The sequence below is a fragment of the Archocentrus centrarchus genome, chromosome 4 (assembly GCF_007364275.1).
Source record: "Archocentrus centrarchus isolate MPI-CPG fArcCen1 chromosome 4, fArcCen1, whole genome shotgun sequence".
NCBI classification, from domain to species: domain Eukaryota; kingdom Metazoa; phylum Chordata; class Actinopteri; order Cichliformes; family Cichlidae; genus Archocentrus; species Archocentrus centrarchus.
The window spans coordinates 4,073,877-4,362,234 of NC_044349.1; the positions used below are offsets into that span (position 1 = coordinate 4,073,877).

Genomic DNA, 288,358 nt, shown 5'->3' on the forward strand with positions numbered 1-288,358 from the left:
ATGCTCAGGTGTGTCTGTGAGATGCTCCCATACATTCTATGCTAACACTCAGCCATCTAAATCATTGAGTTCAGGTGTTCCAGTCACTTCCATGGCCGCAGGTGTATAAACCATGAACCTAGGCATGCAGACTGCTTCTGCAAACATTAGTGGAAGAATGGGTCGCTCTCAGGAGCTCAGTGAATTCCAGCATGGTACCGTGATAGGATGATACCTGTGCAACAAGTCCAGTCATGAAATTGCCTCACTACTAAATATTCCACAGTCAGCTGTTTGTGGGATTATAACAAAATAGAAGTGATTGAGAATGACAGCAACTCAGCTGCAAAGTGGTAGGCCATGTAAAAGTGGGGTCCGCAGATGCTGAGGGTTATAGTGCACAGAGGTCCCCAACTTTCTACAGAGTCGATCTCTATAGACGTCCAAACTTCATGTGGCCTTCAGCTCAAGAACAGTGTGTAGAGAGCTTTATGGAATGGGTTTCCATGGCCGAGCAGCTGCATGCAAGCCTTACATCACCAAGCACAATGTGAAGCATGCCGCCACTGGACTCTGGAGCAGTGGAGCGGTGTTCTCTGGAGTGACTTGACTGGCCTGCACAGAGTCCTGACCTAAACCTGATAGAACACCTTTGGGATGAATTAGAGTGGAGACTGTGAGCCAGGCCTTCAGATGTGCTTCTGGAAGAATGGTCAAAAATTCCCATAAACACTCCTAAACCTGTGGAAAGCCTTCCCAGAAGAGTTGAAGCTGTTATATCTGCAAAGGGTGGGCTGACATCATATTAAACCCTCTGGATTAAGAATAGGATGTTACTCAAATTCATATACTTGTGAAGGGAGAGGAGCGCATCGCTTCCCCACCCCCCCCAGAAACACAGAAATTAGTGGGGCTTGGCTATAACCCCTTTGGTCACGATTCAGGAATTTTGGTGGAAAAAAGTTCCCCTTCTGCCTGCGCAATCTTTTTAGGTATGAGATGTCATAATATGAATATTACAGTACAACATATATAACTATAGAAAGTGATGTACACAACTGTGAAGGGGATAAACATTCAATAAGAGGAACGAGCACAAGTTTGAGAGTTTTGTCGCTGCGCTCACAGCTCTGAATCATCCGCCCAATATGCCAATTGTGTGCTTGATCTGATAACACCCCCCCCTCTCATTCCAAATACATGAACACCCCCAGAAACAACTGTCACTAACTGCGTTAGTTTAGCACAATTTGCACTAAACTGCACTCCACAAACTTTAGTAAATCACGTTGCGCGATTCATTTAAATATTTAAAGACCTCCATTCTGCAGCATATTTAGAGCTGAACATCATCTTCTGTTTGTTGTTTGTAAACAATACTTTTAAAGTGCATTAAGCCTCGTGCTTCCGTTGTTTGTTGTACTGTAAAATATGATGTTACTGTGATTACATTTTTCCTAAATTAGGTTAAAATGCCAAATTCACAAAATTAATTTGTCAGACTTTGTTGCAGCGTTGGTACTGCTCCAACACAGCAAAACACCTGAGCTCTCTGTGGAGGGGTGGGGGTGGGTGATGGGGCGGAGTAGACTGTCACTGTAACAAGCACATGATGAGTTGAGGAGATGACTGATAAACATCTCACCCAATGAGATGGCCCTGTGGGAGACGGCAAGAACAACAGCACGACTCAGAGGAGCAGAGGGGCGTGTTTCAATTAGAGAGAGTTTGTGTGTGTGTGTGTGTGTGTGTGTGTGTGTGTGTGTGTGTGTGTGTGTGTGTGTGTGTGTGTGTGTGTGTGTGTGTGTGTTTGTGTGTGTGTGTGTCAGAGAGATACAGGCTCATCCTGAGTTCCCACCACCGTCTCTGTTTGGCTTTCTCCTGAATATCCAGCAGGGTGAAGGTCAGGTGGCTGTGGAGGAAAGCCCCCTTTCATAGCTCTGAGGTCATTAATCTGCTCCAGGATGAATCCTTCTCCAGAGGGTAGAGCACAGCTCTCAAGGATGGACTGCATCACCTCCTTTGGAGTGGAGTCACAGCAGAGAATAATTAAGAGTTCTCTGAATCATTCAGACCTGCACTTTTTGTCCACTTCAGTCGGACTCTGGTTTGTTTCAGTCTTTGTTTGGGCCGATATGAAAACCTTAGTCTTACTCGTGTAAGGACCAAATTAGCTGCACTCGGTAAACCCAGTGTGTGTGTTGGGATTCTGATCCAACCTTGATCTAAACCAAGTACCTGGTGTACTCTGCAATTTTAAGCTAAACAGCTCACATGTAAATAGACATAAAAATGCCTTCTTACTCAGAAGGTTCATATAACATGCCAAATTATTATTCTGCTTTTTGCTGTTCTTTGGAAGAAGAACAGCAAAAAGCAAAACAAACCCAAAACAAACCCAAATCATCACTCCTAAACCACCCAGCTTGACAGTTGGTTTAAGGAGTTTGTGCTGATATGCTGTATTTGCTTTTCACCAAAACTTGGCCCTTTGCATTATAGCTAAACATCTCCACTTTGGTCTCGTCCATCGGAAGGACACTGTTCCATTAGTATTGTGGTTTGTTTAGATGCTGCCAAGAGGCTTTCTCATTGCAACCTTTCCAAACAAGCCATACTTGTTCCATCCTCTTTCTAATTGTCCCTTCATGAACTTTAACATATAACATGCTAACTGAAACCTGCTATATTGGTCTTTTTATAGTGTGTTGACTATTATCAACCTAAAAAGGGTTTTAGAGCTCTTTGCTCTGCCCTCTTAAAAACCTTTGATCCAGCTTTGAGCTGGCCCCGAGACTGCCTCTCGATGCACAGAAAAACAATATTACATCTAACAATATTACATCTAAGTATCTACTGATGTCATGTTTCCAACTGCTACAATGTCTGCTGGAAACTGGAGGTGCAGCAATATTTCTAACAGGTGAACAATAGCTGCAGGTTGATTTAGTTCAAATTAGTGACGATCTTCAGTGGATTTATTGACACCTGATCAGATAAACTGCGTGAAAACAGAGAGACTAAGGTGGGAAACAAGGATGAGCCAGCATCTCACACACACACACACACACACACACACACACACACACACACACACACACACACACACACACACACACACTCGACTTTCTCTAATTGAAACACGCCCCTCTGCTCCTCTGGGACCTGTTGAGTTGTGCGGTTGTTATTGTCGACTCTCCTGGGGCCATCTGATTGGCTGAGATGTTTATCAGTCTTCGGCACCACGCCCACTCATCATTAGCTGGTTACAGTGGCAGTTCAGCCACCAGAACGTGACCTCGTAACCCTCATATCAGCAGTCACACTGCTATCTGTGATCCTGACAGGCCGTAATGTGGGAAAAGTCGCCACTGACAGTCACACAGGAGCTTCCTGTTTTATTACCTCTGAATTAGACGTGTTTAATATGTTTACTAACAAACAGCAACAGGTGGAAAAACAAGGAGAGAAAATTCTTTCAGCTGACAAATAAAAAATGAATTTCTGTATGTGTGTGAGGATTTGTGTGTAATTTGTTCTGGTCAATTTGTTTATTCATCGAAGTGCATTAATTTAATTTTTATGTTTCTATAGTGGTATGTGCCAGGGCTTTAATGTGAAAATATAATTATTGTTGTCATCTATGAATTTTCCCATTTATTGTTTTACAAAAAAAAGGCAGAAAAAATAGTAAAGCCCATTATTATTTTTTATTTAGGTGCCAAATTACAGTTATTTCTTGTAACCCTTTCCTGAACAGAAAAAAAATAGTTGGTGTAGTTGAATTTTAAGCTTGATTAATTTCTGACTCAGGGAAGTCCAGTCTGTGTGCTGAAACTGGGGCATAAAAATATGAATTCAGTTTCTTACTTATATAAATAAGTATTCACTCGTCTGCCTTCACCCATATATGAACTTGAGTAACATCCATTCTTAATCCAGAGGGTTTAATATGATGTCGGCCCACCCTCTGCAGCTGTAACATCTTCAACTCTTCTGGGAAGGCTTTCCACAGGTTTAGGAGTGTTTATGGGAATTTCTGACCATTCTTCCAGAAGCACATCTGTGAGGTCAGACACTGACGTTGGAGAGAAGGCCTGGCTCAGAGTCTCCGCTCTAATCCATCCCAAAGGTGTTCTATCAGGCTGAGGTCAGGACTCTGTGCAGGCCAGTCAAGTTCTTCCACACCAAACTGGCTCATCCATGTCTTTATGGAGCTGCTTTGTGCACTGGTGGGCAGTCATGCTGGAACAGGAAGGGGCCATCCCCTTGGAGAACTCGAAGCTTCACCCACAGGCAGGGGTGGGCTGGGGTTGAAATTCAGCCCGGGGGCTTGGTTTGGAGAGGCATTTTATCCAATCGTACAAAGGACAAACCATAATTTTAAAATAAGAGAACTTTATTTGCAGTATAAAAACACTGTTTTTTCAGCAGCATTAAAACAACTGTGTGTCTGCAGCCTCATATATTTTAGCTTAACTTAGCAACTATGAATGTTTTGTAAGATAAATCCTTTTGCATTCAGTGTTCCCTGTATGGGAAGCCTTTTACTTGCTTGATTTTATGTATTTGCTCTATTACGAAAGCAGGCATTCTTACTTTTATTTATTATTTTAATCAAACTTTTACTTTTTAATTTAACATAAAAATAAATGAACAAAACACTGCAAACAAATCTACCAAACAGATAATAAACAGATAATAATAATTTGTTATATATTATATATTTTTAAGCTGCAGCAGGATGCAGAGTGGAGCCACTGACAGTGAAAGCTGAGCAGCAAATGGGGGGGTTTGCCCCCAGCCCCCTTAGCTGGTGTCTCGCCCTTCACCTCTCCTATGGTGTGCTGGCTGGGCTGTTGTGTTTGTAGCCCCTCCTGATGAAAACAGCTCTCAGTGAAGAGCCAGCTCTTAGAGCCGAAACGTTCGCGACCGACCATCACTGTCTGCACCTGTGACTGCGAGAGCTGCAGTGAGCGCTGCTGTGCTTAATTGGGTAAAAACAAAAATTCTGATCACTGGCCGGTCCGGCCTAGAAATGACCGGCCGTTCGGGAAACCTCCCAATGGCCACCACGCCCCTGCCCACAGGTTTTCTATAGGATTGAGATCTGGAGACTGGATAGACCTCTCCATGACCTTAATGTGCGTCTTCTTTAGGCACTCCTTTGTTGCCTTGGTGGTACGTTTTGGGTCATTGCCACCATCCATGAACCATCTTCAGTGTTCTGGCTGAGGGAAAGCACATGGTCCTATCCAATGGCCCCTCAGTGTAATGAAATTGTCCTCCACCCTCAACAGAAAAACAGTCCTCATAATGTTTCCACCTCCATGCATGACTGTGGGGATGGTCTTTTTCAACATTTTGTATAGTATTTTTATTACCCTTTTTATTGTGTATTTAAAACATTTTTTCAAATATTATAGAGGGAGTTTTGGCACCTTTACTAATGTTGTTAATAATCTCATATTTTATCAATATTTTTTATCTTTTCAAATATTTTAGTATTCTCTCAGATATTTTACAAATATTTTTTTAGACATTCATTAATATTCTTCTCATGTTATCAATATTTCTCTGATATTTTAAATATAAATATATGTTTGCTCTTCAGGAAACCTGACAGTGACTTTCTCTACTGTATTACAATATTTGAAATATAATCTAGTGGATACTATAATAGATCATTTTGTATTACTACAAAGAGAAAGCAAAAAAACAACAATATACACAATAAATAAACAGTATTTATAGGTTCAGTTAGCTAGAATCCATATTTAAGGTACTTTAAGACAAAGCCTATTTCATTTGAAACAGTAACACTGGCGACATCTTCTGGAGAGGTCCTGCTACTACAGCTTTACAGCAAGCTTCAGCCCTCAGTGCTGAGCTGTAACTGGCCGGATTTGGATCAATAACATTAATGATTAAAAACCTATTACACAGAGTCAGCAGCTGCTTTCAAACACTCAGACTCCTGCATTTAATTTAAGATGTAAGAGCTACTTTCAGACATTTCATTTTTTTATATTTATTTTATCCAGAAAGATTTTTTTCAAAGATTTTACCTACAGATATTTTACTTATATATTAAGTTTTTTAAAGTATTTCATAAATATTTAGTTTTTACTCATCTTTTCAAACAGATGGGGGTTTTTTTCCACACACTTGATTTTTCAGCTACATTTTTAACATTGATATCTGCCTAACTCTACTTTGGTAACACTGTAGATTCATTTAGGCAGATATCTCAATTTGGCCAAGGTGTGACTTGGGCAGTTACGATATGAGGCTTTATTCTGATCAGAAATCTAATCACATGACCTGAAATGACAATGAGAAACATTTAAAAAAAAAAAAAAATTATCTCGCTCTTGAGCGCATTCCCTCAGTTTTCTTAACAACACAATAAAGTAGCCAATAAATATTTAAAGTGTTCAAAGAACAAAAACAGATAGCAATATTCAAAAATCAGATTTTAATGTTTGTGTTAAGAAGTGTGAACCTCGTCCACAGAGAAAACAAATCATCAGGAATCAAAGAGTTATACAAAAAGCTTCACTTTCACCCTTTTAGTCTGATCAAAAGTTTCGTAACACTTTGTTTCAGCGCAGGCTGAGAGTCTGTCAGGATAACGAATCCTGATCAACTGCAGCATTTCACACTGCTTGCTGCCGCCGCCTGCCGTCAGACTGCAGTAGTATAAAGCACGTAGTCAGAGCAGAAAATCTCAGAGTGGAAAAATACAACAAACAATCTCTTAGAAAAACACTGAAATAATATTAATAAGAATAACGAACAGAGAAGGAACTTTTGGTCTCATGAAGGATCCACAGATCTGTCATGTCTGCAGGTTTGTTATCTCACACCACATTTAAAAAAACTGATTATCCTGCTCATCTTCCTTGAGCAGCTCAGAGATTTGGCATTTTTCTACAATGACTGTTTGGTCTTTTTTTCCTCCCCTTCCTCCAGCAGTCGTTGGTCAGTTCTCCCACTCTTGTTCTCTCTCGATCTGTAATCAATACGAGCCGATCCGTCAGAGGACAAAGACCAGGACTCATCTGAACAGAGACACAGAGAACGCCAATCAGATCAATCAAAAATCAAAACTTCCATCAGGAACAGCAAAGTTCAGACTGACAGCAGCTCAGTTAAAGGAACAATTCAGGTCTTTATGCCTAATCAGATCCTACTTTCTTATTTAATATTAGTATTTTCCACATACCTTAAACATTTTTGAAAAATATTTCATTGTATTTCACTCGTTTGCACACATTTTGCACACTTCTGCATGCAGACTGCTTCTACAAGCATTAGTGAAAGAATGGGTCGCTCTCAGGAGGTGTAAAGGACACCCCCGCTGGACTCTAGAGCAGAGGAGACGTGTTCTCTGGAGTGACTGAATCACACTTCTCCAAATGACAATCTGATGGAAAAAATCTGGGTTTGGTGGTGGCCAGTACAGCAGTACTTATATGACTGCATTGTGCCAAGTGTAAAGTTTGGTGGAGGGGGGATTATGGTGTGGGGGTGTTTTTCAGGAGTTGGGCTCGGCCCCTTAGTTCCAGTGAAAGGAACTCTTAATGCTTCAGCATACCAAGACATTTGGGATAATTTCATGTTCCCAACTTTGTGGGAACAGTTTGGGGATGGCCCCTTCCTGTTCCAACATGACTGCACACCAGTGTACAAAGCAGCTCCATAAAGACATGGATGAGCCAGTTTGGTGTGGAAGAACTTGCACAGAGTCCTGACCTCAGCCTGATAGAACACCTTTGGGATGAATTAGAGCAGAGACTGTGAGCCAGGCCTTCTCTCCAACGTCAGTGTCTGACCTCACAGATGTGCTTCAGGAAGAAATGTCAAAAAATTCCCACAAACACTCCTAAACCTGTGGAAAGCCTTCCCAGAAGAGCTGAAGCTGTTATAGCTGCAGAGGGTGGGCCCACATCATATTAAACTCTCTGGATTAATGATGGATGTTACTCAAGTTCATGTGTGTGTTTGAAGGCAGATGAATACTTTTTTCAGTGTAGTGAAATTCTGTATTTTATACCATCTATGACTGTTACAGATGTTCGCTAATATGTTTTCCAGATTTTCTGCCACTTCTTCAAATATGTTTCAACATATAAACAGATTTTGTTCAGAAATGTTACTGATCTCTTTAAACAACAATTTTTCTGGTATATTTTTTACTCGTTATATTCTACACATTTCAAGATTTTCTTGTGACGGGTTATATATTTATGACAGATTAATATTACAAATATAGTATTTATGACTTTTACTAATTTTATTTTACTGACTTTTTTCTGATTGGTTTTTTTTTACTGGTTTAAATAGTGTTTCTTGTCTAATATTTTCCAACATATTTCATGAAATTATATCACATGATTTTGGTGATGCCTGTTTATTGGATTTTGTTTTTAAACTGGCCTCAGCCTAAGATTCAGGTTCTGGCTTTAATTCAGTGCTACTGCCATTGACCCGTTGACCTCTGACCTGCGGAGGCTTCGAGCTTCGTACACCGTGTCATCCTCGTCGCTCTCCACTGCCTCCATCTCCACAGCATCATCGTAGTTGGACAACAGGCCGTACTTCTTCCTGTGAGCAGGTTTCTTCAGCCTGCCGACATCATCACAAAACAGACAGTTACTATTAACTTAACCGTGCTGTGCTCCAAACAGCTAGCTGTAATATACAACACGGCTAAATGATGATATTTATGAATGGCGTTTGGAGTGGTAGGGGTGTGACATTTTTAATGAAGAGGCACAGTAACAATACCGGGATGTTAGGCGACTCATAAACAAGGTTAACTGATGGTGAAAACACACTGAGACACTGGTAGACAAGGATTAGCGTTAAGTGTTACCTGCTGAACCGCACAGTGAGTCCAACAACTTCAGACAAACACATGACTCACACTCTGCACAGGTGTAATATGAGAGATGGGTTAATATAGCTGAATTCACAATGATTCTTGGTGGGAACCAAACCTGTGATTGCACATTAACAACGCGGCGGCTCTAAATGACGGGAAAGACCGAAGACTGTCACCGTGTCACAAAACCTTTGGGCTGATGAAGTGTAGACCGAATTCAGCGACACCTAAAAGTTTATGTCACACTGTGCAGCATCTTCAGCTCAGGAAAGCACCTCTCTCATGAAATCTGTCCTCATGTGTGACAGTTAATTTTTTAGGACTACAGTTATTTTTGCAGCACAGCACAAAGTGTTAGTTATGAAGTAGAGATGTACTGCGTAGCTACCACACAACATGTCCAACTGACTCATAATTACTGACAAACTAAAGGTTGCAAGAGAGGATGGCAGGACTTAGGAAGTGACTTGTTTGCATGCAAACTTAAGAGTGGCCGCTAAAATATTACAGCAAGGCATAAATTACCACATGCATAAAGTTTTAAATTGTTAGATTTATGGATGACATTTTGCATTATGTCAGTTACTCGACTGTTACTTTTGGATTTATCTTATACTTGACCTTATACAGTCACATGCTTCTACAACTGTGCCAAATAGGTTAGATTTTTAAGTTTTTAAGTTTCTCCACTTCTCACAAGTTGTTAAAGTGTTCATCATGTGATTTCCTGAAGCTGCTGGAGCTTCTCTCCACTTTGGCTTCTAATTGATGTGTAAATATTTGTGCTTATTTTGACATTTGAACCTTGAGTCTGACTGTAAGCATCATTGGTGTTGCCTTTAAAGTAAAGGCAGTATTTCTCACTGGCCTGAGCCTCAAATGAAATGGCAGAGACCGAGTACTGCCTGAGACAGTCAAACATGGTTACACTAACAGGAAATTAGGTGGGAGTTTGCAGTATGAGGTGCATGCTGAACTAAAGAGTGGCTTTTAAAACTTTACCGTAGGGCATGAATAATCATTTACAATACATATAAAATCGCTAATACAAGAGGAAGTTTTAAGTTGTTAGATTTATGTAAGCACTTTTGCGTTATGTCTGTTACTCTATTCTCACTGTTGGATACCTCTAATAATTTATCTCATACGTCTACAACTGTTTACCCCGCGAATCCAACCTAAATCAAAAAGCTAACATTAAATGTACAGCAGCTTATAATCTGCCAGGCCCCATGTGTAGAGAAACAGAGCAGCCTCCATTCATAAATCCACTGTTTAAAAGTTTCTCCGCTTCTCACAAGTTACGCAAGTCCCGTCAAGTTATTTTCTAAAGCTGGCAGATCCACTCTTCAGTTCGGCCTGTAAATAATACTAATTATTTGGACATTTTAGGCCTGAACTGTGACTGCGTAGTGTCCACCTGTAAGCACCAGTGGTGTTGTTCTTAAATTTAGTAGTTCTCACCGCACAGCTCGGATGAGGAAGTAGAGAACGCCGATAATTGTGATGCCAACGAGGACGTAAAGGGTCCTCTGGATCATCGAGCTGTCCACGCTGAAGTCACTCGACGGACCCTTCCCGCTGCTGTTTGTGGACTTCACCCTGCTGGAGTTCGTCACGGTGGGTCTGGGAGCTGCGGTGCTTCTGACGGCGTTCAAGTCCTCCGCCACGGACAAGACGACCCAGCATACCGGTACAAGAAGCGCTGAAAGACTTCGACAGAAAGTCATTTTACATCTGAAAACACTCAAAAGTAAAGGTGAGGGAAAATGTACCGACTTTCAAATCGGTTCCGGAGCAGAGTCGGGAGTTTCCAGATACACGTAGCATTAGCTGGAATCCGCCGCTGCCGTGTTGACAACAAAATCCCAACACGGAAGTTTACGTCCAGCTACGATCGACGTCATGAAAAAGACTCCCTCAAACTGACTCGCAGGACTGCACGTTAACGCTGAGCGGTCAATCACCGTAAAGCGGACACCTGCAGGAGGAGGTGCAGGGCTCACGCTGCACCACATAATATACTGTAGAAGTCCGACACTTATAAAAATCTATACAAATGTGAAAATGGAAGCTGAACCGAAGAGTGGCTCCTCCATCTTCAGAAATAAACACGTGACTCTTGCATTACAAAGTCTCAGTAACTCTTGCTTTTGCTAATTTCCTTTATGTAGATTTTACCCTGTTTAAATATTTGTTTTATCATATTGTAGCGATTCTCTTAGTTAGAGAGCGTGTTGATGTTGTGGGATTTCGGACTGTTCGGGAGGTTCGTGAAGGCAGCATGGAGAGAGAGAAAAGACCGAGAGCTTGCCTGTGTGTGTGTGTGTGTTGCTGTTCCGTTGTTGTAGTTGTGGTTGGCGTGGCTGTGGCCTACAGCAGCCGTTTTTCTGCTAATAAAGACGACCTTTGTTGTGAACATCGCCGACTGTGGAAGTGTGTTTACAACGTTACAATATTTTATTTTATTTTTTCCACATTTATACTTTACCTGAGCTATTTTGTTATAGGTTATGTTTAACACATTGATTTCCCAACTTTTAGGATAAATAAAGTAATGTATATCTTATCTTATCTCAAAAAAACAAACAAACAAAAAACAAACAAACAAATAAACAAACAAGGGACTCGAAAAGAACCAGTAAGAATGAGACAAATGGATCAGTGACAGATTTAAAGGGACTCAGACACAACATAAAGAGACAGAACCAGCAACAAAAAGATGTAAAATAACGTAATGGGTACAAAATCCCCAAAAGACCGAACAAAGCGACTGCAAAGAGATGCAAATCACACCAGAATCATCAGATTTATTGAACAATAAATGGCACTACAGTGAGTGATAATTTGCCTGAAAATCCATTCAGATTCAATATGCTACAGCTTTATATGTTGTGTTGTTTTCAGAAATGTATAGTAACGAAGTAGAACTACTTAAGTACTGTACTTAAGTACTAAAATGCAGTATCTGTACTTTATTGGAGTACATATTTTTTCCCCTACTTTCACTTTTACTCCACTATATATTTTTGATTAATTTAATACTTTTACTCCGATACATTTTTCACCTGCTGAATCGTTACTCGTTACTATTATGAAAACGTTATTAATCATCCCCAAGTCATAGTATCAATGCCAGAGCGGTAGATGGCGCTGTCACGGTTTATGAAGCTGGCTCATCATTGGGCGATTTGAGCGATCAAGCCTATAAAAAAAACGCAGGCTTCGTCTCCGCCTTTTGCGCTGTTGCTTGCAAGTATTGAGGACAAAACGCGTCAGCTTACTGTCCGATATCGAGATGGATGACGTCCCAGGAACACCATGTCCAGGTTTGTCTTTTAGCTGCTCTGAGGACTGCCCCTCTGGCCTTTTGAGATGTTTTATTTGTGTTTGGTTTTTTGTAAACACTTGTATGGCCTTTTATCATTGTACTCCAGCTTCAGCCAAATACATTGTGCCTTTCAAATGTTTGAAATAATATAAACAATGATAATCAAACTTTTGACTGCCTTTCTTTAATATACACAGTACTTGTACTTTTACTTGTACTTGTACTTTCGGTACTTGAGTAGCAATTTTTGAAATACTTCTACTTGCAATACTTAAGTACCAAAAAAATTGAGTACTTCTGTACTTCCACTTGAGTATAGTGTTGAAAGAACACTTCAACTTTTACTCAAGTCAACTTTTTTATATAGTACTTGTACTTCTACTCCACTCCTCTACTCCAGTACTTTATACATCTCTGGTTGTTTTCAGTAAGCCTGATGGAGTAATTAACTTTAACTTTATTACTGTTAATGTCTCTGTGGCTGATGGCGGCTGCAATAAACTCCAGAGTCCAAAATTATTTCCTTTAATGCTGTTTGAATTCAGCATCTGTTTACCTACCGGCACAGCCTGAGGCGCGTTACCTGAGCGCACAAAGATAATAAATCCACTCTCACCTGCCGCCCTGTTTGGTGTGTGTGTGTGGGGGGGGGATAGTAATAAAAAACATGAGCTTAAAGGTGATAAAAAAAAAAAGAAAGAAAAGCTGAGTGTAGGCCTACTGATATATCTCAAATAGTTTCTTAGAATTATTTTGTATATTTATAATTAGAGCCTGACTGATTTATCGGCAGGCCAATATTACAAGATTTTTGCCGATCTATCGGTATCAGGTTTATAGTTTGTCCACCAGAGGGCACTCTGCAACTTCCCTATTGGCAACAAAAACACAACAACCAGCTGATCAGAACAGACTGGGATACAGCAAAAAGAAAATTAAACTCACATAACAAATGTTAGGGGAAATATGTTTGTGCTTCATGTGTATGAAAGAAAAAATATTCACCAATATGTCAGAATTTCAGATTTTTGAGTCATCAAATATCAGTATCAGTCTTGGGCTCTTTTTTGTGGATAGTTCACTTTTATAATAGCCCCATACACTTTGGACTTCTGTTCAATCACAACTTGTTGACTAAAGCAGACGCGCCCTCTGGTGGGCGTTAGAGAGACTGCAGGTTTAAAGCGCTTCACACTGACTTCACTTTTCGGATTAAAGACGTATTTAACGTTATGCACTCAGTTTCATCTCCAATGTTCATACGTGTCTTTATTGAGTCCCTGAATTCCGAGTGATGATACATTTTTTTTAAAGTGTCTGATTTTTTTTGCCTTTACATTTTATTCCACATAGAATTAGCTTATATTGCCTGCAGACTGTAAACTCTGGAGTGCTCAAATAAAAGTCGTATGCAGGTTAAAAGGTATTGCTTCAGTTACTAAGATGTTGCTCTAGAGAATATGATGTATTTTAGCGTGCTTGGAATCTAAAAAGGTAAAGGAAAAGGTTAGCTTCAAAACAATAACAAACCCTTAGTACAAAACTATATTAATGATAACATGAAACCATCCATGACTCAAGCTCCAAGTATGTTTCCATTGATTGTTCATTAAGAACTGATCCGAAATTGATGACATTTAATACAGGAAGTAACCTGCTTCTGTACTGTGATTCTATGGCGCAAGGCAGGTGTGAGAGAGTGGTTTGATTCCCGCAGAATCAAAGTCTCCACATGTCACGCTAATGTACATTTATGTATTTAGGTTATTTCTGTATTTAGGCTGCTGACAGAAGCTTCGGTGACTGAGAGACCGGTGCTCCAATAGCAGTGCGGTTCGGCTCCCATGCAGAGCTGTGATTGGTGTGCGGGGTGGCAGTGGGGCGGGGCTGTGAGATTACAGCAGCATCTCTCTCCGCAGATCCAGCGGACATCTGGAGCAGCCCTACCAGGGAATCAAACCCCAGAGCATCGAACACGGACATCCTCCTCCGACTTACCCCGGCGTTCGCAGTCTGTTTTACGACTTCGGTGTTGCTGTCACTGCGGGCTGGATCTCCAGTGGGAGGCTGCTTCGCTCCGGAGAGACGGACGGTCCGTTTCTGCGGGTGAAAACACGGAGACACTAAGACTAAAACCCGGGAGGCTGGTGATGGACTGAGCTGATCCGACGTCTGAGAGGTTTTTTTTTTGGGCCCGATGGAAGCTGCGACACATCTGGAGCTGGTACGTCTGGATCCCGGTTCCAGCCCCAGTCTGGATTAAAGAGCCGTGCTCGTCACTGGGGGGGCCGGTGTATTTTTTTCTGTTTTAGTTTTTCCTCTTTTTCTCATTGATTGAGAGTTTGAGGGAGCAGGCGGATCCCCCTCCTCCCCCTGCTGGTCTGGATTAAAGCCCATCAGGATCATGAATCATCCCCCTTCTGTGACTCTAATCTGGGCTTTACCGAGCTGGATTTAAATCTGAGATCTGATCTGGATTACTCCGCTCCTGGTTCTGATCGGGTCACATCTGGCCCGGTCTGAACCAGCTCCAGTACTGGTGTGATCTTGGACTCGGTCCCGGTGCTCTTGGAACTGGTTTGGGGGAGTTCTGCTATCATCATGCCGACGTCCCGGCCTGGTTCGGAGCCGGTGGAGTTCTGGGTGGACGGGTCAAGGCGGGACGGGACGGTGGAAGAATTCTACAGCCTGAGCTCGGAGCTGGGCAGGTCTGAAGCACCTTATTGGGGGGGGGGGGGGGGGGGGGGGGGTCTGATGAGTTCACACGGACACTTCACTGGGCCAAAGCTGCCTACATGAGGGGGTCCATGTGATCCTCTAGTCCAGGATTAACTCTGGCAACACTTTATAATCCATCCTGTGGATTCCAGGGTAATTCATGTGAATCAGGTACCAGTTAAATAGGGGTTCCTGTTCGTACTTAATAGGAAACACGAGAATAAGAGCAGGGAATCGTGTCAGGAACCCCCCCCCCCCTTTTTTTTTTTCTGAGTGAAAAGGTGTTTTACTGGACAGCATCTTGTTGTCTCCACATACACGTTGTGTAATCAGGACAAGATTTCAGACCGGGCCGCTTTAAGCAGATTTAAGTGAAGCCGGTAAAAAAAATAGAATGACAACAGTTAAACACAGCTGCATCATGTGCATGGATATTTTACTAATATAACTTTACTAAGATAATATCTATCTATTAAATGATTTTTTTTTTAAATTAGGTCTATTTTTAGCAAAAAGCTTTGCATTTTTAAACTGGGATTTGGTTTGGATATTATTTATTTATTTATTTCATATTTGACTGTTTTGGGGGTTATTTTAGTGATATATTTGGCTAATTTACAATTTTTTTTCAATTATGCCTATTTTATGAATATTTTTCACACATAATTTTTAATATTTTTCATTTTTTATTATGTACTATCTATCTATCTATCTATCTGGTAAACTGGTATTAAGATATTGCATCTGTCCAATTTAACAGTCTTTTTTAATGATAGAAGGGGGGTTAATTATTATCCAATTTTATATATATTATATTTAATTTTTTGAACAATTTGTCCAATATTCTATTAATATATTTGGATATTTTACTGATATTTTCAAATAAATCTTAGGGATATTTTCCACACATTCTGCAAGTAATATTGTGGATATTTTAAGACATTAAAAAATTACAACATAAACACAATAAATAAAAGATGTTTTTTTATTGGTCAGTAAGTACTTTTGTTGATTAAAGTACATTAAGCTGATGCATCAATGCTTTTACTGAATTAATGCTATGCATGCAGGAGTTTTAATACAGCACATTTATACGGTGGTGCGTTTACTGTAGTCGATGCTCTGAAGCCTTCCTCCTCTGCGTGTGTCAGTCTGTGTGGCTCATATTTAAAAACCATAAAAAGTCAGGGTAAACATGGAAACGGAGCTGAAAGACAACAAGAGAGGAGCCGTGAGAGCGAACGCTGGAGCTCAGGCTGTTTGTTTATTGTCTGAATGTTTACAGTATGCAGTAGTGCAGTGGACTGTGTGTATTTACACACTTTGCTTGTTGTTATCTCAGTAAACACCAACAACACTGACAGCAGATCTGCAGAAAATGATGAAAATGATGTCAGCAGTGAAATCAAACGTGTGAGCGTGCCGCCACCAGTTCTATTACCAGGTGTCCTGTTACCATGGAGACCAGCCAGGACTGTGTGTGTGTGTGTGTGTGTGTGTGTGTGTGTGTGTGTGTGTGTGTGTGTGTGTGTGTGTGTGTGGGAGAGAGAGAGAGAGAGAGAGATGCTTTTGAGATGGATCTGTTGCCTCCATCTGTCCCAGCAGAATACCAGATCCCTACACACACACACACACACACACACACACACACACATCATACCATTTTTCCATGAATTCATTGGACTTACCCTTAAGTAATCTTAAACTAATCTTAACCAAAACCCAACTTGTTTCTAGCCTTAATCTCACCTAAGCCTAACTTTAACTGGGATTCGTCAAAAAAACAACAAACTCAGAATAGAAAAGAAAAATGTAAAATACAATATTTGGGATTCCAACAGAGAAGAAAAGCTGTGAGAGGAGACTATGATGTGTCCAGCAGCTGTTAGCCTGACCGAGCCAAGGAAGAAGAAGCGTGGAGACAGATATTCAAAGAATAACAAAAACGTCCTCTTGTAGGATTGTTTTCAAATGAGAAAAAGTTCATAGCTGTTACAAAAATACTATGTTACTGTGTGTATCTGATGAATTCTACACAGCAGTGGACACAGAAACCCAGAAAAGGAGGATAATGGAGCAACTCCTGTAAATACCTGCCCCAGATTCCTGCACTGGAACAGCACCTGTGGACAGCAAAGCCTAGACTTGGACATCGCAAACATTAGTCATTAAATTGGGCCGTGCCATCCTAATTATCTACAATCCTAACTCAAATGTTGCCTTACCTCTAGATATTGCAACCCCATTATCAACTACCTGTCAGTCTGGTGGAGCCACATGTCTGAAGCTTTCTGTGGTGGGACTATCTTTATAGAGCACCGATATTTAAGTACCTGCAGGAACCAGTAAGACTGTGATTGGTGTCTCAATGGCAGTTCCCTGTAAATGCTGCTAAATTCTAGGACTTATGTCAGATAGAAGAATCAGTAAAATAATCCAACAATAAAAATTCACTAACAATCCTACCTTTCAGTACAGCTCGAGCTGGTTTCCATGTTCCTGAGATGCACAGGGTCTGCGCAGAGTTCAGATTTAACGGCTTTGCTTTTTCTTTCAGAGGAGCGACGTCCATCGTGTATCGTTGTGAGGAAAAACAGACCCAGAAACCCTACGCCGTCAAAGTCCTCAAGAAAACGGTCAGTGACCCAGTATGATGGAAATATTAGAGGTCTAACAATATACTGCATGCACGCAGATGAGCCAAAACATGATCAGCAATAAATGATGAAGGAAAATATGTAGACTATCTGATCCTTGCTGGCTCCAAATCCAACTTCCAGGACTTTGAGGATCTGCTGCTAACATCTTTGTGTTACTACAGGAAACCTTATAAGGTCTGTAGAGTAACCTTGTTTTGGCAGAAGATGGTAGCCATGTCATGGCTTATCAGGGTTAATCAGTCGAACCTGGTTTTAAGCTCATCTGGACCCTCCAGTCATTTGAACACTGTAGTCTGATAATGTTCTTTCTCTCGCAGATCGACAAGAAAATCGTTCGCACAGAAATCGGTGTCCTGCTGCGTCTTTCTCACCCAAACATTGTAAGTATATGCCGCATATGGAAGAGATGGTCGATTACTATGTAACGAGCTGCATCCATACACACAGAAGTTCATACACCAAAAGTGAAGCACAGATTTCTTGGACAGCATAATTAACCACAATGCAAGCCATATTATTTATCAGGCAACTGCATTAAAATGCTACAAACAGGTCCAGTTCAGTGACTCCAGTTAGCTGAAGTGAAGCCAAGTAGGCAGCGAGAAGCTAACAAAATGCAAGCAGGTAAGTTATAAGAAAGCTGTTTAGCCTCTGTACAGTTAAAACAAAGGGGGAATTTAGCTGTCGAGCCTAAACCTGTTTTTTTACCAAGCTGTAACCATGCTTGTTTAAGGGAGTCTGTGGGGTTAGCTTGCTTTTGGTGCCAGCCTTGGCTCCACTTGGTTGTGTGCAGGGAAACTCTCTAAACCATCAGCAATTTAAAAATTGATCTACATTTGTATGGAAATGGAAGTCCTAGTCCAGAGAGCTGCTGGCCCTCAGTATTATCCACTGCCCCTCAGATGATAGCCGGTGGTGTAGTCCAAGTCAGGTCACATGTACAATATTGTGATATACTATTTGATGAAATTGTTCCTACATGTTTTTAATGTTGCTGGATTAATTTGTTGCTCTCCGGATGCTGTAGAGTTGTTAAATGTGAGGAATTATTCTCAGTTCGTTCGTTTATCCCCTACATGATGTTAGTGAGTCACACGTGGTGGAAGTCGGTGCAAAATATTAAGAAATATTCTGGAAAATGTCAAAGATAGATACTTGAGGTTATTTTGAGGATATAAATTAGTGACTTATTTTTAAATCTACATAATAAATCAGTTCCTTTTTTTTTTTTTTTAAAGTTCATGTTCACCAGGACAAGTTATTTCACTGGTCTGGTGCTGCTCTTAGACGTAATAATCTGTTTTATTATTTTCAGTCATTTTCCCCATAAATCTCTTTTCTTTGCATCACTGGTTTTAAACATGGTTATGAGCTTGTAAGGATCTAGATTCAACTATATTTCAGTCTGAGCACGAGGTTATCTACTGAGTATGTGAGCTATAGTGTGTGTTCTAATGTTTTATTTAAGAGCAAGACTGACTCATCAGTTCTGATTTTTTTCTTAGTTCTATTTTAAACGCAGATCCAGGTTGATAAACTAAACTGCATCAAAGTATGTGATGTGTTTTTTTAAATTATACTGTAAGTACCAAACTCGTTGTTGTCTGTTTATGTTTGTTTCTTGATTTGTTGAATCTGTAACAATATGCTGACTGGGAACATCACAGATATCTTTTTTATTGCGCACGTGCTCACTCTGCTCAGACATGTTTTAAGTGATAGCAGATGCAGAATCAGTCGGTCTAAACCAAATACACCCGTCAAATGTCCAATGCGTCCTCAAGCTTGGGCGTCACATGAAGACGATCTACACATAATGTTGTTTTGTCAGATGCCGCCTGTGTCTTTACCCACAAAGGGGTCTTTCGTTGTGCCTTGACACATTTTCTGTGGCAGCACTGGACACTGAGCGATAACAGCGTCTAATATTGGGGTTTAGAGATGGGGGATCACGTTGGACCTTCATGTTTTGCCTTCCATTCTTACTACAGTTTAATTTTCACTGGCCTTTTTTTAACCTGCTGGTTAGGTTTAGATTCTTAGAAGTTCTTCCTAATTTTTAGGTATTAAATGGTTGTTGGGTAGGATTAGGTTATACAAGGCTTTAAAGGGTGTTTGATTAAGTCTAAACTCTGGAAGGTGCTTGGCTGGGTTTGGGCTACTTGGTTAAGATTAAGTTATAAGAGGTGTTTGGTCAGTTTTAGGCTTTAAAAGTTGATTGGTTAAGTTTAGGCTCTAAATGGATCAGATTCTAAAACTGATATCTAATCCACCCTGATATAGATAAGAGGTTAAAAAATGGATGGAAACTACTTGGTTAGGATTCGGTTCTACAAGGTGTTTAGTGAGGTTTGGTTGGCACTAAATGCAACGTACTTGATTAAGGTTAGGCACCAAGAGATGATTACTTCAGTTTAGGCACTTAAAACTGGATGGTTTAGGAAAGATTGTGCTTAAATCTTTCATGTTCGATGTGGGAGTGACGGCCTCTCATTGGTGCCATAACTCAAACCCAGCGTGTCGTGCTCCACTGCTGAAGGACGTCTTTGTGTGCCACTGAGACACACTGGTGACTTTGACACAACTGAATATTTTTGCACCCTGGGAATGACAAAGGCCTGAAATGCCAATTAATTGAGTGATTAACAACAATCCCACTGAATTCTATGTTTACATGGACAAACACATTGTTATATAAATACATAACTTTTAATATTTGCTCATACAGTCGTAATGCATTTTTTGCTTCTTGTGTTTGTGTCTCAGATTCAGCTGAAGGAGATCTTTGAGACGGACACGGACATCGCTCTGGTGCTGGAGTTGGTGACCGGAGGAGAGCTCTTTGACCGGTACGTATACACCCAAATTAGCTGTTTTAGTTGTCTTTCTGCCATTGCTGTGGATTTTGTGTTTAATTGAAAGCATTATTATAGTGTCAGTGGTTGGCTTAGTTTGAGAAGTTTGAGAAGTTGCTGTGTTTGGTATGTTCAGTTGGAGTAGTTTCTGTGTTTAGTTGCTCGTGTTGCTGTAGTTGCAGCAGTTGCCATGTTAAAAGTGTTATGGTAGTTTCAGTGGCACGTGTAGCCACAAGTATTGCTGTAGCATCAGCTGTTTCATGTGCTGCTTTAGTTGCATTGGTTGGTGAGTTGCAGAAGTTGCAGGTGATGAGCCAGATAGTGAACAGCAGAGTTTTGATATTTTCACTCTGGTTTAGTTAATGTTGTTGCTGTGTTTAGTTGCAGATGTTAGTGTGGTATGTTTAGTTGCAGTAGCTGCTTTGTATAGTTGCTGGTTTGCTGCATCAGCAGCAGTCGTGTTCGGTGTAGTTGTTGTAGTTGTCATACTGTAGTTTCAGTAGTTTCACCTTTAAAACAAGAGACTGGTTTAGTTGTAGATGTTGCTATAGTGTCAATGATTGGTTTGGCCACAAAAGTTGCCATGTTTTGTTGCTAAGTGGTTGGTTTATTTGCAGAAACTGTCCTGTTAAGTTGCCAGCATTGCTGTAGTTGGAGTGGTTCCCATATTTAGATGTAATGAATGGTGGATTTGCTATAGCTTTGGTGTTTTAGAAGTTGTTCTATCTGGTTGCAGTTGTTTCTGTAGTTGAAGTTAAATGTTTAAGTGCACAAGTTGCTGCGTTAAGTTGCTCATGTTGCTGTAATTACAGAACTTGTCATGTTTACCGGAGGTGTTACTGAAAATTCAGTGTCAGTGATTGGTCAGTTGCAGAAGTTACCATTTTTAGTTGCAGCTGTTGGTGTAATGTGAGTGGTTGTTTTGGGAGCATAAGTTACCATTTTTACTGGCTACAGTTGTGGTTCCAGTGGTTTATCAGGTTTGTCGGTTTTATCAGGAAAATAAAACTTTGTTGTCAAAAACAATGTAATAAATTGAGCACAATGCCATCACCATAAGCAGAACGTCATCATAGCATTGCGCTGTTACAACTTTTACTGTGGTAAAGCATTACTTCTGCAACCGCTGTCACAAATGATTTTGAGAGCACAGCATTAACCCTTAAGTGCCCTCTCAGGTGTTTGTGAGTGAGTGCAGCAATTTTCAGAATACTAATTTCATCTTGAGATTCCCAAACAGAGAAGCAGGAGTCAGAGAGAAGTAGATGCAGCATGTTGCAAGTATTAACAGCTGTTAACACATCTCTGCTGGAAAACCAAAATAGACACGATATGTTCATTAATGAACTGTAGCCAATCAGAAAGAAGATAACGAGAACTAAATTACTGGTGGGTGTAAAGAAGATAAAACCAGCGTGAATGTTGAGATGTCACGATGCTCTGTTTTCATGTACTTTCATCTTTGCTGTTTTTTGTTTCCAGGATTGTGGAACGTGGTTACTACAGCGAACGAGATGCTGCTCACGTCATCAAACAGATACTGGAGGCAGTGGCGGTAAGATGCTGTGTTCAGTGTCTCATTTGACTTTGATTGCATTTTTATTAAATTGCCATCCCATATCAGTTGCAGTAGTCAAATGTAAGTACTGCAGAAACAATGGCCTCTTCAGGCAGAGAGAAACTATACTGCCATGCTTGGTTACAGTTGCTGCTGCAGGTGCAGTGGTTGTTTACTTGCAGCTGTTGCTGTTATTAGTCCCCGCTGTTGCTGTGAATGAATGAAAGCAGTAGTTTTTCTGTTTAGTTGAAGGTGGTGCTGCATTGGAGGGGTTGGTTTAGTTGCAGTCATTGTCATGTTTAATTCCAGGTGCTGCTTTTGTTACAGTAGTTGATGTACTCGTAGGAGTGCCTTCTTTTCTTTTCTTTTCTTTTTTTTTTTACATGTTTGTTTGCATGTGTTGCTTAAATTGGTTGGTTTAGTTGTCAAGGATTCCCTGTGGTGTAGTTGTAGGTCTTGCTGTCATTGTAGCAGCTAGTTTAGTTGCAGTAGTTGTTGTTAAGGTGCAGTAGCTTCCATGTTGCAGATGCTACTGAAACTGCAGTAATTGCTTCAGTTGCTCTAGTAACTATGCTTAGTTATATTTTCAGCAGTTGCTGGAGGAGTTGGTTTAGTTATAGTTGCTTTTAACAGTTGCCATTAAATCTCTATTTCATGTGTTTGGTTGCACATGTTACTGTAGTTTCATTGGTTTGTTTAATTGCATTACTTTCCTTGTTTAGTTGCAGGTTTTGCAGTAGTTGCCTTGTTTAGTTGCAGCTGCTGCTACTGTCGTTGCAATAGTTTGTTTATTTGAAGTAGTGGCTATGTTCAGTACAGGTGTTACATTAATTGCCATGTTTGGTTGAAGGCGCTTCTTTTGATTTAACAGTTGATTTAGTTGCTGTAGTTTCTATGTTTAGTTGCTTGTGACATCAGTAAAAGTTGTTATTTTGAGGCTGGGAGTTAAAATGGAAGCAGCTCTGGGAACCTGAGCTCTGTCTGGGTTTTCTGCTTCGGCTCAGTCAGCTGCAGTGTCTCTGCTGTCTGTGGATCATTTACCTCCATCCACCCCGCTCCTCATTAGATTACTGCTCACCCCCACCAGCTCTGCTCAGTCTCTGCTATCTCACACCAAACCTCAGCTTTAAACAGTCTGTTTTTAGATCTGAAAGGTGTCACGGAGAGCAGGTCGTCAACCCCTGTAGAGGCAATCTGGCTGCAAAATGAAATCAGCGCTGCTGGACGTTGGACTTTTTTCTCATTTGATGAAGCTAGTTTAGCATTTTTTTCTGGTCACAGTCTGACTAAACACAGATTAAGCTGATATTTATCTGAAGGAACAAGATTTGACATTTCATTAGCACAGAAACATTATACCGCTCTAACAGAACTCTGTTGTCATGCCATTCAGAAGCTAATTTTTTTCTCGTGTAGGAGTGAGTCCTCCTCCAGCTGATGAATCACAATCTTCCTGTTTCTCAACAGATTTAATCAAACGTTGAAGTGGCACAAAATCATATTTAAAGGTCAGCGTGCGATGGTTAATAAAAAACCAAGATGCATTCGCTGACATGCTTATACAACACTGTGCTGAACACAGAAATACAGAATGAGCTGATTAAAGAACCGAGTGAATCATAATAACATGTCATTATTGCCAGCATGAGAGATCCTAATCTTCTGATCTTCAGAAGCTTTTTGTTGCAGCTGCAGTTCTGTCTGTAATCATAATGAAAAAAACACTCAGACTGAGAGGACTGTCTGCCTGTGAAGACAAGCTCAGGGGAAACAAACACAGGTGTTAATGTGTTTATGCTGAGGTTTGGTGGGATTCAGGCTTTAGTATTAAATATATATATATATTTTTTTTTTATTATTATTTCTCTAGGTTTCTGAGCTTGGCTTATTTGCAGGTGTTGCTGTAGTTGCAAGGGTTGGGTTAGTAGCTGGAATTGTCATGTTTAGTTGCTGCAGTTGGTTTTGTTGCAGTGGTTGCCATGTTTAGTTGCAGGTGTTTTTTTTTTTGCAAGTGTTGCTTTAGTTGCACAAGTTTCATGAAGGGTATTGCTGTGGTTGCAAGGGTTGAATTCATTTTGATATTTGCCATGCTGACTTGCGGGTGTTGCTGTGGTTGGTTTGGTTACAGCAGTTGCAATTTTTAGTGGCTGGTGTTGCTATAGTTGCAAGTTAGTTTTAGCTATAGGTGTTTGGTTACAAAAGTGGCCATATTTAGTGACAGGTGATGCTTTGGTTGCAAACATTGAATTTGTTTTGGTAACTGCCATGCTAACTTGCAGGTGTTGCAGGAGTTGCTGTGGTTGGTTTGGTTACAGCACTTGTGATGTTTAGTTTCAGGTGTTGCTGTAAAGGTTTGGTTTAGCTGGAGGAGTTGCCATGTTTACCTGCAGGTATTGTGGGAGTTGCAAGGTTTGGCTTGGTTACAAAATTGTCCATGTTTAGTGACAGGTGTTACTGTAGGTTTGGGTTAATGCCAGTAACTGGCATGTCTAGTTGCAGGTATTGCTTGAGCTGCAGTGGTTGGCATAGTTGTGATAATTTCAAAATTTAGCCAGTGACATTACTGTAGTTTTATGTGTTGGTTTACTCAGAAGTTACCCTGCTTAGGTGCAGGTGTTGCTGTAGCTACAGGAGTTGCTGTAGCTGTGGTTGATTTAGTTGCAGGTGTTGCTGGTATCAGTGTTGTTGCACATGGCAGCAGCGTGCAGTGGCTGCAGGTCTCTTATGTAACAGCTGCTTCCATCCTGCTGCTGAACAGATTAAAACCAGAGAGGATTAACGCACGCACGCACACACTCACACACACACACACACACACTCTGACCACAGCTGACCTACATTTACAACGCAGAGAAACATACGCCCCTTTATATATGCATGTGTGTGTGGTAGGATTACAGTACTGTTGTATTTGTTGTATCCGATGTGAGTGTGGCATTAATTTGTAGCACAGAAACATCCTGCAGTCCCTGAACACAGCAACATCTTTTCATAGCAGATTCTTGAGATCTGAGTAAAGACGCTACGAGGTGGTGTTTGAAATTAGAAACAGAATACAAAAAATGTTTCCATACGTGAACAAAACACAACATAAACCTGTAACAAAATGTTAGCTTTCACCATCACTGCTCCACCCTGCACAGAGCCCACCTGCCAGTTCAATTTTATCTGCTGTGTAATTTTTGGGATGAACTCATAGACGGTTTATAAAAGATGGAGATGGAGACTGTAATGGCAACCGGTGGTTTTGGGATTTTTAAAGTTAGCATTTTTTGGCCGCCTCCGTCTTGTTTTTGATGCAGCCAGAAGTAGACCATGATGAAGTTATCAGCTAATGGTAGCATGCTTCATTTATTAAGTGCACACGTGCATCACACACATACTTATTAGTGCTAAGTCTTCATCTTTCAGCTGCTCCCTTTAGGAGTCACCCCAGTGAATCATCTGCCTCCATCTCACCCTATCTCTAGCATCCCTTTCTGTCACACCAGCCCTCTGCATGTCCTCCTTCAAACAAAGTTAGAGAGATAAGATTGAGATGGTTTGGACATTTGTAGTGTCCAAACCATCTCAATCTGATCTCTCTAACTTTGTTTCCAAATCGCTCACCCTGAGCTGCCCCTCTGATATACTCATTTCTAATCCCGTCCATCCTGGTCACTCCCAACAAAAATCTTAGCATCTTCAACTCAACCACCTCCAGCTCAGCCTCCTGTTTTTTTTTTTTTTAGCAGCACCGTAATGGGTTACATTACCATCTTGTAAACCTTCTCTTTCACTCTTGCTGCTATCCTGCTGTGCTTTTTAGCTCTAAGTAAAATACAAACAAAGCACTAGGATTTTACTCACCAAAACTCAAAACTAGAGAACAGAATTTTAGAGCCTTTTAGGATAATCAACTTGTATTATTTGCTAGATAACTACATCAAAATGCTCCAAAAGGCACCAACACCACAAACATGGTCAAGAGATCCATGATTCCAATCACGTGAGGTGAAGCCTGGCAGACAGCTAGCAGCTGCCAATGAGGACATCCCCCAGTAATGCAAACTTTAAGCCTTAATAACATCTTAAAGGATGGGTTGACCTATTGCAGTTGTCAGGCTGTAAACATGTTTAATTCTTCTGTAAAACTGTGTATTTTAATTTGTGAGTCTGTGGGGACCGACTCGCATGGCACTGAGGCTCTGGCTTTATTTATTTTTTTGGCCCTGGAGGTTTCCGCTTGATGAGCTCTGCAAGCTGTCAGTGTTTCAGCTAGGCAACAAGTGGGCCACCTTTCCCCACTGTGTCTTTCTCTGTGCTTTAGTATTTACACGAGAACGGAGTTGTGCACCGTGACCTCAAACCGGAGAACCTGCTGTACGCCGACCTGTCGTTGGACGCTCCGCTGAAGATAGGTAACAAACAGCTGCTGCTTCTACATCTGACTGTAACAGAATGACGCAAAAATCACTTTGTCTCAAATTTGAGACTCACCTCCTCCTTCTTTTATTATCCACCACAGTGTCATTCACAGCGTTATTATCATCAGTGGTTAAAAAGCACAGTTGGGAAACACGGACTGTGATGATGCACAAATCATCTATAACAGCTTAAAAACAGAGGAGACTATTACCATGTTTATTTGAATATTTGCACTTTTAAAGTAAAATATCATTTGCATTTGCAAATAATGTGTGACTGTCTTAAAGATGCTTTTGTGCCATTGTGCTAATACTTTATTATGTAAAATAAAAATTAACAGCCTACCTATTGTACAGAAGCTGCTCAACCTTTTGTGTCTTCTGCTGCATTTGAGTCATAAACCTGTGCTAATATCATATTTAGAGTTTGTTTTATCTGTCTGAGAGGTAGAAACTCTCACAGAAACATATTGTTGGCTCAGAATTTGGTTCATTTTTGGAGACGCTCCTCTGCGTCCAGATGGCCGGCGAGCCCCCGGCTAACAGTTACAGATGGAAGCCTCCGCTCGCTTTGAGCAAAACTGCTCTCCACCAACACCTTCCTTTAGTTCAGAGACTTGCCTGCAGAGAAACACATTTTCCTCCACCTCCACTCCTTCGCCCCCTCGTTTCTCTTAATATAGAAACAGGAAATGGCACAAAACAAATGCATTAGAAGTCTTTTATCTTAGTTCGGTACCAATGAAAGAAAACATTCTCTTCTCTCATAGCCGACTTCGGTCTTTCGAAAATCATAGATGATCAGGTGACCATGAAGACGGTCTGTGGTACTCCAGGGTACTGCGGTAAGTACACAGAATTACCACCAAAAAATACCCTATTAGTGCAGCTTCACTAGGAAAACTACATTCACTTAAACTCAATGTATTCTTATGTATAAAGCCTCAAATCACACAATAGTCATCTCAAGGCACTTAATATTGTAGGTTAAATGCCTACAACATTATAAAGCAAAATACTCCAACAATCCTCCATAAACAGCACTTGGTAATAGGAGGGAGGAAAAAAACCTGCTTTTTAATAGGAAGAAAAAGGCTCAGGGAGGGGCCGCCATCTGCTGCAATCCACCCGAGCCGAGGAGGAGTCGATGGAAAAAAAGAAACACAGCACAGAGAGAAACAACAAAAGGGACATCAAAAACTACAGAGAAGAGGCATGCAATAGAGACATAAAAAACATATAGGGAGTGAATAAGAGAATCATGGGAAGTCCCCCAGCAGCCTGAGCCTTTAGCAGCATAAATAAGAGATGGTTCAGGGTCATCTGATCCAGCTTTATCAAAAAAGAAAGTTTTAATCTTAAAAGCAGAGAGGGTGTCTGTCTCCCTGTATGCAAACTGGGAGCTGATTTCACAGGAAAGGGGCCTGATAGCTGAAGGCTCTGCCGTGCTACTTTTAGAAACTGTTTTAATCACAAGTAAGCCTGCAGTCTGAGAAGTGTGAAGTGCTGTGTTGGGATAATATGGTACTACGAGGTATGTAAGCTATGATGAGGCTTGATCATTCAGGACTTTGTGAGCAAGTAGAAGGATTTTAAATTCAATTTTCAATTTAACAGGGAGCCGGCGAAGAGACATTAATATGAGAGAAAAATGATCTCTCTCTCTCTCTTCCCTGTCAGTACTCTCACTGCGATCTCTCTAATCAGCTGAAGGCTTTCAGGACAACCAGATAATACAGAATTACAACGGTCCAGTCAAGAAGTAATAGATGTATGAACTAGTTTTTTTTTTTTAGCATCACTCTGAGATAGGATGTTTCTAATTTTGACAATATTGTGCAAGTCAAAGAATTTCCTAGAGATTTGTTTAATGTGTGAGTTAACTGGCATATCCTGCTCAAAGATGGCTCCAGTGTTGCTCATAGTAGTGCTGGACAGGTGATACCATCCAGAAAAAATATCTGGTTAGACAACATGTTTATAAGAATTTTAGTTTTGTCTGAATTTGGAAGTAGGAAATTACTGGTCAGTGTCTCGCCTACAGTAACACACTTCTCATTTACATTAAAATTTTAATATTTCAGATAACAATGACTCAGACCAGTGTAATGTGGACCCTTTAATCTCAATCATACATGACACAGTAACAGGACTGGGTGGTGTAGCAGTAACAGCAGCACTTTGCGGTGCAGAGAAAGATATAGTAGTAAAAATATGGCTCTGGATGGTGCCATCAGAAGTAGCTGTAGTAGGTGTAGTATCAGTTGTAGATGTGTTTATTCACCTGTGTTGCAGTGATATACGCAAGTGGGCAGTAATGTGTTCACTGTACTGTAGCTTCTGCTCTGTGGGATTTCAAAAATTCTCTGTTAGAGCTTCTGTCAGCCATCTGGCGTCTAACAGACTCTTCTGCCTGCAGCTCCGGAGATCCTGCGGGGAAATGCCTACGGCCCTGAGGTGGACATGTGGTCGGTGGGCGTGATCCTCTACATCCTGTGAGTCCATTAACACCTTGCTGCCAGTCCAAGTGTACACTCACACTCACTTGCGCATACATACTAAAAGATTCATTATTGACTCACTGCTGTCAGTATAGAGACCACATCTAAGTTTTATGGTCTTCCATTTGATTCATAACAGCCATTAAACACGATGACATAACATGAAAGTCTGCATCCTGTTTATCTGGTTTCCTCAGAAAGTAATTAGGTGTGTTGATGCTGCCTTCAAATGGATCTGAGACTAACACAGCTGTGGTTTCTCATCTAGAAGTGATAAGGCATAATAGGCATCCTCTCTTGGACTCATTGCCTTTTGTTTTTTTTTTTCCCCAGACTTTGTGGATTTGAGCCCTTCTTTGATCCAAGAGGGGATCAGTACATGTACAGTCGTATCCTTAACTGCGACTATGAGTTTGTTTCTCCATGGTGGGATGAGGTCTCCCTCAATGCCAAGGATCTGGTGAGCCATACCAATGACCCGGCATTATTCTAATACATTAAATGTGAATAATTTACAGGACTTGAGACTTTATTTTAAAGATCTCAGACGTGTTTTGTAAAAACTATTTTTTATTGAAGAATGGTTGGGGCTAACTCTTACTGTCCAGAGTGGCTTGGGAATTGAAACAGACTGGTATTGAAGGACTTGTACGATTTCTGGGATAACTAGAAACTTGAACTTGTACTGAAAGACTGTATATCGGACATGGAGTAGGATTTGTGACTTCACTGGGAAATGTCGAGAGTGACTTCACACTTCATATTAACTTGCCTGGAATCACATTGAACTTAAAGCAATATAAAATGGTTTGAGACTTGTTTGAACTTCAGTTGGTTTGAATGACATGACTAAGGCTTAACTGGAGTGAACTGACTTTGTCTGAGAAGGCCTTTAAAATAAACTTGTCTAGAATGGCTGGATATTGGACTTGGTCAAACATTTGTGATCTCTTGAATCATGATATTTTAGATGTCTTGAGACTTGTTTGAACTTTGTTGGTGTTGACTTAACATGACTAAAACTAGATTTGGATTTATCTTGGATGAATGATATAGAACTTGAGATGGACGTGTATGAAATGACTTGACACTCGGGTAGAATTTATTTAGAAGGACTTCCAAACTGCCTTTGACCTGTTTGTGAATGAGTAAAGATCGGTTTCTTTGTGTGATTTGGATTTATTTCAGAATGACTTGAGAATTTATTTAAACTTGCAGCAAATGAGTTGAGACTTCACACAGGCCCTCTAAATCTTGAATCTTGAAATTCTGCCATGGATTGAATTTGGACTTGTATGAGACTTTACCTGGACTGGGAGTCTGACTGTCCCTTTGGTCTGTCTGCAGGTTAGTAAGCTGATTGTCCTCGACCCTCATAAGCGCCTCAGTGTCCGGGAGGCCCTGCAGCACCCCTGGGTGCTGGGTAAAGCTGCTCGGTTCTCTCATATGGATACTACCCAGAGGAAACTACAGGAGTTCAACGCTCGACGCAAACTTAAGGCTAGTCACTTGTTTACATTAAAAAAAGAAACAAAACAAAGCACTTTTTCGTAGGCATTTCATTTGATTTGGGACCTAACACAGTGGTTTTCTTTGGGGATGCTAAAGGACTTATACTTTTTTGTCTTTTTAAAATTGTATTTGATATTGTTGGTGCTGAAAGATGGGAAACTGGGGAAAGAAATTAGGGAATCACCCTAGGAATCTAACCAGTACATAAAGCCAGAAATTACATCAAGAACTGCTCAGGGAATTTGCACCCATATAGTACGTGCCCTAAGAGGTAAGATTATTAGAAAACACTTCATACAGTTAAATTGTTATGCAGATGATGCCCATCTTTATTTATCAATGAAGCCAGATTATATAAATCAACTAGTTAAACTACAGGCATGTCTTAAAGACATAAAGGCCTGGATGACCTCTAATTTCCTGCTTCTAAATTTATATAAAATCTTACAAACATGGTGTCTAACCAGATAATTACTTCAGATGGCATTACCCTGGCGACCAACAATACTGTGTACTGTAATACAATACTGTGAGGAATCTTGGAGTCTAATTTCCTTCAGGATCTATCTATCTATCTGTCTGTCTGTTTATCTATGTATCTATCTGTCTGTCTGTCTGTGAATGACCAGGATATGTCCTTCAGTGTGCACATTGAACAAATATGTAGGACTGCTTTCATACATTTACTCAATATTGCTAAAATAAGAAATATCCTAAAAGCCTTCAGTTGATCTAAAACATTGCAGTGAAAGTACTAACAGGGACTAGAAAGAGACAGCATTTGTCTCCCATATTGGCTTCTCTTCCTGGCTCCCTGTTAAATTCAGAATTAAGTTTAAAATCTTTCTCCTCACATACAAAAGATACAAGACAAGAGAAGACAAGATAAGCCTTTGGTTGTAGGAAGGAAGGACCTACAATAATATCACAATATCAATATCACAATATCACAATATCACAATCTTTATTGTCATTGTACACAGAAGTTGCACAACGAAATTTAAAATGCATTCCTTTCTAGGTGCCTCAGACAATAAATAATAAAATAATAAAAATATGAGTGATAAAAATGATTACTAAAATACAATGCACAATAGTAAATTAACAGACGAATCTAGCCCCGATACACACACCAACGCACGCACACAGTCAGCACTACCACCCCACATCACTGTCCATTTAACCACACAGAGTTCAGTTCAATGATGGCTCTGGCATAAAAGCTGTTCCTCAGTCTGTTTGTTCTGGCCTTCATTGTCCTGAAACGTCTGCCTGATGGCAGTAGCTCAAACAAGGAGTGTCCAGGGTGTGAGGGGTCCTGGAGGATGTTCTGTGCCCTCCTCTGGCAGCGGGCATTGAACAGTTCCTGGAGGGAGGGCAGGGGACAGCCTATGATCTTTTGAGCCGTGTTGATGATTCGCTGGAGTGTTTTCCTGTCTGCTGCTGTGCAGCTGTTGAACCACACGCACAGACAGTAGGTCAGGATGCTCTCTACAGAGCAACGGTAGAAGGACACCAGCAGATTCTGGGTCAGATAGTTGCTCCTAAGAACCCTCAGGAAATGCAGTCTCTGTTGGGCCTTCCTGACAATGCTGGTCGTATTGATACTCCAGGTCAAATCATCCTGCAGATGTACTCCCAGGAACCTAAAATCTGAAACCAGCTCCACTTCATCCCCCTCGATGAACAGAGGTTGAATGACATGTGTTGTCCTCCTAAAGTCTACTACCATCTCCTTTGTCTTAGTGGTGTTCAGGATCAAGTTATTCTCACTGCACCACCTTGACAGCCGCTGCACCTCGTCCCGGTATGCTGACTCATCCCCGCCTGATATGAGCCCCACCACAGTGGTGTCATCCGCAAACTTAATGATGCAGTTACTGGCATGTATGGAGGTGCAGTCATGTGTGTAGAGGGTAAAGAGTAGGGGACTCAGCACACAGCCCTGTGGAGAGCCGGTGCTGAGGCTGATGGCTGAAGAGAGGTGGGGACCTACTCTTACCCTCTGGGAACGGTCTGTCAGGAAGTCCTTGATCCAAAGACAGGTGGAGCGTGGTATCCCCAGATCTGACAGTTTAGTCACCAGTCTGCCAGGAAGGATGGTGTTAAACGCCGAGCTGAAGTCCACAAAGAGCAGCCGAGCGTAGTTCCCCCCCTGCTCCAGGTGAGAGAAGGCAGAGTGGAGGGCCGTGGCAATGGCGTCCTCTGTGGACCGGTTGGCTCTGTAGGCAAACTGGTGGGGGTCTAGTCTGGGGGAGAGACTGGAGATGACGTGAGCCCGGACAAGCTTTTCAAAGCACTTCATAACAATTGGTGTGAGTGCTACTGGCCTGTAGTCATTCAAACCTCTGATAGTGTTCTTCTTGGGGATGGGGACGATAATGGAGGACTTCAGGCAGGAAGGGACAGCAGCCTGGCTCAGGGACTGGTTAAAAATGCTGGTAAAAATACCAGCCAGCTGAGCCGCACAGACCTTCAGTATCCGTCCAGAGACACCATCGGGCCCCACAGCTTTCCTGGGGTTCACAGTTTCCAGCATACGCCTCACCTCTTGCTCTTGCAGCCTGAGGATGCTGCTGCTGCCTACTGATGGATGTTGGATGGCTGTCTCTGGTTGCTGTACCTCAAAGCGTGCAAAGAAGCTGTTCAGCTCCTCTGCCAGATTGATGTTACTCTGATCAACTAACAGGCTGGGTTTGTAGTTCAAAATATGCCGAACCCCTTGCCACACCTGCCTGAAGTCGTGGCTCTGGAAACAGTCCTCAATCCTCCTCTTATACACAGCCTTGGCCTCCCTGATGCCCCTCTTCAGGTTGGCTCTGGCAGCGCTGTAAAGCACCCCATCACCAGCTCTGAAGGCGATGTTCCTCTCTCTGAGTAAGCTCTGCACCTTTCCATTCATCCATGGCTTTCTATTTGGAAAAACCCGGATATTCTTGTCCACAGTTACAGTGTCGGTGCAGAACTTGATGTAGTCCAGAACAGCCGAGGTATACTGCTCCAGGTCCTGGTGCTTGAATACGTCCCAGTCAGTTGTTTCAAAGCAGTCCTGCAGCTGTTGAGAGGCACCTTCAGGCCAGGTCTGAACAGTCTTAGATGTAGAAAGAGCAGTTTTGCTGAGGGGGGTGTATGCTGGAATCATAAGCAGGGACAGATGGTCTGACTGGCCCAGATGTGGCAGTGGCACAGCCCTGAAACCCAGCTTGATGTTAGAGTAGACTTTATCCAGTGTGCTGTTCTTGTAGGGCATTTAACATGCTGATGGAACTTGGGTAGAACAGTCTTTAAATCGACATGGTTAAAGTCTCCTGCAATGATGTGTACAGCCTCAGGATATCTGCTCTGTTGACTGCAAACCGCGTCATGTAAGAGACTAACTGCCGAGTTAGCATTAGCATCAGGGGGAAGATAAACGCTTCGGATGAAGCAGTTGCTCACTGAACAAGCTCCCAATTTAGATTTGGGAGACAGAAAAGCCTCTCTATTTTTAAGATTATTTTTTAAAAATTCTCTATTCATAAAGGTCATAGTTAGAGCTGCATCAGGTGACCCTGAACCATCTCGTAGTTATGCTGCAATGGGCTTAGACTGCTTGGAGGTTGCCCTCCCATGGTGCACTGTTTCTTCTTCACTCATCTCTTTTTACTCTCCATGTGTTTATATGCCTCACTGTTTTTAATCATTTGTAATTAATTTTAAACTCTGGCACTTTCTCCCATGTGTGTCTTTTGTCCCGTCTCCCTCTGCGCTCTTCTTTCCCCTCCCCCACAACAGGTCACAGCATATGGCTGCCCCTCCCTGAGCCTGGTTCTGCCAGAGGTTTCTTCCTGTTAAAAGGGGGATTTTCCTTCCCACTGTCACCAAGAACTTGCTCATAGGAGGTCATTTGATTGTTGGTGTTTCTTTTTAATATTGTAGGGTCTTTACCTTACAATATAAACTACCTTGAGGTGACTGTTGTTATGAATTGGTGCTATATAAATCCAATCACCATTTCTGTACTGTCTCCAGATTCCACACACAGATGATTAAAACTTCAGACTGAAGTCAGAATTTGTCAGCACAGACCTTAATAAACCTCACAGTGGAACAGTTACATTAAAATGGCATTGTATTGCTGATTATCAGTGTATGTGGAATCACCAACAATAAATGTTTTTTTATGTGTGCTGACAGGCGGCCATGAAAGCTGTTGTGGCCACAAGTCGGATGCACGAAGGCTCGCGGCGTCGCACAGACAGCTGTGATATTCCAGGTTCAGGGGCTTCCAGGCAGAGCAGTATGCAGCAGGACCCGCCTCCTGAGTCTGCACAGTCCACCCACAGAGACAAAGATGCTCCTCCTCCTGACCAGGAGTTGCCACAGGAAGTTGAATCAAAGGATGCTGACCATAGTGCCCTCAACCTCTCTCCTCCATGCAGCCCCGAACCACCGAGCTCTGATGTCACACCAGTAGGGCCCATCCCAACCAGACCGCCGCTGCGTGCCGACGGGCTGCGACAAGTATCTGTAATCCCTAAAAGCATGCTGGTCCAACCCCGGCTGCCGCAGAAAAGCTGCTCTGTCATAGAGCCCACCCCCAGAGTAGAGGCCACGCCCACACTGGGCTCACCCCCAAGTCCTAACAACCTCAGCAATGGCTTCACGCCAGGGGCGGAGCCTACCAGTAAGACCACCCACTGCCAGTGATCAAATGGCAAAGAAGATGCTCCACTTTCCTTCAGTTTCACACAGAAGCAAAAACAGTTCAGCTTTCCATCAGCTCTGTATGAATATCTAAATTGGGAACAAATTACACCAAAGCCAAACGTATCTGCAACTCACATCTCATATCTAAGCAGTTTCACCACAAGTTCTGGATCTGTTAGGCCTACGTGCTTACAGCGACTTATTCACGGAGGGTTTGTTGGCTGCTCCTGCAGATGTTCTGTCTTCTGGTGTTTAGTATGAAGGCCTTAGATTATTCAGGATATGAAAAGTTAAAAAGAGTTTCTTCCATTAGCATTCATCTGCTCTGGTCCTGTCACTGTGGTAAGGAAAACACCATCATGGTTTTTGAAGGGACAGAAAACAAATTTTAAATGAAACATCCTTTGATTATTTTATAAAATAAAAAAAATGCATTTAAAAAATGTGAATGAAATCACAAAACTAGCAAAACATGACTTTTTAAAATTCTTAATCATCTTACACTTATGTGAGTGTGTCCACTAAAAACACAACAGAGGTAACACATGTTCACTGTTTCTGTTAATTACTGCAGTCTTGCCAGTATCTCCAAGCTTGTTTGCTCAATCATTTTGTGATGACAGATAATTTACAGTGAGGAAGTGGATGTGCTAAAGCTAAGTCAGTGACAGCTAAACAGGAAGCTTGGGGAGCAGCTGTCTCAAGGGCTAGCACATCTGGATTGGATGGCATGTTAGCAGTTAGCTCACCCACTGCAGCTCTTCATCAAGTATCCCTGAATTATTTAGTACATCAGCAAGACTTCAGTTGTTTTTGAAAAGAGTCGGTATGTGTGCAAAGCAATAATCAGAATAACTCTCCAGAACCACAGTTTGTTTTTCTTACCACAGAAATGAACCAGCGGCAGCAAAGTGTGTGTTTACAACTAAAATGAAGCGCTCTATTATGACATTGGACATCTGAGAACAGACTTACAACTGTTACCAAAGGGGACCTATTATGTTTTCCCTTATTTTCTGTCATATGTTAGTGTGAAATGTTCATAAATGAAAAGGTAAAAATATGTAAAAGTTAACCGTGTGAGCCAAAGACTGCTAGAATACTCAGTTTCCACTGTTTTTGTATTTATTTTTAATTTACTATTTTCCTTATCTTCAAAACCTTCAGGTTGTCATCTGCTACAGGCAACATATGTCTCTCTAGTATGGGCAGTACAGCCCACAAGCACTGCATGGTACCCCTTGGCAGGTTTCTTGGGGAACTTCTGTAAAACAAAGTATATCAGGATAAGTCGGCCACTGAGGCTTTCAAAGTAAATATTAATGGAGCAGAAGTTATGAAATTATACTGAGTGAAAACTAACACCCAGACAGTTGGATTAACTACTGTAACTATTTACTGAACCACCTATTGCATACAATTTCTTCTTTGGCTGATTCTTCCAGTCTAAGTCTGGGGAGTTTTCAGCCCATGCAGACGCTCTTTAAAGTTTGCTAACGCCTCCAAAAGTGTTTTAATACATACTGTGTGAATCTTTACTGGCTGATCCTTGTAGAAAAACAACTCATTTGGTCTTTAGAGGAAAAATAATGTGCTTCGTTTTAGCTGTAAACATTTATTTAGATCTATACTTACTGTCACATTAAAGGAACATTACGTCATTTTACACCATTTGCTAAATTTGGCAATGATGGTGAGAAATCCAGATGGAAATCACTCTCATGTCTATGTGTTTAAAACAGAACTGGCGTTAGCTTAGCATAGCATAGATCCATCTACCACCACTACCTTCTCAGCAGGTACCTTCCTGCCCATATCTAGCAAACAGGAGTGGACTGCCCAAATACCAACAGGCTACAAGACATGTGGGCTAGATGAATGCATCTGGTGTGGGTCAGATCTGAGTCAGAAGAAATAGGATAAAGTATAACCCCCCCAAACACACACACTTTTTTTGGGGGGTGTTCTTCTTGGTTGACATGCAGCATTTCTGGGGTAAAATTTGGCCCAGATCCAGCAAATAGCAGACTGCCTAAATTCATCACTCCACCCAGTTTGTGGGGCAGATGATTGTGTCTGGTGTGGGTTAGATCTGGGCCACACCTTCCCTGGTTTCAATAAAATCAAGTTCACAGTGTGCTTTAAAGAGTGTATTGATTTCCTAACTGAGTGGCACTGCAGGCCTAACTTTATCGCAGCAGTCTGGGATCAGGTGCAGCAAACGCTCACAAATACAAAAATATTCAACAATCCAATTAAGAAGAAAAAGTAATTAATTCAATTCCCACCATTTTAAACAGGCAATAATCAACAATTTCCATCATAAAATCTGTAGGTTTAATTTTCATATTTTCTGACTGTTGGCAGGTATATGTGGAATTTCCTCCATACTTAACACATAAACATGAGACTGACCCATCTGAGTGTTTCTCAAAATGCTGATCTTTTCCTTTAAGTCCTGATCTGGGACAAACTGAGACTTGAGTCTCGTGTTTTGGGCTTCTTCTTCTCCTGGCACAGAAAGTGGACTTTTCCTCTGATGCTCAGGACAGAGCTGACTGATTGTATTTTATTAAGCTAACACAGCTGACTTGGCGCTTGCCTGCATGGATGGATGCTCTGTACTCATGGACAAGGAGGGAGAGAGAGAGAGAGAGAGAGAGCAGCTTCATCTCTCGGGTTTTTCTTCTTCTTCTGCATCCCTTTTTGTTGTGGAGCATGTGCACTCAGACGCTTCGGACTTTCATGTTGCTGTAAAACTCTGAGTTTTTTTTATCCTTTCTACTCTTTACCGTCGACACCCGCTGACATGATTATGCAGCTGTATGAGTAGATAGAGTACCTCCAGTGTGTAGCGTTCAGGTAAGTAACTTGTGTTCGTGATCTTCTCGTAAAACGTTGTGTTGTTTACACTTTATCAGCAGTGATGATGCTCTCCTATTTGCACTGTACATACTGTAGTTTGGTTTTAGACAAGTTATTACTGACATCTTTACTGCTCAACTCGCCAAGAGACATGTTCAGTGTTCAAGCCCCCAAATACACCAAATTTGACCTTTGTGGAAAATAAACCCCTTTCATCCGATCTGAAACCACACGTTCTACCTCTTTTTGTACAGGGGCTTCCAAAATGAAATGAACAGATGCAGAGCGATCTGGAAAGAAAATAATGAGACACGATAAAAAAAGATCCAATTTATATTTACACTCAAAGCTACAGCGGCCAAGAGACTGAACAGAAAGTCTGAGAAAACAGAAGCGAGCACTTTTAAAGCAGCCAACACTTTATGCTACCAGGCAGAGAACATTTTATTGAGTAGCTGGTTCGACAGTAATCAATCACTGTAAAGTCTTTCAGGTGTTCAGGGATTTCTTAGGAGCACCATCAGCTATGAGCTGCTTTCTAATTTGTTTCTCCCTAGTTTAACGTGTAAAATGTCCACTGCCCCACAGCTTATTAGTCACCAAGTCCTGAATTTATCATGTTTCAGTGCAGGAAACTCCTCCTAACTGACCACAGACACAAACATAGCACGCTTTATTGGAAACACATTTCCTGTGTAACTAAGTGAGGCTGGAGCCAAGATGAATGGCACAGTGACATCAGGACCTACAAGCTCACGATGAACTGGCTGGCAAAGCAAATGCTCGTCAATGTTCTTCCAGCAAAGGCCACAGTCTCCAAGACCGAAATCAGGGAGAAGCTTGTCAAGATGACCGAGACCAGAATCGTCTTCGTCTTTGGCATCAGGGCTCAGTTTGGTGGCAGTGAGACAAGGAAAGATGGAAGAAATACGAGAAGGCCGGTGCCGGCACTGCCCATAAGAAATGATCTTGGACAGTCAGGGATGGTCTCCATGTTCAAGATGTTCTTGTATATTTTCATTAAACAAAGTGTATGTAAGTAAAATTTATTTATCACAGAAAAAAAAAATCACAGTGCTTCACAATAAATAGACAAAAAATGAAAGTATAACATATAGCAATATAAAGCAATAGAATACAGCATAAAGAAAAAGTGGAAAAAAAAATATGTACACATCACATCAAACACAGACTGTATACGAAGAATGGACACAGCCTCAGTTTTGGTATGTTGGATGTTGCCAAGCTGAGGGAGAGCTAAGGTATCAGCTGACATTAGCAAGCTCAGTTAGTAAGATGCATCCAAGAGGGTAAGGTGGATGAAAGGATCACAAGCATTAATTTAACCCATGAGACAGGGGTTTGCATTATGTTAAATTATTACTTTTAGGCCAAGTGAACTTCTTATTTACAGTTAAAAAAATAAAAAAAATAAAATATATATATATATATATATATATATTTTTTTTTTTTTTTTTATTATTATTTTTTTTTTACCAGTTTTCTGGTAAGTTTTCTTAGGTTTGGGCAAAAGAGCTACAAATAGTTTACTGCTGTTTGCAAAACTATGACATCAGAAAAATGTGACTGTTCAGTTCCGGTGGGGGTCCTGCAGCAACATCTGATATGATGTTACAGCACCAAAATGGCAATATCAGACACAGATTAGGGCTGCAACTAACGACTATTTTGATAGTCGATTAGTCATCGACTATTGAAACGATTAGTCGACTAATCGGATTATGAATCACATAATTATGAAATGGCACTTATAGCTATCAGCTTTTACATTTAGCATAAGGTTATTTAAAATGTGGTAGTAAACACACGGAAGACGGATACTTCATTCAAAAATTTTAATCAGGTTTGCTGCTGATATAAATTTAACGGTCCATTTTTCCAACCATTAAAAAAATATAGTACTTTTTCGTCCCTGTAAAACAAAGTTGGCACAGTTTCACCAGTAGCCCCCATGACTAAACATGCCGCTGAATGCTAGCCGGGCTTTAATTCTGACGTCATTTCCAAGTCCAAATGCTCCTAAATAAACAGCAATGGCATAAACAATGACTGTTCACTATTAAATATGATTGTAACATACCTCATCAACTGCAGCCATTTCCGCTTGTCTTTCTCATTGGTAAAATGACAGCTGAGTGCTTTTTTTTCCGTGTCAGACTAGGGACCAGCATTGCGGCATATTGATCACGTGACAGTTTGGGCCCAGAAATGGAATTCTACGTCATCACTTAACCAGATTGCCCATGTGTGAAGCTCGCCAGAGATAGATGGACAGGAAGACGTCTCACTCCATTTGGGGAAAAAAAACGGATCCGAGGTTTGGGACAATTTCACACTCGCCCTGACCGTCTAAGCACGCCCTGTTCTTTCACCAGTAGCCGCTATACATGCCGCTGAATGCTATTGCGCATGTGTGAAGCTCGCCAGAGATAGACGGACAGGAAGATGTCTCATTCCTTAAAAAAAAAAAAAATCCAGTAATAAAAAACGACTATTATCAACAATTCAAGTTGTCGTCAACTATTTTTATTGTCGATTATTGTCGACAATGTCGACTAATCGTTGCAGCCCTATCACAGATACCTGCTAGTTTGTACTAAGCAACATGCAAATAAAATACTAGAAAAATAATATCCATCTACCAGTGAAAGTGACCTGAATAATAATAATATTGTAGAACTTAGCTATGACCTTTGTACCTTTGGCATGACAGGATAAATCAGCTATTACTTGAATACTGGCAATTTTAACGTGGGAATCTCACATAGGGATGTCTGGGATTTACTTGCTCTCAGCTTGAGTAAATCCTGTTAGACGAGCTGCAGGTTTCAGGACTTTCACATTAACTTCTGTTTTCAGCCCCAGAGTTTGCAGTTTGAAGAAAGTCTGCCTTGTGTCATCAGTTTTGGCTGTTACTGCTGGTGTAATGCTGCAGGGAATGTGTTAACTTTGAGCCCTAATACCAACAATCACAGACTGAATGCCTCATACTAATTGAGGGCTGTTGCTGACCATGTGCTTCTCTGTATGGTCAAAGTTCACCCTTTTCTAATGGCTGCTTCCAACAGGATAATGCATCACGTCACATAAAAAAAAAGTCCAACTGGTTTACACGAACATGATCACAGCTCTGAACCCACTGGAACACCTTTGGGATGTGGTAGTGCAGGAGATCAGTGGATGCATGCTAACGGGAAGCTGACAAACGTGCAGAAAGGATGAATCATGTCTACATGAATCTTAAAGGAAGCCCAGGATTCTGTGGTCCTATATTCTGCATGTACTGTATATAATTAATCAAAAAACTGCAGCAAGTGACCAAAACATTTAGCTTGTAATTCAGCATTTTCTCACGATACTTCTGAAAATTAAATATGGATGCTTAACTAAAATCTGTCAGACTGCATCTACATTTTATTCTGTGTTCTCACTGACAGGTTGTTTCTCTGCAGGGAGATCAGTCCACAGTGAACCATTTCACATAAAAGCAGCTCAGAATCTACTTTTTTGAGCTGTTTTCACTTTGCAAACAGCAAACCTGCATCACATCAACATCTGGAATAAATCCAGAACCTTGAAGACAACTAAAGCTAACGTCACGCATCTTTGATTCTCAGTAAGCAGTTAAATCACCCAAACCTGCCAACTGTAAAACCAAATCTGTTCACTCAAGACAAGCAAATTATGATCACTGTGCTGAAAGTGATCATATTTGCAATAAGTGAGGCAGTACGAATACCAACATATACCAAATCTGTAAATAATCTTAAAAAGATGAAATTAAGCATATCGAGCTGTTCCTTGCAAGTAAGAATAAGTTAAAATGTGTCAGATAAGTCAAACTTTATCCAAAAGGATCTCCCTTTAAAAACAAACATCCGAACAAGTGCACTAAAGCCTCATTAAAGTGTTCAGTGTGGACAGAGTGGCATTCCCACTGAGCGTGGTTAACCGTGAGCATGTTTACAGCTGACTAAAAGTCTTCTCAGTTTTCTCAGCTTGCTGTGCTTTGTGTTCTCAGTCGCCATTAAAAAATCCTGGATTGTGAAGTGAAACACATTCGTCCCTTAAGGGCTTTTATTTTTTAAAGAGGAACCATACCTATAAACCTGCAATGTTTTCACTCTAAATGTCAGAGCACAAGATTTAAAAAAAATAAAATAAAATCCCATGAGATGTATGTATATATATATATATATATATAAATTCACCCTGGTTCTATGATGTTTACATGAGAAGTGATATTAATCATTACAATGGGAATTAAAGAAATCAGACCCAGAGTTTCTGGACCAGCCTGTTGAATTTCTGACTCAGAGTCAGACTTTGGTTTGTGGTTTGGTTCCTCTTTAAACCATTCGGTTAAAACATAAGTCTTTTGTTGGACAGATGTGTCACAGCTGGATGCCATGTTTACCTGAGTGCAGGTGTTTATAACTTCTTGCCAGACGGAACACACTGGATAACTAGCTGTCACGGTGAATGCATGTAACTATACATTTGATTTATATCTATACTCTTCTGTAAAAACATGAATGTTTTGCTTCTATTTATCTAGCCTGTTTGAGATTTGGAGGGTGGGGTTGACGTAGGCGGGGCTACAACTGTAAATGCTGTTTGTTTTGTGTTTGATGAGTAAAATTGTACCTTTTTTTTAAAAAAAAATTCTGACGGCTAACATATAACGTGACAGTGTAACAGTTTGAGTTGTTACACGTGTATCTTTGCATGTATTATTTAACTTCCTTTGATCGCATCACATTGAAGAAGCAAGCGGGGAGTTTGAATCCAGCAGGACTCTGTAACAGGAGCTCAGCGGCTCAGCTGAGTTCTGTTTGAATGAACGTTTCTGCGGGATGTTTCAGGCACGGTTTTGCATTGCATGTACAGTAAAGGATATAAAATCACTCATTGTGTCTGGTCTTCTTTCCTCACCTTTAACCTCTGCTGAAGACATCTGGAGGACAGAGGGATGCAGTGTTGGTGGTATTCTAGTAATTCTGTAGTGACATGATTCAGTGTCCACATCAGAAGTATTTGGAGTTGCACATTTTTTGTTTATTATGCTTTTTCTGATTAGAAATAAAATAGAGAGTTCTAGTGTGCAGATGCCATCGCAGCAAACACGTGTCTTTTATTTTTTAATGCATGCATGTCATTAAGTATATCTACATATAAACTTTGTCTCATTGTATTTTGGGACAGTGAACTTTGTCTGGACTATCTCAAGCATGACCTCTCTCAAAATTTTCAAAACTGGCATCTAACAAAATCCTCTTTACAAACATTTTTTTGAATGTTTTTGCTGGACAATAAATATGAAATGTGTGTTTGTGAAAGAAACTGAGAAACAGCAGCTCATTTAAAAAAAACAAACACACACAAAAAAAAACAGCATATGTTGTATATCAGGCTGAGGTGCAGGAGCCTTCTGCAGCTTTCCAAATAAAGCAAACATACATTATTTCAGACTGATGTCTGAGTCTGATCCAAAGTTGTATCCATTTCTTCTTGAACTTCATTTGAACTTCCTATAATGATGTATTTTACCATAAATGGAACCTCTCGTAATTATTCTATTACCTTGTGATGATGTTTTTTACCTTATATAAAAGTCTTCATCAGAAAAATTCAGTTTCAGTAATGTGAGCTCATATTGTGATGAAGAAAGAGCAGCTGAATGCCATTCCAGGAATCAAACCTGTGAAACTCCAAGTCAGTCCTCTGAGCAGAGTTTCTGCCTGTGCACTTGCCCATTCTGAATTGTCCCACACCAGTATGAGGATGTGGGCCTCCAGTCTGCTGCTGACACCTCCCACACTGAGGTGGCACTGTAGCCCCCTTCCAACATCTTCCATGGCCCCTCAGCACCTCCTGATGTCACCACCACATCATCTAGCCACCACAGGATGCGCTGCCAAGGAGAAGTTAGTCCAGTCAGAAGGCAGACCAGGAGGTGAGCGGATCCTGGATCCTGAGAGAGCCGGACTGAGGATAATAACTGAATAGATGGACCGTTGGCGCAACCTGAAGACAGAGAATTTTGGCATTGTTCCCAAATTTGAAACTTGTCAACCCAGAAGAACATGGGAGAACTGGGTACATATTTTGGATGCCTTCCAAACTTCAAAAAAAAAAAAAAAAAAGAAACTTCATTAACTAAAGTGTGGAAAGTGATAACTACTGAACAGAGAAACACAGCCTTGACAACATCCACAAATAAGTGACTCAAAAAAAGAAAATAACAGAAAAACACTTTGACTTTATACAGATGGTACTCAAATTTATTGTAGCTATAACCTCAACAGATTTCTGTTAAACCGCCTTTGCAACACCCCCAAACACTGGTTTTTACAGTTAAACACAAAACAGCTGATTTCTTGCAGCTGAATTTTTTACAATTAACTTTTTCTTTTTTTTTTTTATTTAAAGAGAGTTTCCACTTTATTTTTTTTTTTACAACTAAACCCACAAAACTGGTGATTAAACTTTTCTTTAAACTCATTTTTAAATGGTGTAGACCAGATAATCATAGCTAAAGTTCAAGAGCATGAAACCTCAATTTCACCTTTTATGCAGATGATACCCATATTTATCTGAGCTGCAACTCCTACAACTTTCTCTTTTAAACTGCATTTATAATATCCAAAAATGGATTGATGCTCCCTTCCTGATTTCTTATTTTTTTTTTTGGTTGGTTTTTTTTTTTGTTTGTTTGTTTGTTTTTTTACTGTATGGGGTCCCTGAGAAATTAATCTAGTCTTAAAACATCTTTTAAGAGGTCAAAGCTACACAAATTATAATATTAGACAAAGACAACCTTATTAAATACTAATTTTTTTTTATGGTGATTTCATTTATTAAAGGAAAGAAGCTATCCAAATTACCTGGCCCTGTGTGGAAAAAGTAATTGCCTCCACCTTGTCAAATCATTAACTGACTGTGATTAACCACATTTTTTGGAAAGCTGAATTCAATTTCACCAGCCACTCCCAGGCCTGATTACTGCCAGACCTGTTGAATCAGGAAATCAGTTAAATGGAACCTGTCTGACAAAAATGAAGCAGGATAAAAGATCTCAAAAAACAACACATCATGCCACAATCTAATGAAACAACTGAGAAACAAAGTCATTGAAATCTATCAGTCTGGAAAGGGTTGCAAAGACATTTCTAAGACTTTGGGATTTGAGACGTTGAGAGCAATTATCCACAAATTGCAAAACTTGGAACAGTGGTGAACCTTCTCAAGAGTAGCCGGCCTATCAAAATTACTCTAAGAGCTCATCAACAACTCATCTAGGTCAAAACTGAAACCCAGACCAACATCTAAAGAACTGCAGGCATCACTTGCCTCAGTTAAGGTCAGATTCATGATTCAACAAGGAAGAGACTGGGTAAAAATTGCATCCATGGACAAGTTCCAAATAGAAAACCACTGCTGACCAAGAACACAAAGGCTTATCTCACATTTGCTTAAAAAAAAAAAAAAATAAATTCTTTCAGGAAAATATGTGATGCTCTGGGGCTGCTTTGCTGTTTCAGGACTTGCCAAAATTGATTAACTTGGTTTAATTCTCTTTGCTACAAAAAAATCCTGAAGGATAACGTTCAGCATCAGTTTGTGCCCTGAAGCTCAAGCACGCTTGGGTCATGCAGCAGGACAATGATCTTAAGCACACCAGCATGTCCACCTCTGAATGTCTCATTAAAAACAAAATAAAGGTGTTGAAGAGGCCCAGTCAAAGTCTGCACTTAAATCTGATGTTTTGGCCTGACCTTAAAAAGGCCATCATGGTCAAAAACCCTCCAATGTGACTGAATTAAAACAATTCTGAAACTTTCATTGCCAGTTGTGACAAATGCTTGATTGCAGTTCTTGCTGCCATGGGCGGCACTGCCGGGTTTAGGGGACAATTACTTCTCTCACACAGTGGCAGGCAGGTTTGGATACTTCTTTCTCCTTAAAACTGCATTTTGTGTTTACTCGGGTAATTTTTGTCTAATATTAAAATCTGTTTGATCTGAAACAATTCAGTTTTTTTTTTTTCAACTAACATACCTTATATATTTATTTTATTTGGTTAATTGTCTTTTTTTATTTTAGTGAAATAGTTCTTCTTTTAAAACAAAAACCCTATTTTTTATTTAGTTATTTTTGCACCTGTTATAGAGAAGAAGTTATCAAAATCTGAACCAGGAACACGTAGAGAAGCTGTACCTGTTGACTTGTTTTGACGGTGAAGGTCACCATCATAGTCAGCCATTTCTTCACCAACATGCACCAGCAGCCGAGTCCCAGCACTGAAAACCATCGAGAAAGAGAAGGACTGTCTGCTGGGTGATGAGCAAACAGACCAACAGCTGCAACAGCAAGAAAGAAACACCCTTCACTAACACTGAAACAGAGAATACACTCACAAATCACACTGTTAAAGGAGCAGTTCACTATTTTCTGTGGCATCTTACCCTATGAGGATGATGAAAGCCATGGCTGTTTCCATGACAGTTTCACTAGAGATGTTGCTGAAACGAGAAAAGGCCTGGTAAACATGGATTGAACTGTTAAAAAAGTCTAAATTATTGTCCTCTATTCCTCATTATAATTTATCATTTTTACCTTAAATAAGTGTAGAAGTGTGTCCCTGTGCTTCCTGCTGTCAGTCTGATGCCCACAGATCTCCTGTGTCTTATCGTCTGTCATCAGTGAATTCAGGAAACTTTTTCAGGGTCTGGAAAACAGGAACACGAGAAACTGCTGGAGCAGAACAACAACAGTCTCCAGAGGAGAGACGCTGCTCTTGGATCAGATCGACCGTTGGTTTAGTCGGTTGGTGAAGGACAGAAAAACAGGAAATTTTCTCTTTGATGTTGATTCAACTGTTGGAACCCAAAAAAGATCCCTGTTAAACTGTCAGAGTTTTTGTGTTCACAAACAGTTTGTTTTTCTGTGTTCATGAGCTGAATATTTCCCATAAAAAGACTTTGTAAAGCAGCACATATCTATAGAAAGCCAAAAATATAATAATACATTTGAATTCTCAAAATTCTGTTCTTTTTCTTGTTTTAATAAAGCTACATATATGTATTTTAGGCTACATAAAGGTCTTGTCACATTTAAATGTATAAAATGCAACCAATGCAAGAAAATACTGGCAGTACAGCAGACTAACAATAAAGCAGAAAGAGACAAAAGAAACAACAGTAATTGTAACAACAATGGCAACAAAGTTTTTAATTATTGTTTTCTTGTGATGCAGAATGTTTCCTGTTCTGTGCAGAAAAAAAAAACTGTTACTAAAGTTGTTTTAAATATTTATTTCGTAATGACGTACTAAAATAACTACAGAAACCTTTAAAGCTAAATACGTACAGTTTTTAACAACAAACCAAAGTTTAAGAAAACTAAAAAAAGCTACATTTAAAAAAAATTTAACTTAACTAAAAGTTTTATTCTTTATCGCTTTGGTTGATTTTTTTTTTTTTAAGACCACCAGCACAAGAAGACTTTATATCTGTAGTCTTTATTAAAATGTAATTAAAAAAAATAGAAAAATGTAACAGTTGCACATCCAACACATTTATAATTGTCTTGTACTGGATTTTTAAGATAATATACGACTTTTCATGATCCCTGAAGGACAGCTACATGTTTACAGCAGCAGGAGAAACGGCTTTAAAATCTGCATCCAGTCAAAAATATGTTTTTGTACATACTTCACTGTATGACATCTGTGCAGATGTTGTTCATCTGCAGGGAGGAAGGGAGCTTTATATATCAGCTTAACACCTGCAGGAGTTATGACATAACAACTACTTTGGAGCGAGTTGGGTTCCAGCTTTGATATAAAGATGTGAAGCATTCAGCTTACAAAGAAACAAATCTCAAGTCAGGTTTGCCTGCAGGGTCCCACGATGAGCAGGACTCACGGCTGTGGATGTTGGGGTGGACATTAGAAGGGTCCTAGTGCATTGCCAGTTTGTTGGCATGTGAACATAGGAATCAGGGGGATTCACTCGTTTTGTAGCCATTAGAGGGACTGCAGTTTGTGGCACTTTAACACTGGATCCATTTTCAGCTGCAGAGGTTTCTGCTTGGTTATGGGAACAGTTTGACCCTGTAACTCTTTCAGATTTTTTTCTATTTTCAAAATATTCTTTAGCATCAAAAAGTGTTTTTACACATTTTCTTCTGAAGTTCACATTATCAATATAAAATAGAATAGAAAACACTCGCTGACAAACTCAACATTTACAGCTTATATTTAGAGTACTCTCCAGTGCATGAGGAAGGCAGGAGTGGCAGACAGGTATGTAAGGGTGGTGCAGGACATGCATGAGGACAGTGAGACAGTGGTGAGGTGAATGGTAGCAGTGACAGATGGGTTCAAGGTGGGGGTGGAATAACATCAGCGACGGGCTCTGAGCCCCTTCTTGCTTCCAATGATGATTGACAGATGAGGTCAGGCAGGTGTCTCCATGGAGTATGACCTCTGCAGATGACACTGATCTGTGGCAAGAGTAGAGAGCAGGTGGAAGAGAGCCTGGAGAGGTGGAGGTATGCTCTGGAGAAAAGAGGAATGAAAGGCAGAAGAAGTAAGACAGGATACATGTGTGGGTAAAAGAGGGAGACAGGTGTAACAGCAAAGCTGCAAAGAGCAGAGGTAGTGAAGTTGGAGGAGTTTAAATAATGGGTCAGCCGTCCAAAACAATGGACAGTGCAGCAGAGAGGTGAAGAAGAGAGCACAGGCAGAGTGGAGCGGGTGGAGAGGAGTGTCAGGTTGATTTGTGACAGAAGGATAGTAGATAGATTTTACCTCCCAAACTAAAAGATGCTGAAAACAAAACATTAACAAAACCCCCAAAAGAAAACCCGACTGCTGTCAGCTGGCAATAATTACTCCCAAGTAGCTCAAAGCACCATTAAAGTCAGTCAGCCCTCAGGTAAACTACAGCTCTCTAAGCAGCTCTCTAAACAGCTCAATAAGACTAACACACATTTACTGACCAAGCAGCACTTCATCAGTCTTTATACTGTTGGGTGGCTAATTGCTGAGTGGGCCCAGCTAAGCATTGGGGAAATGGGTGGCAGTTCAGTTTAGGGAAGAAACAGGACACACCCACACAAGGCCAAACATAACAGTATAGCAACAACTTTTATTGTGAAATGCAGGGTCAGGAAGAAGTCGTTCTCACAGGTAGAGCAAATCTGTCTCTTGTACTGGGCAAAAACAGGTAGCCTGCTGCAATCTAACTGACAGGCGAACAGGTGTTTTCCAACAGCCACTGAAAATCTATTGAACAAAAAAGTTTCTGGCATTGCTGATGAACTAAACTAACATGAAGTCTGCCAGCAGAAATGGTGGGAAATTAGACACCAGTCAATTAAAACATTTAAGTCTCATAAAAAAAATCTGCTGTCATTGTACATGTGAGTCATAATTTTTATTAAACTGTGATATCATACAGGTATTTTTCTGGATGTTCAAAGAGCATGCGTCAGAAATAAAACTGAAAATAAGAAGCAGGAAAACTCAGAAACATTCAGAACAAGCAGCAAATTAAAACCAGCACAATCAGGACTAACGGCCCGATAATCGAGCCTCACTCCTGACATTATTTCCTTCTACGTTTCCGTAGCATTGGGTCCTTCTTCGGGTCGTTGCCCCGGCTGATCCCACAGTAATAAACCGCCGAGTCATTCTCCTCGGAGCCTCGCAGTACCAGGGAGCCGTCGGCCGCTGCAGAGACTTTATTACGGCGAACACCGCGGCCGTACTTCACTCTGGATCTGTCCATGGACATGAGGGAGACAAGGAGCGTAGGTCCATGTCCCGGCACCTTTCTGTACCAGCTGAGGGTGGTCGGGGCAGTAGCGGGGGTGGGTGTGGTGAAATTGGAGGTGTCCAACAGGGGGCAGTACAGGGTGGCATCCTCTCCAGGTCTCACGTGGATGGTGGACGTTGGCACGCCAGCTGCGTGGCTCTGAAAGCCTTTAAAACAGCAATATTAGAGAAAAGAGTAAAGTTATTATAAGTCCACAGAAGTTCTGTGTAATATAAATAATTAAAAAAAAAAAAACAGGGTTACAGTGAAAATTAAAAACCTGTAAAGAAAAAATATTCCCATGAAATTGAACTTAAGTCAATCCATCCATCCAGTTTTGGAGGAAAAATCTATTATATACTATAATGTCATAGGTGCGCAGGCAAAAATCCAAATTTATGAGATAAATGTTTTTTTTAAATAACTTACTTTACTACACAGAACTATTATAAACTACTATAAATGCTATAGAACTACTATAAAATTTAAATATATAGAAAATTAAAACAAATTCAAATACTAAGAAAATCATAAGATTTAAAAAATAATCTTAAAATGATAAATATCAGAAAAGCTCAGTTATACAACAAAGTCAAATCATGAGATAAAAACAATGACAAAAGGTCAAAATAATAAATCATATTATTTTGAAAACTTTTATGTTTATCATTCAGTGAATCCGTTTTTTTTTTGTTGTTGTTGTTTTTTGCGTTTAACTTTAAACAGCATCTGTGTTTAGTTTTTCTGACCAAGAATCAAAACCCAAAGATTCAGTTTGCTGACAGAAATCAGAGAAAATCCTTCTAAATTATTTTTTACCCAAAACATTTCATAAACGTCCTTTTAAATCCTTCACACAGGAAGCTTCATTTTGACGGAATTTTCACCATAAAATCCCTTTAAATTGGCCTAAAATGACAAACAGATCTTCAGCTCGTTGCATCTTCAGCAGCTTTAAAGCTGGTGAGTCAGTGAAGTGCGGATTTTAATCCCGTTAACGACAGAAAAGACCAGAACTCACCGCCGAGAACGAGCAGGATCGCCCAGGCGAGCGCAGACTCCATCATCAAGTGACGGAGGAAGCTGATCCTGCTGCTGTTGTTACTGAAACCAGCAGAGCGTTTCAAAACAGCATTAACGGATACACAACACATGGCTGACAGTATGTGGACGCTGGATATGTTTTTTTTTTTTCTGCTTTGAGCCCTTTAGCTCTCATGTTTGTAAATCTGGTAACACGTCATTCATACTTTAGGTAATTTAAAAAAAAATGATTATAAATTTCAAAAATATCTGGACCACAGGGGTTTCTGAAAAATATTCTATTGAACTCGATAACATGTCAGCTTTTATATGTTATATGCCATGGAAATAACGTTGAAAGCCAAATTACTCGAGTGGCTAATCAGATGAGCTGTTACATACGCACCCACCAACTTCTTAGACCCATTTTTATTCACCCCAGGAGGCCTGGTTGTTTCTAAGTGAAACAGCCTTTTGATGGTATTTTTGCGAGGTGGTCATAAAATGAAAAGACAAATTACTGGTATATTAGCTGTGTGATATTTTCCCTCAAACATGCAGTATGGTCTTCTTCATCACAAAAGAATCCTGAAGAAATGCGTTCAGGCTGAAAAGAGGGCCTTGGCATATGGGAGGCGATGGATATGATCAGTCTGCGTGCAATAACTGACACCACAGTTCAATTCAATATTATTTATATAGCGCCAAATCACAGCAAACAGTCGCATCAAGGCACTTTATATTATGAGGTAAAGACCCTACAATAATTACAGAGAAAACCCAACATGAGCAGCACTTGGTGACAGTGGGAAGGAAAAACTCTCTTTTAACAGGAAGAAACCTCCAGCAGAACCAGGCTCAGGGAGGGGGGGTCATCTGCTGTGAGGGGAGAGAGACGGGACACCGCAGTGCTTTGTGGACTTTAAATGAACACACAAGATTTCTGTGTTACTGTTTTTTATTTTTTGTTTTTGTTCCATATCTGTCTTTTTTTTTTTTTTTTTAAAGCCTCTCATGTCTGGCAGATCTTGCAAACAGAACTGTGATCTGAATGCGTTGCTTTGCCAGACATATTTGCTATTTCAAGATGAGCTCTATAGGTTCTCTATAGGCTCCTTTTGTTAGTGTGTGACCCTTTATTTTATCTTAATTATTTTTAACATGATATGTGACAAATTGTGCTGGAGCTGACAGGTTTAAGAAAAAGAAAAGAGAAAAGAAAGAAAAGAGAAAGGGAGAGAGAAAGAGGAAGAAGAAAAAAGAAAAAAAAAGAAGAAGAAAGAATAGAAAAATGAATCAGGAAAGAGTGCAACTAAGTAAACCAAATAGTTCATCGCTTGTTAAACATAAGATAGTGACAATATATGCAAAATTAAAACTTGTGTGGGGAAAACAAAACAAAAGAAGAAGCATGGTTACACAAACCAACCATTTTGTGTTATTATTACGTGGGTGTTTGTGTTTGTGTCATGAAATGTACCTACCAATGAGGGCAGAACGCCGCAGCTCTGCTCATCAGAAGCTAGAGGCGGGCAAAGAAAGCCCCAGGAAGCTCAGGCCACCAGCAGCCCACCAAGACCTACGAAGACCCGCGGCCACTCATTCCAAAGAGAACCGCACACCCCCCCCAGCAGATGGGAGAGAGGTCCCAGACGGAGCCCCCCCCCCCAGCCAAGGAGCAAGGGCCCCAGAGAACCCAAGGCGATGAGAAGCCAGTCCCCAGCGGCCAGCCCCCCTGCACGGGCCGGCGGCAGGGCCCCAGGGCCCCAGGGCCCCCGGCACCCGAGGACCGCCCGACCTCCCACAGAGCCCCCACCCCTCACTCCCACACTGAAGAAGCCACCGCAAGCTCGCGCCACAACCCCCGAGGGAGCAGGTCAGCTCCCACGCCAGAACGTCCAGCCCCACCGAGGAACCCTGAGGCACCCACACCCCAGGGGGGCAGGGGCAGAGGAGGAAACCAGCAGGGAGCAGCCAGGAGGCAAGGCACAAGGCCCAGACCCAGGTCCAGCCATACGTACAAACACACACGCACACCCGCAAGCACACATTTATGCACAAATACACATACATGCACATACACGCTCACCCACACACATATAAACATAGATACACCGTACGTACACATTCACTCACCCCACCCATACTCACGAAGACAGTGGCAAATACACAAAGACACACATTCATCCATAGCTACCCAAGATGGGGCGAGTGGAAACCGCCCCAGGGCCAACAGCGACCCCAAGACACCGCCAGCCTGGTCCCCAAGGGACCACCCAACCCACACCCCGGGCGGGGTGTAGTTCTTTTTATCTTTAACTACACTGTTGATTATGACTGACCTGTTTATTAGTGGATGCAGGAACATAAAAATACCCCATAAAGAAATGAGTATTGTTGTTTTACTAAAAAAAGCTTTGCTTCCAGTCACCCTGCTGGGTGAGTTTCAGACCCCTTGGCCATAATATTTTTTTATTGGAAAAACTAAGTAACCTACACAATCGCTTAAAAACTCAGATTTTATGTGTTGCAACAGCCATAAATGCTCATCAGTGAAAAAATTAAAGTAAAATCCCTGCCTGCCAGGTCAGCCCTGAATCACCTATGTCACCAGAAGTGAACATACTTTATTATTAAGCCTTAATGTGTGAATGCTCTCTGAATCACAATGTATTCTTACCTGCACTGTCACAACAGTATACATGACCAAACAGTGATTATGCTTCATTGTTATTTGTCAAAGGCCTGTTTAAACACATCAGCTCTCCTTGAAACTATTCAAAATGAGGTATTATTTTTCATGAAACAGTGAAATGTCTGTTTAAACATATGTTTTCTATGTGAATGGGAAATAAACACAAGTCTTCACTGGCACTGTCTGTGTTTCAGTGGGAAACTAAAGGTGTAGTGTAGTGATTGATCAGCAGGAGGTGCTGCTGCTCTCACACAGTCTCGTCACTGCTCTGGAATCAGTCTGAGGGATGAAATTGTGGGTTGATGAAGCATTTCTGCCTCAGGGGGAGCACACAGTCACTGCAGACTGTTTTTAAGCCAAAGACAACTTTTTTAAAATCTGAGGATTTGTGCAAGGAATTGTGCAGGGACTGAGATCTGCTCCTCAGATCCTCTCTCCCCTGACAGTGATTGTATTTCACTTATTGCTTCATCACTGACATGTTGGATTCTTGTGACTCTTCTGTTAAACTGAACCAGATTGTCTCATTAGTGATGTCTCAGTGTCAGCAGTAACAAAATGCTGGAAGAAATAATTAGACACAGAAATGGAAACCTTTTGTTTTTTGTGCTGTAACTAAATGTGACCACAGTCACATTTAGCCAGCCACAGTCCTGCATCAGACAGACAGCATCAAATGTGCCAACTTATACTTACAGTATAGCACTTTTCTACTCTGAGCACTCAAAGTGCTTTTTACTACAAGCCTAACCCACTCAATCACATACACATTCATTCAGCACTTTATTCTATGCCTAAGCAGCTTGTCTAACATTCAAGCACATACTTGGGGTTCAGTATCTTGCCCAAGCTCACTTTGGCATGCAGACTGGAGGGGCTATACTAGATGGATTGATGAACATGAATCAGCTAACTTTGCTGTGATTGTCAGTATCTGGTTACCTTTGTACTTACAGTAAACTCAAAGTGTGCATGTGATGTACTGACTGTACATAAATCATCACACAAAATCACAAAAAATCAAAAAATCATCAAATATAAATAAATAAAGTACAGAGTTTACATTAAAAACTATGATATGCTGCATAACCAGTAGCGGGACTCTCATTATATTGAACTAGAGGATTAATTCAATATTAAGTTGTACAATCCCACTCATATTATTTCTAGCCTCTGCTTAATATAACTGCACTGCATGAGAGTGCAGCTCACCCCCAACCTCACCTGGATGCACAGCACTTCCTGTGTTTGGACAGAGGAAAGAGGGTCAGAGATCAGCTGACTCTCAGCCTTTGAGCCAAAAACATCAGGTCTGAGAACAGAGGAGTGTTTTCTTGCTCTATTTAAAGATCTTCATACAGTGGCAAGAAAGTGATGATTCTGATAAAACACTTCCTGTTGGTTTCTACAGCAGGTTTGAAGGAGTCAGAGTTTTCTGTGTTGTTCTGTGGTGCATATTTTGACTGAACTTGTACACATCTGTTGGGTAAATTCATATTTTCCCTCAGTTTCTCAGGTTAAATGGTGCTTTTTAAAACTGTCGTCCAGCGTGTCAAAATCTTAAAATGTACAGTTATTTTAATAACTGGTTTATTGCTTTAATCGGGGAAAAAAAATGATCATATATTTCAGCTTTTCCTAAGTGAAAGTTTTACAGCTCTGTGTCCTGGATAATGTTTGAGTCCTAACTAAACCTGCAAGTGTAAAAGTCTCTTTCATGGCACTAATAATACTTACAGTAACATTTGTCTTGTACACCTGAATTGTACCTACAGAAACCTGCAGGACTGCACAGCATTGTTATACGTACGATATGATATCTTGTGATTTTTGTGTGCAGGCCTCAGCCTCCACAGATGCACATGCATTGCATGAGGAATATGGCAGCTGTGCCAGTGAACAGCAGCATATATCATTGACAATGATGGCAGAAAGCCACTGTTTCCTCCTCACTGTTTTTCTCTGCGTTTCCTGGACTTGGCCCAGAACACCCTCCCTGCACTAACTGTTTATCTATCAGAGCAGTTAGCATACACAGAAGAAAGAAAGGAGTGGGAGCTGTACTGTTTGGACAGGAAAACTAATGCTATTTTCAGTTAAATTCGAATTTTGATTCTAAGTCCTATCTAAAGCTGTAGCAATAGCAACCATGTTTTTGTTTTTTCCAGCTATGAGCAGCTCCTCCATTTCCCAGAAATCAGTGGGGTTTAGTCTTAAGGCTCTTTGCGTTCAGAAAGTCTCCTTGTCTCATGTCTTCTGCAGACTGTGCCAGTAAACCTGCTGAGAGCTATGATCCACTGACTTCTTTATTAAAACAACCTGAATGTGTTTAGCTGCTTCCCTGAAAACTCCACCCTGAGGGGTGTGGTAGGTGGGTGGTGTTAAAGGAGTGGCAAATCCTGGATGATTCAGGGACATGGAGCCAGAGCTGGACCAAAGCCCCTAATGCTAGGCGTCACAGATGTTTATAGAGATGTCTACAAACTGTTACCCTGAGCCAGTCGGTGGGCATAGTGGGTGTGGTCTTGTGTAGTGGAGGGTGGGGCTTGTGCCAGCTGTGTGCCAGCAGCTGGCAGGCGGTCAGGAAAGAGTGAGAGCTGCTTTCTTTCTGATGTTATTCCTCTTTGTCTTTCTTGCCTCTCTGTTTCTGTTTCTCTGAGTTTCATTTCTCTGTCTGAAGCATGATTTCAGTTTGAGAGTTCATGCAAGTTCATCAGCAGCAGGACGGGAAACAGAAACAGAAAGCCTCAGTGTTACACACACACACACACACACACACACACACACACACACACACACACACACACACACACACACACACACACACACACACACACACACACACACACAAACAAAACTTTCCAAGTGAGCCCTCTGTGCGTGTTGAACTCTGCTGGCTTCACTCTAATGTTGTAACTTTCCTGTTGATCGCTGCGTCCTCTCCAGGCTTGATAATACCGACGCAGAAGAAGAGGAGGGTGAGGTTCAGGGTGGGGTGGTTACTGGGGGTGAAGTTTGCCGTCCTCCTGTCACCCTGTGAGGGAGCCCCTCCCTGTGTTCCTGCCCAGCCTGAAGGGAAACTTCAGCTCACTCCAACCTGAGAGACTCCCTGAGAGCAGCTGCTCACTCCACAGTTCCTCATCTTCCTCATTTTCATCACCTCCATCCTCCATGGCGGCCACCTCCAAGTCCTCCCAGAAGGTAAAGAATATGGTGATCGCCCTGCTGGCGCTCTGGTCCATCATCTCTCTTATCGTGATCGTGGTGTGGGCGACATCTCCGGACCTGAAGGGTGCAGCCCAGTGCCGCACCGAGCTGCAGGAGGCCACAGAGAAGCTGAAGGCGGAAAAGGTGGCCTCTGACAAGAACAAGACAGCTCTGGAGAGGATGGTAGAGGAGGAGAGGAAGAAGCTGGCTCAACAGACAGCTGAGTACGGGCTGCTGCTGCAACAGCTCAATACCACCAACGCTACACTGGAGGAATGCCGGCAGGAAAACGTGAGTTCAGTCATTTAGTGTAAAAAATTATTAAAACAAGAGTAACATTCAGACTGGGCTGAATGAGTCAGAAAAGCAAAAAAAAAAAAAAAAAAAGTGGAGACTAACCGTAGATTTTAAACTTGTTAGAGGAAAAATGAGCAGCGAAGATTGAATTAAATTTCCTTTTGTGTCAAGAGATGAAGGTCTTGGTCCAATCTGTTTACATTCTTCTGGGATTTTTCATATTTTTATTAGTCGGTGGGGTTAAGAGGTGAGGCTCAAAAGCCTGTTCTAAGATTCGCGGGATCATGTTTCAAGATATTTTCAAAATTACTCACCATATAGTCATAGTTGCATAACTCTGTTCAAAAAAACAAAACTTTTCACATGAAGCTCATACTCAGACCCTCATGAAGACTTAGCTGATACTTATATTATATTATATTATGTCACCTAACCCGGAGTGTTTTCCAGTAACATGATGTTTCATGATTCTTCATAGAGTGCTTTTACTTTAGGTTCTTAAAGTATACATTTTAAGTCTACTAAAATGTTTATACTATTACTTAAATAGGATTATGACTTTTACTAAGTAGAGCTGAAATACTTTGCAAAACAGATCAAGTCGATAACAGTTCAGCAACATTTATATTCGCTGCAGTTTTACATGTGATGCATCTTTATTAGCTCACAGGACTGTGCACGAGTTTGAAAATCGTACCCAATGTTTTCTGTACTTCCTGCCTTGTTTTTGGTCCTTCTGTGCCACCCTGCTGAAATACAACCGCTCCGTTCTTTCCCGTCACTGAACAGCAGAGTTTAGGATTCAAAATTAGTGAGAAAATGAGAAATAATGTGTAATTTATAAATCCCCTGTGGTTTCAGTTCGTTAGCTTTACTTTTTTTTTTTTTGTTTAATGTAAATATTTAGTGGCTGGCGGCACAGTGGTAAATAGGTTAGCACTATTGCTTCACACCAAGAACGTCCTGGGTTTGAATCCAGTTTGGGGCCTTTCAATGTGGAGTTTGCATGTTCTCGTGTCTGCATGGGTTCTCACCACATACTCTGGCTTCCTCCCACAGTCCCAAGACATGCAGTTAGTGAGGTGAAGTTACTTGGTGATTCTAAATTGACTGTAGGTGTGAGTGTGAATGGTTGTCTCTATGAGAAAAATTAGCGACCTGTCCAGGGTGGATCCTGCCTTTCGCCCTCTGGCAGCTGGGATTAGTTCCAGCTCCCTCATGACCCTGAACTGGAAAAGCAGACAAAAAAAAAAAGGATGGATGAATATTTGGTGGCAATTTTAAACTAAATTAAATGGCTAATGGACACTTGCAGCACCTTCACTGTCAAAAACTTTAAGCCCTTTAAGAAATCATTTATCTCTTTATCTCTGATGCTGTGGGAATAATTATCAAGATCCTTTATCATCCAGCTCTTGATTCCTTTCATCAAAACCATCAGCAGAACCCACCAGTACACTCACATTTGATTTAACATCTTTTTCTTGCCAGTTTAATTTAAATACTAAAATGTTTCATTAATTAAAAAATGTCCTTTATATTTTAAGACTTCAGAGCTTGAGACTGAAGCGCAAAATGAGTCCCAAACATCAGCAGACTTCCCAGCATGCACTGGTAGAGTTCAAAGTCCCAACGCTTTAAGACTGATGGTTTGGCTCAAATTACAAACTTAATACTGATACTGAAAATAGCATCTTTTTTAATCCAGCTTGCAAAATTCAAACCAAAGCTGCCCCACCCACCTCACCAAAACACTAATGGCTTCCATCTGTCCTCAAAAAAAACGAAAACAAGTAGCTGACTCATATCAATAAATATCATAAATGCACAGAGACGCTGGACAGAGGCTAGAGTTCAGGACATTTTAGAGTCAGACTGAGAATCTAGAAACCTCCAAAGTGAAGCTGCAGAGCTGAGTTTGATTTCTCTGAGTGTGAAAATGAGCTCAGATATGAACAGAGCGGGAATTCTCCCTCCTCTTTCCTCAAATGTTTCCATTTTGGGAGACTCGATTTTCCTTCGCGTACAACGATTTTTTCCCCTCCCTGCAGGCTTGACTGAGTGCTTGTAGGATAAGAGGCGTTCAGTTGCTTCCAACATTTCCAGCTCCGTATTCTGAGAGTTGCTGGCTGGAAAAAATGAGTGTTTGCTTTCTCTCTCCCTCCTCCTGTGGTTCGTCCTGACTCACTCCTACCCTCCACCTCTTCCTCTCCTTCACCTCTGCTCCACTCCTCGCTCCCTCTCTGCTCCTTAATTTTTCCTCAGTCTCACTTCTCCCCTCGTGACTCTGACCTTTCTACTCATCCAGTAAAAATGTTTGGCTTGAGGACACATTTTTGTGCTGAAGGGAGTTGCAGGCGTCATTACTGTTAACTGCAGACAGTTATTTCAATTATGGAAATGGATGCATCTGGAAATGCATATGCATTTCTGAGAAAAATCTATCCCACAGCTCATCACTGAGATGTGTGCAGATCAGATTATCTCAAACAAACAGAGAAAATATAATTATATATATATAAAGTTATGCAACAATCCTGCACAACTATGTCACATGAATAATGCAGATCATTTTTTAAAAGAAAAGATCAGGAAACAGAATCTCAGGACTAAACTACAGCTGCTGTTTGAGCTGAGTGACACCGAACAAACAGCTCTCAAATAAGCATATTTCTTAGATTAACAGCAATATGTTAACTTACACTGACAAAGTAAACATTATGGAAAGTACCAAAGAAACCAATGTTTGCATTCTTCTTCCTGCCAGCTTCCTGTGCTCTGCGTCAAACTGGTAGAAAAAATACTGCCTGATTTCATTTTCAATTCAGTGCAATTTTATTAATATGGTACCTATTCACAACAAACAGTCACCTCAAACTGCTTTATATTGTAAGGCAAACACCCTAAAATAATACAGAGAAAACCTCAGAACAATCAGACGACCCCCTGTGAGCAAGCACTTGGTGACAGTGGGAAGGAAAAACACCCTTTTAACAGGAAGAAACCTCCAGCAGAACCAGGGGCAGTCATCTGCTGAGGGGGGAGAGACAGGACAAAAGACATGCTGTGAAAGAGAGCCAGAGATTAATAATAACTAATAATTAAATGCAGAGTGTGGTATAACAACACAGAGTGAAAAGAAGTGAGCGAAGAAGAACACTACATCCTGTCCTGGAGTGGTGGCCTAGGGGAGAAGAAGAGGGTTCGTCACTGAGAGGACCCTGGTTCAAATCCTCGGGCTGGCATCACTGTGGGTCCCTGAGCAAGCCCACCCCCCCAGGTTGCTCCCCGGGCGCCCTTTGGCTGCCCCCTGCTCCATGCTGTGCTGTGTGTACTACATACTCCATGTGTGTGATGGGTTAAATGCAGAGAATGAATTTCACTGCATGTAAATGTATGTGACAAATAAAGCTCTTTCTTCTTCTTCTTCATGGGAACCCACCAGCAGCCTGGGCCTATAGCAGCATAACTAAGGGAGGGTTCAGGGTCACATTTAAAAAAATCACCCTCTCCTCTTGGCCATGTTGTTGTTTTGGTGCCTTATGGAGCATTTTAAGTCTTGTAGTGCAGTTAATTGTACTGGCACAATATTCAAGAAATTTCTGCTGAATCAGTGGTGGAAAAAAGTTGCAGTATTTTATTTATTTGTATTTTGTATGTGTCTCTGTCTCAGCATTGATCCGCGTGTCTGTGTGATTTACCCATAGATGCAGCTTGCTAACAAAAACAGCTTGCTAGCATTGGCTGATAACTCCACCCCGTCATCTAAATGTGGTCCCTTCTGACTCCAAAACCCAAAAACAACAGCACCAAAAACCACTCAGAGTCCAAAACCAATGGATTTTCATCTGTGGCTCTAACACGCGCTGGCTTTTGTTGACTCAGATTAGTTCTTCAGGCGTGAGCGACGTACAGTAAAGTCTGTTACCAGGAACCTGTTTCTACCTGTTATTTAATAAACAAAAATGATAACTACACTCGAGTAAGTGAAACTAATTAGAAAAACAACAAGTAAAGAAAAAAACAACAGTGTAGGGGTGGGAGTTCCTTTGGGGTTTGCTAACACCTTTTTCCGGAGGTGGGGAAGACAAACACTTCCTCTGTGTGGGGAAAAGGCTGGGATGGACTGGCTGCTCTCCGATGGCATAAACATATTTAACCTTTTTATCTTTTATCCATCTAGAGCATACCTGTCCTTCAGTCCACTAGCGGAACAAATCAGAGCCGGGCCGGGGGCGGGGCAAATGACCGGGCCCTTTATACCCAAATAATAAACATCATTTTACAACATACACATGCCCAGAACAGTGGGAATGTGTATGTTATGAAATGCCACTCATCTTAGCTTAGTCCGTAAAAATGCTCCACTTAAGGCCTTTAAGGCCGTTTCACACCGGGTGCGTTGCGTAAAAACGACATGAAATTCCGAATCTTTCGGATGTGAACTTGTCGTGTAACCTACATACACACCGGACGCGCTGTTTTTGCGAATAAATCGCCCTCATAAAACGCACTGTGGAAGAAAGGAAGTCGACATCAAGCGATGATGTAATGAGGCCCTGATGTTTCTAAACAAGAGAAGGAAGAAAGAGAGTTTAAGTGTTCATCCAGCTCATAAGAAAGCAGCAGCAGGGAGAGTTTCATGGCTTGATCCAGGAGTTGAAGCTGCATCACGGATGCTTTCGCGCATATTTCAGGATGTCAGTGGGACAATTTGAGCTCTTGTTGGCAGAGTTGGGATCACATGTGAGGAGGCAGAGGATAATATCAGAGAGCCGACTGACCCGGAGCAGCGTGTAGCTGTGTGTCTGAGGTAAAAATATTATGATTTTATTGTCCCACATCACTGTATATTCAGTACATTGGTGCGCGTTTTGAGCTATGACCTCACATGCTGCTAAATGCAGCGCTCTGATTGGTCAGACCTGTTTGTTCAGAAAAATCGAACTTGAACCGAAAAATAAATGCTGCAAATTCGTCCTGTGAAATGACGAGGTTGGTGTGAACGGCTGCATTAAGAACAGGCGAGTCCGAAAAATGTTTTTAACGCACGAAACATTCGCACGGAATTTGTGCGTCCGGTCCTTTACGCACCAGACGCACAAACAGATCTGACCAATCAGAGCGCTGCATTTAGCAACATGCGAGTTCATGGCTCAAAACGCGCACCGATGTACTGAATATACAGCTGAGAACAGTAAACTCATACTATTTTACCTCAGACACACAGCTACACGCTGTTCTGAGTCAGTCGGCTTTCTGAAATTATTCTCTGCCTCCTCACATGTGATCCCAACTCTGCCAATAACAACTGCCCACTGACATCCTGAAGTATGCGCCAAAGCGGCCGCGATGCAGCTTCAACTCCTGGATCAAACCATGAAACTCTCCCTGCTGCTGCTTTCTTATGAGTTGGATGAACCCAGAATCTGTTTCTTCCTTCTCTTGTTTAGAAACATCACAACGTCATTACATCATCGTTTGATGTCGACTTCCTTTCTTTCACAGTGCGTTTTATGAGGGCGATTTATTCGCAAAAATGCAGCGCGTCCGGTGTGAAACGGCCTTTAGAGTGAAAATAAAGCCAGTCATGCAGTCCAACATCTTATTCAATATTTTACACCTACTACATCACTAAAGTCAGTCGGTCTTGTAAAGTTTTGAGCAACCATGACTCAGTCCTGACTGTGGCAACCTTTAAAACCCCCGTGTAAAACATGAATGATGGGTGATGTATAGTGGGTTGTATACTGTGCACATTGAGCCATGCATATTGCGATATAATCAAGACAGGGCCCTCCTTCTCCACCTCACCTCGGACGTGACAGAGGCCTGGCTACCTGAAATCTTATTCTCCTCTCCTCTCTCCCATCCGGGCCCGCTCTAGCCCCGGGCCGGGGGCGTGCCGCCCTCCCAGCCCCTCCAGAAGCTCCGCCCCTGCTTCAGTCCTTCCCATCATGCTCTCTGTGCCCTCAGATGTGAAACGTTTGGACTACATGTGATATTTGCAGTTGTTGTGTGACATTTTTAGCAATGGGTTTACTTTGAGTTGGTATGTTTTCATGTTAATCAGCTGAGGTTGTCTGTAATGCAACAGTTTCTTTTTACTTGGGGATTAACTTCCTCTAACTGATTACTGTTCCACTATGGCTTTTTTTTTTTTTTTTTAAATAAGGTCAGTTATATTAAAGTTATCAGATGAGATCAACTGCATTGGAAGCACCTACCTTAGATCCATTTTTGCAGTCAGCATCTATGAGAAATCAATCTTCAGTATGAATGTGAGGTTGCAAAGTCAGGTTAAAGCATGGGTAAGGATGAGAAACCGCTGAGCGTGTGAGTTAGACGAAAAAGAACCACAGCTGTGGTTATACTGCAAATGGGACGTCATCCAAATACCTAGAATGAACTGATACTTCACTGTTCTCAACAGCAGAGGCTTCAAAAGATGTTCCAGGAAAACAAGAAAAAAGGTGATCGACACAACAGCCATAAAGTGAACCACTGAAGCTCAGGCAGCTTGAGTCCTGTGCACAGATTTCTCTTTTTTCATTATGCTAAGACCTAGACTACAATCTGCTAACAGTATTATCAAGAAACTGGTATAATAGGGAGCTGTGGTTCTGCACAGCATCAGTGTCATTATCATAGAGAGATCTGTCTGGACTGGTCCTTTACATCTAATAATAACTGCTGTGTTGGATGAAAGGAATGTTTCCAAAAGCCGGGGCTGTCCTGCTCTGAGTCACCAGCTTAGCTCTGAAAACACAGCGTGTGGTCCAACTTCATGACATACCAAAAATTGTATGTGAATTATTAGGAGTGCTGATAATTATAGACAACAGCACCCTACCGATTATTTATTTGACCTGATGTATTTGGACTTCAATATATGGATAATTTTTTTTTTTTTTTTTTTTTTTACTGTAAAGACATTAAATGAATGTTTACACTGCTGATTTAATCTGCACTCCAATAGATTCTCAATTTACTTTTTGGAAAAAACAAACAAACAAACAAACAAACAAACAAACTAAAGACATCACAGTTGAAAATCATATATTTAAATTGCTCCCAGTGTCACATTTAAAAATCCAGAAATGTAGCTGTAATAAGGTAAGATTGCTCAAAAATGACAAAGTCAAAGCATAGAAGACAACATACACTTGTATGCTGGGCAAAACAATAGAATATAATAAATATGAAGTCAGATGGTGATGTGAAGATAATGGCCACGGTGGGAACCACAGACTAAATATAAAAGATGGACTGAGCCTCTGTGACATTTCTCGTTTCATTTTCCTGCAGTATTGGTTTTAGGTCATGTTGGCTTTTGGAATCAAAAGAGGGTAAAATGTTAAGTTAGCATGCAGCTAACGTTAGCTAGATTGGTTAACCATAAACTGTGTCGATGCAGACACAGATTCCTGTTATGTAGTGGTAAGTAATGGTTTCATAAAATGCTAGAATTGGACTCACTGAGACTGGAGCACAAGCTTGGTGTGGTAGTATAATTAACCACACAGTAAGCCTAGCAACACCACAAATACATTTTAGTGACTCCAGTTAGCTCAGTTGTTAACAGTGGAATAAATCAAAACAAGCAAGCAAATGTCCAAAAATCTATTTAGAAATGATTAAAAAAAAAAAAGACCATTCACAACTTGTATGAAACTGTTTCATACAAGACGTACAGACAACTGATCCAGTTGTCTGTACGTCCGCAGCTTCATCACAAGCTAATTTAGTTGCTTTCAATTCAATTCAGTTTTATTTATATGGCGCCAAATCACAACAAACAGTCGCCTCAAGGCGCTTTGTATTGTGGGTAAAGACCCTACAATAATACAGAGAAAACCCAACAGTCAAAACGACCCCCTATGAGCAGCACTTGGTGACAGTGGAAAGGAAAATCTCCCTTTTAACAGGAAGAAACCTCCAGCAGAACCAGGCTCAGGGAGGGGGGGTCATCTGCTGAGACCGGTTGGGCTGAGGGGAGAGAAAAGACATGCTGTGGAAGAGAGCCAGAGATTAATATCAATTAATGATTAAATGCAGAGTGGAGTATAAACCAAGTAAATAAGGTGAATGAAAAGAAACAGTGCATTATGGGAACCCCCCCCCCCCCCCCCCCCAGCAGACTAGGCCTATAGCAGGATAACTAAGGGAGGGTTCAGGGTCACCTGATCCAGCCCTAACTATAAGCTTGATCAAAAAGGAAATTTTTAAGCCTAATCTTAAAAATAGAGAGGGTGTCTGTCTCCTGAATCCAAGCTGGGGCTCTGCCTCCCATTCTATCCTAGTATCCTAGGAACCACAAGTAAGCCAGCAGTCTGAGAGTGAAGTGCTCTGTTGGGGTGATATGGTACTATGAGGTCTTTGAGATAAGATGGTGCCTGATTATTCAAGACCTTGTATGTGAGGAGAGGGATTTTAAATTCTATTCTAGATTTACCAGGGAGCCAATGAAGAGAAGCCAATATGGGAGAAATCTGCTCACCATTTCCTGTGTGTCATTTCCTCTCTGTCCCTCTTTTCCTATCTGCTCTACTGTCCAATCATAAAAAAAAAAAAAGACCAAACAAAAAACACATTGAGTGTTCCCAGTGGGCAGAGAGGAAGAAAACACTAAAAATGGATAAAACTTTAGTGAAAAAGAAAGCAGATGTCCAGTGGGAGCAGGGATTTATGATTTAAAATGAATTATCATTGACATGAAAAGATGAACTTTACACTAAAGTAATGTGATTGCTGACAGAACTGTTACCTCATATTAACACCAGTTTTTTTCTTTTCCTCTGGGGTGTGTTTGATTCATTCTGCAGGTCGTCCTGAACAGGAACATCAGTATCCTGCAGGAGACCATTGATGAGCTGCACCAGGAAAAATCAAATCTCACTGTTCAGCTTGGCCTGAGGGAAGGTAGGAAAAACTCCATCACTGCCATGAAAGGAGACTCTTTCCCAGCCCTATTCTTAGTCTTATTTTCCCTCAGTGTTACCACGGGGACGGAGTGTAAATAAATACACGATTGGCTGGTTCAAAAAAGAAAAGAGTGGGGCGTGCTCTGCTCTGAGACACAAACTAAAAACAGAAGTAACTGAAGAAATGAAAATCAGCAGGCAAAACCAATCAGATATAAACTTGATCTGTTGGGCAAATCAGAAATAAAATCGAGGAAAAGAATAACACAGAATTAAAATAAAGTATGGAAAACAGAAGGAGGATTTAATAAGTTGATAAATATATAAGAGAAAGGTGAGTCAGGAAAAAATGAAAGAAGGAAACACTGAAGGACGTAAAGAAGGAAACTAAGAAAGAAGGAAGAAAAAGGAAAGGAAGAGAGTTCTGATTGGTGCGTCTGTGTCTCGTTGCCACTGTTGTTGCTGTGTCGGTCTTTGTCAGTCTGGTTATTATATCAGTGTCACATTGCTGGTCGTGCAGTTAAACTAGTTGTGTCTTTGCCTCTTTATCTGCCACAGTTGATGCTGTGCCTTTGCCTTGTTGCAGGTTGAGTTGCCATATCAACACATGCAACACCTGTTGCTGTTTCTGTGCTCCATAGATGAAGTTGTTGCCAGTGTTGTTGGTGTTTATGGACCTTGTTGCTTGCATATTTGCTCTGTCAGTGTCTTGTTGGCAATGTTATTGCTATACGATTATTTCATTGCTCAAGTTGTTGCTATTATCTTGCTCCCTGTGTCATTGCTGTTGGCCTTGTTTTTGGCATGTTGTGTTTCCACCTTGTTGTGAGCATTTTTATATCAACACCTGTTGCTGTGTCTGTCCGTTGCCAGTGCTGTTGCCGTTTCTGTGCCTCTCTGCTTGTATCGCTGCTGTATTTTTGCCTCATCAGTAGAATTTCTTTCATTTTTATCTCCCTTCACCAGGAATTCTAATTGAGATAGAAATCTCTTTTACACGAGAGACCAGCCTTACACACAACACTGGTACATTGTTCTATTGTTGCTGGGTCTTTTCCCCGTTGCTGGTGTAATTACCTTCAGAACAAACAGCGGGACTCGTCAGGTCTGAGGAATGCAGGTTTCCCTGCACTGAAGGATCACAGTGCTGCGCTAACAGCTCACAGGGCAGGAGGGGCTTCACGCTGCAGCTCAACATGTCACAAACTCCAACACGTGCATTTTAATTTAGTGGTCACATATCTTCATCTTTCCTCTAATGATCAGGGTTAAAACTTGGTGCAAGAGTTGTCTTTGTGCTGCATGCAGCAACAGGTGATCTTTCAGACTAAAAGCTGGATCATTGTGATGGTCGGCTGAGCTTCATTTGTATTGTGCAACTCTTCTAAATTAGTTAGATCATTTTATTTTTATTTTTTTGCATATTGGTTTTCCAGATCTGGGAGGGTCTCATTCATAGAAAAACTGCAGACATTTTGAAGGGTACAGTTACCCTTAATATTCTGGGTTATAACAGGAAGTACTGCCAGTTTTAAGTTTTGAAGCCATTTATGTCACTTCCTCCTTTTATGTTCACATTCCTTCAGGAAGCCGAGCGTTTTACCTTCTGGAGTTTTTGCTGTATGTGTCATGTTATGCTTCTTTAAGCAGGTGTGATGTTAAAGCTGCACTCGTGTATATTTGCTGATTAAGAGTGAAGTTTGTTGAGGCAGTTGCAGAGTTTTCTGGGGTTCTTGGAGAAAATATCTCTGTAATGTTAGTGTTTAGTGTACCGATGCACCTCAACCACTGCTTCAAGTCCCGGGCAGCAAATATTTGAATGTTTCAGGAGAGAATCACTCTCAGCTAAGATTTTGATGTGGTCATTAAGTTTAGGATGACAGCTTTTTATAGCAAGTTAATCTAAACTACGCAGCAAGATATTACTGATGTTAGATGTTCTCTTTGTTGAATTTTTGTCTGTTTCCAGCGTCTTTTTCCTGCCATATCATAGCATCTATCTCCAGGACTCCTCATTTAAAAAAAAAAAAAAAAAGGTTTTAACATCTTACCTGTGCCCAGTATTTATTTTAAGCTCTCTTTAGCTAGTTGAGAGGTAGCATATTATTATATATACGGTCTGTCTACAGAAGTGTGAACTTTAAAGCATTAATTTGTGTTTTTTACACAGCATGCCAGCCTTTGGTGACACATTCCCCTTAATCTTAACAGTTACCACTGCTTTTCAGTTTTTCATCTGGTAAACAAATCCATGTTTTCTAAATATTGAGGAGAATTTAACCCTGGTACTTCAACTTTTGGTAGCAAAAGATGATAAAACCGCAGCCTAGCCAGAGGGATGACAGCTGCGGTACAGTTTTGCTTTGGTTTAGAAAAAGTCGAACCAGTTTAAACTAGTAAGAAGCAACAGGTATGACAAGCATCTCAAAAGAAGATCTGAGGCTTTTCTTTGTTTCATTTCATCGTAAACTGAAAATAAAACTGAACCAAAGATTGTTTATGAGGTAAAGGACCACTCTGATGCCACAGTGAGACATCTTCTCTCACCACAGGAGTTTTCAGTTAAACTCTGACCAATCAGATCAATCCTTAAAGCTGATCACGTGTTTAGTTTTGAGCCAATATTCACAAATATTGAACAAATATTCAGCAGTATTTGGTTCAAGTAGCTCATTAAAAAAATAGTCTTTTAGGTGAAAAAACATTATTAAAGGACTTGGAAAAGTTCATATTATTGTATTTTTAAGAATTAAAAATATGAGGGATGTTTTTTGTAGTGTACAATGAAATTATTATAGAAATTTCTTGACTAAAACTCTCCAAAACCAACAGGGCAAGAACAGTAGCCTGACAGGAAGTGAAGACATACATTAATGGAGGTGACTTCCTGTAGGGAACAGTTGAAGGGAAACAATAAATTCCTGTACGGAAGAGGTATGAAAGGAGCATTATACCTGCAGGGAGAGGGCCGCTCTGATAAGCATCCGTCACTGTTTAATATGTACAAGTCAGTGTGGAAGAAACCAGTCACGAAAACATCTGACTTCATTTCAAATGACAGAGGAGGAAAAAAACACCCAGCCAGAGTGTTTTATCTTAAAATGTGCACTTTTGATCTTTAAAAAATATTCAAAATATTGAACAAATATTCAGTTTGTTCCATATGATAATGACCAATATTGTTATAGCAGACAAAATATGATGTATCACAGCTTTGCAATTAATTTGCATTCCCCTTAAATACTGTACATAGCCACTGTGATGTCGCCCAGCAGTTTGTGAATTTCTGCTCTGAAGCTTCAAGTTTAGTAATACGGTCGTCAGGGAAGAGCGTGGAGCGTCATCAGTTAATGCTAGCTAGATTGGTGCACCGTATACTGCATTGATGTGTTAAACAGACACATGCACCTGCTAATTATGTCATGGTCCTGGGCCGTTAGCCCAGTGTTTTTGTGTTTCCTGTGAAGTTCTGTTCTGTTGATTCGCTAGTTGTGTTTTCTTAGGTTTCTTACAGTTTAGATCCTCAGTTTGTTATTGTCTGGGTATTCTGTTATTCTGGTTATTTGTATGTTGTTCTGGTCTTCCCCATGTTTGCGTTCCTGTGTCTAGTCTGGCCCCTTGTCTTCGCCCTTTTCTGTGTTTAGTTCCCTTCCCATTGTTTCCTTGTGTGCGATAACTTAGAGTTTATTTCTTCCTGTGTTTTCCCTTACTGTCCATCCCTTGTGTTGTGGTGTCTCTTGTGTCTGTTTTCCCCAGTGTGTTATTCTTTGTGTGGTGTCAAGTCTGCTTATGTGTCTTGTTTAGTCACTTCCTGTTTTATTTTGACACTCCTGTGTTCCCTGTGCTTTGTGTTTAGTTTTGCTTCCTCTGTGTTATTAGGTTTATCTGGTTCACCTGTGGCTCCCTGCTGTTTCCACTCTCCCTAATTTCCTTGTGTGTATGTAAGCCCTGTTCTTTGTTGTGTTATCGTCTGGTCCCCTCAGGCTTTGTGTTGATATTATAGTTTCCAACACAACCCCTGTAATAAAAGCTATTTTAAGTTTAGTTCTGTTCCGCATCCTGCATTTGGGTCCAACCCTTCCAACCACACAGCCAACTGTGACAAATTAATGCTAAATAACACCAGAATTTTACTTACCAAAAACCAAAGCACAAATGTCTTGGACAGCCTTTTAGTACAGTTAACCAGCAACCCATGTTACTGTTCAAATAACTGCCTTAAAATTGCTCCAAAAGGCACCAACACCACAAACATAGTTGATAAGCTGCCTGTCTGGTGTACTGGTGGACACGGCTGCCATGATGTCACTCAGTGGTTAGAAGAAGAAGCCACACACCTAATAATGCAAACTTTAAGCCTTGATATAATTTAATATAATTTACTCAGTGTACAGTTTTGAAGGGGGGAAGTTTCTACAAAGGCCAAAAATATTTTTGTAAACGAGCTGCAAACACAGAGCTGCAGTTTTTTTGGTGTTTCCTTATTAATTTAATTTTTCCTTTTTTTTGGAACCATACTGAAATAATTTTGCTGCTTATCAAAATATTTTAAGACTCTGATTTTTAGAAGTGTGAGCATGTTGGAAAAGCATATGAAGAAACTGAATTAAGTGATTCTGTGTTGGAAACAGGTGACATGATCCCACAGCTCTGGAAAGAAATCAGGTTGTAGGAATCAGCTCTGAGCAAGCCAAAGTCCAGTCAACATGAGTGCTGGCAGCACAGCACAGGTCATTCCTGACATAACTGACGGCTCTCTGATACCACTCCATGTTTCCTTATAAGTTAATGCAGCCGCAGACCTTAACCAAACCCTCAAAGTGAGTCCGGACTGAGGAGTTCCCAAGAAAACAAATTTAGGATCGGTTGCCGGGTTGGACAACTGTGAAGAAACAATGTGACCACGTCGGGCTGTGTTAAAAAGAAATGTACAGGCCCAGGAAAACTAAGCACAAACTGGACTTCTGGGGGTACAGAAACATTCAGAGATGTATTTCTACCTCACAGAGCTCAATTTTATTTTGAAAGCACTGCTTTACAACAGCAATCATGTCGAGGTCTTGTCAGACAGTACAATTTTAATGAGAGAATCTCAACTATCAGACAATCCCCTGTGAGCAAGCACTTGGTGACAGTGGGGAGGGAGGGGGAATCCCCTTTTAACAAAATCAGGAAGCTTCCCGTATGTGCCGTCTAATGTTTCCCTGTTTTCTGTCCTCAGACAAAATTGACGCCCTGAACAATAACCTGACCCAGGCCATTCATCAGACCGAGGTCTGCAAAAATCTGAGGGTGGCTGCTGAGAGCTACGCGGCGGCAGCTCAGGCTCAGACCAAAGCCTGCGAGTCCAGCAAGCAGCACGTGCAGAAGCAGCTGTGAGTCCACATTGTGGAGTTGCACTGATCCCTGGATGGTTCTCCTGAATGAGGCTGTGGTTCTGATACTGTCTCTGTTTGTGTGTGTTTACAGTCAGAAGTGTAAAGAAACAAAATCTGAAGCTTCTCAGGTGACACAGCAGGGGGCCCCCACCCAAGCCCCTGGCTCCACCGCTGCTCCCCTCACTGGTATTCCCACACTGGCGCTGCTCATCTGCAGCGCTCTGCATCTGATAACCTGTGAGTAGCAGCAGCGCCTCCAGATCTGCCTGACTGCAATCATAATCACTTACACATGACACCAAATCTGAGATGCTGCACCTGAACGCAGCATTCCTTCTTTATTTAAATCTTTTATTTAAAGTTCGGTTTAGTTTCCCGAGTGGATTTGGTCATTTTGGTTAAGATCTTATTGCTGTGTAACAAAAAGATGTAACAACCTAGAAAAGAGTAATTTTAATATCATCTCATCAAATGCAAATATTTCAACAAAATAAATGAATTAATGGTTTTATTAGAGTTGGTCAGGCTGCCTCACATGGCAAAAGCAAAATAAATGATTAAATCTGTAATTATAAGAAAACAAAAGTGTGCATGAATCTGCAGATACTAAAACAGTCACACAGGTCGAGTTCAGGGGGGGAAAAAAAACAGCAGAGCTCCACCTGCTGGCTGGAGCGGCTCACTGCAGTGAGTCTGCTGCAGAAAAAGGAATCCTTAAAATTTTTTAATGATGAATCGTTTTAAATGTCAAGATGGAGCTCAAACATGTGTGAATTTAACATCACTTTATTTATTTTACACATTTCTGTTGTCCTGATTCAGAGTTTCAGGTGAATGGAATCTGCTTTCTTTTGCATCTTTTGTTTAAGGACGTGACCTAAACAAAAGATGTGCATATCTCAAATATCTATGTCATTGTTTACTTGATTTCCTTTAATAATTTTATTGATTTTTGAGATTTAACAACCTCAGGGTGTTTCAGAAAGATTTGTGCTTACTTTTTAAAATTTGCATCGTAGCACAAATATCTTTATTTTGGGATGAATTTGAGGATTTTAACTTGTTACTGGAATTGACTAGTAACAAAAATAGAAGACGTACAAATGCATGCCACACAGTTTATTCTGCTAACACGAATGTTCTTACACTCTGTGCTGAGTTTAATCCGGATGTACAAACTAAACAATCGGTTTACGCTGTTAAAGCTCAGATTTCTTCTGTATCTCCTGCATGTACACAAATATTTATTGTTTATTTAGTGTATTTATGCATAGTGAATAGAAATCCACTTTGGTGGCAAGGTGGCAAAGGGTTCGACACTCCTCACAGGTCAAGGAGGTCCTGGGTTCAACTCCACCGTGTGGAGTTTGCATTCTCTCCCTGTCCTCATGTGGTTTTCTCCAGGTACTCGGGCTTCTTCCCACAGTCCCACGCTCGGTTAACCGGTGACAGTGGACTGTATGTACATTTCAATACGAGGATGAATGCCGCTAGTCAATGGATGATGTGTAAAGCCATCACGGGTAACAATGTCACCTCAGCACTCTTAATCTAAGATAAAGTCTGAGTAGCTGCAGATGCTTTATATGGTAACTGTATGGTCAGTAACTGCTCCAAACGTTTCATGTTCATCAGGGTCTAGGAACCATTAATAATATTTAAAGATAGTGGTGGGCGGATCAACCCAAATATCGATACCAACGTTGGTATTGATATTGATCAATACCAGTGTAATTAGATCGATACTTTAGTGCTGCTCCTGTCACAGCACAGAGCAGGCACACTTTGCTCCTCCTTCCTTGCAGTGTTTTGCCGTTATACCATCAAATGACACATAACATATTTTACTTGGGGGAAAAAAAAGGAATTTGTTAGCGGTCGCAAACTCCTGGCCCACGGACCGGAAGTGGCCCGCAATTTGAGGTCAAAAGTACAAGACAATTTGGCCCTTTAAGTTATTTTTTTTGACATTTCGCTTTCCCCTCCAATTAAGAAGGGTTAGCGAAATGTCAAAAAAGTAACTTAAAAGCCCAAATTGTCTTACATTTTTGACATCAAATCGTGGGCCGGAAGTAACGTAAATGTTTTATAACATTGTGGGGTGATAATTTTGTACAGCTTGTTTATTTAAGCAAAAATCCAGAAAATTAGTGAATGAAGGGATATTTTTATTACATTTTTGTATTATAGTTTTTGAACACTCTATCTGGAAAAAAAGTTTTAATTTGTTCTTGAGTGATCATTTTGTACACTTTATTTAAGAAAAAAATCCAGACATCACAATGTATGGGGAAACTTGTTTTTTTGTTTTCTGTTCTAATGTTTCAGAACAAAAACTTTTATTTTGCTAAAGTATTTATTTATTTACCTATAAACTTTGCCCAATTCTATCCTGGGTTTTAACTAATTAATGATCCAAGGAGGGAAAAAAAATCACAAAACACTTCATGAAAATTCTTCATAATGATTAAAAAGTATCGGTATCAGTATCAGCGATACTGGCACTGCATTTACTTGGTATCGGATCGATACCAAATCTTGCAGTATCGACCCACTATTTAAAGGGTCATATTTTGGCCTTGCGGTGATCTCACATGCCAGGAGGAGGAGCTTAATCTGACACTACTAATCTGACAAAATGTGTTTCCTGCTTTTCAGGAGTTGAGGACGATAAATGGTCGAACCGACAGTGAGCACTGCGGTCCAGAGGGAAGAGCGGAGCCTGGACTAACACACTGACTGCTGTACAAACTTCCTCTCTGCAAAACAAACTGGTTGCCGTGGGGATGCATCACGCTGTCTTAAGATGAATGACTGGACACAAACTTTGCTTTTTTTCACCCCACAGCTGAGACGTCTGCTGCCCATTGGACTCTGCTGGCTTTAGTTTTTGTCTTTTAAATGAGCATTTTTAGAAAAAAACTTCCTGCAATCATTTTCCACAAACATTCCCATGAAATAAAATTAAATAAAATCCTGAAGTGATATTGGTCAGGTTTTTACTGTTAGCTGTGATCAGGTTCAAAGTGTGGATGATCTATTTTTTAAATATGCTTGAAGCTTTGTGCATCCAAGAGGACTTTTAGAGGCTTTTCTCAAGTTTCATTAGATGCTGTTTTTTTTTTTGAATGAATGAATGTTTCCATTTGAATAAACCTGAGGATTGTTTTAACTAACAGTGAGGTATTCTCCTCACTTTTGGGTTAAATTTGCTTAAATGTTTTGTACATTTCAAGCTTTTGCTTTTTCATTGTGAAAGATTTAATAACTGAAATAAACCGAACTACCGTTTAATGTCCAAAACTGAGGAAGTATTTTAACATCACAGCTGTTGGCTTTACAAGACATCCTCAAGTATTACTGTGGAAATAAAGAGGTTAAACACTCTGAAAATGTTTGTTTGTTAATGAAATGCTGCAGTTTAAGTTGAAGGCCTTAAAGCAACTGAAGTGTCTGAAAATATTATTAGAACCTTTGAAAACAGCTAAGTTCTACAATGACTACATGCAGTCATCAGTATGCAACTTTTTTCAGCTATTAAACATTCGTTATGGTAAATGTACAAAGAAATTTTAATGCAACTTGCAATTTTGCAAAGTAATGCAAAAAACTAGACGTCCTCTGATTTTAGTGTGTACTTCACATCTTAAATGTTAAAACACAAGTACAGACAGAAATTCATCACAGACAGAACTGAGGCTGCTGTCAGTTTCACACAACCTCTACAGTTGTTTGGTTACTAAGTTCACCTATTCTGCCATTCTTTATGTCATATGCACTGTTACAGTGGTGGATGCTCATATGAAACAAAGTTTAAAATAAGTCAGCCTACATACAAGTAATCCCTGTAAGCTAATAGCTCTGATTTCAGACCATTTTCTTCTGTTCTTTCCTTTGATTTCTAGATAATATTGGGGATATAATATGGTACCTGCTGTTGTTGGGATTAAAAGGACAGGAGCAGCTAAAACAGAGGATGAAGGGAGGGGCTGAACCCAGAAACTATATGACAAAGAAAAATGATTTTTGAACTACGAATCATGCATTATAAATACAGAGGGATCTATGCAGACTGTGAGTGAATAAGTATCAAAGTTGTTTTAGTTGGTTAAACATTTTTCCATTTATTTCCAGTACTGGATTTTTATCTGAGGTAGTGTTTGTATCAATGTAACACCGGGAAGTAACAAAAAATAAAATAAAAATAACAGACCACTGGAATTTTTAAAAACCTGCCTTTATTCTCTGAACTCCAGGACATTTGTGTTTGAACTTCACAGACACTCGAGGACACTGAAGTTACAAACTGTTCCTTCGGGACATCCGCACAGCTTCCCGATCCTCGAAGCTTTACGTACCGCACACTGCTCACCTGCATCACACTGACATACAAAAAACACAAACATGACTTTCAGTCTGGATCCAGTTTGACTTTGATATCTGCCAGGAAAAAAAAATGAAGTTGATTAAACATGTTTCTGAAAATCTGAAATAATAGGTGGACAAACTAAGTCAACAGTACAGTATATTGTTACTGTTGGTCTGATTCATATAAATGAGACGTGTCTGTAACTTCACAGAAACTAGAGCCATAACCACAAAAAGACTAAATGATGACAAAGAAATGAGAGCAATAGAGAGGGAAAAAAAAAAAGTTTGTGTCTAAGTCTTATATTTTGTAGGGAGATGGAAGCACTTCAGTCAGCATTAGGGCCAACCGTGTCATCCATTCATTACTGGTCTTTTCTTTCCTCGTTTTGTGAAGCTGGTTCTAGAACAGCAGTGTGAGAAACGTGCGTGTTTAATCTGGAGGCCGAAATCTGCAAACCTGAACACCTACAATAAATCCAAAATTATCTGAGTGGGCAGACGCCAGTGGAGGAAGGAGCGAGCATGTGTGAATGTCACGTGAATGAACGCTCGTACTTACAGCAGGAAGCCAGCCGAGTTTCTTCTCTGAGGACGGCAGCTGTTTGCCCTTTAGCTTCTCCAGAACTTCCTGCAAAGCTTCAATCTGAGGAGGAAATGGAGACCATGTTAACATCTGACTGAAGATTCAAAGGAAGAACTGAAACTAACGACAGATGGTGTTTATGGCTACATCCTCCGAATGAATGCGAACGTCCACCATTAGCACCCTGATGTTTTAAAACGGGGCCTACTCTAACATTTTTCTACTGCATTTTGCCAAATGCAGTAATGATGATTGGTTCACAAATGAAAAACATACTCCATTACTCAGAGGAATTTTCAGTTTAGATGCTCCCTGAAACATCAACATGCTGATTACATGTTACTAAAATAATTTCTTTACTGCTATGATCATCTTACATTCACAGAAAGGCTGTTTACAGCAACATAAATCATGTTTATGCTGTAAGTTTGTGTGTTTGAATTCAGACTTGGTTTCATAACTGTTACACTCGTCATATATTTAATGTTTAAGTAATGAATGTGGCCAGTATTTCAAATAAAGAGGTAGGCATGTAAACTAAAATCCCTCCACACGGCACAGGTTTCTCCTCATCTCCTACACACTCAGAACACCCACCAAGTACAGCTCACAAGCCCTCAGATTTACCCCTCAGGACAATGAAGATAGACGCCCAATCAGAAGAAATGGAGCTTTTAATTCAATTCAATTTTATTTGTATAGCACCAAATCACAACAACCAGTCACCTCAAGGCTCTTTGTATTGTAGGTAAAGAACCTACAATAATACAGAGAAAACCTAACAGTCAAAACGACCCCCTATGAGCAGCACTTGGCGACAGTGGGAAGGAAAAACTCCCTTTTAACAGGAAGAAACCTCCAGCAGAACCAGGCTCAGGGAGGGGGGGTCCTCTGCTGAGACCGGTTGGGGGTGAGGGGAGGGAGACGGGACAAAAGACATTAATCAGGAAGGGGAAGGGGGTTAAAGATGCACGTGCTAACACACTAAGCTTTTTACATGCTAATCATCAACAGTATCAGCGCTAACATGCTAACACTAAACTGCTCCAAATAAACTGGTGACGTTTTCAGGTCAGCTTCTCATAATGAAGTGAATGCTGTTAACACAATTTAACCGATACAGAATGATGACACCATAACTATTAACCTCTTTCACTTCAGTTCTCTCGGCCACTGGGTACAAAAGCTCCCCGGAAAAGGAAGGCTAGTTTATGCATCCAAAACAGGAAGAGGATAGGATTTTATTGGCCATAATTGGTAAACTGTGAACACTGGAAATAACAAACTGTTGAAACTTTGCCCAGCAAAACAAACTGAGTCCTGACATTTGTACTGGATTTACACTGATTATGCACATTATGACTGGTGAAGTGGATAACACAAATTATCTCTTCATCGTGGCACCAGGTAGTGGGTGGCATATAATAGAGAGCAAGTGAACATTGTGTCCTCAATGTTGATGTGTTAGAAGAAGAAAATGGGCAGCATAAAGATTTGAATGAGTTTGATAAGAGCCAAATTCTGATGGCTAGATGACTGGATCAGAGCATCTCCAAAACTGCAGCTCTTGTGGGGTGTTCCCAGTCTGCTATCAAACGTGGTCCAAGGAAGGAACACTGGCGAACCAGCGACAGGGACATGGGCATCTGAGACTCACTGATGTACGTGGGGAGTGAAGGCCGGCCTGTGTGGTCCAATCCAACAGATGAGCTACTGTAGCTCAAGTAGCTGAAGAAGTTAAAGCTGGTTTTGACAGCAAGGTGCCTTACCTGAGTTCCTTACCTGGGAAAAGCCTAGTACCAGTGTGCACTATGGGAAGAAGCCAAGCCAGGTGGAGGCAGTGTGATGCTTTGGGCAATGTTCTTCTAGGAAACCTGAGGTCCTGCTATCCATGTGGATGTTACTTTGACATACACCACCTACCTAAGCATTGCTGCAGACCATGTACACCCTTTCATGGAAGAGGTATCCTGATGGCTGAGTCCCCTTTCAGCAGGAGAATGTGCCCTGTCACAAAGCAAACATGGTTCAGGAATGGTTTGAGGATCATGATGAGTTTGAGGTGCTGACTTGGCCTCCAGATTTCCAAGATCTCAATCCAATCGAGCATCTGTGGGATGTGCTGGAAAAACAAGTCTGATCCATGGAGACCCCACCTCACAGCTTACAGGACTTACAGAATCGGCTGCTAACATCTTGGTGCAGATACTACAGCACACCTTCTGGGGTCTAGTAGAGTCCATGCCTCAACAGGTCAGAAAAAGTGGAACCAACACAATATTAAGCAGGTGGTCATAATACGTCTGTATTTTATATGAATCAAAGCCTACTACTTTTTCAAATTTTAAAAATGTAATATCTTCATAATATACGGAAATGAAGCATTAACACTCTGTTAGCACAGTGGACCACACTATTTGGTTTGGATAAACTTTATTAAATTGTCAGTGGACCACACCGGTGGCTGCTGACACACTGACCCATTACAAGTTCTGTTTGCAGGAAGCCCAAATAAAGCACATAGGAGACATCTGCAAAACTGCTGGCTAAAAAAACAACTGGTGGGCTGCCAGAACACAGAGGTGTTGGTGCTTGTGACTATTAAAGGCTTATTACAGACAATTCACCAAGTAAATCTGTAATGCGGTGGGGGTGGGGTGGGGGGATGTTAGCAGCTCTAGTCAGTTCTTTTCATTTTTACACTATCATCACTGCCCGTCTCTACCTGCCATAAGCAAATAAGACATGTCCCTACTCACCAGCTCTCTCTCTTCTTGTGTCTTGATGGCGTCGTATTCGGCTGATCTCTCCTGGATTGGCTCTTCACAACTCCCTAAAACAATAAGCAGCCAGCAGGAGGTGCTGAGGAACAGCATCCTGACATTGACCATGGTGCTGAAGGACCCAGAACAGCAACGGACACTGAAAGATGCTGGGCAGTGAAGCTCAGTGTGCTCTCTGATTCTGAGGCTCATTCTCACATGTTTATAAGTGAGCAGCTCTGACGTCACTCAGACAATATTTATTCTTCAGTAATGAGACGATCAGCTGTCTCACGTCTGAGGTCAGCTGTGAGAGGAACCTCTGCTCCGTCAAACAGGATGTGAGAGCAAGATTTTCATCTTTTTATGAGTTTAAAAATCAGATTTAAAGATTAAATAATTCCTGCTGCCACACAACGCTACGCCGTGGTACTTGTGCTGGTGCCAATGTAAAGATGTGACCAGCTGCTCTAAACAGATCACTGACCAACAGTATAACAACCATGAAGAAACTGAATTTAAGATTTCAAGGTTTTTATACCAATTTGAATGAAATGTAAATAAAACTTGCAAATGTAATCCACAGAAGTGTAACATTAATGCAGGCTAAAATAAAAGTATTTGGTTTAAGATTATTGTCCAAATGTGTTTATGGTGAAAAAAAACAATGAACACTGGGTTAAACCACCAAGAGTAATTCGAAAGCTACTTGATAACCTTGGATATTTCCATTTCTTTAGAATAAGGAGCAGATGTGTAAGCAAGGCCTTCTTCAGCCTCATCTTCTTCTGCAGTTATTTTACAAACCCTAAGGTGACCCACATGACCTTCTGGGTTTAAAATCAACATTTTTTATTCATTTTTAAGACCTGAACAGCCTGACTAGTCTGCTTATGTTCAGGTTTATGCTGAGCTAAATCTTTCATACAGTCATGTGAAGAAAAAAAAAAAAGGTTTGAAAAGTAAGTACACCCCATGATTCAGTACCTTGTAGAACCATCTTAAGCACCAATAACTTGAAGTGATAGTTTCTTATGTCTTTCACATCATTGGTGAGGAATTTTGACCCACTCTTCTTTACAATGTTGCTTTAGTTCATCGAAGTTTGCAGGCATTCAGCTTTCGCTGTCAGACTGATGGCCTCATTTGACTCTAGAATACTTTTGTATACTGAGGAGTTCATGGTCAGCTCAATGACTGCAGGATGCCAAAGTCATGTGGGTGCAAAACAATACCCCTCCATCACCATGCTTCATAGCTGGTATGAGGCGTTTGCTCACCAATTACGGACAGAAGTCCGTAATTTGTTCAGATTTAACTTTACAAACCTTGCCATGCTGCCATGTTCTTTTTAATAAGATGAGGCTTTCTCCTGGTAACCCTTCCAACCAACCCACCTTCTTCAGCCTTTTTCTAATAAGTACTTTAACATTTAGCATGCTGACCGAGGCCTGTAGAGTCTGAGATGCAGCTCTTGGAATTTTCCAGTTTCTCTGAGCACTGCATGGTCTGACCTCGGGATGAATCTGCTGTCCATTCCTGGGAAAATTGTGGTATTCTTTTAAAACACCCGAATGCTCCGATACAGCAAACTGCTAAAACTTTTATAGAGGTGCTCACACTCACTGACGATCAATTAATTAAATGCATTTGATTAGCAGCACCCGGCTGCTACTTAATTCGAACAGAAGTAGGAAGGGTGTACTTAGTTTTTCACAGGACTACAGAGAGGCCTGTGAAAGCTTCTGTAGCTCTATGTGAACAAGGTTAAACTATGATTCAGTACTCTTGTGCTTCCTTACGAATTTTTAAAAAGCCATTTTGGTGTGATCAATTACACATTTTCTCAAACACCTCGATGTTTCTAAACATGTGCTGTGTTTCACGAGGAATGCTTCTTTAAGACAGCAGCCTGACAGGAAGAGGTGTGACTGATCAGGGTCTTCACATGTCACCATTTACGTCAAAGCACATAAGATGCTTTAATATCTAATGACTGGAGTCAACATGTTCCACATGAGCAGAGCGAAGGGGTTAGAGTCAAGTTCAGTGCCATGAATGAGGAGCAAATATCAACCTGCAAAAGGAAAATCATCTGCAGGATCAGAACCCACCACAGGAAGTGTGTTTTATGAGTGATTAAGTACTGATCATATCTTTTTTTCAAACAAAAAGAGAAACATGAAGCTCAAAGAGAAGTTATCCATCTTTCTTTTTAATAACAAAATACTCCTTTCTCCAAATATTCTGATCTGATTTGGAGGATTCAGTAGTTTATTCAAACACTTCCACCACAAACTCTCTGAACACAAAGTGAACACAAAAACAAACAAACCTTCCTGCACCGTTTCCATGAAAATATTCAACTAAGAACAATAAAACAGCTTTAAAAAATACAAATAATAATTAAAATGCAAATGAAGGTGCGCTGTGAACAAAAGATGAATATCTCAGCTGCATCTCATCCCGCAATTCTCTCGACTCTACAGCAAAAAAACACATTTTAAAAGATGAAAGAGGTCACTCAGATACTGAACTGACTCAAACTTTGTCTGTTCAATTTTCCTTTTAAAATAAGCCGTTCTGTAGCAACACAGTTCACCAGTTACAGAGAAACACTGTTTATATGAGCAGTTTCTGATCAGCTGTCAAACGCTGTCAGATGCTGATTGAGAAAGGCATTGCTTATAAAGCCAATCTGTATGATGTCACAGTGACATCAGACTGAGAATACAACTGACTGTATAAAAGATGGACATACCCACTGTTCACCTATTGGTTCAAAGGTCCAAGGATATTCATTATTAGTCAATTATTGACTAAAAACTTGTCAATTACAAGAAAATCATTGATAATGCTACTTTTTGACTATAATAAAAACCACAATTTACAAAATGAACTTAATTTTTTAGTCGGATTTTTTATGAAATATTGAATGTAGAGGCCTACAGAGCTTTGTTTTCACTCAGTCTTTGCTTAAGATTCGGAAAATATTGGCTGGTTTTCATAATGCCTGTCTGGTCCATGAGCTGAAACTATCATCTGAGCCCATGAAGTCTTCAGGAAAGTGTTTACTCTGTTCACAAGCAATGGGGCCAGAGAGCTTATTCTCATAGACCTCTCTTCTAGTCTTTTTGCAAGCAGAGGAGTCGCCCCCTGCTGGCCATTGAACAGAATACACCTTTAAGGCACCTCCACACTTGGCTTCACTGTTCACCTCTGCAAGCTAGAATGCGCCTTTCAGCTGCTCCGTTATTCAGAACGGGGATCCGGACTGATCCGGCGGATTTTTACTCCAGGTGCTCTTCCTGTGACAACCCCCTCAGGGATTTGTCTCTCCTCCTGGTCTTGTACCAGGGATCTCTCACATGTTAGGAAAGTGTAAACCACTACACTATGAAGCTATGTCCATCTTTAATACACTCTAGGACAAAACATTTTTTTTTATGTGCTGACATGTTTGCCTGTGATGCTGTTTTTGTTCATAATGCACACAAAGGCAAAGTTTATACATGCACGTCTGAGTCTGCACACATATGTTCAGTGTGGATTCCCACCTCAGTCTTTGGAGGTTGACTTGAACACCTGAGCCTGAAAAACATCAACAACACATCAGTGCAAAAATAAGTGTCACATTGTTATATTTAAAAAAGTGTTCCTGACAGCCTGCTTTAAAACCAATCATCTTTTTCCTAAGCCTGAAGAAAGAGTGGGTAAACCTCGAAGTCTCTGCAGTCAATATTTCACCCAAAAAAAAAAAAAAAAGTCTGACACTAACACTGTTTGCAAAGAATACTTTCTACTAACTAGCCATCTGCTGAACTTCACCTCAGCTAATTAACCACCGAACTGGAAGGCTTGACCATGTTTGTGCTGCTGGTACTTTGTTGTTTTTTGTGTTGTTTTTGCAATATTTTATCGCCTGTCACTTACTGTCCTCAGCATTATTCAGCAGGTATGCACCTCCACCTTGCACCCACACAGTTTATGAATGAAGCTCGCTAACTACACTTGCTAACTTGAGGAAAAAAAAACAAACATTTGAATGCTTCTTACAGATGAAGGTTTGTCACCAGTGTCAACTGGGTTATTTGGCTTTTTGTTTTTTTAACTGGCAAGTACACATTTTGGGATTTGGCCATTTATAAAGAGATTTTCAGTCTAACTGATGACCTGCTACTGACCATGAAGCTGCCAGTGTGGAAGCCACACATGTACCACAGCATCAACATGCTGGACATGGTTTCAGTGCCAGGAGAGCCATCGGACTTTTCCCCACCGAACATCCAGATGGGGGGCGGAGGAGGGAGGAAGGCTAAGGGATCCTGAAGAGGGAGACAAACACCATCAGATACCAGGAGACAGATTGGCAGAGAAAATATAAATAACCTTATTTAATATTAACATAATTAAAGAGAATAGAAATGAATTAATTTGAATTCCACCCGTCACTGAAAAACACCTCATGAGCAACGTCCACATTCAGCCTGAGAGTAAGCCATTAAATATTAGGGGGAGGGGGAAAAGAAACTGATAAAACACAGTATTGCAATATTTTGTGCGGTAATATTGCATCAACACAGGGAAACCAAATATTAATAACATACAATATAAATTACAAATATAAGTGTAACTTTTTAGCACTAGAATAAAATCACTTCTGCTTTTAGTCCGTCAGATGTTGCTGTTTAGTTTTTTTCAAGTGAGGTCAACAGAGGTGACACCAGGAAGTTAATAAAACAAATATGAAGACATCAGAGAAAGAAATCATTAAAGCGCTGTCTGCGTTTAAACCAAACATATGGACTTATCTGGGATTTGCTACGAACATCAGATCTCATCTCATCCACCACCACCCCGAGATAACGTTACTCAAGGACGGCAAAGCCAACATTAAATTGGCTCAACTAAAGAAAAACAACCACCAGAAGACACACCTGACAAAGCTACTTCCTCATTCAGAGCAAGACAAGAAAAATAAAATCTTTCACCAGTACTTTATGTGCAAAGTCCTGCATCCAAACATTTTTTTTCCACGGCTGTACAGAGAAGTAAAAAATAAAGTTGAGGAAAGAGTGAATCCAGCAGAAAGGGTTGCATAAGCTTGTGCTGTGTGGATGCCACAGGCTGTGGATTCCTAACTGACTATAATGGCTCATTATCTCACAGAGGGCTGCTGTTCAAAATACCTGTAATAGTACAGTAGTCCACATACATTTACTGCAATACAAACAGTTAAGTTTGTCAGGTGCACGCAGCATTTATGACAGTGTTGATGTGTCTGCAGGCCTAACCATCTTTATCTTATTAGATAAAACAGACACTGACAACGTTTATCTTTAGGGATGTAATTTGAAATTTAAAAAATATGATGAATAACAAAATATCACATATTAAATACTCAGCATAACAGTCACTGTTATTGTGTTATAGTGACCCAATCTCATAGGGTCTCTGGTGATTGCCACCTATATTAAAGATACAACCTCATTAGTTAAAATCGCTGTTTGAGATTTACCGCTGAGCCCAGGTGAGGAGGAGGAGGAGGAGGAAAAGGAGGGAAGAGAGGGAAGCTGTGATTGGCTGGTTTCTCTGCTCCAGCTGTCTGCTGTCTTCCTTTCCTCTCGTCTGTATCTTTCCCCATACTGCTTTGACTACCAGGTCTCTCTTTAGCCTGCAAACACAAAAATATGACAAAAACACACAAACTATGACCTGAGTCACAAAAGTAAACATTAGCTAAGAAACAAATAAATTACAGAGATAGACTGCACATAGTGGAAACACTTCAGATGAATCTATTAAATCTTTCTGAACTGATAAAGTGAACAGTGAGATCAGTTATTCAGCCACAGCTGAAATTATTGGTTACTGATTGATTGAATTAACTTTGTTTAGGTTAGAAGTAGAAACCAGCTAAACTCCTGGTGACCAACGTATTGGTAGATTATACTATACTATGACTAGTCTAAAAGAAGTTGACTAGAAAACAGTCAAAACTGAACAGAATCTAATGGACAAGGTTAAAGATGATAAGGACCTTTGCTTGTGTATTTAGCTGCCATCTGAAAAAGTTATAATGTAGCAGCCTTTTTACCCTTGCTGGTTAACATTCATGCATACATGTCTGTGCAGAATGGGGTTACACAGCGCTCTGGTCGAGTGGTTATAAATGAGTTCACCGTACTGGCTCCTGTCTTACTTTCCACCTTGCTTGTTTATAACTTTCTACGTTCATGAACCTCTGCACAGCTTTTATCTTTCCACCACTCACCCATCAATAATCTTATGGCTCACTAATTTCTTGACCATGAACGCAGGCTTACTCTGAAGTAGTTCTGAGCATCGTTCCCCGCGGGCCTCCTCTCTGTTCCTTGTTCTCCTTGGTTGTTCTCCCTCCTCCGCCTGCTTGTTGCACTGGACTTCCAGTTGCTGACCTACAGGATCGACAATGTGCATTTTTTCCTTTCTGGGGCATACAGAAAGTGATGAAACTAAAAATAAAAAACACAACAGAAGCTAGAACAAATAAAACCTATATTTGTGTAGTCATTTTAGTAATTCAATTAATATTTGCCATTTTGTGCGGCCAACAATCAAAAATACACACAATTTTGAGCCATAAATTAACAAATATTTTTTCCAATTTTAAACTACCATTGATTCTCTACTGTACTAAACCCTCTTAGATTAGCCCCATACACCTTTTCATTCTTCCTGGACATAGACTGTATATAAAAGATGGACACACCCACTGTGACATCACCTACTGGTTTCTGGATTCTGCACAGCTTCAGTGTTAACATACTGGAGCCAGAAGTGCCTAGCTCGATTAACAAGCTACATCTATAGAGTATACAGGTGTATCACAGACACAGATACCTATTAGTGCTAAATAACATACAAAAAGAATACTGGAATTTCGCAAAGCTTAACCACAGATAGCGAGCCATATCATTTAATAAAATTATTGAAAACAAGCTTCAGTATTTTATGCATCAGGCTGTTTATTTCTGCTGTTTGAACAGCATTTGGTTAGTTTAACATGGGAGCCTATGAGGACTTGGCCATTAAGGCAACTGCAGTTTTACTGACTTCATTTTTTAAACCCAGAGGTTGCCGCTTTGCTAAAACAAAACCTTTTCTCAAATGTTTATATTCATATCAAAGAGAGTGGACTGAATATAAGAAATTCACTGACCGGACCCTTTACAGACGTTTTCCCATCACTCAGATCCTGATCTGGGTCTTTACCTTGACCGTGGCTCTGCTGGGTCCATACAGCTCATCTGGATTCAGCAGACAGTTAACATCTTGCTCCTGCTCGTTGTTGTAGTGATCAAAGCGAACACAGCAGCGCTGACCGTTTACCCACAGAACAACAGCAGGATAAACCCGACCATCCTCTGAATACACCGCCCGACACCGAGAACCAGGCTTCCAGTCCTGAAACACATCAACCAGGTACTGAATAGTGATTTTTTTTTTTAACCTTCTGCATTAAAAAAAAAGTGGCCATAGCACACGTATTAATCCTAATTTACACCATTAGGATTAATACTGTCTATGAAGCTAGATTTAAAAAGAAATCTAAGTGTTTTAAGTCAGTAAAAACCAAGGAAACTAAAAAGCTGTTTGTTGCTCCTGACTGCAGCAATAAATTTAATGTTAAAAACAAGGAAAGACTGTCCATCTCTCTTAAGCAGTAAGCAGTTCTTCATTGTTGGATAGCTGCGCTGAAAAGGGAGAATGTTGGTTGTTATACTGGGGTTTGTAGCGCACTTTATCAATGAGGACTGTGTGGGGGAGGGGGGTGTTTGAGTCAGGTGTGGTTTGCCGGGTCGACAAGCTGAAGTCGATGGTGTCCAAGTCGGGAGTACAGAGCGAGCGCTGCAATCAGCTGGCAGAGCAGATGTCCACACGATATGATCAGCACTGTTGTATGCAATATTAAGGTGTGATTTTAACCCCTAATTATACCAAAGTTAAGTCTTTCTTTTCTCAAGCCCACCCAACCAGTTTACAACATAACGGATTACTTCATGCCCATCACACCACAACTAAATTTCTTACTAAAGTACAATCAGGGGCAGCACGGTGGCGCAGTGGTTAGCACTGCTGCCTCACAGTTAGAATAACATCTGAAAGGTCTGGGTTTGATTCTACCTTGGCCCAGGCCTCTCCCTCTCTCTGTGTGGAGTTTGCATGTTCTCCCCGTGCTTGCGTGGGTTTCCTCCGGGTACTCCGGTTTCCTCCCACATTCCAAAGACATGCACTTACTGGGGTTAGGTTAATTGGCTACTCTAAATTGCCCATAGGTGTGGATGAGAGTGTGAAAGGTTGTTTGTCTCTCTGTGTTGGCCCTGCGACAGGCTGGCAACCTGTTCATGGTGTACCCTGCCTCTCGCCCCATGACAGCCTGGGATAGGCTCCAGCCCCCCCCCCCCCCCCCCCCCCCCCCGCGAGCCTGAACAGGATGAGCGGAAGCGGATGGATGGATGGATGGAGTACCATCAGGAATAATAACATCCATCAGCATCTCCGCAGGGTGGGAAAAAAACGCCACTTTATATTCTCCTTAACTTACTTTTGGGCTTCACTTCTAGTAAGAAGTATCCACTCAGTGAGATATTGTGGTTAAACTTAAACATTTCCTCATCATCTATCAACCCATTCATCCATCTTCTTTCATTTATCCAATTCAGGGTGGAAAAACCAAGAAATAGTTTCCAAAAACTATATAATCTCTTCCTAGTTGACTCCTGTAGTTTATATATCAGTCAAGAAGATACTTAAATGTTCCAGTTTCACTGCATAAATATTTTCAAATATGTATCCTAAATTTAAAAGCAGTAAAATGAAAACTGTATATCTGATTTTAAAAAACAAAGAAAGAAAACAGCTACTAAGAATGTTCCATCATTAACTAATTAAAAGAGAAGCTCCTATTAAAAATTAAAAGCATGAAACCCATCCATTAACTCAATTTTCCCCATTAAATATTACCCTAATATGTTAAAGAGCATTAACCTGAGTGGGAGAGTTCTCCATTTGTGGTGCAGCAGTAGGACTCTTGAGCGCGCTCAGTTCCACATCCTCCTCATTACCATAGCCGGTGAAACAAACTCTGCAATGCTTGCCATCCACAGACACCACAGTCGCTGGATACTCCTTCCCATCTTCGGACCACACTGCCCGACACTGGTCTCCCACTTCCCACTGAGACACACAAGTTTGTTCCACAACATATTATTTATTGATGAAGTCACCAAGCTGGTAATAAGAGTGGTTATTATTCAAATAAATTTAAATGAATCAGAGAGGAAATAGCTAGTAGCTGCTGCATAAAGTTATCCAGAGACAGAGAGCAGAAAATTATGAGCCTATAAACGTATTTTTCTCTCAGCCTTTCTGCAGCTTTAGTTCTTGATCTCTGCCTGCAGAGCGCAGCAAAATCATATGAATCTGCTCTGAACCTCAGGGATACATTTAAAAACTATTCCTGCAGACTGGCCCTCACCTGTCTGTGATGCCATTACCTTTGACTCAGCGTCGGTAGGGTCACCTGCAGATGACGGTCCATCGTGCTGTCTGTTTCCATGCTCAGGCTCGTCTCTGCTGTCTGCCTCCTCTGAGTCTTCACGCCCTGTCAGAGCCACATCCTGTAAACACACACACACGTTATCCAAAATGTTCAGTATGACATGGATTTTTTTTTTTTTACTATATTTTGGAAGGAGGGGGCAGTGTTGCTGAAATGAAGAAAGTGAGCATCAGGATACAGTTTCCTGCATTCTACTAAGATTTGCACTGGTTTCTGCTGGAAATGTCTGTCTCTATTTATTTAAAGGAAAACATAAAGCACTAAGGCTCCAGTTGGAATTACATTTTCTCATTTAATTTTAGCCCCGCTGAGTTATCACACAGTTTTCTTTTGTTTGAGCAACTAACCTCTTTAAATGTGGATGTGCCACCTGTTCAGTGTTATAATAAATTTCTTCTTCTACTGGCTGCTCCCTTTAGGGAGGCCATGGCAGATCATCTGCCTCCATCTCATTCTAATCCAAGCATCCTCCTGTCACACCAACCCCTCTGCATGTCCCCCTTCACTGGTCTCTTCCTCTTTTCCTCCTGCCTGACAGCTCCATCTTCAACAACCTTTGTCCAATATACCCATCTGCACATGTCCAAACCATCTCAGCCTTGCCTCTCTAACTTTGTCTCCAAACTGCTCAGCCTGAGCTGTCCCTCTGATGTACTCATTTCTAATCTTGTTCATCCTCCTCACTTACAATGAAAATCTTATCATCTTTAACTCTGCCACCTGTCTTTGTTAGAATTCTTATTATGATGTGTTCAGCTAGGTGTTCATCTCTGAATTGCTGGCTGTCTGAGTGGTGTACAAAAAAAAAACGATGTGGGCTTTATAGATAATTGGGAAACTTTCTGGGGAAAACCTGGTCTTGTCAGGGAGACAGCATCCATCCCACTTTGGATGGAGCAGCTCTCATTTCTAGAAATCTGGCAGAATTTATTAAAAACCCCCAAAACGTGACTACTCTGGGTTCAGACCAGGAAGCAGAGCTGCAGTCTTACACACCTCTCTGCAGCTTCTCTCCTCCAGCCATCCCCCCAAAACCCCATCTCCACAGAGACAGTGCCTGCTGCCAGACCACCAAAAAACAAACCAAAAATCAGTTAAAAAAAAAAAACTATTTAAGCATAAAAATTCACAAAGAAAACAATAGAGCATCCTTAACTGCACCAAAGGGTAAAATGGTTAAATGTAGATTACTAAACATTAGGTCTCTCTCTTCTAAGTCCCTGTTAATAAATGATTTAATAATCTCATCTCTGTCCTGCTGGACGTCAGTGAAGCATTTGACACTGTTGACCATATTTTATTACATTGATTAGAGCATGCCGTAGGTATTAAAAGTACTGCGCAGCAGTGGTTTGAATCATATTTATCTAATAGACTCCAATTTGTTCATGTAAATGGGGAGTCACACACTAAGGTTAATTATGGAGTTCCACAGGGTTCTGTGCTAGGACCAATTCTATTTACATCATACATGCTTCCCTTAGGCAGTATTATTAGAAAGCATTGCATACATTTTCATTGCTATGCAGATGATACCCTGCTTCATCTATCCACGAGGACAGATGACTCACATCAATCAGTTAAACTGCAGGAATATCTTAAAGACTTAAAGGCCTGGATGACCTCTAATTTCCTGCTTCTAAATTCAGATAAACCTGAAGCTATTGTACTGGGACCTAACAGTCATAGAAACACAATGCCTAACCAAATACTTACTCTGGATGGCATTACCTTGGCCTCAAATAACACTTTAAGGAATCATTTTTGACCAGGATATGTCCTTCAATGCACATGTTAAACAAATATGCAGGACTGCTTTTTTGCATTTGTGCAATATTTCTAAAATTAGAAACATCCTGTCTCAGAGTGATGCTGAAAAGCTAATTCATGCATTTATTACTTCTAGGCTGGACTGCTGTAATTCATTATTTATTTGTTAAAAAAAGTTTGACACATCCAATAAATTTCATTCCACTTCACGATTGTGTCCCACTTGTTGTTGATTCTTCACAAAAAAATAAAATTGTATATCTTTATGTTTGAAGCCTGAAATGTAGCAAAAGGTTGAAAAGTTCAAGGGGGCTAAATACTTTCACAAGGCACTGTAAGTACTGACAGGGACTGGAAAGAGAGAGCCAGTGAAGACATGCCAGTATGGGAGAAATCTCCCATACTGGCATGTCTTCATTGGCTCTCTGTTAAATCCAGAACTGAATTTAAAATCCTTCTTCTTACATACAAGGCCTTGAATAATCAGGCCCCATATTATCTTAAAAACTTCATAGTACCATATCACACCAACAGAGTACTTTGCTCTCAGGCTGCTGGATTACTGCTGTAATACGCCTAGGCTGCTGGGGGGTTCCCATGATGCACTGAGTATTTCTTTCACTCTCTTTACACTCTGCATTTAATCATTAGTTATTAATCTCTGGCTCTCTTTCACAGTGTGTCTTTTGTCCTGTTTCTCTCCCCTCAGCCCCAACCGGTTGTGGCAGATGACTGCCCCTCCCTGAGCCTGGTTCTGTCGGAGGTTTCTTCCTGTTAAAAGGGAGTTTTTCCTTCCCACTTTTGCCAAGTGCTGCTCATAGGGGGTCATTTTGATATGCATACATTTGTTTAAAGGACATGCACCCTTTGAATGTAATTTGGTCGATGCTCTTTACAGTCTGGTGAAATCAGCATGACTTATGGCTTATAGCTGGATTCATTTCTGTTTTACTTGCTGAATAATGTAGATTTAACTTTCAAACCAACTTCGGATATTTCCAGGGCGTAATTAAAAACTTCTGCCGGGGAACTTGTGTCTTTAAGACCCGCCATCATAGACTCCTCCTGCGGACAGAAAACACCGTTAACTACTCCAGCAAACAGGCTTCCAGTTAGCGCATTAAAAACAACTGTTACAGTGTTAGCCACTCCGGCCCTCAGTCTGCCCGCATTCATTAACCGTTAGGTACGTCACTAGCTAGCTGAAATTAACATTTTTTTTCTGATATTAGTCGGTTCCACTGTCTGTTTTCTCATAGCTAACAGCTAATAAACACACTATAAACACGTACCGGACACACGGTATCGTGATGAACTCTGCTTTCGGTCAGTTCAGTCATATCTGTCAATAGTTACAGATTCAGCCATTTCACAAAGCTTGAAAAAAAACCTTTAACCACGGTCTCAAGCTTCCGGTCATGCATTTCAAAATAAAGATTAGTTTTAACGAATTTATCAGAGGCATTATAAAATTACGATTGAGTATTAGGGCCACATTAAGAAAAAAAATTAAATTGTGAATTTTGAGAATAAAGTCAAAATTTTAAGAGCAGCTTCTAATGGACGGTACTTTTATACTAATATAGTGATGTGTCCTTCTGTGTGATTTTTGTGCAGCGCACATGGAGGCTTGTGTTGAAGACGTATGTAGTGTCAATCGAAGCCTCGCACAGCCGGCGGGGCAACGAAACATTTGGTGGTTTTTGGGACTATTGCGCGTTTGTTTGCGATCTAATCGAGCCTGGGGGGTGGGGTGGAACCAGCTAAAAAGAGATTTTCCCTTGTCTGGGACTATTTTGAGCTGCTCTCTCCAAATAAGGCGTGCACATAGTAATAAATTATTACTAATAATGAGCAAGTAATATTAATGAATGTGACAGCCTGTTACCTTGTACCTGGGTGAACCAAACATTGGAAGATTGGAGAACCCCCTAGATCAGGGATCCTTAAATCCAGGCCTCGAGGACCGGTGTCCTGCAGGTTTTAGATGCGTCCCTGATCCAACACATCTGAATCAAATGGCTGAATTACCTCCTCAGTATGCAGTCAAGTTCTCCAGAGTCCTGCTAATGACGTCTATATTTGACTCAGGTGTGTTGAAGCAGAGACACATCTAAAAGTTGCAGGACACCGGCTCTTGATGCCTGGATTTGAGGATCCCTGCCGTAGATTGTTGGAGAAGGAAAGAAAAATCTACATCCCAGCTCATATAAATTTGCTGCTGCTTTTCTCGGTACTCCGGCGTCATCTGTGCCCTGTGAAAGGGAATTTTCTAAAGCAGGCGAAATCATCTAAAAAAAAAAAAAGAAACCGCCTGAAGCCCAGCACTGTGGAAAAGATGTTATTTAAAAATAAAATGAATAAATAAAATGTCACTAGTGACGTAAGTACAGTTGCAAACCAAGTAAAACAATTAGATTCATATCAAAACCCTCTTCCCCCTTTTTTTTTTTTCTATACGTTCCCTTTTGACCCCCACCATTGTATCATAAAGACGGAGACCATGTTAATAAGTTCAGTTTTTATGTATCGGTATCACAAACATCATTCATTAATTTATTCAGATCAAAGCTTCTCGTGCCAATGTGATAATAATCGCTCTGCCTGTTTTACATTCACTGTCCACTTGATGGCGCAGTAGCGCATATGAAGGGCCATGAAGCTTCGGCCCACGAGTTCACCAGTTGAACGGAAAGCTTCAGCGCTCCGTGAAGCTTCATCTCACCATCACTACCAATGAACCTTTTCATCTTCGCGCAGACGCATGAGCCGAGTCCACCTGCGAGCACAAAGTCATGCAAATCCAGCGTCATTACTGCGTCACTGAGAGAAGCGACACAGTGCTCCTCTGTTCCTGTTTAATGTTTTTATTTTTATTTTTTCTTTTAAAGCAAACAGTGGAGCCTATAGATGGACTTTATTACTTTTTGTTATCAATCAACGGCTCGGCTACTTCAGTACTCTTAACCTCACGGTCGTGGGTTCGAGCCCCACGTTGGGGCTGCTGCTGCTTCACTCTCTTTGGCTCTTTCTGAAATTAAGGGCCGTGCCTTGTTGTTAATACGTGCTGGTTCATTTTAATGTGGTGTCACATCTGCCGTTGGCTCTCTGTCTTTAGCAGCTGGTGATCGCTAAACTATTCTTACCCCTCAGTTGTGCTCTGCTCTCCTTTCTTTGTTAAAATCCTGAATTCGTTTTCTTTGTTTTATTAAATCAATACCGATTTTTAAATAAAATATTGTTATTTTCAGACTTTTTTTTTTTTTTTTATATTTACATATACAAAAATGTAACATTTAATTTTCTGGTGTTGTTCCTACATGCGTTGTTCCTCCAGAGTTATTTCTAGTTAAGCTCTGTTCTGTAAGCGAGACGTGATTCCAGTTCCCTTTAGCCTTTAGGCATATTTATGGAACATAACAGGCTCCATCTGTACAGCCTTTTCGTTACACACACACGGAACATCTCCGTCGTGTTTCCCGGGCGAAGAACACTGCGACAAGAACGTAATGACGTCACCGTTTAACGTACCGTAAAGCGTCAACCAAAATTCCCCAGCTACCGTAACTTATGAGTAAGGGCGCCACCAAAATAAAGTAATCACTCTTAACAGTACTTTTAGCTCTAAAAGCTCTGTTATTTGCATTTTATGTGTTTCATGGAAAATTTATTTGAGCATAATTTCAAGAGAAATTGTGACTATTATTATAAGGCCGAATATATAATAAGGATCTTGCACTGAAGTGTGTATGTTTGTGAGGATCTGCGTAGGATCGCAGATTTGACCGGCTGTTCTGGGGAGGGATTGGAGACGGCCATTCCTGGTACCGCGAGCCGGGCTGCTCTGTTCACCTGTTGATTTCGCTTCCGCCTCCGCCTTCTCCTTCTCCTTGTTGGGTGGAGTTGTTTCTACCTGGCTTCAGTAATGACATTCTAGTCTGACTGTAAAGTGCTTTTATCGACCTCACAGTAAGTTTGTCTTTCATATCGCTAATTAACACAGACATTTTTGGCAGCCTGTATCGTACAAACTGAGAAGCGTTGGTTTTGGTTTGGGCTGCTTTCACAAGAACCTGTTCTTTGGTGGTTTACCACGAAATGTGAGCTTTCTTGTAAAATTAAATGCGCCGTCAGCAGAGTTTCAGTCACACGCGTCTTTAAAGTCAGTGAAGTTAAGTTACTTTACTGACGTAGTTGTGTCAACAGGATATCAAATTTTAAAGTCTATTTTCGTAATATACATTTAACATAAATGATGTTTCCTCCTGTGGTGCCGTTTTCATGCTGTTCAAAGGTCGTTTCTGTGTTTCAATGCGTCGCTTTAGGTCAGCAGGTATGAGCCGCCAGCCGCGCTCAAACCGGGAGAGGAATGACGACCACCGGGCATCCTCGGACAGGTGTGCACTGCACTCACCATTCTTTTAAACCCTGACTTTGAAGTGTGTGTGTGTGGTGGTGGTGGTGGTTGGGGACACACTCAGTTCTCCACTCAGAGTGATTACACCTACTCTGCGCATGCTCATCAGTATTCACTCAGTGCCTGTGGAATACATTTTCAAGGACAAAACAGATTTTCAGAACAGGAAGTTGCCCTTTGGGCGCACAGTTTGCTTCTGCTTACACCGCTTTTCTCTCAGATAAGTTATGTTAAAAAGTAACATGTGCAACCCGTGCAAGCATAGGTGTTGCTAGCTAAAATACATAATCATGAATATGGATGAACACAAACATATGTGTTCAAGCAATATTAGCCTACATACTGGCACATAAATAAATCTAGGCATATATATATATATGTATATATATATAATTAGTCATGCATTATAACACAACTAATTATATCATGTTACTTTTAAATAAATATGTCCACTCACCTCCAAAAGTATTGTAACAGTGAGGCTGTCGCTTTATTTTTGCTGTAGACTGAAAACTTTTGGGTCAATATGAGACAGAAGATCAACATCTCAGCTTTTATTTCCAGGTATTTACATCTGGAGTTCGGAAGATGGCATTTTCTGTCTGAAGCCACCCATATTTCTTGTGAATAAAAGTAGGTGACAGGTGTGTCCTGTTACACTGATTATTCAACAGTAAGTAGCGATGAATGTGTGCGCTCAGTGTCAGATTTGAGTTTTGACTGTGCAGACTGAAAACATGAAAACCAGAGCGCTGTCTGCGGGTGAAAAACAAGCAATTGTGAAGATGAGAGAAAATGGAAAATCAGAGCCAATGAAAAAACATTGGCCAGAGCCAGTACAACCGTACTGAAGAAGAAAGTCGTCACTGGTGTACTGATGTTGAACAGGTAGACCAAGGAAAACAACAGCAGCTGATGACAGAGGCAGTGTAAGTGCTGTAAAGAAAGACCCTAAAACAACTGTTAGTGACATCAGCAACAAGCTCCAGAGGGCAGAAGGGAAGGAATCACTTCTGTTCACAGAAGACTTCATGAACAAAAGTGCAGAGGCTTCACCAGAAGATCCAAACTACTAACTGTTAAGAACAGGAAGACCAGGCTGGAATTTGCCAAGAAGTTCAGAGACAAGTTTCAGAAACTCTGGGAGTTTCTTCATGGACTGATGAGACAAAGATGAACCTTTACCATAATAATGGAGAGGCTAAAGTTTGGAGAAAGAGAGGATCTGCTCATGATCCCAAACATACGAGCTCATCTGTGAAACACAGTGGAGGTGATGTCGTGGCTTGGGCTTGCGTGGCTTCTTCTGGGACGGGCTCATTAATCTCATTGATGATATCACACATGATGGCAGCAGTACAGTGAAGTCAGAAGTCTACAGAAACATTGTGTCTGTCAAGTTGAAGAAAGCTGCAACCAAACTGATTGGGAGATCCTTCATCATGCAGCAAGATAATGAACAAAAACACACTGCCAAAAGGAGCCCATCAGAGGCAGGAAGTGGAAGGTTTTACCCTGGCCTAGTCAATCTCCACACTTAAACCCTATAGATCATTTTATCTGCTAAAGAGGAGACTGAAGGGAGTAATCCCCCAACACAAAGAACTGAATGAGGCTGCAGTGAAAGCCTTTAAAAGCATCACAAAAGAAGAATGCAAAATTTTAGTGATGTCAGTTGGTCACAGGCTTGATTTTAAGTTTATCTGTTCCAGTACTTACTCCCAAGAAAAATGGGTGGTTTCAGATAAAAGGTGTTATCATCTGAACTGTGTATCAGATCCAGATGGAAATACCGGGAAAGAACAGCTGGTGATCGTTTGTCTCATATTGATTTGATTTATTTTATTTTTTTTTTATGTCAAAGCTAAACGTTTTCAGTCTAAAGCAAAAGTAAAGGTAAGCTAATTTTTTTTTTTGAATTAACAGAAGCAAATGCAAAGCTGCAACCTACAGTTATATTCATGATCAATATGGTGAGTATTTTGTTCAATAACTGATCAATAGGTCAGTGTATAAGATGTGAGAAAACAGTGAAAATATCCATCTGTGTGAAGATAGGAGTGGATGGTGGCTGTGGGCTTCAGTTGAGAATTAAGTCTCAGCTTTATCTGGTTTTATCCAGCAGCTTTTTTTTCCCCTTCACCTGTTACAATATTACCTTTATAGCTTCAGAGTTAACATGCAATAGATATTATAAGCTAAAAGATGATTGCTTAAGAATAAATCAAAGGGTTAAAACTAGCTTGACTGACCAACTACAGCAACAGCAGTAAAATGCTATTGTTGCAACTTTTCTGTTTTAATATTTCATTAAATTTGCTTTTCTGCATGTTGCAAGATCTGGTAAATATACAGATGGTTCACTCATGGCTGCATCGATTATTAAAAACTCCTCTATGCTAATTTATTGCTTCTGTGTTTCAGTTAGACACTGGAGCGTTCACGTGTCACAGTGTAAACACGAGCGTTTCACCCACATTTGCAACTAAAAATAGACCTGCAATAGAAACGTTTCTATGAGCACGCGTGTGAATAAGTACAATAACAGTAAGCCCGTGTATCAGTTTTTCAACAAAAAGACTGATAACAAAATGATGTTGTCATAGTTTAACATGGAGCCTGTATACGCACACACACACACACGTTAGGTAAACTACAAAAGTTATAATAAAATATGCAGATGAGGTATTAACTTATTAGTCTGATGCACTGTTTAAATCAGGCGGCTCACTGAAGGCTGATGGCAGCCGTCCTGCTTTATATGGCAGCAAGCAGGGATGAGTCTAATAGGGGGGCATGCGGTGTACTAGGCCATATTTATTTCAGGAATGCAGATATGCTTGTTTTTCTTCATTGCAGTGACTGCATGCACATTTAAACACACACACACACACACACACACACACACACACACACACACACACACACACACACACACACACACACACACACACACACCAAATCTATCTCACCCAGGAAGTACAACTCTGTCAGAACTCTGCTGATGTAAGAAAGCTTTCCAAGAAGACAGAGTGAAGATTATTTTATCATATGCCTCAGTTTAAGTTGCATGTATACCTTATTTTATTTTATATTACTGGTGAGCCATCCATCCATTTTCTTCTGCTTACCTGTGGCCTGTTCGCAGGGGCAGCAGCCTAAGCAGAGAAGCCCTGACCTCCCTCTCCCCAGCCACCTCTTCCAGCCTGTCTGGGGGACTCCAAGGGGTTCCCAGGCAGGCTGAGAGATTTCATCTGTTGTGGGTCTGCCCCGGGGCCTCCTCTCAGTAAGACATACCCCCAGAACACCTCACCCAAAAGGCGCCCAGGAGGCATCCTATTCAGATGCCCAAACCATCTCACCTACCGAAATTTCATTGCATACAACTCAGTAGTTTGTATGGCCCCCACATGCTTATATGCATGCCTGACATCATGAGATGATGGATTGTGTCATGGGGGATCTCCTCCTAGATCTGGACCAGGGCATCACTGAGCTCCTGGACAGTCTGAGGTGCAACCTGGCAGTGTTGGATGGACTGTGAAAAGCACAGGGTGCCAGTGTTGGACCTGCCAATTCTGGTATTCTATGGCAAATGCTAGTCGGGCTCCATGGTGCTAAGCAGTGAGCCCATTAGAGGATGTTGGACCCTCAGGCCATTCTCATGAAGTCTGTTTCTGATTGTTTGTTCAGAGACATTCACACCAGTGACCTGCTGGAGGTCATTTTGTAGCTCTGGCAGTGCTCATCCTGTTCCTCTTTGCACAAAGGAGCAGATACCAGACCTACTGATGGGTTAAGGACCTTCTACAGCCCTGTCCAGCTCTCCTAGAGTAACTGCCTGTCTCCTGGGATCTCCTCCATGCTCTGAGACTGTGCTGGGGGACGCAGCAAATCTGGCAATGGCACGTATAAATGTGCCATCCGGGAGGAGCTGGACTATCTGTGCAACCTCTGCAGGGTCCAGGTATAGAATAGAATGCCCTTATTGTCATTATACAGGATGTACAATGAGATCGCCTCATGCTACCAGCAGTGACTCTGACCCTAGCCAAATGCAAAGCTAGTGACAAAAGAGTCAGAAAAGATGAGGAGGGAAAAAATGTCAGTGGCCTCCAGCTGTAAAACCATTCCTGTTTAGGGACGTTGTCTCATTGTTGTCCCTCTAGTGCACCTGTTGTTAATTTCATTAACACCAAAGCAGCGGAAACTGATTAGCAACCCCCAGATTTACAGTACCAGTCAAAAACACGCGTGTCCAGACGTTTGACTGGTACTGTATCTTGTTAGAAAACACTGAACTCCAGGTGATTAAATATAAATTCTGGTGTTTGTAACTTCTGGAATCATTCATTCATATACTGCATTTGTGCCACCTAATAGTATAAATATGTTTGGGACTTGTAGCCTTCCTTACTTTTTTGTAAGTATGGAGTTTTTGCAAAAGGGTAAGAACAGGTTTGTGCTTACTGTTTCTCAGCACAAGCCAAATTTTCAGGCCTCAGCTTTAGCATTTTGGCTCCTCCCATATTATGTTCTAGGAAGCAGAGGTGGCAAAAGTACTGACATTCTGTACTTAAGTAGAAGTACAAGTACTTGTGTTAAAAAATACTTTGGTAAAAGTCGAAGTACTGGTTCAACTTCTTTACTTAAGTAAAAGTAAAAAAGTACAGGCTCTGAAATTTACTCAAAGTAAGAAAGTAAAAGTAGCTCTTTGGAGGACGTTTCTACCTGCTATTTTTGTGTAAAGCTAACTGAACCTTATTATATATTATTGTAATAAATAATACATGAGAACACAAACGTTATTCCATCTAAATTTTAATTCTAATGAATGTACTCAGCTTGAATCACAAACTGTGAAAGGGAATTTAAACACAGCTCTGTTCTCTGTGTCCTCCATAGTAGAGGGTGACTGTGTCTCCACCTAAACACAAACATGAGGATACTCAGGGGTTACAGTGGGATTCAGAAGGTGGAGGAATCCTAAGATCAGCTGTAGTGGCTCTGCATGGGGAGAAGAATCACAGCTTTCTGTTGTGAGCTCCAGTAAATGATGTTGGTGTGCAGGCTGTGATCAGCTGACCTGCTGCTGCTGCTCTGAGGTTTACTGCTCTGTGTGGATGAACTGAACTCACAAAGATGTAACCCAGTATTTCACAGCTCTCTGAGCTGATCTCCATCCCCTACACTGACAGCATACAGGCTGTAGAAATGTTGGATTCAGTGAATGAACCTCAGCATCAGCAGCTTTGATTCAGACTCATCTCTGCTGCACTGATGTAACCTGTAACTCCGACCATGAACACAAAGTGCACCAACACAGAGCTTTACTGTAAATACAGTACAAGATAACCTGTTTATTACGTACTAAACTGCAGTATTTTCATACAATCTTTGAATAACACAAAGTCAGCATACAGTTTATTTTCAGTCCTTACCTTTAAATCTAACCTCTCTTCTTCCTCTCCTGTCCTCTTTCTCCATCTCTGAGTGAACTTCTCTCTCTTTGCTCTCCCTGAAATACAGCAGCTCTTCTTTTAGCTAGCAGACACACTGTGTGACAAACTGCACACACTTTGTGTGTTTGCTGATATTTGTTGAGCATTTAAAAACGTTGCATTTACCTGCCACACGTTACTCCCTTCATGCTCGCTCCTCTTCAGTAGCGCTAGCTAAGCTGTTTATGTGCCGCGAGCATAACTTACGGATTCGGTCCGGCCCGCTGTGACCCCTGATTATAGCGCTATAAATTAGACATTAATTACATGGGTTTGTGTATTTAATCCCTTTGTACCCGATAAGCCCCGGTGATGGAGGATACGCCAGTACGATTGTCTCTTATATGTTAATATTCCTCCGGCTCAGATCGCTTGATGACTGACGGCGCACTGACCGAAAACGCAAACTTCTCCCTGACGTGTTAAAAAGTAACGAGTCTGTTTTGAAAATGTAAGAAGTAGAAAGTACCGATACTTGTGTAAAAAGGTAGGGAGTAAAAGTAAAAAGTACTCAGAAAAATAAATACTCAAGTAAAGTACAGATACCTAAAAAAATCTACTTAAGTACAGTAACGAAGTATTTGTACTTCGTTACTTCCCACCTCTGCTAGGAAGTGACCATATTTGGAAAAGAGGGTGGCACGCCAAGTTATTGGCTAATGCTGATGAGCAAGGTTAGCAAGCTGCATCCATCTTCACAGGTGTAGTTCACAGGCACACGCATACCTGCTAACTCCTGATAAGTAACAGATAAAACACTAGAATTTCATTCACCAAAACTGACGCACACATTTCTTGCACAATTTCCAAAAGGTTCCAACACAAAAACACAGTGTGGAGGTCCATTTCTGGTTTTATTATATTGAGCCTCTAAATTAATATTAATTAAAAAGAATCCCCTATTTACTCATCTTATTGTTAGTGGTTTAAGCCTCACAGTCATAAGGTTTTCACTGGAAGACTGGCTTTTAATTTGTTATTCTTATATTGATTTATTGTTCTTTTCGGAGTACTTTGTCCACTGGTGCGGTCATAAAATCTGATAATGACTCACCTGAGTCCTAAGTTCAGATTTTGCAGTGTGGGAGGAGTCATTTTAATGCTGGATTAAAGTGATCTTTTTAATAACTGCCTTGTCATTTTTGCTGCCAGATTGTAGTTCAGTGAGAAAAGATACACTGTCTCCACAAAGAAACAGATTTTTAGATACTATTTAAATATATATATATATATATAAAAAAAAGAGCTAAAATCACAATAATTATTTATTCTGATGATATTATCCTTGGAAGCAGCAGTCAGCACTGGGTCCATTTAGTGTCTGCTCTGGAGCTTTCAAGCATTTAAAAACTGCTGTTTCCAAATATGAGGAACAAATGTTCTCAAGCTGTAATCTATCTCAGCGAGTGCTGAGAAAAATGGAAACTGGAAAGATTTATATATTTGTGATAACTGTGGAAACTCCATGCTGTAAAATGCTCTGTAAAACAGCCAGAGGCTCCACAAAAACACTATATAAACTGATTTTCTCACAGACTAAAAAATTAAGTTAATATAGTTTAATATGTTTAGGTTTTTGTTGTTGTTGTTGTTGTTGCCCTTTCTGGCATTGACTGGGATTACTTACTTAATCATTTCCTTCATAATCTTTTCCAGGTCCTCCTCTCGACCCCCATCTTACTCCCGAGAATCTCATGTACGACAGGTCCCTCGGGTGGAACACCGTAACTCCAAATGGACCCACATTTGCTCCAGGAGAGGTGGGTCAGGATCTCAGTGGAAGTCCAGTACTGTGCAGAAGTCTCAATTCTTTATATTTTGCTTGGAGAAAAACTAGTGATTTACTGAAACATGTAAACATACATGGAAATGCAGTATATGAGGCAAAAAAAACAGAGTTTGTACAATTGGTATGACCAGTTTTAATGGCTTTCTTCTTATTTCTTTGAGTCGTCTTCAGGAAAAGTTCTGCAGGTTTCTTGAAGGACCCAAAGCTCTTCTTTGGATATTGGCTCCCTTTTGGGGTGGTTGTGGCTCAGGAGGTGGGATGGGGTGGGGTGGGGTTGGTGGGTCATCTACTAATCAGAAGGTTGGAGGTTTGATTCCTGGCTGCTCCAGTCTGCATGCCAAAGTATCCTTGTGCAAGATACTGAAAATCGAGTTGCTCCCGATGCGTCTATCGGAGTGTGAATGTTAGTTAGAAAGCACTTAGGTGAATGAAACATGTCAAAGCACTTTGAGTGCACTATATAATCAATTTGATGATTTGAACCAAAATTTTGGCCTGTTGCCACTGATTTTTGGGTCCAGTTCTTGGATAATTTGGCATACTTCAGCCTCTTCTCCCTGTTTTCCCCTCTTGAGAATGTGGCTTCGCAACAGCCACTGAGACTCTGATGATACTTCAGTGAACAGTAGCTGGATGATCTGAAGGACCAGATGCGTCTCTCAGGTCTTTGCTGGATATTTTTTCCCTTTCTTAAGGACATGACTTTCAGATCTTGTTCATCTCCTGTAGTTTTTTTAGGCCTGTCATTTCTTCTTTTGTCTTCCACTTGTCCAGTTTCCTCAGATTTTCTAAAGACACAGCGCAACCAATGCCAAGTAGGCCAAAGTCTTTGGCTAATATCTCATTGGGAATCACCTAGTTGGTACAGAAATGATATTTCATGCCTGTGAAACTGTTATCTTTGGAATTGATTATAGATTCAGATAAAGAAATGAGAACAGTTCTTTCTTTCGTTATGTTTTTACAACAGGCTGCTTGTGACAAAGTTAATACAATTTAAAAATCGGTTCTCTGCTAAGTTGTCTCTTTATGTGTAGACCATACATTGGTTCATCCCTTGAGTTTTGTGCCTTTTTTATGCTTGAATGATTCATGTGTCAGTGTTATATGGCTTAGCAAACAAAAAAAAAGTTCCTCTGAAAATGGTCAGGACTGAAAATGAGAGGGAGAGCAAAGAAAGACCTTCTGAAAGCCTGGAGATCTATTTCCCAAGACCCTGTTAATTCAATTCAGTTCAGTTCAGTTTTATTTATATAGCGCCAAATCACAGCAAACAGTCGCCTCAAGGTGCTTTATATTGTAAGGTAAAAACCCTACAATAATATAGAGAAAACAGTCAAAATGACCCCCCTGTGAGCAAGCATTAGGTGACAGTGGGAAGGAAAAACTCTCTTTTAACAGGAAGAAACCTCCAAGCTGAAGGCTCTGCCTCCCATTCTACTCTTAAGTATCCTAGAAGCCAGCAGTCTGAGAGTGAAATGCTCTGTTGGGGTGATATGGGACTATGAGGTCTTTAAGATGGGGCCTGATTATTCAAGACCTTGTATGTGAGGAGAAGGATTTTAAATTCTATTCTAGATTTAACAGGGAGCCAATGAAGAGAAGCCAATATGGGAGAAATCTGCTCTCTCTTTCTAGTCCCTGTCAGTACTCTAGCTGCAGCATTTTGGATCATCTGAAGGCTTTTCAGGGAGCTTTTAGGACAGCCTGATAATAATGAATTACAATAGTCCAACCTAGAAGTAATAAATGCATGAATTGACTTTTCAGCATCAGTCTGAGAAAGGATGTTTGTAATTTTAGAAATATTGCACAAATGCAAAAAAGCAGTCCTACATATTTGTTTAATATGTGCATTGAAGGACATATCCTGGTCAAAAATGACTCCAAGATTTCTCAGTGTTACTGGAGGCCAAAGTAATGCCATCCAGAGTAAGTATCTGGTTAGACACCATGTTTCTAAGATTTGTGGGGCCGAGTACAAGAATTTCAGTTTTATCTGAATTTAGAAGCAGGAAATTAGAGGTCATCCAGGCCTTAATGTCTTTAAGACATTCCTGCAGTTTAACTAATTGATGTGTGTCATCTGGCTTTAAAGATTTACAAAAAAAGTCTGGCTGCTTGGATGGAAACTATAAAGAAATGTGGTGTAGCTTAAGACTTTTTCACAGTGCTGTATGTTTGTGACACACAGCTGCAGCGTCAAAGGGTGGATTTTAGTTTCAGTGCGCATCATTCTTTTTATGAAAACTGAACCAACTGGTTTTCTGGTGTTTGCTCAACTTTGTTCTCAGAGTTTAGGCAGAGGAACGCTATTCTAAAGAAAGGAGAAACTGGTAACTTGAAACCTGAGCCTAACAGACCAGTTTACTTTCCTGGGAATGCGAATAACAACTTCCAAGTGTAAAGCTGAAGTGAAAAGCCAGGAAAGAAAACATTGACTTTTTGCTTTGGCACAGTGCCTCTGTTCTTGTTCTTTGGAGCTCAAAGCTGACATCGATACATAATAACAGTTTGTTTTTAAAGGCACTAAACAAACCGAGTGCAGTGATAGGAGGAAAATTTAGATTTAAGCCTCAGGCCTCGACTCAGAATCAAGACTGTAACTGGCTCAAAGGGGTCAACATTACTGCCATGATGCTTGGGTAACACACAGATGTGCTTTAAAAGTGATCATTAAAATCTTAAAATCAGGTACAGTACAGAAGCTTCAGTGCAGCATTTTGAGCTAGTTGGAGGTTAGAGTGAGGCAGCAGTACTTGACAAAGACTGTATATAAAAGATGGATATCACATTTTGGTTTGGCGGTATTTTGAAGCCTCAGACCCTGTTTTATGTTTGTTTGTTTTGGACAAGATGAAGGCGTGTTAAGTTATGAGTGATTGCTGGCAGCCTTGATTAGCAAGCTGCAACCATAAACAATATGACGACGTATGAGGGGGGGGAAGTAGCTCTAAAGACCACAACTAGGTCTTGTTTGAAAGGCGGGCATTTTAACACCGGCAACTATGGGGACTGACTGACTGTTGCACTTCTGGAGCCAGCCTCAAGTGGCACTGGAGGACCTGCAGTATTTGGAACTTCCATGATGGCTTCATTTTTCAGCCCTGGAGGTTTCTGCTTGGTAGTGAAATCTTAAAAAAAATAAACCTGCTAAAACTTAGATATTGATCATGTGAGGCTAAGAAAATCAGGACACCTCACCTCGAGACACTGACGCTGCTGAGAGTTTCTGTTGTAATGTGATTATTTGAAAGATGGATTTCTCTGTAAATAAACTCTGTGCCTGTTCTGTGTGCTGACAAGGTATCATCCTGATCTGCGCTGTGCTGACGAACGCCCTGGTCCTGATCTGCGTGGTCGCAGCTCATATGGTCACGACAGGAATGTCTTCAGCAACCGCGATGAGCGGCTTCAACCTCAACTCCGTCATCAACTTTGAGGGTACCGAGCTGCAGCAGGTACGAGAGCTGGACATGCAGTACAGCCAGATGAGGGCGCCGGGCATCTATGGTGGCATCCCCTTCAGCTTGACATTTGGAGTTATCTCACTGCTGTTTGTAGTGGCCGGGAACAAACCCCCCCACCTGATGGCACGGAAGCTTCTGGTTGGAGCGCTGGTATTTCAGGGGGTGGGTGCGGTGGCGTATGTGGTAGCTGTTGGTCTCTACCTACACTTCGTGATCACGGTCAACTCCACAGATGTGTGCACGCTGCGGGAGAGGCTGTATGCACGGAACGGCTACACCTGGATGAACTGCGATGTGAGTGGGGCAGATGCAGCAGTGGCTCTGTTCGGACTCATTACCGCCATTCTGTACACTGCCGGCTTCGTGCTCACAATCCAGACCATCCGGCACGTGAAGCGCTACCTGCAGGACCGAAAGCAGCGGGAAGAAGAGAGAAGGAAGAACCAAAGCCAGCCGCACAGGGCCCCACTGAGAGCCGAGACCACGTTTGTGTGAGGGAGGCCTGTGTCCTGTGGATAAGGCGAGCTGCGCTTGGGCCAGACTTTGGTTTTCTGCTATGATGACCTGCGCTGCACATCTGAACTGCTTCAAAGAGGATAGGCTCAAAATGTGACACACTGACCAGTCAGACAACAGGAAACTTTTTAAACTTGCATCCCTAATTCATCCCAACACAGATGCAGCTACTGCATTTACAGTAAAAAAAAAAAAAAGAGCAATGACAATTTGTCGTTTTCATGCTGCAGAGCCACTGAGAGGAGGAGTTTTTTTCTTAACTACTTCTGTGTTACTGTAAAGATTAGTCTGTATCACATGAACTGTCAGAGCTGGACACTTTCCTGTCGATCAGGGGATGCAAAAAGTACTATAAGGTAACACTAAATTGGCCCTGTGGTGCAATAACATGAAAACATTTTTGCATAGCCAGAATATCTATGGAATTAAAACAGAACAGTTTAACAACAACACTTAATGTGGCCAAAAATATATAAAGTGAGCCTTCAGCCAGCATTTATCAGTTAGCTCCAGAAATTAAAAATGGATTATGTTAGTGTTTTATGCACGTTTCCTCTGACTTTGTCCATTTTTATATTGAAACTGTAGTTGTGTGGTTCTTTTGTTTGTTTTTTTAAATTAATCTTTTTATCCTTTATCTAAATGTCACTTTTTGTTAACATGTGTCACAGTTATATCTGAGGTCATACTGAGCACGAGTGGCTTGCAGGCCTCTGTGTGTATCCGAGTATCCGGCCTCACTGCCCGAGGCTGTTGAGGAAATGTTCAGGTGACCTGCTTGTATGTTTGTTTGTTTTTTAATGCCTGTAACATGTACACTGGTTAATGTTTTTTTCTATCAGTTTAAATTTGTATTGCAACATTTTATCTACTTTAATTAAACTGACAATATGATTCAATTTAAAAGCTGCTGGTTACAGATAGGACTAACCAAACGGTCAGTAGGGGGCAACGGGGCTGTGTTCAACTTCTGTCGTGCTGTTTCAGTGTCTCCGTGTTCTCTGCCAGCCATGACATCACTGCTGTCACACAATGGAGCACACACACACAAAAGGACAGCAGTGATGTAACTGTTCAGAGTGATGAAATGACCCAACTTCTAAATTTACCATTTCACACAACAAAGCAGTGATTGTCACAGCAAAACTGTAACAAATTTGCCTTTTGGATATTCTGGTTTTAAAAACGGGCAGTTATTTATTCAGTTAAATGGGTGAGCTCATGTGAACTGTACGCAGGTGATAACCAGAAGTTTGGGAAGCAGATGCGTTTAAGTCTTGTGAAACTGTGCATGACTGAAGCTGAGTGGGAAACACAGATGGCTGCTCAAAGTCAAGCTTCCCTCCTCAAGAAGTCCAAGCCAGTAATGTTGTGGTTATCTGAAAACTTTATTACATAGCAAAAGTAGCTCTCTTGTGCGATTTGCTGAAAACTGTAACACTGTTCTGAGAACATTCAATAAGCTGTCAATAACTGATCAGCATGTAGTCACCACTGCAGCACCACTGGACTCTGCACACCCCAACGACACATCTGGAATATCAGCCTTCACAAATAATCATCTTTTCTCTCAGAGAACATTAGCACACTTCAGTGACTAGGTCACTTTAAAGTATTCAACTCCTAGGGGAGTTAGTGAGAAAGTTTTGTTAACTCCAAAAACTGTAAGGCCGTCAGCCACAATCAGCAGGGAGAGAAAACGTCTGTGGTCCAACTCTGAGTACCATTTAACATAGAATCAGTCATATGATGCTAACAAAAAGCAAAGTGCTTCAAATCAAAGATATGGAACAAATGAATTACATGTGAACATTTCATCAACATGAGTGTTAGAAAAGATTCATTGCGTTTCAAGTGGCAAAACAAAAAAAAAACCTGTGAGGGAACGGTCTCTGGTCCAAAGCCGAGTCAGAGGACTCTGAGGTCTTGGAGTGAACTTAATGCTGAGCACATTCCCAGAAACTCTGTGGGTTTTGTGCAAAAGACACTGCCTCTGGTTGTGGGGGGCAGCCGTCAGAGGGGTGTGAGGAAGTAGTCTGCGGGTGTCTGGTAGTTGTGTGCTTGCTGGTTGTGCGTCTGCAGCTGCTGTTGCTGCTGCTGGATGATCTGCCGGACTTCTTCTTCCAGCTCTGGTGGGATGATGAGCTGGTCTTCAGGGTCCGGCTGGGTGGGGGCATTGAAGTAGCCCCCTTGCTTCTTGACGGGAGCATCAGCAGCTTCCTCGATGAGATCCTGGTTCCTCCCTTGGCAGGCCACAGAGCCATTACCTCGAGCCCTGCGGCCTAAAGTGCCTGACCGAGCCTCCCCACTGAGGTAGGGAGAGGAGGGAGGGATGGGGGAGGCAGATGGAGAGGGGGAGGCAGGCCGTAGAGACTCACTATGCAGCATGACAGAGGGGGGGTTACTTGTGCTTTGCTGAGAGTGAGCGCAGTTGTGGCGCAACAGACAGTGGACGTCCGCTTCCACCTCCACACGACTGCCGTTGGAGAAGACACCAGCAATGGGCTCCTCATCCTCGCTGTCAAGCCCATTGTCCGAGAGTGCTCCGGAGAACTGCCTGTGGAGCCTCCCACCCCTATAGGCAGGCTTGCGCATGCCGGCTCGGCCCAGAGGGTTCAGGTTAGAGGTTGGGGGTTCCATTTGCGTCAGCGGCTCCTCTGAGGATGCTATTGATCCCACCTCGCTGCTCATCTCAGATGTGCTGAACTCGCTGCTCAACTCGCTCACTGTTCCTGATGAGGCGGGCGGCAGTGCCACGCTCCCATCGCTGCTTGCCGAGTAAGGATGTGCGCCAGGCTGCTGAGCTGCCGGGCCGGGACTGGGAGGCGGAGGAGGCGGCTCGCAGAAACAGCAGCAGTCTTCGGTGATGCTGAGCTTCACGATGACCGCGCTGAGGCTGTCGGAGCAGCCGTAGCTCTGAGCCAGAGTCACCAGCTTCTTTGCAGCAGCTAGAGCGTCCGGTAAGTTCCTGACTGCTTCCACTGCCTCGCTGGGAGACAACATGTCCCACAATCTCCGGCTGCCCAGGAGAAAAAACTCGTCCTGTGGGGTAAGTGTCACCGTGGAAACATGGGGGCGGGGTGTCACTGATGGGCAGAGGAAGGAGTAACCCATAATCCTGGTGGAGTCTGTTACACCGCTCACTTTGTTATCCTGCAGGGAGGAAAAGGAGGAGCCAAGAAGTTTTTTTCTCTCCCAGACAAACCTTAGTGATAATGACAATTAAACAGTACTGTGGAGACTGAAAATTAACTGCTGATTATTTTAGTAAATCTACTCTCATTTACTGTTACAAATTCTGATGTTATATGTTGTATATTCTGTCCACAGAGATTTCAAACAGAGCTAATAAGGAAGCCGGACAATATTTAGCTCAATAAATTGGCTCACTGAAGTTGCACTGACATCATCAAATCCATTAAAGTGTAATCATCCATTTATACAGCTTATGTGTGCAAACAGCGGCCAACGTTTCAAATAAGTGAAATGAGTTCAGTGTATGTACGGTAAGTAATCCCTGCGAGCCAAAAGCTCAGCTTCTGACTGCTCTAAACACTCAGTTTCTCGTAGTTTTTTCTACTGTTTGCTCTGGATGATGTCAGTGTGATCATCTGAGGCACACAGCTGTGTGAGCACAGAATCTACCTTCACAAAGAAACACTGACTATGGTTGGCTCAGGCATGACCAAACAGGATTCTGGGTTTACTCCAACAGAAAATGTTTATGTTTTGGAAGAATTCCTCAGTTAGGACCGTTTTTACTGCCAACAATAAAAAAAGAAAGCGACTGTAAACTGTGAAGTAAACGTCCTGCTGTGTAAAATCTTAAGTGCAAACCTGTAGTGGAACTGGGGAGAATGGCTTGATGTGGCTCAGCACTGACTCGACTTGTTTCAGTACTGGTGCAACATATGAAACTTTAAAGCTCTGCAGTGTGTTGTTACCTCAGTGATAACCGCGTTGTGTCGTCGAACCCTCTGGTACTCGGCCTCCTCTTTAACAGTGTGGATGGCGGAAAGTTGCATAGCTTTGCCGTCTCGGCACAAAACAGCCTGGCACCTGCCAACATTGGCGGCTTTCAGAGTGAAGCAGCCTCCGTGCTCATTGGGAGTTATCGGGTCGTGTCTGATGTGACACAAAGCTGCTGAACCACCCATCCTCTGGCCTGCTGTGCCCAGTTTCCTGCAGAAGGTGGAAACACAACATGCTGCGTGAGGCAAGGCTGTTTTCCCTCTAAATCAGAAGTCATTTTGAGGTGTGTGTTTACCTTTGCATGGTGAGGAAAGTGTTGGTCATGTAGTCCTCCTGCCTCTGACCCCTGTGAAGTTCCTCTGCTAGCACATCTCCCATGGTGCACTGCAGCAGAGAAGGCACCTCGACATTCCTGTCTCCATCGAAAACGCCATACAGAGCTTCGTGAATTCCACAGAAGCTGTCTAGAGCCAGAGCAGCCACACACAGCCTGAGGACAACAACAAGGTGGCAGTTCAGACCAACAATCAATGACAAAAGCCCAGAGGTTGGGGAGTAAAAAAAATTAAAGCATCAGAGAATGACTGACTTGTTTTTGACTCCAGAGGCCTCCGTGTAGCCATGACTCCAGACTGCAGGGACTCCTTGGCTCTCGCTCACACAAGGAGCAGAAGGTGATGGATCCACTCTTAAACATCGGATATTACTGCAGAGAGAGGAGGGGGGGGGGGGGGGGCAGAGTTCGGGCACTTGCTCTTTTATTTCAAAGCTTAGACAGCGGTGTGTTTATGCTTGTGATTCATACTTTAGGTGTTCCAGGCTCTTGTGGTCGAGGTTGAGTCGAGGATTTCCTGTGAGGTCGAGCTCCTGGAGTTTTGGAGGAAGCATCTCTGGCAGAGTCACCTCAGTCAACTCGTTGCAGCTCAGGTCGACACACTGAAAAAGAAAAGGAGCGTGAGTGCTGAGATGTGCCTCACAATTCTTTATATGAATGGCACAGTCTTGTCTTTTGATCTTTTGCCAGTCCATTTTTATAAATGGCATAAATGGAACTTTCTTTCCCCAACTCAGGATGAAAACTGCCTCTCTTTTCAGTACTATGTCCTCTTTGTGTAGCACTATGGCTTCTATGTAGAAGCGATTTATTTTCTTCTGGTTTCTGTTCTTTAACACTGGAGCCGTATTACATAATCTACCCAGTATTACCACAGCTGCCTCCTCCCTCCACAGAAAAAAAAACACGTGGTATTAACCTTACTGCAACTACCTCCCCAGACCTCCCCAGTACCAGATGAAAAATACTTCTGTTACTTAGCATTAGCTACCTTCTCTGTCCACTGAAGTAATCCTAATGCTAGGTGAGCATTACTTCAGCTGTCCAGCAAAACAAAAACATTTTCATCATTAGATTAGCTGAATGAAAATTCACAACACTGATTGACTGACTGAGAATGAATGTGCATGTTGCAACACACCCACTCACCCCCCCCCCCCCCCCCCCCCCAATTTTCTGCAAAAAAACCTATAAAAAAATAGAATTTTGCTTTGAACAAACAAATAAATGTGGAAAAGTGGAAAATTTGGAAAAAAAATTCCTGCATAGACGTGACTGACCTTAATCTCAGGCAGCTGGAGGACCTCGGGGAAAGCGTTAATACAGTTGGAGTGGGCGGAGAGTGTGTGCAGGTGCTGACAGTTGAGAATGGTTGTGGGCACCGCTCTCAGCCTGTTGCCACTCAAGTCCAGCTCCTCTAGCTGCTCCAGTTGAGCCAGCTTACTGCAGGATATGCAGGTAAAAAGAGAGTAATCATAACCTGCAGCAAGGTTCAGATTTTACCCAGGATAATGAAGAAAAATGTACCGTTTACTAAGGATTAGGACATCTTGTAAAAGCAAAGGAATGTTAAGATTTGGGGGGTTAGGAGTAGAGTGAGTCAGGATACTGGAGCTGCAATTATGAAGGAAGTCTACAATTAAGCCTAACATGTCCAGATGTACAGTAGCCTTCACTGTCACATTTTAAAGCTCAGTTTGTATTAAGTGCAGTATTTCACCTGGCAGTGAAGGTCTGCAGCTGGTTGTACGCGAGGTGAAGCACTTTAAGTTGACCGTGTCCAGTCAGAGGAGGGATGCACTTGTCAGTCAAGCTGTTATTGGTCACATAGAGCTCCTGAAGGCTGCTGAAGGTGTCCTCTGATAAGCTGGCTGCAGGGAGATTCTCCAGCTTATTGGCCGACACATTCAGGTATCGCAGGCTGGGAGGAATTCCCAACAGAGGGTACAAATTTAGTACAAGATACATAACAGATAACAGGCTGATGAGAAGAGGGAAAAAAACTGAAACACACAAGAAAAGAATAAAGGAGAGAAGAAAAAGATGAGTGCACCTCTGCGCTTTGATGAACAGGTTGTGTGGGAGCTCGCTCAGATGGTTGTGTTGGAGGTCCAGGACTTCTAGCTGTGATCGCTCCAGCCTCTCATCGAGCCGGCACAAATCGTTCCAGCCTGCCAGCAGCTTTCTCAGGCTCCCACTGGACAACAGCCTAAAACACAAACAACACAGCCAGCTCAGTGTGTGTACTGTAGATGTTAGTGGGACCAGCAAACTGAGTTCCCACGAAGGTTCAATGAGTTCATCTTATACTCAATTTTTTTATTAAAGATAAGGAAATTGATCTGCATGTATTGTTCCATGCAGTGTGTAGCTGGAAACTATCGTCATGCATGCTCCCAAAAAACCGACTGCAACATTATATTAATTTTTTTTAAAAATCTGTCAGTTCATCGGTTTTTCACCTCTCAAAAACTATTCATAAAATCTGCTTAACACTCAGCAGGTATGTTGCTGAGGACCCGACTTAATGAAGTGCTGTTTGAGGTCTGTACAGACTGGATGAGCAGTTCTCGTATTATGGCTAAAAGTTCTCTCTGTGTCCCCAGTGTTTACCCTACTGTGACTGCTGCCTGCTCCACTCTGTGTAGGGAGAGGTGCACACATACACACAAAGGCATGCTTAACCTAACATACACTATGTTGCCAAACGTATTTGCTCACCTGCCTTCACACACACACGCATTCTTAATCCATATGATGTCAGCCCACCCTTTGTGGCTGTAACAGCTTTAACTCTTCCAGTGAAAACATCTCCACTGCTCTAGAGTCCAGTGGCGGCGTGCTTTACACCACTGCATGTAAGGCTTGGATGCAGCTGCCCAGCCATGGAAACCCATTCCATGAAGCTCTCTGCACACTGTTCTTGAGCTAATCTGAAGGCCACATGAAGTTTGAAGGTCTGTAGTGACTAACGCTACAGAAAGTTGGCGCCTCAGCTTCCACTGACCCCACTCTGATTTTACATCATCTACCACTTTGTGGCTGAGTTGCTGTCGTTCCCAATCGCTTCCACTCTGTTATAATACCACTAACAGTTGACTGTGGGACATTTAGTAGTGAGAAAATGTCACGTCTGGACTTGTTGCACAGGTGTCATCCTATCATGTTAACACACTGGAAATCACTGAGCTCCTGAGAGCGACCCATTCTTTCACAAATTTTTGTAGAAGCAGTCTGCATGCCTAGGTGCTTAGATTTATACACCTGTGGCTGTGGAAGTGACGGGAACACCTGAATTCATTCATAGTGTAATTCTTCATTTAAACCTTAAAAACAAGTTTTAACCCTCACACAAGACTTTGAAAGGGTATGAAAAATGATGGCTGACAAAAAATATTTTCCAAATATTGATCATTCCAATGGTCAGAAACTCAAACGAGTTTTTACAGAGAAAGCTGGACATTTAAGTTTTATTTAAATATATCTTTTTATTGTCTTAGGTTTCCTGTGAAAGCTCCAGTTAGTTGTGTGTCTTGGATGAGCAGTTCTACAGAAACACACATACACAGTCAGTGAATCCTTATAGCTGTCCTCCTTTCTAAACAGTAACTTTATCATTGTCTGTATGTGAAACCATTTAAGAGACATGTTTAAATTGTAGCTTGCTGTCTTCCTGCTACCTAAGGCTGTACACAGGCTGACAATAGCACTGTAGATTTGTGGGTGTGTGGCTACAGGAACTGCTATAATCCAGTTAACAATAAGGTATCAAATCATCATCAGTCTAAATGACACACATGTCACATGGTCTTTTATCAAACGTGCACTTAACACACATTTAAGTGCCCGGTGCAACTCAAGCAGAACAGCACAACTGCAAAACCAGCGTCACACACTGCCTTAGATGAGGGCATAGCACACTTTACCCACACAGTTTAAAACCTTTTTTTTTTTTATTTCAAGTAACTAACCATAATAACTTGGGTCTTAAGTCTGAGGTTTCACCTCACTGGGATTACTTGTACATACACTGGCTTCAAACTTTGGCCATATCTAATAAGACCACTGCAATAATTAGGTATGATAGGAAAAGAGAGGATAAAGTCCAAATAGGCCCATTTAAGATAAAATCCAATATGCATTTAAATTGTCAGCTGTTACATCCAGGCTGCTTCCCCTCACTTTGATTTTTGTCAGTTTATCACCTGCTTTTCCACGAAAAACTTAAGCATCGTCTGTCTGTGTGATGCTCACCGTGCAGGCAGCTCAGTGACACAGTTATGGCTGATGTCCAGCACTTCCAGTCTGCTGCTCTCCCACACCCAGTCGGGGACACATCCCAGCTTGTTCCTTCAGGAAAACAAACAGTCAGCACCAAGTTTACAGCAGGAACATGTTCTGCACTTCAACATTATAAATAGGACAGAGATGTATTCATAGCTTTTATACCAGGACAAATCCAGAACAGTCAGACTCTCTGGCACAGGCTGGACCTCCAGCTCCTTCAGCTCTACAAACATAACACAACTTTTTAATGGCATGAATGTCTTTATGCATTTAATATCTCTGCAGAACAAAGTAAGTGCTCCTACTGTTATGTGCAGTGTGCAGGCTCTTGAGGGCATGGCCACAGACTCTGAGGAGGGAGAGCGTATTTCTGTCACAGCGGAGGAGCTCCAGCCTACAAAGAGAGCTGACATCCAGCTCCTGTAGACCTGTATCCCTCAGGTCCAGGTGAACAATGTGGGCCAGCTGCTCCACATCTGCCATCGTCACCTTTTGAAGCTGGTTCAGCCTGTTTGAGGCAGACAGCGCCGAGAGGAACAGAGAAGAGGGAAACAAAGGAAGAGTGCAGAAAGCATGATTAATGAAATGATTAACTGACAATTCCCTCTCTTTCACCTTTTCCGTGGCAAGTGCATGCTTTTATTTTATACTTCAAAAGACTAAATTAAACCTTTGCTGTTGTTTCCAAGTCTACCATACATAAAAAAGGCAGTGATGCAGAACTGAAGCATCTTGGGAAGTACTAGATTTCTGATGAACTTTGTTTCAGTGTTACTGCATGGATATTCTTACCTGAGATCTATGTAGCGAGCAGACAGCCACTGCAGGCCAGCCAAATCCAGGACAGAGAGCTGGTTTCCTGCCAGACAGAGTCTCTCCATGCCTCCAAGTTTCTCTAGGACAGGGGGGACACAGCTGAAACAGTTGAAGGATAAGCCGAGGTAGGTCAGCCCCTCCAGAGAGCCCAGCTCCACAGGCAGTGAACTCAGGAAGTTACCGTCCAGGAGAAGAGTCTGCAGGCTGGCCAGAACAAAACACAGGAAGAGAAATTTGATCAGTCACAACAAACAACAAAGACTCAGATTTATTTGGTTAACTGACTTTTTTAATAACGGGAAAGAACGCAGGGAATATAATGAATGTCAACAGGACGGCTACAACAGAAACATTTTCAGAGGATGAACTGAAATGGGACACGAGTCTAAAAGCAGCCAACAGTTCCCTCAAGCCTCCGTGCACCCAGACCCAGTGGGTCCAGAAGACTTGGCCGGAGTTTCAGGATGTTAAAAGCCCACCATGAACCCCCATGATCTTTCAACTCATCATCATCATCAAGGGTGAGCAAGGTACCGTATTTTTCGGACTATACGTCGCTCCGGAGTATAGGTCGCACCAGCCAAAAAATGCATAATAAAGAAGAAAAAACATATATAGGTCGCACTGGACTATAAGTCGCACTTTTTTGGAAGGGGGGGGGGGGGGGGGGGGGGGGGGGGGGGGTTTGATAGAATCCGAGACCCAGAGCACAAATTCCATCTTGAACGGCAATTTAAAATAATAATGGATTAAAGAACAGGACGCACACGGTTACGCCTACGTTATGCTAACGTAGCACATTCAGCTACATGACGCACAACGAACACGTGTTCGGTATTGTAACGTTGTAAACACACTTCCAAAGTCGGCGATATTCACAACAAAGGTCGTCTTTATTAACAGAAAAACGGCTGCTGTAGGCCACAGCCACGCCAACCACAACTACAACAGCGGAACAGCAACACACACACAGGCAAGCTCTCGGTCTTTTTCTCTCTCCATGCTGCCTTCACGAACCTCCCGAACAGTCCGAAATCCCACAACATCAACACGCTCTCTAACTAAGAGAATCGCTACAGTATGTTAACGTAACATTAAGTTATTCAGATAACCATAGCATAAAGAACATACTAACAAGTTAACCAAACCATCAATCCATTGAATTCTTCATCCTCGGTGTCACTTCTAAACAATTCCGTACACTCCGTAGACGAAGCGCCGCTTCCTCTTCTGTGTCGCGTTAGTCAGACTCGTCGTCAGCTGCAGTTCCAATTATTCCAGCCTTTCTGAATCCCAACAGGATGGTTTGTCACTGAAGCCCATGTTTTCTTGATCCATCCAATGACTTCCAGGAAAGTTGGGTGGCGCATTCTCCCAGTTGCCGTTAAGCTGTGCTCTCCATCCATCATCCACTGCGCCCACAGGTTACGCAAGACTGCCTTAAAGCTGCAGTTCACGGAGATGTCAAGTGGCTGGAGTATTTTGGTTCATGTGTTATAAATGTCACATATACGTCGCTCCGGAGTATAGGTCGCACCCCCAGCCAAACTATGAAAAAAAGTGCGACTTATACTCCGGAAAATACGGTAATTGTTTTCCTATGGTACAGTAGATTAAATATGGACAGCAGCAGATGCAGCAGCAGGCCTGCTGGGACTCTCACACCAAGACCCATGTATGTGTCTTGAATAAAGTTCAAGACACTAAAGCTAAGAATAGCACAGAGCATTTGAGATAAAAGCCTGTCATGTTGGGGATGAAGCAGTATACAATCTTTATTAGGTACACCTGTTTTACTGCCTGTTAATACAAAAATCTAGTCAGCCAACAACAGCAATGCATTTAGGCATGTAGAGCTGGTCAAGAAGACCTGCTGAAGTTCAAACTGACCATCAGAATGGGGAGAAAATGCAATTTAAGGAATACTGAATGTGGCATGGTTACTGGTGCCAGATGGGCTGGTCTGACTATTTCAAAAACTGTTGATCTACTGGGATTTTCCCCACACAACCACCTCTACAGTTACCACAGAATGGTCTGGAAAAAACAGAAAACAAGAAGCCGTTCTCTGGGTCACAATGCCTCGTTGATGCCAGGGGTCAGAGGAGAACGGTCAGACTGCTTTGAGCTGACAGGAATAAAGCAGTAACTCAAATAACCATTTGTTACAACCAAGGTGTGCAGAAGAGCATCTCTGAAGGCACACGCCCAACCTCGAAGCAGATGGGCTACAGCAGCAGAAGACCACACTGAGTGATGTGTGCACACAGGAAACACACAACCAAAACATTTTTGAAGTTGAGCTTCAGACGATGGCTGAATGCAGAAGATTCTTGAACAAACGCAACATAAAAGATCCACCATCCAACTCTAAAGGGAGAAGTATGTAAATGTAGCAACCATCTGATAGGGTTATGGCTCACAGACGAGAATAATCTATAACATACACAAAGAACGGACTTCAGACACTGTGCAGGACTTGGATACTTATCTACTGACAGAGTTACACTGTGGGTCTGCAGGTATAAACACGTTACACTTGAGACTTTTTCAATATTTAACTATGGAACACAAATGGAAATACACATGGGTAAAATACCCTTCCCAAATAAACACACTGACCAATTCAACATGAACATTAAGGTAAACTGAAAGTGTTTGGTTGAGTTTAAGAACAATGTACAAATCATACTGACTTTAAAATCCCATAGTCCCAAGTTTTAAATGTTTTATTATCTTTTATGCAAAAGCAGCATGAAAGAGTTAGTTCAACAAAAGAACCAAAGATCTACCCACGTGGGTTAAATCATAATAGCATAATAACGTCACAGTTAATGTTAATGACATTAACCTTGATTCGTGCTCTCCTTCTGGACTACCCTTTTATATGTGAGTGTTTATCAGAGTCGGTCCTGTAGTAAAATAACCTGGTCTTGCAGTGTGATTGTGTAAAGGACATGAAAATGGCAGCAGTGGAAATTCTTGCAGTGACAGGAACAAACCATTTGGACTCATCCTTAGGACACTTCCATTTGCCTACATGCCAGGGTTTAGCTCTGAGGTGAGTCCTTGACAGTCATGTGGCAAAACGACTACTACTTAAAACAGAAAGTGAGTTCTGTGAGTATCTGAGTTCCTTAAAAAGACTGAACTTAAAAAGGCAGCATATGGGCAGAAACTCCAAGCTTCCCTTCACACACAGACAGTTTCAGCATGACTCTGAAGTATGAGCACCTGAACAAAGCCTCTGCATGGTCAGGACAGAAGTCTGGTGCACAGCCAGCTGTTCACTCAATACAGAGATTGATTAATCAATGCTACTGACAACAACTCCCGACTGAAGTGTATGTCAGCAAAATGCAGGCCAGTGGGGAGACATCCAGTTTTTAGGCTTCACCCTTATCAAACTGCAAACCTTGGATCAACATTTACTTACTTGTGCATTGTTCCTACTTCTGCAGGAAGAGAGGAGATACGATTTCCAGACAGGTTTAGCTCCGTGAGTGAGGTGATGTCGCACAAGGCCAGAGGAAACTCAAACAGAGCGTTATTTGACAGACTAAGGCTTCTCAGTTTACAAAACCTAAAAGAAAAGGAGAGAGAAGAAGCATTCAGCAAGAGTGTGTGAGAAAGAACGAAGGAGGGGTAAGAGGAGCGGGACCAGACAAAGAGGGACAAAGATATTCATCTCTGTACTATAATCAGCTTCTGGCTGACTTTAAAACAAAACAAAAAAAAAAAAAAACACACTGTGAACCACTATTAGTTACATAACACCTGCCAGATAAAAAAAAAAAAAAAAAAAAAAAAAAAAAAAGGAAAATCAGCATAGAAAAAGCCAATGCAAAGCCTCAAAGACACAGCAACATACAAGTCTCCACCAGAACAATGCAGCATGTGCTTCAGGTGGGAGCTTGTATGTATTCAACAGGGCTTTTCTAACCTAAACTAATCCAGTTCACAGAAGGGTCAGAGAGAAAGGCTGATCCAGACCCACAACTTTCTGAGTGAGAGTCACGAGCCAACAACAGGAAGAACACAGTGCTTAAACCGCAGCCTGGGAAGCCTGTGTTTATGCAAAAACAATCACACAACATATACAGTACACATTTAAATGTTTCCATCAAGCAAATGTCTGGCTTCAACATCATGTTGCATGGACAGCCATGGATGCAAAGAACTCAAAATTAAGAGACAAAGAGAGAGAAGAAGGGGAAAAAAGGGCTGTTTAGATGAATGCTGCTTATCACTGGATGTGGATAACAGGTACGTCAGTGTTAGTCACTTTATGTCCCCACTTTACCATACAAAGTAAAGTGGGATCACTTTACAGGGCTCTGAAGGACGATTTACAGTTTATGTTGTTTAGTAAGAAAACCAAATGTAAGCTGTATTTGGGAATGAGGACATTTTTTCTCAGCTAGAATGTTTTTATAAGACGGATGATACAGAACACTCAACTCTGGGAGCAGTCAGTGTCACTTTTTTTGGAAAAAACAAACCACCAACATAGTGTCAGCTAAAAACCAGGGGGGAAAACTGAAGACTGTGCATGTGAACAGGCTTATTGATACTACTGCCCTGTCATTAAGACATGAGATGTGATTATTGCTTAAAGCTGCTTAAATTTGAGGTATTGTTGTTGATATTTACGGCAGTTTTACTGCTCCAGCTGCAGCCCTGGTGTTGTTCAACAGCTTTGGGAGCGAGTCTTGGTCAGTAAATAAGTAGCTTACTAGAATAGTGAAATGGTTTTGAAATTGCTGGCAGCAGGACAAAAATGAAGCAGAACCAAGTCAACTTTGCTGAGAAGCTACATCTCTTATTGACACTCAGCTGTAAAAGAAAAGATAGAGAATGTCTTTAAAAAGTAGGGACCCTCTCGTCTGAACTGAATAGTGTAAAACATAAAATTGTAATGTGAGCCTCCAGGTTCACTGAATTAACAAAGTTACTGGAGACTTTTAATGACAAGCAGAAAAAAAGATTTGGAAAATTTAATGTCCATTTTTCTCTTTGATGAAGTTAGTGTAGAAGAAAAGCTAGCGATAAAAGAAAGAAAGATTTGTAAGCCTCATAAGACTGTGACGTCAGCAAGTACTTTAATCTGACCTGGAAAACACGGAGAAGCCCTCTGCTCAAGAGGTCAGACAGCTAATGTTAGATCTCTCATCACTGCTGCACCCACCCATACACACACACACACACACACACACACACACACACACACACACACACACACACAAAAAACCCCCAAACACACACACCAGGGACATCTGACATCCAGAAAGACAACAATAAAGAGGAAACTACACAAAATGCCGCATCATTAAGACACACTAAGCATGATTGTGTCGGCAGGAGAGGCGATGAGCGAAACTCACCTGGTGAGTGCTGGAACACCTTTGTGAGGGGACACAAAGTTGTTTTTGAGGTTGAGGTGGGTCAGATCCTGGCTGTAAAACAGCTGAGCAGGCAGCTCCTCCAAGCTGCAGCACGACAGATCCACTGAGTTCACCCTCTGGGAGGCAATCTGACGCAGGGAGAGGGGGACGGACAGGAGGACACAATGAGCAGCTTACCTTAATGACAACAGCCCTGCAGTTACTCCCATGATACATCAAACTAGCCTTAAACAGGAGCCAACAAGTTCATTTCCAGTCTAATTTTTATTCTTGGACTCCACTGAACTAGCTTTACATGAGTCACAGTTCATTATATTCCTTATTTGGCTTATATTAGACCCTTGGTGCAGTCATCGGTTCATCCCCTCACTGCGACCAATTTTAAGAAGAAGAAGAAGAAGAAACAGCCTTTATTGTCCCACAGAGGGGAAATTTGGGTGTAACAGCAGCCGCAGTTATTATAAATATAAATAAAGATATAATAATTCACACTATTAAGAAAAGAATATATATAAAATCAACAAACAATATTAACCTTAATACTACTAATAATAATAATAACACTATATACAATGTACATGATGTGCCTGTGTGTTGAACCTTAACAGGCCGGACTATTTACAGTATATTTAGCTCCTCTAGTAAAGACCATTAGAAGATAACTTGATGATGTACTTTCACTGGAAATGATTAAGGACAGTGTACTCATCCTTGTTCCATAAGCTGAAAACTCAATATCCAATATGATGTTTCAGCAGAGGAGATACGAACACAAAAAGGGAATTCTGCATTTGAAAAGCTGTGGATTTACGCCGATATAGAAGCACATTAGCAAGGGAACTACTAATAACCAGTACAAAATGATCAGATGGGCGTCTGACTGTTGTGTTAAGGGCACAATTCCACCCGTTCAGTTTGTACCTTTGAGGCTGTCCGCTGCCAGCGGAGGTGCTCGGTGTACGAGTCATAGCTGACGTAGTAGGTCTGACTCTGAGGACCGGCTGAGCTGAAAGCCAGACAGTGGCTGTGTCTTCTCACCTCCTCCACCTGCATCAAGAAGCACATTTTAGTTTCTTCCATCTGTGCTAAATCTGGCATACCTAGCAACTGAGATTTCCTGAAGAAGGAACCTTCTTCAGGAAATCTCAGTTCTTATTTTATTTTATTTTATTTTTTTTTATTTTAGCCTGTCATGTCTGGCATCTTTCACAATCGGAATAATGATCCGAATGCACTGATGTACCAAACATATTTGCTTTGACAAGAACAGCTCTATATGTTTCCTATCAGTTCTTATTTTAAACAGCATGAAAGAGTCTACAGCAAGGTGCAGACAAGTGTCTATCCAAACTTAAAAGATACATTATCCACATGACCTGAGAAGGTGGTGTCAGAGGTTATTTGTGCTCTCCAGCAATCAAATTTATAGACCACGACAGTCATGGAATGTGTGAGAATTTCAGCTCTTAGCTACAGAACAGATCACTATCACCACAGTTGGCAAGCGGGCGTGGCCATTAGCATTAGCAATCCGTTCGGTGGTGAAGGGGAGTGGCTAGAAACAGGGGACACTCACTGTTGTACCACTCTCCTGACCTCTCTCTGTACATATTTGCTAAAGTTTCAACCAAAAATTGCAAATTTGAATTTATCACTCCATAAGACCTGTTGCCACTGATTCTGGGTCCAGTCCTTATATAATTTGGCATATTACATCAGTCGTTACTCCCTGTTTCCTTCATTAAATGCCTTCCTGACAGCCACCCTTCATTTGAGACCATGATGAGGGTTCAGCAAACAGTAGATGGATCAAATGAAGGGTCAGAGGCATCTCTCAGGTCCTGAGTCAGGTCTTTGCTGGCTTTTTTCTTATTTCTTAACATGACTTCCAGATCTTGTTCATCTGTTGTTGATAGCTTTTTTTCAGGCCATGCCACTTCTTCCTGTCCTCCACTTGTCCAGTTTCCTCAAATTTCTTAACAATACAGTGCACACCAAACAGATATGCCAAGTTTTCATTTTGTTGGTATAGGAATACTATTTTATGCCTATGCTGTCATTGGTATTTTTCATAGATTCAACTAAAGAAATAGGAACAAATGACGTGTTTTTGTAACAGGCTGCTAGTAACAAAGTGTCTAAAGATACATTTTAAAATTGGTTCTTTGCTAAGTTGGCTGTTTCATCCCTTGAATTTCTTACTTTTTATGGTTGAATGACTCATAGGTCACTTAAGTGCAGGGTTCTAGCTACCGCCCAGCGCTGTGAGAAAGGACTGGTGAACTTTCAAAATAAGAGATTAAATTGCTTATGCCGTGAATGGATGTTTTGCATGGGAAATACTAGTTTCTGCCCAAATCTCAACAAAGGCTTTTAGTTAAGCTGGAAAGAACACATCCTGTTGCAGCAGAAACAAAAACGATTTCACCTCTGGTCTAAACCACAGAGAATATTTCTGTGCCTGATACACAGATACCCAGCTACTTACATGCTGTGTGTTAAAGACATGAAAACACAAAGTACCTTCCCTCCGATGAGAGGGAGGATGTGCATCTTGCCGGTGTGGGCGTGCTTCACAGAGGAGACAATGAGGCAAGTCCCACTCAGCGTGACCTGACGTTTAGACCAGCGGTTCACGGGCAGCGCCAGCTTCCCTTTTCGCACGTTAAACACCCCAGAGAGCTGCACGCGCTCAGAACCTCCCACACTGCGAGGTTTACCTGCAGAAGGAAACAGACAGTATGACAATAACAGATAATGATTATGTGCAGACTTTTCATGACAGCTTTATAGTTGTTACAGTCTTTATTTTTTTAAGCTCTGTGGGATTTTGTGAATCAACTCTCTCTCAATGAACTTCTCTTTCAGAAAGTGAGAGCTCTGTGGTTATGTAAGAGAGCTCAATAGCCTGTGGGGTGCCAGAGGAAATAGTCACTCAGTCACTCAGGCATCGTTTGTTACATTAACCCCTCGCTGACACAAAAATGAACTGCAGTTCAGTTGCAAGGAAAAGCCAGAACACAGTCTTGGTGTTTCTAAACACTGACTACTTTGTCCAGTGTGTTTAAATTCTTATAAACTCACAGTCACTTCATATTCTCTTACCAGGGGATACCAGGAGATAAGAGACAGGGAGACACATGAAGAGCCTGAGCCACAGAGAGGCCTGAAATCAGATTAGCTTGTTATGTAATGTCTTACAATGCCAGCACCTACATCCTCCCTGTTGCCTCCTCCAGTAACTTATGCACAACATCACTTAGGTTACACCAGCCCTGGCTGACTCATTATTAAGGCCTCAGTGCACCTCAGTGCTTTAATGGTACTGAATGAAATCTGTCAAAGTACAAAGGATTTAAATCTGTCAGATTCAGAGAGTGCCCCCTCCGGCTCAGGGACGGGTTCCTGCACCAGGTGGAGGAGTTTAAACATCTCCAGGTCTTGTTCAGGAGTGACGGGAAAAGGGACCGGAAGATTGACAGAGGGATCGGGGCTGCATCTGCAGTGATGCGGACACTGGATCGTTCTGTTGTGGTAAAGAGGGAGCTGAGTGTAAAGGCAAAGCTGTCGATGTACCGGTCCATCTACGTTCCTCCCTTCACCTATGGTCATGAGCTTTGGGTAGTGACCGAAAGAATAAGATCGTGAATACAAGCGGCAGAAATGAGCTTCCTCAGAAGGGTGACTGGCCTCTCCCTTAGAGATAAGGTGAGGAGTGCGGCCATTTGGGAGAGGCCGCCTTGGGGTCTCTCCAGATGAGCGAGTGGAGGTGGCAGGGGAGAAGGAAACCTGGACTTCTCTGCTTAGGCTGCTGCCCCCGCGACCCTGCCCCGGATAAGTGGAAGAAAATGGATGGATGGAAATTCAGAGTCTTAGTTTTAATCTTTTCTTTTTAATTAAACCTATTTCAGACTGTATTTTAATTCAGGAATGTATGCTAAGTGCTTTGGCTACTTTTTCCAATTCAGTTACAGTGACATCATGATGTACTGTGTTGTAACATATCGTAGAATTACTGTGATACAATCGTTATCATGTGCAATATATGTCACATTGTGAATTACTCACTAACTCCTGCCCCTGCTAGTGATTATATTCTTTATCAAATCTTTTCTTAAACATTTCTATAAAATGTCAGAAGCTTGAGGTAATTGTCTTCTAAAGCCCAACCAATTTATCAGCAGGCCATTATCAGCTGATATTAGCTACCTGCTGATCTATTGGGACCTGCATTTATAACGCATTTATAAATGAAAATTTCAAAAAGTAAAGAAGCGAAGAGAGAAATGCCCATCAGCCATATTATGAGTGTTTACGTTGCGTAGTATGATCAACACACAACAATCCGCTGATCTGAGCTGAATTGGGCAGCACGTGAATGAGTAAATAAATAACTACACATAACAAATGTTAGAGAAATCTGTTTATGTTTCAGGTGTCTCCTATAAAACTCGTATATAAGTCCAGTTCTCTATTATCTTCATATTGTATGCTACGCCCGATCACCAGCAGCCCTGACATTTTCAATTCATGTGGCAAATGAAAAAGAAAAGCAGGAAAAGCAGCACATCTGGTAAGCTATGACTGGAAGCTGACAAAAAAAGAAAAAAAAACTGAAAAAAATGATCTAGAACATAGTTGGTGCCCCCCCCCCCCCCCCAATTTCAGCTAGTGAAATAATCAGCTGTTTCCAGAAAGCATCATCAACAGGGTTGGGTACCGAACTCGGTACCAAACATACTACGTTGGTACTGGTTCACACTAAATCAAATCGGTGCCATATTTCAGTACCAGAGAGGAAGGTTAGAGGGAGAAAGAGAGCGCCACCATGAAATCAACCAAAAGCACAGGGCGACAGCGGCGACCTGGAAGTGGCTTCAGGTGTGGTTAACATTTTCAAACCTTTCAGCCTAACATTACTATTTAATGTTGTAATATGGAAACACTGTGACATTAACGTCGGCATCACAGACACTGTCAGACAACAACCAGGCATCTGGATTGATTGGTAAAATTTCATTTAAAAAAAAAAAAAAATTTAAATTGAATATTTTGGAAATATTTTCAATTTATTATTTTTGAGAAATCCAATGCTGAAAAAAGTACCACTGTGTAACATGAAAGGTATCTAGGGCTATCTAGGATATCTGTCGTCTGGAGGTTCTTCAGATATAAAAGGTCAGATGTGGTCCAAAGAACAATATATTACAAATGCTATAGAGCACAAGCAAGGAAGAAAATGTGGGTAAGAAAACTTCCGTCAAATACAGTGAAACAGTTATGATTTTTTTTTTTTTTTTTTAAAACAACCTGAAATAAAAATGTTGTCATACTGCCCAACTCTAATCATTGATAACAAAAAAGTAAAGCTAGATTTCTACTCTTGAACAAATTGTTGAAAATCTGAGTCGTTTTGATGCGTCTGACTTTGGCCCACTCATTCAGATTTGTTCCTATTTTTACTTAACCAGAATCTAAAAAAAACAGAAATCTCTCTTCCAAACAAGTCCTTACAAAAAATGTGAGCATAAAAGTCACACAAAGCTTTTAAAACAGATAAAACTACAATAACTACAATAACTACCACAGTATCCCCTTCAGCCTTAAAATGTCCCAAATTCATGCAACTATTCTCATTGTCAAATACTCTGTTTTCTGTAAAATGATATAAAAATCAAACAGTCTTGTTATAATTCCCCTGGAACCCAAGATTATATACTTGATTTTCTGCTTTAGAATCAAAATTCAAACACACTTAAGTTTACTGTTATATTTCACATAAAATAGCAGCAAAATGTGGAGAAGGTGGAAACACCATGTCTGGCATGGTTTAGATAAAGTCATAATTAAAACAGCTAATATTTTTTGCATTTACCACTCAGCCCTAATTTGTGTTTGAAATCATTTTGGGAGACTGGCATCCATAATTTCAGAATGTTTCCTTTAGTTCACATCCAGTTGAGATCTGCCAACATGAAATCTCCTTTTCCAAGCTCTGTGCATTTCCTCATTCCAAACAGAACAGTAAGTCCTGACTTTACAGACACTGGTGGTAACGTAGATAAACTGGAAACTAATAAAGCAGAAGAGTTTCTGTGAAAGTGAAACCAGATGGTTAAAAGAAGACAACCAGGAGTTACTAGAGTTCATTACATTTGCTTGTAGCTTTAGAGGATTAGATGTAATTTGTTGGACTCAAACAAACCGTATGAATGGTTGGTGCAACTACAACTGTTGTAGATTGGTCAGTGTGCAGTCCAAAAAATGATATGCAATTAACATAAGCATGAACACAATGAATGCAACCCAGTTTACACTAAACAAGTTTGTGGAATGTGCATTGTGTGTGTCCACCCTTCACTGGGTGGAGGAGGCAAGATATTGGGTGTTAATATACACACATACACAACCTTTCCTTCCGTCTAGTTCTCTGAATGGGGAACATCCTGTCTCTCATGAAGCAGACCAAAGCCACACCCTGCTGATGCTAGAGTTCAACTTTTTCATGCATGTGTCCCAAAAAGCATTTGACATCCTTCGCCTTCTCTCTCATTAACAGTAGTCCCCAAACTCTGCCTAAGTCTGAATTTTAGCCAAATCTAAACCAGACTTGTAGTTTTGGCTTGGCAACGCTGCTCAGACTAAACAACAAAAAAAAAAAAAGCCTGCAAGTATTTAGGAGATCATCTCCAGTTTTGCTGGGTGAGTATTTAACCTTGGAAGAGTAATGCAGTGACCTCTGGATTCTGCAGTTCGAGGCTGAAGAGGAGCCCGCAGCTGCAGCTGCCTCAAAGGTAGCCGAAACACTGAGGAGGTGAAATTTGAGTTCCACTAAGGTCACTTTTCTTTTAGCATCAGCACTCACTGTGACTGTGTGCAAAGGAGGCAATACGTGGCAATGTGCATTTCACTGCTGGGATTTCAGATGAGTCAAACTTCTTTGGCTCAGCTGGGAACATCAGAATAAACCAGTTCATGCTGTACACACCGAGAGGACAGAAAATGTGAAGCAAAAATATCTTCTCATGAATTAATGGAAACGCTCAACTGGAAGGGCCCCTGCTGTCTGCTGCACAACTCTACATAGTGCTTCATTTCTCTGTTATGTTACTATTATGGGAAACAAAAGAGGAGGATGGGGAGGAAAGCAGAAGAATGAGAGCAGCTTTTTCAGAGTACAGAAAAACCTGTTTTGTACAATGTCACGAGTGCTTCTATGAAGATTGTAATGATATGTGTAACATCTATTTATTGTTGAAAATCAAACAATCTCCTAAAAAATTAGAGGAATTTTAGCACATATTAAAGCCCTACCATCCTCTCACGACTCTTTTATATTTGCCACCTTTGCTGATGGTGTCAACAATTAGGTCAAAAACAATATCCAGTCCTGCTAATCCCATAAGAGATCATGCCTGTTTTTCCATCCTCTTACAGCGACAGTCAAAACAAAACAGGATCTTTTATCAATAACAACAACAATAAGAGGAGGAGTAGGGAAGAAGAGAAGCTGAATCTATAATGCCTCAAGATTTGGCCTTTGCTGAAAGAGCACACCTGTTACCTCCAGATGTGTCTCCCTGCTAGAGCCGGGTTACAGGCACAACACCGCTTATTGTGCCGCTAGGACAATTGAATCCACTTGTTTAACAGTCTCACTGACCAAACACAATGACAGCACTCACGGTACGCTGAGAATGGATGAACAATGACTGAGCAGAGACAAGCCAAGCACAAATAAAGTGGCTTGCAACAGTTTGTGGGACTCTGACATCTGCAGGATGTTTTACTAAGAAATGGGATAAATGTTGTCTTTATCTTGAACAGATGTCTTTCCCTCTGACTAAAAATACTTTCAACTTTATTCAGCATAAACAAAGTTCTCACCAAAGTAGAAGCGGATTAGGCAGCCAATTTCAGGATGCATCCCCTCCTCCTGCACTCGCCATGCATCTTCAAACCCCAGATTAGTGAGGTACTCATTTAAGATCTGCAGAGGTCTTTCATCATCCCCAAGCCGCCTAACAGCTCCACCGTGCAGCTGGATGTAGAGGGCCGGCATTGGGGTTGTATTGATGGCCTCGGGCCATCCTCTACTCCCCCCAGGGATCTCTGGTTCAGGCCGGACAGATGCTTGGCTGGTCAGAGGGCGAGCTTGTGAACTGCTGGAACATTTAGAAGGAGGTATGATTAATTTGGGTGAATCTGTGTTGTCACTAGCCCCTGCTTCAGTGTCATTATTTGGTCTTCTGGCATGGTTTGAAGCCTTGGGGGGGTCTATGAGAGAAGCGACTGAATGCGAGGGGGAAGAGGTGAGGTCTACTTCATCGGAGGAGCTCTCAAATGGATCAGGTCCCTCTGGAGCGCTGTCACAGTTTGGGCTCAGAACTGAAGAGTCGGTGCCCAAACCCAGCCCATCACTGAGTGAGTCCCGGTGCTCGGTGCTCCTCTGGCCCCCTGGGCTGAAGTCCTCACAGGTGCTGCTCTCCACGTCAGAACCTGAGTAGACTCCATAACAGTCTCCAATACTCAAATCCACACCAATGTCATTTAGGTAGACCTCAGATGAAGAATTACTAGCAGTTTTATCATCACGCAGTAAGTTAGAAGGCAGTTCTGAATTTTTTGTGAGTCCATTCTCCTCACTTTGGAGATTTTTAACATCCACACTGTCGCTGGGAATCTTAATGTCATCAGTATGTCCATTACTATCTTTACTAAGATCACTGAGGTCACTTGAAGCAGTAGGTTTGCAGTTAATTCTCAACACTGCCCCAGCTTTACTCCCCTCCAACTTACTGGCTACCTCTTTAGAAGTGGTGTCCACGGTACACAGCACTGGCCGCGGGTAGGAGGGCGTGAGCCAGTCGTGGACGTGAATGCAACCCCGCCGGAGGTCCGATCTCACCCATGTTTTGTCAGAGGCCTGTAGCTGCTTCGACTGCTTCTGCCGGAGGAAGGTTTTTCGATCGAGACTGAGGGTGCTCAGCGGCGAGGATGAGGGAGCCGGGCTTGCCGCCTCCGCAGAGGACCCTCCAGCCGAGCTAGTGGTCGGCGGAGCCCCCAAAGACAGATTCCTCTTGTGTCCGTGCCGCCTCCTGCTCAGCATTGAGTTCACCGAGGTGGAGCTGTTCACCGATGTCATACTGTAAATGTTGGCCGTTTTCACAGTGGGCATATTTACGTTTTTGGCCGCTCCGCCGATAGCGTTGGCAACTTGGTTTTGATAGATCCCGTTCCTGATCGCAATCTGGAGAAGGGAGGTGGCCGCAAGTCCCTTCCCGAAGAGTTTCGTCTCTGCGCCTCCTCCTCCGTCATCTTCCCCAATGGATGGTCTCTTTCCAGCGTGCTGCGGCGATAATCCGCTTGGCTTCATGGAGTTACTATCACTGCTAGAGTCAAGTGTTCCCTGCGGTGCCGATGAAGCTGAAAGCGCCCCACACTCGTTTTCCTTCACACTTTCCATTCTGCTAGCCTGCAACAGCAGCGTTGAGTAGTTAGCAGCAGCGCGCAGGTGAACGCTAGCAGTTAGCTTAGACCCGTTAGCTTGCCCTAGTCACTGCTGGCTAGTTTCTCCTAGCTCTACTTTAGCTTAGCATAGTAATGTACTGCGCAGTTGAGCTAAAGAGTTATTCCGCTACATCTTCCCATTTCATAGGACGCCCGTTAGCTCTCTAACGGGAGCTTACCGGCCGGCGGAGATAAGAAAGCGCATTTCTAAGTGGACACCACGGAAGCTAACACGAGAAAGGGCGACCACTACTGTACAGACTGCCGTCGGACGGTCGGTGATACACCGTGGACAGGGCGGGGTCTCATTGGATATGAATTATGACACATTCGGTTGCTGCCAGAATGCTCGGAATTTTACGAGTAAACGCATGACGAGCTGACCGACTGTTCAGCGTGGTTAAAATACCTGCGAAAATCCTGTTTTTTCCCCGATGTTTGTTTTTGAGAAATAAAAAGAGCTGAATGTTAAAACGCTGCACCACGCCTTCAATTCTTACTCGTGACATTATAAAATATTTATTTGCCTTCGTACAGTCTTGATAGTTTAATATAATCTGGAGATGAAATTATTTTTCAAACAACAGTGCTTGTAAAATGATCATAATGGGGGCTGAGACAGAACAAGCTAGCGCATAAGGAACCTGACAATGTTTTTGATATTTTATAGACTCTACACAGAAGAACAATCACAAGACCGACAAAGAGAGAGTCTGATTGCCAGTTGCAATGATTTGCAGGATTGTTTTCGTTTATCCCACTTTACGATCCGCTTCACACGAGCCAGTGAAGGCAACACAAACTGCACCTGCGTTACTTGGTTGAGTGTGTTAGGCTCACTGAGTACTGCACGTTTTTAACTTGTATTAATATCGTTTAATTCTTTAGGGCATATCTATTATTCTTCTGTCCAGAGTATTTGTGTTTAAATGCCGTACACGTCTTCTTAATCAGTAACACGTCTTCTGGCGCCATCCAGTGGAATATAGACTATATTACTGAGATATTACTGAGACTGAAAAGAAACAGATTTTATGATGAAACAGATTTGTGTGTTTGTGTGTGTGTGTGTGTGTGTGGGGGGGGGGGGGGGGGGGGGGGGGGGGGGGGGGGGGCAGCTAAGTATAGTGTAAGGTAAACAATTATTGTATTATACCATCACCCTGATCAGTGTTTCATAAAGCACTTTGAATTGCATTTTATCTGTATAAAATTGAGTATGTAAATAAAGTTTGATTGATTGTTTGTGTCCAAATACACCATCACAACTAGGCAAACAGTTATGCATTTCAAATGTTATTGCAATAAAATGTAACCATCCATTAAACTGATGAAGTAGCGACATCAGAGCTAAAACATTGTTGCACATCTAGTGGTGAGTCATGCTGAATTTTGCATTCATTAGCTTGAACACACATTACATCTATTAAAGTTCATGTAAAACAGTCATTCTGCACAATGTATTGAGTTCTACAAGTCAGCCTAAGTGAGTTTATTTGTATAGCCCATTATCACATGTAAAGGTTCAAAGGTCTTTACAGGCATAGCACATATTAAACACAGAGGGGGGGGGACAATTTCAGAATTTAAGATAGAAGATAAATCATCTCTTACAGAAATCAGTGTATCCACTCTATGGTTAAAAAAAAAATCTATTTGTGTATAGTTAACATTAAAATGTTGTGGTAGACTTGAATACAGTTACACTGTATAATCTAACTGGAGTGGCGATACCTTAGAACAAGTATTTTAGTCAGCTCCTGTGTGTGTTGCTGACTGTTTTTGAGAGTGTTGCAATTGGATTGTTCCAGCTGTCAAACGGGAGTGGACACACAGTGAAGCCACACTGCAGTCCGACAGAGGGCAAAGTGCAAGCAGTGCTAACTGTGCAGTTTATCACGCTCTCTCTCTTGGTCTCCTTTCCTCCCTCCTCCCACCTCCTGTGAAGTCTCCACCTCATTTTCTATACCAGTCACACACACACACACAGACTTTCACTCATCAGGCTGTACATTTGACTTCTTGTTTGCAGCAACAGAGGCCGAGGTAAGGCTTTTCCTGTTTTCTCTTAACATGTTACAGTAGGTGTGGTTCAGTGTTAAGCAGCACCTCGTTTTCCTGCTTGAAGCTTTCCTTGAAAGGCAGTGGTCACTGATGCCAGTGGAGCATGTGATGGGTGGTAAACCCTAGGGGAGGTGTGTGTATGTGTGTGGGGGGGTTAGCAAAGACAAATGTCTCCCACGCAGATGCAGAGATTAACCCACTGACATATTAAGACACTGAACCACAGGAGATGTGTTTCCACTGAGATTTATTCCATATTAAGTCATTTAATCCCATATTAAGTCTTTAAAGCTTCTCTACACTGCCAGTGGGGTTGTGATAATTGCGCTTATTACCAATGCAAATGAACTTGCTTTGAAAATTCCTTTGACTGAAGTGACATGATTTTGATACTAATGGATGTGCTTGAAACAAATGCAGCTGCAGGATTTAATTCAGTGTATTTGGGGGGAGAATAAGATTGTGTGAGTGAATGAAGAATCTCTGTGGGGATCAGTTGGACTAAAGGGAGATTAGTTTAAAGCTCAGAACAAGGGGACTTTAATGGAGAGCACAGGATTGGACAATGGAGGCTGACAAGCACAGCAGTGGCTGCTCACAGTGAGACATTGCTGTCAATTTCACTTGTGGTATTTTGTGCTAGTCTACTGGCTGAGTTAACAAATAAACCACGGCTCAGTTCCTTCTGCATTTAAGAAGGAAGTTTTTCACTTGTGAGGAGAGAAATAAAGAAACAAATATGGCTAATCCATTTTGGAATGCCTTCCTTTAAAAGGAGAAATAGAGGCTGTAATTGGATGTGACCAGTTTGGGCTCCCTATGGCAACGTGTGTGTATATGCATGTGTGTGGTTAAGTCGCACACTTCCGTTTGTTTTTGGTTCCACGGGCGGAGCGGACAAATTTAGATTGCAGCAGTCTTAAAACGTTGGAAAAACAGCCCAGAAATACATCATTGGAGAGCAGTCACTCATTAAGATTGTTTGCCCAACCCTGTCAAATGTTTCACGAAGGACTCACTCAAAAACAGCACTGCAACAAGTCCAATTCACAGATATTTAAGATTTGAACTACCATGCATGCATAGTAGTATGCATGCATGGTAGATTATGAGTCGATTATGAGTCTGACGGGCCGGTGAGCACAGACATGTAACCCCCTCTCTTTGTAGTAATTTTGTGACTCTTTGAAGTTGTTTCAGTGTGTCCTTGCTGTCATTTTCTGTTTTGGTAGTTTACTTGTGTCTTTTCATTTCAATTTTGTAACTCAATATATTTTGTGTCTTCTTTGAGATATTTGCTCTTTCTTGCTTTTTGCATCTTTTTATAGTTTTATGTCACCTTATAGATGGTTTTCTGTCATTCTGTGTCTTAATATTAATTTTGCAACTCGATCTGTTTTGTGTCTCCTTTTAGACACTGGTCATCTCTTTGCTGCCCTTTTGCATCTCCTTGTGTTGTTTCGAGTGTCTTTATTGTCTGGTTGGTTGTTGGGGGTTTGTGTCTCTTTGCAGTCGTCTTGCATCAATATCTGGTCATTTCGCATCTCTGTGCAGTTTGTTTATGTCTGTTTGTGCTCATTTTGCATCTCTCTGCTGTCCTTTTGTATCTCTTTGTAGTTGTCTGATTGGCTTCCAAACAAGAAATGCAAACAGTCACTTCAAAGACTGTTTGTCAGGTGGCCCATTGGACTACTGGGCCAGTTTCCAGTAGACCTGTTCAATAGACCTGTTCACATTTGTGCTACCAGCTTTAAGTAAAGGTTAAAGTAAAGCTGGAAGTTAGATTCTCAGGTTCAGTCTTCAGCAGCTTATAATATTTTCATAAACAAGCCTGTAAAGCATAGTTGTATCCAGTATGTCACCAAAATGAATCAGAATCAGAATCAGAATCTTTATTGTCATTGTACACAGAAGTTGCACAACGAAATTTAAAATGCATTCCTTTCTAGGTGCCTCAGACAATAAATAATAAAATAATAAAAATATGAGTGATAAAAATGATTACTAAAATACAGTGCACAATAGTAAATTAAGACGAATCTAGCCCCAATACACACACCAACGCACGCACACAGTCAGCACTACCACCCCACATCACTGTCCAAACCACACAGAGTTCAGTTCAATGATAGCCCTGGCATAAAAGCTGTTCCTCAGTCTGTTTGTTCTGGCCTTCATTGTCCTGAAACGTCTGCCTGATGGCAGTAGCTGAAACAAGGAGTGTCCAGGGTGTGAGGGGTCCTGGAGGATGTTCTGTGCCCATGTTTGATTTTTTTAATTGTCATAATTGGCTAAACTAAAGGACTTGTTGATCATAACTGTATAAAAAATGAATGGAAAAAAAAACCCAATAAAAACTTATTATTACTGTTGTTTTAATGCCATGTTATCTTCTGAGTATTTTCATCTTTATCTCACATGCTTTACAGATCACACACGAATTGATTAATATATGAAGGATTCTGACTGTGGAGTCACAGATGCACTAGATATTATATTTGTGTGTGAATGACAACGTACGACAAATTATACTACAAAATTTACTTCATGATCATCTACATTTATACCTCAAATTGGAGGCCAACATAATTAAAAAAAAACAAAAGCATAATTCTCCAAAATGTTCTTTAATGACTCAGGCTGCTGCTACAGTAGATTATTCCTGTATGTGGTTCCAGCGATAATGGTTGGATCTCTGTTTGCTCTGCTGTGGTCACATGGTCAAGGTTCTTTAAATGCTCATTTCTCCTCTACCGTGTATGGGTCTCACTTTCATAGACATAGATGGACATGCACGCAATTTCCATGCTCCATATACTGACATGAATTATTGTAATGTATACATTTTATGCTAACATTAAAAGTGTAACATGGTATAAGCATTAGCTGCTGTCCCCATTGTGACTCACTAGTTAGAGAAAGTGTATTTGGCGGTGAACCTCACAATAAGTCTGGTAACGCAGTGATTTATAGACTTGAAACAGGGATCACCATGTTGTTCAAACACTCTAAGCCAATGCTGTTTTTTTCTGTAGGGTTCTCATTTCTAACACCTCTTTGGTCTTATTTTAAAGAGAAACTGACTTGAATTAATAGACTGACATTTTCAGCTAAGAGAACAGGAAACAAAGTAGCACAGCTACTCAAAGTTCCTGCTGATATGACTTCTCCTTTTTCTAAACCCTAGGGCCAATAATGTTTAAATCTTTGAATAGAACTTTGATAAGCTGTTCCAGTCATGGGAATGAGCTCAGTCACATTTTCCTTAGCTTGTCAGAATCAGTGTTTTTGGGTTTAGTGTTGATGAGTAATGGGGTTAAGATTTGGTGTTTGTGGCTCATCATCAGCTCTCCTGTGGTCACAAGATCAGTAAGGCTTTCCGGTGACTAAGCGTTTGGTTGGCCGTGACTTCATTTTGTTTTAGCATCACATCATGTAGAAGGACTGACCGCAGTTGAACTCAGTCACTTGCTGTGTAAGCTGAAATTTGGAATCGCAGATGATGTGGTACAAGCAAGTCTCATTTCTCTAAATGTTCTTTAACTAGTCCCTTTTTTCACCCTCTGCATTGCATGTGTTGATGCGCTACTTGGATCTTTGCAGGTACCCATGTGACTGAAACCAGTCACGGAGGAAGCACACCGAATGGATCTGACCTACATCACTGAACGTATCATCACCATATTCTGTCCTCCTGGATGTCCAGAGGAGATCTATCAGCAGAGCCTATGGGAGATTCTTCCCATGCTGCAGTCCAAGCATGGACACAACTACATGGTAAGACAAGTAGATGAGATGAAGATAGCAAAAGAATTTTATATTTAAAGGTTATCTAAAAGCAAGTCTAGCTGATTCAGAGATTTGAGAGATAATGGCCTACTTTTTTTTTATATATTATATGTCATTTGAACAATTTTGAAGCTTCCAATAGAAATATTCAATGGTTTTACTCATTTGTTCATTATGAAACAATACTGAAGACATCAAAACAACTAAAAACCACACATAAAACATAAGTAGTAAACAAAAAGTGCAAGCAAAGAAACAGTTTTGTTGACCTTTATTCTCTCAGCCAGTTTTAGAGTTATCACCAGAGTCAGTCTATCTATCTATCTATCTATCTATCTATCTGAGAATGCACTTGAAGATATTTTGATGGTTCTGTCAGAGATCTGACTGACCTTTATGTTTTTAGGAAGCGTTACTTCTCTTTACTTAGTTGAGTGCTTTGTGCCGTTTTATGTATTAATACAGTAGATCGGGAGGACTGTTTGCAGTACTTCAGCAGAACACAACTGGCCTAGAACGCTGGAAGGAAAAACAGTCCTCCAGTTGACTTTTGATAAGCCTCATCTGTCATCTGGAAGTTATTTTATGCAACCAGTAGAATTGATTTACTCATTTCATGTCATGCAAACAACCTTTTCCAGCTCATCAACCTCTCTCAGAAGCATGACCCTGTGAGCAGAATCAACCACAAGGTAACGCACCCACTAGAGAGACTGAATGTCACTCTGTAATACCGTAAGCATGTACATACTATATGCGGGCCCTTTTCCATCAGGTTTTGGATACAGGTTGGGTGGAACTCTTGGCTCCCAGCCTGGATCAGATCATCAGTGTGTGCACAGCGATAGAGAACTGGCTGAACACCCATCCAAAGCATGTCCTGGTGTTACACTGCAGGGTAAATAAGGCTGTACTCACCAATACTGGCATGTTCTTTAAAGTGATTCATGTGCTGTATGTAAGCACCTAAAGTTTTTTTAAAATCTTGGGCCTTTGATTGTCACCAACAGGGAGGGAAAGGCCGGTTAGGAGTTCTGGTGGCGTCCTACATCCACTTCTCCAACATGTCAGCCAGGTAACACTGACTTTTTAAACAGCAAGGGAAGCTTCTGTTGTGCTGCTGAGTGGTTTTGCATAGAGACTAAATAACGGTACTGCTATAACATTATTACAATATCACATGGATTAGACCGTACATTATTAAATCCTTGAGTGACCACAGGCATAAATAAGAGTAGTCTTCTTGGGGTGTTCTTACTTATGGAAAAGGGGAACATTTGGAGAAATATGATAAATATTTTTTTTCTGTTGAGCGTTAGATGAGAGGATCGAAAACACTTTAATTCCTGTGAACTTAATATAAAGATACTTATAAGAACCAGCTAGCTTAGCTTAGCTTGAAGATTCAGGGAGAAATAGTGGTGAAACATGCCTGCTACCTATAAAAAGTTAGGAAATTAGCTACTTTATATCTGATTTCTTTAACCCTTTCCACCCTGGAGCCTTTGTACTGGGGTCAGGACACATTTGTTTGTAAAAATGTAGCCTGCTGTCATTTTTCAAAGGTTGTCATTTCTGTTCTGTTAAAGTGGATTTGGTAGAGTTACACTTAAGAAGTTACAGAACTTGTGGTTCAGGGGTTCATCCTACAACAAGATAATAACACAAAAATTTTGGAAGAAAAACTCTATACAGGAGGCTTTATATGAGCGAAGAGCTGCACAACCTCCAGGCTCAAACTTCAAGATGTTTTTTGGATAAACTGGACAGAAGGCAGCAGCAGTGTTAGTATGAACTTTCCAAACTGTGTTTAATTTTGGTGTTTGGCCACTGAACTCTGGCCTCATCTTATTTTCTGAAATAAATCAAGAATCTATCCACGGATGGATCAAGAAACTATTCTTTTAAAACTTGGGATCAAGCCTAGACATTGGACTGTCATGAGACATTTGTAGGACGCTTATTTATTTATTTTTTTTTTTTTGAGGATAACTGCTAAATTTGATAGATATTTATATTTTGCAAAGGATGCACCCGAATCATTTTGGTGACCTTGTGAAGAAGAAATATCAGTCTAACTGAAAAATTACCATTAAATTCATCAGAATGATGCAAATATAACCTTTTCATATGTTGTGATGTCCAACAAACCTTTCAGGCTCTGGGTTTCCCATGTAGGTATTATCTCTGATTACATCAAGGTGAAGGGAAATGTAACTGTGAAGTATTGAGTAAGCCGTGACATTTACTGTTGATCATGTTTGTAGATCAAAGAGTGCTGGCAGAACAATAGACAGAGGGAGTAGTTGCTGATCTGCTTTGTGTCTCCACCAGGCAAAGGGCAGCACGGCTGATTGAGAGACTTTGAACTGTGATTATATTTGATTTTTGGGCAGGGATCCTGTTGCTGTTGGATACCAGTGAATTTATGTACACTGACGTTGAGCCAGCACGAAACACAAAAATTTGTCAGTTTAAGCCAAAGGCATGATTAGGGCAAACACACAAACTTTTATTGGCTCATCCTACAGCATATCTCTGATTTTATAGTCCACATGTGAACTATTAATTGTATCTTTATACTAGGTTCAGTCCTCATTTTGCTACTTATTATCATGGGATGTTGGGAAAGGTCATTTTGAGGCAAATAACTAAAAAAATGCATGAGGAAAAAAATGAGGAAGTTTCAGTCACATTGTCAGTGTGTATGCGTGTGCATACTTTCCATGCCTGAACAGCTGACTCACTGTTGAGAAATCCATGATTTGTGACCATTGGCCCTGTGAGCGCAAGTGTGCAAAGGTTTGTAAAAGAAAGTGGTAACACCCAGACACACGTCTGGTTTTAGTCATTTTGAAATATTTGTCTTCGTGATGTCTTCAGCCACCCCAGTAGACTGAAAGCTCTGTTTATCTCACACACACACACACACACACACACACACACACACACACACACACACACACACACACACACACACACACACACACACACACACACACACACACACACACACACACACACACAGGAGGCCCGGCCGCTCTATGTACATAGCAGACGGTGACGGTGGAGAGTGTTGCTAGTCGCTGTGTTAACGTACCTGCTAACGTTTCCTTGCTCCGCTGTGAGACTGAATCCGATGTTCACCATTTGTTCCGCATGACTTTTCTGCCAGGTCGTTCGTGCCCCAGCTGTCATGGTGCCCCACAGTTTGAGAAACACTGATTCTAGCCGTCTGTGTGGTGGCTAAACACTGAATCATTATCTGAACATGTGCCTCTCTCTCAGTGCAGACCTTTCCCTCGACCATTTCGCCATGAGGAGGTTCTACAATGACAAGCTCTCTGCTCTTATGACCCCTTCACAGAAACGGTAAGGATCTGCATGACTGATTCCTTGAGGTCAAAGGTCAACTCTGGTTTGAGGTCAATTCTCAGCCTCTGATTTATAACCAAAGAATCTGCCGTGACTGTTGACCTCAGGCTGCATGGTCACTAATTACCTGACCGACCCTCCTGTGAAACAGTTAATATAATAAAGCTACTGTGAGGAAATGAAACAAGGGGACTCGGTGAAAATCAAACCACACTCTCTTCTATGTCTAATGTTACAGATACACACTTACTTTCTGCTTTGCAGGTATGTGTGGATGCTGGGCAGCATGTTAAAAGGAGGACTGAAGATGTGCCCTTCTCCATCTTTCCTCCTCTGTGTTGTTCTTTATGGTCTCCCCAAAATAAGAGCAGATGGAGGTAAGCAGCAGAACCATCACCCACTCATTTGGAGAGGCTGATGTTTGGCATTTTAGCTGATGTTTGTTTATTTCTTTGCTTATTTTTTGCAGTTGGTTGTGACCATATACAGTGCCAGACAAAAGTGTGCCCAAACTTTTGGACTTTATAGTCATTAAGCTTAACTGACTCATATTAGACTCATTTTAGTATATACCGTTTCAAAATTTTGCAAGGTAGTGAAAACCAAGAAAAGGTCTGACAAGAAGTGAAAGTCCAGACTGAAAGGTAGTGAAAGTCAAGATGAGCCTGACATGTTATTGTCACACACAATGCAAAAAACTGTAAATGTATTGCCAGTATTTTTATACTCTGTGAAGCTGTGTAACCCGGCCTGCATACCGAAGGCTGCTGCTGTGCGCTGTGAAGCTCCCAAAGCAGTTTCTGTACAGATGTTAATGCCAGAGGAGCTTTGGAATTCTGCAGTTACAGAGTCAGCAGTGCGTTGGTGACCTTTTACACACAATGCACTCAGCACTCCGCAATCCTGCTCTGTAGCTTTATGTGGTCTGTCCCTTTGGCTGAGTTGCTGTGGTTCCTAAAAGCTTCCACTTTTCAGTATTACAGCGGTAGCATACATTCAGTGAGCTGTTTAGAGTGACCCACTCTTTCACAAATGTTTGTAAAGACAGACTGCATGAGGAGGTGCTTGATTTTATATACCTGTGACAATGGGACTGAAAACACCTGAATTCAAAGATAACAAGGTGTGGTCCAATACTTTTCTCCATATACTGTAGCTAATACAATAAATTGTCTCTTAAAATCCAGCAAACTATTACCTTCATGATGAATATGGGATGTTTTCAAGGCACTTTTCTGTCTTTCCTTTCAGCTCTCAGCCTCAGAGCTTTTCAGAAGGTTTCTTTCCGATGTTGCCAAGTGCTCGATAATCTTTACCTTATTATATAACATTTCCCAGAGTGACCATTGTTGTAAACCGGCATTATAGAAATAAAACTGACAAGAATTGTGATTATCTGCTGTCAAACAGGCTGTTTTAGTCACCGCTTCTTGGACTACTCTATTTAATTTTAATTATATTATCTCTGTTTATGTTGTCTCAGGATGTTTCCTCTTCCTGAGGGTCTACCAAAGTCTGCAAGCTGTTTGCACTTCTGCAGTGTAGTAAGAAATGCATCATTTATACACAATAAACACAGAAACCATGGAGCTTACATAGAGCATAAAGTGTTGATATGTGTTTATGTCCATCTCAGTCATGCTAATGCAGCTGAAACAGATCGCCTCTACATTGTGCTTCAGCCAGCTCAGCTGCTCAAAGGGGACATCATGGTGAGTTGTGATACGCTGTATATTTAATTTTTTATCAGCGACCTGATGAGCAGATGTCTATATATGAATAAAGAGTTAGAACTATTAGGAGGTAACCTTCACATAACCTGATTTTTTTAACAGTTAAACAATTTTTTGAGCATGCATTCATTTAGAATTTTTCCATACTTCAGGAAATAGGAACTTTAGTGAATTAATTTAGTTATTTTTGAAACTGTCTCCTGGAGTCTCCTCCATGCTCTGAGACTGTGCTGAGAGACACAGCAAACCTTCTGGCAATGGCACATATTGATGTGCCATCCTGGAGGAGCTGGACTACCTGTGCAACCTCTGTAGGGTCCACGTATGACCTCATGCCACCAGTAGTGATACTGACCTTGGCCAAATGCAAAACTAGTGAAAAACAGTCAGAAAAAGTGAGGATGGAAAAATGTAAAACTGTTCCTGTTTTGGGGGTTGTCTCATTGTTGCCCCTCTAGTGCACCTGTTGTTAATTTAACACCAAAGCAGCACCCCTCTGCTACTTAACTGATCAGATCAATATCCCAGAAGGTTAACTGACTTGATATATATATTGATATATATCTTTTTGTTAATGCCACATTGTCTGATTGTAGGTGGTTTGTTATGATAAAAACAGCCTGTCTGCCAGTCGTCAGGTCATCTTCCGTGTCCAGTTTCATACGGGCCTTATAGCGGGACACACCCTCACTTTCTCAAAGGCGGACCTTGACTGTGCCAGTGAAGGTATTTATGACCTGCTGCCTCAGTCTGCACACTGCCTATCGCTGTTTTAGCTCTGCAGCACTGCCAAGCTTAATCTGTAACTGATAAATCTATCAGCCTGTCTGCTCTCCATCTACCTGAAGTAACACTGGAACCATATCAGCTGTACAGGTGTGAAGGACACATGGAAACATGTGCAGTATTCCAAGTTAACCATCCAGCTCTCTGATCTCTCCGTTAATGTTCCAGATGTCCGGTTCCCAGAAGATGGAAAAGTAGAGCTGCTGTTCTCTGAAAGTCCTGAGAAAATTGCAGGTAGGCGCTTTCTCAGAGAAACTTTCCTTTGATGTATCCTTCAGTAAAACTTGTAAATGGATAATCATAATTCTGGTTAAAACTGATACAGGTGTTGCCAGTTCTGGTGGGTATTAAGGATTCTCATTGAGCCAGCTCAAGTTTTTTGATACTATTAAGAAACAAAAACCATTTGGGAACAAAAAATTTTTTTATATACACAACCACTCATTAAAAAAATGATCATTTGGCACCTATTATTTGTAGAATAGCTACAGTACTCTGCAAAACTCTTGAGACACCTCTCATTTCTTTATACTATTCTAGAAATATGGAAAATAGATGCAGCAGTTTATTGAGACATGCTCAAACATAAATGGAAATACAGTACATGTATTTGTACATGTACAAGGAAAAAAACAGTTTGTACAATTCTAACAAGCTTGAAAGTCAATATTTGGTGTGATACTTTTATTTGTCAACATAGCCTGAACCTTCTTATGTATGCTGTTGTGTAATTTCTTTAATTAGTCTTCAGGAACAGTTCTTCAGGCTTCTTGAAAGACATTCCAAAGCTCTTCTTTGGATGTTGGCTACCTTTTGTTCTGTTTTCTGTGAAGGTGATCCCACTGATAGTGTTCCACTGTATGATTTTCCTATCCAGGTATGCTTTTACTGCACTGGCAGCATGTTTGGGATCATTGTCATGCTGAAAAAGCTGTTGACAATCAGATGCTTTCCAGATGTATTACATGGTGGATCAAAAACAGATGGTACTTTTCTGCGTTCATAATTCCATGAATTTTGACAAGATCCCCAACACCAACGATGAAATACAGCCCCAAACCGTAAAAGAGCATCCATCAAGTTTTATAGATGGCTGTAAAGGCTCACTGTCATACCTCTCTCCTGACCTCTTCTATGCATATTGTTCAATTCAAACCAAAAATTGTAAATTTGGACTCATTGTTCCATAAGGCCAGTGATTTTCAGTTCTTCTGTATATCTCAGTATATCAGTATACCTCAACCTTTTCTCCTCTGTTTCTCTTCCACTGAGGCATTTCTGATGAGGCTTCATTGAACAGTATTTGGCAGATGCATCTCTCAGGTCCTGTGTCAGGTCGTTGCTCGATGTTTTCCTGATTCTTAAAGGCATGACTTTAAGATCCTGGTTTTTTTTTTGTTTCTTTTTAAACCTGCCACATCTTTTGTTTTCCACTTGTCGATTTCTCTCAGATGTTTTAAGGACACACTGTACACTAAGTTTTTGACTAGTAGCTCTTTGGGAATTACCTGGTTAGTGCAAAAATACAATTTTATGCCTGACAAACTGTGTTATCGTTGGCATTTGTTTTGTAGATTCAACTCAAGAAATGGGGAAAAATTGTGTTTTTGGAACAGGCTGCTAGTAACAAAGTGTCTAAAGATGCAATTTAAATATCGGAAGTTATATGATATGTGTAGACCACAGTAGTTCATCCCTTGAGTTTGGTGCATTGTTTATGCTTGAATGATTGATAGGTCAGTGTTAAGTGGTTTAGCAAACAAAAAACATCCTTCTGAAAGTGGTCAGGTACAAGAACTGGATGGAAAATGAGTGAAAAAGCAGCCAATGTCCAAAGGAAAACTTTGTAAGGCCTTCAGAAAGCCTGGAGAACTATTTTTCAAGATCAATGAGGGGTGGCTCAAGACTTTTCTTTTCCACAATACTGAATACTAACATGCAATGGACTGCAGATTTGTGGAATAAAACAGCACAGCTTTGGAAGAAAAATAATTTTCAGGTATCAAACTGTAAGATTTCTTCTTCTTCTTCTTGTAAGACTTGTGATTTGACCACCAGTACCAGGTTCACACTACAAGACATTTCCCCTAAAAGAGCACAGACATAGGGTGTTGGTACCAAGAGTGGGCGTTAGTATCAGGGTAGAAAGACATTGGAAACCATCACTCATACAAAGATACACTTTGACCCAGTGTGAGACTCTGACATAAATCTTAAGACACTGTTACAGTATAGTTCTTAATTTATTTATTTATTTAATCTCTTTCACATTTGTTTTATTTCTGTATCTCATTGCCTTCTGACCTGTTTTTGGTCTTTTATGTGTGATGTTATTGTACAGCACTTTGGTCAGCCCTGTTGTTTTTAAAAGTGCTTTATAAATAAAGTGGTATGGTATACAAAGATTTCCCCCAAACTCAAGCATAGCATTAGATCAGGAAGAACACAAAGTCAAGCTCGCCTTCAATGATTCAATTCAATTTCAATTCAATTCAATTTATTTATATAGCGCCAAATCACAACAAACTGTCGCCTCAAGGCGCTTTGTATTGTGGGTAAAGACCCTACAATAATACAGAGAAAACCCAACAGTCAAAACGACCCCCTATGAGCAAGCACTTGGCGACAGTGGAAAGGAAAAACTCCCTTTTAACAGGAAGAAACCTCCAGCAGAACCAGGCTCCGGGAGGGGCAGTCATCTGCCGCGACCGGTTGGGCTGAGGGGAGAGAAAGACATGCTGTGGAAGAGAGCCAGAGATTAATATCAATTAATGATTAAATGCAGAGTGGAGTATAAACAAAGTAAATAAGGTGAATGAGAAACAGTGCATTATGTGAACCCCCCAGCAGACTAGGCCTATAGCAGCATAACTAAGGGATGGTTCAGGGTCACCTGATCCAGCCCTAACTATAAGCTTTATCATAAAGGAAAGTTTTAAGCCTAATCTTAAAAATAGAGAGGGTGTCTGTCTCCCGAATCCAAGCTGGAAGCTGGTTCCACAGAAGAGGCGCCTGAAAGCTGAAGGCTCTGCCTCCCATTCTACTCTTAAGTATCCTAGGAACCACAAGTAAGCCAGCAGTCTGAGAGCGAAGTGCTCTGTTGGGGTGATATGGTACTATGAGGTCTTTGAGATAAGATGGTGCCTGATTATTCAAGACTTTGTATGTGAGGAGAAGAATTTTAAATTCTATTCTAGATTTAACAGGGAGCCAATGAAGAGAAGCCAATATGGGAGAAATCTGCTCTCTCTTTCTAGTCCCTGTCAGTACTCTAGCTGCAGCATTTTGGATCAGCTGAAGGCTTTTCAGGAAGCTTTTAGGACAGCCTGATAATAATGAATTACAATAATCCAGCCTAGAACTAATAAATGCATGAATGAGCTTTTCAGCATCACTCTGAGAAAGGATGTTTCTAATTTTAGAAATATTGCGCAAATGCAAATGTCACTGCCAGCCCAGGTTATACCTTTACTCAGCTTATACCCTTCCACGCATTTTATACCCAGGCCAGCCAAGAGATATAATCTCTCCAGCATGTTCTGGATCTGCTCTGGGGCCTCCTCCCGGTAGGACATGCCTGGAACATCTCTCCCAAGAGGTGCCTAGGAGGCATCCTAGTCAGATGCCCGAACACCTCAACTGGCTCCTCTCGATGTGGAGGAGCAGCAGCTCTACTTTGAGCCCCTCTTGAATGGCTGCGCTCCTCACCCTATCTCTAAGGGAGAGGCCAGCCACCCTTCGGAGAAAGCTCATTTTTGACGCTTGTATTCGCGATCTCATTCTTTCGGTCACTACCCAAAGCTCGTGACCATAGGTGAAGCTGGGAATGCAGATTGACTGATAAATCAGCAGCTTTGTTTTCACATTCAGCTCCCTCTTCACCACAACAGACCGGTGCAGTGTCTGCATCACTGCAGACGCAGCCCCGATCCATATGTCAATCTCCCATTCCCTTCTCTTCGTTAACATGACCCAGATATACTTGAACTCCTCCACCTGGGGCAGCAACTCATCCCTGAGCCAGAGTGGGCACTCCACCCTTTTCTGGCTGAGGACCATGAGACTTAGAGGTGCTAATTCTCATGCCAGCCGCTTCACATTCAGCTGCGAACCGTTCCACTGCGAGCTGGAGGCTGCAAAGAGCAGAGATGAGATTCTGAGGCCACCAAGGTGGAAGCCTTCCGCCACATGGCTGTTCATGGCTTATGAACAGAATCGGTGACACAGGGCAGCCCTGGTGAAGTCCAACACCCGCAGGAAACAAGTCCAACTTATTGCCGGCAATACAAACGAAGCTCTCACTGCGGTTTTACAGGGATTGAATATCCCGCAACAATGGGCCAGACACCCCATACTGCCACAGAACCTCCCATAGGATTACCCAAGGAATGCAGTCAAATGCCTTCTCCAAGTCCACAAAAGACATGTAGACTAGATGGGCAAACTCCCCCGCACATTTGAACATCCTCAAGAGGATGAAGAGCTGGTCCAGCGTTCCAAGACCAGGATGAAAACTGCATTGTTCCCCTTGAATCCAAGGTTCCGACGGACCCTCCTTTCCAGCACCCTGGCATAGAATTTACTGGGGAGGCTGAGGAGTGTGATCCCCCGATGGCTGAACCTGTATTATGAATATATGGTGTACAGTTAAATATACTTTAGCTTGCAACTTTGTGACTCACCTCCACTCAGATAACCCACAAACTTTTGAACCACAAGTAATGACATAACTGTAATTGTAATGCACTGTAATAAAAAGAAAAAAACAAGAATGTAATATTCCAGCATCTGGGGTGGCAGAATAATACTGTAAAATAACCAGTTTTACATCATATAAAAATATGGAAAATTTCCGTATTTTTACGAGATGGTAAATTTACAGTTCTGTAGCTTTAAGTTTAAATCTAGTGTATATTTATGGATTCTTTAAATGTTAAAGCAAAGGTATTTACAGGTGTGAAGAAATGTGTAAATGATCATAATAATATGATCAAATACTGCTCCAATATAATTAATCAGGCTTAACAGTGCAAAAAGTAGTAATTATTAGTTGGGTTTATTATGTAATTTTATGTGAAAACTCTTTAAGCCATATTTAATGAATAAAATGAGACAGTCAAAATACAGTCATAAAACTCTAAAACTGCATTTAGAATTACAACAATCTACTATTCATTTTCTATTCATTCATTCATATCTACTATCAGCTGTAATATGGGTTTTAACCTGTAACTTCATAAAGTTATAAAACTCTAAAACTATCTCATAAATATTTAATAAATCTTTACTGTTAAAACATTGTTCTGACATAAAGTTAATAGATTTACATTTAAATATTTCCAAAAATGTTGTTGTAAATGTAATATACTGTTAAGTAGGTAGAGCAGATCACCTACTGATCGGAAGGTCAGCGGTTCGATTCCTGGCTACTCCAGGCTACATGCCAATGTATCCTTGGGCAAGATACTTAACCCCAAGTTGCTCTCCGACCGTTCAGTCGGAGTATGAATGTGTGAGAATGTTAGTTAATTAAAAGCACTTAGCTTAGTAAAACATGGAAGTGCTTGTACGAATGGGAGTGCATGGGTAAATGTAAAACGTGTTGTATAAGCGCTTTGAGTGCTCATACTGAGTAGAAAAGCGCTATATAAGAACTAGTCCATTTACCATTTAATTACAGATCTTATCAGTACAAACTGATTGATTAAATGTCATGCCGAAAAAAAAATAAATGTGGATTTAATGGCTATGAATGAAAGTAGTAATAAGGTGGTGGCCCTTTCACACCTAGGTGTGATTTTTCACACCTAGGTGATAAAAAAGCCTTGCGCGTGCATGTGAGGTGCGTGTGCGCGTGCGTGTGTCCGTGCGTGTTTGCGCTGACGTGTGATAATGACGTATACGGTATCCGTTCAAATCAGCTGATCTCATTGTCTCTCCTTACAAGGGGGCTTTTTCCCAGACGGACATCAAAGAGGTTCAAACTCACAAGACAGTGGCTAAATAAAAATACAAAGGTAAATAATCTAATATCCGAGCCCACCTGTGGTGCATAAAGCACACAACACAGTGCCTAAATTAAAATACTATGGCTAAATAATAGCCGTATATCCTCCTCAACAGTAGGGCTGTTCATTTACATACAGAACGGAGGATGACCCAGTCCTGATTACACATTAATCAGATTAGTAGATTCATCCCTGAAACCCAAGGCATTTATTTAGACACACACACAAATAATTAAAACAGTGGTCTTACTAAAAAACCGATGCACTGTTAAAATAAATTTAAAAAAAAATATACTGACATCCACAACATATCCCAACATCCGCTTAGCAATGTGTAACTTTTTAGAAAGCCATAACCCGGCGACAACTTGGAGTACGACCCTGACCTGTGTCAGTACAGGGCGTCTGTGTTAATAAAACTGCACTTCCTGTATGGGATCACAAACATGTGAGTAGGTAATGCAAAGTTAGCTCAAAAATCTCTGAGTTTTGCTTCTTCTAGCAATCTGTCCCACAGACTTTTGTGATGTTCTTGAGTGAAATGAGTAACTACTTTTACTGTGAAAACCAAAGAAATTCCGACAGTATTAAAAAATATCAGACTATGCTCAAACTAGGCAATCCTATATCAACATTCTCCTCACAGAGTTAAGACAGAAAAACAGAATCTCACGCTTATCATAAGCTTTATGCGGTGAGCAGTACATTATTTTTCCATGTTAAAGCGTGGAGTGATGAGAGTGTGATCAGCTGAAACGGAGTTCTTTTGTTGTTCTTTCAAATGAAGGCGCAAAGGATCATGGGAGTTCTCATTTCGGCGTTTATGTGTTTAGTTACAATGTTATCGGTCATGTTTTGCGGATCTCTCATCGATATTATTAATTTGAGATATGAATTACGCATGCGGTCAGGTACGGAGACTAACTAGTAATGGAACACCGTGACTGAGATGTCTGTATCCGCTAAGGGCCTACCGTCACCGCGGGTGTTTCAGAGCAGCACGCTTGTGTTTCTTGTCAATAAAGCTGCAGTTCCTGACTATGACCAGTGAGCGAACGTCCGAAACTCTAAAATCAACTCGAGTTCTCCAGTGTTTCTTGTATTTGAGCGTCACAAGACCGTCTCAAACGTTGGTTGTGAAGAGAATCGTGTAGCTTCTTTTTTCCCCCAAAAGTTTTTCTTTCTAAACTGACTCTGGCGTAACGCTACACTCGGACTTTTAAATGGATTCAGGTAAGCATATACTTTTACACAAAATTATGTGAACCTAAACTGTATTCTGTATAGCAACTCATTACTTTTTTTAAAAAAAAAAAGAAAAATAAATAAATAATTGTACGTTTGTGTATTTTGTGTATATTACATTAATGATAACTAACGATGCATGTTTTCCAGACGTTAAAACTTCACCGCCACAACCATCACGGGTGATGACCGTTCCTCCTCCTGATTCTTCATCTTCTTCATCTCCACCATCTCGCCAATTACCTGAAGAGCCGCTGTCGCGGCGCGGGGTCACGGCTGTTAAGATCGCTACACTACACATTCTGTGTAAGGCCGTGCAGAACTATCATGAAGGGATATGCCACGGATGTCAAGTCAAACACCCTAGCTATGATCAGCACAGCTGTAAGCAGGTTATTCCTGATTTCTTTTACGCGCCCCATTACGACGAAGTGATGAAAATATTCTGGACAGATCGTCTCATTCCTGCCGTTCGACTCTTCTTGTGGTCTAACAGTCGGGACGACGCGCGTAAGGATTTCACATGGATTGTGGACGCTCAGGTGTCTGAATTGTTGCATGCATTAAACATCTTAGATGCAATAGACAGTTTGTATCATGATCTGAGGGAGGAATATTTCTTTGAGGACTTACCAGCAGAGCTTATCATGGTGGAAAACTACTGGTTAGGCAAACACAGACTGTGTATGTAATGCATACTCTGTATTTTTGGTTTATGGGTTGAAATAAAAAAAAATCAATATTAAAAACTGTACAGACTCCTCATTTTTAAACTCTGCATTCCTCACGGAAAACAGTGCAATATATGTTTAAAACATCTTTTCATTCATTCATAAATACACCACATACTATGTCCCAACAAAACAAACAAACAAACAAAAAACAAAAAAAAAACAAAAAAAACTATGGTTAAAGCAATAGTTGTGTATTTTTCCTATCTAAGGTGCGTTTCTTACACCATTCTTGTAATTTTATTTGTTATCACATCTGCATTTTTCTTAAAAAAAAAACAAAAAAAACACTAACCGACTCTAATTCTCAGGTACAAAGAGGTCGGCACTCACACGACGTTCATTAGCTGAACTTTCACTCATGTACACTTTAACTATTCATCCCTATTACCAGGGTGAGTTACTTTAGTTTCTGTTTTTAGCACCGAAGATGTTTTCACTGAGCTTGATAAAACCTGACAGTTTGGTGAAATCATTATAGGTGCAGAATCTCATCCTTTTTTCCACACAGCATACCCCAAAGCACGTTTCAAACTCACAACAGAATATCACACAGGAGGAAATAATGTCTCAGTGACGTGTATAATCGTATTTTTGTGTAAGTCAAAACGATGCACCGATTTACCCATTATCCGTGTTTCTATTCTTTTTTTCATCATTAACAGAGGATCTTAGCTTGTTAATGAAACATCTCTGCACAGTTTGTCTTCATCAGAATCAATTCAATAGAATACAGCAGAATAAAAGTTTATTACAGGGTGTTGTTAAAACACATCAATTCGGCTATCATGTTTAAACAAACTCCCACTCCTAAATAACCTTTTATAAAATAACGATGCTAACAGACCGTATGTCTGCATCATGCAGAAGGATTAGGATGTTGATAAATCAGATCATACAGACTAGCACGTTTTTTTCATGTGTAAACTTTTGTTTTTCTGTATCTTAGACTGCATAGTGCCCACAGGGCTAGAGCCAATCAAGGGTGGGCCCCGTCAGAGCAAAGGATCATGGGAGTTCTCATTTCGGCGTTTATATGCTTAGTTACAATGTTGTCAGTTATGTTTTGCGCTTCTCTCAGCGATATTATTAATTTGAGATGCGAATTACGTACGTTTGTCAGGCATGGCGACTAGCTAGTAATGGATCACCGTGACTGAGAAGGGTGTAGCCCTTAATGACTCACGGTCACCGTGACTGGTTCAGAACACGCATATGCTGCAGTACTTACATATGACCAGCAGGATAAGGGCAGGAGCTCAGGAATTGGTGATAAACGCTTGTCTCTGTAGTGTGTTTTTATTCACAATGGCCCTGGAGTATGATCTGGTGGGGGTGCATAACTTCCCTGTGGAGACGTGTCAGCTACACGCGGTCGTGCTCGACATTGTTAAACTTACCGTCAAATCCGTTCTAAACATGCTTATTCAAAAACACAAAAGAGAGATTTGCGCAGGATGTGAAGCCTCACACCCCTCACAAAGAAGACACACCTGTGGGGCTCCTGTAGATAGACACTTCTTTTTCAAGTATTATGACCATCTATCAAAAAGATTTTGGAATGGACATTTTATACCTATATTGATGCAAATTCTCCGTTTGGAAGGTTTCACCCCTGACAAACACAGGCTTATGGGTGCAACGGAGGCTTATCTCCATGAGTTAAGAGAGGTCAATGATATTGAACGGGCGCTTTTTGAATTGGAGGACAGTGTTATTGGTGTCAAACGCTCATCTGTTGACCATGTTTTAAATCAAAAGTATCATCTGTGGAATTAACTTCATTGTATGCATTTAAATCGAAATTGCATACTTTTTTTTTTTTTGGCTGGGTCCATCGTTTGTACTTGATTTACTTAACTTATGTTATAATTTTTTGTTATTTTATGGCTATTTTATGTATATCTTTTAACTATGTGATGTTTGTATTTCTGTTTTACATGATTATATTCTACTGATGCTTATCTTAGTCTGAACACCCATGAAAATAAGAGATTTTTAATCTCAATGGTTCCTTTCCTTGCTAAAATATCAGCTTAGTTTGATATCACTATAGTGGACTTAAGTAATTTTTCATAGTATCATATCATTGTTTGTTGATGTGCAAAGTCTGCAACAATATGTTTTTAAAATAAAAGTTTGTAGTGCAGTACTGGTGAGACACAGCAGCGTTTTTATACACAAATCTGCACACTGAGGTCTAGTGAACGTGTAGGCATACAAAGTATTTTGTTTATCTCCACAGTTTGTATATCACTCCTATTGTGGTTTTAGTTTAAAGCAGCTGTATAAGAGAGAGAAAAAGCATTAACTATATTCTAACAGTACATGTGAAAGAAAACTCAAAGTTTACTCAAACAGGGCGTCAGTGCGCACATCTACTATGAAATGGGTGAATATCAGTTAGGATTATCTACTAGGCTTTGTTTTGTGAGTAAAAAATCACTGTACTGAATTATATTACTTAAAACTATGAGGTGAAATTAATACCATCACACAAGGTTGTGATGTTTATGTATCCAAAAATCAAAACATTCAGCGCACTGAATGCATTATTGGCTCAGTGTCCTTTATACACACTTTACAAACTTTGTCCCAATAAAAGTTTACAGATTAGGCAAAATGGCCTCTAAGCAAATGCAAAACCCCACAGACTGGGTGAGATAACTCAGAAAACCTCATCCACACAGTTCAACACCTACCCCCCACATTCACAATTCCTACCAATACAGACATACCCCCCTCCCCATCACTTCTCCCCCATCAGCTCAGGACTATCCCTTCACACCCCCCCATGCCTGCAGTCTTGTGTGTGATTTAAACTATGTTTTTAACTCACACGGTATAACCGCAAGGATTTTATTTTGCTTATGAATGGATCTATACCAACTTTTCATCAGTAGACTATACCAAAGAAATATGTTTCTCTCCACTAAATCCCCCAAAGTTTTTTTTTATTGGAATAAAAGACCTATGAATTTACCGCTGTTTTAACTACTTTCACGCCAAACCATCATGAGTTATGTTTGAGTAAATTAACCATGTATTTTCAGAGCTTACATCAGTGGTAAGGGGAATCTGAAACTAAGTTAGATAAAAATAATGCAGGTGCACGAGGGTTGTAGGGGTCATACTTACATCATACCTGATAGAGGAATACCAGACTCATGTAGTTGAAGAAACAATTTTAAAACATTTTATTTAACAAGATACGGTCACACGTATTTTGTTGTAACCACAAGTTTATTCTGTAGTGAAGATCATGAAATTTTTTTTAACATGTGTATCAATTTTAATGATCAGATACACATGAACAGATGTGTTTAATGTGACAAGAAAAAGGTGAAAAGAATCCTTAGTTTGCACATATTGTAGGTGGGGGAAAAAAAAAGAGCAGTAAGCACAGAAAAAAGTCCTTTTTTTCATTTTTTGGAACACAAAAAACTATAACTTTTAACCCGTACACAAAACGCTGTATCACTCCTGCTTTTATGACCTTACAACAATTGACCACGGCTTTTAAAGACCGCGTGTGAAAGGGGGAGGGTATCAAGGTAAAACAGGCGTTGTATTACTAGCATCTAAACTGCCTGTAAATTCATGCATTGTCTATGGTACGAATGTTTGATTCATATCAAGCATAAAACAAAATGATTTACAGGCAGTGGTCAATTGTTGTAAGGTCATATATTTTCACAACACAGACTCTGGGCGAGAATATGGCGTCTTACGACTCTTCTGACCAGACAAACCTGGACAAACAAAGTACAAACAGTGCAGTCAGTGGAAACTCTGAAGTCTCTGAATACTGCATCCCTACATCTGAAAAACGGTATGATGTTGACGATGCGTCTGTCTGGAATGACTCGCCTCCGCAACCCTGGACTATTGAACCCAGCGAGGATGATGAGGAAGATTTGTGGCATTTTAATCCTTCACCAGTCATCGATACAACAGAGTGGTCCTGGCATCCTTTCGTCAGACCACAGAAAACATCTGACCCTCAGCCACTTAAGTCTGAAGATGTCATGACAGACAATCCTAACCAGCCACGCAGCGAGGTAAAGAATTCAGCGGGTATCATCGGGTCCACGGGTAATGAGAAAACGTCTGTCCCCGAACCGCTTAAGGATTCATCATGTGATCTGACCTGGTGGAGCGGCCCACAGACATCAATATGCCCCTGTTCGTGGTGCGACCCAAACTTCCACATACGTCGCCGTCGTATCCACACCAACAAGAACTATGGACGGGATTTCGGTATAGCTGCAATGTTAGACATCCCACGTAACCGTATCAGGGCTGAGGAGAAAGCATCTGAACCTGAGCCGCCCTGGATTCAGGATGAGTCCATACCCTATGTACCTGAATGGTGGACCCCCTCAAACACCACATCAGTTTGAGACAACCTGTAACATTACAGTAACAAGCATTTTACGAGAAAATTGATTGTTTGATATGCCTATGTGTATAAATCATTTGCTGTCTTATGTTGTTTTTTGTGATATGTGATGGGATAAACGTTCATAAAAGCAGGAGTGATACAGCGTTTTGTGTACGGGTTAAAAGTTATAGTTTTTTGTGTTCCAAAAAATGAAAAAAAGGACTTTTTTCTGTGCTTACTGCTCTTTTTTTTTCCCCCACCTACAATATGTGCAAACTAAGGATTCTTTTCACCTTTTTCTTGTCACATTAAACACATCTGTTCATGTGTATCTGATCATTAAAATTGATACACATGTTAAAAAAAATTTCATGATCTTCACTACAGAATAAACTTGTGGTTACAACAAAATACGTGTGACCGTATCTTGTTAAATAAAATGTTTTAAAATTGTTTCTTCAACTACATGAGTCTGGTATTCCTCTATCAGGTATGATGTAAGTATGACCCCTACAACCCTCGTGCACCTGCATTATTTTTATCTAACTTAGTTTCAGATTCCCCTTACCACTGATGTAAGCTCTGAAAATACATGGTTAATTTACTCAAACATAACTCATGATGGTTTGGCGTGAAAGTAGTTAAAACAGCGGTAAATTCATAGGTCTTTTATTCCAATAAAAAAAAACTTTGGGGGATTTAGTGGAGAGAAACATATTTCTTTGGTATAGTCTACTGATGAAAAGTTGGTATAGATCCATTCATAAGCAAAATAAAATCCTTGCGGTTATACCGTGTGAGTTAAAAACATAGTTTAAATCACACACAAGACTGCAGGCATGGGGGGCTGTGAAGGGATAGTCCTGAGCTGATGGGGGAGAAGTGATGGGGAGGGGAGTATGTCTGTATTGGTAGGAATTGTGAATGTGGGGGGTAGGTGTTGAACTGTGTGGATGAGGTTTTCTGAGTTATCTCACCCAGTCTGTGGGGTTTTGCATTTGCTTAGAGGCCATTTTGCCTAATCTGTAAACTTTTATTGGGACAAAGTTTGTAAAGTGTGTATAAAGGACACTGAGCCAATAATGCATTCAGTGCGCTGAATGTTTTGATTTTTGGATACATAAACATCACAACCTTGTGTGATGGTATTAATTTCACCTCATAGTTTTAAGTAATATAATTCAGTACAGTGATTTTTTACTCACAAAACAAAGCCTAGTAGATAATCCTAACTGATATTCACCCATTTCATAGTAGATGTGCGCACTGACGCCCTGTTTGAGTAAACTTTGAGTTTTCTTTCACATGTACTGTTAGAATATAGTTAATGCTTTTTCTCTCTCTTATACAGCTGCTTTAAACTAAAACCACAATAGGAGTGATATACAAACTGTGGAGATAAACAAAATACTTTGTATGCCTACACGTTCACTAGACCTCAGTGTGCAGATTTGTGTATAAAAACGCTGCTGTGTCTCACCAGTACTGCACTACAAACTTTTATTTTAAAAACATATTGTTGCAGACTTTGCACATCAACAAACAATGATATGATACTATGAAAAATTACTTAAGTCCACTATAGTGATATCAAACTAAGCTGATATTTTAGCAAGGAAAGGAACCATTGAGATTAAAAATCTCTTATTTTCATGGGTGTTCAGACTAAGATAAGCATCAGTAGAATATAATCATGTAAAACAGAAATACAAACATCACATAGTTAAAAGATATACATAAAATAGCCATAAAATAACAAAAAATTATAACATAAGTTAAGTAAATCAAGTACAAACGATGGACCCAGCCAAAAAAAAAAAAAGTATGCAATTTCGATTTAAATGCATACAATGAAGTTAATTCCACAGATGATACTTTTGATTTAAAACATGGTCAACAGATGAGCGTTTGACACCAATAACACTGTCCTCCAATTCAAAAAGCGCCCGTTCAATATCATTGACCTCTCTTAACTCATGGAGATAAGCCTCCGTTGCACCCATAAGCCTGTGTTTGTCAGGGGTGAAACCTTCCAAACGGAGAATTTGCATCAATATAGGTATAAAATGTCCATTCCAAAATCTTTTTGATAGATGGTCATAATACTTGAAAAAGAAGTGTCTATCTACAGGAGCCCCACAGGTGTGTCTTCTTTGTGAGGGGTGTGAGGCTTCACATCCTGCGCAAATCTCTCTTTTGTGTTTTTGAATAAGCATGTTTAGAACGGATTTGACGGTAAGTTTAACAATGTCGAGCACGACCGCGTGTAGCTGACACGTCTCCACAGGGAAGTTATGCACCCCCACCAGATCATACTCCAGGGCCATTGTGAATAAAAACACACTACAGAGACAAGCGTTTATCACCAATTCCTGAGCTCCTGCCCTTATCCTGCTGGTCATATGTAAGTACTGCAGCATATGCGTGTTCTGAACCAGTCACGGTGACCGTGAGTCATTAAGGGCTACACCCTTCTCAGTCACGGTGATCCATTACTAGCTAGTCGCCATGCCTGACAAACGTACGTAATTCGCATCTCAAATTAATAATATCGCTGAGAGAAGCGCAAAACATAACTGACAACATTGTAACTAAGCATATAAACGCCGAAATGAGAACTCCCATGATCCTTTGCTCTGACGGGGCCCACCCTTGATTGGCTCTAGCCCTGTGGGCACTATGCAGTCTAAGATACAGAAAAACAAAAGTTTACACATGAAAAAAACGTGCTAGTCTGTATGATCTGATTTATCAACATCCTAATCCTTCTGCATGATGCAGACATACGGTCTGTTAGCATCGTTATTTTATAAAAGGTTATTTAGGAGTGGGAGTTTGTTTAAACATGATAGCCGAATTGATGTGTTTTAACAACACCCTGTAATAAACTTTTATTCTGCTGTATTCTATTGAATTGATTCTGATGAAGACAAACTGTGCAGAGATGTTTCATTAACAAGCTAAGATCCTCTGTTAATGATGAAAAAAAGAATAGAAACACGGATAATGGGTAAATCGGTGCATCGTTTTGACTTACACAAAAATACGATTATACACGTCACTGAGACATTATTTCCTCCTGTGTGATATTCTGTTGTGAGTTTGAAACGTGCTTTGGGGTATGCTGTGTGGAAAAAAGGATGAGATTCTGCACCTATAATGATTTCACCAAACTGTCAGGTTTTATCAAGCTCAGTGAAAACATCTTCGGTGCTAAAAACAGAAACTAAAGTAACTCACCCTGGTAATAGGGATGAATAGTTAAAGTGTACATGAGTGAAAGTTCAGCTAATGAACGTCGTGTGAGTGCCGACCTCTTTGTACCTGAGAATTAGAGTCGGTTAGTGTTTTTTTTGTTTTTTTTTAAAGAAAAATGCAGATGTGATAACAAATAAAATTACAAGAATGGTGTAAGAAACGCACCTTAGATAGGAAAAATACACAACTATTGCTTTAACCATAGTTTTTTTTGTTTTTTTTTGTTTTTTGTTTGTTTGTTTGTTTTGTTGGGACATAGTATGTGGTGTATTTATGAATGAATGAAAAGATGTTTTAAACATATATTGCACTGTTTTCCGTGAGGAATGCAGAGTTTAAAAATGAGGAGTCTGTACAGTTTTTAATATTGATTTTTTTTTATTTCAACCCATAAACCAAAAATACAGAGTATGCATTACATACACAGTCTGTGTTTGCCTAACCAGTAGTTTTCCACCATGATAAGCTCTGCTGGTAAGTCCTCAAAGAAATATTCCTCCCTCAGATCATGATACAAACTGTCTATTGCATCTAAGATGTTTAATGCATGCAACAATTCAGACACCTGAGCGTCCACAATCCATGTGAAATCCTTACGCGCGTCGTCCCGACTGTTAGACCACAAGAAGAGTCGAACGGCAGGAATGAGACGATCTGTCCAGAATATTTTCATCACTTCGTCGTAATGGGGCGCGTAAAAGAAATCAGGAATAACCTGCTTACAGCTGTGCTGATCATAGCTAGGGTGTTTGACTTGACATCCGTGGCATATCCCTTCATGATAGTTCTGCACGGCCTTACACAGAATGTGTAGTGTAGCGATCTTAACAGCCGTGACCCCGCGCCGCGACAGCGGCTCTTCAGGTAATTGGCGAGATGGTGGAGATGAAGAAGATGAAGAATCAGGAGGAGGAACGGTCATCACCCGTGATGGTTGTGGCGGTGAAGTTTTAACGTCTGGAAAACATGCATCGTTAGTTATCATTAATGTAATATACACAAAATACACAAACGTACAATTATTTATTTATTTTTCTTTTTTTTTTTAAAAAAAGTAATGAGTTGCTATACAGAATACAGTTTAGGTTCACATAATTTTGTGTAAAAGTATATGCTTACCTGAATCCATTTAAAAGTCCGAGTGTAGCGTTACGCCAGAGTCAGTTTAGAAAGAAAAACTTTTGGGGGAAAAAAGAAGCTACACGATTCTCTTCACAACCAACGTTTGAGACGGTCTTGTGACGCTCAAATACAAGAAACACTGGAGAACTCGAGTTGATTTTAGAGTTTCGGACGTTCGCTCACTGGTCATAGTCAGGAACTGCAGCTTTATTGACAAGAAACACAAGCGTGCTGCTCTGAAACACCCGCGGTGACGGTAGGCCCTTAGCGGATACAGACATCTCAGTCACGGTGTTCCATTACTAGTTAGTCTCCGTACCTGACCGCATGCGTAATTCATATCTCAAATTAATAATATCGATGAGAGATCCGCAAAACATGACCGATAACATTGTAACTAAACACATAAACGCCGAAATGAGAACTCCCATGATCCTTTGCGCCTTCATTTGAAAGAACAACAAAAGAACTCCGTTTCAGCTGATCACACTCTCATCACTCCACGCTTTAACATGGAAAAATAATGTACTGCTCACCGCATAAAGCTTATGATAAGCGTGAGATTCTGTTTTTCTGTCTTAACTCTGTGAGGAGAATGTTGATATAGGATTGCCTAGTTTGAGCATAGTCTGATATTTTTTAATACTGTCGGAATTTCTTTGGTTTTCACAGTAAAAGTAGTTACTCATTTCACTCAAGAACATCACAAAAGTCTGTGGGACAGATTGCTAGAAGAAGCAAAACTCAGAGATTTTTGAGCTAACTTTGCATTACCTACTCACATGTTTGTGATCCCATACAGGAAGTGCAGTTTTATTAACACAGACGCCCTGTACTGACACAGGTCAGGGTCGTACTCCAAGTTGTCGCCGGGTTATGGCTTTCTAAAAAGTTACACATTGCTAAGCGGATGTTGGGATATGTTGTGGATGTCAGTATATTTTTTTTTAAATTTATTTTAACAGTGCATCGGTTTTTTAGTAAGACCACTGTTTTAATTATTTGTGTGTGTGTCTAAATAAATGCCTTGGGTTTCAGGGATGAATCTACTAATCTGATTAATGTGTAATCAGGACTGGGTCATCCTCCGTTCTGTATGTAAATGAACAGCCCTACTGTTGAGGAGGATATACGGCTATTATTTAGCCATAGTATTTTAATTTAGGCACTGTGTTGTGTGCTTTATGCACCACAGGTGGGCTCGGATATTAGATTATTTACCTTTGTATTTTTATTTAGCCACTGTCTTGTGAGTTTGAACCTCTTTGATGTCCGTCTGGGAAAAAGCCCCCTTGTAAGGAGAGACAATGAGATCAGCTGATTTGAACGGATACCGTATACGTCATTATCACACGTCAGCGCAAACACGCACGGACACACGCACGCGCACACGCACCTCACATGCACGCGCAAGGCTTTTTTATCACCTAGGTGTGAAAAATCACACCTAGGTGTGAAAGGGCCACCACCTTATTACTACTAATGAAACCTTTAAAGAGTTACATTTGGAAGAGTGTTAGAGCTTGACTGGCCTGCAACCTGACCTCAACCTGACAGAACACCTTTGGGATGAATTAGAGTGCAGACTGTAAACCTTCTCAGCCAACATCACTGTCTGACATTATGTCTGTGTAAATTCTCAGTCATCCATGGTAGACTGTGGAGCTTGAAAAAAGTGACTGGACTTCTTTAAGTTTCTTGAAGATGTTTCCCCTCTTTTTCCAAGTTCTGAACTGAAGAAGCCTTTCAGATGAGAGGTCAGCATGAAAATAACCCCAAATACGCTGCCAGTGCAGTAAAAGTATACTTGGATAGAAAAACGCACTGTGGAACACTATCAGTCATGAACTGGGCTCCCCAGAGCGCAGACCTCAACATTATCAGAACAGAACAGAATAAAAGGGAGTCAGAGCCAAAGAAGAACTTTGACTGTCCATCAAGAATCCCCGAGAACTATTGCTGAAGACTACTTAAAGTTACAGTGCATAAAATCTCACTGCTAATGTCAGTAAATTGGAGATTGTCCTGTTTTCTTACCCCTCCCAATTCAAATGCATAATCCCAGCTATGGTGGACTGCTATAGGACAAACACGTTTTAGTCAGCCAAGAGCGATCATAAAGATTAATTTAGACTGTACCTCATAATGGTCATGGCCAGCCGGTGTTTATACTACTGTTTTGTAAAAAAAAAAAAAAAATCATTTTTGTACACACTATCAGGAAATTAAAAAAAACTGATACGGTAAATTAAATATTTTATGTTTTTACCCCTGAGTCATCTCAAAAACTCTGGCCATCCTTCATCTGTTGTGAGTATACCCAGACAGCAAAGTGACTCTGGACCAGAGTTTTTCCCTGTTAAGTAGGCTGTCAGTCCACTGTTTACCTTCACTATCAATGCTGGGTGAGAAGCGCCCACTTTTATTTACTCTGGAAGAGGCTGTGAAAGGAATCCAATAAGGGTCAATGAGACAGTGAAGCTCATGTCTGACCAGTGACAGCAATACTGAGGCAAGATGTTGAAGATATCCTTTGTTGGACTCTGAGGCTTAGTGAATAAACTGTCATATGATGTGAGAATGTAATCAAACTGTTTATCAGATGGAGTCTGTGATTTTTTAGCCAAACTGTTGTTGCAGTTGTTTAGCCGATCCATCAGCTGTCCAGATGTCTAATCTGTTAAAAAAAAAAAAGGGCGACAATACTGGGAATAAATAAGCATGTTTTTGTATTTTTATATATATATATATATATATATATATATATATATATATATATATATATATATATATATATATATATATATATATATATATATATATATATATATACCACAAATGTAAAGAACGATTAGTCGGGATTTTTGTTTTATATATTGTATTTCCATGCATGTTTGTCAGTGTTTCAATAAATCACTGCACCTATTTTCCATTTTCCTAGAAAAATGTATGAATGTGGAAATTAAAAAATGTTACTCATTTGAAAATTATTTGAACAGAAGTTATACACACTGATAAAATAGCTGTCATGCCGAAATAGATTTTTTTTCTACTTTTTTGAAAAAACATTGAAAAATTCAAACGTGTAGGTTCTGACAGATGAACACACGCATTATTCCCATTAATTGGGCTACAAGGCTGCGCCAAGTGTGTCTTTAATTCAAACAGACAAGACAAGAAGTGAGTGAAACTGAAGTACAGTGTAACACACTCTCATACACTCCTCATGAATGAAATATTCAGTCAGCCAGGTGGGGGCAGTGTTGGACACCAGACCAGCCAAACTGGCCCCCAGCACCTATAATCACACTTCGCTCCTCTCAACAGGAAGCAATACAAGGAATTATCACACACACACATCTGACAGGAATTCAGATTGTAGATACTGTACACACAGGAAATACACACAGGCGGACTCACAAACACACACATCCAGACACACAGATCATAATGAGCTGATAGAAATCAAAGTCAAACCCAAAATAAAGCTCACATTATTATTTGAATCAGATTGACTCAGATCTGCAGCTGGGGAATGTGTGTCTTGCTGTTGTTTCACTGACTCCTGACCAGCGCTATTTGTCATGTGCAGGCAGAGAGCTGTGGCACAACGGACGCTCAGTGACGGTGGACTATGACACCTTGGACCCTTTGGTTAGACGAGACTCATATCACGACGCATCTTGCCTGGAAAGAGGTGAGGCGCAGTTCAATATTTCTTAATCAGGAATTCCCCACAAACCTCTTTCTCTTTCTTTTCCTGTTTTTTGGAATTTCTGTACTTCCCCTGAATGTATTATTAGGCAGGGAAGAACAGGTCATCTTATCTGAAGGCACTTTATGGGAGATAAATGAAGTTCTGCACTTTTCTAACATAACACACACACACACACACACACACACACACACACACACACACACACACACACACACACACACACACACACACACACACACACACACACACACACACACACATTCAAGTAGCCTGATAGTACAAATGTTTTAGCAGCAAAATATACTTTAAGTAAAAGTATTTAGGGGGAACAGAGGATCAGCTGATGTGGAATTGTACGTTTAAATCATTGTTTTATTGACTGGTGATTATTTCTGTAATATTAACAATAACAAACCCTGATTTTTAGATGCCTTTTTTAGGGCAATTTCATGTGTTGTTCCAACTCTTTTTTTAAGCATTTTCCACATTATTTTACACCTACCACTGAGCATAGAAAAGTAAACAGAAACATTGGCTTAGGTAAAACATAAGTTTCAAGAACTTTAAGTTTGTACTATTGTTTCTTATTTTTTTCACCTATTTTAAAAAATAGGCTTTTTTTCTCCTTCATTTTCCTCATCTTTTTCTGAGGGGGACAGTTGAGAGCACAGCATTGTGGGGATTTGACCTTTATCTTACTTTTTCAGATGTAACTTAGTGACTTGATGTGAAAATATTAATAGATCCATGATTACTTTTTTTTCACTAGTCAACCTTGAAGTTGTGAGTTTCAAACAACCAAAAATAGTTTTATCATTGATGCTCTTACTGAACCAACATCTGCAGGCTTTTGCTTTAATTAATTTCAGTGCCTGCTGTGCAGCTCAACCACTTGCAAGAAAATACTAACTAGTTTTCATGATGTAAGAAAATGAATGTACATAATGTTTCCTTGGTAGATAAGAACGTTTTTCCCTGAAAGATCTGAAACAAAAGAGCACTGATCAGAACATGATGTAGTTTCAAAGTTTTTGAACCGAGGTCTGTGGAGCTCAAACTACAGCTAAAGTTTGAGTGAATTATGTACGTTCTTCAGCAGGACACAAACACTGCTCCAGTGGCTACAAGTCAGTACATGTGGTGACTTTTGCAGAGACAATGCAACTGCACTGTCAAAAATGCAGACAAATTGGACCATATTAAAATATATCATTTGAAAGCAGAGTCAGAGGCAGCTTGTATAGCACACTGGTCTCCCATCAGTTTCCCATCTCAGACCGCATGTTTCTCCACAATGCATATGCTCAAATAACCAGAATAAGCTGCAGGAATTTCAGCTTGACAAGCTCAAGCTGCTGACACGGACACGCTCATCAAAACGCTCACCCCATACAGATTCCAGTGGCTCCGTAATCAAGCAGAGTCAAGCCTGCTTCCACTGACAATAGCCAACTGCAGCCACAAGATGGCAGTAATTTAAAGTATGGATGCAAATAAGTGAGAAGCTTTATGACAATAATACTGTTTGAGATGAAAGGAAAGACATTACTTTCAAGTTGGTGTGTTTCAACTGATGCCTATTTTTAGGTTTCACGGGACAAGCACTGCCTCCCTTGCTTACCCTGATGTAACGCCACTGATGTGTCTTTGTGTTGTTACTTTTTTTTTAAACAAAACTTTTCAAATTTATGGAAATAACCCATAAAATTAAAAAACATGCCTACTTTAAAATTAGCTGCTCTCCCCTTCAAGATTATCTTCACTTACATCTCCAGACAGCTTCCAGCACAGCCACTACTCTTTGATCACTTCCTGGTAATCCTTTTATGGCTACTTGTGCCTTTGCCATGTGAGCTGGATCTTCTCCAGAACAGAGACAAGGTTTATTTTGTGGAATTAGAGGAAGTCAGTGTGCTGTGTGCCAGCACATGATGGCACTCACCTAGTCATTTTAATTTTACCGTTGACAGTCTAGGGACATGAGTTGAATCGGTTTCCAGGGGTTTTTGGTGACAAATCAGGGTTCAGTGCCGTGCTAATTACAGCCACAGAGCAAATATTGGCAGGGACACCTCCCTTCCGTCCCTTGCTAATCATGCCTCGTAATTGGTAGGGACATAACGGGCGTTATTTGATATTGGTAGGGACTACCTAATTCTATGTCCCTGATTCCAGTCAGGCTGGCCCATCCATAGCCCAGAGCACACAGAAAACATGTTCGGCTTCAGACTAAATCAGAATTATTCAGGCAGACAGCAAATACTGGTTATACTGGCAGGGCTAAGATGTTTGAACTTCAGCTGCTTGAACAGATTGGTCGTTTTGCAGACACCACATGCAGGAAATCTGTGTTAATGACCTTACAGTTGTGTCCTGGTGTTTTACATGCGGTGTGGCTGACAGATACATATAAAATGCTGGGACTTTTCCCCCCTCCTGTGTAAGTTTTTTTTTTTTTTTTTCCAGGTGTGAACATATTTGTCCCTCTAGTTTTTCCACTTCTTTGTTCATTCCCTCACGTCCATTCTGATACTTCCAGCAATCTCCATCCAAGAATTTGCTGACATTTGTGAGTCCTTATATTGAGACGATGATTGTTATTCTCTCATTGATAACTTAAAAAAAACTGTGCTGTAAAAGTAGCCAGAAATGCACGGGAGGAACTGATGGTGCTGAACAGGCCAATCACCATCGTTGCGGGCTGCATCGCCCCAACACATTACATTTCTGGTGCAGGTCAGGTTATGGCGTGGATTTCCCGCTCGATAATTACCAGTAATTAACACATAATCCACCTCTACAAACATAAGTGCTGACAGCGTTGCTGGCCTCTTACGTAGGCAGCACGACTCAGGGCTCAGAGTGTACTTGCAGAGCGTAATTTGACAAAATCATTTTAATAATCATTTTTTGTCAATTACACTGTTTTGGTGATCATTTGAAGCTGAGATCAAAATTGCATTCATTGCACAGCCCTGCTTTATAAGGTGATAATATGTCAAATATGTGTGTGTGTGTGTGTGTTTTGTAGCTTTTTTGGGTGAATTTTCTATTATTGTACCTCCGGCTGCTGTTCAGTAGTTAATACTGCTGTGTCTGTGCAGATCCCTGAGATTGTGTGTTTGGCCATCACTGTGGCCAGTCTCGTGGGTAATTGTCATCACTGTGACAGCTTACAACTGTTGCGGTCACAAAGGCCTCTTTGACATTCCTGGGAATGGGTGTAACGCCAATCACTGAGCGAGCAGCCAGACCAGAGCCGTGTGTTTGGAGGCGACTGTTTTTTTTTTTTTTTTCAGTAACTCAAAAACACACATCCAGACAGCTGAAACAATCACTTGTAACTGGTGGGTTGAGGTTTTGGTTCCAGCTGTTTTATGCCATTACTAAATCTGCCCATGGCCAGCCAAGTAATTTAGATAGTGTTCACAAGTGGCACGTAAACACACATATAGCCACAGGCTCACATGGACGCAAACACATGACCATTACACATGTGTGCACATAAGCATAATGAGGGTACCAGCCAGGCACGTGCAAGAATATTGTTTTCAGCCACAGGTGGTTCTACTTTACCCTCCCACACACCCCTCCCCACGCCATCTCCTCCTTACCTTCTTTTACTGTCTCCCTTCATCTCGTCCCCTTTATAGAATCTCTTATCTCTCTCTTTCCAGCTCTATGTTCAAGTTCAAGTTGCAGGTTGCAGTTTGTCCAACGTGTCCCCATCCCCCCTTCTGCACACAGTTTTTCTGGAGCCCGCCTCCATGTTTACATTCCCCTCTCCATATTTGGCCAGCTCAAGGTTCTTATGCTTTATTTGTTTGTTTTTTTCCCCCTTGAAAGTGCATTATGTGTGCTGCACACACTCTTCCACCTGTATGTGTGTGTGTGTGTGTGTGTGTGTGTGTGTGTGTGTGTATTTGTGCATGTGTGATTGCGAGTCTAGTGAATGATCCACCCTCCAGTTTCCTTTCCCTCCTGCTTCCCCTTTGGACATAAAAATGCATGAGTGCACTCTGTCCCTGCCTACCTGTGTCAGCCTCGACAGGATGCAGGGGGGAGGGCACAAAAGAAAAAGGAGGCAAAACAGGGCGAATTTCATGTTGACGGTGAAGGCGGGGATTCATAGTGCAGGGATTGAAAAGTGCAGGAGTGACATGAGAGAGGGGAAAGAGAGAGTAGGAGGGCAAAGGGGGGGACACTGGAGAGCTGTTAGCACCTTAAGAGAAAGAATGTTCTTTGGTTGTCTTCCCGTGGCAGCCTGAGAGACAGTGAGGACGACAAACACTGGAAGAAGAAGAGAAGGTAGTTTTTTTTTTTTTTTGCTTTCACTCTCATCCTTTTCATTCTACCCTCGTCCTTGCATCTCTTTCTATTCTATTTGTCATCTGTTCCTCTTTTCCTCTTTCTGAGAATCCGGAGGTTAGGCTTCGGCAAAACGCTTCCATCCTGTTTCTATTCTGCAGCAGTGCCAGTGAAAGTTCACTCTTAGCACTCAAATAAGTAAGCTCTGCTTTATTTATTTATTTATTCATTTTTTAATTGAAGTGATGAAGTTCTGTAAATTGTGGAGTTATGCAGCATGTTTGTGAATTTGCCTGCATCTCTGTGTGAGAGAACTATTCGACCAGCTGTGAGGTTTTACCATGCATGTCTGGTATTTGAGTTTTATTGCCTCTCTGGACTTAAGAGGCTATCCTCACACAGCTCTGGTATGCACTCTATGTATTGTTGTAGTCGCTGTACACGGCAGCCCTGTGTCAGTGTAGAAACCTGTATTGGAACTGGCTCAGTCATACATTACTGTCAAGTTTTCTGTGTTTCAGGGATGCAACTTGCAGCTATTTTCATTTGTTCTGTAACAATGTCCAAAACTTGCTTACCAAATTTATTAAACCACCTCCTAACATGAGGTTCATCCCACAGCTGTCCTAAATCAACAGTATTGAAAATGAACAAAATCATATTTTTAAGTTTCTGTAATGGTTAATCCACCAGTATGCATCAGTATGCACTTAAATCAAATGATATTTTTAATGCAAAAATATGATTATTGTTGTTACCCACTGTTCTTATTGAATTTAATGTTTTACAAAAAAAGCAGAAAAAATAATGAAGCACAAGTACAAAAACGTGACTTCAGTTCAGTGAATTCAATCTTTTTAAACACATTTCTGACAAATATTTATTATAAAATATTTGTTTTCTTGTTTTTATGACAGGTGGACTAATACATTTGTTAAGCAGGTATATGACAAAAAAGAGCAATTTGTTCAATTTCTGAAGCAATATGAAGGTAATTTAGGAAATCTTTCCAAACCATGCAGCTCATAATTAACATTTCAGCCTTAGTTTGTTTACATTTTGTTGTAAGACTCACAGATATGTTCTCTTGTTGCTAGACTCAGTTAAAGGATAGAAAACTGTGTGTGCGTGACCATGCTATCGGCTCTATCTAACTCCGGGTAGACATCAATGAAAGACACGTCCTTTGTGTGGCACACGCTTATGCATCTGCCAGCCCACACAAAGGAGCTCTGTGATATCCCCATGGAGTGTGTCTGATATAATGAATCATGTACAGTGTGGTGCAGGTACGGAATCACAGGCAGCAGGAATATGTTCAATTATGAGGTGGACTTTTCAGCTTTAAATCCAACTTTCAGAGTGCAACTTTGAGCATTTACACTGAGACATCTCATCGGATTGTGCAGCTGAGATAATCCAGATGAGAGATTGTTGGACCTGGCCTTTGCTTCTCACGCCCCAAAGAAGCGACAAATAAATAAAAATGCAAACAAAACAAACAAAAAATATTAAAGTTGATATGCAATTTTTAAAGGTAAATGTGCCATATAATTGAAGGTTACAGCTCTACGAAGTATTTGCTGCTTTTCTCTGTAAAATGAAAAAATATTTTGGACCAGTAAATATACAGTTATTACTCTACTGAAACAATGCTGTAGATCGGAATATCAACAAAAGGTTAAGTACATCTGATGAGGTGAGCTGCTGAATAATTTGCAGGATTTTCTGCCAAAGCGTTTAATCAGTTCTTTAGTTAGTAAATGGACAGAATGTGAAATGATGCAAAGTACTGTCTTGAAATGGCGATTAAATATTAGAAGCCCGAGTTCCAGCTTTGCCAAAAATGTGAATACCACATTATCTCTCAGTAAATTCCATTCCATTTTATTTTTGCTTTAAAAATGATGGGATACAGTTGTTTACATTCCAGCATAATTCTGTTTTATCTGCCCACAGCTCCACCTCATGTCTCCGACTCTGACGTTTTGTGTGGCAGAGTGAGGAAGAAGAGAAGTGAGGAAGGCGCTTCAGTCTCTTTAACTACCAGCAGTCCTAGTTGCAGTGACCGAGCTCCATCTGCCAGCAGTGATTCGGGCTTGTCTGTTGCCTCACAGGGGCTGACTGGAGACAGACTGAAGAGAGGAGCCACGCAGGACAAGCGTTCCCAAGCAGGGAAGCTGGTCTCTGGGGTGGACTGCGAGCTTTCTCAGTATCTTCAGGAGGTCATGACTGAGCTCGCTTCGTCCGGTGGAAGGAAGGAGGAGATAACTGGAGATGAATCTGGATTGGGACACACAATCAATGGCGAGTCTTCGTCCAGCGAGAGGGAGACTGACATATTGGATGACGAGGATGAAGTAGACAATGTGGCAGTTCCTGCTTTAGACATACCAAACTCAAGTGGCATTTGCTCCCTCTCATCTGAAAATCTGCCTAAAACTCAGAATCTAACCCAAGTCAAGTGCCTGACTCAGTCCTGGGTACAGCAACAACAAAAGGCTGGTGCAGGTGATAACTTCATTACAGCTGATGGGGATGGGAATTTGAACAGGATGAAGAAAGCGAGGCCACCTCCTCTGGTTGCGTCTGTGGCTGCTCCAGACACCCCACCTCGAGGACTCAGCAGCAAGGAAGCAGTACAGAGAGGGCTGGTGAATGAGGATGATGCACTTATGGTAGATAAGTCTGCCAGTACCACACAGACTTCATCTTGTCAAGAAGACGAACTAGCGTCGTTATCCACAGACATCGATGAGTCCATAGAGCAGCTGAATCAGCTGATTCTGGATTTGGATCCCACCTTCGTCCCTGTTCCTACCCGCTGCTCCCCTTTATCCCGCACTGCCTCCCTACACACCAATGGCCTCAGCCACAAGGGAAGCACCCATCAGTCAGGTAAGAGCAATTAAAATGCATGACAAATCAAGTATTACTTTCATCAAAAGACGAGAAGCTTCAAATTTTGGTGCTATCCTGACTTTTATCTCCAGCGCCACTGTGACTTTTTAGAGGTTGACATTTGTGTGCTGGAGTGAAAGACCACAACAACTATTTGCAACTACGCTAGATTGCCAAAAGTATTTGATCATGTGCCTTCACACATATATGAACTCGAGTAACATCCATTCTTAATCCATAGGTTTTAATATGATGTGGGCCCACCCTTTGCAGTTATACAAGCTTCAGCTCTTCTGGGAAGGTTTTCCACAAGGCTTAGAACAGGAAGAGGCCATCCCAAAACTGTTCCCACAAAACTGAGAACATGAAATTGTCCAAAATGTTGTGGTGTGCCGAAGCATTAAGAGCTCCTTTCACAGGAACTAAGGGGCTGAGACCAACTTCTGAAAACAACCCCACACCAAAATCCCCCCTCCACCAAACTTTACACAATGCAGTCAGACAGGTACTGTTCTCATGGCAACTGCCAAACCCAGACTTGTCCATCAGATTGCCAGACGGAGAAGCATGATTTGTTAGTCCAGAGAACAGGTTAATCTGCTGCTCTATAATCCTGTGGTGGCATGCTTTACACCACTGCATCCAAAATTTTGAATTTAACTTGGTGATGTAAGGCTTGAATGCAGCTCCTCGGCCCATTCCATGGAGCTCTCTATGCACTGTTCTCGAGACTGTTCCCTGAGAGCCGCCCATTCTTTCACAAATGTTTGTAGAAGCAGTCTGCATGCCTAGGTGCCTGGTTTTATACACCCGTGGGCATGGAAGTGAATGGAATACTTGAATTCAATGATTTGGATGGGTGAGTGAATATTTTTGGCAATATAGTGTATGTTCCCCTTAGGGTGAAATTTTATTTATTTAGTGGACAAATTCTGCACACTCTGGTGTGTAAAATGGGTGGAATTTCCACTACTGGAAAAGTGAAAAATAAGCATACAGCATAAATATACTATCTGCTGCTGTTCAGGGAACAAAATGGCATTCACACCAGCAACATGATTTGGAACTTAAGAACTTAACCCTGTGAGGTCTGAGTCATCATCAGCAGTGACTCTAACCTCTAACCCAATCAGAATGTCATAAAAAAAAAAAAATCATTCATTCTGACACCCATATATTTTTATGAAAAAAAAAGTCCTTTTGCTTTTCTCAGAAACATAAGGTTAGGGTTTGGAGGGTTTTAACCTTAGAGGGTTAAAAGCCAAATCATCTCGCAAGCATGTGTTTGTGTGAACCGTGTGAAATGATAACACAATACCACACTGGGAAAAAACACCTCTGTGCCAATATGCTTGTGGGCAGATGAAGCTTGTATTTGATATATTGTCAAGTTCAGTTCAGTCTGCACACATGGGAGCATTTATAACCCTGACTGCAGGGCTGATGCACTCTTCGACTGTGGAAATATCCACCTAAAAGAGAGCTACAACTGCATTTGTTACAGAAGGTGCATTTGTAAATGTGTGCTGTGCTTGCTGAGAATGTGGAAGCATTTGATTCAACAGGTAGAGGATAGTCTTGCTGTGTAAGCAGTGTAAAATCAGGACCTCACTGCCTGCTATGCAATGATGCATTTACCCTCTTATCTGTTTTATTTGGAATGTAAATATACAGAGCCAGAAAGAAGGTTACATAAAGTATGTGTAGTAACAGACATGCCTGACCTCTTGCCACAGCAAAAGGAATCAGGGGTGTCAGACACTGTTAAAGATAGTTAAAGATACATTATTATACGTCATCAGACAGAGCTCAGTGTTGTTGCAGATTTAGGACTTAGGGTTTACTGATTTACTTTTGGTTAAACAGTCACAGACTTTGATGTCCCCAGAGGTTAAGTCAGCAGACTAGTCGATGGGTGCGCAGGTTTGTGATTAGTTAATATCTCTTTACTCAAGCAACAACACTACACAAAGACAACAAAACTCAACTCTACAATCTTTCTGTAATGGTTCCTGGCTCCTGGCTTTAAGGTGTTGTCACAGTACCCTGCTACCATGATACCATGATGATACCAATATATTTCTACCAAATTTCAGTAAAACAACCAAATAGTACAAGGTCAAATATTTTACCCCAACAAAAATAGAAATGATCTATATCCATATCCCTCGCTATATCATGGTTCACTTATTGCAGCTTCACTGTATTTCTTTAAAATATATATCTAATTCTGTATTGCAGAATACAGAGTTGAGTTGAGTAGCAGACCAGTTGCAGTCACTGGTGATCCCAACTGACTGCAACCTGCTAGCAATTTCTCCACATTTATAGTTAGATGGCAGTTAATTGCAAACCTTTGCCAATCTGTCTGAGAGTGATTGCAGTCAGTCCGAGTTGGACCGCAACTGTTTTGGAGGCAATTTGGCTCCCAAAAAGACAACCCAAGCAATCGCTTTGCAATTGAAAGTGGTCGGCCAGAGACTGAACATGCAACACCCTCAATATCTAGGTTGCAATCAGCCACTGAATGTGAAAAAATTGAGAGCAATCACCTGGCAACTAATGATTCTTCATAGTTGCAAAGAGGTTGCCATCCTATTTTTTCTCTACTGTGACTGAGTAATTAGTGTTACTGTATATCCAATCAACCTCTATGTAGAAGTTTCCCCTCTCTCTACCACCCGCCCTAAGAATGAATGCTCACCCAAAGCCAAGAAGTTGATTTCTGCTCAATATGGAGTTTGCAGTATCTGGTTAATGGACACTGAAGCTATTAGACTTTAAGTGAATGGATAAGATGAACATGTTTATAGTGATTTAGTGCTTGTATGTGCATCTGTCTAGTGGAGGGATGATATGAGATACTGATAGATGGATAAATAGATATTTTCTATTTTTAGGAGGGATGTAACTATTCGATCTTTGCTTTAGTTGTGATATGTATACGTCCTATGCCTTTGCTTCTACTGTTTAGCTTTTGATTGGATGATGCTTACAGTCTGGCTGTTTACCAGAGGTAGTCTCCAGACCTTTTTTTTTTTTTGGTAATTTTCACAAATTTATAAAACAACAGCTTTGAGATCTTAAACCTGAACATTTTACACTGACAATATTTTTTGGAACCGTGTGTCTGAATGTTGGTTCTTCTTTGCGGTTTCTCTTTCTTTTTTTGGCATTGACTTATTTATGTAGCTGATAAAGTGTGTCACTAGGCTGAAAGTTGATATTTCCCAAATATATTTTGAGCAGTAACTAATGCCTCACTTGCTTAGGCAGAAACTTGTGAGTGATCGGGAATGCGTTTGAAGTTCTGACACAACACTTTGCTCTCCTTCTCCCTCTCATCATCGTCAGAAGAGAATAGCCCTCTAACAAACACGATGGGCATGAAGTGATACTCGACACTGCTCCCTCAGCAGCCCCGCTGGTGTGCGACAGACAGTAACTGGATTAGTTTCAGTTGGTCCACTTCAGCTTTGCTTTCATGTGATTCTGAGATGATGAATGCTCACAGTGTTCCTTGTCACTGTTTATACATGATATCCACAGCTGAGTGTGATCTCATGTACAGTATATCTGTCTCAAGTGTTTAATGCTACAAAGCAATATTGGAAAGCTGCAAACCGTAAACACAGTAAAATAATAATAATTAAAAAAAAAATAGAATTTTGCTCACCAAAACTTTTTGGTCTGCAAAGCAAGCCATATTATGCATTGGTCAGAAAAGTCCATTAGAATGTTCCAAAAGCCATAACCAGCACAAACATGGTTGAAAAGTTCAATTTACGGACTCAAATGAGCAGGCCGAGCTAACAGCTATTGGCTACAGCTGCCTGTCAGTCAAAGCAACCACGCTCCAATGGCATTTTCTTTTCTTTTTTGTACCAGGCTGTAGAGATGCTTTTTAATGCTGTCAAACTGGGCTATGACTCACTGCATAAACAATGGATTTAGCTATCGTGATGTCACCCATTTGTTTCTGAAGTCCTGCCTTAAGATGAGAGTTTCTGCCATCTCCATATTGGTTGGGAAAAAAATGGATGTGACAAAGAGGGGCAGGTCTAACTGTGAAACTGCTTGCTCAGTCGCTCATGACTTGTGGTTAAGAAGACGATGGCCAGCGAGTGTGTGGTTTCATACCACAGATAATTCTTCATTTTGAAATAATGACCAAAATTTATAAAACAGATTTTTTTTCAATATAACCCAAAATGAGTGACCGAGCCCATAAACTCATCAGGTGTTTCTACAGAATTTAAAGGCGTTTTTGAAACCACAGCTATCTCCACTTGGAGGTTGCTTCAGCAATAAATCAAATGGCCTGGCTAGCTGCATCTTAGTATTCAATATTGTTAGCCTTATAGCGCAATTGCCCAAGTCATATTTTGCCCTAATTGAGATATTGGCCAAAATGAATTCACAGTGTTAGCAATGTAGACATAGGTAGGCAAATATCTCTTTTTGGCCAAAATGTTTCTTGGGCAATTATGCTATGAGGCTAATGATATATGAATCAAAAAATGTGGTTAATTGATTTAGACATACAATATTTAGTTTTTTTTTTAAAAGAAAAAAGCTGAAGTTGTTATTAAAGAACTACAGCATGAGAAGAAATGTTGGTATCGTCACTGAAGCTATTCCAGTAGAAGTCTAAAGATGTGATCTAACTCTAACCCTAAAAAAAATGTAGACTAATCAGTTAGTCTAAAACTAAGAAACATTCGGATATCAAGTTACATTTTAGGCCTGTTTAATGGACAAAACTGTCAAAAACAGTCTAAACAAAGGTATTTAAAACCATTAATCACATTCTTGAATAATGAATTGTACTTTAAATGCTGCTTAATGGTGCGGCAACACGCATTATGAACAATACAATTCATGACACCATCTCAGTAAAAGTTAAAATCTAATATGATAATAAAACAATACAAACAAACATCCATCCATTTTATTCCGCTAATCCGGGGCCGGGTCACAGGGCGGCATCCTGAGCAGTGAAGCCCAGACCTCCCTCCCTCTCCCTCTTCCCCAGCCTCCTGCCCCAGGTTACCACTAATTCAGAATTCAGCGCAGAGTTTTGCAGAGCTACGACGTAACCTACAGTGGCCGATGTTGTTGCCGCGTTCGTGCTTGTACAGGTGCGTTGGGAGTGTTAATTACCTTTTGGTCGTGTCCCGGTCTGGTGCAAAGGTGCAAACAAATTTGTCCTTCTAGTTTTTTCGCTTCTTTGTACAAACTTGGAGGAAGTAGCCGGAAATGAAGGAAATGACTGTGTTTCCCGGGAGGAGCGTTTTTCTATAACGATGTCAGGGCTGCAGCCCCATCTGGTGGCAGATGGCTGCGTAACATTTAGGACAATCATTTATGGCACTAGGCATCAATTAAATCCTTAATAATTAGGTTAACCGACTAATACGTCTGGTATCGACTAGTGACAATAGCATCTAGTTGACTAGTGGTGCACAGACCTAGTAAATTGAGTTTTTTTGTTTGTTTTTTTTCTTGGCAGTCAGGGGCAAAATATAATGTCACTGATGGTTACTGGGTGCATCAAATCTTTGACTTCAGTAGATTCTAGTTAAAAAAGCTTTAACTTCACTTTTAGTCAACACATTTCTTCCTGTACCTTTTAAAAACAATTCCATCATTAAGTTGATGTTATCCCTCAAAGAGAGGAATGTTTCTTCAGTCAGCTTTTATTCATTTAACCCTCCTCTTAAATATTGTCTCAGTCCAGAAAATAACCTCAGATGGTCACTGCCAAAGTGCCCAACTCAATGCCACAGAACAGTAGTGCTCAATGCACTTCCACTTCTTTTGTACAGTCTACGGGTTCGACCCATTGTCATTCTAGTACAGTGTGATTAAATAAAATCTGGCTTCTTGCGCTAAACCCAGAATGCAGTAATGGTGCCTCTGCAAAATATTGTTGGCGTGGGTTGGTGATGAGTTTCGCACATGGGGAGGCAAGGACTAATATTGTGACAATGCTGTGGAGTTAGGTCAGGTTTTGCAAGACTAATGCTCTCTGAGACTTTACAGCTGCTCACTGGAAGAACCGAGCAGCGCTGCATTTGCACCATCCAAGTCTGTGTGCACAGACTTGGATGGTGCAAATGCAGCGCTGCACCATCCAAGTCTGTGTGCACAGGTCGCTAACTCAGGAGTTGTTGTTCTTAAAGTGATCTGATTTCTAGAACTGTGAAGATAGCGTAAGGGAAGGAGAATACTGTAAGCGATATGCAGACGGTGAGAGGCTCATACAGTCTAAATTTGGTGAGTCAGACAAGGACTTGTCTAGTTTTTTCCCAGGCGGTGTGCACTGACTGCGGCGAATACTAAGCCAGCTGCTTCAGGATCCTAGGAGGATTTATGTTACAATAAGATTGTAATGTCAAATACGTGCTTATCAATTTGACCTTTTTTGAGTCTTTAGCCACAAACCATACGTTAATCACTGTTCCATATAACAGATATTTGACTTCCTGAATAATACCAGTCAAGTATTTCTGAGGTTCTGGGAGCAATCTACTCGTATCTGAAAAGAGAACGACTGATTGTTCCAGCAGATGTTTTCCCGACAAGCCGCCCTGATGTTCCACCAGTCACAGTGAAGTCTTGCTTAGTCACACAAGCACTCCCCTGATGATGGCTGCTACACTTTGCTGATATCATATACTGATGGCAGCTTTCTGTGAGAGGCAAATGCCAAATCATTGTCTGCTTTCATTTTTCTTGGCATCTTTGTCCAAATAAACTCTTCAGTGTCTGTATTAGAATAGACAAAGCAGTATGCATATTTAATTTAGTATAATAATGCATGACTGAATTTGAATCCGTGGTTGACTGCTTTTCAGATCATAATCTGTCTGACTGTCTGGCCCCTCTCTGCCTCCCACACTCCTGCCCTCCCCACCCTCACCCCTCTTTATCGCTTTGCTTCCAAACAGGGTGGATGCAGCAGAAACAGGTCAGCGATGTGATGGATTACGCTGGGCTCCGCAGTCCGGGATGGAGAGGGGGTGGACATCAGTCTCTCAGGGACTCCCCAGGCTACAGTCCCGCCTCACCCTCTCAGGTAAACAGTTTTCAGGTTGTGGGGGTTCAGGTTTCACTTTCATCATCATTTTTTTTTCTTTTCTTCCATATGCCTGACTAGTCCTAACCAGGTTCTACACGTAAAATAGCAACAGTACAGCAAACCTGCCAGTAATCTAGCCTCAGTTAGGGAACTAAATCTGACGTCAGGTAAGCAATGCTAAAGCAGGTTATCAGAAATGGAGCACTAAGTAGGAAAGTTGAATAATGAATAATTGTGGTAAATTATTCAAAATATAGTATCGTCTAGTGGGACACAAAGCTAGCATAACATTAGCATGCCAAATTACTAGAAATGTAGTATGCAATGCTAAAATATCACCACTGGAACTAAGAAAACAGCAGCACAACATTGGCTAATTTGAAACAATGCTAACAAAACGAGCATACCTAAAATGCCAGCGTAATCTAATAGGTCACAAAGTTGCAGAGTGCCCTCTGGTGGACAAACTATGCAACCTCAACAGTCATATCACGGTTGAAGGGTGGTTCTTTGGGTTGGTTCTTATTTAATTTTTTAATTTTGATATACTGACTGTTATAAATGCTGACACCAATACATCAACAAATTGCTAATATTGGCTGATAATATCTGAAAATCTTCACCCTGGAAGGAGTTTTCGAAAAGTTCAACTTTCAACACCCTAAAATGAATTTTACCTGTATAGGAAAGAAAAACCTACATTAACCAAAATAGCCGTGTGTGTATGTGTGTGTGTGTGTGTGTGTGTGTGTGTGTGTGTGTGTGTGTGTGGACAGGACCTTGCATGGTTACATCAAGAAAACTAGTTGCAGCACTTGCAGTTTTGTTACAGAGGAGGAGATAAAGTGATCATGATTGTGTAACAGTATCTACGTCTTTGTAGATGTTTTTTTCTTCCCTTCTCTCCCTCCTTTGTTCTTTATTTTCTTTTTTTTTTTTCCAAACTCAGTCTCACTGCTGGGTGGAATGAAGGGCCCAAGTGTTTACACCAAAACACAGCCTGCACCCACACACACATCACAAGACTGACGTCTGCTTGTGTGTGTGTGTGTATATGTGTGTTGTGTCATCTCTGAAGACTTTGGAAAAAAAATTGGGCTCTCGACCGTTCTCTCTTTCCTACCTGGGTCACTCCATCTCAAGTCAACACGGGCTCGAGGTCAAATATGACCGGCTGCACCACAAACACAAGTCCTACCCAATTAGGACAAAATTCTGGGCTTTCCAAATGGTACTCTAATTCTAAAAATTATTTTGTTAAATATGTGTATTTAACAAAATGATTTTCTCAGCTACAACTAGAATGGTTATAATATTGTTTGAAAAAATTAACTGAAAGTGGGCGGACTTTTTCTTTTTTTTTTTTTTTTTTAAATATATAACTTGAAAAATATTTTATATTTATAAAGCTAAAATGACTGTAAAATACAACTATATAGCATTCAGAAATTGTCACTAGTTGACTTTTGCAACGTGAAGGTTTTTATTAGTGTGTGCTCAAATATTGGACTTTACAGAATGGCGTGTTTTCATAATTTAACTAACCAATACTATTACTGATGCATTTGTCCCAAATTACAGATCCTGATTCTTTTGGTTGGTCAAAGTTTCAGGCTTTTGTCTTTAATAGTTTTTGACACTGTCTCAGATTTCAAAAATGAGTGGACGGGCCTTTTTCAAAGAATAAATATCTAAAAAGATATTTGAAATATGAAGCTAAAATTAACAGAACTCATTATGTATGTGTTCAGTCTTTGGACCATAAAAAGTTTGTGCAGAAAATGTTCTTAAAATGTGCTGATTTCTTTCTTCCTTCTGTCTTTTTAAAAGCATGGACACCTCTATAAATCCAACAGCGTGGACTATCAAGGACGTGCAGTTGGCACTGACATCGTCCCTTCCACTCCGGCCTTCCCCGTGTCTCCTCCAACACCTTACGGTAAGAGATAATGTCAGAATGAGCACTTGTGGTCATGGGAGTGTTCTCTTTAGGAAATCTTATCAGTGTTCTTCTTCTCTTCCCAGTGAAACATTTCTCAGAGTTTTCCCAGCTCAGGACAGGCAGGCAGCTTGACCAACACAGCTGGACACAAGGTACACTTTCCCAGGAGTGTGTGTGTGAGCGACCAAAAACACATATGAATGTGTGACTGGCAAACGCACTAAACCCAAACACTTGAACTCCTGATTGCTGCTGGACAGAGTTCAAGAGTCCGCTGGAATGTCCTCCTGGCATAGCATACCAAAAACACACACTCACACACACACCTGCCCTATGCTTTGTTGCTACTGGCTTTTGTTTTTCGGTCATTTATGTGGGGTCAGAGGCAGACAGATGGCTGATTTCTAGGCCTTTGTGTTCAATATTTTCAGGTCTGCTTTTATATTAATTTTAAAAAAGGGTCTGGATATCTCGTCAGGCCTATGCAGGACAGCTGATTCTGGATGTCTGCTAATAATAGTTTCTCGGTAACAGAGGAAGAGACCGCTGCTGGCAGGATGTCCACTCACGTCCTGTTCTGGCAGGGTATGGGGGAGAGGGGAGGGTCTTTTGTTGTTGGGACATCCTGCCTGAAAAGATGTATACCATACAGCTGCTGGAGGAATTTATTGTGCTGTCAGAAATCTGTGAAAATTTGTATTTCACCAGTACTAGTCCCCAGGTAGAAGACAGAAGTGGATTTTTGGGGAGCTCAGAGAGGCAAATGATGTTTCTTCAGGGGTCATGTCTCATTAAACGCCATCTAATATTAGACTTCTGCCTCGGGTCTTTGCAGGGCCTACGTACGTAACCAGAAATCACCTCTGAAGCCTGCGCGGTAATCACAATCCTTGTGGACATGTAGTTACATTTCTTGAGAGGTGCACATCAGGTTACATTGTATGTCACAGCGTACGGTTCAGAGGGGATTTCCAGTTATGTATTTAGGAGCAACGCCGAACTCCAATTCAGGCCTTATTAGATCGATAGAGCAATAATTCTTTTTGCATAAAAACCAGAGTTTGCAGAAATCACGTAAAAAGCGTACACAACAAAAACATTTGTTTTATCGATCTGATCAGCTGCCAAAAGCACTTACTACGTTTGAATATCCATCATCACATCATCAGGAAGTCTGGTATTGGTGATGAGGTGGAGTGTGTGCCCACTTGCTAATTGCAGTGATAGAATAATTCTGATGGCAAATCGGTGAAATTCTCAGCCCAACGCAAGACGACCTGAGCATGGCACAGTGCCAGCCAGTCACCCGCTGGCTAGAACTCTGCATTATACTTATAGGAGCTGCTCTGCAATGGAAAACCATGCTGTGAAGCTCCCAGCATACAATCATTGTGCTGATGTTAATGCCAGAGCAGGTTTGGAACTCTACAGTCATTAAGTCACCAGAGTGTTGGTGACTTTTACACACTATGCGCCTCAGCATTTGGTGACCCCGCACTCTACCTGAAAAACAGTTAGCATCAAGTCATTTCACAAACTGCCTTGTTGCAATGGTGGTTTCCTGTTATATCACATCACATCCTTTCAAAAGTGCTTGTAAAGGTAGATTGCATGACTAGATGCTTGATTTTATGCACCTCTGGCAACCGGACTGAAAACACCTGAATTAAAAGATTAAGAGGTGTGACCCAATACTTTTGTCCATATAGTGTGGCTTTGCAGATAATTTAAAATATTATGACCTAAACATTATTAATCATGATTATAGTACATTAATTGACTGGTAATCAAACGTGATATTTATGGAGGCATTTTGCACTGTATTGGAGATTTGTTTGCTCTGTTTATTTAACATGTTTTTCAGAAAAGATTTTTTCTCTCACAGACAGCAATTAAGACAGCAGTTTCCTGTTACCCATATTAAAATCAAGCTGCAGTCTGGGAAACAGTTTGCCACATCTGGACACAACAGCGACATTCCCCATTTGAAATATTAATTTATGTTTACAGTCATTACTGTAATCACAGCATGACCCGAGGCTACTGCTGCGGGCAGCGTCAGACAGCTCAAAAACAACAGTGCACCCAGTCAGTCACGCTAACACTTCAGTTCCCACTGTGTTATCACCAAGCTGATCACAGTGTGATCCTGCTGTGTCATATGTGCTGGTATTTTTATGAGGTTTACAGAATTGTAGTGTATACTGTAATATTCCAATGGAATACCGATTTAAGAGCCTGTAGGATGATTTTTTGATAAAATCGACTAATTTGAGTCTACAAGGGAAAATGAGTTTATTAAAGTAACGCATGACTGTACTATTTAATAGCTTGGCATTTGTGTGAATAGTCTTTCACTTCTTTGCCAGGAGTTTAGTGAGGTGCTATTAGTCATTCCATATCTCAGTGTAAATCTGGAGTTAGAAGGCAGTTAGCAGTTACATACAGAAGCATATGGTGTTAAAGCCAGATTATGAATTTTAATGTCTTACCTTACCATAAAATGATCAAATTTCTTAATTTATAAAAAGGCAAAAAAAATTCACAAGACCCATAAAACGGAGATCGATTTAGCCCAACTTAATTTACCTGCTCTTCCCTGTTTCAGAAATGATATTTAAATAGTAGGATTTAATGGCACAAAAGCGAAATCTAAAAGTATAATGTGAAATGAAAAACAATGAAATTGGTAAATGCTAACTAGCCAAAGGATAGTTAGCCTAGCTTAGAGTGACCACTTTTAAACTTTATTATGTGATTGCGCTGCCTTCAGAGCACATGCTTTCACAGACTTAATTAATTATGCCATTAATAATGCAATTTACTACCGCTTTGCTGTAACTGTAGGCACAGGGAAAGTCCAGGACACGCTGCATCTTGGGAAAACTATGGCTCTTTAACTGCTGAGAGCTCCACTATGTTCATCAGCTGGTGCCTAACTACTGTATGTCTACAGCTACAAAACAAGGCTGCTGAGCATCATAAGGCCAAAGCAACCCCCCCCGATAGAACTGAGGTTGATGTGAGCGTTGTTCATCTGCACTGCTTATATGTTGCCATACTAGTGCGAGTAGTGATTGCTTACCAAAACAGAGAAAAGCCACATGCACTAAATCCTTTGAGGCTGTTGGGTGACAAACCTGAGATTATTGAAATGGACAACAGACTTTTCTGCACATCAGCCTTTATGAAATTAACATTACAGCAGTGTGTGTGATCATCAACCCAAAGATGAACCCTGCTGTGGTCTCTGCACTTGTGTACTTTCATATCCTCGTGATGGCAAGCTCAGCTCTCATGTGTTATGTAATAACATTTCCTTTGTGTACTTTTGGATGAATCAAAATAAACATTGATATATATACAGAAAGTCTCAGCCACCGGAAACAGGTTTTAGCCGAGGAATGTAAATGTGCTTACAAGCTGAGGTTCAGCAGAGCCAGATGGTTTGCTCAGGCAAACACTTGACTTTCTGAACCTCGGGGGTCAAAGGTCGGGAGAAAGCCAAAGGGAATGGCAGAGACGGGAGCACAGCCTCTTCAGATAGTTGCTTTTATTGTCCTTGATGAATATGAGTGAGCTAAAGGGCCATTTAAATGTTTCAGCTGTTGTTGTGCAGAGATGTTTTACTTTTTTTCCTATTGTCAGCGCTTCTGTTTGCATTTTTAAAAACCGATGTAAACAAAAGGACTGAAAGCCGCCTTTGCTTTGGCAGTGACTGGCAGGCCCTAGTATGCACAGGACAGTACAGAGTGGCTTATATAATCAATAATGTGACCATTATTTAATATTAACATGTAAATTGCATTGGCTTAAAATCACAGCAAACCTGCCTCATAGAAGTTATGTTTATATGCAATGAAATCATGTTTCAAATTATGCTTAAGATTAAGAGGCAAGAGGTGGCTGAGGTGGAAGGTGGGCATGCAAAGCACCTGAAGTATGTTGGTTAGTTTGTCACATTCAGGTTGTCCCATGTCATTTTGGACTACTATAGTTAAATGAAGACTCTTTTTCCAGCTGCAGTTATATTTGGCAATACCACATCCTTCCACATGCAGAGCAGCAGCAAGACCCCAGTACAGAACAGAGCAGGCATCACTGATAAACGATATGACAACGATGAAATCAGGAACACCAATAAGCAGCTGGAGGTGGGTTTCAGAGAGCCTTGCAGGAACAATGGCCAGCTTAAAGCAGTTTAATTGTTTTAAAAAAAGCTGGAGCTGATGTCCATTCAAGCTCATCTCCTGTCAAAACAAGGCATGCAGCACATGCTTCCTTAGAAACTAAGCTAAACTTAACACAATTCAGTTAATCAGGACTTTTGTGGTGTAATTTATGATGTGCTAAGATTAGATACATGGCAGGAGACATTGTCACTGTGTCTGCATGCCTTTTCCCCTGCGTTTGTGGTGAGCAGATGGTGGGAGTGGACATGCATGCCCTGACAGAGAGCCCATAGAAACTCCTCAAACCCCACCTCCTCTTTTCTCTCTCTATGGTCCATAAAAGGCCACATGTGACCTCTGACCCTTCTGGCATCCACTCTGATTGGGGGAAAGTGCTCACAGTAGCCCATCAGGAACAGTGCTCAGTGGTCAGTAAGAGGGAGTGAGTGTGTGTGTGTGTGTGTGTGTGTGTGTGTGTGTGTGTGTGTGTGTGTGTGTGTGTGGTGGTGTGGGGGGCAGAAATTCCCTACATCTCCTTTCTCCCTCCCTCACTCTTTTTGTCCCTCCCTTCATACAAACCCAGACGTTGTGCGGAGTCACAACACACCAGGAACAAACAGGGAAGCTCATTTTTCCATCTGGGATACGAAGGGAATTGGGCATGGCATCGAAACGATCCAGCCCCTGAAAAAAACAAACCCTCCAGTGAGTTGAGTTCAGATTGCTTTGTTGCATACAGAAGTGAAAAAAGGGAGCGAGAGAGAGTGAGCCAGCGAGAGAGGAGGAGATTGTTGGTCATAGGGAAGCTTTCATTCACGCAGGGAGGCAGAGCGTAGCAGAAAGAGATAGAGGTTTTGGAACAGGAAGGGGGAGATCCTGGAAGTTTGAGGGTAAACAGGAAATCTACAAACAGGACATCTTCTGAGAGTGTCACCATCATGACTGCATCTCTTGGTATGTACGTGTGCACACACACACACACACACACGCCAGAACCCATTGAATGATTGTGTGTGACTGAATGATTTTGTTCACAACCGGTGAAGGCTGCGACCACCTAGGCTCATGATTCAGCTATGAACTTGTAACAGTTTTCCTTGTATTCTTTATTTATATTTTTTCAGTTTTCCTCCTTTTCAATCTCTTGTTTATGAAACGTTATCTGTCCCTCAGTCCCTTCTGGGATTTTTTTTAAGAAGGCACACACGCAGAGAAAGGCTTCTCCTCTCTTCTCTCTAATGCAGGCTTCGGGTATTTGCCAACACTTTCTGGAATTTTTCTCTTTTCAGACCCCCTCCCCCTTAAAAACCTCACCTTCTGTCTGTTTTTGTGCATGAAAAAACAGTTTTGCATGCAGCCCGTCTGACATCTCACACTCAGTGGGATGGTGAGGTGGTTTGTTCCATTGCTCTGTTCATGATGTCATCCCTTTAAAGGCTATTATGGCGTCTGTCGTGCAGTCATCGAGGCTGATGTATTGGTGGTTAACCGAAGGAGGCCCCTTTTCCCTCTCTTTTTTTTTTTTTCCTGGCCTGCTGACCTGGGTTGAACTGAAGAGTCTTTGAAGATTTTCGTTTTTGTTGGGGTGCTTATTGCTCCTGACATTCCCCAGGGATGTCACACTCCATAAAATGAGCCACAGGTTAACTTTTCCTCCAGAAACATCTTAGTTTTGAAGTCAGTTGTTGAATCTGGAGCAGTTACAGCTGCTGCCTTTGATATTTTTATTATAGTGTATGAAAAGGTGTCATTTGGTGAACCTACAGAGCTCCTGTCTGTTACTTTACTGTTCTGATTTAGTCTCACTGGTCTAATGGTCTTACATTTTATGAATTTTACTGCTATTTCTGAATGTTTGAACAAAAATATCTGGTGCTGTTCACCAGCAGTTCCTTAGTGCAGGGAAAATACCCTGTCTACCTGCTCTGCAGCAAACAAGAACAGAGAGACACAGATGTAACTAGAAAAGAGAGATGCATTAACGGAAAATCACCTGCCTTATTAAGGTCTCGGGTGTACCAAGTGCCTCCAGAACAGATTCAGTGTGTCTTGGCTTTGATTTTCCACATCCCTGCAGCTCTGTTGGAGAGATGGAACACTATTCTTCCAAAATATATCCCATTATTTTGTGTTTTATTGATTTTTGGTAGAGAATTTTGCCTAAAACAAAGATCCAAAATCTCCCATATGTGACCTACTGGGTTGAGATCCAGTGTTATGATTCACATGATTTGGATTTCACATCATTCACATGATTTAGATTTTCAGTGAGTCTTTGTTCCTATGTGAACAGCGGGCATTGTAATCATGCAAGAGAGCGCTACCTTCGGAATGGAATAAAAGTGATCACTCAGAAAAACTTTGATTGATTTTCAGTGCAGTTTGGGTCCACTCGTCCCTCCAGAACAGCCTGGAAAATGCCCCCCAGCAGCATAACAGAGCCACCGGATCCTCACATGATGGGGGCCAAAAGGTTCAGGGTGTTGCCTTTATTTTGTTACCCATCTGTAGTTGTTGCATTAATTGATTTTAATAAGAAAAATGATGATTGCAGTCAATTAAAATTGCAGACATGAGTAAATCATCAAAAGTAAGAAATGAGGCGTGATGTCAGCACTGCCCCGTAATCATTTGTACTCGCTCTTGATGCGTATTTGACTTGCTGCAGTTTACTCCTAAAACATAGGTGTTGCTGTCCAGGAAAAAACATCACAGCTCTGGAGCAGAACTAGAAGAAGAAATCAGGACAGGAAAGTTTTCAGAGTTTTCTGCACAGTGTCTCACGTTTTCCAACTGAGTCTCTCTCTTTGAAATATGGAAAATTTTCTCCTCCAGCAGTCATTATATGATTGCCAAAACTTTGCTACATGCAATGTTTTTTTTTTTTGCCCATTGCAACTTACAAAAGTTACTTGCATGACAAGCTGAAAGAAAACACACACTTGTCCCTGGACTTTTACTGCAACTGCCATGTGGTATAGAGTGCATTGATTGGTGAGTGGTGATGACATATTCAAGTATATCCAGCTGCAGCCACAGCATTGGTTGTGTCTTATGGTGAAGTGGACGTGTCGTGTTGTGTTGTTGTACAGCCTGCTCCCTGTACCCGAATACTGAGATATACACACAAACACAATGAGAGGCTCAGCAATAATGCGAACAATTAATTAATGAAACAGTTTCATCATTAAAGATGCTCATCACTGCAAAATACTGGGAGTGAATTCATTCCAATTAATCACCATGGAATGTAAACGAGTCAGTAAATAGTCTAAAAATCAAAGTGTTTTTTCTTTGTTTTTGTTTTTTTAACTTTAGACCAAAATATCAAAGAATCTGTGAGAGAGTCCCGGTGGGAAAACTTTATTGACAGAAGTTGTTCAGAGACACTGCACAGATGTCTGCTTTGTGAGAGATATTTGACTTTTGCCGTAGTGCAGGAAAGACGGAGAAAATCAAACCACAAGATGGAAAATTTTGACAACAGAGCAGACAGAGGGATGCAGGCACCAAGATGGAAAGACGGAAACAAGGATTTTGTCCCTCCGACCATTAATCAACAACGTCCGTGTTAAAGCTCTGGCTGTGTGAGACTTACCAGAACATTCATTGTCCAGCACGCACATGCTGATGATGTAATGATGTCTGGTACGTCTGCAGTTTGCAACCTTAAGACAAGGCAGGAAGTATGGAATCTATATGCAGTCCATGTGACATCATCGTTGCACAGGGGTGTGCAGCCATGGATTTGCTTGTTGTTGTGAATTAAACTGAACTGAATTGAATGGCATTAAAATTGCTGAATTAGATTTATCAATAGTTTAAAAAGATCTGTAACTAACTCAAACAGCACTTCCATATCTGTTTAATCAATGGTGGGTTGTGTATAAAAGGTTATTATAAAATGAGTGTACCTCATACATAATAGAACACCTATGCGAGAACATCACTCTTTACCAACATTATTAAAATCCATCTTCAAACAAATGATGGGATATATTTTTGAAAAATAGTTTTCCATCACTCCAGTAAAAGTTCAGAGTTTTCAAGAATCAATACCACATATCAAAGTGAAATTAATTGTATCGATTGAAGTCTGGAGTTTGAAAGAGACCCAGCAGCAGGTTAGACTCAAGTATAAAAACATTTTTGACATTTTCCAAATCACCAAATTAATGCACACACATTCCCGGGACAATGTGACACACAGTCTGCACTTCATTCAGCCGAGAATCTACATCACACTTAAAACATGCTGTAAATAAAAGATTCAGTGAAATCGCGGTGCTTACAGCTGATTTTAGACCAAAACTCAGAACATAACCTGCTCTGTGGCAGGTTTACCCCGGCCTCAGCTCTCTATGGTGTTAGAAAGGCTGCAATCTGTGAAAAGGAGAAGTTTATAAATGTAACTAGGCAATGCTTAAAGATTGCTTAAAAATTACAAAGAGCTCACCGCTGTGTTAAAACTACCAACATGTGTGGATCTGATTGCAGCAGGAAAAAAAAAAAAAAACATGATTATTTCTCCAGACGAATCAAGTTTGAGGAATTTCACTTCAACTGATCAAATATTTGGGGCGCTGTTGCACTGCAGGCTTCCCTGATACATCAAAAATATTGATTTTCATGTTCATCTCAAGGGAGATCGAACAGAGTAACACGAGCGTAATGGTGACTGAATCAGAGTTGACTTTTATTGCTGCTGGTGTTGTGTGAGTGAAATCGCAGCACTGTGGACCACAGTCCACAAAGTCATTAACTCATAATGACAGTACTCCCATAAAACCCTGAGCGATGATCTGTTCTCTTCAAACACAACCTTGATTATTGGTGTTTATTTGCAGTGCTGTTATTCTTCACTCCCCCTGCAGTTGGCTCTTAACTGCGCCTCTCCTCTGCCACTTTACTGAGTTGATAAAACTGTCAGTCCAAACACGAACAGAGAGCAAAGGAAACTGATTTACAGACAACCTCCTGCTACTTTGTCCTCCCCACAGCTTGGACAGCAAATTCGAATGCCCCTCAACTAGAGCATTAATGCCACCAGTTGTTAATCCCACATGTGCACATATCTGGCATACATTACATCTAATTCTGGCTATAGTTTTAGTAAGCTGTAGGAATTTTGGTACTTACTTAGGCTATCATTACTTTTAATGTAATAAGGGGTCCATGGTTGATTTCTAAACAAATGCAGAAGGTAACTTTATGCAGTTTTTATTTAGTGTTTTGTAGCGTTTAGCATGAAAATTCCAGTATGTACTGCTGGATATCAAACAGGCAAAAAGTTTGAGAAAATCTGCATAACAAAGACTGCAGCATGTTTTCAGCTTTGCTGTTGCACACTCACCAGTAGCTGTTTATAAACAGGAAACCGCCGCTTAAATCATCCAAAAACTCATGTTGGCACAATTTTATATGGAAATCAAGCTTCAGCTCTTGATTTGACTTGTTCTGATTCTGATTAACATTAATGTTTCTCCTGTAGGAGAAATTCACTGGAATGAACAAAAACCTTACTTAAGCTAAACTATTTTTAGCATTATTAGTCCTTCATAATTTATAGCCTCATTGGGTCTTTGGGTAGCAGCAGGTGTCTTCCTCCTCCTTTTGCATCCCCCCAACTATCCCCCTGAGAGGCTGCAGCCTGTGAGCCCTGTGAACAGCTGTACTGCAAGATACTGTGAAACTCCAGATCTGCCAGCCACAGTCTCAGCGTGTGTGTGTGTGTGTGTGTGTGGAGACCAAATACTTGCTCTCGACATTCCTGTGGTCAGCATGGCGTTTGTCCTGCAGAGCTGCATGCACATCCTCGTGTTTATGTATGTGTGTAGGCTGAGCCTTCTCTGCTGATAATGCACAAGACAAAGTGTTTCTTTGTCAGATAAAACATCAGACTGCTGTATCTGTTTCATCCTTTGTATCCTTCCTGATTTATCCAGCAGGCAGTGCAGTCTGAGGAGGAAAATATCATCTCCACATACGGTTTTATTGATTAATGGGATTCATATTTGTTATACACACATTCACAGTCTGAGCCATCTAACCGTCACTCTCTGTGATCAGGAAAGTGTGTGTGTGCGTGGGTGGTGGTGGGGTTCTTGGCATTTGTGCCCACATGGGTCTGTGCCATCTGGAAAAGGTTTGCATGGTTTAATAGTAAACTGAAGAATCTTTGTTCCAATGAGGAGAAAACAGCGTGCAGGAAAAAACCAAAAACATCCCAAAGTTTCAACACAGTTTGTTCAGCTGCTAAACTGGTTACACTTTTAGCTTAGCACATTATGCTAACAGTCGCTAATTAAAGTACCACAATGTTGAGACAGATGAAAATTTAGTATAGGACTGGTTGAATTTATGACTTGATGACAGAGCTGGATTGAAGATTAAGGCACCACTAATGATGCAACATTAAAGGAATTTAAACACAGAATTTCATGTGAAAAGTTGAGCTGTTTTAGTCGGGACCAAAGTCACGGCTCCACTAATATAACTATGGTATCGTGAGCTGCTGACATCTTACTTCAGGAATATAAATGTTTGTTCCACTCAACACTATTTAAGTAGCCAGTCACATTAACCATTACACAAACATATACAGTGATTTTGGTAATTACCAATATTGTTGATTTAGGACAGCTGTGGCGTGACCTTTATATTGTCTAATATAGTCGTTAAGCACTGCTGTTAAATGGGGATTCAGTCAGACTTCAGTCTTATTTATTGACTGATTGATGAATGTGACTGAATGTGATGCTCACAAGGAATCTGATCAAATCACTAGTTTCAGCAAATAACTGTGATTTCTAGCTGCCATTAATATTAATGACTTGTTCACTGTGAGGGGGGGGGGACAATGCCAGCCATAGTTTGGACAGTGGAGCTGGGGTGGGTTCGTGGGTCGGCAACTTGGATTTGGCAAAGATGTTGCTTTTTTCTAGCTCCAGCTAAGAGGTGACTATCCGTTATATTTAACCCACATCATTAGCATGAGTTGTTTCCTGCACCCAAATTAATTACTTTCTTTCTTTCTTTCTTTTGAGAATCAAATCTTTTATCATTTTACTTAGAGCACCTACATGTACATATACAGCAGAACTGGATGATTACGCTCTCCATTTAATGCAGTTATATTTGTTTCTTGTCAATATTCAAGAAAAAGAAGCCAATCACATTAAAAAGCAGAATTCTTGACTTACTAATATACTTAAAGGTTGTGAATCAGCTAAAACAAAAGTGACTCCAGACTTCATTAGTAACCTTCTATCCATCAATGTATGCATTTTTTATGTATGCCGTTATTTGGATGTTATAGATATGATCTTCCCAGCTTTGAAGAAAGCCGTCTATCAAAAATCTGTGGACAGATCTTTTGCCTTTCTGCACACATAATTACTTTCAACTGCTGAGTTTCTTTTTTTCCTTTCTCAACCTTCTTCCAAGCTTCTTTAAACTGGCAAGATTCATAGTACATCACTACATTTTTTGCGCTCATGCAGCCTCCTACCGACACACTCTGTAACAGTTGCCAATAAGTCTGCTCTTCTTATACCTTCCACCCATTGCTGCACCTGTGTTTTAGTTTATTTGTTCTGTAGATGTTTCAAGTGAATCCATATCGGATTAGACACATTCCCGATAAGAATGTGTTCATGCACTTTGCTCTACCAGGAAAATACAGGTGTACTCACTTCTGTTGCACTTAAGTTGTACTCTGGTATTTTCAAAATGTCCAACCTGCTGTTAAAAGGGAGTTTTTCCTTCCCACTGTCACCAAGTGCTTGCTCATAGGGGGTCATTTTGATTGTTGGGTTTCCTTCGCTCCTTCTCTCCAGGTGTTACCTTTCATTTGTGCCTGGCTGAAAGTGTGTAGCTGTAGATCAGGGCTCTTCAACTCCAGGCCTCGAGAGCCCCTGTCCTGCAGGTTTTAGATGTGTCTCTGCTTCAACACACCTGAGTCAAATATAGAAGTCATCAGCAGGATTCTGGAGAACTTGACTGCATACTGAGGAGGTGTTTTGGATCAGGGACACATCTAAAAGCTGCAGGACAGGGGCTCTCGAGGCGTGAAGTTGAAGAGCCCTGCTGTAGATGTTGTGCAGTATGAATACCGGAGGTGAAAGGTGTAATAGCAGGCTGTGGAGTCAGTCACAGAGCAGAGTCTAAGGTCAGAGGTCATCTTGGGGTGAGTTGTTGCTGCCACACATTTGGCTATTCTGTAATTAAGCAGACGTGCTGGGATGAGGCATGATGAGCCACAGATGTAAAAAATCTCAGTGAGGATAATCGACCGTGGGAACGGTGGGGAGACAAGAATCGGCTGCATTCTGGGAATCATCCCCAGAGAGAGAAGCTGACAGTGACTGTGGGAAGGATTGCTGCCCTCCCTTCAGTCTCTGTGTGTTCCTTCTAATGGACAACAACAGCAACTACAGCCATGGATATCTTTGCTTTCTGAATTGTACATTATTGTGTGTGCGTGCGTGTGTGTGTGTGTGTGTGTGTGTGTGTGTGTGTGTGTGTGTGTGTGTATCTGCCGACATTTCTGTAACTTTTTTGTGCACTGTGCTCGTGACCTTTAATCCTCAAGAGTTCAAGTTGAGTGTCGATTGTTTCTGTTTATTGTATCAGAGACTCTGTGGGAAGTAGTGTGATGTCAATAATTTACATTTAAATAATTACAGAAAAACCGGAGGTTTGCAGATATATTTCCATGCAGTCTTTTACTTCTGCTGCACCACATTTAAGTGGGAGTGTTGCACTTATTCCTCTGAAACAACTGATTCACAGACAATTAATTTTTAATTTTCATGCAAAGGTGCCAAATATTTCACGGTACTAAGTTTTCAGGCAGGGGGATTCACCATTTTCCTTCATTATGCTAAACAATGAATTAGAAGGGGTCACTTTTGGCTCTAAGTAACTGAGGTGGGTGCAATGAGTAATCATACAACATTAGAATTAACCATTAGAATGGCCCTTTTCTGATGTTTAAATTACGGTTGCATTAACATGGTGTTTGATTTAATTTATATTTTCTAATTTTTTTGTTAATATGCATCCAGGACATGGCATCCTTCTACAGGACAGGCCTATAAAGACAGTTACATTGACAGGGCAAATGTAGTTCACCCATACAGTAAGCTTTTATACAGCATACAGAACACACTGGACCTTTATTTGTAACAAATTCTTTGAATTCATGAATTCATTAACAGCATGTGGGATTATATAATCCACTTGAGATGATGCCGCTTGTCCAATATGATCACAAACAAAGCTCAGTCCAAATGCCTCCATCTTCCAGTGCTTGAATGGAGAGAAGGAGCGGAAGGGGGGGGCAGCCAGCCAAACAAGGAGCTCTTTATAGTGACTGACTGTTTTCACGGTGACTCATCGCACTTCACAGTCCCGTCTGCAGCCTGAGGAAGCCTGCCCTCGTGTTTGCTGAATGACACACTACATGTTCAGAGTGCCCTGCTGGGATGTTTGGAGTGGCCTCCATCCCTCCTACCACACACACTCACACGCACACACACACACACCACATGCTGTCAGTTCATAGAAATTTACATTTTGCTTTATTGGCAGATTAGCTCCAATACTCCCCTCACTAACTTTCCTCCTAGTGTATTAATGTGATTTGACTTTTAACTGAATGGTAGTCCTAATGGTTACATAGAAGTCAACAATGCTTACATTGCTAATATTTCATCATGTATCTTTTACATTTATCTCTTTTATGTGGCAACTTAATAAAAAAAAACCCTTCCATGTTAATGTGGACTTGTTATGTTTTCCTTATTTTCTGTGATATATTATTATATGAAACCATGGCGAACGGCATACCAGCACTGTCTGTGAGCACAGCAGCCCCCCCCCCCCGCCCTAAATTCCTACTGAATGCAAGCTCGGCCATTTAATTTCAATAACAAACTGAAAAGTGAGGTTTTAAAGCCTTTAAAACGCTGATTCACATTATCAATACAATGAACCGAGAAACTTGATAAGTTTCACCTTTCTTCCATCTTTACTACAACAACCGTAGACTGGGACAGTAATGAATATGCATGTCGGCCTCCACACAGCTGAAATTGTTGTGAACTGCGACCTCAGCCGTGTACGTGTCAGTGCAACAATGTGAGTGGCTCATGTGAGTTTGTCATTCAGCTGTTGATTGGTTCTGCAGGGCGAGGGAAAGGACGGCCAGCTTCATCTTTACCAATACAGAATTCTCCCACAGATTTCTAGTTTGGATTTCTTGAGTGTCATGTCTCTTCCTCCAAGTGTTGTTCAAACCTTCTGTTTGCAAGTGGCAGCCAATCAGAATAAATGAATCATGCAAAGCTACTCTAGTTGAGTCCAAAAATAAAAATATGGAAATTTAATTTGAGCAAAGTAACTTGAGGACAAAAAAAAAAAAAAAAATGTTGCTGAAAATGTTCCAGGAATTACTCCTTGAGTGAATAACAGTTTCAGTTAAACCTGACAGGTGTGTTTGAACTCTCACTCTATAATCCAAACAAAGGTAGGGTCTGAACAAAAGGACAAAGCAAACAGTGACCGTTTATGGGCTATTTTATAGAAATAAGTCAACTCCTGGGATTTTTATTTGGAGGCTGAACGTAATAAACCAGGACTGATTTCATTTTCTGTTCCATTTTTTTCCCCCCAGATTCCCGGAGTTTCCTGGACAGCATGAACCACGGCAGCAGCTCCACAGAGGGAGAGATGTTCAGATCAGACGTGTCCGTCACTCCTGCTTCCTGTCAGAGGATCTTTGGCTCCATGTGCTCAGTGTCATCAGACAGCCCCCTCCCACACACAGACAGGTAGATGGACACACATACATACCACAGCCATTTCCAACAAGCAGTTTAGGACGACTGTCGCTCTGTTTAATTTATGTATGCAAGCTGTGTGTCAGTGTCCACAGCTACAACTGTTTTTAACGCCACTGTCAACAGACAACAGTCTGTTGGGTCCACAACACCGAGGAGGCAGATTTTGTTTTCGACTTTTTAAAATCTATTTTTATAAATTTTTGAGAAATACTGTACACTGATGTTTACTTTCATCCTACTCCTCCCTTATTGGTAGGCTGACTGTTTTGAAACGTGGTATGGGTATTCAATATACAAAGCTCTACAAAAAGCTTTATAAAAATAATTTTATTTTCAATTTTTAAAATTTTTTACAAAGTTTTAAAGTTTTGAAGATAACAGTACAGTCGTGTTAACTTCGATGATTACTTTTCCCTTATTTATCAGCTGAATCTTTTGAAACTTGTTACCAGTATCCACTGGGCAAAATGCTGCAGATGAATTTCAGATTTTTGACTTTTGACTAATCTTCAAAATTTTCTAGAAATTCTGTTTTGATGTTTAACTTCAGTCGCTGCTCCTCCCTTATTTTGTTGACCAGTTCTTCTGAAACCAGCAGGTCTCTTGCTGAGAATGTGTGCTACAGCATATAAGAACCAGTCCATTTACATTTGGCTGTTACACGTCACACTGATGTTCATTCATTGCCAGATCTTGTGTCTTTCTTTCATCTTGTTTACACGTACGCCTTTAATTCCACATCATAACCTTCTCTTCCGCAGTTCCTCTCCTGCTCCAATGTGGCACGACCAGACTCCAAATTCCCTAAACTCTCCATATCCTCCCCAGCCCTCACCCCCTCTATCTCTCAACTCTCCCAATGCCCACAGTTCTCCCCGGGGGCCTCCAGGGGCCCGCAGGGGGACGGACAGCACAGATTTGTCCTCATTATTGTTGGGGAACGGTGGCCTGGAGGAGAGCCTGCTGGAGGCGATGGAGGGCCTTGGTAGTCTTAACCTGCTGGGAGAGGAGGGCCTCGCCCCGCTGCTGCCTGAGAAAAGAAGGGGGGTTGAAGGGGGAGAGTTTGGCTCCCGCTCCCCTTCACTGAGTGGATATTCCAGCCCTCATAGTGGCAGCAGTCTCAGCATCCCTTTCTCATCTTCCATGACCCCTGACCCCCTAAGAGGACTCAGTGGGGCCCCGTCACCTGGAGCAGGTATACTGTCCCAAATGCAGCACTAATAAATTCATTTTTATCCATTAAATTTTCCTTGTTCCTGACATGAATATCTCAAACAAAATTAAATAAATTAAATAGAAATTTAAAAACCAATAAATAAAAGTAAGGATGGTAAGGAAGTAGTTGATATCTCAGAGGAAATAAAAAATAAAACATCCCAAGCAGGTCTGACTAAATAAAACAAACAGCTAGCTGATCGAGGTGCAACTGTGTTGGAATATAATAGCAAAGATGATAATGTAAGTCAAATTTATGAAAGAGAATTTCTGTTCCACCGTTACTTTACTCAGCAGAAAATCTTTCCATACTAACTCGCTAATGCAGGATTTATATTATAATATGCTAAAATAATCAAAGCTATTTAGGAACATGATGCAAACATGAAGAGCACATATCCTCTCTGCTGTTAGCTCACTTGTCAGGTTATGTTAAGTTGTACGGGAACCACAGGCTGCCATACAGCAATGAAGGGAAGTGAAAACACAGAAAACCACATGATGAACTAACCTATCAAAATAAAACAGGAAGAGAAACCAGTAATTAATTCACACAGTAAAATGCCGACAGGGAGAACACAGAAGGCACAGAGAACAGAAAACGACATTCAAAAGCAACAAGGAAGAGAAAAATGAAAGGATTACAATAGACTACAGCAGGATCTTTGTTAGTGGGAAACTGAGACGCTGGTCCAAAAGTTCGGTTTCTTGGTCTGTCTGTTGTTTTTAGTTCCTCAAAGAAAATTTCGTTCACCTCAGTTTTATTGTGGTGGCACCAAAAATCTCAAATCTGAATAACTGAGGATATTTTTTATCTGTGTGGCTGCATAGCGTACCACCTGAGTGTTTTTGTAATTTGTGTGTAATCACCCTTTAACTTTACTAGCTTTTAAATTTGCCTGACTGGTCACACTTGGTCCAAAGCCAAGCTGAAGCCTAACAGAGCTCTAACCTGTGTTTCACAGACTCTGCCAGTAAGCAGGACACCGTGAAGTTTGTTCAGGATACTTCCAAGTTCTGGTACAAGCCCGACATTTCCAGAGACCAAGGTAAATATTGGTCTTGGACCACAGCGGCTAATGGCCACTTGTGAGAAGATAATACACCCTCGTACAAAGGTTTCCTCCACGTACAATACAGTGCGAGTCTAACTTTAGCTTATCTCTGCTTCCTCCTTCTGTTGACCTACTGACAGCCATCGCGGTGCTGAAGGACAAAGAGCCGGGCTCATTCATTGTCAGAGACAGCCATTCATTTCGTGGAGCATACGGATTGGCCATGAAGGTGGCCACGCCTCCTCCATCAGTGATCCAACAGAGCAAAAAAGGTGGGTTGAATGCCATGTTTTACATGTTCTACTTCCCACTGTCACCGAGTGCTTGCTCATAGGGGCTCGTTTGATTGTTGGGTTTTCTCCATATTATTTTAGAGTCTTTACCTTACAATATAAAGCACTATATATAAGTAATATTTTTTGTGATTTGGCGCTATAAATAAAATTGCACTGAATTGAATTACATGCCAAAAGTCTGAACATACTCATTTAAAAGTTAATATTTAAATGTACAAACTTCCTGCACTGTAAGTCAGCAAAGTGGGAGTCTGCCGCCTTTTATTTGGGACTTCTGTTTCTATTTAGTCATTTTTCATGTTAATTAAATTTACACATTTGCTGTCATTTATCAGTATGAATAAGCTAAAATATAATGCCATTTTTTTGCAGGAGATCTGTCCAATGAGCTGGTGAGACACTTCCTGATAGAGTGCACGCAGAAAGGTGTTCGTCTTAAAGGATGCCCTAATGAGCCGTACTTTGGTGAGAATACTGTGCTCCAGATTTAATATCTATTTCTACTAAAGTAAAGCATAACTCCATTGACCTGATCAAAAGTATAAGTACAGCTGAGGGAGCGTGTTAGAAGTCCACATGTGGACGTAATAGCACAGAAACACTATGCTGCCCTCTACTGGTCAGTACACTGGAGTGCAGCTGACTCGTTCTCTCAGTAGTTACATTCATGATCATTTTTCTCGACAGGAAGTCTCACAGCGCTGGTGTGCCAACACTCCATCACTCCTCTGGCTCTGCCCTGTAAACTCATCCTACCTGACAAAGGTAAAGAAACAAGGTTTTCTATCACGAATGGGAGCAGACGTAGAGCTGTGAATCAGTGAGTTAAGCAGAGTATTCCAAAAAGGGCACTAAACTGCAATGAAGAGATGTTTATAAATTTTTTTCCCATGTTTATGATGTTAGAGTTTAAACTCTAGGAGCAAACGAGAACTTTTATTGGGTAATGGTGAGGTCCAAAACCTGACCCTGGTCCACCAATAGGGGGTGCTGTGGTACATGTGCAATTTATATCCACGGTTTCCTTGGATGGAGCTGCACCTGCTGGTACAGGACACGCCCCTTTCTCACCTGTAATTTCTTATGATTTTATTTATTTATTTTGTAAAAAATGCAAAACCAACTTTTTCAAACTAGTTCACAAATTTTCAAAGTCACTCAGAATGACATCTTGTGTCACAGGATTATCTGGAACTGTCAGTAGTTGGTTTTGTATGTATGTGGTTGCAGATTCTCCCGCCACATCAATACACTTTTCAAATTTCCTGCAGATATCCTGACAATGTTGATTTTTTTTTTTTTCCCTTGACCACAATAATCATGAAGTTAAAAATGTTATAATTTAACAGCCCCGGTCCTCATAAAGATCTCAGAAATGTGGAAACACTTACCAGCACCATCAAATGTTGGTTAAATCTGTTGGTGGTATAGCCGCTGTGGTTTTATAACCCCTGTGCTGGTCCTTATTAGCATCATTTAGATGACTGCCTAATAAGCTTATTATTATTATTAAGCTTATCAAGCTTTTTAACTCAATACAGTGTTGCTGGTTTTGTTAACCACACACAACTTGCACAAACAGGCACATTTCTGGCTGCTGATACATGTTTTTGCTCAGTTACAGCACTAGCATATGTTGTGAGGATCAGATGTGGTCCAAGTGCTACAACACGGACCAGAGAGTGCGAAGCTCACCCTGAGTCAACTGAAGTCAAACGATTCCTGCTATCTGCGATCACATGACATCAGAAAGATGACTGCAGCATATTCAGATAGCCCAAACTGAGATAAAAAAAAAAAATTGATGTCAATTAGTTGTTTTGTCTTTACACTACTTTACACAACCATATACTAAACATGAGGAGGCGTACCTCATGATTGGTTGCGATTAGTTTTTAGCTATTTTCAGCCTTACATGCAGATTTGTGTGCGCCAAATGCACTTTTTTGTTGTTGTTGTTTTGCGCGCTCATCAGTATATTGTGTTTGCAGACCCACTAGAGGAGCTGAATGACTCTCCGACACAGACAGCAACAAACTCAGCAGCTGAGCTTCTCAAACAGGGAGCAGGTACAACACTTTTAATTGATTTGCGTGCACAGCATATTAATTTACTATCAACACACAGCCCAAAGTTGAAAATTCAGGCATGTTTGTGTTGACTATCAAAAGTCCCCTTCATTCCATTTCAGCTGGTGCAGGGATAGAGGCTTTATTTATTTTAATATTTACCATTTTTGTCACGCTTGTTCTTTCTTTGTGTCTTTGCAGCATGTAATGTGTGGTACCTGGGCTCCGTGGAGCTGGAGTCTCTCACGGGACACCAGGCAGTCCAGAAGGCCACCACGCTCACGCTCTCCATGGATCCTCCGCCTGCCTCCACTGTCGTACATTTCAAAGTGTCAGCGCAGGGAATCACACTCACTGACAACCAGAGGAAGTGAGCGTTCATGCACACCTGCAGCCTAAACACACACAAACACACTAATTCAGATAGCCGACGTGTTCATACAGACTGTCTTTGACTCTGCAGGTTGTTCTTCAGGAGACACTACGCTGTGAACACCGTCATATTCTGTTCTCTGGACCCACAGGGCAGGAAGTGAGTAATGTGCATGGATAGCAAAAATGCAGCTTTGTGCACACTTAGGGGCACCTCTGTGACAGATTCCAGCTGTATCATCTTGAATGCCAGTAAGCAACAATAGTTCTTGTTCTGCTCTGCAGCATAGGTCAGTTCACTGTAGTGGCTCCTGAACCAGGTCGCCACCTGCTGTCTTCAGGTGCAGTCTGCACAGGCGAAGAAGGTGTGATACACAGACACAGAAAGAGGAGTAAAGTTGAAACACACTGCGGTTTCAGTTTTAAACAGGCTGTCCATGGGGGGGGGGGGGGGGGCTCAGAATATACTGTTACTGCTAACATGATGTTCTTTTTTATTATCATCGACAGAGAGAATGCAGCTCATTCAGTGACCTAATCTTATGTTACATAAAACATGCAAAAAATGTGACTGAAATCAATTCATTTGAATTGCCTGAAATTTGATTTGCAGATTGCAATTTGTAGAGCAGGTTCAGTCTCATTTTTTAAAAGGCAGTTGGTTCATTTTTGGTTTAACTCATTGCTTTGAGGAGGCTACGCTCCAGCGTGCAGGAGCCATCGTCAGAGCCCGTCTCACAGCGCCCACACAGCAATGTCTAAAATGCTCGGCTCAGTGCTTTAAAACGGGTCTTTACTAATCAGTGTTTCATGTTACAGGCTCTACATTTTGTTTCCTTTTGTCCACCGTAAATGAACCCGCACTCTTGCCAACTTTAAAAACAAAAATGCTTATATTATTGAACACATCCAGTTTTTGCCTGAAAATAATTTTTTACTATTAATGAGACTTTAGGTTCTAAAGTAAAGAATCATCAAAGTTAACATCTACCAGAAATGGAACTAGTGCACATTATTTGATGATTAAGAAACATTTATTTATCATCCCAAACAGGTGGACAAGAGACAGCGGCTCCACTGCAAAGTAAGTTTATTTAAGGAGAGTTTTTTCTCACCTGATCTGTGTGCATCATGATTATTGTTATTAAATTGCACAAAAAAATTATATGACTTTCTTTTGTAACTATACGCAAATTGTTTAAATTGCTGGAATAACCCGAGGCATTATCACTATGTCATGTTCAAATAGGCAGCGACCTTCTAATCTTTTGTTACATAAAAGAAGCAGCAAAAAATGTGACAAACTGTTGTGTTCAGGCAGAATAAATGCAATTACAGAAACTCCAACTGAGCTTCAGCCCTGAATCATTGTACTCTAGTGGGAACAGGCTGTTTCAGAACTTTTGCCAACGCCAATAAAAATTGAAAACAATTGGAGCATTATTGTACTTTAGTTAGGATCGCAGCGTTTCCATCGTTTCTGCCTAATTCATGTCTCCGTTCTGGGAGGTGAAAAGTTTCCCTGCTGTTGTGTAACTGTCTTTATGCGTCTCTCCCTTTTTCTTCCAGGATCTTTGGATTTGTTGCCAGAAAATCTCAGCGTGAGATGGAAAATGTGTGCCATCTGTTTGCTGAGCACGACCCCGAGCAGCCAGCAAGCGCCATTGTCAACTTTGTCTCGAAGGTCATGATTGGGTCACACAAGAAGTAAGGATGAAGAGACTTGAGCAGCAGAGTAAAGAACTAGGACTATCGGGGTCCCGCCCAAAAGTCAAATAAATGTGAAAGAGGCAAAAACTTTGAACCCTCACACTCCAAAGCCTTATACTGCTGCTCCTCCCTGCAGAGCAAAACTGGATTATTTTGTACTGACTGCACTGCAGGATGCTACCACCAGAGGGAGCCAAAACTCAGAAAGTTGAACTCATCAGCAGGAAGCTATTCCGAACTTCCAAGCCTTTTTATAAAATGTGTATGATAGAAGACATTTTCTCACCCAGAATCGAATATGAAAATCAGCTTTGTCACATCTCGACTACTTTATTGGGTCTTTTATTTTGAAACTTATTCAAAATGCACTTATGACACATTAATCTTGCTTGTGGCTGCACACTTATTCTAATCAAGGAATATTAGATAGTCCATACATAAGCATTTATTTCTAATTATAATTACAATTCTGAGATTCTGTGTTTTATTTGTAACAATGGTCAAAACAGGTTTCATTAGGTTTCATTTTGTGTAAACTAATTTTTTATATTAAATGAAACCAACAATATTGTTGCATGCAATATTGTTGGTTGCCCTGTACTTAAGATTGATTGATTTATGTTATGTTTATGTATTGTTTAAGATATTTATCCATTTTAAAGATGTGTTAATGTCTTTATTTTCCCAAAATACATTTGTCATATATTTTTTTGTATGTTAACACATGTTGTACATTAGCATTAAGGGAAGTGTACTTAAGAATTTATGCAATTTTCTTACATATTGTGGCGAAATATGATGTAATATTTTACACAGTGAGCTACTATACACTGTACTCTGCCTACTTATATTTGTATAAATATAGGTGTTCATATGTCTTTTATCGAGAACTTCAGTACAGTTTTGTGTACAGTTATTGTGCCCTAAATTTTCTCTTTGGATCTTTGGATGCATGTTGATGAGTTACAGCAGAATCTCTGATGCATTGTTGAATATTATTCCCGTAATATTGCAAAAAAAAATCTTTTGTTTGCAGCTGTTGCTGTGTTGTAAATCTCAAAACTGACCGTACCTTCTCAGTATATCATCACCTGAAAAGCAAAAGTTGATGATCTCGATCCCAAGAGGAGATGTTTGTCCGTTGAAGGTTGTGTCAGGAGCGGCAACCAGCTTAAAAAAATCTGCTAAATCAAACAAGCAGAGCTCCCCACTGTGGCAGCCCCCTTGTGAATAAGGGACCAGTTGAAAGTAGCTTGAATCACATTGGCTCACTCATGAATGACACACTATTTAAGTTGCTTTAGCCTGTTTACAGTTACTGTGTATTTGCAAAACGTTTTGCAACCTAAGCTCCTTCTTTCAAGCTGTATCTGAGTTTATCGTGGTCATCTCTGTTGTCACTGCTTTTTTTCTGTGCTGGTTTCCACATGTGGTGAGAAGTATCAGATCAGAATATAAATGACTGCGGATGGAAGTTGGGGGACAGTGCCCTTTGACTGGGGATGGTGGTGTGGTAGTCCCTTTCTGAAGAAGGGTGGCCAGAGGGTGTGGTCCAACTTCAGGTTGATCACCGTCCTCAGCCTCCCTGGGAAGGTCTCTGCCAGTACTCTGGAGGGTAGAGTTTGTCCATTAGTTGAACTTCAGTTTCGGAACAATGTGCCTCCTGCACACCTCCAAGGTGAGGTGTTTTGAGCATGCCCAACTGAGGTCACAGGACCAACCCAGGATATACCACAGAGATTTTGTCTGTTGGCTGGTTTGGGAATGCCTTGGTCTTTTTTCAGTAGAGCTAAACGAGGTGGCAGGAGAGGGATACCTGGATATCTCTGCTCAGTCTGTTTTCCCCCAGACCTGAACCTGGATAAGTGTCAGAAAATGCATGAGTGAAAGGAAATGTCAGTCTTCTCTAACTATATTGTTCTTGACTGAGATGTTTTTTGGCCAATCTTCACACGTGGGGCAAAGCTGAAGTGCCCACCTGTGCTCAGTGTGATGGAAAAGGAACCCTGCAACACCTGCTCAGCAGCTGTCCGAAATCCCTGGCGATGGCCGCTATCCTTGGCGCCACAACCAGGTACTCAAGGCAGTTGCAGAGGTGGTCAGCACAGCCATCAAGACCAGTGAATTCCAGCCTGGGAAGAGTTACATCGGTTTCCTCAAACCTGGTGAGAATCCTCCACCACGACAGAGAAGATCCCTGCTGTCTATGGCTCCTGACTGGCAGTTGTGAGTGGATCTTGGCAAACAGCTGAAGTTTCCAGAACAAATCATCCACACATCACTCCATCCTGACCTGGTCATCTTCTCAGACTCTATCAAGAATACTGTCATGTTGGAACTCACTGTGCCTTGGGAGGAACACATGTAGGAGGCCCATGAGAGGAAGATCAGCAAGTATCAGGAACTTGTTGAGTGCAAAACTGTGGTTGGCGGACACACTGCCAGGCTGCTGAGGTGGGTCTGCCAAGGTTTTGTGGGTAGTTCCCTCTGCAAAGCCCTGACATTGCTTGGTGTGACGGGAGCAGCAAAAAGGGGAGCCATACGTTCCATCACTGAAGCCGCAGAAAAAGCCATAAGGTGGGAAGGGAAACCCTTGGCTTGTTGCTGCTGGGAGACAAGCTGGGACATGATCACCTGAGCTGGGTTACCTGGAAGAGGGGGGTCTGATGTTAAAAGACCTGAAACCCCCGATGATCCGAGGAACATCACTGAAGATGCATCCCAGAGAATCGTAGCAATGTACCTTAAAACGTTTGGCAAAAACTAGTTAAAAAGCAATGACTCTACTGAAGTTCCTTTCGAGAATGACCCTGAGTAATTATTTTCATACATGAACTTGAAAAAAGTGTGGCATTATCTGAAGTGCTAGTTAAACCATAAATGCTATTTAATGTAGCACATCAGGAAGTAGCTTTCAATGCATTTTCACTACTAGAAATACTGTTTGGTCGAGTTGAGGGTGCTTCTTTAGTAGAGCACGGAGGAGGCGGGACATTTGCTTGCTGTAAATTCGCTGGACAATTACCTGCTCTGTTCTCACGTGAGTGTTACACAGGTCACACAGATTTTATATCAGGGAGCCGACAGGTTAAAGACCATTTACTGTCTTATCTGGCTGTGTCAGACCTTTGGATCCTCAGACTGAGGGCTGAAACAGATCTCCAACGAGACTCACTGAAATTAAGCTTTTTAAAGGTGTCATTTGAAGGCAGAGGAAATGGTTAAAAAAAAAAAAAAACACAGCGACAACATTATTATCAAGTTTTGTCTCCTTAGCTAATTTGTGGTTCATGTTCTTTGAGAGTTAATGAATTCTCTTGAGACAAAACGTGGCCTTCTTTTTCTGAATTACATGATATAAAATACCCATAATCGCTTCCACCATTTGTCTGTCAGTCATTGATGCAATAATGTCCCCTCTGATTGGTTTAATCAAGTTTTATTTGGGTTCGCAACACTGGAATGTCACAGTACAATGAAGTATTTTTACCAAACCTCCTTAGAGATGAGGTGAGAGACACATTCAGAAATATTCTCTGCCACTTCTCTATTAATGCATCCATGTGGCCATTTTTATAAAAAAAAATATAAAGCTGCTGTTCATGGATGTCCGTAACTCAAATTCACTTTTGTTCATGTTAACTATGCAACTAGAAAAAGTGTGTGTAGTGTAGAAGATGTGAAAAAAGATGTTTGATCGTTTTGGGTGAGGATCTTAAACTCCACGGTGGAGTTTACACGACTGTCAACAGATGGCAGCAGTCACCAGATCTCACACTGAATCCAGAACTCTAAAAGTATTGTTTCGTTTTTGATTTTTCTTGGTTTCTCTTTTCTGACTGTACTGGTTATATACAGGAATACTGCTGCACACCAATCTGAGCAGGTCCACACATGCACAAGAGCGACCCTCCTGAAAACCAGGCAATGCCAAAGTGTGTTCCAGCATGTGTTTGAGATCGATGAAGAGCATCTTTGGGGAACTTGTCAGAAAAAGGTCAAGCACCATCCCTGATGGGTCTCCAGGTGCCTCACAGACCGACTGATGGCCTGTCTGCGTCTATCTGTCGCGCCTTGCTTTGGAGGCCAGATCATCAGATACCGGCTCTGAATCCGGCTCTATTCAAGTTCTTGGTCTCTGTGGGGAGCTCTGAGGAACTGGAAGTGGGACACGCTGCCGTCCTGCAGTCCTGCCTGGCCTGGAGGGACAGCATGGAGGGTGGGGGTGGGGGGTAGTTATGGCGTGTGTGTGTGTGTGTGTGTGTTGGGGGTGGGGGTAGTTGGTGGTGGTGGATGACCTCACCATTACGGGAAACTTTCCCACAGCCTGCACACAAAGAAGGCCGTCAAAAGGTAAAAAGGATGAGAAAGAATAGAAATTTAACACAGTGTGTAGAAAAAGGAGGCAAAGTGCGGAAGAGCGGTTAGTCGATGAGAAAGAGGCTGTTTCGGAGGGGGATTCATGTTCCCCTTTCAGTGATTCAGAGATTTTCAGGCTCGATAGAGGCTCTGCTTTTGCTCCAACAGGCCTGACACAGACTCCGCTCACAGCAGGAACCCTCAGACCGCCTCTCTTTCCTTCTTTGCTGAGTCACCTGCTGCCATTTTGTTTCCCAGCTGGACATCTACTTGCACTTCCTCTTGCACTTCCTGTCAGACAACCCGCCAGCACCTGGTCGCACGGTGGTTTTCACAGTAGCCGCCACAGCCACCGCTTCTGCTACTGGACGACATCACATTCCTGGCATTGCTCGCTCCGAATGGTGTTTGGAAATCTAAAGGCCAGCTTCCGTTCGGGAATGCCACCCTCACAGGGTCCCTCTCAGCCTCTGATCCCCGGCCTCCTCTCACTTTATTTGAGTTAGCTATTTAAAGCCCAGGCTAAGTGTGCTGCTGGCTGCACAGGGAAGCAAACACACACCCCATCTCGCACGCTAAAACCACACCACAAATAATCCCTCTCCTATTTTTATTTTGGGGGGCTGAAGGGACACCGCCTGCAGGGGTGACTGAAAAGATGGACTGATTCTCTTTATGTCTGTCATTTCATGATTTGTTATTACATCAAACTTGGTTAGTTTCTGATTAGCACTGGTTTATAGGTCGGTATATAATAACTAAGCATATTATTAGAGGTAAGTAAATTTCAAGTTATAAAGTAACATGATTTCAATTTTCAATCAAGCAGGGGAACAATTTTTAGGTATGTATATGCTAATACTTCACGGTTCTTCAGAAGGAATATTGACTTTTTTTATTGTCTATGTTTATCTGACAGCTGTGGTAACATATTGCACATGAAAATTTTACATACAGCACATATTCAGGTTAGAAAATATTTTAAAAAGGCTTACTGGAGCTAAATTCTCTGATAATTCTAATGTAGATTTTCTGATAATTAATCAGCTTCGGGAGTCGACCATTAGGTGTTGTTGGAATGGAGAACAATTTCATTGCTCTTAAAAATTTGGGCAGAAGTTTGCATTTTTTTAATGTCTCAGCACCACATGAAACAGGAACCATCAAATTACAAACCTTTACTGGGGTCCTGCTTTAGAGCAGGTACCGTCTGGCACAAGAAGGACCTGGCGTAGGCGTATGGTGTACTGGTCTAGATGTAAATATAATTGCTGCTGAAAGGGCAACTGCAATATAAAATAAAACAAAATAAAAAGAACATCCTTGTGATCATTAGATCGCAAGACAAGCTGCATGGATGTAACAATGAAACAAATATAGATCAACAGTAAAGTCCAGGTCTTATTATAGAGTTTATGCAGCTGAGGAAAAGCAACTTGGCTGTAAATGTAAAAAAGTGCGAACACTTACTCTTAACTCTCTGGGACATGCACACGCTGAACTGATGTAAAGATAAAATATGAAGCAGAAATAAAAACTGGTGTCATTTACAGGATGTTAGGATGCATATGCTGGTAATGTGAACGCAAAGAACTGAAGACCATCAGAGGAAGCCTGGTGTAAGGTTACTGGCTTCTTCCATACATATAAAGAAAATGGTCATTTTTTTCAGCATCCACTATCATCATGAAACCCAGCAACCGCGGCCTTTGATTTTGTCACTTTTAAACATGAATTTCGGAAGCATAAGAATAAAATTGCGATATTTGCCACAGTTGTCCTTTCTCACAAGGTCCACTTTGGATGCCTTCTTACTATGGAAAATCTCTGGTGTGGATTCAGCACTTCAGCTGCCTGGATCTGCAGTAGGCTGGACAGTCGGTTTTGGTGAATTCAAGAGACTATAAGCTGTGCTATTTGCACATCTGCACAACCTGGCAGGTTAATGGAAAGCTACAGTCTGAAACAAATGTGTGACATTCTCACACCTGTTTTGGGTAAAATCCTAGTGAAGTTTAGAGCTGCAGCACATGCTGAAAATGTCTTTATTAAGCCCAAAATCAGGTCATCAGAACTGCATATTGTTTCTTCAGCTCACCCTTTGCATTCTCATTCAATGAACATGAAACATGAATGCATCAGATTTATGAGTGAAACATGCAGGCGGTAGTATTTTGTGTGTGTGGCACACTTTGACAGATGTCACATATATATGTTTCATGAGCTATGTGTGCACACACATACAAAGTAAGTGTTAGAAGCACTTGCACACCAATCAAGATTTCTGGCCTACGTGAGCTCTGTCACATGCTGAAAAAACAGTGCCTTTATGGCTGTCCTCCTTATTGCATTGTCTCCAGTATAACTGATTGAAACACACTGTTTCACACACAGACGCACACACAAAAGGTTTTGGTACTTGGGTATCAGCGTCTGTCTTAATGAACCTGTCTCCAGGGGGCGGGGCCGGGGTAATTTCCCACACAAAGAGCTCCCGCTGAGCCGCTGAGCCAACCAGAGGCCAACAGATTAACTTGCATTACATCAGCATCCCCACAATACACCTAATGAGGGAGGGATTATGTCCGTATGCCTCGGTGTGTAAATGTGTGTGTTAGCTCTCCTGGCAGTATTGCATCACTAATTAAATGCAATGACTCACTTTTGCTGATTCAGTGTGCATTCAGCTGTGCAAATTTGGGACGCGCACACAGACAGATGTATATGTTAACATATCAATTCTGTGTCCCTGAAGCTGCACCAGAAGCGGCAAGTAACGACATACAAATACTCTGTTATTTTACTTAAGTAGAATTTTCAGGTATCTGTACTGTACTTTGAGTATTTCTTTTTCTTACAACTTTTTACATGTACTGTCTACTAGGGATGGCACGATACCACTTTTTTATGTCCGATACCGATATTTTACATTTGGATATCTGCTGATACCGATATAAATCCGATCTTTTTTTTAAATGTTTTTAAATGCCTGGATCAATTTTAAATAAGTCAACAGTGGTGGCAGTGGTGCCAAAGCTCTGGAACTGTTTACCACTCCAGCTCCGTTTAGCTGACTCTGTGGCGTCTTTTAAAAACCAGCTGAAAACTTTTCTGTTTAACCAGACTTTCTGTTGACTTTATTTTCATTCTTTTTCTTTTAATATGGTAATGTTAATATGTTTTTAACATGGTGTTTTCCCTGCGTGAAACAAACAGGGTGGATGGAGCAGCTACAAAGTTCTCTTTTCTTCACTTACTGATCAGGTGGTTGATGAAGGACCTCCAGCTGTTTCCCAGTAAAGGTTTAATGGAGGTTACAGGGACGAAAAAGCTTCTTTTGGACACTAGAAAAACATTTCCTTCCGCTCCATCTGAGCTCGCTGACTCCACTTCTTTGCATTTGTGCAGACAGACTGCACGTAAAACAGCTGACTGCTGCTGTTGTGCTGTCAGTGTTCATGTTGAAAAACTGGGGGCTGTGTGAGTGTAATCTTGTAATGCTTTATATTCACATGCATTCTTCTAAATCCCATCTTGTGTCAGGCTGAAGGGCCTGACACAACAGAAGCCTCAGTGGTACCATCTTGACTTTTTTGAGGAGGCTCAGAAGAAGGTTCAGTGACATTCTTCTGGGACTCTAACTCAACCAAATGAATCAAATGTAAGGTTTCTGACAGCCCAACAAATTTCATGACATGTAAATAACTGTTTCTGTGCAGTTTGTGACACAATGTGTTTGCAAGCTAAAGGTACAGCTAACTTCACTCAGAGATGGAGAAATTTATAAGAAAGGCAGGAAAGGAGAGGAAGAGGAGAGATTATCTTTAAAAGGTAAGGACTGCTCAGTGGCATTTGATAAATGGGAAATTTTAAGCTAACTGTGCTAAGTGTGGAGAAATCTACAGTATAGCACTATGGTGGACTGTTGCAGAGTGGCTGTAGTATTCATGGTCAATATCAAAGGCAGCAGGCATCTATTTAAATTTAAGCTGACTATGCTAATTAGATTCACTCACTGAAATCTACCTATATATTAGCTTCATTCTGTCTAGGGTTTTCAAATCAACCATGATAGTTCATATAACATCAGCTTACATCTTGTTGAATTCAGTTCAATCTCAGAGCAGCAGCAACTGCACATCAATTGATCACAGCCCGCACAGAAAATCTACTGGAACTCGCAACAAAAGTTAATGTAAAATTCATGTGACCAGACTGTTTTTACCACAAAGAAACAACATTTTTATGCTAGCCACTCTGCATCAAATGGCAGGCACTTATACTACCACCAGTTTATAAGTCTTGGAAAAAATAATGCTAGACAGTTATCCAAGATTCAATTTCAAAATGGTCACTGGACCAACAGCATGCCAATATTGTATTCTGGTTGTTGATTGTTAGCGACAGGTTAGTATAAAAAAATACCTGTAATACATTAAAGTGATAGAAGAGATCGTGTTCGAAGGAGGGCAGGAGCAGCTTGTCCTTCTCCTGTCACCACTTCACACAGACTAACCATCCACCATGAGTTGATGTTGAAATTCTTTTAATCAGAATTTTGATAATGCACTTTTTGCAAAAGGAAAAAAAGAAAATATTTTGTAGACACTTAGATGATTTCAGCTAATTACTAAGCACTATGAAGCAGTGACTGCTACATATTCTCTTGGAGACAGCAGAATAACATATTACCTGATTTTCAGTCATTTCCGATGTCTCCCACTTTATACAGCTTGTGATGTAAAGACGAACCCATTGTTATGTCCTACTCTAAGCATGAAGTGGGTTTAATATTTTCTAACAGAGAGGTCCTGCTGTAATCTCTGTTCATGCTCTTCACTCTATATGTCTACGTCCCTACATATAGGCATGTATGGATTTCCTATCAAGAATATGAAAATCTGTTTTTAGTAGGTTTACAGGTTAAATGGACTAGTTTTTATATAGCGCTTTTCTACTCTATATGAGCACTCAAAGCACTTTATACAACACATTTGCATTTACCCATTCAGACAAGCACTTCCTTCTACAGCTAAGTGCTTTCTATCTAACATTCACACACATTCACATTCGACGGTTGCATCGGAGAGCAACTTGAAGTTCAGTAACTTGCCCAAGGATACTTTGGCATGCAGACTGGAGCAGCCAGGAATCGAACCACCAGCCTTCCAGTCAGTAGATTACCTGCTCTACCTTCTGAGCCACAGCCACCCCTCAGTTCCTCTACATGGCCAAGAGGTGAGGGTGTTGGTCACAATCACCTGCTGTGAGCAAAGTCTTGTCTTTCCTGGTCGGCCTAGCGGTGGAGTACCAGGATGTTCACTTGGATCTGTAGCTGCTGGACGCAGCACCATCCCAGGACCTCGGCTGGCTCGAGAGGTAGTTGGCTCTGGTGCAGGATTGGTTGTGGGCTCTGGACCAATAGTGGAAAGGTACTGATGTTCCATATTCCCTAGCACATTGGACCTGTTGATCAGTGGAATGGATCCTGCAATTACTGGTGGAGTACAGGAAGATTTTCTTCCTCCTTTCCTGAAGTTGGTGTGAAAAAAATGAGTTTGCACTGCTCCAAACCTGTGCCATGGGCCTGTTTTCTCGGGGACCAAGCCATGGAAACATGGTGTTAAGATGCCTCTGCAGGGGAGGGAGTCCAAAAAAAGTGAATTCTCCTGGCTTTGGTAAAGGTTGGAAATCCAACCTTCCAGTTGTGCTGTTTTCTGGCTGAGCTGAAGACATCCAGAACAGCCAGAAGGTAAAGTGAGTGGTATCATGTACCGGGTCTCTGAGCTAGAACCTGTTTACTGTGCAAGTAGTGACCAAAGGTGTAAGTAGAAATTTACTAAGAGGCAGTTTAAGTGTTAGCAAAAATTATTCAGTTATTCAAACAAAAGTAAAGCAAAAAAAAAAAAAAAAGTAGAAAAGAAGTCGTTTTGACAGCAAACAAACAACAATCGCCCAGACAACCAGGTGAGGGGTAATTTTTCTTCACTAACAGTGATGGTGGCTGGACGTCGTTGCTGGTGCAACTGTAATAGCAGAATACGCTAACTTTATGTAATTGTTTAACTTTTCTCACCTTTTCAGTGCAAGCAGCTCAACAAGCAGAGTGAAGCAACAGGTCTGGGATTCAGTTCAGTAAAGCACGGCACCATACCTTTCAAAATTCAATATATAACACGCAAAAGCCTTAAAGTGTGAACCATGGATGTGTGAATCCGTTTTCGAAGAGACAGGAGATAAAATGGTTTGTTGAAATGAAGAGCTACATAAGTCAATAAAAGTAAATGTCACCCTTAAAGTGAACCTATTATAATATTTAGAGGAAAAAAAAGGGATACACGTTTGTTGGGAGGACTTAGACTGTTATTTTTGGATTGCTTATGCAATCACAAGCTCAGTCTGTCCGTAAACTCACCCAGACTACCTGTGAAATAACAGATTGTTGTTGGGATTTCAGGCATGCTCCCTCCAGGCACACTTGTTTGATTACAACTTTTCTGATCATGTGTTCTTGTGTTTCTTGTTTTGTCGCTATTTTTGTGAGTAACTTGCTATGATAACTGTTAGAAATTATGGACAACAATTCAACAACAGTCACAACAACCTGTTGGTGTCCCATCTCAGTTTTTCTTTGTGTGAAAATAATCTGTGTAGTGGTGTTTTTGTGTGTCTGTTTTTGCTGTGTCCTGCTTCTCTCTGCAGTGTTTTATTAGACTTAAAGTACCTCTGGTTCATGTTTCAACTGTTTATTTCCATCTTCGGTTTCAGTCTCATTCTTTCTCCTTTTCTCTTTTATTTCCTGTCTTTTATTTGGCTTCTCCTGCGCACGTAAAAACTTAACAGAATGTGGGAACAAAGTCATGAGCGCACATCAGTCGCCCGTGGAGCAAGTCGCATTCTGTCTGTCCTGTTTGGCTTTCTGCATCCAAATATCTTTTGTTTGTCATTTCTTTTTTTTTTTTTTTAGTTTCTGGATGCCATAATCCAGTTCTGTCTGCCATGGCACATTAGAGTGTTACATAGAAAGTAGGGCAGGAGGAATGAAAGTCAAATTGGTTATTAAATATAAATTCATGAACAAATTAACTGGGGTATAGAGAAAGGAATAAACAAACAATTTTCAGCAGAGCAGAAGTGGGTGGCAGAGACAGATAAATGAAAAACACAGAGAGAAACAGAAGGAGGGTGATTTGGGATGGCTTCACAATGGGCACCAGTTTGGAGAGTCTCCAGCATCTTTGCACTCTGTCCCATTTCTCTCCTGTCACACCCCTCAAACTGAAGGAGTGAAAGGAGTCCAGCACCACTGTGTGCCCATCTCCATCTAAAACTGTGGAACAGGCTTGTTGGACATGAGTGTAGTTGTATGTCAGGAAGCAATGTTCCTCTCCTCAGTCACAACAGCGTAGTTATTCTCTATTATGATGCAATCTGACCACATAATGTGAAAAAGGAAGTTCTTACGGGGCTGCATAGAGCTGCATCAAATATACAATGTGTCCAGCCAAGGAAGAATTTGTAACACTATAGCAGCCAAATGTGACAGTGGAAAAGTTTGGAAAGATGAACATGTTGTGATGTTGTGTAGCCTGATCCTAGCTTTAGGCTGGATTGCTTCAGGCCTAAAACCAACGTCTAAATAACAAAGTCTGCGTAAACCCTGAAGTGGCCGGTAAAAGACACACCCAACACAGAGAGACAGAGTAGCACTCACACATCCACACCTATGGACAATTTAGAATCATGACTTCATCCAACAATTATGTCTTTGGACAGTGGGAGGAAACTGGAGCACCTAAGGAAACCCACACAGGGAGAGCACCGCACAGAAAAGCCCAGGTTGACCAGGAGATTTGAACCCAGAAAGTCCTTCTGGACTAACTGTTGCATCACAAGTGTCTACACTTAAATGAAAATAGAAAAACTGTTTTTTAAATTAAGCTATGCAGGACTACGACCAATTGCAATGGTTGTCAGCTTTCAGTTTCAGGTTTTTATACTCCAAGGCAACATGTCTTTTGTTTATTCTGTTATTTTGTTTTGTTTTGTTTTGCGTCCGTTTGCATTCAATATGATCATAATAATATAACAGGGGTGTACAGCCATATTCTCAAATGCCATCATTCCCGTCATTTAACCCTGAACATAACCTTTCATTCAGCATGATTTGTTAACTCTGTCACGGCCAGCGATAAGAAGGGCGGTGATAGGCCAAAACGCAGGACTCCAGAGATAGGCATAACTTTAAAGGAGTTTATTAAGGTTGGGGGGGGGGAAGGGGGAATAAATACAAAAATCCTACAGAGGGTTGATGCAGGGAAAACACAGGAACACAATGGCACAAAAACATCAACGACGCAACAACAGACAGAGACAACACAGAAGTTCTGATGAGGGAAGAGGAAACAGGTGGGAACACAGGTGACGCTGATTACCAAGACGAGACCAAAACTGAATACAACAGACAGGGACCGGACGACTATCAAAATAAAACAGGAAGTATGATGAAGGAACAGAGACACAACCCTGACACAAAAAACTAGGAGACACAAGGAACCAGAAATAACTAACTAAGGGCAAATACAAAAGACAACAAAACATAACCCGAGAAACAAAAACAATACCAAGAAAACATAAGACACTGGGCCACCGGCCCAGGACATGACAGACTCCTGTATGTCATCCAGTGTTGCAGGAATATGAGTCACCAAAACCCAACATGCACAAATAATCAAATTACTAATTTACTTGCCAGCTTGCGTGACTTGTTTTGTCAGATGGCAGTGCAAACTTAGGTTTGTATCACAAATTTGAGATTGATAAATTATCAGGATAATTTACCAACCCCCTCTATTGCCCTCTGATATAAAAATAGCTCCTCTGATTTCAACTCCTTTCATTTATCCAGATAACTTAACCATCTTGCCTCATGAGTTGGGTGTCAGACTTGATTCAGACCGAAAAGATTAGACAAACTAGAAGGATGAGTGTCCTTAATCTGTTGTCAGCTAGCCTGGAACAACAAGCATATTGAGGCTAACCAAATGCGCTCCTGAATTGGCTAATTTGTGTCAGAAAGTCTTATCTGAGGGTGCTGGATTAGAGCTCATCTAACCTACCCTCATGTCAGAACGAACTGATGAAATCTCTTTTCTCATTACTGAACTTGAGCCTTCAGCTGAGCCCAGCCAGTGTCAGCTATCAGACGTTTTGTCCCCCCGGTGCTGTTTGGCCCTCCTCCTCGTCCTTCACACTCTCTGCTTTTGGAGGTGGAAGGCACAGGGACTGGATAACAATGATGGCTGAACCCTTGACCCTCCGGTCATGACCTTCTAGAACTGGATCACCGGGCAGGTGGAGCCTCTGCACAGCAGACCCTGCCTTATATGGCAGCTAGCCTGCTGTTAGCATTAGCGTGTGCTTGACCTCGAGGTCAGAAGGTTGGGGGAAGACCCTGAGCCAACACCTCCTTTCCTGAGCACTCACATATCTGCATACAATCAGCTGGAATTCCGCACAAAAGGAGATGAAACAGACAAACATGTAACTTGACGCACATTCACTCACTTTAGCTCACACATTTATTCAACCACAAATTTGGGAATGCATGCTTGCATAGGCAGTCCCATCCAGGTAGAGTTACCTTTAACATAAACATCTACACCCAAAGAAAACAACATACCCTCTCAGGGACACATTCCTGTATCCGGTATCCTGAGCTGTGCCACTGATAAGCGTCTTGTGTGAATCGGATCATGGGCTGAGTTTGGGCTAATTCAGCACCTGGGAAACCGTCCACTCTTGTCCTCCACCCCTGTCTAACTCCTTCTTTGGGAACAAACCCAGCCTTGTGCAACTCCCAACAATGTCAGTGACACTCTACACTACCCCATTGCCACTAATTGTTAGCTCACAATGCTTCCTGGTATTGTATTCAACAATGCCCACTCTGAATAGAGAGTCTAACCTACTTGTATTGTTGCTAATTAGTTTCTTGAGAGGAATAGAAAATGGGGAGAGAAAGGCAGAGAGAAGTTGTTGGTAATGGACTGCAGTTTTATTGGAGTTGCCAGTAAATAGGGTTCACAAAAGGCTTTGTGGGGTCGAGGGCCGAGGGTCGGAGGTGAAAAAGAAGAGGTGCACCTGCACTCTTCACTGCCCGACAATGAGCTTATTCAGCTGCTTTGCCCAGCAGGACGATGGAGGACAGAGGCAGTGGCTGAGCACCAGAGAGACAACCAAACACATGGCTTAGACAGAAAGAGGGAAACAAGGAGTGAAATGACTGTCCTGTTACCTCTTAAGGTAACAATGAATAAATTTGTTCTTTTGCAAAATGATACACTATATTGCCAAAAGTATTCACCCATCAATCCAAATCACTGGATTTCGGTGTTCCAATCACTTCTAAATAAAACACATTTTACACAGATTTTTTTTTTATATTGCATTATGTATTTTGTAACAAAATTGCAATTTGTTTTCCCACTTAAACCAATTTCTCCTATTATTTACCTCCTTAGATAAACTTTAGGAAACAAAGTTATGTTTAAAATCTGTGCTTCAAGTTATTATTTCCTTTATGTATCAAAGCATGTTCTGCTCACTCAGCTTGAGCACTTGTCTGAGTGCATGCTTAGTCTTTTCTACTAGCCAAGATTTTCTCTTTGGGGTTGGAGAATATGTCACATTTATCAAGTCATGTGATTCCTATCCAAATAAAGTCATGTTTCATAAACTCGTTTTTTTTTATTCAGAAGTCTTCAAATTTGTGACTTGAGTGAGATTTATGATGCTTTTGCCAGCAGCAAAATTGGAAACTGATAAACCTTGCCACACCCCTGCATAGTTCTGCACCATCCAGTTAGTACCTTATAAGGACACAGAGCTTATGAGCCAGTTTGACTGCATTTAAGAAGGTGCCTTTGTTGCAAGAAAGTATTAGTGAGCTTATTTGGTGTTTTCACTTAAAGTTAGAATCTCAGGGGACTAAAAACAGAGGAATAACTATTGTGTAGTCATTCCCAGTTGGCTTGTGTCTTCTCTTTATCACCAGATCCCATTGCCTCTCATTTTCTCAGTTGTTTTCTTACTCCATTTTTGGTATCTTTTATTATCCCACAGCCTACTTTATTTATTTATATATATATATATATATATATATATATATATATATATATATATTTCTTCAAATCCAAGCACACACACCTTTGCACATGTATTTAAAGGAGGGAAACACATACTGAAACACACTGCTGTGTGTGTTATATATTGCCACAATGTCCCAAGGCCATGTTTTTGTTTCCACTGTAAATGTAACCGAGTAAATTCAGCCGCTGCTAACAGGGAAGTCCAGGTGCAGAGACCCTCCCAGAATGTAAAGCCTTCAGTTTTGAATGGTTACATTTCCTAGGAAGATTATGAGTTAGAGTGTGTGTGATATATCTGTATCCATGTGTTTGTAAGTTGATCTGTGTGCATGCCTATACACCATGTGTGCTGTGTAAATGTACACGCTTTCACATGGTGAAAGGAAAGGTTTTGCAAGTATGGCTCATTAGCATTATTTCGGTATGTGCGTCACCTTTATCTCTTTGAACTTAAATGCATACTAGTGCTAAACGACACAGCTTCATTGAAACATTACCACAACACTGACAGAGGAATCCAGTTCTCTTTGTGAGATTTGACCGTCCATAGTGTGACAAATATATGTAATTCATGAGGTAAGTCACTTTTTTGGTTAAGCTTGTTAAGCTTTTGTTGGTCTTTGACAATAAGAAAAGCCACATCATAGATGTAGTTATGGCAACACATTCATACACAACTTAGTAAATCTCAGTATGACTACAGATGAGATTACTGTAAATATGAGTCAGGATGTGATGCTTAGATAACAGGTTTACAGTATGCGCCTGACTTATTAAAGATAAGATCACTGCACAAATACAAGCTTCCCACAAAAATTGATTGTACTTGTGGTGCCACCTTGGTGCTGTGGTTATGGTTGATGCATTACTCAAATGAACTGTAATGTCAAAACAGCCCCATAGCCATTTGTACTCATGCTTGAAGTGCAATCTTCTCTTAAATGACAAGTGCTGCAGAAACAAAACAAAACAAAACAAAAGAACAAGAAACATCTGCTTTAATTGAGGTGCTTGTCTTATTTTTGTAATCCCAAATATCTGACAGGGGGAGCTGGAGTGAGGACACAAAAGCAGACACATAGACTCAATGGCAATAAAGGTTAGCTTTATTTAAAAGCCAATAACCACAGCCCTGACTGACAACAAAAGGTTAAATAATCCAAGCAAACACAGACGGCAAATCAAGGAGGCACTTAAATAGGATACAGATAGGAGAAGAAAACAGGTATCTTGACAAAGGGAAACACAAGACAATATAGACACTGAGAAATGATCACAAGATGAGAAACAGATGAAACAATCAGCAACAGGTAAAAACAATGAGGGCGTGGCAGACAGTCACAAAGGAAGGGAAAAAAACAGAAAGTGAAGCTAGAACAGAAATAACTGAAAGACAAAAAAAAAGACTAACACTAAGCCAGCTGACAGAGGCAGGAGGACACAAGAGGACAAAGGTGGAGGTGGGGCAGGAGAGGAAAACACTGAGGACACTAGAAATACAAGAAGAAATGCTAAAATTAAAACTTCACAAAAACTCCAGTCACTCACAAGGAAGTTGAGAAACATTTTTCTCAGGTCCTGCCCATTTCCTGTCGGCCATAATCACATAATGTCATTCACTTTCTATGGTCTCCGGTTGCCACACTGCTGCGAATTGCTTTCGGTGTGTATGTGCTGGTGAGGACAGTCAGCTGCTGTGTCACTGCAGGTTTGTACAGCTAGTTATAGCAGCACATGAGCCAGTTCTACACCTGCTGCAGGTCCCGGTGGAGTGGTACCCAAGTTTGTCAGCGAATCGCAGGAAGAGCAAGACAACAACTACTGCTGCCTTTTCCAGTTCAAGATACTGAAATCAGACACTGAGGACTTTCATCACAGGGGGAGGTGGAAAGGATGAGGCAAGCTGCTTACAGGTTAACTTTCAACATCTATATGTTACACCTTTAGACAGAAAAAAGAAAAAAAAAAAAAACACTGCAGTCAGAAGTGATCCTACAGCAGCCTGCTCCAAACAGGTCACTTCATGGGAGACACTGGAGATTTCTTTTAATACTCCAAGCCTGGATTTTGCAACTGATTCCATGCATTACTGTGGCAAACACAGGTCAAATGTCTGCCAAAAATATGCATTTGCTTGTATTTTAGGCGATCGACAAGATGCATTCTTCAATAACGTTTCATTGTGTTGCAGCTAAAATTAAATCATTTTCAAACATTTGGCGCTTTCTTGCCAGGAGCCCTGCTGTGCCAATGTAAGGGCCTCATTGAAGCTAAAAAGAAGCTGAGTTTTGACAAAACATGTTGTTTTAAACACAGACTTTGCTGTAAAAAGTCAACACAAACCTCTTTTCCTGTAGTCATCTGAGCAAACCGCTTGCAGGTTTGCAGGCTGGTGGACACATCAAGTCCCAGCATTACCTTGTGAGTCCATTAAGATTGCTGCATTGGTTGTGTTGCACACAAGCAACGACATCACCACAGCTCCATACTGTTTACACCAGCAGTGAGGATGTGAGCAGTATTCTGAATGATAGGTATCACCACTGAGATAAAAACTCCACATCAGCATTGGTAAAGAGAGAGAAGAAGTCAAAACTGGAAGCAAAGAAATCTCAGAGTTTTTTCCCCCAACATTTTTTTCCTGAAAGCTTCATCTCTTAAAAGTGTTACAACATCTGCCTCTGTGTAACCTGTGAATCTCTGAGCTTCTGTACTGATACAAGGATAAAATGGCAATTAAAAACCTTCCCAATCCTACATCTGTGTCTTCTATCCCGCGGCACCTGTGCAAGGTTACAAAAACTGAGAGGTGCGCGACCAGCCGAAGTGACACCAAAGCACGGCGATGTGTGACATCACTTGTGGCATGCAGGACCATTTGCATGTGCGAGAACAACGGGTATAATGGGTCCATTACTGTCCTAATTCACAGTGTCACACAGTCACCTCTGACCTTTACCAGGAAGCTCATGAAGTCAGCAGAGAGATGGCCTAACAGAAAATGCTCACCCCAGTGGCCATAGCTTTCAGCTTTACAAAACACCAACAAGTCACTAAATCTTGTAATTTAGACTGGAATGTCTATGGTGATAATTATAACATTTCAATACCAAAATCTGTCCACAACTGGAACCTGAAGATATCTTGTAATAGAAATACTGGACTCTGAGAAACAGCGGAGGGAATAAAAGCAGCAATCTGAGAGAGCAGATAAAAAGAAATTGAAAAAAAGGGGGGAAGGGAGTGCAGAGAGTGATATAGGGGAATGGGTGAAAGGTAAGTTATGTGGTTATAAGAGAACCAGTGCAGGAGATAGTGGAAAAGAGAGAGAGAAGAGAGAGGTGTTGGTGCTTTTTAAATAGCCTACGTGGAACACCAAATCCCCTCACCAGCACAAATCAGCTGACTGACGGCCATTTGCCAAGAAGTAGGTGGGGGTGGGGGACCAGGGCTTATAACTCTCTCGACTGACACATTCACCATGCAGAGACGAGGGAGAGCTTTATCCCTGCTGGCCATGAAGAATTCTACCCTGTTTAAACATAGACCTATTGGCGCTCTGGGGGAAGATGAAGGAGAATGGCACGGAAAGAAAGAAAGTGAGAAAGACAGAATAAGGAGAGATCAGCTGCCTGCCTTTCTCCTTGTCTTGCTGCCAGTATTCATACATACGCTGTGATGGTGACAGCTGAATAAAGCAGTGATATGCACTATCATCACTACATTTACTTTATATGGTTCAGTTTTCCAGAAGGGCTTCCTATACTCAATGAAATCTTTAGTGACCTCATGGATCCTGTAAGTAAATTTTGAAGTAAAAAAATAAAGCTGTTTGGTTCATTTGTGAGCAGGTGATAAATGTATGGGAGGCAGCCCAGCGTTTTCCTCTTTCCAGATCAATAACATAGATGTGAAATGCTGTTAAAACACAACTCTTTTTTTTGAGTTAGCACTTGACCGTGAGATGCAACCTAAATCTCACCCACCCAAACCCAACCAGAGCCACAGGACCCCTTAATCCTAACAGTGCCATTTTTAATTCACAGTCTAATTTTGGACAGAAATGTTCTCTATCGTTCTCTAATGCAGATCACTGACAGCTAGGATAAAATGGACCTGTGCGTGTGTGTGTGTGTGTGTGTGCGCGCATGTGTGTTTGACAGAGTGAGAGAGAGGGAACAGTAGTAACGACAGCCTAACCTATTTCAGCTTTTGTTAAGCGATTCAATTTTAGCTTCTTAGGCCATTTTTGCAGATGTGAATATTGTTGGCTAAGTTAATCTCTTGGAGGTCCTTCTATCATTTAAACACACTTTTATGTTCACGGCTTTATTTAAACATTTAAACACTGACAGAGCAATCCATAGTTCTCTTTGTGAGATTTGACCATCCATCATGTGACAGAAATGTGTAATTCATGAGGTAAGTCACTTTTTTGGTTAAGCTTGTTAAGCTTTTGTTGGTCTTTGACAATAAGAAAAGCCACATCATAGATGTAGTTATGGCAACACATTCATACACAATTTAGTAAATCTCAGTACTTACTGATTGTAACAAACTTTATGTAAGTCATTAATTAAAAAAAAAAAAAGCCTTAAAATGTAATTCCATATGGGCCATGTTCATATGGGCATTTTGGTAAATGTAGTTTTTTTGTTTTGTTTGTTTCATCCACATGTAAACAGTGTTTTAGGTCACTGAAAACTTCTGTCAGGATCAAGACTTTCATAAACTGTTTCAGTGTTTCCATGTGGACAATGAAAACAGAGCTTTTGTCTGGTATTGTCAAACGTGTGCCCTGTTATTGTTTGACTGCCCAACATTTCTGTATGGTTCGGGTTATGTTGCCACCTGTTGCTTTGGCATGTTCTTGAGAGCACTTGAGTTTGTTTTGGGATGTTTTTGCATTTTCATGCGGATGGAGAAGAAAAAGAAATGCATGAAGATGTTGACATACGGCACCACAACTGAAAGATCTTGTAGAAAATCTCAAGATTTTCCACGTTTCGAGAAGTACTCCAGCGTAGCCTGGGCTATTCTTGCATTAGGCTGTACCAAGGATATCTTGAAACTGCAGCTTCCAGAGGATAATGGCAATAGTGTTGTCCAACAATTTTTTTAAAGGCAAAAGTATTTAACCTGTTCCAAAGGAGTGGCACAGCAAAGAGAAAAAGGCAATGAATCATTACAAATTGAGATGATTATCACCGATTACTGGCATGTCTCCTCTTTTATGTGAATTTCTTTATTGAAATTAAACTTTCTCTTATTCAGCTTATTCAGTGTGCAGTCAAGTGAATTCTGTTTCTTACGCCTCCCAATTCAGGTGCACAATCCTGGCCGATGTAGGACTAACAGTTTTTTTTTTTCATTTGTTTTTTAAGGTAAATTTTTCAAAATCCACGTCAAGATTTTTAAAATCGTGAAACTTCTATATTATATTCATTCATTACACACAGACTGTTATATTTCAAATGTTTATTTCTTTTAATTTTGATGATTATAACTGACAACTAATGAAAACCCCAAATTCAGTGTCTCAGAAAATTTGAATATTACTTAAGACCAATACAAAAAAAAGGATTTTTAGAAATGTTGGCCAACTGAAAAGTATGAACATGAAAGTATGAGCATGTACAGCACTCAGTACTTAGTTGGGGCGCCTTTTGCCTGGATTACTGCAGCAATGCAGCGTGGCATGGAGTCAATCTGTCTGTGGCACTGCTCAGGTGTTATGAGAGCCCAGGTTGCTCTGAAGTGGCCTTCAGCTCTTTTTTTCTGAACATTTTGGGATGTTGCTTAATAATGGCAGCAATTTCTGCAGCAAATATTTTCATGACATATGACACCATCAAGTCTTTATTCTCCATTTTGCAGAGGATTTGGGTCAGTGGTTTCACTAATCAAATCACAGTTATTTCTTGATAATTAGTTTTTTTTTTTGTTTTTTTTAAGTTCCTGAAACATTTGGTGGACAAGCAAATGAATGCTCTTAAATGCTTTCCTCTGTACAGTGAAAAACATGAAATTCCCGTCAGTCAGTTTGCGGTATGACTGATGTCACTGATTTTGACTTAAACTCCACTTCAATTAAACAGTTAAAAATGTCAATCCCACTGGTGTGGTTATGTAAATATAACAAATGCTGCAAATGACAGTCCAGGCATTCTCCCACTCAGAGACATCCAAAAGCATGCAGGCATGCACCGCACTAATGAGAGGAATGCCTGCACTCACATCCAAACACATACAGACATTGAAACCAAAGCAAGCGTCCATCATCTGTACAGTAACTGAGTGACGCGTGAGGGAGCAGCTGCAGTGTCCTGTGGCTCTGCGGCGAAACATAATAAAATGCACTTTTGATTACATTCCTCTGTGACTGATCATATCCCACTTTTCATTCTCCGAGGCGAGTGTTTATGCACAGCCGCTCTGTTTTCATGAGCCAGGGCAGCGATCTAGACCCTGTGGGGGTGACTTAGCCATGACGCATCTGTTTGATGTCCTGAGCTCAAGACCTCCCAACATTTTATGTCCCACCTGCCAGTTAGGTTAGAGGTGGGCCTGGAGTAAATACATGCACTGCTAACATGTGTTTGATGATCTGTTCATTAGTGTATGCTCAAGCTCAGAGGGGTTAACCCTTTCAGGGCTTAAGGTTCAGAATAGATTTGATTGTGCTTTATGTATATATTAAACATTTGTTTTATGCTTCTTCTTTTTTTAAATTTTGCTTTATATGTCTACAACCAGAAACTTGTTTTGTATAAGTTCGTAGGTCTGCATTTTTCACATAAAATATAGTTTGTTTACAAAGAAGCTCAGCAAAGTGCCGGCTCAATGTGACCACGATCCTTCAGAGTATCTGTGCATTTTGGTCTGCATCTTTTGGACTAATTGAGCAATCATTTGATATCACTAGGCTTATTCTGCATATAGTGTTTATAGACTAATTGAGAAGCAGGCATTGAGTTTGAAGGACAGTCTTGTTGGATATTCTTTATGGCTTTAAAGGCTGTGATTGGACGTGGATACACTTAGCCTACCAGGCTACCCTCCATAACTGAGGAAAGGATGAGTAACGCATTTTCTGTGGACCAACCTTTCAACATAACTGGGGTATTCAGGTTTTTATACTCTATATCTGAGTAATCAATATGTCAATATGTTTGTATATTTGTTAAAAACATTCATGTTTGTGTTTAATTTTTTTTTACATTTCATTTTATTTACTTTTCCTCCATTCTTTTCTTGGTCTCTTCGGTGGTTTATGCAACATAATTTTAAAGTTAATTATAAAGTAGAAAGCGAACGTGCTGATTGAGTAAAGGTCAAACACAAGACTTTGTTTCAAGCTACAGCAGCACCATGAGTGAACAGACTTGATGCCTATTGTGCTGACTCACAACAGTGTGATGCTTTCTGTGCATTTCAATCAACCAGCCTAATGATATGACTTGTTTCTTTTTAACCCTTTGACTACACAGTTCAGGAGGAAGGGCTTCTGTCCAGCTGCCAGATAGATCATTGGTTATGGTGAGATGACTGAAAGACTGTGGGCCTCAGCTGTGATTGGCTGCTGAAACCTCCTGATCTGTCTCCACCAGTCCCCGCCAGTCAGGTGACATGCTGCAAAATCAGTGTTATCAATCTGTCCTCACATTATGCAGGAGCACTGCTAAAGGGAACCTGACATTTGTCAATGCAATAAAGGATCCTTCTTTCTCTCCTTTAGGAAAAATAACTGGTTTCACCTCCTGGTTTAGCTTTATTAGGACGCTCTTTGTAGATCGACTGAGCTGTGACAGTTTCTTTTTCACTGATGGCCTCAAATGAAGAAGCTTTGTGATCAGTAAGAGGCAAACACAGATGAAGCACAACCCAGAGATCTGAGATGTCACTGGTTTCAATGGCACTCATAAATGTCACTGGGTGACATTGTTTCTTGTCGCTCTTGTCTTTTTTGTCAGTATTATGGCCAATAAAACAAAATTGGCCCAAAGGAAGAGGTTGGCAAAGAAAAAGTGGGATGGTCAGGAAAATGAAGACGTAGACAGGAGTACTGGAAGGCAATGTGCACAGAAAAGACAAATGTGGCAAAGGCTTACAGTGAGCTGTGTGTGAGGATGGACACTAAGAAAAGAGAAAGGACTTGTATTAAGTCCTTTCAGATCTGTAACACTCATGAAATCCATTACAAGAGAAAAACAAAACAGCTGGTGGCTTAATTTACCTACCACATAAGTACAAATCTGCCTGTATGAGTTGTTCCTGCATGTCTCCGTCTGCAAGCGTTTTGGGAAATACAATAAAGAAGCACCCTTCCTTGCTTTGATCTGTTAAAATGTATCTTGCATGAATCCATGAATAAATTTAAAAAATACACATTCTGAATTTAAAAGTAGTCTCTCTGTGCAAACTACCACAGTCAACTAGTTTTAATCGAATGTATTATATACATATATCATATATACACTGTTATGATCATGCATGTTCTTTAAAAACACAACCAAAGTTTTAAATAATGCATATGGCAGCACAATTCCTGTGAGCCAAAAGCTACGACTCTTAATGCTCCATTTCGAATAATATACCTATTACAACGAAGGAGAATTAGCATTAATGAGGATGCAAAGCAAATCTTGTCCAAGAATATGAATATGGAGCTGGAAATGTGTAGAAGAAGTCCCCTTTAAAGTTTTTTTTTTTCTTTCTTTCCACTGGTTTTGTTTATGGAATATAAATTGAAAAGGTAGAAAAAAATACAAAAAAAGAGAAAAGAAAAACAACCCAAAATGAGTAAATCAGCAAAATCAGATACTCCTCTGTCAGCAACATCATCATCATTGAAGAGTAAGGGCCAACAAGAACAGCGTCAGAGACACCGCAGGGCGACTGAGATGTTACTGTGTTTGGCTGGACACCATGAAAAAGCCAAAAAGAGAAAACAGTGATGTGCAATCACTTAAAGATGTCAGTTGATGGTTTTCGTGGACAGCCGGGGACTCAAACTCCCAAAAGTGGAACTACGTGGATTTCTGTATATACCAGAATCATATGCATACCCTGTACGTGTTCCACATGTGCACCACAAAACATCTATCAATCAACCACACTTTACTTGTATTTCTTTCTTGCAATTGAAAGACTTAAAAGCCAAAACTATAAAAAAAAAAAAAAGTGTAACTTAAAAACAGTGAAGTGCAGTAGGTGAAGCATTCAAGATGTGAACACTTACCAGCTGCTCTCAGGTCCTCCTGCTAAGTGTTCCAGCAGCTCACAACTTACAAACTAAAAGCTGCCTCCCTGCCTTGCTCTTTGGGGCGACTAGCAGATTGGTGCCAGTGAACCTGGCGGCTCGTACTGGTTTACATGTTGTAAACATGTGAGGGATACAGCGTACACTTGTGTGAGACCATAAAGTGCTTTAAAAACAAGAATTTTACAATCAATACAGGAGCAAACCGGCATCAGTGTAAGGACTGCATTTTTATGTCCTGTCCTTCTGGTCCTAGTGAGCACTCTGCCTGCAGAGAGGATTTATTTTTAGATTTAGCAGAACATTACAGCATGACAGTAGCAGAAAAGGTCGCACTTCAGTAATATTTTTCAGGTGAGAAAAGGCAGACTTGGAGACAGACCCCACGTGAACCTTAAGTCTGGGCCAAAGATCACGCTTACTTAATGACTTGGGGTAAATCCACAGGAGTTACGTTTTAAGATTAGTATTTCTTTCTGACTTTTAGAACCTACTAAAATTTCAGTTTTATCTTGATGCAACTATAAAATGTTTTACGAGATTTGTATCTAAAATCCAATTACATGTTAATTTCTGAAATATATTTTAAAAGACAATAAATTGGTCTCGTGTCAACCGGATACACGGCCAAATAATGTGGTGAAAAATTGTCCAAAGCCACATTTTGTTTGAATACCTCCACATTTGACCGTTTGATTATGACTGCACAATGAACAAAAAATAGACTCCATTATTCTAATGTATTTTTATGCTGTCTGACCATCCAGCAAGCAGGTCCGACAGGCCACAAATCTAGCTGAAGTGATGGTTAGCAGGGGACCTGGTTTTGAACAAGCAGCTGAAGTCTGGAAAGTAATTGAACACTTAAATACTGCCTATAAACAAAGTGGCAATAAAGTGTCAATCCGAAATTATCTGTCTGCTGATCGACCCTGTTGCTCAACACTCAAACAAACACAGTTCCTTCAAAGTCTTCCTGCAGACACTTCCCATTTGCACATGTGTGATGTTGGCATTGTAACTTTGCCTGCCTCTCGGTGTGAACGCTGTGGCTCCGGACACCATGTACTTATGTGGCCAAAAGCGGCACTTTCAACTTAATGAGCCCATGTACTGCCTGATTCATTTACTCTAAAATACATGTTGTGGGGACGAGAGCAGTGTGTCATTAGAAATCACTTGACGGGGACCCAAAACAGAAACAGTTTCTTCTTTCTTTTTTTCCATCCAACCAGAGAGGGAAAGGGAGGCAGACGGAAGTAAAGAGACAGGCAGAAGAGAAAAATAAGGAGGAGGGGGGGGGGCAAAAAAGTGTGAACTACTGTTTCTTTGTGACCTGTTAAAATCACTCTGTGAGCATTCAGGGTCAGTGAGGACGAAAGAAGGAGGGGGATCCGTCCTTTCTCTGCTCAGCAGGGAACAGCTCACGCCTGACTAACTCTTCGGACCCGCACTGAGCAAATCTATATGCTCTTTCTTCTCCCCTTGTATCTGACTCTAAAAGTGTGTCAAAGCCAATCATTATGTTTGTTTCGGATATTGTTGACCTCTGTGTGCATTCGTGCATGTATCTGCGCACACTTGGAAAAGAAACCTGCAGGCGTTTTTTTTTTTTTTTTCTCATGAGCTGACTGTTCAGCATCATACCAAAACCACACAGCAGAGGCTCTCTCTGGGAAGCGCAGCATTTCTGTCAAATCTGTTTTGAGATGCATGCAGCTCCAGAGGTCTAATTATGCTCGGTTTGAAAGTACAGACACCCCCATGTCAAAGACAGACTCTATAAATCACACACAGTCATTAGTGGGAAAAGATACTTTTTTTTTTTCTCTATTCTTTTGAGGGCTTGGCAATACAACATAAAGCCATGACAAATAAAAGCAATAAACTATTTATTGTTGAAGGCTTAGAAATGGTTACATTACTCCACACAGACAGGAATGGCATTTACGCAAACGAATTGGCTGTAAACGCTTTTTATTTGAAACCCAGGATATAACTAGAAACTTGTGGCTTTCCAAGAAAGGATGTGCATGCGTGTGTGTGTGTGTGTGTGTGTGTGTGTGTGTGTGTGTGTGTGTGTGTGTGTGTGTGTGTGTGTGTGTGTGTGTGTGTGTGTGTGAGGCTGACAATCCCTTGTGCGTGTGTGACAGTGTGTTTTCTTTCTCACTCACTTTCTCTTCTGCATTATGTCAAGTAGTTTCCAAATGTTTTGTGTCAGAAATAAAGTTCGCATGAGGAATTTCACAGGAGGCCGTAGCAAAAATACATTAGACTATATGGTCAGGAAATATGAATCTGACGTGTACAAGGTGAGCGAACAGAAACGCTCTGTTTGCCCAGTTGTGAGTCTCCAAGTATGATGTCCCCTACAAGAAATCAAAGATTTAAAAAAAAAAAAAAAAAGAAAAAATTTATGTTACCAGCTAGGATTATGAAGTTGGTGAATTCACTGTGTGTGAGTGTGTGTGTGTGTGTTACAAAACTTACCCATGAGTAGTTCAGTCAAAAATGAAGGAAAAGATGGGTGTGGCCTGACCCATTAATGCTCAGTATTCAGGTAATACTATAGCATCAATGAAGAAGAATTATTATAAGAATTTATTATTATAACAACACATAGCCAGATTACTGCTTTGCAACAGTCCCACCAGCAATGACTTAGTCCACAGTGCTGGAACAGCATGCTGACAGCTGCTGCGGCTGGTGTGATCCCACTGCAAGATCACTTTATCATCACGCTTTTTACCTAATTTTAAACTCATGTTTCTGTTCTGTGTAAGTCTCTACAGGGTTTTATTACCATTTTCAGTCATGTTCTCCTCTGTGCAGGGTGTGCACATGGGCACAAATGTGTCTGTGTTATTGTAAATTGAATATCTTGGAATATTATTTGTACATTTTAATTAGAAAAAAAAATGATAAAACCCATACCTCTTTCCCATAGCTCTCATTTCTGCCTCCACATCACTCTCGCTTCTTTCATGAAGAGCCAAGGAAACCAAGTGTTTGGAGAAGTTTGGAGTCTGAGTTTACAGAGACCATTTGCACACATGCTGACCTCATTATTTGAAACACTGATTTGATATGATCATCCACTTTTAAATTTCTAGAACATGCGCTTCAACTGGTAGCAGCAAAGTCTGGTAGCTCTGATCTTTATGCAAATTTTACTTTATTTTTGTTTCATGTTTGGTAAAGTACTGATGAATACTTCTGTGGGGAGAAGAGTTTACTCAAGAGAAGAGCAAATCTGGAAGACACCACCCTACTGCAGCTGAGATGACGAGGTGTTTTTGTGGTTGCAGTGCCATGCAAAGCTGGAGGCTTCAGCGTGGAGATATAAGCCCTTTCTTCCAATAGTCGTCATGGGAAATGTTAACTCTCTGCCCACCAAAAGTGATGAGCTGGAGATATTGATGAAGACTCAGAAATAAAACCCTTGATCTGCTGTACACCAATGTCAAAGAAGCTTACAGAGCGACTGTCTTACCTCCACTGAGGTGGTAAGACGAGATGAGCTATGTCAAACATATAAATTTCCCTCTGGTATCAATAATGTTCTTCTTCTTCACAGTTGTAACAGTAAAAATATTATTAGCTTCACTTTAGATGCACAGATGGATAAACATCTACCCCAGCCGCTTGAAAGTCAGGACACAATACTGCATCTGTGTGTTTCCTTCTTTTCTTTTACAACCAACCTGAATCTGGCAACAGAGGTGATGATGCTAAGAGCACTGGTGTTTCTGGTCAACTCCCCAGCAAACATAACGACACAGGCTCAGCAGAGGGGGCGATGTTTCCTCAAACATAAACCCCTCCCATTCCAAGAAAGCAAAGGAAATTAAAAAAGATAAGCAAGAAAAATAATGATTTCAGTTATGGCTGTGCTACCTTCTCTCATAATTTCTTTTAGTCACTAGATGCCAGCCTTTATTTGTCAACATGTATGTGATAGAGGGTGGGGCAGAGCAGAGCAGCAGCAGAGGAGATGATAGCAAGTTGATGAGAACTCGTTAGCCTGCAACAAAAGTTTTCCAACGAGTGTTAATTTGTGTAAAACGGCAGAAGGACAGAGACTTGCAAACCCCAACAGTCTGAAAGTCTCATGGCACCAACATTGGGTAAGTAAGATGCAGAAGACTTTTAAACCAGAAATCCTGTTTGTTCAGGTCCAAATGTTCAGCAGTTTTCATTTAACCCTCTGAGGTTGTCATCAATGACGACCTGTGGCGGTTACAAAAAAGTAACATGGGGTGAATTTCAAGTATTCTACATCTTATTAACAATCATTTGTGCATAATAGCAAGAATTAAATTCCATAGATCCAGAAGAATGAACAACATGTCATGAAATGATGAATTTGGCCCTCTTAATGGTAAAAAATGGTAAAAAATCCTTAAAAAAAGTCCCAATGCTGCTTTAAACCCCCCCAAAAAAACATGAAAATAAAAAGGTAACGTGACCAATGGAGACAAACAGACAAGCTGAGCCAATCACATGACCTCCTTAGCTGAGGTTAAAAAAGGAAAAAAAATCAAAGTCAAAAGGGGAAAGCCATCATCGGCCACCCTCCCAGTCAACACTAGAGGACTATCACAAACATCACATTATGCAACTTAATTTTTTACTTTAACAGATTATTGCAATGTTTAGAAATTCTGTGAAAGTCGACATCAACTTTTCATGACAAGGTCTGTGTGAACGCCGGGCACCAGACTGCCATGACGGTGATTTTAGTTTCACTCCTGGCATCTTTATTAGTGCTCTCCCCCACACTCCCCACAAATCAGATAATACAATGCATGCTTTGAGCCTTTCCTAACATCTTCTCCTGTCATCTCTCCCACGCATCCTTCCCAGCACTGCGGGAGGACGTGATATGACCGTGCATGAGTTACACAAGATTAATCTGCCACTTGATGGGAAACGTGTTGTTGTCAAGGTCTCGCATGGGAGTTAGATTTAAAAGCTGGAGTGAGATTACATTTTCATTCTTCTCTTTTTCCATTGCTGACAACAGGAGCACACTTTATTTACTTTACCAACCTTTTACTGCCACTCCTCCCCACCACCGCCACAATCAGCATCTCTGCTAAGCCATAAGCTCGGGGAACCATTCATTTCTCCCCGCACACATGCCACTCTTTCTGTTCCCTTAAACAATCTGCAGAGCTCAACATGCCCTTTAAACAATCATTAATGTGAGGGCAAAGTTAAATGTGTGTATATGTACAATGAGCACACACACCCACATGTAAAGACACATCTATATGGTAGTATAAAAGAATAAGATCTATGTTTCAGTATTAATCATTTACCAAGACGTGCCTCTAAAATCTTCGTAGTTCCTTGCTCTTTTATGTAGGACAGAAGTGGTTACATTTGATTACAAGCACACACTGTGTCGCACAGTATGGAACTTCTTCTGCAAGGGCTTACTTGGTCTAAGACTAAAATAAAAGCAGTAGTCAGATGACCTTGTGAAGTAGCACAAGGAACATTTTTACATCACAAAGATAGTAAAAATCTATCTGATATGCTCTCCTCTTTCTGCCACATGACAAACACTTTTACTTTCAATCTTACACTCTCACACAAAGTAAAGACAAACCTCAGAGCCAGTCCTTTATGGGAAAATTCAGATTCTTATTTGTTTTAAATAAACTTTTTTAAGGACTTATGAGGTCATCAGACTTGTTCTACGCCAGCACTACTCCAAAACGTCCATGAACACCAGAGAAAATACAGTTTGCATGCCTGATCTGTCGGAGGCACACAGGCCCGACTGTAAGCTGTTCTTACTCACCAGTGAAGCCTTTTCCTGGTTTGACAAAACATCAACAGGAGTTCAAGTTGTGTTTGTTGCTTCCAGGCATTCAAGTTTATCAACACCCTGCAGATCCATAGATATGTCTACAAAGCCACAGAGCAGGACTCAACAGCAGCATAATATTTCATTAATATTTCACAACTCTCAGTTATTCCAATGAGAGGACAAACTACATTTCTGCTACAGTTACAGGAGAGCTGACACACAGAGGCACAGTTTTACAGTTAAATCAGTTGCTTTTTTTCAGGATCAGGAGTTCTGAGCTGCATTGCAGAGGCCAACCTTTTATTTTCCTGTTAGCAAAAGTCTGATCCATTTATGTACATTTGTAGTAATGGTTATTTTACCAGTACTGTGTACATTAAGGACCTATCTAGATACATTTAGCTGCTCCCTTATTTTCCAAATGGTCATCACACCGGATGGGTCCACAAATTTTAACTGAGCACAGGTTTTACACCAGATGCCCTTCATGATGCAACCCTCTCATTTATCTGGGCACTAGAAGCGCACTAGTTTGTGACCCCCTGAGGCTGGGTTTGTGTCTGCTACCAGAAATGAACCAGGGATCCTGATGTCTTCAGTGTCATTCATATGGCATTAAAGTTATACTTGTTTGCTTGTTTGTTATTAACTAAGGGTGTACTCACACTAGGCTTGGTTGCATCAAACCACGATGAAGCACGATTGTCCCTCATCCCTACTCTCATGCTGGCTTGCATTCACACTGCACATAGACTGCACACATCAGTTTGTTTCAACATCTAAACTCCTGCCTTGCAATTACTATTCCTCTCTTTTACGCACACACACACACACACACACACACACACACACACACACACACACACACACACACACACACACACACACACACACACACACACACACACACACACTTTTGAAATCCAGTGTTACATAGCATGAATTTCCTGATTTTATGCATTTTGGGGCATGCTGTCCTCTCACATATTTGTTACTCAACAAAGTGATTTTTCTCAGGTGTCACTGAGGAAGTATTAGGGATCTATGCTGTCACGTGGATAGCGATCACATTACGTGCATACCATGCATGAACCGCACCTGGACCCAAGCAGGCAGGCAGTGAGCACATCGGTCAAATGAACTGGGCTTTGGGGGTTAGCTGCGCATGGGCATGGTATGGATAGCCTGTGGGTATGCCCTGTATAACATGGCACTAAGTAGCGTGGTAACAAATTAACATTCAACTGTTATTGGGTCAATAACAGTTGAATAACTGGGGTATTAAAGTATGTCTATACAATACACAGAGGACCACAGGCCAACTCACCCTAAGGTTGTTCTTAAGAGCCGCTGCCCATAAAATGTGTAAATGTTACGTATTATACCTTTAAAGAAGCATTCTGGTTTCATGGCAAAATAAAAAGCATCAAATTGCACTTTATGAGTAGCGCACACAAACGTGCATGCACACACACAACACGAATGCATATCAGTAAATACAAAACTCTTGTTCATCACCTGCGAGTTAACTAAGAAACTCTACAGATTTATTGACATTGAACTATTATCTGAAGTGTTTATAACACAGGGTTTTGAATAATATCAAAAACTGAGGAATGAGGGTCTGAAAGTGAGTGACATACATTATCTTACATGTGGAACATTACAGCCACAACTTAATTTTCCTTTATGGCCTGTTACTCCCTTCACATGTAGATGATGGAAAACAGCCATTAGAACATGGCTAGCTGCACAGAGCAGCTGTTAGCTGCATGATTGTAAGAGCTTAGAGATTTTGTTGTGTAAAGGTCTCCACATCATGACCATGATCAGTCACCCACAATCCAAACACCATGTCAAGCTCACAGGTTTAGTGGGCCGTAGGGTTCAGCCAGTTATAATCTGCAGTTGGTGTGAAGGACATGCTGCCTTTTACCCAATTCGGACACACACCTGCTCGGTGTCAGGTCAGACTCCAACATGTGTCAAAATACACAGTTACACTCATGCATAATGGGCTGCACGTTGGTCTTTTTACAGCCCTTTCTGTAGCAGATTTTAGCTTTTAATTTCAAATCCATAACCCCCTTAATTCTTCATTTATGATACTGTGATTGTGTCCATTTGCCTGTGGAGAGCCTACAGAGATGCAAACATGCTCCCATGCAGTCCTCCAAAATCCCAACTGCATATTCCTCGATGTGAATGATGCTGTGCGTCGGTCAGATTCTGACTAGTTGACAAGAGGGCGACAGCAGAGTTCACCAGGAATGGAAGAAGCACAAAATAAGCATCAAAGATAAAAATAAACAAATAAATAAATAAAAATAAAAAATACAGTATGAAAAGCACATACAGTAGCTGCAGTGGACACTTTAGCTCTTTCTGTTATAATTGTGCTGATGGACCGACAACAGCACAAGCAAGGGTAGCCCAATGATTGGTTGTAAAACATATTTTTGACACTGCCCCCTTCTGACGACAACAGACACTCCCTGCAGGTAGATGGGAAGTCTGTAAATGCCCATGGAATGCCAACAGACTGCCAACATGCTAACGCACTATCACTGCTGAACCATAATTTCCCCTTTACTTGTCATTAGCTCATGTTAAAAGGTCAGTCATTCCAAACTGCAAAAATTGTGTTGATGTTGAGATGCCTGTTTCCAGACCTGAGTTTAAAGCCTTCTGAGGGTGTGTCAAAGTCAAACCACAATTCTTCACTGACAGTACGACAGATTTAGTGTTTTTCCTTGTTTAAAAGTTGAATCTGTGCAAAGTTTTTGTGCAAATCTTATTATTTTACCACTGCAAGACTTTATACAATGAAATAGTGTCACCTTCAGGTCAAAGTCATCTTTGTGACCATTAATCTGCTCATTTTTTAATTTATATCACTATCAAGGAGCAGTGAAATAAAAAATAAGCTTAACATTAACACATTTCTACATAACCTCTTAATATCCAACATGTCATTGGTGATCCAGCCCAAGGCTTAGGTTAGGGCTTGGGTTCGGTAAATATCTGCACCTTTTAATAGTATTTTTGACTGTTTGGAATACCCAAATGGAAATGCTTTAAACAGAAAAACTTTAATGCCAAAATGGATGAGATTTCATTTGAAATATAGTGTCTTATAATTTCAGAACATAAACAAATTGCTTTTACAATAAGAGCTCTATAAGTTCTCTATAGGCTACTCTTGTTAATGTTTGTCTTTTTATTTATTTATTCATTTCTAATACACAACACGGCTGGAAGGTCTGACAGGCAGGAAGAAAAAAGAAGAGAAAAAAAAGGTAAAAGGGAGAAAACAGAAAAAATAAGGGAACAGAGCATAGGTACACATGCATAGACACACTCACATATACATATATACACACACACACATATATATATATATATATATACACACACACACACACACGCACAATTGTGCTGTGTTATGTTGTATGTGTGTGTTCGCGTGTCTTTGTCATGAAACATACTCAGTAATGAGGGCGAGAAGCCACAACAACGCCACCCGGGATCTAGAGGCACACAGGGAAAGAGCCAGGGGACCTGAGCCATCCACAGCCCACCAGGAGCTCAGAAGACCTGTGGCCACACATCCCGATGATAACACCCCAGAGAGGAAGGAGGGAGACCCCAAACAGAGCTATCACAGCCAAAGGGTAAGAGCCCCAGAGAGCCAGAGGCAATGAGCCCGAGAACTGCCCAACACCCAGCAGCAGAAAGCAGCCGACCCAGTCCTGAACCACTGGCCAGCCACCACCCCAGGCAGGGTGCGGGAAATAGGGGTGTGGGAAGACCCGCCCATCCCCTCCTCCCGCCTGACGTGTTTGGGGGGATGTGTTGGGTGTATGTGCTGGTGTATGTGAGTATACATAGTGGAAAGAATGTGTATGATGTGTGAAAGCTATGGTGCTATTAAAATTGGAGGGACAGATGTCACATGAGCACTGAACAACAGCGCTCATCTGCACCGCCCCCCCCCCAAGGTCCTCAATGTCTAAGGTGTAAATAAAATTCTAAGGTGTAAATAAAATGCCTAACAGTTCTTAACAGTTAACATACATTTGAAGAAGCACCTGCAAGCTAAGTTAAGCACAGCTTCACAACACTTGCGGAAAAAGAGGAAGAGAATTATACCTGGGCTGCAGTGCCAATAACTGAGTTTTGTTAGGTTAATGCACTCACTGACCACATTATGACCTGCAGATCACTTCTATAAAAACAGCCTTTTTACATTACGTTCATAGATCATGCTGAAGCACTGTTACTTAGTGATTTGTTACTAGGCTGACTTTCAAGTCCAGTGTGCTGTAGTTAGTCTACAATTTGCTGTGGTAGTGATAGAAAAAGAAAATCCTACCAATGGCTGGACAAAGCTGGGTGCCTCTGTCTGAGAGACAAAGGCACTAATAATGGCAGCAGAGGAACAAGCTCTAAGCACAAGATCGATAGAAGCTGGGGTCTACCACACCAGGCAAGACCCCAGGTGCAGGCTGTGCAGAGATGCCCCTGAGACAATCCAGCACATACCAGCAGGTTGCAAGATGCTAGCATGCAGGGCATACATGGAACGCCATAACCAAGTGGCCGGCATAGTATACAGGAACATCTGTGCCCAGTATGGCCCGGAAGTCCCGAGGTCAAAATGGGATATGCCTCCAAGGGTGGTTGAGAATGATCAAACTAAGATTCTGTGGGACTTCCAGATACACAGACAAACATGCTGGAAACAGTCCTTTAGTGCATTTAGCCGACGCCTTTATCCAAAGCGACTTACAATGATGATATAGTAATACAAAAAGCCAAAACATTAAAATAAAAACATTAAAAGACTTAAACATTAAAAAACAATGCAACATTAAAAATGAACGTCTATACACATCAGAAGTACTTGTCCTAGTTAGTGCAGGTGTTCTCTAAAAAGCTCAGTTTTTAGGAGTTTTTTAAAAACGGCAAGGGACTCCACTGCTCTGGTGGAGGTGGGCAGCTTGTTCCACCATCTGGGAGCTATGGAGCAGAACAGTCTGGATTCCTGAAAATTTTTAGCCATACTGATGTGAAAGAATTATGCAGTTGCTGCAGATTTGATGGTTGCACAACCATTATCAGAATCTCCAGTTCTACCACATACAAAGGTGCTCTACTGGATTAAGACCTGGTGACTGTGCTTCAAGTTTGGACGTGTTGTGTGTTCAGAGATGCTCTTCTGCAGAACTCTGTTTTTAACAAGCGGTTATTTGAGTTAATTCAATTCAATTCAATTGTATTTATATAGCGCCAAATCACAACAAACAGTCACCTCAAGGTGCTTTGTATTGTAGGTAAAGACCCTACAATAATACAGAGAAAACCCAACAGTCAAAACGACCCCCTATGAGCAGCACTTGGTGACAGTGGGAAGGAAAAACTCCCTTTTAACAGGAAGAAACCTCCAGCAGAACCAGGCTCAGGGAGGGGCAGTCATCTGCTGTGACCGGTTGGGGCTGAGGAGAGAGAGACAGGACAAAAGACACACCGTGGAAGAGAGCCAGAGATTAATAATCACTAATGATTAAATGCAGAGTGGGGTATAAACAGAGTAAAAGAGGTGAATGAAAAGCAACACTCACTGCATCATGGGAATGCCCCCAGCAGCTTAGGCCTATAGCAGCACAACTAGTTAGGGATGGTTCAGGGTCACCTGATCCAGCCCTAACTATAAGCTTTATCAAAAAGGAAAGTTTTAAGCCTAATCTTAAAAATAGAGAGGGTGTCTGTCTCCTGAATCCAAACTGGGAGCTGGTTCCACAGAAGAGGGGCCTGAAAGCTGAAGGCTCTGCCTCCCATTCTACTCTTAAGTATCCTAGGAACCACAAGTAAGCCAGCAGTCTGAAAGCGAAGTTCTCTGTTGGGGTGATATGGTACTATAAAGTCTTTAAGATAAGATGGGGCCTGATTATTCAAGACTTTGTATGTGAGGAGAAGGATTTTAAATTCTATTCTAGATTTAACAGGGAGCCAATGAAGCGAAGCCAATATGGGAGACATCTGCTCTCTCTTTCTAGTCCCTGTCAGTACTCTAGCTGCAGCATTTTGGATCAGCTGAAGGCTTTTCAGGGAGCTTTCAGGGCAACCTGATATTAATGATTTACAATAGTCCAGCCTAGAAGTAATAAATGCATGAACTAGTTTTTCAACTCTTGACTCTTGTGCTATCGTGCAACAAAGCAGTCCTACATATTTAACATGTTCACTGAAAATGACTCCAAGATTCCTCACGGTGTTAATGCCATCCAGAGTAAGCATCTAGTTAGACACAATGTTTCTAAGGTTTGTAGGGCCGAGTACAATAAACTGCTTTACCTGAATTTAGAAGCAGGAAGTTAGAGGTCATCCAGGCCATCTGTAAGACATGCCTGTAGTTCAACTTCATTGGTAAATAAAGTTTGGTGTCATCTGCATAGCAATGCAAATGTAAGCAGTTTTCTCATAATACTGCTTAAGGGAAGCCTGTATAATATGAAATGTATTGGTCCCAGCACAGAACCCTGTGGAACTTCATCACAGGTCCTTTATTACCAACAGCGTGTTCTATTCTCTATAGTAAAATATTGTGTTCAGCGGTATTGAAAGCTGCACTGACGTCTAGCAAGCACAGAGATGAGTCCACTGTCAGAGGCCATAAGAAGGTCATTTGTAACCATCAGTAATGCTATTTCTGTGTCATGATGCACTCTTCAAACTTCAAATAAACCATTTAAAGAGTTTCATTTAACAAACGGTTTGACAACTACTCTTTCAATTAGCTAACACAGCTGGATCAAGTCAGGGTTTTTTAAGTAATGGTTTAATTACCACTAACTTAAACCCCTGTGGTATGTAGCCTGTTCATAAAGGTAAATTAATAATATTTAACATTTAAGCATTAATTAATGGTGAAATTTCTAAATAGTCTTACAGGAGTGGGGTCTAAAAGGCGCATTGACTTAGGGAAAGAAATTATTGAACTTAACTAAGAAAAATCACAAAATCTGATAAAAAAAACAAGTCTGAGAAATCAGGTAGAAACTTTGAATGAGGGCCGGGAGAACGATAGATAACAACAACTAAAACTGTTCAAAATTTTTCCAATTAGGGTGGACAAAAGTAAGAGTCAATCTTTCAAATGAATTAAATATTAAATAAATGATAATAATTAAATAAATAGTGATCTTTTTGTATTACTATTTTTATGTGATTTGAGTGTTTTAAAAAGTAGTATCATACTTCCCATCAACCCTCTGTCCCAAATACCCTTTCACAAATTCTCCTAAAGGAATTGTTGGCCTGCAGCATCAAGCCTGCCTGTTCAGCTGTGATGTCACTATACAGTATGTGAAGTCCTCGGTGCAAGCTGTGCTATACCAAGATCCAAGATTAGAAACGCCTCTGTCTCACCTACTGTGTCATAATGCCTTTCCTCTATCTGGATTTTCCCTTTCCAGTCTCAATCCCAATACATTACCTCATAAACCTATTTTGCTCCACTCTGGCAGGTTTGAGCAGAGCTTATATGTACTGTTCTGCAGACCTTTGCCTGCTTCCTACCAGCTGAGTTTAAGATCTCAATTAATTTAACAGCTTTTTTTTTGTCTTTCCAACCAAGCTGCAGGACCCCATTGATTTGGATTTGGATATGATTCAGAACACTAGGAAAAGTGTTTGAAATGTTGGTACCTGGTAAGCAGCAATCTTGGAGATTACTGAGTAGTGCTAGGTGAGTATGTGTGTCATGGCAGAAAGGGGTAACTGATCCTCTTAGCAGCCTGGAATTGGCCTACTCTCAGGAAAGTGTCACTTCAGTTGGTCAGCCTAAGACTGCCAGGCAAGATTGTCTAGCCTTGTATCTCCTTCCTACAGCAACCTCCTACCTCTGCCCAACTGGCTGCGGGAGGACCTCTGACATAAAGACAATCAGCCCTTGCGAGCACATGACTCGGATCTTTCCTTGAAAGTATGCCAACGTATGCCTCAAGGCACAAGTTCAATCCAAGGTGCCACACCGCCTGTTTGTACAATTAGTGAGCCTCTGCTGGGCAGGACCTCCTGCTGAGAGCTGCCAGGCATACCTAACTATAGTCCAACAGAGCCCAACAAAAGACACAGACTTCACCACAAACACATCATAACATATGCTATAACCCTAACCTCTGTTGCTACCACATGCAGCTTCCTTGATTAAAAAAAAATAAAAAAATGTAGTGCTTGTGACCTTTTTTGGTTCTTTCTTCACCTTTTTAACTCTACACATTCCCTTCTTGTCTTTCTCTTTGTGCCTCCAGATGTTTCTCTACACATGTCACGCAGACAGTGACAGAGAGCTCTCGGGCCATATTCATTCCATCAATTCATTGAAAACAGATACAAGAGGAAGAGTTCATTTCTGTAGCGTAGCCCACATTATGGCAATCAATTAAAAAAGGGGCTGTTTTGAAAGCATGCATGGCATCTAATAGAGGAAAACTGTGCCATTGTCTCTAGAAACAGCTGGTTATAGAAGTAAAACCTGTGCCACAAAATTGCAAATGATATAATGAGAACACATACTTTTAGGTCTATTCTTTCTAAAGTCAGTGCTATGCTTTCCAAGAATGTACATACCTATGTCACGTTCATGGTTGCTGTGTGGAAAATCATGACTATGCAAGCGGGAAAACACATAAAAAACAAATTGAGGAGCCTTAAGAGAAATTTGAACCGATTCAAATACAGTTACAGCAACTGTGGGCCTTGAACTTTCTGGAAAACAATTCAACTGTCAGTCCTAACCTCAAAACAGCCAAATTAATGGGGTCTGAGGATGGTGGTTAACAAAGGCAGATGTCTGCCACCCAAGTTGGCATCCAACATATGGTTACATCTCTTCTTCTTTAATTTGCTGAAGTCAAAAGACGGCTAAAAGCATTAAGCAGTAATGTTAGATGTCAGTTCTGATTATGACCGGGACAGCAGATTCCCAGTGTCCACCAAGTAATCCCTACATTTTTTGCAAGTTTACCAGATTTTACTACATGCTTTGCAGTCTTGTCATTTGAGGCCTCAAAAAGCCCAGAAGCAATTATCAGCCTGCAGAAATGATTCCTGCTTCATTAGCCCAACTTCATGTTCCCCCCATGACGGACGAAGGCTGTCTTTGCTGTCAGCACCCGAGTTGAGTTAAAGAGCACCAAATAATTTTCCTCAACGTGATGTTGGCAGTACACATTATTTATGCCTTTTCCCTGTAAGCCACAGTCAACATAATTCAGACAAATTACATGTTAATCATTCTCCTGATGGGAAAGCAACCCAACTGCTTAAAAAAAAAAAAAAAAAAGTTAACACTGAAAGTGGCTAAGCAAAGCAATAAAAAGAGCGACATAGCAGAAAATCTTCAAATATTTGGGCTGCAGTTAAAGGATGTTTATGAAGTTGGAATGAATTCTGTTGATAAGAAGGACCTTTGTTTGGCTCCTTAAAGGAATGCCTGTTTTTTTTTCCCATTCCAGTTAGCCCATTGGAATGTGCTTAATGCCATAAGAAGATGCTATAAAAAGAAAGCATGCAAGGAAGCTATGAACTCCTTTCACTCTGATGAAGAATCAAATTGATGAATGTAATGAGTTTGCTCTGTCTCCCTCTTAGAATGAGGTTCTTTTAAAAGATTACACATGCCTAGATTTCTTTTTTCAAGCAAGGAAGTTTTTATATTAATTGATATCTAGTTTTTCTAACTTTGGTCAACATTTCAGTGACGTAGTGTAAATAACACTCAGCAATTCTTCAAAAAAGAACATTCAGTTCAATGCAATGCAATTTTTTTTATGTAGCACCAAATCACAATAAAGAGTCTCTTCAAGGTGCTTTATATTGTAAGGTAAAAACCCTGCAAAATGACAGCAAAACCCCAACAATCAAAACGACCCCGTATGATCAAGCACTTGGTGACAGTAGGAAGGAAAAACTCCCTTTTAACAGGAAGAAACCTCCAGCAGAACCAGGCTCAGGGAGGGGCAGTCATCTGCTGTGACCAGTTGGGGCTGAGGGGAGAGAGACGGGACAAAAGACATGCTGTGGAAGAGAGCCAGAGATTAATAATAACTAATGATTAAATGCAGAGTGGGGTATAAACAGAGTGAAAAGAGATGAATGAAAAATAAATACTCAGTGCATCATGGGAACCCCTCAGCAGCCTAGGCCTATTGCAGCACAACTAAGGGAGGGTTCAACATCACTTGATCCAGCCCTAACTATAAGATTAATTAAAAAGGAAAGTGCTCTATTGGGGTGATATGAGGTCTTTAAGATAAGATGGGATCTGATTGTTCAAGACCTTGTATGTGAGGAGAAGGATTTTTAATTCAATTCTGGGTTTGACAGGGAGCCAATGAAGAGAAGCCAATATGGGAAAAATATGATCACTCTTTCTAGTCCCTTTCAGTACTCTCACTGCAGCATATATATGTGTGTGTGTGTGTGTGTGTGTGTGTGTGTGTGTGTGTGTGTGTGTGAGTGTGTGTGTGTGTGTGTGTGTATCACAAAAGTGAGTACACCCCTCACATTTCTGCAGATATTTAAGTATATCTTTTCATGGGACAACACTGACAAATAGACACTTTGACACAATGAAAAGTAGTCTGTGTGCAGCTTATATAACAGTGTAAATTTATTCTTTCCTCAAAATAACTCAATATACAGCCATTAATGTCTAAACCAGCAGCAACAAAAGTGAGTGCACCCCTAAGAGACTACACCCGTAAATGTACAAATTGAGCACTGCTTGTCATTTCCCCTCCAAAATGTCATGTAACTCGTTAGTGTTACTAGGTCTCAGGTGTGCATAGGGAGCAGGTGTGTTCAATTTTGTATTACAGCTCTCACACTCTCTCATACTGGTCACTGAAAGTTCCAACATGGCAAAGAACTCTCTCTCTTAAAAGATGAATTGTTGCTCTACATGAAGACTGTTACATAAGCTGCACACAGACTACTTTTCATTGTGTCAAAGTGTCATTTTTTTCAGTGCTGTCCCACGAAAATATATACTTAAATATATGCAGACATGTGATGGGTTTACTCACTTTTGTGATACACTGTAAGGAAATTTGTGTTTGGTTGATTATTTATTTTTTATAACAATGCTTCTTGGCAATAAATCTTATACTCTTGGAAAACCTGTTTATTTTAACTTAAATGCCACATTTGAAAGGAACATGCATTTATGAGTTGAGCAGCAGAGTTGAGTATGTGGGTTGCGCCCATGAAAAACTTGCCAAATCTTCTCTGTCAGTGTAGACTAACTGCAGCACGCAGTCATGAGCTTGAAAGTCAGTCAAATCACTAAGTAACAGTGCTGTCAACATGATTTATGAATAGCATGTAAAATGGCAGTTTTTAAATGAAGTGATCTGCAGGTCATAATGTGGTCAGTGAGTGCAGTGCTTGCTGATGGTATAACTTGAATATGAAGACAGTGTATGTTGACAGAAATGAAATTCACTTCTTGAATCACTCATGGAAGAAGGAGATAAATAAATCACTGCAGAACCTTTGGGCTCCACAAAACCTCAAATTATAAAGTACATTGTGCCAGTGTTACTGAGGATCGTCACTGACTTTGTGTTTCCAATTAATGATTTATGGCCTGAAATGTGCTGCATTGTGAAACCGTATCACAGAGGAATGTTGACTGGGACACTTTAAAGAAGTGATTAATAACGAGAGGATATCAGATTCCCCGAGGCAGAGGAAGACAGAGAGGCTGAAAGACAAAAGTGCAGATGCAAGACCAAGACAAGATCCTTGAATAAGACAAATAGTATCTCTTATTGCAGTTTGCTGCGACTGCAACAGAGACGAGTTGAACATATGGCTTAGGAAATGAGATGTGCATGTTTGTGCCAGCAGTTATCTGATTTCATTTTATCATTTTATTATACCCAAACTGTCCTGGGGCAAATTACAACATACTCTGCTCTGACTCTTGACTCTTGAAATCTGGAGGATCCAGTGAATGTCTGTTTACCTTTGCCACATGCTATTGTATATCTTTTGTATTTCACAATATCTAATCAAGCAAATTGTCATAAAACCCGAGAACAGCATATCAATTTAGTCTGTTTACATGTTTTATATGAGGACTGGTTTAGCCAACCAAACAATAACAATGCATCACAATGAACCCGGTCACCCCTTACAAACACAAACCAGAAGTTTTCTGTATCCATACAAAGTGGGCACAGTTTGCCAAGAGTGTATTTTTGCTGAATTAGTCTAAACTGTAACTTTAGTTAAATCAAACCCTGGACAGATGGGCAGACAATAAACAAGCCAAATGTTAGAAGGGGAATATTTCAGACAGAAAAAAAATGCAGAAAGAGAAAAAATGTCAAGTAATAAGAAAACTAATCTTACCTGGCGATGTGTTCTTTCTATTCTGGGGGGTGTTTCCTTACCTAGTGCTTGTTTTTTCATAATGCAGTCTCAACACTTTTTCTGCTTCTGTGGTGGAAATCACACAACGGCCGATACTTATTGCTTTATTTTCTCAGTGTGTACCCCCCTCTTGCATTTGTTATTGCAGAACAGAAGGATATGCTGAATGTAGAGGGGGCAGATGCTGAGCCTGCACAATCACAACATTTTCTTTCTAATAATCTGAAATCCTGTGAGGTCAATGACAGGGTGGAGGCATCCACGAGGGAAGGCACAAGGGGGTCTGGATACTGAGCAAAAGGGTCAGGTATGCAGTCTGGTCTGCACGTGCTTGGTAGCTGGCATGTGCATCCAATCTCTGCAGCTTTAGCAAGACCAGAACAGTAAAACAATACCTCTTTGGCTGCACCCACAGCTGAGCATGTGGTCTACAGAAAGATTATATGCAAAGAAATTATTTTTCTACGGTGTTAATATGGAGGCCACCTACACACCTGCCCAGAGGAATGTTGGGGGGGGGGGGGGGGGGGGGGGGGGGGGGGGGGGGGGGGGGCACACCAATGGTATTTACTCACATAAGATTTATGGGGATGTGGCTAGTGCAACAGAACAGTCAAGTTCCCAAACCCAGAGGTTTGGGGAGAGCTCACCTTGCTGCAGCTCTCTTACTGTTACCTGCAGAATGACAATGAAAATTATTTATATTGATGAACACCCCAGAAAAATAAAGCCAATAGTTTCAATCTGCTCATATACTAAATTTGACTGTCCTTTGACAAGAGCTCCATATGGAAAACAAAAACACCTCTCTTTTGTGGCCAGAACACTGTGAGCATGGAAGCGCACCAGCTGAACAGAACTCAGTAAAATATTTGAAAGGATTTCAAGAGTTGCATGTTTCCAGCGGCTCCCTCCTGAGACTGGATATAGCGGGCCCTCATATTGGGGCTCTCCGTTTACATTATTCATACGGAGGAGGGTGTGACTTGTTGGCTGTTTTTTTTTTCTGTCTGTATAAAACGAGAAGTTCGCGTAAAAGAAAATACAGATGGAGAAGGCTAGCCGGCTCGCTGTGTCACAGAGAGTCCCCTTAAGCCTACGTGACAACTCACATACTGTCCCTTTGTGACCAGCTTAATCGGCAGAATGCCCGGTGTCTGTATGCTTTGTCTCGCTGCCGCGCTGGCTGCATTTGCCCGACTCGCCGGCACGGTGGGGCCCGTGGTTCGATGTGAGCCGTGCGACGCCGGTGCGCTGCTGCAGTGCAAGCCGCTGCCGAAAGACTGCGTGGAGCGGGTGAGGGAGCCCGGCTGTGGCTGCTGCATGACGTGCGGACTCGGCGAGGGAGAATCGTGTGGAGTGTACACGGCGCGCTGCGGCTCCGGCTTGACCTGTCGGCACCAGCCCGGGGAGAGCAGACCCTTACAAGCTCTCCTGGAGGGACGAGGAGTGTGCTCGGGCCCCGCGTCCAAAAAACTGAGCAGCGTGCTCAAACAAGGTGGGAAGTGTTATTTTTCATTCTGAATGATTCTTGTTGCCTGTGTGTGTTTGTGCGCGCCCGAGTGTTATGCGTTGACTTTGACATGCGCCCTCCCCATAAGGGCGCTGCTCTTCGTTGACCAGGTCCGACAGTTCCCTCCTGGTGGAAATGTGGAATAAATGTGTCGTATTTATAGTGGGGGAGCTAAAGATGCGATGGCAGATCTGCTTATTAAGAAAAAAAGACTCAAAAAAAAGAAAGATGCGAAAATGTTCTCTGGGCTGTTTTGCAAATCACAACAATGTGAGAGTTGTGAGTTATGCGCAGTTATACGCTCGCCTGGGTTAAACAAATCCCATGGGCTCCTAAAAGTCTAACACCAGTCCTGACTTTATAAGTTAGAGGGTCTTACGTCAATTAATATTTCATACACGGTGACCTTTTTTTTTTTCCATGTGCGCGCAGCGTTGGGACATCGTGCGTAAAATACAAAATAAAACATGAGGAATTTTCACATGACCATTTTGAATCTGCAGATTGCTCGTTTTAACAAAAGGACACCACCGCTCCTTCGCATTTTCTCCATAACGCACACATGAAAGCCTGGCGACCCACTTTGAACCAATAGCTGATATTTACATTCTGTAAGCATACAGCATTTAGCTGAGACCCAGTGCAGAGAGCATCCCTGTCTGCTGTAAAGTCCTTATGTTCCTCCAAATAAAGCTAATGGATTCTTGCACACAGCATGAAAGTATGTGCTTCCCTGGTCCAGGATGTGGGCTAACGCATCTAGGCTGTCTGGCAAACCAGTGATAGATTTTTTTTATTTTTTTTTTTTTTTGGGAGGGGGGGTGTTTTCTGAGTTCCCAAAGCAAGTATTCAAACACACAATCACAACCCATTAGCATCAAACACCAGCTTCATATTTCTTAACTACTATAACATTGAAAAGGATCCTGTGCATGCTGTTTTATTTAAATGTATGGTTGCTGCTCCCACTAGTCAAGTGGCACACATGCCACCTTCATGTGAATACACATGGTTGTGTGTTTAGGCACACAACTGACGTCAGGTCTCCAAGAGCCTATGTGTGTGTTTTCTGCTTCCTGGTTGTTTGGTTTGGCCACAGTAATGTGTGGTGTACAAGCACTCAACCGTCACAATGTCATATAAACATAAACGCACACAGATACACCATGCTTACGCTTTCACTCATATTACTTTTTACTTTCCAGTTTTACATCCAGTTTCTCACTATTTGCGTCCTCTGATTTATGACAAAACTTACATCACGTGGGAGCAAAGAGATCCGCAGAAAGTGAGAACAGCCAATAACAGCACTGAGACGGTATTGATCTGTTTCCCTCCCCATGTGCACTGCTGTAGAAGAGATCCAGAAAAGGAGGTGAAAAGGAGGAAAATGATCCTATGTACCCCTGTTGGTCAGAGTGTGTTGTTGCAGCCCAGCGGTTTCCACAGCCATAAGTCCCCAGATCCAGCACAGGATCTCCTCCCAGACATTAACAAGCTCGCCTCCTCGCCACAGTTTGTGCTGTTTATCCCTGTGCCATTATACAAACAAATTGCGTAATGTGTTAATCTAAAACACCCCAGACTTCCTAGAAGGGTTATAAAAAAGTTTATATTGACAATAAAAATGAATGCTTGCAGGAATCTAAAACAGGGCGCAATATTTTTGTCCCTGTTTGAGGACGTTTACGGCCATTATTGAAGAGTTCAGGAAAAAAACATTTGGAGGGCGCTTCAGGTTGAAGAGCACCTTCTGATTCTGTCTTTTTGCAGCACATGCTGTTGTTGACATCCAAGTTGTTGTTCTCAGTTCTTGTGAGCCTGGGAGACTGTGGAGCTCCACCACGGCACTAATTGATCAGGTGGTCACAGAGAAAGGGTGGGCTGCCAGCCTGCCTGCCCACACGAGCTACACCCCTACATGCCCGTCCGCCACCCTCACCGCAGCTCTTGAACACAAAATCTGCTTTGAGTTAACAGTTTAAAACTGTGTGTGTGTGTGTGTGTGTGTCTGTGTGTGTGTGTGTGTCGCTGCATGTGTGTTCCCATCATCTCTCTGCCTCTCCAGGACATCGTCTCTGGGATCAGTTAGCTCCTTCCACTGTGGCCTTGCGGTGGTGTGGTCGACCGGGTGGCACATGGGTGGTAGCTTGGTCCTCTCCTATTTCACTGAGGAACATCTTAAGCCCCCACCCGTACCAGTCAGATGGTCGCTGCACTGTTGTGTTTAATGATTTGACAGGAATCTTTGCCAGCACCACTTCCTATTAATATATCTGCTTGCTCATCGTCCACTTACCTGCCCCAACCTCCTCCCCACCTTACATATGCACACATGCAACATTTTCTTCTAAACATCCTTAAAATGTCTTGTTTACACTCTGTTCCTTTTTGTGACTCTATCTCTTGGCCTGCATACTGTGGAAATTTGTGGAAATGAAATTGTCATGTTTCTGTTTATTACTTGGCTTCATTTCTGGCTCCAAACATCCCACAAGGCAATGAGCTAACTTTATTTTGTCTGCTTTTAACAGGCTCCTCATACACAGTCAAGAATTCTCTGCTGGATTGAGTGAGCACAAGCAAGCATTTTGTAGTCATTTCGTAATATAGTAATTTCTATGCAAAACAGAACAGCAATGACATGCTGTAAGCTGACTTTTGATTCTGAGGTTGCAGCTTAAGCTTCACATATGGTTCAGGAAAGGGATGATTGTATGAAGTTTCCATTAAGGATTTATGAAGCATTTTCAAGCCCCTGTTACACCAGGTTTGTCTTCTTACTACACTTGAGGCTTTTGAAACCTGGATTAGATTAACTACAGACATGACTGTTAAAAAGCAGTTTAAGATTTCCAAAACATTTTTCTATTTGTTAAAGCAGGAAAAAAACGACACTGTCCTGTTTTTTCTTTGGAGAGCCGAACACTGATAACATCACTGAAACCATCTCTGGTGTCTCTTCTTAATGTATTCCAGATATAACGAGTTTTTAAACTGACTTGAGACTTGTAACACAATGAATAACATTTTTCCCACAGCTATGGAATCCAGACAGACTAAATGTCATTATTTGTCTTTATCAAGCACCAATCAATATGTATGAAACTAAAAAATTGTAAAATTGAGGCCTTTTCTTTGTCCATGTAGAAAATGCTGGAAATCAAGTAGAAGACTGTGCCAATGTCACCCAGACAGTGACGGTGTTACCTGGCGTGGTAACTGTGAAGGATGGGCAAAGTCGGGGCTCGATGGAAACTAGGCCTCCTTTGCACAACAGATTAATCCAGAAGAGTCAGAACAGGAAGACGCAGAGCTACAAGGTGGAAGAACTGTCTGGAGGAGCCAATATGGATGTACACAACTTCTCCCTGGAGAACAAGAGGGAGCATGAGTATGTAAGTCACGCCAAGAGACAATGATATTTTAGTTAAAAACTTTGAGGTTACTGCTGATCTGAAACATGTAAAATGCCCATAATTCTTTGGGAATTTTAGCCTTTGTTGAATAAGATAATGGAGAGAAGCCAGGACCAAGGGGAAGACACACAGTAAATAACCTCAGGGCAGATTCAAACCTGGGCTGCTACATTAGCCTTGTGGCATATGGGCCGCCTGCTCAACCCAGTAAGCTAAATCAGTACCCAAGTACCCATGACTTCTTAAGAACACAAATTCCTGGTGGTATTCAAACCACTCGCACATATGAGCCTGGGGTTTGACCCCAGAGGGACAACTATTTTTAGAGATTAGGCAAGTAGATTTTTTACTTTCGTTTGCTGTCACTGGTTGGTTAGGCACCAAAATGACAAATGCACATGATCCCTTAGAAACAGACCTGCTTGCTAACATTAACACTGCCTTGTACACTGCCCATCCTAATCATGACACACATTCCAGAGAAAGCAAGACAGAGTCTCATTGTTAGCTTCCATGGCTAATAGCTAGTTAATATAGCTAGAAAATAACTCACATGTTTGTACACAATATTTACCTTTGAAGAAAAATGTGTTAAATTCATAGTTGAAGCTGTCAATAGTGGCCCTTCAATGAGGAAACTGTGAATATCAAATCTCAGGAGAAATTTGGTCTTTTTTGCTAGCGAAATAAAAATGAGTTCTCTACCTATTTTGTAGCACTTACCTTTGACAAACAAACAAATAATAACTATGAAACCAACAGCAGAAATGAAAGTAGCTTGCTATGTGAAAGTCTGCAGCTGAGAGGCTAAAAATTGTTAGCTTGCTAGGTTTTTAGTTATCTTTCTACCTTGTATGCTGTGGTTACTTAGAGAAATTAAAATGTGAACTTTATAATGTTTGCCTTTCACTGGAAATGGCAAACACAAAGAGGTTCAAAGAAGAGAGTCTGTCACTAACAGCTTTATAACTGTTAGCTATCTGCTTTCTATGCAATAATTATTGTACCCTAAATTAGATGAGCTGAAGGAAATGATGGATGGATGGATGGATTATTGTACTTTAAGACAAATTTTGATTTCTGAACTAAAAAGTAACAACAATTAGTCCACTATATTATGTTTAAGTATGCTTTACTAAAACTATTCATCATAAAAATCATATACACAGGGAAAGAAGGCCGTGTCATAGAGTGTGCAAGAGTGAGGTTCCAGAAATAAAAATCCTATTCATATTCTCCATAGGGATTTTGATAATGACATATAATATTGTAAAAAGTAGACGTGCTACAAGCTATGGCATTGTGAAGTAATGGAATGTGCTCATAAAGAAAGTCTCCATGACATCAACCTTGTTTGAACAAAAAAGTGCTTTATTCATGTTGTCATGGAAAAGAAGAACTAAAGGAGCCACAATCCTAAACTGAAACAGCGATGTCTCTGATTAGCAGAGGTGACTGTGACCACAGATGTTTAAATCAGCAAACTTCAGATCACTTATTGAGCATGAAACTTCAAAAACTGCAACAACAGTGTTTTCAGTCAGGAATGAAGTGTTGTAGCATATTGATAACTAGGTTATACTTAGAGGCAACACAAACTGCAGCATATATTCATCCATCCACCCTCTTCCGCTTATCCTGTTCAGAGTTGTGGGGGGGCTGGAGCCTATCTCAGCTGACATGGGGCGAGAGGCAGGGTACACCCTGTGCAGGTCGCCAGCCTGTCACAGGGCCAACACAGACAACCATTCACACCTATTTAGATTGACCAATTAACTCTAACCCCAGTAACTGCATGTTGGACTGTGGGAGTACCTGGAGGAAACCCAGGCAGACACGGGGGGGAGCATATAAACTCCACACAGAGAGGCCTGGGCCAAGCTGGAATCAAACCCAGACCTTCTAGATGTAGTTCTAGCTGTGAGGCAGTGGTGCTAACCACCACGCCACCGTGCTGCCCCAGCAGCATATATTCAAAGCTATCATTATGAAACACTATGATAATGAAAAGGGTAACTTTTTTTTTATAGCGCCAAAACACAACAAGCAGTTGCCTCAAGATGCTTCATATTGTAAGGTAATGACCCTACAATGGCAACACTGGAGAACAAGGGTTGGAAGTCGGGGATTTGCAATGATTTGCAGTGCATTATGGGATGAGTAGTTCCTTCATGTTTAAAAGTAATTATGTATAGTCTTGTACCTTTGCTGCTTTTTATATTTATCTTTATTTTTTTCGATCTAAATCAAATCTTTGTGATTTATAACTGATTGATAATCCGATTATCAGTTATCTTTATAACTGATAATCGGGGTGGCTGTAGCTCAGGAGGTAGAGCAGGTCACCTACTGATCAGAAGGTCGGCGGTTTGATCCCTGGCTACTCCAGGCTGCATGCCAATGTATCCTTGGGCAAGATACTTAACCCCAAGAAAGCGTTGGAGTGTGAATGTGTGTGAATGTTAGATAATAAAAGCACTTAGCTTAGATAATCATGGAAGTGCTTGTATGAATGGGTGTGAATGGGGTAAATGTAAACATGTTGTATAAGTGCTTTGAGTGCTCAGACAGAGTAGGAAAGCATTATATAAGAACTAGTCCATTTACCATTGGCTTGGTTCAAGGCTTAAAACTAATGTTAAACATTTAAAAAACTATGTAAAGAAGGAGAATATGCATTAATTGGTGTGTTTAATAGATATAGTGGTTCTACCTTTTAGTATTGCCCAAATGCAATAGCATAAATGCAAACTGTCAAGTCACGGTAGGTGGTATGAATGTGTAGCTTCTTTCACGTGCAGGAAAGAAACAAGATGCAAACAGTATGGCAAAGCGCTCACCACAGCACAGCTATACAGTGCAATTTGTGGTGCAAAAAATCCACAGGGTACTTTTACGTTATCTACTATTGTTTAAATACCAGCGGTTTTGATTACAAACATCTTTAACCTGAACTATACAGTGGTTTTGTGTCTCTACTTCAACAATGGTTAGGCACACATCGCTCAAATTTACAGAAATTTATTTATTACTCTAGAAAAAGTAAAACTCTGTGGCATATTCAGCAAATTAAAGATTTCACCCTATGTAAACATAATGGATAAACCCAGAATTGTTATGATATTTTTAACTTGCAGCTTTGGAGCTGATTAGTGGGATAAAAACATTAAAGGTTCAAGAGGGTAACGTTCATAGACTTTGATGTTCACCACAAACTTTTGAACTTGCATGACCGGGCCTGCTGTTCTTCCTGTTTGTGATTGTGTAAGCACGACTGCCTAATATTGATGCCGTTGTTTGCTATGTTGCTAGGGACCATGTCGGCGGGAGATGGAGAGCATCCTTAACAGCTTTAAAATCAGCAACGTGCTCAACCCGAGAGGCTTCCGCATACCCAACTGTGACAGAAAGGGCTTCTACAAGAAAAAGCAGGTGAATGGCTCTCCCTGCTGTTTTATCTCTGTTGTTTCTTTACACACTGTCTCTGTCTCTCAAACGCTCAAACACACACACACACACACACACACACACCTGCGGACATACAAGACCCACCGCATGCCTGAACACTTCCAAAGAATCCTCAAAGACTCATCCCAACCACCCACACTTGCACAATCCCCGTTTTTTGCAGCCCAGGTTGCCTTGACAGCCACATCAACACTATATTATCAGAATGGCTAATAACCATGTATTACTACGGTAAATGCACTCCAGCCGTCTGACTCATGCCTCACAGGAAATGAAGTCGGTCAGGTGTGTTTGTGGGTGTGTGGTGTGGGAGAGTGTGGGGGGTAGGGATGTAAGAATGTGGTCCAGGAGTGTGTGTGGCATGGTAGATGTGGTGGCAGGGGAGTATATGTATGGTGCTTGCTTGATGGCAGTAGTTTGGTGTGGGAGAGTAGGTGTGGGGTGCTGTTGGTGAAAAAACAAACAGCCTGTCACTGGTTTAGTTTTTCTTGTCTGTAGTGCAGACTGGGGCCACCCATAGCCTGCTCATTTGAAAGATGAGAGAAGGGGGGGACAAGGAAGCTGAAATTCAGTAGAGTAGTTGGGTGACATGTGCTGACCTGAGGAAAGGAGGGGCAAGACGGGGGGTGGGGGGTGGTGGTGGTGGTGGGGTGGGGGGGTTGAGGAGGAAAGCTTGTGGGGCACTAGTGAGACACACAATGTGACAAATACCACCATCCAATTTCCTGAGGTTGGGAGTCTTATCGGAGGGATTCCACAGACCCATTCTGAGAAAAGCATGAGTCACCAAAAACCCCCCACAAGCACCATGAGTCAGAGTCCAACTCAAGCCATAACACACACACACACACACACACACACACACACACACACACACACACACACACACATAGAAAAAAGTGATCTTTTCAATTCTTACCTCACTCTTTCCCCATGGTCTCTTGAGTGTGGTTTCATTGTTACTTTTATTAAACTTTTCCTTTTTCTTTTCCTGGATTCCATCAACAAATATCTACCAGGAAAGTGTCAGTTCTGGTTGGAGTGTTTGCAAATGTGTGTGCAGCACTGTGCCAGCTTCTGTTGCCCTTTTCTAAGAGTGCCAGTGGGGTGCGGGGTGTTGTGTTAAATCCGTCCGAATGATGCGTCTTCACGGTGTGTTGTAGAGATTTATGACCGGAAACATGGTGAGGAGGAGACCGTGTGAACCGTCTAGGGTGTCAATACTTTGAAAAGAAGGGAGCAGGGGAAGGAGGTGGGAGAGATGGGTGAGGGGATGGGGGGTGGAGAACTAAACAAAGGAAAAAGTAGCATAACCGTACACATGATACCCAATATCTGTATCTCTGTAGTAATAAACCACCACAAATATCAATGTTGAAATGTGGCTGTTTTTGTCTTTTATATTAAAAGGGGAATAGTTTTTTGTTTTTGTTTTTTTTTAATGATGGTTCAGCAGGAACTAAAACTGAGAAATTTAAATCAACTTTTTGCATCCTTTTTTCCTTTTCACTGCTTCTGAGGAACTTCTGAGGAAGAGGCTGATAATGGATTAGATAACATCTGCACACACAGATGCACAGAGTTGAAAAAGAGAACGAAAGTTACATTATCTCAATTGTATCTAGATTTATGAAGTTTATCAAAGATGTAAATTCTGCAAGCTAAAATGAAAAGCCCTTAAAGGGCAGCCCAGATGTGTACCTCATCTGATTATTTTTTGTTTAACAGCAGACAAAAGCAATTCAACAGATGTTAAATTTCAGTTGTAGATTTCTTGACAGCTTTTTCTTGGAGACTTTCCACTGCAGTCTGTTGTTAAAGCAATCACTTTATATCATAAAGTCCTAAAGCTGATACTGCCAGACCTCTCCCTGGTAGTTCCAGAGAAACCAGAAAGACCTGTATTCAGTTTAGGGACTTTTTTGAAAGGAAGGAACTTAAACTGTGTTGATGCTTTCCTGGTTGAAATCAGGAAATGGACCTTAAAAGTTTTTCTCAAAGCCAGTGCATGTGGGTGTGCATGGATTTGATTCATTTTGGTTACAGTAGATTCTAAGAGTGACATTTTTAACAGCCAAAGAAAAAAGAGTTAATACTATGTCCCAATGGCAGCACGGTGGCGTAGTGGTTAGCACTGCTGCCTCACAGTTAGAATACCATCTGGAAGGCCTGGGTTCGATTCCACCTTGGCCCAGGCCTCTCCCTCTCTCTGTGTGGAGTTTGCATGTTCTCCCCGTGCTTGTGTGGGTTTCCTCCGGGTACTCCGGTTTCCTCCCACATTCCAAAGACATGCACTTACTGGGGTTAGGTTAATTGGCTAATCTAAATTGCCCATAGGTGTGAATGAGAGCATGAATGTGAGTGTGAAAGGTCGTCTGTCCCTCTGTGTTGGCCCTGCAACAGGCTGGCGACTTGTTCAGGGTGTACCCTGCCTCTCGCCCTATGACAGCTGGGATAGGCTCCAGCCCCCCCGCGACCCTTAACAGGATGTGCGGAAGCGAATGGATGGATGGATGGATGGACTATGTCCCAATACAGTGCAGTGCACCTACCAAAAATATACTCCCACAGAGGTTGATTATTTCGTTAATAGTGTTACATCACTGCATGCTACTCTGGATACTGTGGCTGAAAAAGAAAGAAAGTCTCAACTCAGAAGGCCTTGACTCCCTTGTATAACTCACAAATGCATGCCTTAAAGCAGATAACCCATAAGATGGAGAGGAAATGGTGTCTCTCTAATATAGAAGATTTTCATTTAGCCTGGAAAAACAGTTTGTTGCTCTATAAAAAAAAATCCTCCATAAAATGATCTTCTCATGGCCACTGGCAGTGGCCTCATCTCTGTGACTGTCCTGCTAGACCTCAGTGCCACATTCAGTACTGTTGATCAGAATATTTTATTACAGAGAGCATGCCATAGGTAGTAAAGGTACTGCACTGCGGTGATTTCAATCAAATCATCTGATAGATTCCAGTTTGTTCATGTAAATAAATGTGGAGTCTTCTTCACACATGAACGTTAGTCATGGAGTTCCACAGGGCTCTGTGCTGAGACCAGTTTTATTTACACTATACATGCTTCCCTTTAGGCAGTATTATTAGAAAGCATTGCATACATTTTCATTGCTATGCAGATGATACCCAGCTTTATTTATCCATGAAGCTATATGAAGCATACCAATTAGGTAAACTACAGGAAGACAGGGAGAGGCCAGGAACAGGTCTTAAAGACATGGATGACCTCTAATTTCCTGCTAAATTCAGGTACTGTAACAGAGTTTATTGTATTCAGCCCTACAAATCTTAGAAACATGGTGTCTAACCAGATACTTACTCTGGATGGCATTACCTAGGCCTCCAGTAACACTGTGAGGAATCTTGGACTTCACTAGTCCATGCATTTATTATTTTTAGGTTGGAGTATTGTAATTCATTATTAACAGGTGGTCGTAAAAGCTCCCTAAAAAACCTTCAGCTGATCTAAAATGCTGCAGCGAGAGTACTGTACTGAGAGTTGAGGAATGGGTTCTGGAGGAGTTCATTTATCTTGGGGTCTTGTTCACAAGTGAGGGAATGAGGGAATGGTAGATTGATGGAAGGATGGTGTGGTGACATCTGACTCCTAAGTGAAGTGTTTTGGGCATGTCAAACTGGGAGAAGATCTCAGGACCAACCCAGGACACAATGGAGAGAGTGTGTCTCTTGGCTGGTTTGGGAATGCCTCAGTGTCTCCCAAGAAGAGCTGCAAGGCGTGCCTGGGGAGAGGCTCCCCTGTGATAGACTCCACCTGTGACTCACACTTGGATAAGTGACAAAAAATGGAGGGGTGGATGCATGGAATGCCATCCCTTTTTTCTCCAGTGAAGTTTATAACCACATAGCACATACCTGTCATGGGGGCTACTGCTGCATTTTTAGAGGACTGTACGCAAGTTTGCCTCTGCACTGGTTGAATTCCCATTTTATTCCATCATTCTTCACTTTGCATAGCCAAAAAGATATGTAAATGAAGACCTTGTGTGGCTATGAATCTGGCTTAATGCATTGTCAAAACAGAGCAGAGGTTTCTGGCACACCTTCACCAACTTCCAAGATGCATGTAGAAGAGAACAAAGTCTGCAGATGTCAAAGGTGACCCTAATGACAGCAACAAACGTATGGTCAAAAATAATTACATCAGTGAAACAAAAAAGTTGTTCTGTATGCTGGAGCTTTAAACATTCAACTCTCTAAGTCATCACAGGTCACAACTCCAGCCCTATATTTTGAAGAAATATATACTACTCAAATAAAGTGAAAGGGTCACTTTACAAAAAGAGCATAGCATCAAATCAATTAAATTTCTGGGATATTGATCTGGTCAGTTAATTATCAGAGGGGGTTGTTAATCGGTTTCAGCTGCTTTGGTGTTAATGAAATTAACAACAAGTGCACTAGAGGATGACACAACAACAATGAGACAACCCCCAAATCAGGAATGGTTTTTCAGGTAGAGACCACTGACATTTTTCCCCACCTCATCTTTTCTGTTTTTCCACTAGTTTTGCATTTAGCTAGGGTCAGTGTCACTACTGGTAACATGAGGTGATACCTGGACCCTGCAGAGGCTACACGGGTAGTCCAGCTTCTCCAGGATGGCACATCAATACATGTCATTGCCAGAAGGTTTGCTATGTCTCCCAGCACAGTCTCAAGAGCATGGAGGAGATTCCATGAGACAGGCAGTTACTCTAGGAGAGCTGGACAGAGTTGTAGAAGATCCTTAACCCATCAGCAGGACCGGTATCTGCACCTTTGTGCAATGACGAACAGGATGAGCACTGCCAGAGCTACAAAATGACCTCCAGCAAGCCACTGGTGAGAATATCTCTGATCAAACAATCAGAAACAGACTTCATGAGAGAGAGGGCCCGGCACTGTGGAGCCCGATTGGCATTTGCCATAGCATACCAGAACTGGCAGGTCCAAAACTGGTCCCCTGTGCTTTTCACAGATGAGAGCAGGTTCACCCTGAGCACATGTGACAGTAGTGAAAGGGTCTGGAGAAGCTATGGAGAACATTATGTGGCCTGTAAGTCAGTGATGGTCTGGGGAGACATATCCATGGCGAGGCACACAGACCTCTACAGGCTAGGCAATAGCACCCTGCCTGCTATTAGGTATTGGGGTGAAATCCTTGGACCCACTGTCAGACCCTACACTGGTGCAGTAGGTCCTGGGTTCCTCCTGGTGCACGGCAATGCCTGACCTCATGTGGCGAGAGCATGCAGGCTGTTCTTGTGGGATGAAGGAACTGATATCACCGACTGGCCCCCACACTTGATGTAAATCGAATAGAACACCTCTGAGACATTATTTTTTGGGCCATCCAGGCTGATTGAAGTACAACCTGGCGGATGGCCCAGACTGTCCAGGATCTCAGTGATGCTCTGGTTTTATATCTAAAACAAGATCCCACAGGACACCACCCATCGTCTCATTAGGAGCATTCCCTGATGTAGTCGGGCATGCATACTAGCACGTGGGGGCCATACACCCAATACCATTTTAAGTACCATTTTAAATTGCTGCAAAGAAATTTTGGCAAAATGGACTAGTTTAACCTTTTTTTACTTTGACTTCTGGGATGTCTTTAAATTCAGCCCTCTGTAGGTTGATCATTTTCATTTCCATCAAACGATGTGGCATCCTTTCATTTGTAACACATTACCCAGTCCACATCAGTATAGATATTAGCATGTTTTTTTTTCCACTGGAATTTGATCTGTTTTCAAAGTGTTCCTTTAATTTTTGTTTTGCACAGTGTATTTTTCTGGATTGTCACCAGTGACAGCTTAGACCTCAGAGGGTTAATGCATATGTCAGGCAACACCTGTAGAACATGTACAAAAGGGTGACTGTGGCTCAGAGCTCATACAGTAATGTCATTATGGATAAACAAATGTTCAGACAAGTTGTCACATGCTATTTGAGAAGCTAATGGCTGACTAAGTAATTCTGCTTTGTGCAATGCCCCCACCTGGACTCAACTTTCTGGAAGGCAGGTGTCTGACTCATGTGTGTGAAACCAAAGTTAACATTCAGCCTTTCCCATGAGTATTTTTTTTTTTCTTTATGTATGACCAGTGAACAAGAAGGTATTGTTCTTCTTCTTTTCTTTCTTTCGTTCTTTTTTTTTTTTTGCCAAAAACTCAGTTAAATGGCATTTTTTGCTGAAGTGTAGGCTAAATTTTAAAAAATGATTGTTATAATTTTGTATGATGTATACATTGAGGTACACATCAATGCACACATCATACATTTAGTTTAATCTATATTTCACCATAGGCTAGTTTTGCTATAGTTCAGCTTATTTCAATGTGAAATAATTGGTAGTTTGCAAAACTTTCAAAGTGTTTTCACAGCACTATTTTATTTAACTGTAGTTTGGGGAAACAATAAGTATTTGACTATTTACTGAGTGCATGGACTGTCCATATAAGTGTACGTATTGCCTCTCCAGTCAGTTCCTGCCCTCACTGGAATGAGTCCAACTCCACTATAATGAACTGCAGGTAGCAATGGTAGTTTTTGTTCTGCTTTGCAGCCTCGGTGGGTTTGCCACAGTGTCATCTGAACCATTTCTCCACCTGAGGCAGGTTCTGGTTTCAGTGGTTGTCTCTTTTTTTCTAGAGCAGCAGAAGTACTGACCCCAGCTGCATTCTGCAACTGTTTGAGTCTCTGGATTTCAGCTAAACGACACTGAGGTCCACCACAACACTAACTTGGTCAGAGTGCTGGTGGGGAAACATGACATAGGAAGAAGTGGGAATAGTGGGCCAGCAACAAGTAAACATTCAAGATAAGAACAATAGCGTGAAAAAGAAAAAATGCTGAAATAAGACAAATAATTTGCTCCTCCAATTAAAATGTATGTGTGCGAAACACTTCAAGTTGCCATAGAGAGCTGGAATAATCATTCCGTTACCTCAAAGGTATTCATGCTGTACTTGTTTATGTAAATGCAAAATGTTGCAGTGATGTAGCTTGTGAGGAGAGTGAAAACAATAGCTTTAACCTCTCAACATCCAGCCATTCACTGGCAATTCTAAATTGCCCATACTTGTAAATTTGAGTGTGATGGATGGATGGACAGTCACAGGTGACCTGTTTACAGGTGGTGTTAGGGTCATGGTTAGCTTCTTATCTACCCATTTATATGGAATTTGCACCTCTTTGGGACACCCAAACACAATCTGATGGGCCTTGGAGAAGTGGCCCATAAGTGGGGGTTGATACTGCAGGGTTGGTGAGACTTTGTTCCCTGAAAATAAATCAGTCTCAGTAAAATCATCCTCATCATTTTGAAAAGTTCACATGTCAAGCCCGTAGTAGTGGAGTTCTCATATAAGAAAGATATGGGTAAAATATTGTAATTAGCAAAAAATCAATAAATCTGCAAGCTGTGTATGTAGCAGTGTAGTGTACGTGTGGTTTTCTGTATGTGTTGCTCGTAACCTGAGAAGCTGAGCAGTGTAGCCCTGCATAAGCTACAGTAAGGAGGAACCTATTTTTAGTTGGAGTTATATGAATTGGCTCAGTATCCCCATTCAGGCCAGGCATTCCCAGCACTGACCACTCATTACATCCCTCAAAGTCTCACTCTCTCTCTAATTCATCATTTCACCCACCCATCATTACCCCCATTGTGCCCTGCCTACCGTCATCCACCCGTCTTTTGTTCTGCTTGCCCACTCCATCATTCTGTTCATCCTGCCCTTCCACCCACCTGGCTTTTCCTTCCTTGTTTGGACAGGAATCACCCCGCAGAGGGTTGTGAATGGAACGACAGTGGTCTGTGTCTCTCTGTGTACTCTTTTAGAGTTTAGTGTGTGTGTGTGTGTGTGTGTGTGTGTGTGTCGAGAGGAAGAGGAGTAGGAGGAGGAGGCCGTGGGTTAAGGATGTGAGCCAGGTGCCTGTGTACCCTTGTGTGTCTTCCCTCACTAGGTCCTGACAGTGCCAGGCCCATAAGGGCTGACTTATTGAGCGTGACTCAGAAGGATCTGTGGAAATGTACACACTGACCACAATGGCTTTATAATAACTGGCCAACCTTTGGAGACCCAGACAGCTATTTTCACCCTGTCTCTCTCCAGTTCTCTTCCCTTCCTAGATTATAATCCATCTCTCTTTCTTCTTCACTTTGAAATATGTCTTTTTTTTTTTTGGTCTCTTACATAAAGAGTAATATTTTTATTATTGATATCAATACAGTACCTAAGTTTAGATACTGCTACCCAAACTGTACTTTTTGGTAGTTTTACTTGAGTACGCGACATTTTCTATTAAAAAACAACCATTTTCATGCAGCAAATTCCAATGTATCGTCCTTATTAAGCAACTGCAAAGACCTGAAAGATTCCCGTCAGAACTCCATCACTGATGTGTTTAGTGTTTTTATTTCCATTACCTTTATGGTTCATACAGATAACTAAAGTCCATATTTCACTCTTCAGACAATTCAATTCAATTCAGTTTTATTTGTATAGCGCCAAATCACAACAAACAGTCGCCTCAAGGCACTTTGTACTGTAGGTAAAGACCACAATGTCTACAAGGTGTTATATTATATTTTAGGTTGGACAATTATTTAAATGATAATCTCAATAATAATTTTTTTACAACTATGAAAAGAAGGTAATAAAAGATAAAATGATTATTGTGTTGCATTAAGTTTCACAGTGATGCTTGTGTTTGGTCTCCCTAAAACTCCCTCCCACCAAGACTGCAGTATGTTTAGCTCAGCTTGAGTCAAAAGAATGAAACAATAGTGTTACGTTGATGAGATTTTTCCATTTATTTTCTTATTTCAGTAAAATCATGTTTGAAATGTGTTTATTTTAGCAGCAGAATATAGGTAGAGACTGGCATCTAGTCCATCTACTGTCCATGCCAATAAAACTGGGGAATGATGTGTAGGACAGTATCCCCCTGGAAGTGGATGCTGAGGTAGTGGAGGGGTCTGAAACATCAGGCAGATAATGTGGGGCAGCAGCATCACAGACGAGTCAGAGGGAGAGATGGGAAATATTTCAGCTTAAATAGCCTGCCTGGATAGAGGGGTGATTGTTAGGGTTCATAGTACAAGCAAAATGAAGGATATTTTCCATCCTTTTCCAATAAGCGGGTGTCATTGATGACAGACTGCCTAATTCAAAGTCTGAATCTATTGCCACAAGGTGTCAGCAGCAGCAACACTGTAGTACAATAGTAGTGACACAGATATATACATAGCTTGATCACTACTACCGGTCCACAACATAAAGTCAAATGTAAGCACAAAAGCATCCTAGATAGTATAATTATAACATGACTGCTTAACACTTTAGTTTAACAACAATTAAAATAACTTAACCTTGTAACCGTTCAGGACCCTGCACAATACTGTCACATAATAAAAATTTAAATTGAGCAATATTTGATGCTTACAATGTTGTATCTTAGGCTGAGCTTTTTAACCAGTTCCTTAAAGCCCTCCTTTACCACCATGCAACCACATCAGCAATTTTCATCCACCATTTGCTCTATGGGGTGCAGTTAGCGAGCGCTCCAGCAATGCTGGGTTGAGTCATTTGTTTACTTTTAGGTTGCACATCACCAGCTGCCAGTATCCCCTCCTTACATGCAGTGTGTGTTTTTTGCCTCAAATGCCTCAAGTTTGTTGTTTCCATCTTTAGCGGGAACAGTGTTCTTGCATATTTTGCAAAGTATTTTGCATTGTTGAGGTTGTTCTCCCTGTAGCTCCCTTTTTAGGTACTAAGTTGTCATTGGAGGCTCACACACTGTTCTCAGATGTTCCTGTCTTGTCGTGCATGCTAGGGAACATAAATGCATGGCGTTGCTATACGATTAATATTGCGATATGACACGCCACATTAAAATTTATACCATTATAGCGCAGCGATTGGTATATGGCATAAGCAGAATGAAGCATGGTGTTTGGTGTGATGGAATGTATCTCACGTTGTATGCTGTATGCCTGAACTAGCTTGCAGGGGTTGCTCAATTTGTTTCCATTTGACTCAAAATTACAGTTTAATGAAGTCCTCTATTAAAAACTGTTTCTATGTAGTTCAGTAATATTGTAATACTAATGTTTCCAAATTCAGTATTATATAAGCATGATATTAATACTAACCAGAAATAATCACAATTATAATCGAACAACCCTATTATATGTGCCAGCTATGTGACAACAAACATGTATAAAAAGGGCCGCTGTTATGGATATGCATCCCATTAGCTAACACATTAAAATCACTTGCCTAATATTCTGGAGGTCTCCCCCGTGTAACTGAAACAGCTCTGTCCTCACAGGGCTTGGTGACAGAACCTCTGGGGCATCCTGCTTGTCACTGGAATTTTGGGGGTGATTCCTTTAGGATTCTGTGGGCTACTGCATGCAGACTGTGGATTCCACATATCCCAATGATGCTCGATCAGGTTGGCATCTCCTGCTGCGAGAGGCTGGTGTTATTGGAGATTGCCATTGTGCTTCGGGAAGGTGTGCTTGGTTTGCAACATTGTTAAGGTTCATTATACTGTATGTGTCAAATTAATATCCACATAAATAACCAGAATTAAGGGTTACCGTGTTGTGTTCAAGCTGAGCTACACCTGGAGTATGCTGTGGGTGAGCAGTGCCACACCATCACATAGATATTTTAAGCCCATGAAGCTGATTGGGTGTCTGGGTGCATCTTTTACCTCCTATGCTCACTAGGTGGCGATGGAGATCACCCACTAACTATACAGTACCAGTCAAAAGTTAATGTCCAGATCAGATAATGTAAGAGTGAATGGCAGCAAATTAAAATTTCATGGTGAATAATTGAAATTTGTCACAATTTAGATTCACCCAGGTCGTTAGTTTAGACTAACAAAATATAAAGCTGATCCCATTAAAATCCTAGGAAGAGTTTGAAAAAGTATACCACTAGAAAATTGCCAAAATGGCATAGTAAAATCAAAATGGAGGACTTCCTGTTATTTTTAGGTCATAGCTCTGATGGACTTTTTTGTACGTCTTGGGATGTTACATGTGTGTACCAAATTTTATTTGCATAGCTCACTCTATGTGCTGGGACTAGTTTAATAGATGGTGCTATGGAGCCATTTTCTATTATTCACATGTAAAACCCATAAAAGATGTAAATTTTCACAGACCAAACCAGGCAGTTTTTTTTTTTAACAGTTTTTGAGTTTTGGCCCTGTAAAAGGCGATCCATTTCACAAAATGATAATAAAAAACGGAGCAGAGACAATAAGGCCTTTGCGCCGTTAGTGCTGTGGGTCTAATTATATTTTAGCATTGTAAATATTTTGATTAAAGCTCTTCACATACTGGTGGATTAACCATTGGAAACATTAAAATGATTTCGGTAATTACCAATACTGTTGATTTAAGGCAGCTGTGCCATAAACCTTACATTGGGTAGTCGTCTAATAAATTTGTTAAAAGGCTGCATAGTTAGAAATCATATGCAAAATTAATGTCATATGCAGAAGTAATAATCCACCATCTGCCCAGGCCTGGAGTTTGCATGTTCTCGCCATGTCTGTGTGGGTTCTCTCCAGGTACTCCGGCTTCCTCTCGCTGTCCAAAGACATAAAGTTAGCGGGTTTGCCCATAGGTGTGTTAGCCCTGTGACAGACTGGTGACCTGTTTCAGCGTGTACCCTGCCTTTCACCCTGTGCCAGCTAGGATAGGCTCCAACCCCCCTGCAACCTTGAACTGGTTAAGTGGAAGAAAATGGACAGATGGATGCATAATCATCTAAACATACTGTTTGCCCTCTTTTCCCTCTCATGGTTTGACCACATCCAGTCATTACTTATATTGATCTCATGTCTTCCAGTCTGGCACTTTGCAAACTTTGTTAAGCAATATTTAGGCTTCTATTTTAAAGTTTGTGTGGTCTCATTCTTCTAAAACAAACAAATTATTCTGGTGTTGAATTCACTCTGACTCTCATTAAAGTACTTTTTAAAAGAAAAAGCAATATCCTGCAGCTACTCCCAAATGCACTTGCAAGCACACAGATGCACCCTTGATTACTCAAATACATATACGTGTGCCTGTACACACACAAACACATTGCATTTTATGAGCTTGTGTTTATCCAGTGGTCAGACCAGGCTCTTTTTAATGTCCGTGAAGCCCAGCAGTGCTGCTATTAGCTATAAAGACCAGCATCATAAGAGCACGCATTCATACACACAACACACATTCATACACACCTCATAAAGGTAGCATTATGAATGTGAAGGGTAGATGAAATATGTTTTTTTTTTAGTGACAGCCATGTGGACCAGGCAGGGCCATTTTTGGGGCCGTGAGGCTTTGAATATAGGGCATGAGATCTGGGCCGGCCCAAGGTTTGGACTCTGTATGCTAATCTCCTGTTCCACCACATCCCAAAGGTGCTCTATTGAATTGAGATCTATCTATGAATAGAGACCATCTGAGTACAGCAAACTCATCTTCATGTTCAAGAAATCAGTTTGAGATGTTTTAAGTTTTGTGACAACCCACATTATCCTGCTTGAAGCAGCCATCAGAAGATGGGTACCATGCGGTCATAAAGGGATGGACACGGCCCACAACAATACCCAGATAGGCTGTGGCATTTAAAGGATGCTCAGCTGGTACTAAGAGGCCTAAAGTTGTCACGAAACTATATTACACCACCAACCTAAACAGCTGATACAAGGCCAGATGGATCCATGCTTTTATTTTATTTACTCCAAATTCTGACCCTACCATCAGAATGCCACAGCAGAAAGACAGAAGTTATAACATTCAAATAGACTAAGTGAAACTGGGTGAAAAAAAAGACCATGAAAAACATCCTCTGCAGCTACTGTCTGTGCATTTTAATGCCGCTTTTTTAAAAAGATAAACAAAAAAACTTTGCTTCTCCCTCCCTTAATATGGAATGCTGCTGTCGTTCCCTTTCCCACTTTTCAATCTATGCCCAGCATCATCTGAAGGGACATTCATTGCTCAGTGGATGTTTCACTTCTTTTGCCTCCTCCTCCTTCTTTTATGTTTATGTGTGTGTCTGGAGTGAAGCAGTGCTTTAGATGATGGCTAATAGTTCACAGATGAAAGAGAGACCGAGCGGAAATTCAAAGGTAGCCAAGCAACGGGGGAATGCACACATGCACTTTTTGCTTTTCCTGTTTTTTCCATATTTCCTTACGTTTTTCCCCAGACACACACACACACACACACACACACACACACACACACACACACACACACACACACACACACACACACACACACACACACACACACACACAAAATGCTCAAAAAAGTTAAAGGAACACTTTTTAATCAGAGTATGGCATCGTTAATGAAATTAACAACAGGTGCACCCCCAAAACAACAATGGTTTTACAGCTGGAGGCCACTCACTTTTTTCCTTCCACATCTTGTCTGTTTTTCCACTGGTTTTGCATTTGGCTAGGGTCAGTCTCACTACTGGTAGCATGAGGTGATACAGTGTCCCTACAGAGGTTGCACAGGTAGTCCAACTCCTCCAGGATGGCACATCAATACTTGCCAGGTATTGCCAGGTTTGCTGTGTCTCCCAGCACAGTCTCAGAGCATGGAGGAGATTCCAGGAGTCAGGCAGTTACTCTAGGAGAGCTGGACAGGGCCGTAGGAGGTCCTTAACCCATCAGTAGGTCTGGTATCTGCTCCTTTGTGCAAAGAGGAACAGGATGAGCACTGCCAGAGCTACAAAATGACCTCTAATAGGCCACTGGTGTGAATGTCTCTGAAAACAATCAGAAACAGTCTTCATGAGAGTGGCCTGAGGGCCCACCATCCTCTAGTGGGACATGTGCTCAGTGCCTGGCACTGTGGAGCCCGATTGGCATTTGCCATAGCATACCAGAATTGGCAGGTCCAAAACTGGTCCCCTGTGCTTTTCACAGATGAGAGCAGGTTCACCCTGAGCACATGTGACAGACGTGAAACGGTTGGTGCAGTGGGTCTTGGGTTCCTCCCGGTGTATGACAATGCCTGGCCTCATGTGGCGAGAGTATGCAGGCAGTTACTGCCAGGAAGTGTTAAGCTGTACTTCACAGTCTCATCTGCTGGATCACAGCTAAAACAGAAGCTTTCCACAGATGATGGCATTGGGGTGGTGTGGGAAGTAGAAGGAGGGGGACTGGTCGGACCAAAAGGCTGAGTTCACAGACAAGAATGCCTGGATAATGTCAAGTACTTACCCCCAGACTGCAGTAGTTGTTGGTGAGGCATTTTAATAGACCTCTGATCTATAAAGCTGCCTTTGATTATGCGCTCAGGCTGCACATGAATCTCGACTATGCCAGAAACAGATGTCTGATTACACTCTAAAGCCTTTCTGTCTGCCTGCTGTAGTAATAGGTAAGTAATAAATAATAGTAAGTAATAGTACAGTTTTGCTTAGGATGTTTACTGATGGATATTTGAAATCTAAGTGCTGATTTTCAGTTATAACTTGTTGGTGTTTACATCCCAGTCTGATACGCGGGTTATAAGTTATAGCACTTTTTATGAAATCTCCTAAGGGTAAGAAGGGCTACAAATCTGTTCGCCCAAGGTGGACAGTTCTCATATTACAATCTACAAACAGAAGAAATCAGTCTTACAAATTATCCTTTTTTTTACGCTGTAAAAGTCACAAGTGACCTGCTTAGGCTTTGGGATAGGTTAGGTTCATGTCTATACTTTTATATGAAATTTTACTAAAAACAAAAGCGAACCCTAACCCTACTCACATTGCTGGTGATCTAGTGAATAACTTCCAAGACACTGAAGCACACATGATGAAACCAGTCAGGCTACTCAAAGTGGACATTTAACTATTAGAGTTTGGGTTTTTCTCGAGCTGCAAGGCTAAATACATACTTTCTAACAGTAACTTGAAAATGGTGCAATTGAGGAGTTGGAAGTAACATCATGACTTATTTTCAATCCAGAAAATAAAGGTCTGGTATTAGTGTATCGTACATAGTTTTGTTGATATTTGTTCTTTTCCATCACTAGAAATGTTAGTTTGGGGTTTGGGTTTGGGTCATTAGTAATGATGGCTTAGAACTCACAGGGTTAAACCTCTGAGGTCTAACCGACCATCCTTATGCAAGGAGTGAGTCGTTGGTCCCTCTATAGTGTGATCCTAACACTGTGTGTTCTATTACTTTTTTGGAACAAATAGTTAATGTGCACCAAATAGTTTTTGGCGTGTTAGTTAAAATGGTTATCTTTTGCTTGCTGGTTGTCGAGGCTTTGCAGAGCAATTTTAAAAGCCCAAACTGACATATTGTAATAGCATGCAGCTAGGGGTTAGAGATTAGGGTACTTGCCATTATCAGAGTTGTGGCTGACTGGGGTACATCATTTCATAAAAGTCTAAAAAGAACATTAAATATTAAATGCTGAGTATGCTAACGGTGTTTCGTTCCATGCTCAACAGTCCAAATGCTTAGACTGTCGGTTCTTATTGACTGTTGCCATCGAGGCAGACAGACGTGTTTCAGTCATGGCTGCTCTCCTCACCTCTCTGTCACCACTCCCACATTGGGAGGTGAGAGGAGCTAGGAGGGAGATTATTTGGGAGTTGGCTTGAGTGGTTGTGCTGTTTCATGTGTATCCCAAATGGAGCTCATAAAGTTGCCACTCTACAAAGCTGAGCCCCCTGTGGGACATCTGATATTACTGTGTACATGTGTGCAAGCAGGTATGAAACACTTAGCATATGTATGCGCACAGCACTTACAGTTCTTGTTTGTGTGCTGCTGCGTGTTCGCTAATGTGTGTTTATGTGCACACATGCACGTGCACTTGTGCACAGGCAGGCCATAATCAGCTCCAGATGATTTTGAGTGTCTGCCAGCTTCCCAGAATAGCAGCGCTGGTTTGCAGCCCTCCAACTGGCCTTGGCAAATATTTTAGCAACTCCATGTTTACCTTCACACTCCTTCACTCTCTCTCACTCTGAGCATTCCTCATTCCCTGTACCTCTCTATCAGAAATAATCTGCTTTTTCATCATTTACCCCCAGTGGCCGGGAGCAACTCCTCCACACTGCCTAAATTGGGCAAACTCAACAGCACGCTGCCCACATGTGGATGCTGGAGCAAAGCTCTCCTTCTCTAATCTTGATGCTTTTCTTTCACAAAGCAAGCAGCTGCATTTTCTGCATTGTGTATCTCTGATGTTTTCTTCACATAAAATCTCAGAGGCAGTTCCAGGCAGCAGGGTATTTCACCCTATGATCGATGAGTTTGTCTAATGAGAGTTCTGCTGAGGCATGACTTGGCCTGCTGACAAGCATCTGAGATCTGAAAGCCAACAGAGAGATGGGGTGTTATTATAATACATGCATGCACATTGAAGGTGGTGTTGTTAAAGCTGTGTCAAGGTATTAATTCCTCTCCGTGGAAACGCTAATCTGTTTTCCCAGTGTGTCTCAGAGCGATAAGTCCTCTGCTACCTCTTTAACCCCACCTGAACTAAAGATGAATGTCAAAGCTAGTTGAGTGATGTTACTACTTTTGCCACCAATGGGTTAAACTTTGGTTTAGTAAAAGCAAACAAATAACAGGCTAAACTTCTTCTTCTCCTCGTGTTTTTACAGTGCCGTCCATCCAAAGGCAGAAGGCGGGGCTACTGCTGGTGCGTGGACAAATACGGGCAGCCTCTCCCCGGCTACGATGGCAGGCAGTGGGGCGAGAAGCAGTGCTACAACCTGGAGAGCAAATGAGAGGACAGAGGAACAAGAAGTGGATGGAGAGAGGAAGACAGTATAATATGGGTGGGGGGGGGGGATCCCACTTTGCTCTTGCATGTAGTTTTATGTAAGCATTTGAAGGAACTCTGGACCTTTGATTTTGGGTCCTGCTTCTGTCAGAGGAGGGGGAAGGGGGGGGGGGGGGGGGGGGGGGGGGGGGGGTTATAAAGGATGGAGCACAGCCTTCTGTCCATCACAGCTATCTGTCCTGTGCTTAGGGGTACCTCTATCCTTTCTCTTAAAATAAAAGATTAAGCTGAAAGCTGACAGAGAAAGGGGGAGGGGGGGCATCATCTGCACTATTCTGTTAGAGAGAGTCCTCACTTTCAAGAGGACTTTCTTGTGACTGTGACCCCCTCCCCCCCTCAACAAAAATGCACCGGCACCATTTCTATTATATTTGTTTGTGTGAGTCTGCCCGTCTGTCAGTGTGTAACTGTGTTTGTGAGCACCTGCATAACATATGCATGCACAGCTGCATGTTCTGTTCAAGATGGTGTCCGAGTGCGAGTTTATTTGTGTAAATAATGCATGTCACTAAGCTCAGTTTAGAGATATCAGACAGCCCATCCCCAGGCTCTGCTCCATTAAACAATGCAGAAAAAAGCACTCTCAGGGTCCCTTTTAAAGTGAAGGATTACGGGATATTAGATGGTAGGGCTTTAACTTTTTAATACAACTCGGGGACCTACAGTAGTCTTCTTTGCTGTCTCTAGTTCCTTGTTACTGACCTGCAGGGCAAAGGGAATGGAGGCAATCGACTCAGTTACAGTGCCTTAGAAAACAGCCTTTCATTGCCTCCCTCGCTCTGCAATGGCTTCAGTCTTCAGTTAAAGGAATACTTCACTGAAAACCTATCTTATGAGTATCAAGCCTGACAAATTTCTAACTTGCATCTTTGTTGAGGACAGCAGCTGTCACAAAAACAGTATACACAAAGATCCTTATACAGTACCATGAAAAAGTATTCGCTCCCTTCCTGATTTCTTAGGTTTTTGCATATTTGTCACACTTAGGTGTTTTAGATCAAACTAATTTTAGCATCAAACAACTACAAACTTTGGTTTTTAAATGATGATTTCATTTATTAAGGGAAAAGGGATATCCATGCATGTGTGAAAAAGTAATTTCCACCCTTATTAAATCATGAATTAACTGTGATTCACCACATTTTTCTGAAAGCTGAGTTCAATTGCAATAGCCACACACAGGCCTGATTACTGCCAGACCTGCTGACTCAAAAAAATCATGTAAATAGAACCTACCTGACAAAGTGAAGTACACTAAAAGATCTCAAAAAGCAACACATTATGCCACCATCTAAAGAAAAAGCTGAGAAATGGCCACTGACATCTATCAGTCTGGAAAAGGTTACCAAGCCATTTCTAAGGCTTTGAGAGCCGTTATCCACAAAAGGAGAAAACTTGGAACAGTGCTGATCATTCCCAGTAGAGGCCAGCCTACCAAAATTACTCCAAGAGTGCATCGATGTCTCATCCAGGTTACAAAAGAACTCAGAACAACATATAAAGAACTGCAGGCCTCACTTGTCTCAGTTAAGGTCAGAGTTCATGATTCAACAATAAGAAAGAGACTGGGCAAAACGGCACCCATGGGAGAGCTCCAAGGAGAAAACCACTGCTGACCAAAAAGAACACAAAGGCTGGTCTCATATTTGCCAGAAAAATATCTTGATCCCGGAGACTTTTGGGAAAATATTCTGTGGACTGACGAGACAAAAGTTGAACTTTTGAAAGGTTTGAGTCCTGTCACGACATACCGACAGTCAAACATGGTGGTAGATGGTCCGCGGCTGCTTTGCTGTTTTAGGACCTGCTCGACTTGCCGTAACTGATGGAACCATGAATTCTGTTCTCTACCAGAAAATCCTGAAGGTGAATGTTCGGCCATCAGTTCATGACCTGAAGCTCAAGGGCACCTGGGTTACACAGCAGGACAATGATCTGAAACACACCAGCAAGTCCAACTCTGAATGGCTCAAAAAAATAAAGTCAAGGTGTGTGAGTGGCCTAGTCAAAGTCTAGACTTAACTCCTCCAGTGTGGCTGAATTAAAATGAAGAGTGGGCCAAAATTCCTCCATAGTGACGTGCCAGTTAGTAAAAAACACTTGATTGCAGTTCTTGCTGCCAAGGGTGGCAAAACCAGTTATTAGGTGTAGGGGCAATTACTTTTTTTTACATAGGGCCAAGTAGGTTTTGATAGCTTATTTCCCTTAATAAATAAAATCATCATTCAAAAACTGCATTTTGTATTTACTCGGGTTATCTTTGTCCATTAAAATTTATTCAATGAGATGAAACATTTAAGTGCAACAAATATGCAAAAAACCCTAAGAAATCAGGAAGACGACAAATACTTTTTCACAGCACTGTAAACTTCTGAAACTACTTTTGAAGCACAGTCCACTTCTTCAAAACAAGGAATAAGTGTTCAAACTGATACTTCAGAACTACGATATATGGACAAAAGTTCTAGGCCAACTACATATAAAGCCTACATTAGCTGCTCAACCATGGAAGCCCATGCCATGAAGCTCCTGGCACATGGAGTTATGCTGATGTTAATGTCAGAAGAGGTGTGGAACTTTGCAGTTATTGAGTCAGCAGAGCAGTGGCAACTTTTAAGCACTTTGAGTGCTCAAATAGAGAGGAAAATTGCTATTGCTATAATTACCATTTCATGCACTATGTGCCTCGACACTCAGTGCCCCGGCTCTGTAACTTTATGTGGTCAATTCGTGGCTGAGACTTCAGAGGGTCCTGTCATGCTAACAGGTTCACATTTGATATCTGGAAGACATGTTTTCAGTGGAGTATTAAGCACTTGCATGTTGCTCTGCAGATTTAGGGATCACATTTAGTTTAGCATGTCATCTTTCTTTTTGCCTCCCCCTGCTGTTCTTGTCCTCATCCATGTGCCCCTTTTGCCTTCAGCCCCTTTATCATACAGTTTCCAACTGAGACCATCCAACCCTTCTTGCCTTCACTCCTACTATCCAAAACTTGTCCCATTTGTGTGCCTAATCTCACGCCCATCCCTGTCTTTAACATCCTAAAATAATCTGTATTTCCTCTCTCCAGCACCTTGCCCACCTCCGGTCCTTCTCTCCTGTCAGTGGTGCAACCTGGTGTAGGTTTGTTTAAACAGGGTGAGCCTGGTGTGACCGGCTCACACCGCCACAGGTGCCAGCTGCCCCATATGCTTAAAGCACAAGCACTTAAAGCACTTTAGCTGCACTGCTACTTGTCAATGCATGCAGTTAAAGACAATTGGACCTATCAGCACTTGCATACCTTTCCTTGGAAGTAATGTCAGATGAAAGAGTGTGATACTGTAAGAAAACAATAATAACCCAAGGAGGGAGAGAAAAAAATGTAAGAAAGAAAGAAACAAAACTACACCAGGACTTCTGACAGCAAACTTAGAGAGCAACCCCTTTAGAAATGTTCCATTCAGTGCAACTATTTCTTTTCTTTGTTGTTGTTGTTTCTTTGAAAAAAAAAAATTGCTTGTATGATCGTATGCCAACAAGTCTCCACAAGGTGGACACGGCACCAAATATGCATTCACACAAGTGGTAGGGGGTCTTAGGGAGGAGGTGTGGTCTTCCCTGAGGAGTTTCCTGCCCTGATGCTCTCCCACATCCTGTGTAAAGACTTGAAAAGTGGAGAGAGGACCGGCAAAGAATGCTTGCCCAGTAGCTTGGTAGCATTAAAAAAAAAAAAAAAAAAAAAATAATAATTTGTAAACTTCCTCTAATAGACAGCAGCAACTTAGAACCAGCCTGTTGGTGCTATATCCCATCTAATCAAAGACTTGATATAAGGGAGGGGGGGGGGGGGTTCTTTATAAAAATATGTTTAAGCTATTCCCTCCCTAATATTTGTGTGTCTTTTTATATATTATTATTATTATTATTATTATTATTATTATTATTTCAAGGCCAGCTTTGTGTCTGACTAGACATCATGTACAGTACGTAAAAATTAAAAATTATTTATATAAGAACTATAAGCTGATCCAAACTTTCTTATGAACACCAGAGACTCACCGATTGCACAGCAAAAGTCTATATGATTCAGTGTATTTTGGGGAATATAATCACTAATGAATGTTTTCGGGTTTTTTTGTTTGCTTTTAAATCAACCTTTTCCTTCTGTCGCTCACTGGATTGCTCTGTGCCCGGCGGGCTGAGTTTAAGCCTCAGGGCAAATCTGTGTCAGGCATTCAGGCCTATCCTTGTCTTAGTTCACTGCTTCTTAAGGCCAGTGAACCTCTCACCTCTCAGTAAGTCACTTCTCTCCATGCACACCCAGCCATCCTTCCCCAGTCTGTTCGTGCAGAGTCAGGGTCACACTTGTGTAATGTCATCTTTTATCTTTTTTTTTTTTTTTCCTTCTGGTAAGACTCTCTCTATTCACGGGTAAATGTTTTATGTTTTTCATTTCAAGTTTATCATGCAAAGATTTTTTTTTCATCATACCTTAATAGAAATCACAGCTATTATTTTCTCTGAGAAAAGAGATTATTTTGAATATTTAATGTCTTTTTTTTTTTAAATAAAAATGGAACACATTTTAAGTTGCTGTCCCCCCCCTTTTTTTTTGCTGACTTGCCTTCATCTTAATTTCAGGAACAGAAAGTTTGCTAGAACTTGAATGCAATCGGGCTCCCTTCAGTCTTGGAATGTGTCAGTAAGGATAAAGCAAAGGTTCAATTTGTAAAAAACAAAAATAAATGTGGTGGTGCCAGGCAGGCTGGCAGTGGGCACGAGAGGTTGAGGCGAATTCCTGTGCCCGACCAATGCAAACAGAGGACAGGTCAAAAGGCAGCGCGGAGCTGCGTGTCCCACCGAACTGCTAAAGTTAGAAAAGGACTTCCACTTTAGATCACTGTGATAACACTGCTCAAAAACACACTGAATATAGCAAATGTGGTCCAGGAGTGCATCCACACACAGACTCTGCCAATCATGTCCTGATGAAGCTGTTATTATGTTTCCACCACCACCAAATAAGCCTGCCTGTGCTGAAAGAGAGGTCAGGAGCACACAGCTGAGGTTAATGTTTTTATTAAATATATCACCTTTTTTTTTCTCTTACATCTCAATTACAAAAGTGTACATAGACATACATAAACACGAGTGAGCAGTTAGTCGCTTTGGAATCGACTCACACAAACAGCAGCATGTGGCTAGAGTCGAGCCGGCGCACACAGCGGGGCTCCTTTTTTTGTGGTCATGAATTCTTGGTCAGAGAGGATGGCGACGTGTATAGCAAGTCTTTTTTTTTTTTTTTTTTTTTTTTTTAATGACATCAACACAAGTGACAACAGATACGTAAATATCGGAGGTAGGTAAATGTTGAAATACCCGTCTGAGAGGCGGCGAGCGCAGACAGCCGCCGCCTGTGATGTTATCTGCATCCCCATGGGATCATGGGAAATGTTTTCTGAGAGTATTTAAGGATTTCCCGACTGAGAATTTTGCATTCACTGAAAATAAAATAAAAAGACAGCAACAAAACAAAGACAACAATGATAACAAACTGAAACATAACAAAAACAAACAAACAAACAAACAAAAAAAAAAAACAGCATTTAGAAGTACTTCTAAATGACATTTGGTCACTCAGTGCTTTTGTTCTTTCTTGGTTCGCCCCAAAGCAAACCTCCAGACAACTCCTTAAGGGTAGAGCGAGCTCAACTCAGCAGTGGAGTTACTCAGGGCCGATATACATATATATATATATATATATATATACACTTTATACACATACGTAAAAATAATAATATAACAATAAGGCAACACAAGATGATATAAATACTTATGAAATAATTACAAATAAAATGTAATACAATTGAAATAAATAAGGCTGAAGAGTAAATACATTAATATTAAAATCTTCTTTTAAGAAAAACAAAAATAGATTTTTTTTCTCTTTGGGATGGGTATTTGAAGAAGTAGGGGGGGGGGGGGTTCAGGGTGGTTGGGACCCACATGCCCCGCAATGACAGTGTACCTGAATTAAACACCACCATGGACAAGATCAATAAATAAACAGCTATCAAAAAGGAAACATCAGTGGCTTGCTTCTTCTCGTGAGATCTGCGTCAGTGGTTGATCTCTTTAAGGGCACTCGGCATCTGCAGGCAATTCTGTCGAACCTAAAATCCTCTTGCCATTCCAAGAATTCACGCACCAGCATCGACCCCTCTGTCCGTCCAGAGAGGATTCACACTGTGGAGGGAAATGGAAAAAGAAATCATCTTACTCAGCTGCTTCTTTCATTTCCTGGGCAGGTTTGGTGACAGAGACACACACATTCCCTCATTCACCCACAATTATAGCAGTGCTTGACATAATATTGGCAACTCTTTTTTAAGTACGTTTTCCTTAAGATACTGACCTGCTTGGGTTTGTAAAGCCCATGTTTGTCACAGTTGGGGAGGTAGAATCTAGTTAACTTGTCCCCTAATTTCTGTTGGGATTTGGCAATCTTGTCCAAAGCCGTCTGCAGCTCCAGGTGACAGGGCCCCTGCACAGAAGACACGGGAGGGTTAACCAAGCCAATACACAGAAAGTATAATCAGCCCTGTTTATTTATCAGCAAGCACGTGGGCTGTCATCAAACTGCATATAAAACTTGTAATAACAAGCATCCCCATATCCTCTCTTTCTCTTTCATTCATTTTCATATTTCATACAACACACGAGCTCCCCCTTGTGGCATATCGGCCCTCTCCCGAACCTCGCAAAAACTTTTAGCAACACATCGCAGTGAGGATTTCACCACATTCACAATACAGTAACACTGATCCAGGACCAACCTGCTCCACCAGTTTCTTGCGGACGGTGATGAGTTTGGCTTTCATGCTCTCCTGAGCGTCGGCGGCAGCCCGCGGATCGTAGGGCCTGCCGTGACCGGGGAGGTAGTGGCTGTAGCTAGGGTCCGAGATGGTGGCTGCGTTGTCCATCTCCAGCGGCTCTGGCTCTTCTTGATCTGGAATAAGATGAATGAATGTGAAGCGGCAATAACTGACTGTGACTGTAAAAGGTTTCGGATCAGATAACTCAAGTGCTTGTTTGTTTTTTGTTTTTAAATGATGCCCATGTTGAGGATATTTGCTGAGATGAGGTGGAACACTGATGGATAATGTGGAGGTGATAGGCCTTACCTTGTGTCTGGGGCTCAGGGGTGGCCTCGGGCTCTGTGCTCTCCGTGCACACGGCTTGTCCGCGGGTGAGGGAGTGCAGCGGCCGGGGGTCGCCGGGTCTCGGGATGCACCTCAGTCCGGAGCCGCACGGTGCCGTATAGATCCCGCACAGCTCCCCAGCTTTCAGAGCGCAGGCGAGGCAGCATCCACAACCGGGTTCCCGCAACACCTCGGTGCATCCGGGTGCCACCGCTGGACACTGGCTCAGCCTCTCCGGAGTACATGGGGCGCAGCGAATCGGCTCTGGCCCCACTACCGGGGACCCCAGCGTTCCTGTGACCAGCACGGAGCACAGCGCTGCCACCGCGACGTGTTTTAAATATAATCCAGCCATGGCCAACATTGTTATCTGGATGTAGAGCAAGGTAGAGAGAATGATCAGAGGTATGCGCCGGCTTGCTTCTTCCTCGGTTGTGTCTTTCGTTTGATTTTAGGAAAATGTCTAACTGTGCGCTGCGCGCAGCCGTATTTATAGCCGGCTCCTCTGTGAGTCTTTGACGCATCGGCGTTATGAATGATTTCTGAAAAGAAGGTGTAATGATACGATGGGCTCTGATTGGCCCGTCCACTTTCGGTCAGGCGGCTCATTTGAATACAACAATCGCGTCAATATTTATTTTGGAACAGGCAGTGCTTGCATGTACCACCGATGAGTGACGACACCAGTGTTTGCTGTTGCAATCAAGGACCCCCTTTCCTCACCCGGGTGCTACACTAAACTCCAAAGTGCCACATTAAAGTAACATCACGCGGGCAGTAAGTTCAGTTAGACTGCTGTTTCTCTCCCTTTTTTTTTTTTTTTTTTTTTTTTTTACAAGTTGAAATGAGAATATGTGCTCGCAATGTCACACATGAACTGACTGAGGAGAGAAGCTGTTCCCTGTTTTGTGCTCTGCTACAGATGGCCTCCTCTCCTTTGGGACAACGTTGTCTATTCATGAATTTGGCCATTCATAATGTGCTGTCATTAATTGTTCTCTACAAACTTCTTACACAACTTTGGAAAAAAAAAACATAATAATGAGCGCAAATTACGCACGCCCACGCTGCGCGCCGAGAGCGTGGGCCCGCTGAGAGCTAACCAGTGGCTCTAATATGACATGAGAAAGCATCCGAGCGTTACAGGGGGATAATAAAACCCGAGTTTCAGAAATAGCTCCGTGAAACGGGGTCGCGGTTTGGAGGGAACAGCACTCTATGCGATCTCTCGCTATCCCCCGTGCGCGCACTGAAGCCGGCTTTGGGCTGCATCCAGGAGATGTCCCGTTGTAATTACCCGTTTCCGGGTATAATAATAGACCAATGCTTTGAATCGGGGCTAGCCTGACGTGGCTACAGACACGTCCCAGGCCTCGCAGTCACTCTCAGGGGACTTTGATGGCCCCACAGTGGACGACATGCACGTTTTCACGGCTTGCTGCAAGGTATTTTAAGTCCTGCCGCTGCTGACCTGTATGTGAGAATGTTCCCATCTCAGGCCACATTGCCCCTCTATTTACAGACCTATTCCCTGCCTCTTTCCACATTATAATTAATTACCATCAAATATCTGACTTTCTGATGCAATGGCCTGCGTGGTGTCATTGTCTCTATGCAACTGCTTTATGAGATTGCATCATCTGCCATTTGGCTTAACAATCACTCACACCCAACGCCCAGATTTATAATCCTCCGAGCCTGGGGCAAAATAAAGGTTTCGGCATAATCTGATGTGGCGTGACTACCCCAGTGGCACAATTACATCTTTATATCTGTTGAGAAGGATGTAGAACAGATTTTTATAGGGAGAATAAGAAAAATTCAGGTGCTGCTTTGATCTTTTATTTGACCACAGTGTAGATGAAAATGTCGCCCTTTTGTTACATTCATACATTTTATTTTATTTTACAAAACAGCATCAGATTCACAGCTAACAAGCTGAAATCCTGTTTAGAAGGTTTCATTTGAGCATTAGGGGTCCGGTCCCTGAATTCTGGTGATTTATAATTGAAATGCTTTGTTTTTGTAAAGAAAACATAAACATCAGGAACCAGGTAAAAATTAAATTGATTAAAATGCTGGAATATGTAATGTAGAGATGCTATGTGACATTTTATATCACTTTCCAATAAATAATAATTATAAACTTTTCCCATTTAATATCATCCCTGCTGAGTAGACACAAGTATAGGCTTTCTTTGCTTTTCTTTGTGTTTATAATCTGTTTATAAACCCTTGGATTTGTGTTTTTGGACATGTTCAAAACTTATCTGTGTTTGGAGATGATTTTTAGTAATCAAGCAAGGACGGGTGACATTATCTTCAGGTTAGATAGCCACTAATAACACTTAAACTTGTAAAACAGCGGCTAGCAACCAACTTTCAAAATTTTTGTCAATAAAAGCTCTGATTTAACCGTTCATGTGACTAGAGGCCTCGCAGGTGCTGAGATCACAGCACTGTGTGTGTTTGTGTGTAGCCAGCAGCATTATATTTACCACAAAAGATGCATTAGTTGTATGAAGTCATACTTTAAATTCATATTGTAGGATTAAAAAGACCCCTTGTTTATTTCCATATATAACTAGTTTGTGCTTTGTTTTGAGAAATTGCTTATTTTTAAAGTCAGGAAGTTCCTGAAAAATAGGAAATGGATGCCGACTTTTTGTGTAAAACATGGAAAAAAGAAGCAATCTTTCAGGAAATTATAGATGTTTTTTTATTTATTTTTTTAAAATGTGTATTTGCCATTGGAACTGAGCAAATACAATGACAAAGAAATGAGCAGTCTCTACATTTTGTGGTGGTTTCACTTTAATGCAAAGAGACAGAATATCAACCAAAAATCCAGAAAAAAAAACACATAAAAGTCATAAATCGATTTGCATATCACTGAGTGAAACAAGTATTTTACAACCCAGCTCCCACAGACTGGCTCAATCAATCAATCAATCAATTGCATTCCTGATCTCAACTCGTTATGTGTATAAAACACACCTGTCCACAGAATCTTCCATTCCCACCTGTCCACCACCATGGGAATGACCAAAGAGCTGTCAAAGGACATCAGGGCCAAGACTGTAGACCTGCACAAGGCTGGAATGTTCTACAAGACCATCAGTAAGAAGCTCGGTGAGATGGTGCCAACTGCTGGTGTGATTACTCTGAAATGGAAGAAATATAAAATGACAAGAACCTCCTTCCCTCAGTCAGAACACTAAAGATGGGTCATTAATGGGTCTTCCAGCATGACAGTGACCCAAAACATACTGCCAAGGCAACAAAGGAGTGGCTAAAGAAGGAGGTCATGGAGTGGCCTAGCCAGTCTATAGACCTCAATCCTTCAGAAAATCTATGGATGGAGCTGAAGCTTTGAGATTTCAAGTAGCAGCCAGGAAACCTAAAGGATTTAGAGAGTTTCTGGAAAGAGGAGTGGGCCAAGATCCCTCCTGAGATGTGTGCAAACCTGGTGGCCAACTACAAGAAACGTCTTACCGCCATGCTTGTCAACAAGAGTTTCTCCACCGAGTCATGTTTTGCTTGGGGATCAAATACTTATTTTACTCAAATCAGTTATAACTTTTATGTAATGTTTTTGTTTTGTTTTTTTATTTTTGGTTGGTATTCTGTCTCTGCATTAAAATGAAACTACCATAAATAATAGAGACTGTGAGAAGTGAGCAAACTTACAAATTCAGCAGAGGATCAAATTATTATTTTCCCCCACTGTGTATGACACTGTAAATCAGTATAAAACTATCTTACTGAAACCCATTGTGAATTTCTGTTAATTGCAGAAGTGAAGAAAGTAGTGTTATTAAATGGTATTTGTCACATAATGACTAATAAAACAAAATATGAACTTTAGTGGGGAGCCCAGTAAACCATCCTGATGATGGAAATGTACACCAAAGTAACTGTGCACACAGAAATCAGATTCGCCTTCTTAATGCAAAACAGCTTCATTCTCTGTACATCAGGAATCATGCATTCTTTCTAATGGCCAGCATGGGGCAAGTCCTAGTGGTATTGATATAGCATTTTTATCTCTTGTTGAGTAATCAAACTGCTTTTACACTAAGCCACATTCTCACAGCCATTCATGTAGCACTTTATTATATGCACTTTAATCACTTTTTGTTAGAACTATGAACCCTGATCATATTAGGGATTACCCAAACCACCCAAAGGACAGTTCAGCATGAACATGAAGACTTGAGGAGCCGAGGGATCGGACCTGTGACCCTCTGATTAGTGGGTGACCTCCTGAGCCACAGCAGCTCCTTTTAAGAGGACAGAGGCAGCATTTAGGCCATTCGCCAATAAAACATGTGCAGCTTATACACTGTGTCCTACAGGATGTCCAAATGTTGTTTATTTTCTCTCACTCTCACAGAACAGGAAGTCCTTTAACAGCGCCCTTTCTCAACTTAGAGTTGGTGAAACGTTTGTTTTTGCAAGTGCTGTACAGAATTTAGTTTTATATATATATATATATATATATATATATATATATATATAAAAAATGTGTTCCTTTGATTGCCGTGCATTTTATGAACGTTTATTATTAATCTTTTAATTTACAGTTAAGGTTTTGAGTATGCAGGAGAAAAACTTCACTTTGACAGCGTGACTGCGACATGGCAACTTCAAAATTTGGCCAGAAGTATCTTACAGTCCATGCATGTTCAATTTTGTCTCATAGCTGTAGAGCTATCACTAAGTGAATATGAGGATCTTCCTTTAGATTAAGATAAACAGAATAGCACATTAAAGTGTGGTACAGTTACTTCCGTTTTAACCAGTTACTATAAAGGAAAACAGCTTACTGTACTTCTAATGCCTTGTAAATATTCTGAACAAAAAGTCAGCTGTTTCTGGGGCTTTTAACCACCATCCATAGTCACTGCACACTTACTAAAGCATCATATCAATCTAATCTAATATGCACAACACTGTCAGCATAGGAAGCATTAAAATCTGTTACTTGAGTGAAAATAGAGGTACTACAGAGTAAAAATACTCCTGTAAAAGACTGCAAGGATGAAAGGATTTTAAGCAAACATTTTCAAACACTTCAACATGAATCTATTCATAATGCTGCAGAATAGCACCCAAAATATCGTACATTATGTTACAGAGACAGCACCAAAGTCTTCCCAAAAGCAAGTTTTCACACATCTTCACACACCTCCACAGAATTATTGAAGAATATCAAACTAAATTTAACTTTAATGTCATTGGTTATCATGGACACAGTAGTGCATGTATAAAATCCAAGTCACAGCTGATAAAAAGTGCTTAAAAAGTGTCCTGAATTTAAAGGCGTGCCATCATCTTTGCTGTTTTGAAATTATCTCATAGAGTTCGATCCATGTCTCTGTCTGTCTCTCTGGTACTATTAGCTGTAAATATCTACTTATTAACATACATTTAATTTTATTTCCTTGCTGCTAGTTTACCTGCTAAAAAAATTACATTGTTTCAAAGTCTAAAAAGTTCAAGTGTCACAGCTACTCATGATTTGTGGGGTATGTGCAGCATCTGTCCTCAGCTGAACTGTGATTTGAGGATGAGGCTCGCAGTCTATGTCCTTGTGAGGGAATGTGGTCTCCAGGGTTGCTGGGAGCTGGCTGCACTTTTATTTTCATGTGACCCAAATGTTCTCCATTTTTTTTTTAAATAATAGAAAATGTTCCTGAACCCTAAACTGTTCAAAGTCCTTAAATGCCCCTGCTTAAAGTCACCCTGTGTGATATTGTGTGATAAGGACTAACATAGCTGTAAAGCACACATCTGTGTAATTAGTTGTTGATGTAAAAAGGGAGAGGCACGAGGCATTAAAATGTGAAGTATTCTCGTAGAAAAGCCACGTGTGATGGCTGACAGACTGTGTGAGTTTTTTTTTTTTTTTCCTGCTGTCAGATCAGAGAGGCAGAGTGGTCAAACAAAGCAGAGTTATCTCAGGTCAGAGTCAGACCTACTTTTTCAAAAACACATGAGCGCAGCCGGATCCCTCACAAGCCCGAGACCCCGAACACAAAGCCTCACCGTGTGGTTGCTGCAGGGTTTGTGTTTTGGAGATACATGATAAGAAGGGCTTTCCACCTCTTTCAGGTGTCACATGATGAGGAGATCAAACGGTACTTGGCATTGAACGTCCCAAGACTGGAATGTTTACCTTTGACAAGAGTAACGGGAAAAACAGTCTGGTTCTGTCAGGAGTTACTCACGCCCACACGTATACGCAAGCACACACTGACACATACACAAACACGCACACTGGTCCCCTGGATCCACTTAAGGTAATTTAAACTTTTGCCTTGAGTGCGTCAGGAGGGTGGGTGGGGGAATCCATGACAGAAGAGATCACAAAAACAGCGCTGTTTGGAATCACACCCACGCAGAGAATGCACACCTGCATGAATACTACACAGGCTGACACCCAAAGATCTCTGCGGTTTACATACAACACTGTGCAAATGTTTTACATCCACATAAGGTGTTCAGATTCGTGTCTGTCACACAATTATGCCAGGAGCATCTGTTCATCATTAAGTAGGCTACATCTGCAGCGTATGACACAGCAGTCCTGCAACAGGTGGTCTGACCCCCAGAGAATCCTCTCCACGAGTTAGTCTGAGATTACATGAAAATGCTGCAGTAAATTCTACAAAAACATCTCATAGTTCCCTGCAAGAAAAACTGTGAAAGAGAAAAATACATGCTGTCTTATAGTCAAAGGGAGTTCACACTAAATATTGATCTGATTTGTGCATCAGTCGTTGCAAAATTATGAGATTTATACCTCTAGTTTATTTAATTTGTTATATTTACAAAACTGTGCACTTTTCTTTAACTATTACACATACTATGTGAACTTTCTTATTACCTGTGCAGCACTTAGAATCACCCTAATCTAAATTACACCGTGAGTTTTTAAAACCTTAGCTTAAAGATGTGCTGCACATGAACAGTGCTAATAACAAACTGAAGAGGTCGAGAATGATCACTGCTTATGTAAAGGCGTTTGTTTTTAATAAATAAAACAAGACACAATGCGTTAAAAAAAAAAACATTACTTAAAGGTACAGTGTGTAAAATCTCACCACTAGATGTCAGTAGATTGCAGTCAACGGAATCATGTTTTTTTTTTTTTTTTGACCCCTCCCAATTAAAGTGCATAATCCTAGCTACGGTGGCCACCGTAGGACAAACAACTACACTTACGGTCTGCCAGTAAACGTAGGCTGCCAGTCCACTGTTTAACTCACCTGTCAGTATGGTGGGTGTATTTACTCTGGACCAGGCTGTGAATCTTTGTGTAAGGAGTCTGATACGAGTCGATGAGCCAGTGAAGCTCACTTCTGTCCGATGACAGCGATAGTGAGGTGAGTCGTTGAGGATATGCTGAACTTTTCTGTCGGTAAGCCCTGCTGTTTTTGTCGCTGTCACTGAGACTTTCTTTGAAGTGGATCTAACATTGTTGGACTTGGACACAGTGAATAAATTCTCCTACGATGTGAGAATGTAATCAAACTGAGGGAAAGTGTGATTTTTAGGATGCTCGAGCCTTACTACAAATGTGGCAAATGTGGCCAGAGGCCAAGATGGCGGGGCACTGTGGCGGCTTCCACAAACTGTAGGCATGCATAATGGTATAATTCCAAGTCTATGAGAATTCATCAATTTGTTGGAAGACATAATTATGCACTAAATACTGCACATTTATGAATACAGCACTTTTTTCTATTAAATAAGTTTTAAAAAAAAAAACTACTCACTGTACCTTTAAAAAGCCAATTAGGTGAACAAGCTCAACAACGTCACAAGCTGATAAACCTTAAAAAGCTGTTGAAGCATGTTGCCGTGGTATTTTGAGTTTTCTCAACTCTTTTTTTTTTTTTTTTTAAAGACTACATACAACTTGGTTAGTAATAGTTACCCAATAAGTCTAGATGTTATCTATTAACATCCTAACATCCACCAGGTCCTTGGCCCTTGTGCAGGAAGGGATTTTGTTTATTTAACTGGCTCCAACCCTATTTGTAGAATTTTCTTTAAAAAGAAAAACAATAATGACAATTATTCATGAAACATGAAATGTAATATCTGATAGCTTCTTCTGCCTCAAATTTGGCCCGTGTAAGAGCAACCTGCTGTCAACCTGCTCAAATACCTGCTGTCATGGTCCTGGGCCGTTTGCCCAGTGTTTACTGTTTTTCTGTAAGGTTCTATTTTTTGTTGTATTTCTGCTGTGTTCCTAAGTTTGTTTACAGTTCAGATTCCTAGTTTGTCATAGTTTCTGAATCCTGTCATTAGTTATAGTTATTGTATTTCATTCTAGTTTCCCTTTGTTGTTCTTCTCTTCCCCTCGTCTGTGTTCCTGTGTCTTGTCTCGTTCACCGTGTCTTGTGTTTAGGTTCACTTCCCGTTGTTTCCCTGTGTTGTGTTTAGGTTTCCGTTTAGTCATGTTTAGATTCCCTCTGTGTGCCAGCCTTCCTATATGTCAAGTCTGTGTTGCGTCGTGTTTGGTCTCTTCCTGTTTTATTTTGACAGTCCCTTGTCTCGTGTGCTTTGTGTTTAGTTTTGCTTCCTTTGTCTTTTTAGTGTAATATTGTTCACCTGTTCTCCCCGGATGTTTCCAGTCTCCTCTCGTTACCTCATGTGTATATATTGTCTGTGTCTTGTTCAGTTCTTTGTTGCATCGTCTATGTTTCCTCCAAGCTGTGTGCCTCCCAGTTTTGTGTTGCCCTTCTGTTCCCCAAGGCTTCATATTATGCGCTCTTTTCTGCCCTGTGTTGGGATTTAGTACTTTGTATTCTGTGTTCTGTTTTATGCAAGAGCTTCCGGCATTAAAGCTGTTTTGTAGTTCAGCTCTGTACTCATGTGTCTTGCTATTGGGTCCAACCCCACCTGCTACACAGCCTGCATATGCACACCTGCGCCTTTTGTATGCGTAACTTGAAGACTGTTTACTTAAAGGCAGGGATTCTCAAATCCAGGCTTCGAGGTCTGGTGTCCTGCAGGTTTTAGATGTGTCCCTGATCCAACAAACCTAAATCAAATGGCTGAATTACCTCCTCAGTATGCAGTCAAGTTCTCCAGAGTCCTGCTAATGACTTCAATATTTGACTCAGGTGTGTTGAAGCAGAGACGCATCTAAAACCTGCAGGACGCTGGGCCACACGGCCTGGATTTGAGAATCCCTGACGTAAAAGGGACATGCTTTTAAATCCTTCCTTTTCATATGTAAATCATTCACTTGTGGTCTATATAAAGTAGAACTGCAATGCTTTGGTCTGAATTCCTCATTATTGTAGCTCCACAGACCCCTCAGTTGCCCCTGTTCTGAGGCGCATCTTAGAGCAACTCGTTTTGGTGCGGCCTCTTTAAATGGAAAACACATTTCATGCCCCGCCCCCCTCCAGGTCGCAGAGCATTCCACTCCACCCCGTTCGGCCATTTTTGTAGTTTGATACTGTAGCAGCGATACGATTATGTACTGGCAGAAAAACAAGCACTAAAAAGAGGCTCTGATGCCGGGGGGACATGTAAGGAATCGTGTGGGTTAATACACCCAACAACCGAACATTTCGACTTGTCTGCTTGCAACTTCGCCATAACTGAACTTGGACTACAGAATCGCTGCGAGAAAAAAATGGCGGATTCACAAAATAGGTAAGCCGGAAGTCCATGTCCTTGTTTAGCAGTTTCACAGCAAATACTGTGATGTAATAGACAAGAAAACTTAATAGGGAATAGAGAAAACTGACCCAAAAAGAATATAAAGATATCTACCCAGCACCGCGAGAGAATTTAAATTTCCTGCACCCCTAGACACTCAAAGTACACACAAATAAAAAGTGCGTTTAAGGGATAAAAAAAATGGATTTTGCATGATATGTCCCCTTTAATGGTTATCGCATATCAAACAGTGTGCAGTATCTTATCATCGGATAATCATCAATTATATCTTATTGTTTCATGTTAAATAAAACATCACTTAAAAAAGGCAGTGTTTTAATACTGACCCAGCTGCAGCTACCAGGTCTTAATCAGGTAAATGGTCAACACGACAGGCATAAGCACAGAGTACAAAGGGCAAATTGTGTCTATACAGTCATACTATATATTATTAATTTTATAGTTTATTGTAAAAAAGCAATCACCACATGCCATGACATTCACTGTAACTGGTTCTAAGTGAAAAACTGCTTGAGGAAGGGGTCACAGAGTTCCTACAGTATCACTGCATTAATGCAAAACAATAGTAATCACATCACTTGACCCTGCAGCATTATAGATGGAACCTCCAACTATCCAGTGATCCCCTTTGAGCAAGTAATGGGTGAAAATGGGGGGATAAAACTCCCTTTTAACTGAAAGAAACCTCTTGAAGCACCAGGTTTAGGGTGAAAAAGCAACAAAAGAAAGAGTGTAGAGATGACAAATAACATTCAGTAAAACAATAAACACATAGCTGGTTGTTGAGGTCACTAACCACAGACTAAGAACATCTCTGGTGGCAGAGATACCTGCAGAAAGGAACAAGGGGAGAGGACAGAGAGGGATAATCACAGACTATGGGAGAGATGGGTGTCGGTGCATCTATGGTCTCTCATCTCTCACATAAGCGTAAAAGTGTACAAGAACGGGATAAATAGACTAATTTCTGCAAAGCCTCAGTCATTTCAACAGTTGCTGTAGCTCAGGAGGTGGAGCTGGTTGTATACTGATCCAAATGTTGGTGGTTCATTCCTTGTGTCCTCTAGTCCTTGGGCAAGATACTGAACTCTGAGTTGCACTTTACACTTTGCTGTGGTCTGCTGGTCCTGCAGAGATACCAGTAGTATCAGTCAAAATAGTGGTGAAAACCTGTAAATGTTTGATTCAGATGCAGGAGGACCCTCAACAAATGCCTCTACAATATGGAAAGCCCATCCAAGCCAGTCTATGTCACACTGAAAACATGGTGAGAAAGAACCGTTTAGGAAATCGTACCTTTCACCATAACATTGTACAGCAGCACATCTATGAGACAGGTGAACACCATCCATCCATCCATTTTATTCTGCTTATCTGGGCCCGGGTCGTGGAGGCAGCAGCCTAAGCAGAGAAGCCCAGACCTCCCTCTGCCCAGTCACCTCCACCAGCTCTTCCAGGGGGACCCCAAGGTGTTCCCAGGCCAGCCAAGAGATGTAATCTCCCCTGGGTCTGCTCCCGGGCCTCCTTCTGGTAGGACATGCCCAGAACACCCCACCCAAAAGGCACCCAGGAGGCATCCTAGTCAGATGCCTGAACCACCTCATCTGGCTCCTTTCAATGTGGAGGAGCAGCAGCAGCTTTACATTGAGCCCCTCCTGAATGGCTGCACTCCTCACCCTATCCCTCACCTTTCAAAGGAAGCTCATTTCTGCCACTTGAATTTGCGACCTCATTCTTTCAGTCACCACCCAAAGCTCATGACCATAGGTAAGAGTAGGGATGTAGATTGACTGGTAAATCGACAGCTTTGCTTTCACACTCAGCTCCCTCTTCACCACGATAGACTGGTGCAGTGTCCACATCACTGCAGAGACAGCCCCGATCTGTCTGTCAGTCTCCCATTCCCTTCTCCCATCACTAGTTAACGAGACCCTGAGATACTTAAACTCCTCCACCTGCGGCAGCAACTCGCCCCTGAACTGGAGTGGGCACGCCACCCTTTTCCTGCTGAGGACCATGGCCTCAGACTTAGAGTTGCTTATTCTCATGCTTCACAGCTGCTAACCATTCCACTGTGAGCTGGAGGCCACCAACTGATGAAGCCAACAGGACCACATCATCCGCAAAGAGCAGAGATGAGATTCTGAGACACGGTTGAATGCCTGCTCCAAGTCCACAAAACACATGTAGACTGGATGGGCAAACTCCCATTCACACTTGAATGTATCCACTTGTATAAGCGCTTTGAGTGCTCAGTTAGAGTAGAAAAGCGCTATACAAGAACTAGTTCATTTATCATTACTCAAATATCCTTGAGAGGATGAAGAGCTGGTCTATACATGACTAGGATGAAACCTGTATTGTTACTCTTGAATCCAAGGTTCTTAAAGATGGGGACCACTACCTCGGTCTGCCAATTGAGTGGCACCGTTGCAGATCTCCATGTGATGTTGCAGAGGCATGTCAACCAAGACAGCCCTACAGCATCCAGAGCCTTCAGGAACTCAGTGCAAATCTCGTCCACCCCAGTGGCCCTGC

The 288,358-nt window shown here is 41.2% G+C and overlaps 10 protein-coding genes and 1 gene segment (V, D, J or C); 5 read left to right on the forward strand and 6 right to left on the reverse strand.

Annotated features, from left to right (window-relative positions):
- Nucleotides 1-6,454: 6,454 nt before the first annotated feature.
- fam174c (family with sequence similarity 174 member C) lies at nt 6,455-10,777 on the reverse strand. Its single transcript, XM_030728416.1, has 3 exons — nt 10,334-10,777; nt 8,488-8,610; nt 6,455-7,043 (listed from the first exon to the last, which is right to left on the reverse strand). The coding sequence occupies exons 1-3, from the start codon at nt 10,597-10,599 to the stop codon at nt 7,040-7,042; spliced, it is 393 nt and encodes a 130-aa protein (XP_030584276.1). The 5' UTR covers nt 10,600-10,777; the 3' UTR covers nt 6,455-7,039.
- A 3,363-nt stretch (nt 10,778-14,140) lies between these two features.
- LOC115779072 (calcium/calmodulin-dependent protein kinase type IV) lies at nt 14,141-39,337 on the forward strand. 2 transcript variants are annotated; one of them, XR_004019887.1, is made up of 12 exons: nt 14,141-14,908; nt 17,476-17,554; nt 17,896-17,958; nt 20,345-20,427; nt 21,916-21,988; nt 26,301-26,391; nt 27,168-27,242; nt 28,817-28,892; nt 29,232-29,358; nt 30,246-30,398; nt 34,587-37,961; nt 38,591-39,337. XR_004019887.1 is itself a non-coding variant. In XM_030727531.1 (12 exons), exons 2-12 carry the CDS (start codon nt 14,802-14,804, stop codon nt 35,097-35,099), a joined length of 1,440 nt encoding a protein of 479 aa, XP_030583391.1. In that variant the 5' UTR covers nt 14,141-14,578; nt 14,717-14,801; the 3' UTR covers nt 35,100-38,564. The 2 variants fall into 2 exon arrangements, 1 of the variants encoding a protein (XP_030583391.1); XM_030727531.1 differs by lacking the exon at nt 38,591-39,337 and having other exon boundaries at nt 14,141-14,578; nt 14,717-14,908; nt 34,587-38,564.
- Nucleotides 39,338-49,188: 9,851 nt separating this feature from the next.
- On the reverse strand, nt 49,189-56,701 carry LOC115778816 (immunoglobulin lambda variable 8-61-like). The segment is given in 3 exon segments: nt 49,189-49,977; nt 50,832-50,914; nt 56,562-56,701. Coding segments are annotated over 3 exon segments (600 nt in total).
- Nucleotides 56,461-74,506, forward strand: LOC115778518 (uncharacterized). Its single transcript, XM_030726570.1, has 5 exons — nt 56,461-57,026; nt 65,858-65,954; nt 71,178-71,331; nt 71,426-71,571; nt 73,993-74,506. Coding segments are annotated over exons 1-5 (726 nt in total). The 5' UTR covers nt 56,461-56,699; the 3' UTR covers nt 73,995-74,506.
- A 1,102-nt stretch (nt 74,507-75,608) lies between these two features.
- On the reverse strand, nt 75,609-79,179 carry LOC115779484 (cocaine- and amphetamine-regulated transcript protein-like). Its single transcript, XM_030728176.1, has 3 exons — nt 79,048-79,179; nt 76,265-76,348; nt 75,609-75,716 (listed from the first exon to the last, which is right to left on the reverse strand). The coding sequence occupies exons 1-3, from the start codon at nt 79,177-79,179 to the stop codon at nt 75,609-75,611; spliced, it is 324 nt and encodes a 107-aa protein (XP_030584036.1).
- Nucleotides 79,180-81,245: 2,066 nt separating this feature from the next.
- LOC115779350 (survival motor neuron protein-like) lies at nt 81,246-91,846 on the reverse strand. Of its 2 annotated transcripts, XM_030727965.1 has the most exons (10): nt 91,717-91,845; nt 91,412-91,489; nt 88,590-88,712; nt 88,081-88,269; nt 86,305-86,496; nt 85,377-85,487; nt 84,569-84,724; nt 83,235-83,375; nt 82,608-82,641; nt 81,246-81,533 (listed from the first exon to the last, which is right to left on the reverse strand). In XM_030727965.1, exons 1-9 carry the CDS (start codon nt 91,762-91,764, stop codon nt 82,609-82,611), a joined length of 1,071 nt encoding a protein of 356 aa, XP_030583825.1. In that variant the 5' UTR covers nt 91,765-91,845; the 3' UTR covers nt 81,246-81,533; nt 82,608. The 2 variants fall into 2 exon arrangements, with proteins under 2 accessions (XP_030583825.1, XP_030583826.1); XM_030727966.1 differs by lacking the exon at nt 91,412-91,489 and having other exon boundaries at nt 91,717-91,846.
- Nucleotides 91,847-94,234: 2,388 nt separating this feature from the next.
- On the forward strand, nt 94,235-106,998 carry LOC115779646 (MARVEL domain-containing protein 3). Its single transcript, XM_030728409.1, has 4 exons — nt 94,235-94,393; nt 94,750-94,821; nt 101,999-102,102; nt 105,438-106,998. Exons 2-4 carry the CDS (start codon nt 94,760-94,762, stop codon nt 106,094-106,096), a joined length of 825 nt encoding a protein of 274 aa, XP_030584269.1. The 5' UTR covers nt 94,235-94,393; nt 94,750-94,759; the 3' UTR covers nt 106,097-106,998.
- A 488-nt stretch (nt 106,999-107,486) lies between these two features.
- On the reverse strand, nt 107,487-130,738 carry LOC115779644 (PH domain leucine-rich repeat-containing protein phosphatase 1-like). Its single transcript, XM_030728407.1, has 17 exons — nt 128,819-130,738; nt 123,455-123,651; nt 121,853-121,978; nt 120,911-121,059; nt 118,963-119,109; nt 115,503-115,730; nt 115,016-115,218; nt 114,873-114,933; nt 114,678-114,773; nt 112,477-112,632; nt 112,144-112,344; nt 111,704-111,866; nt 110,895-111,025; nt 110,679-110,795; nt 110,385-110,579; nt 110,062-110,299; nt 107,487-109,270 (listed from the first exon to the last, which is right to left on the reverse strand). The coding sequence occupies exons 1-17, from the start codon at nt 130,395-130,397 to the stop codon at nt 108,131-108,133; spliced, it is 5,127 nt and encodes a 1,708-aa protein (XP_030584267.1). The 5' UTR covers nt 130,398-130,738; the 3' UTR covers nt 107,487-108,130.
- Nucleotides 130,739-132,411: 1,673 nt separating this feature from the next.
- LOC115779645 (tensin-3-like) lies at nt 132,412-201,853 on the forward strand. 2 transcript variants are annotated; one of them, XM_030728408.1, is made up of 27 exons: nt 132,412-132,487; nt 136,109-136,282; nt 136,936-136,986; nt 137,070-137,192; nt 137,305-137,369; nt 139,583-139,666; nt 139,934-140,046; nt 141,153-141,213; nt 141,306-141,381; nt 141,999-142,128; nt 142,357-142,422; nt 162,529-162,633; nt 168,922-169,860; nt 176,817-176,944; nt 178,778-178,886; nt 178,973-179,041; nt 193,740-193,896; nt 194,670-195,103; nt 196,089-196,172; nt 196,319-196,450; nt 196,847-196,939; nt 197,162-197,239; nt 198,466-198,543; nt 198,745-198,913; nt 199,007-199,075; nt 199,970-199,999; nt 200,485-201,853. In XM_030728408.1, exons 2-27 carry the CDS (start codon nt 136,151-136,153, stop codon nt 200,624-200,626), a joined length of 3,717 nt encoding a protein of 1,238 aa, XP_030584268.1. In that variant the 5' UTR covers nt 132,412-132,487; nt 136,109-136,150; the 3' UTR covers nt 200,627-201,853. The 2 variants fall into 2 exon arrangements, 1 of the variants encoding a protein (XP_030584268.1); XR_004019909.1 differs by lacking the exons at nt 198,466-198,543; nt 198,745-198,913; nt 199,007-199,075; nt 199,970-199,999; nt 200,485-201,853 and having other exon boundaries at nt 196,319-196,449; nt 196,845-196,939.
- A 42,837-nt stretch (nt 201,854-244,690) lies between these two features.
- On the forward strand, nt 244,691-268,900 carry igfbp3 (insulin-like growth factor binding protein 3). Its single transcript, XM_030727811.1, has 4 exons — nt 244,691-245,162; nt 248,328-248,575; nt 251,909-252,028; nt 268,744-268,900. Exons 1-4 carry the CDS (start codon nt 244,811-244,813, stop codon nt 268,867-268,869), a joined length of 846 nt encoding a protein of 281 aa, XP_030583671.1. The 5' UTR covers nt 244,691-244,810; the 3' UTR covers nt 268,870-268,900.
- Nucleotides 268,901-273,973: 5,073 nt separating this feature from the next.
- Nucleotides 273,974-276,612, reverse strand: igfbp1a (insulin-like growth factor binding protein 1a). Its single transcript, XM_030727907.1, has 4 exons — nt 276,095-276,612; nt 275,747-275,919; nt 275,326-275,454; nt 273,974-275,156 (listed from the first exon to the last, which is right to left on the reverse strand). Exons 1-4 carry the CDS (start codon nt 276,474-276,476, stop codon nt 275,046-275,048), a joined length of 795 nt encoding a protein of 264 aa, XP_030583767.1. The 5' UTR covers nt 276,477-276,612; the 3' UTR covers nt 273,974-275,045.
- Nucleotides 276,613-288,358: the final 11,746 nt, after the last annotated feature.

Excerpts from the sequence above, each read along its gene's own strand:
- LOC115779072 (XM_030727531.1), top strand. The coding sequence starts at position 14,802 with ATGCCGACGTCCCGGCCTGGTTCGGAGCCGGTGGAGTTCTGGGTGGAC. Across the intron at positions 20,428-21,915 it reads GGAGGAGAGCTCTTTGACCG|GATTGTGGAACGTGGTTACT; the intron begins GTACGTATACAC and ends TTTTGTTTCCAG. Across the intron at positions 28,893-29,231 it reads GGCGTGATCCTCTACATCCT|ACTTTGTGGATTTGAGCCCT; the intron begins GTGAGTCCATTA and ends TTTTTTCCCCAG.
- LOC115779350 (XM_030727965.1), bottom strand. The coding sequence starts at position 91,764 with ATGACTGAACTGACCGAAAGCAGAGTTCATCACGATACCGTGTGTCCG. Across the intron at positions 88,713-91,411 it reads ACGCCCTGGAAATATCCGAA|GATGTGGCTCTGACAGGGCG; the intron begins GTTGGTTTGAAA and ends GTGTGTTTACAG. Across the intron at positions 84,725-85,376 it reads ATGCTCAGAACTACTTCAGA|GCTAAAGAGAGACCTGGTAG; the intron begins GTAAGCCTGCGT and ends TTGTGTTTGCAG.
- LOC115779644 (XM_030728407.1), bottom strand. The coding sequence starts at position 130,397 with ATGGAAAGTGTGAAGGAAAACGAGTGTGGGGCGCTTTCAGCTTCATCG. Across the intron at positions 115,731-118,962 it reads GAAGTAGGAACAATGCACAA|CCTGCAGACTCTTCTCCTGG; the intron begins GTAAGTAAATGT and ends TGTTCTGGCCAG. Across the intron at positions 110,580-110,678 it reads GCCTCTGGAGTCAAAAACAA|GCTGTGTGTGGCTGCTCTGG; the intron begins GTCAGTCATTCT and ends TGTTGTCCTCAG.
- fam174c (XM_030728416.1), bottom strand. The coding sequence starts at position 10,599 with ATGACTTTCTGTCGAAGTCTTTCAGCGCTTCTTGTACCGGTATGCTGG. Across the intron at positions 8,611-10,333 it reads TTCCTCATCCGAGCTGTGCG|GCTGAAGAAACCTGCTCACA; the intron begins GTGAGAACTACT and ends TGATGTCGGCAG.
- LOC115779484 (XM_030728176.1), bottom strand. The coding sequence starts at position 79,179 with ATGGTCAATGTCAGGATGCTGTTCCTCAGCACCTCCTGCTGGCTGCTT. Across the intron at positions 76,349-79,047 it reads CACAAGAAGAGAGAGAGCTG|ATTGAAGCTTTGCAGGAAGT; the intron begins GTGAGTAGGGAC and ends TTTCCTCCTCAG. Across the intron at positions 75,717-76,264 it reads AACTCGGCTGGCTTCCTGCT|TGTGATGCAGGTGAGCAGTG; the intron begins GTAAGTACGAGC and ends TTTGTATGTCAG.
- igfbp1a (XM_030727907.1), bottom strand. The coding sequence starts at position 276,476 with ATGTTGGCCATGGCTGGATTATATTTAAAACACGTCGCGGTGGCAGCG. Across the intron at positions 275,920-276,094 it reads CCCTGAGCCCCAGACACAAG|ATCAAGAAGAGCCAGAGCCG; the intron begins GTAAGGCCTATC and ends ATCTTATTCCAG. Across the intron at positions 275,455-275,746 it reads GCAAGAAACTGGTGGAGCAG|GGGCCCTGTCACCTGGAGCT; the intron begins GTTGGTCCTGGA and ends TCTTCTGTGCAG.
- LOC115778518 (XM_030726570.1), top strand. The coding sequence starts at position 56,700 with ATGGCGGCCACCTCCAAGTCCTCCCAGAAGGTAAAGAATATGGTGATC. Across the intron at positions 57,027-65,857 it reads AGGAATGCCGGCAGGAAAAC|GTCGTCCTGAACAGGAACAT; the intron begins GTGAGTTCAGTC and ends TTCATTCTGCAG. Across the intron at positions 71,332-71,425 it reads CAGCACGTGCAGAAGCAGCT|TCAGAAGTGTAAAGAAACAA; the intron begins GTGAGTCCACAT and ends GTGTGTTTACAG.
- LOC115779646 (XM_030728409.1), top strand. The coding sequence starts at position 94,760 with ATGAGCCGCCAGCCGCGCTCAAACCGGGAGAGGAATGACGACCACCGG. Across the intron at positions 94,822-101,998 it reads CACCGGGCATCCTCGGACAG|GTCCTCCTCTCGACCCCCAT; the intron begins GTGTGCACTGCA and ends AATCTTTTCCAG. Across the intron at positions 102,103-105,437 it reads CCACATTTGCTCCAGGAGAG|GTATCATCCTGATCTGCGCT; the intron begins GTGGGTCAGGAT and ends TGTGCTGACAAG.
- LOC115779645 (XM_030728408.1), top strand. The coding sequence starts at position 136,151 with ATGGATCTGACCTACATCACTGAACGTATCATCACCATATTCTGTCCT. Across the intron at positions 137,370-139,582 it reads TTCTCCAACATGTCAGCCAG|TGCAGACCTTTCCCTCGACC; the intron begins GTAACACTGACT and ends CCTCTCTCTCAG. Across the intron at positions 195,104-196,088 it reads GGCCCCGTCACCTGGAGCAG|ACTCTGCCAGTAAGCAGGAC; the intron begins GTATACTGTCCC and ends TGTGTTTCACAG.
- igfbp3 (XM_030727811.1), top strand. The coding sequence starts at position 244,811 with ATGCCCGGTGTCTGTATGCTTTGTCTCGCTGCCGCGCTGGCTGCATTT. Across the intron at positions 248,576-251,908 it reads ACAAGAGGGAGCATGAGTAT|GGACCATGTCGGCGGGAGAT; the intron begins GTAAGTCACGCC and ends CTATGTTGCTAG. Across the intron at positions 252,029-268,743 it reads GCTTCTACAAGAAAAAGCAG|TGCCGTCCATCCAAAGGCAG; the intron begins GTGAATGGCTCT and ends GTGTTTTTACAG.